This window comes from Glandiceps talaboti, chromosome 6 (assembly GCF_964340395.1).
Source record: "Glandiceps talaboti chromosome 6, keGlaTala1.1, whole genome shotgun sequence".
NCBI classification, from domain to species: domain Eukaryota; kingdom Metazoa; phylum Hemichordata; class Enteropneusta; family Spengelidae; genus Glandiceps; species Glandiceps talaboti.
In genome coordinates, this window is record NC_135554.1 from 26,952,579 (window position 1) to 27,240,936 (window position 288,358).

Below are 288,358 nucleotides of genomic sequence, written 5' to 3' on the forward strand. Positions count from 1 at the left end.
TAAACTGTTTACAAGAAAATGTTCTTGGTCGGTTACGAAATATCTAATGCTGTCCTTCAACCCTTCCTGTAGGAATACACCGGTAATTCTCTCATAAAAGACAAACATCATAGTTTATTTGTTGTCTTCGTCGATTTGTATTCTGAAAACAGACAAGGGATTCCATAGGCTGAAAGATCCAGACGTTGTTTACTACTATTTATGACATAGTCCTTGGTGGGCTAGCGAATGGTTATATAAGCCGACCAACGACTGGACCTTTCAGAGTAAGGATTTCGTACCTTTTGCACATATCATGTATTGTGTCAGCTTTCCCTTTGTCTAATAGGAAGTGGTCAAGAACAAATAACCCAAGGACATCTATCTCCTCTTCTCTTGTCTGTGATGGAGTGAAGACGTTCTTATATATCATTCCGCTGCAAACAAGCAATAAATAGATAAATAGATTAATAAATTAATAAATAATGACGTGTGTAGACTTTAGAGAACACCGTCGCTATCAATTACTCAACCCTGTCTGTTTTCTTCTTAGCCACTCTATTTCCTATGAATATCAAACCACGCCTAACGCTGTAACATTGACAGCTTGGTTATTGATATGTTAATTAATTCCCATCTGAGGAGGAGTGGGTCAACACAAGGCTGGCTGATCAACATTGTTCCATTACTAGTCTAGTTTCACATCCACGCCAAAAGTGTCCTGTATACATGGTCGCAATGTTCAAGTTGTGTGGTTTGGTAATTTTGCATTTTGTTTTGGTTTGCAACGCCATCGCTGCCGATGAAAACGATAACTCGACTACACCAGCGATGTATGGTGAGGTTGGAAATAATGAAACGAACGAAATAGAGTTGGCGATTGCCGGTTTGATGCCGATTTGGACGCCAAACGGTGGCTGGAATGCTGCTGGTGTGGTTCCGGCAATAGAGATGGCTATCAAAGACGTGAACAGCAGACCTGGTTTGTTGGACGGATATCGTTTAAAGTTGTACCTGGAGGATGATCACGTAAGTGTTGATTTGATGTTGCTTCACTCTTTCTGAATTGGCGTTTTAACTACAACCGTGAATGTACACGGTCGTATTTCTACCTCCAAGCATGGATGTATTAGTGACTAATACATCAAAGCTACAACAAAATTTTCTCACTACTTAATAATTGTCATTTAACGCCATTCAGTGTTTCCTAGAATAAGGGAGAATTAAAGCAAAGATAACATGAAACCTCTGGGTAAAATGTGGACAATGAAAAATAAAGTTGGTATATTATGATCTCTAGCTGATATATGTAACCGTGCATAATCTGAAGGTTATCAACACATCGCCGTATTTCCATGACAACAGATTGAAAAAACGAAATCTCTCTCTGATATCACTGTAACAACCTATAAAATTGATTTACCTTCTAAACTTTCATGAGAAAAGCCACAGACAATACCGAGATACTGTCTATGGTAAATATATGGATATATGTCAGTAATGCATCCATGGTAAAACCACAGACGTTGCAGACGAAGCATGTCTATGGTAAAACATACTTTTAAAAAACTTCGGCATGATATATTTGTTTAGTCTCCCCTTTTATTGTGTCATGGGTTAAGCAAAAAACACAGTACATAAGGAGTGACGTCGTTTAACAATAGTTCAGAGACAATAGTATGATAATGACTTGTTTGTAACAATAGAACCTTGGAGTAATACTGACAGCATAATTACTCCAAGATAAATGCTGAAGGCATAGTTGTGTTATGGACAGATCCATCGCGCATCGTCTCTCGTTAGCATTTAATTGCATACACAAGCCTGGTATGGGACAGTATTAAAGTAAACGGTACATTGAATTTTAGCTTCCGTATGGTATTTATCCTTGTATGCATGGTCGGTGTAGTCTAGTTCCTATACGACGCGTTTCGTTTATCATCTCCGCGATCGCAACGCGTCATATTGAACTAAGCTATGGTCGTTGTTGCTCGAGGAGAAAACAATGCTGCAATTTGTCCTAACACATACAGCCTTGTAGTAGATAGGTATCTGTGATTTCAGACTTTATAGTGATAATGATTATCATATATAATATAAAACGGTTGAGACGAAAACTTTGAAATAGGGTCGAAGAGATAACGAAAATCTTACAAATACTACGATTTCCTAATGGACACCTAGAATAGTTGTAGTTACATTTCTAATTCTTGTTTTCACAACCATTTCAGTGGATATATATAACACAATTCCCTATTATGGTTTGGCTCGGATGCATTAACAAATTTTCCATTCTTGAATTGCGTACGCAGGTACCAATTCCAATCCATGACAAATTGCGTTCAACCATTCTGCAAGTCAAACACTTCATAAGCCATAAACAATAACCCTTTTACACGTATAATCTTTGAAAATCATAAAGCAATTAGGGATAGAGGGTGTTATTGCTTACGCTTTATGCAGTGTTCGAGTTGCAGAAGGGTTGGACGAAGTTTGTCACGGATAAATTTCTCAGGGGATTTCGTGCCATTCGAAATTTCGGTGACATTTTCAAAGCCAAGATGTTGCTTTCGAGTTAATAACTTTACACACGTTTCCTTCCATTAGTTGATACGAAATGGGTAACAATGAAAATGAGATTGTTTTTTTTTATTGTCCTTTGTGTTTGCTTGAATTACTTTCCAATACACCTGCGTCGATTATCGTTTCTATAGGCTTGTTTTTTTTTGTCCAATTCTGTACTGAAAGATACATGATACATGATTGTATGTGTTGTAAATTTCAGACTCAGTATTTGAAAAAGTCTGTTACATTTATCTTTTCAGCTGAGCTAACGAAGATAAAAGCTGACAAGCTTTGGAGAAATAAAAAAGGCGATGTAACAGCCACAGTAACTGTGAAATTCCACTAACATCATGTCTTACACCTGTTACGTAAAATAACCAACTGTTTAGTTTTAGTGGTATTTCTAGACGAGTACATATCTGAACTTTATTGTAAATAAACTAATCTAAATTACATGTATCTTTGTTAGTTACCTCATGTTTATGGAGAATTACCTAGCCCCAAGAGGTTTACAGAAATGAAATTATAAAAAAATGCATTGTTAATTTGTTTTTAGATTGAATAGAATAATTCGTAATTGTCAGTCTATTCTACTTTTTATAAGCCTGTGTTGTCACCCGGTTGAAAGCACAACTTTCCGTCCTAGTCGTTTTACTCATTACTGACATGTACGTACTTTTATTTGCAAAGAATAGATGTTGGGGGTGATGTCGGAACCGGGATAGACGCGCCCCAAAGTGTATTAAATTTTCTTTTGTTTGTTTGTTTGTTTGTTTGTTTGTTGTCCGAGTCGTCCTATAAATAATAACAGACTTTATTGGTCTTAAGACCAGAATTTAATTTAATTACTAAACGAATGTTATGGAAATTAGTTTACGTTCACCAGAGTGCGGCACAATGGTAACTATGCCCGAATAAATTCAAGATAACAAACGCACGATATTATTTACTTGTGAAATCTTCTCTACATAATTACCAATTTTTCACAGTGACTTCGTAATGATGTCCAACTGACATATCTACTTACGTATTCTAATTGTTTTAATTCATTATCAATGTCAGTAATTAGACTAATGAAATGTGCAAAAAAATTATATCCTTAATTTGTCAAAATCGTAGTCAATATTTCCTTCAACGTCATTCACAAGATATTACTAACACTTACCATTAGTCACAGGTTTATGTTGTTTGTGACATCTATGGAGAGGTTGACATGACGATTTTGATAAATGACTCGTAGCAAGGTTCACTTAACAATAACACCAATTAACGGCATTGATAATAGATTAAAATGTATAAAAGATAGAAATTAGAAATTGGATATCTTTTAGGGTCATCAAATATTTATAGTAATGTAGTATAATATATCAGTACGTAGATTAAGTTTAGTGTGTTTGTACCACGTGTAGTTTGTAAAATATAAAAAATATAAATGTGAATAATCCAAAGTACATTCGGAAATCTAAATACTGTCCAATTTTATAATACCGCTTACAAAGAACGAGTTTATCATGTCTTTCCTTCATTTTTATTGCTGACATTTAAAATTCAACGTCGTTTGAGCCGAGATGCCCTCAAGTCAACTGAGAGGTGAGCGTAAACTGTCACAGGAAAAGTTTTAACCCTTCTCCCAATTCTTAAATATAAAACTTAGAGTAGTCATTTTGTGTGTTTGACTTTGTAATAAAGGAAATATTTCAAGCCCAATTAAGGTCTCTATCTACAGAGTTCAAACATGACGCTATTTATACATGTGGCCAAACACCTAGTTTACTGAAGAAATGAATATCCTTTATTACAATAGCTCACATAGATGTCAAGACAGGCAATTGGTAATATCCCGTATGTCTACAGTCATGATTTAAGTTTTAACGTTCTTTGTTTCATATTCCAGGATGCTCTTAATTATGCATGACATATTGTTATCCTAGGGCGCTCATGTACTATGCAGAACTAATTGTAAATTTAGTAATAGTAAAGACCAAATTAAGTGTCGGAGATTTGAGGACTTGGTTTTTGCAATTGACCTCGGAGCTGTGAGCATCTGACTCACCTGTCTCCTGCTTAGAGTGAGGCCGTGAAACCAAACTCAGGGCTAACACGAGATAATGTCTACGTTTCCGTTTTATTCCTTACACAGTCCCATATGTAGTTTACCTTCTACCACTAATCACAGTCTGATTGGCTACACATCTAGTTAACGCTAACTGGTTGCAATCAAATAGAGTGTCAACTTAATTCTTTTTAGTATAGTGACGTCAGAAAAAATGACTATATTTTCAACTGATGTACGCATTGTACATTTTGAGGGGAAATACAGGTAACTGACCATAGTCAGTCTTCGCACAAACACCGTGAGTGTGTTAAATATGAATTGTGCCGATATCTCGACAATACTTAATGATACCGAAATCATAGAGGTTTCATCTCTCCGGTGCATTAAATGCTTGCCATAAAATATCAATAGACCCATTTCTCCTAATTGACGGAGTCATGACGTAGGTTTCCAATACATTTGTATTTGTCTGTACTCGCTTCGTAATTGAGGGGTTTCATAACATTACAGATGGCTAATTGCAGCATTGTGTGGCTTTCTATAACATTCACCATAAGTTTCCATTGCATGCAATGTATGTGTATCACAAAGTTGCCGAAGTTGTCTTCCTATTTCAATTGACACCACTGCTTCTGATTTTGATAACAGACAAAAGAACACACACCTGGAAATAATGTTTTTTTATGCATAGGAACTATGAAATCATGAAATGGCGCTTCAGAACCTAAATTTTTCTAAATTTCCTGGAGCGGCATCCCCCTTTAACTATTATATTACATGAAATATGTATAACATATGCCCCAAATCATTAAATGTGTTATGGACATGTGGGTGACCCCAATTACTTCATGCCAATGGCTGTATGGATCATCTCCGTGTATTTCCCTATAGTATTCCATTATGTCCTCTGTTGCAAGATACAGCATACCTTGCCACTAAAATGGAATGTATACATGTATACAGTGTACATTTAAGATACACTGAATTCCATAGTACAAATTCACATGTGTGAATAGTCTCGTTCAGAATAAATAATTGTGTGTTTTTTTCTGTCACTCCATTCACAGTGTGACCCGGGCATGGCAACGAATCTTCTGTATAAGCATCTGATCAACGAGCCAACCAAATTAATGATTCTTGGAAGTGGGTGCTCTATAGCATCAGTTCCTGTGGCCAACGCAGCACATTACTTTAACTTACTCCAGGTAGGTCCACGTGAGTAACAAATGAACAATCCAGGTGTCAGACTTTTCAATGCACTAGTTGATAAATGCTTATCTCGTAACCATAGACAGTGAGGTTCCATACACTGTCTATATAATAGGAGTCATCTATCACAGACGGTATATACAATATGTATATTGAACTGCGACATATATATTGTTATAGCAGTATGTAGAAGTAAGCGTACGTACGTACATACATACACACACACGCGCGCACGCACACACACATATACACACACACACACATACATACATACATACATACATACATACATACATACATACATACATACATACATACATACATACATACATACATACATACATACATACATACATACATACATACACACACATACATTGTTAACACTGGCAAATGTAACCAGTAAAAGTAATTGTACAAATTGTATAAGAAATCGGGGAAGGACTGAAAAATTAACTTTGTGGGATCGAAGGCTATAAGGCGATTATCAACTGATTAGTTTTGCTGCCTTCATTTCCTCATTTCCGTTCAGTTATATTAATGTAGTTTTCTGTGAGGCTATACACTCCTCCTGTAACGAGTTCCTGTTTTCATTGTATATGTATTTGTACAAGATAATATCAACGGATGTATGTTGCTTGTTCACAAATCAAAACCATCAAAACCGCTGGGAAATGTTGGAGGAGAAATACTAATAACCGACTTGCACATGAATAGCTTTATTAATTCTGTTTTTGACTGTCCTTGATCTGTCTTATCTGCCCAACGTATCGGAAACATTGTACTTCAAGTTAATAGGTAATTGATATGTATGCTGCGTACTACAATGTCATGTTAAGATTCTCTTGTAGACATTGATAGAAAGTCATATGCTAAGTTACGACATCGTTCAATCTTGTGTACATTAATCGTAAGAATATCAACTATTGGCAGATAACACATAGATCATAGATGTATTCACAGTAATGAGTAGAATTATTGAAGGCTTCTCATCCAAGCAACGAATTGGTACAGTAATCTGGTAGTAAAATACTCGATATTATCAGTAGACATTGGGATGTATATAATCAAACCCAATCTAACATTGTCTCAGACTTTTCCGTTTAGATATAATCAAACCATAGACTTTAGTACTACACGTGTAGATCTAGGATCAAACGAAAAAAAGATACAGATTAACTATTGAATTATTTCCAAAAGTAATGTCGATAGGTTCTTCACTAATAACAAAAAGGATTTCTCAAGTAACCATATCAACGGTTCGTGAAACCTTGGGACTCACACCTACAGAATAATAATAATAACGACTTTTATTTCAAAAAGAAAAAGGGTGACCCTGTTAGGTCCAGCCTAATCTTCACAGGGGCCCTAAAGCAAATGTACACAATACAACAACAAAAACAAAACAAGGTAACACACATAAAAATTGAAAAACATTAAAAAGTATGAAACGTAAAAGAGATAAAATTGTATAACCACAGACAATGTAAAAGGATTAAAGAGATTCAAATAAGTATGAATTTAAAGATTTTTTTAAACAAGTTAAATTCGTAATACTGATAAGGTGAGTAGGTAAAATGTTCCAAAGTTTGGAGCTTTCAAAACTAAATGACTGAGTAAAAATACGACAATTTGGAAATGGTAAATACAAAAGATTGTTGGTGCAGGAACGGGTGCCCATTTGGTTACTTGAACTCCTTTTATGAAGGAGGTCAGAGAGGTACATAGGAGCCAGGTTATGTAGACATTTAAAAATCAGAATGTACTTATTAAATAGAAATCTCTTTTCAAGTGGTAAAATATGAAGTCGTTTAAAAAGGTCAATACTGGAAATCCCTTTGGATTGCATTTCAATGGTAGAAATATTTAAAGTTAGCCGGATTGCACGCTTCTGAAGTTTATATAATTTGTCAATATCACCTTTACTTGCATGAGACCATATGTTGCAACAAGTATCAAAAAAGGGCTGAATATAACTAAAGTAGAACAGTTTTTTAGTAGATACATCTAAGTATTTAGCAATGTGACGAAGAGGTGCAAGATTAGAAGATACTTTTGCATGCAAATGTTGACAATGTGAAGTCCATGAGAGTGTAGAGTCAATGATAAGTCCGAGTGATTTTTCAACTTCGCTGAAAGAAAGAGACGCGTTGTTATAGAAAACAGAAAAGGAAGTGGGCAAAGAAAGGTTCTTTTTAGGGGGAATTACCATAGCTTTGGATTTATTTGTATTAATGATCATATGGTTTTGATTACACCAGGTGTGAACTTTAGACAGATCATCGTTAATAGTTTGATTTACTATGGAAATATCAGGGGAGGAAAATAGAAGAGTAGAGTCGTCAGCATAGAATCAATGGTAGCTGTTGAATGTGGAACGTCACTCCGGAAATAAAGACATTTCGTACACTTTATTCTCTTGCGAGTCATTTTATGATCCAATGTCACTTTACTTTACTTACATTACGTACGATGGCCGAAGGAACCAGTGATGAAACTTGTTCCTCATCCATTGTTCACTGTGGTTCATGACCTTCCCCTGGAACCCACCCACCCAATCCTCTAATGGATGAAGGTTCCCTTACTGCCTCAACATACAGAACAAGTCAGAATAAACGAGGATGTGTTGATTTTTGATGACATCAACTTATCATATGTTAACACCTTGTTAGAGTTGCAGCAGTTGCTAGATATAGCTGTATATGAAAATGTACTTGCAACATCTAATTGTTACATGTTATATTATAGAGTTAGAAGTCATTTTACTGAATGTACACAGTGGGAGTGTAACAATGTTTTGTTTGTGTTTGGACAGGAAGTCATTTAGGACAAGCTGTATGAGAAAGTGTGCACTTATTTAATTAATCTTATCAACTGAAACCAAACATCGTGTAAAACCCTTATCTGTGTTCGCTAGTTTATAATTTAATTAGTCGTGGTCATTGTAGGACGTCTCTGCTGTGTCTCTAATGACAGTCGAGTGTGTATTGTATAAAGAATACCCTGTTATCAAATGTACTTCCATTGTGTACAGACAGTAAGATAGCGGATATCTGTCTGCTAAAACAACAAATGTGGCAATAATATGTTATAGGTAGACTGATTTTAATTGTAGTTGTTGGAATAACAGAATGACTTTGACTAATGAATTAGTCATCTACTGTAGCAGTTTAATTGATTATCTCCTTTCTGAGAAGTATTGACGTTTGATTTCATCCTTGTGAATAGTTTATCTATAGAAATTGATGACGTTTTAAGTAAAACTACCCTGTATTGAAATCATCTTGTAAAATTACATGATGACATGCTATTGTGGAGACAGTTTTAACGAGTTGTCACCCTGTGGTTATAGTGACAACCTAATAACAAGTAATACAGTATGTTCGCAAGACTTGATTAATTGGTAGGAAAAGCTTACAGTTGTAGCGCCCGGGGCCCGTGGATTTCAAGTAGGAAATTGTTAAGGTTTGACGAGGGCTACGTAATCTGTAATGAGGTTTAGGAAATCAATCAACTAATACAGATGATGTAAGACAGCTTTGGCTTTATGATAGCTACCGTCGAAAAAAAATCGCACAGTGGGATTTATTTGAACCTGGCTATTACAAGATAATAATCTGAAACCTTGAAATCCTACAGCTGTGCTATTAAAATATCTGATGTATGGAATAATCATGAACGAGGCCACATTTTACATTAAGAATAATTAGAGAAATTGCCCCCTGGGAGAAAAAAAAGATTACATTGTAAATTCTATTTTCCCATTCGAAGTATAGAATATATCTTTCGAAGGATTGTATTCTTTGGCCGCGTAAACGAGTTTGCACCCACTTTTAGTTTCATCCATTTTCGTGTCAGTTTGTTCGTTTCTTCATTTATTCTTTCGTTCGTTCATTCATTTGTGGATTGTTTGTTTGTTTGTTTGTTTGTTTGTTTGTTTGCTTTTGCAAGTTCGTTGCAAAAGTTGCAAACGTTTTAATGATAACGGGGATGTGAACGTTAGGTGTTGGGTCTATGTGTTTACATGCTTTTGTCTTTTTATTCTCGTCTGTTCTGACTTCCTTTGTTCAATAAATTTCATTCTTTGTCCTTCTGTCTGAAATTAGTCTTTCCGTGAGTGATTTTTAATAATTAGACACTGTGTTAATATATGGTTCAACTTTCATATGACTCGTTACATGCATTGACAATGACAAAACGCACGTGTCCCACATTGACAATGACAAAACGCACGTGTTCCACACATGCTAATAACAAAGGATATAGGAATAACAACCCTTACGGAAGGAATTCTGTTTACATCTGTTTGTCATTGGATTGGTCAGCATCATTTTTACCTCCCGTAAGGGTACGTGAGGTATTAAAAGGGGAATGTCTGTCTGTCTGTGTGTCTGTCTGTCTGTCTGTCTGTCTGTCTGTCTGTCTGTCTGTGTCATCATTTTCTAAAAATCGGCTTGCTCAATTGTAATGAAATTTGGGATATATAATCTTTAGGGTAATAGCTAGACCTGATTAGGTTTTGAGCCAGATCTGTTAATGTTTAATTAGAGAAATTTGCATATTAATGAAATCAACTAATTACACAATATCTTAAGACTGCATACTTCAATTTCAATATAACTTAGTATATTCGTTAAACATAACAACATACATTTGTCCTATAAAATTCGTTGATGTATCTTACAGCGTTAATGAATAATTTGCATAATTAATTACTTCTGGTAATTAGGCTATATCTTAAGAATACATACTTGAAATTCAACATAATTTAGTACATACGTTAACCATAAGAAAACACATATGTCCTATCAAGTTTGTTGACGCACCGTACAGTGCTAATGAATAATTTGCATAATTAATGATTTTCGGTAATTAGGCTATATTTTAAGAATACATACTTCAATTCCAATATAATTCAGCACACACGTTCACCATAACAATCGCATATGTCCTGTAAAGCTTGTTGGTGTACCTTTCAGTGTTAATGAATAATTTGCATAATTAATAATTCTTGGTAATTAGTAATAATAATAATAATAATAATAATAACTTTATTGCCACATATAAACTTAAAAAGTTTACAATGGAAGTCGGTGTGGTTTCGTAGTCAAAACACAAAAGATACAAAAACTAGGATATAATACAATGACAGACACAAATATAAAGGCAGTGACTAAAAAATGTTCTGATCTAAGGACCTGCTAAAACTGAATATCATGCTCTGTTTAGTGTGCGTATGGCCGTGGGGTAGAAACTTTTACTGAAACGATTTGTACGTGATTTAATTGCTCTATACCGTGACCCAGAAGGCTATATCTTACGACTGCATGCTTCAATTTCAATACAATTCAGTACATACATAAACCATAACAAATTGTGTATGTCCTATAAAGTTAGTTGATGTACCTTACAGTGTTAATGAATAATTTGCATAGTTAATGATTTTCGGTAATTAGGCTATATCTTAAGACTGTATTAAGCAGTATCATACACTCTTACATACATTAACCTAAGAAAGCACCCTTGTCCAAAAAACAAAGCCTGTTACCATAGTTTTTTTAGTTTAATGAGTTATTTGCATAATTAGTGATTCCCTTACGGGAGGCATTCAGTTTAAATCTGGTTTCTTCTGTAAGGAAGAGATATATTTATGGGTGGAAGTCTGCGTGTCTGTGTGTCTGTCTGTGTCATCGTTTTCTCCAAATCGGCTTGCTCAATTCAAACAAAATTTTGAAGACGTATTCCGTAGGGTAATGACAAGACTTGATTAGGTTTTGGTAAAACTCCCGTGAATATTAATGAGCAATTTACGTAATTAATGATTTTCGGTAGTTAGGCTATATCTCAAGAATGCACACTTCAAATTCAATATAATTTCATACATGCATTTGCGATACCAAAGCGCACTTGTCCTGAAAATATTATTGATGTAGCTTTTAGTTTTGATAAATTATTGGTATATTTTTGTAGGCCACTAAAAAGGCAAAAATAGTTTCTCATCAGGAAATGTTGTCTAAAGTGGTACGACGATGCGCTTATTTTTTTTTACATTCTCAATAAATGTCACAGTACATGTTGTGGTTGGCCAGGAGATCACTAACAGCAATGATCAAATAGCAATCAATGAGAAAAAATAACCTATTACATATGTTCTGTTGTATTCCAACAATTGACTGTAGGAACGACAATCTCAAAACTTTGCCCTTACGGAAGACATTCAGTTTACATCTGGTAATAGCTTTGTTTCTGTTATATGGTTATTCTAGGCATCATTTTCTACATCTGGAGAGTTATCAGAGAAAGGCCGCTTTCCATTATTTTTCCGTGTTGTACAATCTGATTTGGGTCTAAATCCACCCTACTTAGCTCTATTACGTCATTTTGGATGGAAACGAGTTGCTGTTCTGTACCACGATACATTGTTCTTTGCCAAGGTAAGTTATACTGATATTGTCCTTTCTTTCATTTTGTGCAAGAAGAATAGAAAGATAGGAGTTACGTATCTCACCAGGAAAAAGACACTCAGGTGAATAGAAAGATAGGAGTCATGTATCTCACCTGGAAATAGACACTCAGGTGAATAGAAAGATAGGAGTCACGTATCTCACCTGGAAATAGACACTCAGAGTTGTGCAGTTGGTGTTCAACATTGTAATATGTAAATTAGGTGTTATGTAGCCTATGAAATGCCTCAATAGAAACATAATACTTGTGCAAGTCAGACATTCAAATTTTTCTCCATTCCGTTTTGTTGAGAAATTGTAGATAAATGATAAACATTCTTTCGTGAAGTGCAACAAAATGTGGATTAAGAGAAAATGATTAAAATGGCATTGGGACTTGAGTTTGACCTATCCCAACAAGAGAAATGATCATATTAGGCTACACAGAAGCATACGTGGGTGGGGATGGGGGGGGGGTTAAACAGAAGCGATTTGAATACATGTTTTAGTTCCAAACCCTTCTTTTAAGGATTAATCAGAGGCCAGGGTAAGCAAAGAATAAAAAACTAAAACACGAAATGTGTGCAGTGCACGTGAAGATACTCGTTTGAAAAGCTATCAGCAATTACATTAATTGGATGTACTCATATTGTACTTAAGATAGGCCTGCGTGACTAGGAATCAAACATTCACATCCACGCGTAAACTCAAGGATGTTTGTCAGCGAATGTTGATCGTCTTTTGGGACAGATACTATTTCTAGTTTTTATCTGATCTGACACGAACCTGTGTTGACTTCCAATGACATTTCATGAATTCACATTTTCATCTCCAGGGAAAAGACAACTTACTTGAAATTCTGAGTGAGGATGGTGTTCAAGTTGTAGTCTCTGAGAGCTTTAATGATTACCCGGTTCACCAGGTCGAATCCATTAAGGTGAGTGACCAAGTATACCTGGAAGTACATTTGGCAAATTAACTATCTTTTGGATTGGTATCCTTCGTGTCAAATAGCTATTACATAGAGTCATATCTTTGGGCTGGCCAGATGGGACCAATGATACTGACAGTAATGAATGTAATATGACAAGACGATTCCTTTAAGAAACTCGTCTCAAAGGAAAGGTGTAAAATATCTAGGGCTATATTTGATTAATTTCGTTTCATAAAATGATTCACTCTTATCGCAGGTGTTTGACAGGGAAATGAGAAGATATGCATAGTGGTCTGTACAGCAAAAATTTAGACACTTTAGTTGTTTAGTTATTCATTTTATCATATTTAGTTATTCATGTTATCATTGACATTATTACATTATTATACTTTACTGACTTTACGATTTCAAGTCGAATTTGATCACTGTACTCTGTCAAACAAGTAATGAGTTATTTATGTACATTACCTCCGGGGTTTTAGGAAAAGCTATACAATGTAAACCAAATGAGAATAGACAACGATATGAGCTACATATCCTACCTAATTCCACGGCTCCCTTCACTGTCCCTTTGTGGTGAAGACTTAATGGTATTTATTTTACAACTTCATGCCATCTCTTATTTTCACTTATACACCTGTATTCAAATTACAGAGTCAGACACCCGAATGAGATAGAGACATAAATTACGAGAGACTGGGGGAAAGGGTGGTAGAGAGAAGGGGAAATGTAGTTAAGAGATCAGACTGAGTCTATTTTGTGTAGTACATCTTATAAGTTTGTCAAAATACATACCGCTTTTCTCTCCACAGAAAAACGACGTTAGGATCATACTAGTGATGGGATACGAAGGCAAGACAAGACGAGCATTCTGTGAGGTATGTACTTGTATAAGGTGATAGCTACTGTACACAACAATATATTACGTCACACCTCTCACACGTGTTTGTGACAGGAAAAAGTTAACGTGAATACTGTACATGCCATTTGGTTGAAGGTAGTGAATAACGCACCCACCGACAATTGGTGACACTCGTTACAACTGCTGGTCGTTGGTGTGTTAAAACCAACAATCCTACGACAATTGATGGCAATCATCGAGTGTCAAAACCGAGGTCATTTCTGTATGACGTCAATACTCAAATAATGGTGATATAACAAATAAGCTACTGGTGATGCAGAAGAGGCACTAACAGTACTCTTTTACAACGCGTCTGCGTAAGATAAAAAAAAAACATTTCCATAAAATTCTGATGTCCCGATTTTTAATTAAAACTGTAACACAACCTAGACAGTTTTTAAACCGCGAAAACTTATAATTTACTTCAAGTTTCAACAGAATATAATATTTTAGAATAACTCTCAGTGAACTATTGTACAATTTTATCTGTAACGTTTATATGAATTTGGATGTGCATTTCTTCTACTTAGGTTTTTGTCTGTGGTGGTGGACGTGTATTCATTGGCCAAACCATACAAAGATATGAATGACAAGTAAATGAACGATATCCAAGAGAAGAATATACATTTCTCTATAATACAGTAGTAATCGTATTCAAGCAAGCATAGGCAGTAAGGGAGCCTTCAGTAATAACAGGGGACGGGGGTATCAAGCCTTGTCTGTTATCGTATCAGTGTCAGTGGTAGGATACCAAAATCACCAAATAATACAAAGTTAAATAATACAGTGACTCAAAGTAAAACCTGACCCTCACCTAACCTAATTCATTTTTTCTAAAACTGGCCTCCCCGATTTGTAAATATGACCCCCTGATATCCTCCGGCTCTCCCCTTGTAATTACTGATGGATTGATAAGACATGTTGATAATCTAAATCTTCCAATGTAAGTACAAAAGACTAATTTATGACACTTTCCCAGGGTTACAAACAAGGCGTTTATGGTGCAAAGTATGCCTGGCATATTGTGTCTGGATGGTACGAGGAAGATTGGTACATGATCAACGATACAGACTGCTCACCTAATCAGATGGCTGAAGCTGTAGATGGAACTATATCAACATTCCAAATGCTGATGGATTTCACTAACGCAACTACAATAGCTGGCTCGGTAATTGCTGAGTTTATTTCTCGCGATCAGTTTAAGCAACGAATAATTGTTATTGAACTAAACCAAAGAACATTAAAACATAAATAAGGGCAAATTGTGTTCTTTGGAACCATTAATAGTGCTAAGAAACTATCTGACAATCATGTGGTGACGCTTTCTCGTTTTTGTTATGTGTTAATTCTATCACACCAATTATTATACTCGTTGCATCAATTAGTAATATACAACTGCCAATCAATCTATTATAAACAATCAAGTCAATTAACCGTTCAATCATTAAGCTGGCAACTAATCAATTAACACTAACTAACTACAGTAGTAGATTGTTTTATTATTGTGACAAGTAATTTCTCCATGTCTCTATGAACACAATATTTGCGTTGATAAAAAGTGATTTTTTCAAGGACTTTTGTTGTTATCATAGGATGTTGATGTATATTACCAACGTTACCTAGACTGGCCAAGTACAGCTATACATGGCACGAATGAATGGGCCACTCCAGGATACGATTCTGTCTGGGTGGTTGCCTTAGCATTGAATAACAGCAGAGAAGAAATCGAGAAACAGGTGTGATATACCAATGTGCAAAGTATAGACGGCGCTATTATGTGTATGCGTGTGTCTGTCTGTGTGTGTGTGTCCATCTGTCTGTCTGTGTGCCTGTCTGTCTCTGTATGTATGTATGTATGTATGTATGTATGTATGTATGTATGTATGTATGTATGTATGTATGTATGTGTCCGTCTGTCGGTCTCTCTGTCTCTCTCTCTCTCTCTGTCTCTCTCCCTCTCTCTATCTCTTGTTTATTTTTGTTATATTTTATAGTTTATTTATTGAATATTGCTATGATATATCGTGACATCACAATTTATAGTGAGCCCAATTTCTAAAATATAAAGTTTAGCATTATCTTCAGGCGTTTCAATGCGTTAGGTAACGTATATTATACTATATATGATGCGAAAACGATAAATACCTACTCCATTCTTTTTGCCAGGAAATCCTTGACGAAAACGGAACTTTCATCAGATATAAAAGATTGGAAGATTTCAGTTATTCTGATAAGGAAATGTCTGGAGTATTTAAGGATGCGATGTTGAAAGTCAAGTTCCATGGTGTAACGGTAAGAATGTCTGACTAAGATGTCATAAGCTAATAGATTGACTTGGAAATCTTTACCTGACAATATAATACAGACTATATTGTTAAACCCGTAATATGTCTTACCTACCATCAGTTTAAAAATGGTATTTGGTAGAGTTATGATGGTCGAAATGGTTGAAGTGGCCGGCTTGGAATCTGCCGAGGCTCGTACCAGGGTTAATACTTGTAAAGCGCTTTGAGCACAGTGTAATATATCACTATATAAAACTTACATTATTATCATTTAGTGAATTTTAGATTACCTGGTGTCTTAATGTTGTAGATAATTTAATATTTTCTAAAAGTAGATGTTTCTAGTTTATATCCTTTAACTGTACATGAAGGTAAGATAACAGTGTGAAGGTGATATAACAATGTGAAGGTAATATAACAGTGTGACACTTGTCACTTGTGAAAGGAAAGAAATATCGTCAATAATTTATAATTGGTCAAAACCTCGGATTATATCATCCCCGGGATACGGCAACGTACGTGAAATGATCTAAAGAATCAAGTGCACACGAAAAGGGAGGTCCAAAGACACACACCTAGAATGTATCATAGCTTGTTAAGTGATGGGAATGACGTAAATAGCTTGTTAGTCCATTACATTAGGCTCTGAAATATCTTTTATTGAATTTAATGATTTTCATTTTCAGGGTCCATTTCAATTTGGTCAAAACCGTGAACGTCAGGGGATAGTATTGGTTCACCAGACCCAGGGTAAGTTATTAATTGTGTCATCTATTGGAAATAAATCGGATGGTTTGATGAACTTTGCCCTTATGAAAGTTTGTACAGTGTCATTATCATCATCACCATCATCATCGCCATCACCACCACCACCATCATCATCACTACCTTCATGATCACCATCACCACCACCACCATCATCACCACTACCACCATTATCATCAGTATCATCGTCATCATCACCATCATCATTACCGTCATCACCATCACCACCACCACCATCACCATCATCATCATCACCACCACCGCCATCACCATCATCATCACCATCACCACCACTACCACTACCACCATCCGACTATTCGCTTTTCAATCAATTCATCTATCCACTCTCTACCAGTACAAATAATCATAATGCATGTATTTCGTTGGCTATTGAAAAAAGGGATCTGTTAACCAACTTTGTATTCAGTTATTTTCTCATTGAACAATTATTAATATCTTTCATCCTCGGTATATTATAGAGGGCCGCCGAGCTATGGTGGCGTTATATGTTGATGCAACAGCGTCGTTGGATTTCAATGAAGATACTCCATTCCAATGGAAAGGTAGAATATTTCATCCATTCAGATATGATAATTGAAATGTTATATGACTTTACACTTGAACGGACATGTGTCCGTTTAGTCTTTCTAAACACTGTCTAATAATCTTGATCACATAAGCAGTTAATTTAATGTGTCAACATCATAGCAGTTTTACTATCACGGGGGGGGGAGAGGTACTCACATAGTGAAGGTACATATGTACCGCGGTTTTCACCACATCTTTCGACTTTCGAAATTGAATATAATGGACGTACGGCATTTGACCCCAGTTTTCCGGCTGCCAAATAGCTTTACCTGAGAGCGTAACAAGCTCAAGTACCTTATATAGCAACGTATTTACAAAATATTAAACAATATATTCCAGGATGAGACTATTTTGTGAAATGCTGGATGATATCAGTGGATAACAGAACAAGCTTGTAGTTACGGCTCTTGGTACAAAATGTAGCGGTGTTACACAATAGATTATTCTCCTCACAATACACAGGTGACGGTCCTCCTGTTGACGGACTTAGGTGGCACATCCGAGACCTACGAATCGTTCCATATCTTTTCTATGCCGCATGTGCCTTGGCTTCCTTTGGTCTTTTGTTGTCAGTTATCTTCCTCGGCGTCAACATCGCATTTCGTAAACATGGGTAAGTGAAACAAATTCTATTTGTATCATAATTTTGTGCCAACTTGCATCAGCAACTACATTCATCATCCTCCGTACAGAGAAGAGACATACTTCTTTAGAAAGTGGCCAAGAAGGGGGATACGGTGATAATGACATAAATATTTCAAGTTTTTGCATGTACCCTCACTTTGAGCAATGTTGTTAGTGCCATTTAATAGGATAAAATCATGACCGGAATAATAGGAGAGAAATTACTGTATATATGTATTGTCATAAGCTTAGACAAAAAAAATAGGTTTGGATTGGCACGCTTAGAACGGTAGCAGGACAAATAAATTGAAATCACCCTATTTCTGGTGACATCACAGCGTTCTCTAGATCTTCAGACTTCTCACCAAAGCAGTGCAAATTACATTTTTTGGTCGAGTACGCCGATGGGAAGCGACGAATTGGGAGACTGCAATGCGTTAGCCATTTGTATGCAGAGGAATAGACAAGAAATGTCAACTACGTCATATAGTCACACGATGTCGTCACTTATTTACGAGGGTAAACAAAAGTGATTAGGGCCCAAAATTCAAACGGTGTGAATCTTCCATATCAACCAGATATTGTATGATTTTAATCTATATTACAGGTATATCAGGATGTCATCCCCTAGACTCAACAATATGATCATACTGGGTGCCATGATGGCATACTTATCTGTAATATTCTTTGGATTGGATGGCAACACTGTTCCTAAGTACAACAGCATATTTTGCTCTGTAAGTTCTAGTATAGCATCATTATTTAGGCGTTCATGGTTTCATCTATTACAGGATCGAGAGAGAGAGAGAGAGAGAGAGAGAGAGAGAGAGAGAGAGAGAGAGAGAGAGAGAGAGAGAGAGAGAGAGAGAGAGAGAGAGAGAGAGAGAGAGAGAGAGAGCGCAGGGGGAGGGAGGGAGGGAGGGAGGGAGGGAGGGAGGGAGGGAGGAAAAAAGAGAGAGAGAGCAGGGGGAGGGGGAGGGAGAGATCTGAGAGAGAGAGAAAGAGAGAGAACTTGAGGTTAACGACCGTCTCAGCATATAATACGCAAATGAACATTAAACCAAAAAGCCAAATGACAATGCTAAAATCATTACAAACAATGACCAGAATCTTTTGTAACTCGTTTATCATCAATTAAAAATACAGAGAGTTGAAATTATGAAATTTACTGTCCATGCACTGTTAAAATACATGCAACCAATTCGAACGTTTAGACATGCTGTATATATACTAATATGACTCATATTCAAACGTATGCAGTAATTGATGTAATAATTCGTCAATCTATCTTTGATTTTCTCCGACACAGCTGGATACATGGATACTAGTCGTTTCATTTACTCTGGGCTTCGGTGCCATGTTTGCTAAAACCTGGAGGGTCTACAAAATATTTACAAATAAAATACACAAACGACAGGTAAGATATTTTTCTAACATTCCAAACTAAATTAAAGTCCTAGTGACGTACTCCATTATCTTGGGACACATACATGTAGAGCAGTGTTCACTTTATAATGCAGATGATACAGATCAGGTATATGCTAGGGAGTCTATTGATACATATCAGGTATATGTTAGGGAGTCTAATAATACAGATCATGTATATGCTAGGGAGTCTAATGATACAGATCAGGTATATGCTAGGGAATCTAATGCTACAGATCATGTATATGCTAGGGAGTCTATTGATACAGATCATGTATATGCTAGAGAGTCTAATGATACAGATCAGGCATATATGCTAGGGAGTCTAATGATACAGATCATGTTTATGCTACGGGGTCTAATGATACAGATCAGGTATATGCTAGGGAGTCTATTGATACAGATCATGTATATGCTAGGGAGTCTAATGATACAGATCAGGTATATATGCTAGGGAGTCTAATGATACAGATCATGTTTATGCTACGGAGTCTAATGATACAGATCAGGTATATGCTAGGGAGTGTAATGATACAGATCAGGTATATGCTAGGGAGTGTAATGATACAGATCAGGTATATGCTAGGGAGTGTAATGATACAGATCAGGTATATGCTAGGGAGTGTAATGATACAGATCAGGTATATGCTAGGGAGTCTAATGATACAGATCAGGTATATGCTAGGGAGTCTAATGATACAGATCAGGTATATGCTAGAGAGTATCATAACGTACTGGAAAGGGGTGGTGATTGTGCTCATGAGGTATGAGTAAGGGTATACTTTTCTTATCTAGAAGATTTTGGAAAACCATGTCAAACTGGACCGGTCGATTTTGCTTCAATTTTACTAAATTGAACGTAGAATATTTCTATCATTTTCAAAGCAATTGTTACAACTGTTATAAAATCTTAAAAGTACGCTAACAATACGTCACATTATCTTATTTTTCGTTTCAGGCTCTGCATGACACTCACCTTATGGGATTTGTAGGAATTCTACTGTTGATCGATATCGTGATACTAGCGACGTGGCAAGTTATTGATCCATGGGTTATGGTGATCAAGAACCTTACAACGGAGGTAAAATATTTGAAGTAACATGTCATTCGTTTGAAATCAGCTTGTGAATAGTTGTATTAATTAGATTGTGAAGTTAATTGGAAGTACCAAACTGAATTAAAAACGATGACATTTCTAATAAACTTCAAAACGAATTACCATAGAATACATTTTAAATATATTTGAAAAATACGAATTCAAACACTTTATGTCATGAAAGAACTGACGAACAAAGACATCAAATGTCTGAAAAAATAAACGGTAAATACTAAATTCTCGGTGGTTATATTCTTCAGATTACTGGAGACGATGCAGTAGTTCTGCGAATGGAGACATGCGAGAGCAATTACACTTATTATTGGTTAGGCGCCATCTACGCCATAAAGGGTCTACTGCTTTTGTTTGGTTGTTTCCTCGCTTATGAAACAAGGAACGTTTGTGTTGACGGACTGAATGATTCAAAGTAAGTTCAAATAACACCATTGTAACATTACAGTGCAGTGCAGTACACTACACTACACTAAACTACACTACACTACACTACACTGAACTACACTACACTACACTGAACTGCACTACACTACACTGCAGTACAGTACAGTACAGTACTGTTCGGTACAGTACAGTACAGTACAGTACAGTACAGTACAGTACAGTACAGTACAGCACAGTACAGTACAGCACAGTACAGTACAGTACATCACAATATACCACATTGCAGTAGAGTACAGTGTATCGGTATAGAGACACCTTGTTACAATATAAGCCTATATGTGATGGGTATTCCTTCAGCTTTTTTCCAAGACACATTATTTGCGATGTCGATTGTGTACATTCATATGGTGTTGTTCACACACAAAATAAAGTCGTACTAATGAAAGTCGCTGATTTTATATGCCCATCTACAGGTGGGGTTTTAGGGAGATTTTAATGTTATGAAACTGTTTTTGTAAATATGACCCGTAATATCGTACACACAATATAGTAAAACACATCCAATCAAAATGATTTTAGAGTTCACACCCCAAAATACCAGTGCTACCAATGCGAACACCATTTCAACCTGTTGCTGTACTACTTCTGGATTGAAGCGATCCCTAATGGCCATGGACAATCTCCAATTATTCATGATTATTATTATGATTGTCATTTTAACAATTATTTCCAGTGAATGTATTATTAATTGTATGGTCGAAGAAATCCTACTCCATTTACAGCTACAGTAAATTAAAATTTAAAATGCAATACTTTGTTCTAATTAAAATGTATGTTCTGTTTTCACAGACAGATTTGTGTATCAGTGTATAACATTGTGGTGCTATGTGTACTTGGACTTACTGTTAACCTGGCTGTCCAGAACAACCCGACTCTGACGTTTGGCTTCACAACTAGTATCATCATACTGTCAACAACTTTCACGATTTGTTTACTATTTGTACCTAAGGTATGTTAAAATGCGTCTTGTTATTGTTTACTTTTGTATACGCAAAAGACATAAAACTAATGTGGCACTGGGGGGAGGGGTCAGCTCCGTGTGAAATGATATGCTGAAGCTCCGCTGAAACCTCCAAACCCAAACTTGACATGTAACACACCACACACCCCATTCTAATACTAAGTGCATCGCACAAAATAGATGCTATACAGGTCTACGATGCATGCATACGGCATTTCATATGATGAAATATAGTTAAAACCTAATGAAAATAATAGTTTATAAAAAAAAATAAAAGCTTACTTTTAAGATCTTTTAAAAGTTGTCTGAATTGTTTTGAAAATTATTATAGAAATACTCTACGCTAAAATTGAAGCAAAATCTACCGGGCCAGTTTGAGAATTGCCCCCCCCCCCCCCTCCCGCAACGTCACATCTGAAAGCAGGGTTATGAGATTTAATCTTCTTTTTGCAGCAAGTCGTTAAGTTTTTCAGTGATTTCGAGCTCTGTAGTATATAAGTAATCACTGATTGTCTGTGTTTTATCTCTTTACTTTACGATTGTGCAGAGTTCCTAGTCAAATGTCAACAACCATCAAATTACACGTTACTAAATTCTTTATTATTACTCCATTGTGAAGATAAAATGTTTCTCCAAAGTCATAAGTCGTTAGATAAGAACAAACTTATACATATATAGAGTATTTGATGCGTTTTTAAAGATAAGATTGGCTTTAAAATTTAGTTTAAGTTTATAACCTTTATGCAGGTGAAAGTCATCATGGCAGACCCATCCGGGGAAGAATTGAAAAGAAAACGACTTCGAGAAGGACTGAGTGTAAAAGGTAGTATGGATGGAATGCGGAAACAAGACTCGGATATGTCAATGGATACAACTACTGAAGAGTTGACAGCAAAGGTTGCTACCTTAAAATGGAAATTGTGTGAGGTGAGAACACCATCCTTACTTTAATTTTTACAAAGACGACATGTTATTTGTACACTATTAATGTGTCAGTAAACGAGGCTAATGAGGTGTCAATCGACGGCTGTTTTGTATCACGAATATACAAAGAACTGTGTCAGTACTTGTGTCCTTTAGCAACAGTTAGAATCGAGTCATGGACCTAAACTCGCCATGCAAGCAGAGCTACAGTAGTTTGAATTACGCCGTTGATACAAAAACGTGGTGCTGTTTAGTTTGATAAGTTTTCGACGATAAGTCGTCCTTGGTCTTTGTCAAAATATGGAATAACATTACGAAAAATGCAAAACAAAACAAAAAATCAACGATAACTTCCGTATAATCGTCTGTCACTGTGTTTCACCTGTGTTACAGAAAGACGATGAGATACAAAAACTCACCCAGGAAATCAACATTTCCCAGAAGACAGCAGGGAATACTGCATTGGTCCAGGATGCGAACACGCCTGCCCTCAACGTCAATAAAGAGTTTTGCTCAAAAGAAGTGTATGTCAATCTTGGTTCTGCCGACGACGTCAAAGACGTGACTGACGTAGGGATCCAGGTAGAGGAGGAGAAACTGCAAATGAGATCATTCGTGGCTTCGGAGGATTTAAAACAAATAGTTAAAAAACGCAGGATCCCAGAAAAATGCAAATTAGTTTTTGTCAATTTAGGTTATTCTGGAGATGAAGAAACTGATGCTAATAATGTAATCTATGTCTAAATTTGAGAGAGTGCCTGTCTGTCTGTCTGTCTGCCTGTCTGTCTGTCTGTCTGTCTGTCTGTCTGTCTGTCTGTCTGTCTGTCTGTCTGTCTGTCTGTCTGTCTGTCTGTCCCTCTGTCTGTCTGTCTGTCTGTCTGTCTTTATGTTTGTATACCTTACCTCTGTTTGTATATGTGTCTGTCTGTATGTTTGTATATATGTCTGTCAGTCAGTCCGTCCGTCCGTCCGTCTGTCTGTCTGTCTGTCTGTATGTCTGTCTGTCTGTCTGTCTGTCTGTCTGTCTGTCTGTCTGTCCGCCTGTCTGGCTTACTGACTCTTAATATGACAGCGTGTACGAATGTATGTGGTTTCATAAGGTTGTGTATCGTATTGTATTCGTTTACATTGTTCAGTAGGTAATACAAGTAGAAGTTACTGAGATGTTTAAGTATTTCCTATGTATACTCAGAAAGTTATAGCTCAGAATTAAGATTTGGAACATGTGCAATATGTATCACTGGATAAAAAGTTGTTTTACAGTGAAACTTACACGACGTAGAGAGAATTTATGATATAAATTATATACAAAGATGTCAAATTAATGTTAAATAATGTACATTTTTAAATACATTTATTACAAATATTCACCCAAACTACTTTCGTACACATTTTCACTTATCCACCGTCCATTTCCAGTTATATAATATTTATATTTGGTATGAATTCAGACACACACACATCAGAGATGATACAATTATAAAATGTAAACTTTGAACCCTTTTAATGTATTTATCAATCCTGTGAAATGTAACATTTACATTTCATTCACAAAAATAAACGGAAATAAAGATTTTACTTTCTTCTCCAAAACTTTTCAGTTTCTGTCTGAAGTTTAAAAAAATGATCATGAGGGATATGGTTGTTGGTTTGATGGATGAGTCAATTCGATAAGCTTATGTCGTGAGAGAGGTGTTTCTATTTTCGCTAAAACTCAATCTTGGTATATGTAATTTACTATAACCTCAGTAATTTGTATATGATCCTATGCGATGGCTAATTCGACAGTAATTGCATTCTTCAAAGGAGTTAAGTTGGGTTGGGTTGGGTCTTCTCCCATATTTTCTAATAGGGCGTTCAACCCATACTTAAAAGATCTACACACTTGAAATGTCCTTTGCCAAATAGATGACTAGAGATTACCCTTTATGCCTTTCTGGCCTATGGCACTGATAGTGGTGCTGATCGAGTGGTAAGGATACAGCGCCACCAACGTTCATTACAGCAATTTATTATTTGAACGTGGTACCTTCATAATATTCACGCTATTCTTTTTGTACCGAAAGAACTATACTGTGACGTATGCTGCCCTCACCACTCGTGAATGTTGTGACTTTATTCATTTACCTACTTGTTCACTATTGCCAAAGATGAACCAGAGATGAACCTTGTATGCGCATTACACTATATGTTTGTTTATAGTCCCATGATATTATTAGTACATTTGTGAAGAGATGTACCGGGTAGTAACGTCAATGTTTCTAAGATTCTCTGAAGTCCTATTAAGAAGATCTAGTACTATATCAACAAGGAAGGGTTGCAACGTCCTTTGCAAAGTAGATAGAGGTCGCCAATCGGTAGCCATCATTATATCTTTGAAATGTTAGAACACTTCTTTTAGAAAATAAATTCCCTTCTTTACTTTCAATATTTGACGATGTCTTATTATTTATCATTATTGCAAAATCTAAACATGTTCAAGTCAATTATGTTTGTATCCAGTGAACCGAGTTTAACATAGCGTGTGTGTGTGTGTGTGTGTGTGTGTGTGTGTGTGTGTGTGTGTGTGTGTGTGTGTGTGTGTGTATGTGTGTGTGTGTGTGTGTGTGTCCTTATAGGACTCCTATTACATAGTTGTATTCTATAAGATGACAAGGTGTGTGGAGTTATTGCAAAATCCTTGAGGTAGCTACTCTTCACGGATTTAATTATATTAGTGTTCGGATGCTCAGAGAGTATAGCACGCGTTCTGTATAGAATGTGCACTGTACACGCTGATTACTATATCACATTTTATAGTTTATGTATGTGCACACAATTAGTAATAAATAAACAAATATTTCAAAAGGTTTTTTTCCCGGCATACAACAAAATATAATTTACGTCTGAATACAGACTAGGTCGGCAGTGAAAAACTAGGTGGGTTGGGTAACCGGAACCAAACAGTTTTTTAGGTCTAATCAAGGACTACATTCTGACTTCTGGTGGTAGGTCGACAAATATGACAGATGTCTGAGATGATAACTTTTTTTTCATTTTGTTTTCTTGTTAACTTTCTATAATCCTAGTTCGATGATTGTCTTCTCAGAATCCCATTTTAAAAACCAAATCTGTTCCATCTGCTTAGTTTCTCGAGAAACATTCAACAGCTTCATTATTCTCAAGAGTTATAGAGCCAGCTTTGAATAAACTTGATATCTGTACTCAAAGCTGGTAATTATCAGCAGTTCTAAAGAATTAGCAAAATATCCAGGTCCCCCATTTTCTCACCCATCGGCCACCCCCTCACATAATAATGAACGGTCCCTAATGAGGTCATTCAAAGTTGACCCCCAGACAGGTATATGGTTATAACCAAGATGGCGACATCGTTACGGTTCCTGTGTCATTCGTTACTGTTGTTATCAATATGTGGAAAGGTTTTCTCAGGTAAGAACTGGTTATCTTAGTAAAACCAAAAGTGATCTACGTATTGATCGATGCTCTTGTTGTCTGTACGGGTGTGAATGAGTAAATGTTATGACAGCTACGATTGTGAGCACCCAACACCACCGGCGTATTGTCATGAATGTGTAGTAATAACATCGTCTGTGACTGTGTCACGTCTGAGACTGAAATCATGGATCTCCGTAGTCGTCTGACCATGATGAAATTTGCATGTATGTCTTTCTCTTTCTGTTTTGATTACTTTGGTAGGTTGAACGTTTTTGACAAAGAAATGGATTACCAAATTTCCCGTTTTATGGTTAAAATTTAAGATGAAGGAATAAAATTTAAAAAAAATATTTTAGTCACCTGTCTCTTAGAGTACTTATACTGACAGTATAATAACTCCAAGCCTGTCTGTAGACAGTGTAGTTATTTGGTAACATTTCATAGACTCATCTTATCGATTATCAATATTTATCATTTAAATAATGGATGTATTTGTCAGTTTCATGCGATTTATGACACTCCCAAATCGTGTGCTGTAAGTAAAATTACGTTGTATATTATTCCAGGGAATGTTAGTCTAGAATACTAGATTGATACAGTATTATTACGTTTTAAAAACTCCATTACTACCTACACACTAATGGAGTTTTTAAAACGTAATAATACTGTACCAGTCTAGAATTCTAGACTATGGAAATGTGTACACAGTACAGGGTAAAATGTAACCATATAGACAATAATGAGTAATGTGTAAACTGTTATCAACCATTGTTTTATTAATTGTTTACAAATACAGTGTTTTACAACATGGCCGTTTATTTCCTATTTTTGACAGTCCTTCATTTAATAGTGCTCAGTTATTTTCAAAACTAGTCACAATACAAAACTGCACCAAGCACAATTATAATTGTTGTTTTAGTACCAAATTAGTGTAAAAGCACCACTGAAACAATAGATTCTACATGAGTAGGGTCAGTGACTAGGGTCTGTGATGAAATTAATTGTGTATTTTGTACATGTATTTCAGTTTATCAGGACAATGATGGGGTATCCAATCCTCAGGTTTACCAACCAAGAAGTGTGTATGAATACAAAAGTTATAGGAATGTACAATTGATACATTATAAAATACCAAGTCAAGTCACACAAGCACTGTGGCAGTTTACAGGATTCCAGAAAGGTGACGATTCTTGTCCTGTAGAGAATATACAAATGTAAGTTAGTACACTTAGATATTATTATTATATTATTCTCAATAATATGTTTCTTTTTTCAGCCAAGGAAAATATGAGTGACCTAAGGGGCTTTGTCAATAGGGGTAGCAAATGGTGACCCCTAGGTCATGAATATTTCCAGCTGAATGAAGAATATAATTATACCTCTTCAAACATTAGCTATAAAATATCGGGCAAAATAATTGCAATTTGGAACAAGGTTTATTCATATTTCATGCACTACAAAACCAGTGGCAATTAGACATGGGTTGTCGTTACTTAGAACAACCAGGGTATGTAATCCATATTTTCTGTTCAAAGACAATAACTTGGCTTGTGCATGGTATAATTACCATTAAATTTATACAGTGTTTCAGCAAATAAACCATGGTATGTACATGTACAGTATGCTATACTGTAGAAAGGAAGTGCAAGGATTCCAGACAAGTATGACAAACTTTGTTTTTCATTTATTAGCCCACAGAAATCAATATATGATGTGATTTATTTTTAGAAAAAAAATTACGAGAGCCAGTATGTAATATATAATCATCTACTTCAAATTATTACAGAAAAGGTCGTTAAATTACATTTGCCCTTGTAAACATATGTTGGTCTCTCTGGTACCGTAGTAGTGATATTTATCTCTACTTACTAGTCAACAAAAATCACTGCTAAAACAAAGAAAGGAGAAATAGGGCAATTATATCCAATTTCTATTGTTCTGTTCACAAACGTGACATGAGAGATTAATATAAAATTATATTCATACATGTAAAAAATGGCTCATAATTTACTAGTGGACATTTTTTTTGGAAATTTTGTATGAAAAGTCACAATGTAGTGGATATCATTATGACAGTTTTATGATGAATCTCTGATACTCATAAATTAGGAACATGATGCACAAAAAAAATCATTTATCTCTGTTTAAAGAAATGAAACTCATAAATACCACTTTAGTTTCAAATGTGGAAATATGTGTACTATTTCCTTGCTGTCCATCCTGTCATAATATACTGAGTGTTTTATTTTAAAAGAGCATTACAATGGGGTAGTTATCCAGTCAGTATTTATTTACATTACAGAGCATTACAATGGGGTAGTTATCCAGTCAGTATTTATTACATTACAGAGCATTACAATGGGGTAGTTATCCAGTCAGTATTTATTACATTACAGAGCATTACAATGGGGTAGTTATCCAGTCAGTATTTATTACATTACAGAGCATTACAATGGGGTAGTTATCCAGTCATTGACCCAGCTGATGCTTCATTTCCTGATAATACTTACTTGAAGAGGACTGCACTACTAGAGTTTGAGACACCTAGTGATATGGGTTCACTCTATGTTAATTTAATGAGTCCACAAGCAGGTGACTGGTTTGCTGCTGTATATCTTCCACCACCAAATGAAGCAGCAGAAATACAACCCAAGGTACATATATGATTCATACCATAGTTGTCCATGTATTACATACTTTTAACATCTGTTTATATATACACATCCTGTAGCTGGTATTAGTGGTAAGGTACGGTCATATCACTCTGGCAATCAGTATCTCAGTTTACTCAGTTAGATACAAACTAAAACTATTGTTTGATGTGCCTCTGTCATGTGAATCTCATTACCATGTGTTCAAGATAGTGTAAACATTGCAAAAATGTACATGATGTACTCTCCGAAATAATACTAGATGCTATCAGAAATGCCACCCCACAGTGAGTACAATTGAACCAACATCCATTCCATAGCTGTGATATCAACATGTTGCAACAATAATTTTAGTTTGTGTCTATCTTAGTAAACTGAGACTCAGTTGCCAGAGTAGTATGTTGAAATGCAAATTATGAAACCAGTAACTGCTTGTCATGTTTATAAGTATTCAATAAATGATTTTCTATACAACATGTGCCACAAAACTGAAGCCATTAAGTGATGTAATATTCCACATTCTGCTAAAGCCTAAAGGACAAACAAAAAACTTGTCATAAACAGTCACTCTGCAGTAAACTGAGTACTAAATAAGTGTATGGTCACACCCCAATTGAAACATAAAACATTGAGAATGAAAAGCAAACAACTCACAGCTGATAATGATTGTCTGAAAAGATCAGTGTCCATGAGTCACCATAGTTAATTAAATGTGGGTTATTTTTATCACAGTTAGGGTTGAATGACACCCAAATAAAATCTTTAATCAACTAAAAGGAAACAGATTTTGTGCATCAGCTGTTTGACACCCTGGCATATGTTGTCCAGATATAATACAAACTACAAGCATTCAAGTTAATCCAACAGACCCAACAGAAAGAGAATATAATTGTTCTCTGTATGTATCTAAACTCATGTCAAAATATTTAATCAATAAAATTGTTTGACTTATATACTTATAACATCAGCCTATTTTATTGTAGTGTTACACTTACCCAAATAGAATTGTCAATTGTTTATAATTATTTATATGGTTTGATCTGTAGGCAGAAAGTTGAATCTTAAAGCTGAAGAACTTGTTGTTAATGTCTTTCATGTGGAATGTTTTTCCATCGATACATAATTCATGATTCCTTGCATCCTAATACATTTTACGATATCTTGATTTTTCAGGGGTTTGGAGAAGATTGCAATTATTTCCTAGGTTCTATTTTAAAGTATCACCGTGAAATAGAGATAGTTACACTATCACAATATACACAAATACCACATGACATGGATCATGGGGAGGATAGTGTATTGTACAAGTAAGTGTATAGTAGGGGCTATGTATCCTCTCTGATTCTATGTCTTATCTTTTACTGCTCTTCAAGGTCATTTTGACCTAAAAGCTATCCTGCAACTGGAATGTTTGGTTTATTTTAAACTGTTTTGTTAGCTACAGTGAATGGTTTACTGTAATATCATGCACCCTCAGAATAGTGTTGAGTCACCTTTGGGTAAACACTTGTATAGCTACATTGCATAACATTGTACAATAAATCCAACTTTATTTTTATATCCACACCCTAATAAAATTACTCTGTCACCTTTGGAATTGACTATTTGTCGATGTCAACACAGCACTAAATATTGGAATTTAAAAAAAACCTAGACTTTAAAACCTTTTTTTTTTGTGCGTTTATTTATTTGCAGTTTGTAAACTGCAAATGAACTTGAATCATGGACACTAGGTGCTCTTTTATATCATATATTGTTTCATATTTTGTCGTATAATGTTCTCGCTTATCATTATATATCATAGCATATCATACATGATATCTTATTCATTAAATGTCATATTGTACGGTAGCATATCATATATCATAATTATAATATAGCATTATACATCATACATCACATCATATCATATCACATCATATCTTATATGATATATTTATCATCTTATACCATAGTATCATATCACATCACATCGTCATATGACATGACATGACATCATAATTATTATATCACATAACATCACATCACATCATTCAAGTCACATATCACATCATATATTAATCATATAATCACAAAGACTGAAGAGATGTTTCTGATATTTTCCAGATTTTACATAACAGAGAGTATAGGAGCTGTAACTTTCAAACTTGAAGGCTGTCAGTATAAATCAGTAATAAATCCAGTTGAAGACATATGTGCTGTAGAGATGTCAGTAGAAGCCAATGCTATACCCTTTGAATTCAGTGAAACTATAAACTGTATGGAAAAATTTGAGAAAAATGGAACGTGTCAGCTTGAAGTGATACAACCAAAGAGACAAACCTGGTACTACATCAAAGTAAAAAGAGCAATTCAGAATGTATCAATTGGGTTTGCGGCTACTGTAAATGTGGAAGGTAAGGAGAATAAGTCATTGTGTTTGTTGCTACTGTAAATGTGTAGATGTACAAATGTAATCATTGTGTTTGTTGCTATTGTACATGTGGAAGGTAAGGAGAATTTATCATATTTTGTACCTTGATGAGCCATGTATTGTGTATTGATAGATATGCTATATGCAAGCCAAGATGTCTACCTTTGAACAGAAAATTCGGATTTATACCCTGGTTCTAAGTTATGAGAACATCAGTGACCTTTCTCATCGGTTCTGCTTTGTTCGAAATACGATTCAAAATATTCAATATCTATGTTATTTTCTCTATTTTTCTTTAAGTGCAGTTGCACAATTAAACATATTCTTCTACAATGTTTTCTTTATTCTTATCTTTTTGTGTTTGTAACTCAATACATTGCAAAAAGCTTAGAAATGTGTAAAAAGTTTGTTATTATACATACATGTTATTGTGTTGTACATACTATAAAAAAGATTTTACGCATTGTTTTTTGAAGTAGGAAGTCATGACAAAGTTGTTTTATAAAAATAAAACTCCAAAATAAATACCCAATCCTCATACATATGGCCACTTTAAATGTTTACAAAAAGTTTAGGGCTGACGGCTTAGTGTTAGGTGTAATATAAGTATTTTCTTCTTGCCTCATTTCAGATTGTGGACTTTCCCTGTACACATATCTATTTCCTGATTCGTCACTTAATGAGGATAAAAGTGACAAACTTACTACATTTAAAGTTAACATTACTGAATATCCATACCCGCCAACTGTTGATACAACAGAGGAGTTAAGTCCATTGCTGTTTGAGAGAAATGAAGACGCTGACTTCATGCACTCTGGCACTGAAGAGGGTGAAATGAGATACAGAATGTATATAGCAGACGACACTGATGAACGAAAATCAGCCAATGCGTTTAATGATCTCTTGGAAGATGAAGGGGTTTGTCTTCCGGGTGCACCCATGCAAAGAGACAAGTATGGTGCAGATTTTACTGTTGTTTACACATACAGAGATGAAGTTGCCAACAGTAGTCTTGATGTGGTTAATATCAAATCTGATCAACCTACTGTATTGTCATTTGACACTCGTGCCATTGTAGAAATTGGTAGCCATATCAAAATACAAAGTAAGATTTTACAGGTAAGTATAAAGCTCCAGTAGTTGTAACTATTGCTGTTTAGCTTTTTATCAACACCTATCTATTTGTCAATAGCTTTCAAACTGTATAGTGCTTCAGAACTTGTTTTTCTTCATTCTGGAAACTGATGCTTTATAAATTAATTGGTTGGTTGGTTGGTTGGTTGGTTGATTGATTGATTGATTGATTGATTGATTGATTGATTGATTGATTGATTGATTGATTGATTGATTTCATAAGACATGGTATATCTCACATATCTCACTTTGTGTATTGTGATGGAATCTTGAAGCATGGTAGTTTTCCTGTGAGAGCTTACCAAGGAAAACAGTTTGTACATGTACAAAATATATATATAAGCTGAACTATATATTGATAATGATATCATGGTGTTATTTTCCACAGTACAATGCCTCAGAAGTGTCAGTGACTATGTGTCTACGCAAGGGAGCTCCACCACCTTATAAAGATGGTAAGATACAATGTGAATCTGACAGCTACACTGTGTTGAACACTACCTCTGAAGACAGTATGACCCTCCATATGCCATATCCTGAACCTGGAATCTGGTATTTGTCATTTGTTTCCAAATGTTATCTAAAGTAAGTACAGAGAACCTATACACAAACAGCACAGAAAACTAAAAAGTAGATAAGTACATGCATGCATGCACACATGCACACACACACACACACACACACACACACACACAGAGTAAAATATGAGGTTATACTAGTAAAACATTATCCTCATGATTGACTAACTTCAAATACTTGTCTAAGTAAAACAGTCTCTTAGCACATGTTAAGTTCAACCCAGCAGTGTGTGTACACACTTGTATTCTCATGCAAGAGTACATTCCTGACTAGCTTGCTGGGTGTTAGTCTAATAGTGACACATGTTTGAATTTCAAGTGAAAACTGTGCCTCTGTCTAGAAATGATGAAATATGTATTGATGAGAAAGATATGGAACAAAAATCACTTTACATTAGATTGCCTGTTGAATGAAAACACTACCGTCATCATATTTAATTACAAATAAAAAGTTGAGAAAAAACAAATATAAAACTTAACCTTCATTGAAATTTTTGTCATGTTGATTTCCTTACATATGTGTTTTGATTTCAGTGGTAGCAATGGTACAGTATACATACCCTGTAGTGATGTGGTTCAAGTGTCTGTCAAAGTAAACATGGAACCCTGTATGTTGGACTGTAATGGACATGGTACATGCCGGAGATACTACAGTGGAGAATTGTTGTTTGCAACCTGTGTTTGTAGTGACAGTAAGTTCTGTGTAGTTTCAAGTCTTAGCAATGATGCAGTGTGTATATGTATGCATGTGTGTCTGTGTGTGTGTGTGTGTGTGTGTGTGTGTGTGTGTGTGTGTGTGCATGTGTGTTTGTGTGTTTGTGTGTGTGTGCATGCGTGCTTGCTTGCATGTGTTACTGTTTATTATATACGGTATTATACATACACAAGTGTGTTGGTGTAGGTATAAATGTATGCGTTAATGTATTATACATGGATGATGGATGGATGAATATGTATGTGTGTGTGTGTATGTGTGTATGCATGTATGTATGTATGTATGTATGTATGTATGTATGTATATGTATGTATGTATGTATGTATGTATGTATGTATGTATGTATGTATGTACTGTACTGTACATATAAGTACATACATACATAGGTAGGTACATGTAGGTAAGTAGATTAGATATTATTTTAATGTTAATCATGTATCCCAATTTCTAGTATTCAAAAACTATATCAATCATACATTTTATCTGTCACTTTACAAGTACTATTTTAATGAAGATGTTTTTATTCCGTAAGTATTGATAAAATAATAAACATTTTTTTTCATTACAGTGTACAAACAATTTGTATAATATACATTTTATTCCCTTTGTTTCCAGATTATGGAGGTTGGGCATGTACCAATGATACCTATGCCCACAGTGATAGTTTTCTACTTCTTCAGACCTGTTTGTTATCACTCAGTAATCTATTTTTCCTACCTGCCATCATCATAGCTGGATACAGGTGGATGTTTGTGGAGTCCTTAGTTTATTTCTATACTATGTTTTTCTCAGGGGTAAGTGTATTCCAGAGTACTCATTTTTGGGGTTGTCATTGGCCATGAAGTTAAACCACTTGCCTCATACCACTGCAGTCTGAGTTTAAGCCCATGTGTGAGTTTGCTGTAAAGAGAGTGTCATTTCAGTTTGACTCTACCAAACATTATTGCCTACCTGTATGCAAATGAGAATATAATTGTTCCATGTAGGGGCCACAACACTGAACACTCCTCTCCCTGAAAATCTCCTTTCAAATCATAGAACATGTATACTCCTTCCTGATCTGTGTGTTCATCCAAAAACAAACTGTGTCATCATGGAGACGGGCTGAACTGTTGGCAGACCAACTTGGTGAACTCGCTTCTTGACTGCGTCAACCACTTCACTTGGTCTGACACTCCGTAGATCAGCAACTTCTAACCAAGGGTCTTGGGCAATGTACTTCATATGTTGTGAGTAGATAAAGTCACAGAGGGGGATCATCGTCTGATGTTCTCCACTTCTTTGTTAGTGTACCAGAATCTGTAGGCGACTTCATGTACATCATCCGGTGTTTCATTCCATTTCCAGCATTTAGACTTTCAAACTATCAAAAGTAATGATGAAATACAGTCTTACTAACTCTAATCTCTCTATTTATTTTCACAGTTTTATCATCTTTGTGATAGTGGTGGATATTGTATGATGGACTATGACACCATGCAGTACTGTGATTTTCTTGCATCTGTCATTGCTTTCTGGGTCACTTTGGTTGCCATGGCAGTCTTAAAGCCATCAATTACAGCATTCTTACATATGCTAGGTGAGTGTTAGTTTCTATACTTTCTGTAAATGTTTGTAAGCTGCTTACCTCATTGAGACCTATTAAAGTAGCTGGTATAAACTATACTAGAAAGTAAATCACTTTGAAGTGTGTTCAAATCGTAACTGTCTATGATTAGTATGACATTTTCAAAGGATCAACATAAACAACATCAGATTATTAATATTAGTTGTTGTACATTCACTTTGTTGATTTATTTTTGAACTGATGTATTTTTGATGTTGGTTGGACATTCTTGGATATTCGTTTGTTGTTTTTTGTATTTTTATTGTTTTGTTTGTCGCTAGTGTTTTGGGTATATGTATCTATGGTCTTTCTGTCCTGATCTACTCTATTGTACATGTTACTTTAATTTTTATCATTGTGTAATTTTGACTTGCCTGTATAATAATCAAAAAATAACTTTACACATTATTTTGTATTTGATAATGTATTAATTGGTTCTTTCAACTGTATTACTAATAATTCATGAAATACATTCTCTTGCAAAACATTACATGGTTGGTACTTTATCATATAATAATCAAGAAATTTTGACTCTATACATATTAGTATAGAGAAGCTTGATGTCAAAATGTTCAAATAGCATGTACAATAATCCTAATTATACCTTACAGGAACACTGGTTTTGATTACTATCACCAAGTATGACAGATTTAGTCTGTGGATCTTTATTGTTCCAGTTGGAGCTGGTTTGATCTTGATTGCTGGTTCTTGGGTAAGTTTTGTGAAATACTATGATTTTAAAATCAAAGTCTCTATGTCGACAAAATTGATGGCAAAGATATATGTACAATAAAGCTCAACAATAACTTTTGGACTGGGTTGACATCGACTGTGGGCTAGCTCTATGCTAACAGTAGGATGGCACTGCAAGTTGTGACTGGAAGAGTTAATACCTGCACAAGTCTGGTGTTACGTAAAGCTAGCTAGGTGTTAACATACATGAGGCTGATATTTGACTACCCTGGATATTGGAATGGTATATTTGATCTGTACTTTTGTGGATGGGAAGGCAAGGGAAAGTATCATTATCTGTGATATGTGATTAGTTTATACACCAATAGTAAATAGATACATGTATATGCAGTAGTTGGTAAGGTATGAAAGTGATCATTACATTCTGTTTGAATAAGTTGTCCAATGCAATGCAGGTAAGGCAGATATGTTGTCATGTTTCAAAAATGAAATGTATTGATGACATCTGAAGTTTTATAAGTCATACCAGAATTAAACAGTAAAATTTAGAAATGACAATGTATTAGCCGTCTTGAGACGATGTATTAGCTGTCTTGAGACAATGTATTAGCCGTCTTGAGACAATGTATTAGCCGTCTTGAGACAATGTATTAGCCGTCTTGAGACAATGTATTAGCCGTCTTGAGACGATGTATTAGCCATCATGAGACACTGTATTATCGCTCTTGATTTTTCTCTCCTTGACACAAAATAACAAATGTTATGGAGTGAGTATAGACATTGGACATAGTTCAACTTTGCCTTCAATTATTGCCTGGCTGCCCTGCTTTCAATTCTCCCTCAGCTTACTAACTTTTCTTCCAATTGTAAATATCAGATCTCCTTCTCTAGAATGCATAGAATCCTTGTCAACTCTTGTTCATAATAGCTCTGTGATAGGAGTGTACTTCAAAAGGTACACATTGAATCAATCATGCCAGAATATTCACAAACATGGGATCATCTGATAGCTAAACACCAAAACAAACGCTGTGTTACCATAGCAATGACCTATGCTAATAGCTAAACACCAAAACAAATGCTGTGTTACCATAGCAATGACCTTGGCTAATAGCTAAACACCAAAACAAAACAAGCACTGAATGTTACCAAAGCAATGACCTATGCTAATAGCTAAACACCAAAACAAAACAAACACTGAATGTTACCATAGCAATGACATATAGTGTTAGAAACCTGGCTTGGAGTTCAGCATAAAACTATTAAAATCTTCAGTTTCCATTGCATGATGATAGTTATGTAAAATGAATGTCCATTATGCTTCAATCTATAACTGCTGATTAGTTACAACTCTTCTATTGAGCTGAAAGCTGAATTCCTTCTGTGGACAATGACCAGAATTGTTTGGCCATACATGTAAAGCTTGTACAACCACTATTTCCAGTCTTGCATTAACCACAATGTAACTTTGCAACTGTATTCACATATGTAACACTTAATTCTCACCACCAACTCAAGTCTCTCTGAACTGTTTTTTTGTTTGTTTCTTTGTTTGTTTCTTTGTTTGTTTGTTTGCTCTCATATACATTCATTCTAGTACCATTCTAAATCACTTTCTCCTTCATAACACTTCTGATGATTTCCTGCAATATTACTATCCTGTAATTATATAACTATGACAATAATACACACAAAGATGCAAATGAAGCTACCATGCCACTAATAATGCATTTCATCAGAAAAAATGAAAATTAGAAAATTATCAGATGAATTATTTCAGTTATAACATTTCTTTGAGTTAACAGGGTGAATTATGTTAGGGAATGTCTGTTAACAGTGTACTATCTCACACAGTGGGTTATGTTGGGGAATGTCTGTTAACAGTGTACTATCTCACACAGTGGGTTATGTTGGGGAATGTCTGTTAACAGTGTACTATCTCACATAGTGGGTTATGTTAGGTAATGTCTGTTAACAGTGTACTATCTCACACAGTGGGTTATGTTGGGGAATGTCTGTTAACAGTGTACTATCTCACACAGTGGGTTATGTTGGGGAATGTCTGTTAACAGTGTACTATCTCACACAGTGGGTTATGTTGGGGAATGTCTGTTAACAGTGTACTATCTCACACAGTGGGTTATGTTGGGGAATGTCTGTTAACAGTGTACTATCTCACACAGTGGGTTATGTTGGGGAATGTCTGTTAACAGTGTACTATCTCACACAGTGGGTTATGTTAGGGAATGTCTGTTAACAGTGTACTATCTCACACAGTGGGTTATGTTGGGGAATGTCTGTTAACAGTGTACTATCTCACACAGTGGGTTATGTTGGGTAATGTCTGTTAACAGTGTACGAACTCACACACTGGGTTATGTTGGGTAATGTCTGTGAATTAACAGTGTACTAACTCACACAGTTTGAATGATAGTCACCCAGAATTATGTGAATTTCTTCTGTAATTCAGTTCATTTCAATACAGTCACATGTGCTGCAGTGCCATTTCATTTTCTATGTCATTGTCTCATGTCATTGTCTTCACACTGTCTTTTTCCAGATCTACAAGGCTTACAATTCCCGTACATGCTTTCCAGGCTTCAAACAAACAATCATCCACACTATCCCTGGATTATTCACAGCCGGAACAGGTCTCGTTTTGTATGCCTTTGTAGAGAATGATGCTAACTATTACCTAATTCACAGTCTTTGGCATGGTCTCATTGCTTTGTCCATCATTTTTTTACTACCACCAAAACAAAAAAATTCTAAAAAGGGTTTGAGAAGAGTACCATCGGATGAAAACATGTTAAGTGAGGATGAAGAAGATGAACCAGAGGATAATGGCAGAGATTTGCCGCAACCAATTTAATTTTGAATTAAAAATGGATGTAGACCTGATTTCTGTTAACTTTTGTCTGAGATGTGACGTCATTGCAGTTGTCTTGGTGAAATCACTGTCCATTTCAGGGATGGATATAGAAAATCAAAAAGCAGTTGAGTATGAGGTCTCAACAAAGTAGTGTTCCAACCAGAGAGGGCGCTGTTCAGATTTCAGTGTAGCTGTGGGCTGCTTTATCTTCACTATGGAGTTTGGTGTAAATGGCATCACTTGAGAAGCCTCAGATCATATTAATATGGCATGCATTTGGAGTACCCTAGGAAACCTAACCACTGGAAACATCAAATCATGAGCTACATACTTTTAAATCCATCACTATCAATAAGGAAATCTTTCCAAAATATTTTTATAACACTTTTGAAGTTGAAAATCATGGAGTACCTGACCTTGGAGCCTTTGAAATATCCCAATGTTTGTTTGTTTGTAAAATCTTGACAACTAACCTCAGCGTTCAGATGTACATGTATAGTAGCCATGGTAACTGCTGAATTTATATCAAAATAACATCTTAACTCTTTGGTAGGAAATCCTAATAGGTAGTATTATCTAATGAACCATGTGAGTCTCGCAGTGGCCCTTTTTGATAAAAAATAAAAGGACCAAAATAAATGAATTATTTCAACAATTTAAACATTGAGATCCGAGCTGTCTCTTGCAAGTTCATCTCATGTGTCTCTTGTGAGATATGTGACAATAATAACCCATTGTAGTATACTCCTGACAATAATAACCCATTGTAGTATACTCCTGACAATAATAACCCATTGTAGTATACTCCTGACAATAATAACCCATTGTAGTATACTCCTGACAATAATAACCCATTGTAGTATACTCCTGACAATAATAACCCATTGTAGTATACTCCTGACAATAATAACCCATTGTAGTATACTCCTGACAATAATAACCCATTGTAGTATACTCCTGACAATAGTAACCCATTGTAGTATACTCCTGACAATAGTAACCCATTGTAGTATACTCCTGACAATAGTAACCCATTGTAGTATACTCCTGACAATAGTAACCCATTGTAGTATACTCCTGACAATAGTAACCCATTGTAGTATACTCCTGACAATAGTAACCCATTGTAGTATACTCCTGACAATAGTAACCCATTGTAGTATACTCCTGACAATAGTAACCCATTGTAGTATACTCCTGACAATAATAACCCATTGTAGTATACTCCTGACAATAATAACCCATTGTAGTATACTCCTGACAATAATAACCCATTGTAGTATACTCCTGACAATAATAACCCATTGTAGTATACTCCTGACCATAATAACCCATTGTAGTATACTCCTGACCATAATAACCCATTGTAGTATACTCCTGACAATAATAACCCATTGTAGTATACTCCTAATGCTGATAAGACATTGGCAAAAATTTGGGATTTTCTTCCTAGAAATATGTTGATTCTGTGAGTAGGAATTTTCAGTAGTAACAAAAAACCCAGAGTCCATGCAGATCCGTTCTTTCATGAGTATATAAACTTTGAACCACATTTAGTATTCTTAGAGTAAAATTTGTGTAAAGTGTTTGCTTTGTGTCTACTTCTTCATCTCACATCTCAGGAAAATTCTATGGTTAGGTGGAATTAGTTGTCTATCGGATTAGAATTTCACTCTTAAAACTTCAAGTTCAAATTTCTAGAAAGACTTGTCCAATTGTCCCTCAAAACATGAAATGTAAATTTTAGTGACATCTTTAATGGGTTTTTAAAAAAATAGCCTAAATGGCAATATTTTTGTCTCTACAAAATTGTTCCTCTCAGGTTAAGAAGTAAATATAGATCATGTACAATCACAAAATTTAACTTTTGGGAAATTCTACCCTTTTAAACACATATATAAAATTTCATATTTTCAGGAAAGTCTTTCAACATATTTTCAGTAATGTCATATTCATGTATCACAACACACAGTGTGTCATTGTGTTTTTAATGTATTCAGTATTCACATGTCAGCAGTGCAATGAAATAAAAGGCTATTGTTTTCCTTTAAACTCCTGTGTGCAAACAATGCTGCATTCATCATTTAATTCTCCCAACATGTGCTTTTGTACAATGAATGTAACTTGTAGCATATACTCAGCATGTGTGGTTTGTACAAATCATAGCCAATTTTATTGCACCCACCTTTTTATTGCTTGTACCAGTATATGGTAATGATATGTTGAAATATTCTCAAGTTTTAAACCATATGTGACATAGTATGGTATAATGTCAGGATTACCCTGTTCAGATGCACTCATTTATGCCTGTACTACACCAGTGTTAAGTTAACACAACTGAATTCTATCACCCTACCAAGTTTGCTAGTTTTACGCTTTACTAAAAGTATGTACAGTGTGTGACAGGCAAACTCGGTAGCTTGAAAGCATGTAGTTGTAACTTTACACCGGTGCAGTGCCAGCATAACTGTGTGTGTCTGAACAGGGTACATGTAGAAATAACCCAAAATACGTGGATAAGTCCCAGCTTTCAACCCAAGTCCTCAGATTGTCTTCATACATTTAGTCACTTTAAGTCACTTTATTTGTAATTATTACTCTGCAATGATGAGTCTGCATCTTAATGTCAGAATCGATGGATACATTAATATTTCTCAGAATTGATGGATATATTAATATTTCTCAGAATTGATGGATACATTAATATTTCTCAGAATTGATGGATACATTTATATTTCTCAGAATCGATGGATACAGTAATATTTCTCAGAATTGATGGATACATTAATATTTCTCAGAATCGATGGATACATTAATATTTCTCAGATGCCAATATTAATCAATTTATCAGTTGATTGATATTACTAGTATATAATTCATTCAAGTTATTACCTTTAAAGTGGCCATATGGATGAGGATTGGATATTTATTTTAATTTATAAAACAATTTCATCATGGCTTCCTACTTGACAAATCAATGTGAAACAACATATGCCAAGTCCTTGTTTGTAACTCAATAAATTGCAAAAGATTAATAAATGTGTAAAATCTTTGGTATTGTACGGTACAATAACAAACAATTCATGCATTTTCTAGCTTTTTTGCAATGCACTTAGTAACAAACGCATACTTGGTCAACGTTGTTTCACATTGATTTTTCAAGTTGAAAGCTATGATGAAATTGTTTTATAAGTGAAATATCCAAAATAAATACCCCAATCCTCATCCATATGGCCACTTTAATTAGAACAGTTATGATGTACACTGAATTTGATAGTGTTTTCTTGATGTCTATTCATTCAGTTTGCATGTTTGTGCATGTTTCATTGATTCTTCACAGGGACGTAAGATGTACAAGAGAAGGAGAATCTATCCGAGTGTAAAGCGGTGGTTGTTATTTTTCTTACCTGGTTTACTGCTAGCAGGAACAGGTCTCTTAATCTACACGTTTTTTCAGACTGATGACAATTATTATATTACTCACAGTATATGGCATACATGCATGGCATTGTGTATAGTCTTTCTACTTCCACCAAAACAAAAAGAGAAAGTAAGTGAAAGCTACACCTTGGATGAATTTGATGCAGTAATATCAGACTCCTGGAATACAGAATTAGTTCCTAATGAAAACAGACCAGTATGAACGTGTCTTGGGTTGTAAATCCTAGAAAGGGTTTTGTGAATTGTTATGTACAAAAAGTACTTCAATCTTAAGGGGGGGGGGGGGGGGGGGGAGGAGTACATTAGTTCTACAATAGCTGTTATAATCCCCCACCCCTTGGACACCTCCACATATATCCAATTATTTAACTGTGTTGGTAAATCCAGTCATTTTCAACCAAATTACTGATGTCATTGCATAGAGCAAGGCCAATTTTATGAATACAGTATGAAATACAGCTATGACATGTCACATATTATAGACAAAATAATGCTGTCAGGATTTCAATTTGAAAGTGCTTAACACTGTTGGGGTCAGGCTAAAATCAAAGTATGTAATTGCTCTGATCCAGTGAGAGAGAGTTGGGAATTGAGAGAGAGAATGGAATGTGTCCGTACAGATTCTTATATATTGAAATGAAAAAATTAGATTTAAGAACAGGAGTCTGAAAGTAGCTATGCTAATTGCATCTGACCCCTAAAAACAATGACATTTTAATACTAGTTGGATGAAAATATAGTTGAAGTGAATATAGCTCTCCCCTTTTGCTCTCACCCACCCCCCCCCCCCCCCCCCATTTAATGAACTATGAGTAGTTTGGGAGAAAGAAAGTATGTCTTTTTAAATAAACTGCATCCCACGACTTCTGACATGTCCCTTCAAGAACAAGGAGTGTTAACATGAGTAAATAAGAAAGATTCTCTGTGAAAAGCTGTTATCAGTAACTATTTAGAGTATACTGGCATTTTTAGCACAACTGAACTGATAAGGTTCAGTAGTGCTATAGGCATGCTGTGGTGTCTGTCTGTCTGTATGTATGTATGTATGTATGTATGTATGTGTGTGTGTGTGTATGTATGTATGTATGTATGTATGTGTGTATGTATGTATGTATGTATGTATGTATGTATGTATGTATGTATGTATGTATGTGTGTGTGTGTGTATGTATGTATGTATGTATGTGTGTATGTATGTATGTATGTATGTATGTATGTATGTATGTATGTATGTATGTATGTATGTGTGAATGTGTGGACGACTTAAACTCTTAAGACTTAAAGACCGATTATCTTGGTATTTGGTGTCTAGTTGGTTCAAAGCAAAATGATTGCGTCACAGGTATGTGATTTGGGTCAAACAATGTCATTTTTTGTTCGGTCAGTAATATGCAAATTAGGACTAAAAATGTGTCTTTTTGGTCAAAAATCAAAATTCAAAAACTACTGAGCAGATTGGCCTGAAATTTAATGGGGATGCATCTGTGGGTGTATAGATGTAGAAGTATTAAGCATATAATGATCTCATGAGCAAATTAGGTATAAACATGTGAATTTTGATTAAAAACATATCTCCTTGGTCAGTGAGACTGAAATTTGGTGAGGTGTTTCTAGAAGTGTTATTCTGCAGATTTTGTTCAAAATATTTGGTCGCAATTGGCCCTAGCAACCATGACCACATCCTTAGCAACAACCAAATGCCTGTACATTTTGCTAAAAATAACATCATCTGGTAGGCACATTAGCAAACATTAAAAAAATTAATGCAAATATCCCTAACAACCATGACCACGCCCATAGCAACAGCCAAACTAATGTATTTCACAAAGATATCAGCAGGGATTCTTAGACAAGTGAATAAACATTCAAAAAGTGTATGCAAATATGCCTACCAACAAGACCACACCCATAGCAACAGCCAAATGTTCACATATTTAGTGCAAAGATAACAACAGGGATTAATAAACAAGTGAATGAACATTCAAAAAATGTATGCAAATATGTCTAGCAACATGACCATGCCCACAGCAGCAGCCAAACGATCACATATATTGCAAAGATAACAACAGGGCTGGATAGGCAACTGGATATCATTCGGCAAATGAACACCTATACCTAGCATAGATCAGCATGTGGATAAGCATTTTTTAAAAACTGTACAGTTGTGCTACAACGCCATTGGTGCTATTTTTTGGGATCAAGGGAGAGCCATGTTTCCTTTGAGAAGCACAACACCTTAAGTCTTCATAAGATTTAAAATATTGTGTTTAACCTCTCTGTATATAACATGAAATATTATTATGTAAAAACATTTTTTAGGCAGGAAGATAAATTTTCATATTATTTTGACATTATTAACTACTTAATAACCAATGTGATTTCATATTCGATGTAAAAGGATTATGCCAGTTTAAATATTTACATTCTATCTTGTTTTGGGGAAAGAATTGATTGTTTCACCAAGCATCTTGTTTGTACATTTTTTATAATTAATGCTGCATATTCAGAATGTACTTGCAGTATTCTTACTGAAGCATTTAAGTATCACTTGCAATTGATTGCAACATACCAGTTTATACAGGGATGTGTGAAGTACTGTGAATGGGGAACTCATAAGGCCGTAGGATTGCAACATACCAGTTTATACAGGACTGTCTGCAGTACTGTGAATGGAGAACTCACTATGCTACAGGACTGCAACATACCAGTTTATACAGAGCTGTGTGCAGTACTGTGAATGGAGAACTCATAAGGCCATAGGATTGCGACATACCAGTTTATACAGGACTGTCTGCAGTACTGTGAATGGAGAACTCACTATGCTACAGGACTGCAACATACCAGTTTATATAGGACTGTCTGCAGTACTGTGAATGGAGAACTCACTATGCTACAGGACTGCAACATACCAGTGTATACAGAGCTGTCTGCAGTACTGTGAATGGAGAACTCGCCATGCCATAGGACTGCAACATACCATTACCAGTGTATACAGGGATGTCTGCAGTACTGTGAATGGAGAACTCACTATGCCACAGGACTGCAACATACCAGTGTCTGCAGTACTGTGTGTTTGTATGTATGTATGTATGTATGTATGTATGTATGTATGTATGTATGTATGTATGTATGTATGTATGCAAAGAAGATTTGCTATTAAAGAGGACAACAAGAACCTATAAAAAATATGAATCAATCCAAAACATGTGGTACCTGAATCCAGTACACTGTAATGTATAGAGGCACTGAATAAGTAACCCAGTTTAACCAGAGATGTTAAGGGAGAATAATATCTTTATAATTTTGTCAGTGTTTGTAACTATTACCACAAATAATTTCCTGTACTGTTATTTCTACACAGTGTATTCACTTAATGCATTATTTTACTTCAATTAAGGATGACCCTTTTTTCCTTCTGTTTCTCATCACCCAACGGACCCAAAGTTTCAGCTCTGACATCAAAGTAAACAATGCTTTTACTTTTTGCCCACCCTTAATATTTTGTAGAAAAGCTCCCTCTATGGCAAGAATAAGCAAGTGTATTTACTGTTGACGTCATCTACAGTCATGGTGCTTTCTTTCTTCAGAGCTTTCTTTCATGATGGAAGTTATTCAAGTAGGGGGGATTGAGAACAAGCCAATTTTATAGAGAAGCTGGGAAAGGGCTTGTTACAACATGAAGGAGATGGTTTATTATTATTTTTTTTTAAATGACTGACTGACCTATAGTTGCATGAAAAAGTAATGAGAAACATAAAAAAAAATAAAGTCACCCTAAGGCCTTAAAAAAAGTGTTTGGTTCCGGTTACCCGACCCCACCTAGTTTTTCACTACCGACCCTAAACTTTTTTTTACATATTCGAGAAAAAATAAAATAAAATTGCAAAACTGACATCAACTTAAATAGACAATATGAAACTGTTCTCACAATCTGTAATGGCTGTACATCTGATAGGAAGAAACCAATAACACAGAGACCATATGAAAACCATAACTACCTGAACTAGACACTCACACATGAAAAAAAAAAAAAACAATTCTAAAATCGGAACCATACAATTTTTTTAGGCCTAAGCAAAAAAAAAAGTTTGTTATGTAATAATTTAAACAATTGTATATTATGTGAATTTGTAATGAAATACAAATGTGCAATCACTAATTGATTCATACATTTTCAGAGATGTATAATAATATATAAATTTGTAAATGTATTATTGTTGTAGAATAAAAGGATGTGATCATAGTATATACAGTCAGATTTGTTTTTGTGTCACTTTTATAGGTTGTTTTAACACAACTGAACACCAAGGTAGTTCAGTAGTACCATAAGTGTCACAACATGTGTGGATGTATGTATGTATGTATGTATGTATGTATGTATGTATGTATGTATGTATGTATGTATGTATGTATGTATGTATGTGTCTCAAACCCGGCTACAGATTGAGTGGTCATTGCTGGATGAGATAGTGAGAAACTATTGAAGGGGTCCTGCTACAACCATTGTTAATATTTTGGAAGGAGACTGGTATAAATCGACACGATCCACCAGCAACCATGGAACAAACTAAAGTGTACATTTTTCATCTTTATTTTATGATACATCTAGATTTGTAACTTCATCCAGAACTTCCATCCAATCAAAAATCTTTCAATAAGATTCTCATTTAATAACAATATGAAGTGGGGTTTGTGTGCTGTAAACATTAGACTGGCACTGCAATCACGCGAGTAACCCATCAAAATATGGAAAGCATTGTAACCAACGCTGAGGACACTTCTTATTGTATTATGACCATATTTTCGAACTTTCTAACAGAGATTGTATGGCTGGGGTACACTTTTTCAAAGCATCTTCCAATGAAAACAGCCCATGCTTGTCTCCCTTATGGCAAGTGACTGCACATCGCATACATACTGTTTCCTGACATAGATCACAGAAGAATTCAAGTTGACTTTGAGAATGTTTTGTGCAAAATCTGGGAACAAGTGCAGATTGGTTTCTATCTTCAATTAATTTTGCAATGATATTAATACACATGTGTTTTATTTTCTTTATTTCTTTATTTATTGCACCCCTTTTGTATAATGGACTCACTATTTAAGATTGTTAGGAGCAGCAGTAACAAAAAATTAAAATACATACAGTACTAAAAAAGACGAGTAAAAACATATACAGGAACAAACAAAACAAACCAAGGGGAGGTAAGAAGAGATATTGTATAAAACGAAAAAAGAATACGCTTCAAATGTTAGTAGTCAGAAAATCTAACCGCTATTTAAAACTATTCAGGGCCGTAGCCTGACCAAATTGCCAGGGGGGGGGGGGGCAGAACTTTGTCTTGGTGCAATCATGCATTTAAAATTTAGAAAAGTGCTAATTTACATAAATTTGCTTACAATTTACATAATATATATTTTAGCAAACGCAATTAAATATCATATGTAAGGTCAGAAAAAATAAAAAATGCTTGTCAACGGGTAACGTAACCCATCACATTGGGTAAGTAGGTCGATTTCATTTTTTCACAATGCTTGACAAGGATAAAACAAACCATATATAATGACAGCAAAATATTTCAGGTCGAGTTTAGATAGAATTTATTCAGTCATCTTGATACTATCTCATGCAATTTGTCTGCATAGCTACAGTTAGGAAATGTACACAATTTACGGTTAAACAAATGGTGTAGTTCCTCGCACCCTCTCTTCTCAAAAAAAAATGTTAAGCCCCGCCAATTGAAACTCAAGCATTATTTTAGCCACCCATTCTCAGGCTTCTGTCACCTACACTACAGTGGAGATATAAAATCATATGGTACAATGATGCATTGGAAGGAGACAACTCCAAAGGTGAAAAAAAAAAATTGAAAATAAGACAGTGTAGGAGGCCATTTAGAGGCATAACATATTAAACCATAGACATAATAAAATACCAGAATTGAAACAATTATGCTCTGCATTACATATTATTTGAAAGTGTATTTTGTTGTGGCAAAGCTGAAAGATATTATGCGGATGTGCACATGGTAAATGACTTCTCCTGAAGTTTAATTTCGTTCCAAATAATCCCGAATAAAGAGCAAAACATTTCAAGACTTTCTGACTTTTGATGGCCAATGGTCGTAAACTTTTGTTAAATTCTTTTTAGTGCACATTGGATATTTAATCTCAATTCATGCTTGTATGCAACATCAGAGCCAAGTAAACCACTGTATAAGATATTATATAATTTGGAATAGACTCAAATGTATATTGTTACATGTACTATTCAGAAAATATAAAGAAATATCCTTAATTTTGAAGGAAAAAAATGCGAAGCCCGCATGAGAATATATTGCCCATCACCAGAAAAACATATATGGGTAGTTTGAACAGCTTTTTCATTTTTTTCTGGCCTAATGTCGTATCTTACAAAGTAGTTGCCGAAAAGATGTCACATTGAATGTAAAAAATGGATGGTGCTTTCTCAAATAAGTAACACAACAAAATAGTCATTTTCTTTACCCAACTCCCAAAACTGTTATGGCCTCGTTTATGTCGGAACCCAAGGTGAACTCAGTGAATTCTCCTTGTCATTATCATTATAATGGAAATTGAAGTTTGGATTTTGATGTCGAAGGTACAGCTCTGTTTACAAATTCAGGGCCATTCTTTCCATAGCAAATAGTTGCTTCAAAATGAATTGCGGAATAACGCTAGTGTCAGTGTGCAATGAGATAATTATATCAAACAACATTTTAACCAAAGACAACGTCGAACACAATTATTGAAAGAAATATCTTCAAATATCAAATAGTGGATCTTAAACTGCGTACCTCGTTTAATAGTTTTTCAGGGCCACCAAATATTGCAAAAAGAGATCTGCCGTTTTATCAGCATGAAATGTTTTAATAAAAGGAACAAGATGTAAATGAGATCGAGCGCATCTTCAGAGTCACGAGTCACTGCATGCAGCATAGCAGGTAACCTCACGTTGAACGACTTTTTCCGTCACTCGCTGACATTATAATTGCGACTTGCTATCTTCTTCTATCTTTACTACTGTTACTCGCAGAAATTGCACAGTGCATGTGCGCACTTCTTTTGTACTTTGTTGCAAAATGTTACAATTTTAAATGGACACATTTTAATTCAAAGTTTAGCCAGCGTACAATAGAGATATAACTTATAAGATACATATTATAGTCATGAATCAGTGTACAGTCACTTTATCCATTGAAATCGCGCATGCTAGGAATCGTCACGTAAATAACGATTTTAATAGCATCGCTATGTATTCAAAAAGTAGCTTTTTTTCTTTCTTTTTACCAAAATCTCAGGGGGGGGGGGGCAGCTGCCCCCCCCCCCCCGCAGGCTACGGTACTGCTATTCTATTTTAGTTTTACAATAAGGTATTGTTCGATAAGTTTATCTATTTGTTTACTTATACTTATAGACTCATTGTAAGTATACAATAGACACCGGTGGAAAGATAAACAACAAGGCGGAGCCGCGTTGTTTATCTTTCCACCGGTGTCTATTGTACTTATGCCCGACAAGTTCACAGGATGGCAGGATTAGTCCATCTCACCCTTGCTGGACTAGATTAAGATAAAGTACACACTGTCTCACCCCTTGCCACGCTAGGTGATGATAATAACTGAGATAAAAGTGTACACATTCGGGTGAGGACACACACAGCATGCAGTGTTCACGGCGAAGAAATAAGCCATACAACATTCACAAGCCCTGATATGACTGAACAACGAGACGTGTCTAATATTATAGTGTAGCTCATCTGAAGATCTGTGTAAAATTCGTTTTTTAAATGTTTACCGTTTCTTTTGAATGGTAACAGTTGTGCCCTTCATCTTTAAACCCTTACTGTGCAGTCACTACTCCATTCATGGTACAGTAGTATGACTTATTTTTAATACTACTCGCCACAACTATTTTTCTCCGTAATTAAGTTCTCCTCGTAATTTTGGCAAATTATTTTGGTCCGGGTCGTACTCTTGCATTCATTCTTGAGACCATGGAGGCTCCCCTTCTATACTTCCATGTGCAGGCATATGGTTTCTGACTTTGCCGGACTGGTTTTACTTGAACTACAAAGGTCAACCCAATTCACACCTTCTAAGTCCCCCTTTGTCTTACACTATCCAATACTGATAAGACTTCAGCGGCAACTCAGACAAGGAGTTGGTTATAACCCCTACACAAACTTTAATATTAGCTCCGGTAGAGGACTGCTAACTTCAATCCCGTACATGTCAAACAATGTGTCAACATTATGACAGATAAAGGGCATAATGTTTCGTATTATCCCCTGTAAATAAACAGGGTAGTTCTTTCCCATGTTTAAAATCTTGATATAAGTTCAACTCTCCATTGTTGAGAAATAGTTCTTCTGTTCCTCTCATTAACATCTGATTATGATCTGTCGTTGTGTAGAATGGCTTTCACATGTATAAAAGACGATGTTCAAGTATCTCACCGGCTTTTCCACAACAAGTGACATATACAATCATCATTATAATTTTCCCATTTTCTCTTTTCATATGCATGACCGAGAGAATATTTCAATTGTGACCCTTTAAAATTAGTAAATGATATTAAAACAGGCTGTAAGATACTCTTCTGGTTCTAAAGTTGTACCGGTGTAGTCTTGCTGCCATCGTCCCTAATCTTTGTACAGTATGTATGCCGAACGGCTTGGCCTAGTCGCGAGAAGAGGGGACTAGTCCCGGGACTAAAGTCCCTCACCTCTCGCAGCTAAGGGACGATAGTCCTGGGGTGCGTTCGATTATGCTTCCCCGCGGGGAGCCTCAGACCAGGGGTGCGTTCGATTATGCAACCCGGCCAGGGTGCCTCGAGGCACCTAAAGTTGCCCCAAGTTGCGTTCGATTACTACACACTCGTCGTCACACGTCACACTCGGGGCGCGCGCCCCAAGTCGACCCTCCTCATGGAGCAGGGGCAGCTTGGGATTGACCTGACCTGACTTGACCCAAGATGGGGACGTCATGTGATTGGTTATTGTTATCAATTCCGTAAGAATTATACCGTATTTTGAGGATATCTTTCCACATTTAGTGAGGAAATAATTTTTCACTTCAAATTGTCTAAAATATTTTGGAAAGACGGACCAAATTATTTATCGTGAATCACAGGGGTACCCCAAATGCAGTAAAATACGTTCGACCCGAGGTGCCCAAGTGACGCCAGTTACCCTGAGCTGTGAGCACTGGACTGCGGCACATCGCGGAGCTGAGCAGTGAAGACATTTCGATTTTCACTGTTCAATACTTCCGGGGTTTTTTCAATTCGAGTAACTTACAGATGTGCCTAACGAGCATTATCTTTTAAGTTTTATCGAACTTTTTAAGTCAGAAGTCAGAAATCCCGTTACGGCTTTCGTATCGTAGGAATGGCATCCATGTGCATGAAGTCCGTACTGGTGACTGGTTGTAGTCGTGGTATTGGTCTAGAACTGATTAAACAATTTGTCAAACTACCAAATCCACCACAACATGTGTTTGCAACGTGTCGTTCTCCAGAAAATGCCCATGTAAGTAACTATAATTATAGACTTTTGTATTGTGTACGTGTGTCTTTCGCATAGACCCTTTCGTGTAGGGGCTATGGTCTACGAATGACTAGTGGTAAATGTGGTGTCCCGATCCCCGTCCTTGAGATCGTCTTTCTCGGAGGATTCCGGACTCGGACCAGCCTTAAATGAAGCCTAGGTAGGGTATCCGTTTGCAGGCATTGTCTCCTGTTTGATTTCCTTCTTAGATTTGTAGAAGGATGAAAGCCAAATGTAAACCAAAATGTCGATCTCAGACTTACTGATGGTGGTGGAAAATGCCTCGAATGATATTGTCAATTCATTGTCCTTTGCAATTATATATTTATTTATGCATCATGCGTGTACATTCATGTACGGAATATGTGTGACAACGAAACAAAAATACACACAAATTTTAGAATAGGTGAGGTAGGTAGATTTGTTATGTTATTTTATTACAGATTGGAAGGACAGTTGTCTTTTTAAGTTGGTCAGTTTCCGCACCCATTATTTCTTGTGAGATTTCACAATTTTTCTTCTTCTCAAATATGTAAAAATAAAGTTTAGGGTCGGGTAACCGGAACCAAAAAAACAATTTTTTTATTCCTAATTCAAATTTATGTATTTAAATTTATAACATTGATCTGCAATATCATAGACAGTGGAGGGAGCTTCCACTGCTCTGTCTATGATATTACTACTTCTCTTTCACTTTGCATGTATTTCACAGGAATTGAAGAACATAGCTGAGTCCAACTCCTCGGTTCAAATACTCCAACTTGGTAAGTACAGGCAGGACCCAACGTATCTGAATAAAAGGGGGTTTAAAAAGAGCTTTATTTCCGTGCCTTTCATGTGTAAACTTGTCACGAAGTATACCTGTAATGTAGCATTGTTATCTATTTTTTTTTATTTCCGAGCGTTTGATTGTTCCAGGGTTTGCATTCAAAATTTAATTCCAAACATTTTTTTAAAAGCTCTAGAACAAAATATACCTACAATTATTGCAATGGCAGCTGCACGACGCACACCATTCTGCAGAGTACAATTCGTATATATGAATACTTCTTTGTATTACTGTCGCGTGTCATTTGGTGACGTAAGGGACGATCGCACAATGTTGCACAAGCTCAATGAATGAGCATCGTTCGTTATAAAGGACAAAACACCCCCCTTCCCCTAAACGAACGTTCGCAAGTGCAATCACACTTTTATGTATCATGTAAACCATGATGAAAATTGCAGTGGTCACACTAATACTGTCGATGCAATGTTAAAACATGATGGTAAACATGAAGTTCCAACCTTATGAACCTGTTTACTGAGATGATGGCAAAGCACATCAAAATACTACTGGAAACCCTGCACTGTATCTCACATTAGAAGTAAATTTTTATCAAGTTATCAACATCTCAGTAGTAAGTACAGAAGCTGGTATCATTGAAGGCGGAAAGTTTTTGAAATTTGGTTAGAAGTGCGAAAATGAAGTTCATCAATCGCATTGACGCCAGATATCTACTGTACTGTACTCTAATATACTATATTATTTTTTTAATGAAATATTATTTCCTGTGAAATTTACAAATAGAAGAGGTACTATAAGTCGATTTTACATTGAAGTTGGCAGACAGGCATGTGTACTTGTTTTCAATTTCTCACACCTTAGCAAAAACGTTATATACTCACGAGATATACACGTTAATATATGACAGAATTTCAACTTTTACCTTCAGATATTGAAGACTATACAAGTATCAATGACACTGCCTGTAAAGTGGAACAAATAGTTGGTGATAATGGACTGAATTTGTTGATAAACAATGCTGGTGCTTTCACATCAGTTGAACGAAAGATAGAGGCCGTGGAATCTGAAACCTTGCTTAAGATATTTCAAGTTAATACTCTTGGTCCAATTATGGTCATAAAGGTATATGTTACTTGAATCAGTGTGCTATATAAGTCATTTCAAGTTTTTATTATTATTATTCACTTTATCTTTATTTGAAATATTATGCTACAATCTCTCTCTCTTCTCTCTCTCTCTCTCTCTCTCTCTCTCTCTCTCTCTCTCTTTCCAAGTATCGTCAAAAAAGACATTCTACTGAAAATCTAGCTAAATCTCCTACTGGGGAAAAGGCAAACAACATGTGAGTAGTAATCCATCGACTGACAGGCAGTTCACAGTTGTCATTGGTTACTTTATTCAGTTTACTACAAACTTGAGTCTTAAAGTTAGTCATGTGAGAATGAAATAACATCATTACATTTATATCAATGCTCCAATAGCATTAAACTACACTCTCGGCAGTAAGAACTGAATGTTGTGCTAATGAAAGCCATGTCACTATGGTGGAGAGAGATCATAGGAAACAAGCCCACACATGTACTTAAAGTAGACGTGTGCTGTAACTCTGTGTTTCCTGCAAGTTGTTATCAGCATATATGTTCTAGTACAAGATGACATAACATGAAGGAGTTAGCAATGTATTAATGCATTGGATATTAACAAATATTGTTTTTTTTGTTAAAGGTAGTAAGGGGTTGAGGGTGGGATCTGCCTGAATTCCACACATATCTTTAATAGATATCTTGCTATCACCAATACAGTAAAATAGCATAATATGAAGATTGTACCATTAATTTAGTTGTAAATTTGACAACCAGTATGTCACTGCTACTTAGTAGAAATAATGACTGTACCTATCTCTAATGAGAGAGAGAGACTGAGAGAGAGAGAGAGAGAGAGAGAGAGAGAGAAGGGGGAGGGGGAGGGGGGAGAGGAGAGGAGAGGAGAGGAGAGAGACTTTTCCCCTTTCATTATAATATATTCATGTCACTCTTTAATATTTTTACCATAGAGATTTCTGCCATTACTGAGAAGTGCTAGTTCTTTAGTAGAAGGTGATGAAATGAGTGTTTCCCGTGCTGCTATAATAAACATGTCTAGCAGATTGTCTTCATTTGATGACAATAAAATGGGATGCTGTTATAGCTCTAGATGTTCAAAGGTATGTAAAAATGTTCCATTTCTATTTTAAATACTTTGCATAAATATGTATTTAGCGATGAAAACTGTGATATAACTTCCAAATTGTAGAATGAATCTGCCAAGTATTGTTTCAATGCTTTAGATATAATGAAAATCTATTTGTTAATTATGCAAATTAGGCTATTATATATGCAAGATTTTCAAAAACAAATGTTTTACCCCAAACTAAGTAACAATATGTTCACAAAATTTTGCAAACAGGTCTGCAGATGTCAATGCTGTTAAGAACAAGTAATATTCAATGTTTCTAAAAATTGTCACTTTTTCACTTGTAAGTAAGACTGTGACATGTATAGTTTTAAAATAGAACACACAGAGTTAAATAAATTTGCAAATTAGGATGATAAATATGCAAAATTCCACTCAAAAAAAAATCGGATGTAGTTATTATCACAAAGAATATTGAGAATGAAAAAAACATACTGAGAAAACCAACCACCATTAATCAAAAGTTGATTTATCCAAAGTTATCCACATAATGTAATATAAACCATAGACCCTACATCACTACTGGTGTAGGGTCTATGTATAAACTAAAGATTTGACACTACAGTTGACATTATCCTGTTCACCATAAATTATAATATAAGTAATAATTAATTTACATAAAGAAGTGTATTTGATATCATCTTCCAGTCAACCACTCATGGTGTGAAATAAAACACTATGCTGTAACTGGTATATTATTTTTGTAATCAGATAACCATGGCAGAGACTATATTCACTAAGAATTGTTGAAATACCTTAAATAGATATTGCATATGCTGATTGGAGATCCATTTTTAGCCATAAAGCAGTACAAGTTGGAATCATGATAGCATCGCTGATTTTTGGGTGCGGACCCAAAAAATAATTTTATTGGATTTATTGTAGAAAATTATATGTAAGCAAAACGAATGTGTTTACCTACAGATGATTCAATACTTTTCAGGATGTACAATATTATGAGTTATTATATGTAACAAAAGAGTTTTAAAAAACGTTTCAGTTGAAGCTTAGTGTAGCTGTAACTTGGGACTGGATCTCTTTATCATTTACAAATGAACCATAAGATATTGACAGTACTAATCTCCTATATATACTTTTAGGTAGCACTGAACATGGTGACTTTGAACTTGAGTCTGGAGCTTGCAGCTGACAATATCTTAGCAGTATCTTTAAATCCTGGATATGTGAGAACTCAAGGGGGTGGACCAGATGCTTTGATTGATACAACAGAAAGTGTTGAAGGCCTGATGAATGTCATGGCAACTAGAACAAAGGAACACAGTGGTTATTTCTACAACTATGATGGAAAGTTAATTCCTTGGTAGTTGTAGGAGACTTCTGATGTCTCACTGGTTCGATGATTCAGAAATCGGGGAGGGGAATCTATAGTATGGGGGTTAATGACCCAAAGATCGCCAGAAAATACGCTAGAGAAAAATATCTCAAATGGAACACTTGACTTTATTCTCTTCAAGCATTGTGTAAAAGTTGAACAGATCAGAGTTGCTGCACTTATCACCAAACTGGTTGAAGTAAAGGGGGGGGGGGGTTATCGGTCTAGTAATATTGCTGCCATCCAAGGTGTACTATTTACATAGTTACGGAGTGGACCACGCAAAATCTACTCAGTACTAGTATTCGATCAGTAGACCACGCAAAATCTACTCAGTACTAGTATCTGATCAGTAGACCACGCAAAGTCTACTCGGTACCTTCACTAGTGTTTTATCCGACGAGCTGCACCTGGAACAGACTGGCAAAATCTGTTCGTCGAGGCTCTGAAGTTTACCACTTTACCACTTATATAGGAAACCGCTAATTTACATATGAATGGCCTCAGACTAAAAATAACTCTCTAACTACTGAAATTGACGACATTTCACTTCGCGGTTCGAATTTGTGGTCAAAATGACCTGTCAATCATAACTAAAGTTCATCTGACCTGTAAATTATCACGTACGCCGGGCCTGACTTGGACGCTAACGCTGTGTTTCCTAAGCTATAGCTATGTCTAGACTATTCAATAACAATAAACATGGCGTGCTATATGAAACCACATACCAACAGTAATACAAACAATCTAAATTTGTAGTAGACACAGTGCGTTTTGTCACAATGGCATGTTTATCATTTGAATTTGATATAGTTAAAACCCAGACTCAGACTTGTGATACATCCAAAAACAACAAGTACAAGTAAATTACAAATACAGTTTGCCCTTTGACAGAACAAAAGTATTCACAAACTGTCAAACAGCTTACTAGTAGTTTGTTTGACAAAATATACACAATTATTTAATAAAGATAATTAACTACAAACTTGGAGCATTTGTCCTTCATACATATGAAAAGAATGGTCTACATTTAATGATAATATGACAGAACAGTGTGACATGTGAGTGCACAAGTGCTTGCAGTGTTCTCTGTGACTGTATTTTCACACACATAGTGAGTGAAAGTGCAGCAGAAAACACTGCAAGGCCAGTCAAGTGCAGAATACCAAACTAGCACTCGTGCAGTAATCAGGTTATTATGATTATATATGCTTATCTGAAACAACACATTTCCATACTTTGCAGTCACATGACTGTGCTTTCATTTGCATATCATTTGCATAAAGATGCGCACTAATATTTTTGGTATTGCACTGGTACAAGTAATCACTGGTACATAATAATGTAATACTATTTAACATGTATAAATATGAACCCACACACAATGTCTCCACAGTCAAATTCTTCTCCATGGCTATAGTACTACTATACAGCAATACTAAAAAATTAACTGTAAAACATAAGTCTTGCCAGGGTTTACATACAGAAAAGCATATCCAGCATTAGATCTGAATCATTTAGTGTGGCTGACTATAAAACATCAGTGTGGAGGCTGTCCCTGTGTGTAAACAGACTGGACGTCAATCAATCTGATTAAAATCCAATGTAGTGTACAAGGTATGATTTCTTTTTGGCTGTCACATTTACTGTCATTTGTTCTTTTGTAAGTGCATGTGTTACATACATCTGACACAAAGGACAGAGGTTTTACCAAACCCAATCTTGTACTTACGAGTAGCCAACCAGAATCTGTCTTACAATATAACACTCAACATTTGAAATTGAAAGAAAGAGAACCACCAAACAATAACAACATCGTTGTGTGCACTCTGTGCTCAAGCTCTTATCGAACTGAGCGCTTGAGGTATTGTACCTGTATGTTTTGGCACATTTTGCATTCTCATTGGTTGAGTATATTCACTCAGTGCTCTTGTGTGGCCCAGGAAAACCTATGGTATTGTGTCAGATGTATGTAACGAGCACTAACAAAAGAACAAACAACAGTAAACACAACAACCAAAAAGAAATCGCGATGAGTACACTACATCAGATTTTAATCAGACTGGACCTCAATAGTCTCTCATTTACTGTATTCCTTTGGCTGCCAACTCCGCCCTCATTTGGATGAAAAATTCCATGTCAGGTGCCAGACGAACTCGTTGTTCCCTGTGTACAAATAACGAAGAATATATGTAATAACAATATCGGAATATATGTTAATAAAATGCAAAACGCAATTGCCATTTATGATTGATAGCCACATGAACATTGGATTCAGATATACATATTTTTAGGGTTATTTTATTCATGGAAGTTTAGTGTTCACTGCATTAGAGAAATATTGTAAATGCATTGATCACGTTATATTAGCATGTACCTAATCAAATATGAAACTAATAAATGGTAATGATAACAATTTGATGTGAATTACACCACTCATAATATCTATATGTATTTGACCATAGGCTAAGTATTTGTCTATGTCAAAACTCATTATTGAAACTTTCCTTAAAGCCTAGAATTTGAAGTTGTTTATTTGGTGTTACTTTTGAAGTAATCATCTGCTTCACATCTCTAATAGTATGTAGTTAAACCATAGACCCTCAACCAACATTGGTGGGGAGGGTCTATGGTTAAACTTGGTGTACCAACATTGGTGGGGAGGGTCTGGTTAAACTTGGTGTACCAACATTGGTGGGGAGGGTCTATGGTTAAACTTGGTGTACCAACATTGGTGGGGAGGGTCTGGTTAAACTTGGTGTACCAACATTGGTGGGGAGGGTCTATGGTTAAACTTGGTGTACCAACATTGGTGGGGAGGGTCTATGGTTAATCTTGGTGTACCAACATTGGTGGGGAGGGTCTGGTTAAACTTGGTGTACCAACATTGGTGGGGAGGGTCTATGGTTAAACTTGGTGTACTAACATTGGTGGGGAGGGTCTATGGTTAAACTTGGTGTACCAACATTGGTGGGGAGGGTCTATGGTTAAACTTGGTGTACCAACATTGGTGGGGAGGGTGTATGGTTAAACTTGGTGTACCAACATTGGTGGGGAGGGTCTATGGTTAAACTTGGTGTACCAACATTGGTGGGGAGGGTCTATGGTTAAACTTGGTGTACCAACATTGGTGTTGAGGGTGTATGGTTAAACTTGGTGTACCAACATTGGTGGGGAGGGTGTATGGTTAAACTTGGTGTACCAACATTGGTGGGGAGGGTCTATGGTTAAACTTGGTGTACCAACATTGGTGGGGAGGGTCTATGGTTAAACTTGGTGTACCAACATTGGTGGGGAGGGTCTATGGTTAAACTTGGTGTACCAACATTGGTGGGGAGGGTCTATGGTTAAACTTGGTGTACCAACATTGGTGGGGAGGGTCTATGGTTAAACTTGGTGTACCAACATTGGTGGGGAGGGTGTATGGTTAAACTTGGTGTACCAACATTGGTGCGGAGGGTCAATGGTTAAACTTGATGTACCAACATTGGTGGGGAGGGTCTATGGTTAAACTTGGTGTACTAACAACTGATTTATTGCATTTGAAATTTTCCAAGTTTATCCAACAAAACCTTGTTGGAAAACATAAATATAGAGACTTAGTAATGAACAGGATCACACGACATTGATAAGGCATGTGAATGATGTTGGTATGTGTAAAACTATGGACCAAAGATAACAAGTCTTCATAGAAGACACCCTCCCCCCCCCTCCCCCCCTCAATCACTTTACTTCTATATGACTGAATGGTGACATGATAACTTGTACCTGATATGGCATAGACACTTGAATGGAGTCTCTATGTGTTACAGATTTTGACTTATGCAAAACATGTTTATTTTAACTACAAATATAGCTGCCATTGTCAAATTTGCATATGTCACAAAAAAAGAAATAGTCAAATTTGCGTATGTCGCAAAAAAGAAAAAAACTGATGTGCACATGTCCCATATAACATGTCATTTTTGTACCAGGTTTGAAAGAAATCGGACTTGGTATGTCTGAGAAATTACAATAGATTACAGATGGACAGACAGACTGATCGGACTTGGTATGTCTGAGAAATTACAATAGATTACAGATGGACAGACAGACTGATCGGACTTGGTATGTCTGAGAAATTACAATAGATTACAGATGGACAGACAGACTGATCGGACTTGGTATGTCTGAGAAATTACAATAGATTACAGATGGACAGACAGACTGATCGGACTTGGTATGTCTGAGAAATTACAATAGATTACAGATGGACAGACAGACTGATCGGACTTGGTATGTCTGAGAAATTACAATAGATTACAGATGGACAGACAGACTGATTGGACTTGGTATGTCTGAGAAATTACAATAGATTACAGATGGACAGACAGACTGATCGGACTTGGTATGTCTGAGAAATTACAATAGATTACAGATGGACAGACAGAATGATTGGACTTGGTATGTCTGAGAAATTACAATAGATTACAGATGGACAGACAGACTGATTGGACTTCGTATGTCTGAGAAATTACAATAGATTACAGATGGACAGACAGACTGATCGAACTTGGTATGTCTGAGAAATTACAATAGATTACAGATGGACAGACAGAATGAGCCCATTGTAATAGTCCTTTGAGGGGACTAAAAACATTCTTACCCCTCTTCAGTTTCGCCAGGTGACCCTTCTCTTGATGTCTTATGTTTAATGTTCCATGCTAGTCGATTTGTTTTAGGGTCAACAATGAAAGTTAATTGGCGATTGAATGCCTTCCTTAGTAGTCGAAGCAATCCTCTACCCAGTGTGTTATCAGGCAAATATGCATAAAAGACCATGTCACAGCTTGGCTTTCCTTGGTTTGGATGATGCATCTAATATCAAAAATAATTAAGAAAACAAAAAAAACAAAGAAATATCAATCATGCAATAAATTTTATTGCAAACTGCAGCTCTTGGTGGAAAAAGTATAGCATTTCTTCCTTACCTCATTGATATTTTTTGTTTGCCTTTAAATGGTTTCAATAAAAGCAAATAATGATCACTGATTAACTAAACTTCACATAATAACAAAGTAATTACAATCTATCCTACTTGACTTGCCGTTGTTTTGAATGGCAACAGTTTCACTTCCTATCCTGGATGCTTCTTTAGGCCAACTGATGATCTAATGACAGATGGTTGGTGATACCTGATGGAGTAGAATTGACGGTTCTGATCATCACATATGACAATTCTACTCCGTCAGGTGTCACCAACTATCTTTCATAAGGTCATCAGTCGGCCTGAAGAAGCATCCAGGATAAGACATGAAAATGTTGCCAATCAAAACAACAGCATGCAATCCATTAGGATAGATTGTAATTACTTAACTCCATACCTGGATGATTGAGAATATAAACTTCACATAACTGGTGTTTTAATGATTTTAGCCATACAATGTTACAGTATTAAAGGTGTTGAAGGCAATGAGAAACAAAACTCAGTTCTAACCTTTAGCATTTTTGCTGGAAAGTTGTATGTGATGACGATAGTAGGACATTGAAATCCAGGCAAATAGCGGCAAGACATGTCATGACTCATGGTTCCACGAGGCATAAGGTCTTCAGACAGACCTTCAGATTTCCTGAGTTCACCTAAAACTGGCTGCAGACAGTTGGCTTCATAAAATGAAATATAAGACTGATTTTCCAGTTCTGCCAACTCTCTAGTGTACCTATCAGAAGAAGAGTGCTTCTCAATATTCCTTAGGCGATCCTCGAGTTCCCTTTTCTGGGAAAGAATATCTGTTTGGCTCCCATGCTGTTGAATGTTGTGGACATATGTTGTTAATGTTTCTGCCTGTCCAAGGTCAAATTCGATAGACTGGTTAGTTGCTTCAACTTGTTTCATCATATCTGCAAATGTCTGGTTGACTTTGTTTATAAGTTTTTCTTCCTCATCTCTAATACTTGTAACTACTTTATCTGTATGAGCTCTAATCTGAGTGAAAATGTGAGCTTGTTGAATCTTGACATCTGCTGCTACTTTCTTAGAGTCATCATTAATCTTTTGTAGAGAAATGACTGTATTTTCTAACTTTTCTGTCAGAGTTTGTATGGCTGGGGTACACTTTTTCAAAGCATCTTCCAATGAAAGCAGCCCATGCTTGTCTCCCTTATGGCAAGTGACTGCACATCGCATACATACTGTTTCCTGACACAGATCACAGAAGAATTCCAGTTGACTTTGAGAGTGTTTTGAGCAAAATCTGGGAACAAGTGCAGATTGGTTTCTATCTTCAATGAATTTTGCGTACTCCTCACTAGTAATAAACCTATGATTTTGTAACATTCGAAGCTTCTCATGCGATTGACGGCAAACTGAGCAGAAGAACTGGGCACAATCCATACACCAGAATAAGGCGTTATTGTCACAGAGGGTGCAACTCATTTTATCTTTGTTGCTCCCTTGTACACCAACCTTATCGAATAATTCCAACATATCATTGATGAAAAGATTGTTTTTCAAACCTTGTGCTCCAGTTTTGGGAAGTGGACATGACTCACGACATATTGGACACGTCAGCTCGCCGTTATTCTTCTTGATCCATTCACTTAAACAGACTTCACAAAATGTATGCACACAGGGCAATATCTTTGGGTTTTCCATTCTTTCTTGGCAGATAGAGCATAGTAGAATTCTTCTATCTATATCACTTATGATTTTGTGAGGGAAAATATCACCACTGCTTGCCATTTTGACAGTTATTAAATATTTATAAGAATGTGTAAAAAGACAGAAAACACACAAATTGAGTTGTAAGATCAACCACTTGTCAACTCTGACTTTACAAAGAAGCAATTAATGTTTTGAACCCACAACTTCCAACGAGTTTAACGTCCTCTCTGAGGCACACTCCTATAGTTGTCCACCAAACATGGATGATTCTGAAATAAAAGATATATTTTAAAATTCTTGATTCATAATTTTATAATATGTTAATTCACTAATTCACTGCATATATCTAAGGTCAATGAGGTAAATGATCAATGTCATGGTTGGACAATAATAAACAAGTTGGATAAACTCATGTACACTAGTACTAGTCTGGATATAAAGTCACTTCTGTGGCTCCTGGTTTTAATGTTTGAAGTTGGATCTTGAGTCACCTCAAAGAGGAATGCCATGTACTACTCCACGAAATAATGGCGCTTTCATAAACTTTGGGTTTTAGAAAGTCAGGTCATGATTTTATATCAACTATACATTCTGTGTGATTTCAGAGAAACACCTCTTTCTCTCTCTTGGGGATATTTGTTTGTACACAACTAAGTACATGTTGGGAGAAAGAGGATTTTAAGGTGTGGATCATTTGAAGATTTTTGCTGTGGACCACACTGCCTCACATGAGCTAGAAATATATATGTAAAAGGTGAACAATTAATGAATATTCATGACTTTAAAATACTTAATTATCTTCAGTGAAAACATCATCTAATATCTACCACTATCTTAGTTGACATGACATTCACAAACCATTAGCGGCCCAAGTGCAACAAACCCGCGGGCTTGCCTGGCGAAAACGGGTGTCATAAAAGTTGTTTGCATCTCTAAAGCTGTTTGTAGCGTTACTATAATAGCCTAATAAATTGATAACAACTGATATAAGACGAAGATAAGGTTTGCCTCAATTGCAGTCCATGCAGACGGCCGAATAGAGGTTTTTACAGCTGTTTACTTGTGTTATGTAAGAGCCCATCGTCACATGTGTAAATATTGGTACTCTTTGATAACAAGTCCACTTGCTTGGCTAATGGCTTGTCCCAGTAATGATTGTTACACTGTAATCAAAATTGTTCTGATATCTGTTAATGTTGGAATATCATACGTAATGCCAACATTCTGCTAATCCAAGTTACCAAACAATATCTAGCAATGTTGGAAAGATTTTAGTTGAACCAGGGGCACATTCCATTTCAGGTTTACTGCCTTTGATTATTTTGTATGGACACCATTTGTATCATGTGACAATTCATGACCCCGACATTCATACCAGCAACCCCCCCCCCCTCTAGTTTTTGAAGACTCCCTAACAGTTAACCATATAGTTCAGTGGACATGTGTAGGAATTTGAAAATCAAATGTACGTATGAAATTGAGTAGATAATAACAATAAAAGTACGAGACTTAACGCCGAACATTGAAGATATAACTGAATGCAAAAAAGAAAAAGAAAAAGAAAAAGAAGCAAAGCTTAAACAAATTAGAAACACCGTAAACCAGCTAGCCCATGTGCGTTGGTTTAACCATGGACAGTAGAGCCCCCCTCTACTGTCTATGGTTTAACAGCGGCATCTAGACAAGTCTTGCTACTAGACGTTTGGGCTTTCTTTCGATACTATAAGCGAACGAAGTTCGCAGTGAGGGCGAGCTGCAATAATTGTAGCGTTTGATGTCATTTTGAGTGGGTTTTCGTCTGTTTTGGTGCTTTTTTTCGTTCCAACGTTTAACCCGAATCATTGATCAGTGATTCGAAAAAAGGCCCAAAACAGACGAAAACCCCCTCAAAATCACACCAAACGCTACACTTATTGCGGCTAAGTGAGGGCTTGCCCGAACATCGGATGTATCCTCGATAGCGATGTTCGGTCGTGTGTCGTATTGTATCGGAAGAACATCCGAGGTCTAGCTTCGTATCACAACAAGTACACTGGACACACAGGCATTTGTTTCCCGAGTTATGTCTCAGAATATTTCTATCAGATTACAATATAATGTCGATAATATCGTTAATATTGACGTACATAACCAACTATATACAAAAGGGGTAAAATTACACTTGTTTCTGTGATCGCGCAGGTTCACTCACTGCGACTTTAGCATTGAGTGAACCTGCGCGATCACAGAAACAAGTGTAATTTTACCCCTTTCTTATATAGTTGGCTGACGACGTCAATATTAACGATATTATCGACATTATATTGTAATCTGATGATAGAAATATTTTGAGACATAACTCGGGAAACAAATGCCTGTGACTGGACATCAACTCTTTCAAAACACTTCTCTTACATGTAAACTTACGAGAACTGCACACTAGAGCACATCAAATATTGTAAACTCATCACATCACTTCAGTCCATGTCCATGGCCTGTGCGTCATAACTGCAAGCTGTTCTGCGCAAGTATCAAGCAGAATAAAACAAAGCTGACTATAAAGACTGTCACGTCTGTGTGATGATAATCCCTTTTTGGATGTTTACACCGTTACCACTGTTCAATACTTCCGGGTTTTTCAATCGATCGTAGTACGCATGTGCAGAATTCTTTCCATAACTTGCAACGAGCATCAATACCGCTACTCACGTCATGTCACATGAAGAGGCATGGCGTCCTTGTGTACGAAATCCGTACTAGTGACTGGTTGTAGTCGTGGTATTGGTCTAGAACTGATTAAACAATTTGTCAAACTACCAAATCCACCACAACATGTGTTTGCAACGTGTCGTTCTCCAGAAAATGCTCATGTAAGTGCATCATGTATCATGAATAGAATAGAAATTAGACATGATTGGTAGAATAGAAATAAATAGCATGTGTATAAGGGTCTATGAACAAACACCCTCAGTAGGACTGTCATTCCCTACGAATAGAGATTAAAACAATCCAGATTTTGGGAGTATACTTAAAATATGGTTATTATCACTTTTATTGTATACCGGATGAATAGACGGAAGATGTTCAAAACATGTTGAATTCGACCAAATAGGAAATAGGGCATGATTTGATTTTATCACTTTTATTGTATTTTTACCAAAAGTGTGCTTATAAATTGATTTGGGGTGGTGTACTTATGTTAAAAATGACTTAACTCAAACACAGTCATTGTTATATACACATACACATTTTATTTTGGACATTAGACTGAAATTGTGACGACAGTAAAGAAAAATACAAACAACAAACTATTAGGTTTGGTAAACACAGTTAATAGGTATTGCTTAAGTGTAGAACTCCAGAATCTGATTGCATGAATACTAAACATTTCATTCAAAAATGGAGGTTGTAGGCTATTCCCCTCAAAAAGTCAAGCACGTGAAATCGGCAACAATTTGTGTAGAACTCTGGAATCTGATTGCATAAATACTATTAAAGTGATAAAACCATATTTTTTATTTTAAGTACACCACCTGAAATCACGTCTTTCAATCGCACTATAGTAGAAATACTAGTAACTCTAAAAAGCATGCCTTTCTTGGTTGAATTGTGAGCCATAGTCCTACTGTAGACATTTATTCAGGGGCATTTGTTGGGGGGGGGGGGGCATTTGTCGGGGGGGGGGGGATTTGTCCTATGGGGGCATTTGTCCTGTTACCATCTACACTAGGCATATAAAACAACATTACATAAACTTATAAAGACCTTATTTTTATGACAGAAGGTGAAACAGTTTATATGAATATTCAAAAAATACCATCATCCGTACTGCGTTTGCTGTGGCACCTTTCATGCAAACACCAAGACAGTGTTTTTTGAATATTCGTAAATACCTTATAACATCATTATTTTGTATTAGTACCATCATTGAATTGAATATTAGCTCACAAGAGACTGTGGTATGATCCACAAAGCACACTACTACTGGTGTTATTTGCTCTTTTAATCTCTTTATGTAAATTAATATATGTCATGACTCGGACTCGCATGTCTGGTTCTCATTTTTTAACTGTAAAAAGGAAATGATTAAAACAGATTCATGATAAATGATTTTAATTTGACAGGAACTGAAGAGTATAGCTGAAGCTAACCCATCAGTTCAAGTACTCCGACTTGGTAAGTATGTCTTTGCTAAATACAGTGACTTTATTGGTAGATGTGTGTTAACCTGTGCAATATTTTGATTCGATAAGTAAATGTACATTTAATCTTTGCAGTACGTTGATTTGGTAAGTGAATATATTAAAATTTGCACTACTTTGATTTGATAAGTGAACGGGGATCTAGGCATTTGTCTTTTGAACACCAAATCTTAGTTTGCAATACTTGATCCCTTGTCCACAGACTACCAATTCTTGTGATGGGGCTATCATAATTTATAGCTTATAGCTATCACTGGTTGTGATGGGGCTATCATAATTTATAGCTAATAGCTATCACTGGTTGTGATGGGGCTATCATAATTTATAGCTTATAGCTATCACTGGTTGTGATGGGGCTACCATGCTTTATAGCTTATAGCTATCACTGGTTGTGATGGGGCTACCATACTTTATAGCTTATAGCTATCGCTGGTTGTGATGGGGCTATCATAATTTATAGCTTATAGCTATCACTGGTTGTGATGGGGCTATCATAATTTATAGCTTATAGCTATCACTGGTTGTGATGGGGCTATCATAATTTATAGCTTATAGCTATCACTGGTTGTGATGGGGCTATCATAATTTATAGCTTATAATTAGCTATCACTGGTTGTGATGGGGCTACCATACTTTATAGCTTATAGCTATCACTGGTTGTGATGGGGCTACCATAATTTATAGCTTATAGCTATCACTGGTTGTGATGGGGCTACCATACTTTATAGCTTATAGCTAACACTGGTTGTGATGGGACTATCATACTTTATAGCTTATAGCTATCACTGGTTGTGATGGGGCTACCATAATTTATAGCTTATAGCTATCACTGGTTGTGATGGGGCTACCATACTTTATAGCTTATAGCTATCACTGGTTGTGATGGGACTACCATAATTTATAGCTTATAGCTATCACTGGTTGTGATGGGGCTATCATAATTTATAGCTTATAGCTATCACTGGTTGTGATGGGGCTATCATAATTTATAGCTTATAGCTATCACTGGTTGTGATGGGACTATCATAGTTTATAGCTTATAGCTATCACTGGTTGTGATGGGACTACCATAATTTATAGCTTATAGCTATCACTGGTTGTGATGGGGCTACCATACTTTATAGCTTATAGCTATCACTGGTTGTGATGGGACTACCATAATTTATAGCTTATAGCTATCACTGGTTGTGATGGGGCTACCATAATTTATAGCTTATAGCTATCACTGGTTGTGATGGGGCTATCATAATTTATAGCTTATAGCTATCACTGGTTGTGATGGGGCTACCATAATTTATAGCTAATAGCTGGTTACGTGATAATTTAGAAGATGGAAGATTTATGGACATGAAAGTTATGTAAAGTATAATAATTTGGTTTTACACACAAAAATACAAGTTGAGGAAAAATAGGATTAATCCTGTGTATTCCTAGTTTTTTCTCAACTTACAGTTTTTTAAAAATACAAAAAATACCCCTCTGGTAGAAAGAAACATTTCTAATGGAAGGCTTCTGTTTTTAGTCAGGAATAAGGAACAACTGGTCAGCCACTAAGACTACCAAAGGAAAGAGTTAATTTCTAGTCCTGTAGATATCAAAACTTAGTATTTTGTATTTCAGTATGAACAGTGAGACCAGTATAACCAGTTTATAAAACCAATGAACATTCACTACTTCACTGGTCAATAATGTAGATTTTGTTAAAGTTATGTAAATTCAGTAAAAATTAGCAAAACAACTTTCCATTTCAGATGTGGATGACCGTGATAGTATAAATGATGCCGCCAGTAAAGTGGAACAAGTACTTGGTGAAAATGGACTGAGTTTATTGATAAATAATGCTGCGATATCTGTAAATAGAGAACAAACAATAGAGGAGGTGGATCCTGATTATATGATCAAGTTGTATAGAGTTAATACTGTAGGACCATTGCTGGTTATAAAGGTATGCTATCTGTGTAATTGTAACATCTGAAAAGTTGGCACAGAAGCAAAATTCTATTGAAATGACCCTTGACACTGAGTCTGGTGCTAGCATCAGATTCAGAAACATGTTGATATCACTCTAGTTGATGGTCTTTGACACTGATTCTGGTGCTGGCATTAGATTCAGCATCAGATACAGAAGATAGATTCAGAAACAGGTCGATATGACATTTGGCACTGATTCTGGTGCTAGCATTAGATTCAGCATCAGATACAGAAGATAGATTCAGAAACAGGCCGATATGACCTTTGGCACTGATTCTGGTGCTAGCATTAGATTCAGCATCAGATACAGAAGATAGATTCAGAAACATGTCAATATGACCTTTGACACTGATTCTGGTGCTAGCATTAGTTTCATTATCACATTAACATGTGTAAATCTTCACCTGTGTGACATCAAACAGGACAGATAAAAAACCCAAATCACCCCAGTACTACCAAACTTTTTTTTTCAGATATACATTTTATAGCCTGCCTCTGTGATCTTGCAGAGATGATTTTGAATGTCTTATCACTTATCTTTGTAGAGGTTTCTGCCATTACTTAGAAGTGCTAGTTCTTTAGTACACAGTGATGAAATGAGAGTTTCCCGTGCTGCTATAATGAATATGTCAAGCAAAGTGTCTTCATTTGATGACAATAGAAGTAGCAGATTGTACAGTTACAGGTGTTCAAAGGTATGTGAGAGCCAAACAGCTGTCAGGAGTGAAATCTTTGATAGATCTTGATAGTATAGATACATGCATATGCAATAGGTGGACAATGAATATGCATGGATTGTAACTAAAAGTAATACACATAATGATCATGAATATTCATTTTTTCACTCATCCCATATGTATTTCTGCTGACTTCCATGGGGCAGTGTGGCCCTCAGCTAAAATCCCCAAATGTGGCAGAAGCAAATGTGTTTCTGTGAAATCGTGTGCAAAAGTGTAGATGATTTTAAATCTGGAAATGACTCTACACAACCACTAAGGCCCTAAGATTATGAAAATGTCCCCTAAGATCATGAGATTATGAACATGTCCCCCTAAGATTATGATAATGTCTTTATTTCCTTGATTGGAGTCCCCATATAATTCATTACAACAAAATATCAATATGTCTGCAAAGTGTTAACCCTCTACAATGCAAAGTCTCCGCGAGGTATTAACCCTTGCTCTACAATGCAGTCTCTGCCAAGTGTTAATCCTCTACAATGCAGTCTCTGCAATGTTAATCCTCTACAATGCAGTCTCTGCAGTGTTAAACCTCTACAATGCAGTCTCTGCAATGTTAATCCTCTACAATGCAGTCTCTGCAATGTTAAACCTCTACAATGCAGTCTCTGCAGTGTTAAACCTCTACAATGCAGTCTCTGCAATGTTAATCCTCTACAATGCAGTCTCTGCAAAATGTTAATCCTCTACAATGCAGTCTCTGCAATGTTAAACCTCTACAATGCAGTCTCTACAAAGTGTTAACCCTCTACAATGCAAAGTCTCTGCCAAGTGTTAACCCTCTACAATGCAGTCTCTACAAAGTGTTAACCCTCTACAATGCAAAGTCTCTGCCAAGTGTTAACCCTCTACAATGCAGTCTCTGCAAAGTGTTAACCCTCTACAATGCAAAGTCTCTGCCAAGTGTTAACCCTCTACAATGCAAAGTCTCTGCCAAGTGTTAACCCTCTACAATGCAGTCTCTGCAAAGTGTTAACCCTCTACAATGCAGTCTCTGCAATGTTAACCCTCTACAAAGCAGTCTCTGCAGTATTAACCCTCTACAATGCAGTCTCAGCCAAGTGTTAACCCTCTACAATGCAGTCTCTACAAAGTGTTAACCCTCTATAATACAGTCTCAGCCAAGTGTTAACCCTCTACAATGCAGTCTCTGCAGTGTTAACCCTCTATAATACAGTCTCAGCCAAGTGTTAACCCTCTACAATGCAGTCTCTACAATGCAGTCTCTGCCAAGTGTTAACCCTCTACAATGCAGTCTCTGCCAAGTGTTAACCCTCTACAATGCAGTCTCTGCAGTGTTAACCCTCTATAATACAGTCTCAGCCAAGTGTTAACCCTCTACAATGCAGTCTCTACAAAGTGTTAACCCTCTACAATGCAGTCTCTGCCAAGTGTTAACCCTCTACAATGCAGTCTCAGCCAAGTGTTAACCCTCTATAATACAGTCTCAGCCAAGTGTTAACCCTCTACAATGCAGTCTCTGCAAAGTGTTAACCCTCTACAAAGCAGTCTCTGCAGTGTTAAACCTCTACAATGCACACTCTATAAAGTGTTAACCCTCTACAATGCAGTCTCAGCCAAGTGTTAACCCTCTATAATACAGTCTCAGCCAAGTGTTAACCCTCTACAATGCAGTCTCTGCAAAGTGTTAACCCTCTACAAAGCAGTCTCTGCAGTGTTAAACCTCTACAATGCAGTCTCTGCAGTGTTAATCCTCTACAATGCAGTCTCTGCCAAGTGTTAACCCTCTACAATGCAGTCTCTGCCAAGTGTTAACCCTCTACAATGCAGTCTCTGCCATGTGTTAACCCTCTACAATGCACAGTCTCTGCCAAGTGTTAACCCTCTACAATGCAGTCTCTGCAAAGTATTAATCCTCTACAAAGCAGTCTCTGCCAAGTATTAATCCTCTACAATGCAGTCTCTGCCAAGTGTTAACCCTCTACAATGCAGTCTCTGCCATGTGTTAACCTTCTACAATGCACAGTCTCTGCCAAGTGTTAACCCTCTACAATGCAGTCTCTGCCATGTGTTAACCCTCTACAATGCACAGTCTCTGCCAAGTGTTAACCCTCTACAATGCAGTCTCTGCCATGTGTTAACCCTCTACAATGCACAGTCTCTGCCAAGTGTTAACCCTCTACAATGCAGTCTCTGCAGTCTTAATCCTCTACAAAGCAGTCTCTGCCAAGTGTTATAATGCAAAATCATACAGTAATTCATTAAATGTAGACTAAACATTATATGGTATAGATGAGCCTTCATCTTTCTATGTATTTCATTTGTATTTTTCAGGTGGCACTGAACATGGTGACTTTCAACTTGAGTTTGGAGCTTGCAGCTGACAAAATCTTAGCAATATCATTACACCCTGGATATGTGAGAACTGATATGACTGGACCACAAGCTTTGATTGATACTAAAGAATGTGTGGAAGGCCTGATGACTGTCATGGCAACTAGAACAAAGGAACACAATGGTTATCACTATGACTACAAGGGAAAGTTAATTCCGTGGTAATTAAAGGTGGACCTTTAAGGAGTGAGGATTTAGGTTAAATGCAGTTTTAATTAATTCAAAAATGAGTCTAAAATTAGGTCATTAATGAATGGATTTTAGTGAATTGAAAATAAATAATGTCGCAGGCGTGTGTAACTGGCAAATGTAATAAAAGCCACTGAATTATCAAAATTACTTGTGTCTGCTTCCTTTATAGTGTGTAGATGTCCGTTTGTGTTTTCATTTTGTGATTTACCGTAACGTATTCCTTTGTTGTGTTCATAAAATATTCATTTCAATTTCTATGTACATCCATCATGTCACCTGGACTCATCTGCTAACTTCTCTTCGTCCAATAACATCCATCTTCAAATTCTAACATCCAATCACTTCCTTTTTTCTACATCTCTTTCAACACATAATATTTTTTTTTAAAGTATGTGTGGCTGGCTAATTAACAAAGAAGTGCAGACATGGCCAAAACAGCTACACAAGACTAGTGTATAAGAATGTGTACAAAGACAGAAAACACACACATTGAGTTGAATTGGGAAATTTTATGTAGGAACTAAGAAAGTAAGATCAACCGCTTGTCAACTCTGTGATTACAAGGAGACAGACATTTTGGACCCACTAACTTCCTATTAAGTTTCACCTCTCTGAGGCACATTCCTACAGTAGTTGTCCACCAAACATTGAATGATTCTGAAATAAAAGATATATTATTTTATAATTCTTGATTTATAATTTCACAATATGCTAATTAACTACATATATTGAATTAGAGGTAAATGATCAATGTCATGGCTGGATAATAATATACAAGTTGGATAAACTCTTGTACACTTGTACTAGTCTGGTTTAAAGTCACTTCTGTGGCTTCTGGTTTTAATGTACGAAGATGGATCTCGAGTCACCTCAAAGATGAATGCCATGTACTACTCCAGGAAATAATGGCGCTTTCATAAACTTTGGGTTTTAGAAAGTCAGGTCATGATTTTATATCAACTATACATTCTGTGTGATTTCAGAGAAACACCTCTTTCTCTCTCTTGGGGATATTTGTTTGTACACAACTAAGTACATGTTGGGAGAAAGAGGATTTAAGGTGTGGATCATTTGAGGATTTTTGCTGTGGACCACACTGCCTCACGTGAGCTAGAAATACATATGTAAAAGGTGAACAATTAATGAATATTCATGACTTTAAAATACTTAATTATCTTCAGTGAAAACATCATCTAATATCTACCACTATCTTAGTTGATTGTTACACTGTAAACAAAATCGTTCTGATATCTGTTAATGTTGGAATATCATACATAATTTATACCAACATTCTGCTAATTCAAGTTACCAAAAAAATCTAGCAATGTTGAAAAGATTTTTGTTGAGCCAGGGGCACATTCCATTTCAGGTTTATAACTGCCTTTAATTATATTGTATGGATACCATTTGTATCATGTGACAATTCATGACCCCGACGTTCATTCCAGCAAACTCCCCCCCCCTGCCCCATTTTTGAAGACTCCCTAAGGGAGTGTACAGTTTTAACTTCCAGGGGGGGGCGGAGGATTTTCAGGGGGGGCCACCAATTTTTATCAAGAAAAATTAGGGGGGGCTAAACAAAAATTTCACTATTTGTTAGGGGGGGCCACAAAAAAACAACCTAACCTGAATGTCAGGATGGACAAGTGCCAGATATGTATATAAAATAAAACTTATAGGCAAAACCCAACACTTGACTGTGCACAATGTCCTACAGAAGTAGCATTTAACATGGATTGATGATAAAACAGTGCACAAACCTATTAAATCACAATATTTGTATTCAGTGAAACAAAAATTGACCAGCGACTCTGCCACTTCTCAAGGTAACTTTCCCATGAAATTGTGTAGGACTTGTTTCATCACAATCACTGTCTGAGATATCAGCCGTGCTTGAAGTTTCAGAGTTATCAGAAAAACAATCATCACTGTCTATAACACCTATTATAGCATTTTCACTTTCAGAGTCACTACTATTTGTATCACTGATGTCTGTAGTTGTAGTTTGAAGTTCATTTGCAGTCACTTTTCTTGACCTAAATTCAGGTGTTCCAAGTATGTGCATTGATATTATGTCTACTTTTTCTCCTTTTAATTTTCTATATTTTGGCAATTTATGCTTGTCTAGATATTTATCTAGCTCTTTTACGTTCAGTTTTTCTAGAGTTCCACTTATGAATAACTGCAACCAGTCATAGTCATTATAATTCTTGTTTTCTCTTTTCTTCTGTACCTCTAACCAATGTCTGGATCTAATGTTTTTCATCCTCTCCAAATTTCTCAAATGTTCAATGTAGTTTTTAACACTGTTCACACTGACAATATATTTCTCAGCAAAAAGAGAAATAGCAGCTTCATCATTTAATTGTTTTGAAACATAGAGCTTTTTTAAGTTAGCTCGTGGTTGGTAGTCATCAACAGTTCAATTTGTGTTTGGTGTTTCAAACACTGTAGTGGAACAGTAACTACACTATTTTTGGCACAACTGGAACTGAGGTTCATTGTGCCTACATGTATGTCATCAAACAGTGTGCATGAGTGTGTAAATCAATGGGACTGATTGATTTGATATTTGGTATGGACATTACTTATAATGTAATCAACTAAACATAAACCTTCTGTAACAGTTCCTACTTTTCAAAGTGTGAGGTGATATTTAATATTCACTTGGTAGAATTATTTTAATTCTGAAATTAAAGTTTGAAGAGATGTTTTCATTCTATCACCATGGTAGGGTTCAAGTATTATATGATAGCTTTTGTGAGTTTGAATTAAACACAAAATTATTCACAGGTGCTGGGTGAGGAATGTATTCATAACAAGCCATGTATTCATAAAAAATATTATTCAACCCTTTGAAGTGATACAGCGCATCAGTTTACTAAAGCCTCTTGAAATATAGTCAAGAAGTGTTTTATATTTTGCGTAGAGATAATATGAATACTATAATATAGGAAGGGTCTTAATATGTATTTCAATCTTAAATAACATGTTTTCCCTTTGCACTGCAATTAAAAATGTTTCTAAAATGTGTAATTTATGAAGTATTTAAATTAATAATAAATGATTGTGTGACCAACCACTGCAAATTAATCCTAAAATTTGAATATGTTCACATGGAAAAAAGTTTCCTCATGGTGCAATTTTGCACTATTTTTTCCAAACCTCTGATAAATAAGTAATATATATATATATATTTACTTGTTCATTTATTTGCTAATTTATGTCAGTGATGGGCTAAAAATCCAAGAAAAAGTGTAGCCAGACCAGTAGTCTATTCTGTCACCCCTCAGTTGTAAGTAGACATCCTGTCAGCCAATTTAACTTATAATAGTCTTTATTTGTGATTTTATGAGTGTCCATGATTCAACAACTTTGTGCACTGGTTCAATTCTGAAGTAAGTATAAATATGGAATAAGTTAATACATGTAGCAACTGCTGGCAAATCTATGTGTTGCTGTATCTGTGTTTCATCTGTGCGTATTTTTGTTAGTGGTTTCAGGGGGGGGCCATGAAATAAAAACAAGAAGTCTTAGGGGGGGCCAGATAATTTATACCAGTTTTTGTAGGGGGGGCCACCAATAAAAATCCCTTGCTTCATTAGAAATCCTCCGGCCTCCCCCTGGAAATTAAAAATGTACACTCCCTAACAGTTAACCATATAGTTCAGTGGACATATGTAGGAATTTGAGAATTAAATGTACGTATGAAATTGAGTAGATAATAATAATAAAATTACAATACTTAACGCTGAACATTGAATATATAACTGAATGAAAACAAAAAGAAAGAAAAAGCTTAAATAAATTAGAAAAACCATTGCAAACAGCGTTAACCAGCTGGCGCATGTGCGTTGGTTCATGGAGGAATAAGGGGACATACCTCCACGGTTGGTTGAAACGCGGCATATAGACGACGGCCAATGATTACAGAAGTGTGATAACCGTACCATGCACTAGTTTGGGATGAACGGTATTTAACAATTCCGAGGGTTTCAAGAATTTATCCGAAACATACGTCAAGCTTACGAGCAAACGTTACATCTGAGAAAATGCAAGACAGTCGTATCACAACACCAGTACATGTACACTGGACATCAACTCTTTCAAAACACTTTTCTTATATATAAACTTTCGAGAACTGCAAACTAGAGCACATCAAATATTGTAAACTCATCACATCACTTCAGTCCATGGCCTGTGCGTCATAACTGCAAGGTGTTTTGCGCAAGTATCAAGCAGAGGAAAACAAAGCTGACTAAAAGACTGTCACGTCTGTGTGATGATAATCCCTTTTTGGATATTTACACATATAAACAGTGTAGAAGGAAAAGCACCGTTACCGTACTGTACCGGAGCAGACGAAATTTCACTGTTCAATACTTCCGGGTTTTTCATTCAATCGTAGTACGCATGTGCAGAATTCTTTAAATAACTTGCAACTACTACTATACTAGTACTACTAGTACTAGTACACAGGGGCGTGTATTATTGCTTAGATTTCCGTTTTCTTAGGAAAATATCATACGAATCTTGCTGCTACAAATGTATCGATCTATAGTACTACGTATACTATAAATATACAGGTAGGAATATATATTCAAAAGGTTGTTATATTTAGTCTGTAGACCTGGAAAACAACAATCTATGCAATATTACACGCCATTGTGTACAGTACATGTACTAGCATGATACGATACGATGAAATTTTATCGAACTTTGCTACTCACATGTCACATAACTCAATCGTGTGAAGAGGCATGGCGTCCTTGTGTACGAAGTCCGTACTAGTGACTGGTTGTAGTCGTGGTATTGGTCTAGAACTGATTAAACAATTTGTCAAACTACCAAATCCACCACAACATGTGTTTGCAACGTGTCGCGCTCCTGAAAATGCTCATGTAAGTGCATCATGTATCAAAACTATCATGAATAGAATAGAAATTAGACATTTTTAGAAAAGAAATAGAATAGAATGTGTAGGGTCTATGATTGGATGAAGGATAGTATGGTATACTAGTAGTGAGATTGGATGAAGGATAGCATGGTATACTAGTAGTGAGATTGGATGAAGGATAGCATGGTATACTAGTAGTGAGATTGGATGAAGGATAGCAATATGGTATACTAGTAGTGAGATTGGATGAAGGATAGCATGGTATACTAGTAGTGAGATTGGATGAAGGATAGCATGGTATACGGTAGTGAGATTGGATGAAGGATAGCATGGTATACTAGTAGTGAGATTGGATGAAGGATAGCATGGTATACTAGTAGTGAGATTGGATGAAGGATAGCATGGTATACTAGTAGTGAGATTGGATGAAGGATAGCAGGGTATACTAGTAGTGAGATTGGATGATGGATAGCATGGTATACTAGTAGTGAGATTGGATGAATGATAGCATGGTATACTAGTAGTGAGATTGGATGAAGGATAGCATGGTATACTGGTAATGAGATTGGATGAAGGATAGCACGGTATACTAGTAGTGAGATTGGATGAAGGATAGCACGGTATACTAGTAGTGAGATTGGATGAAGGATAGCATGGTATACTAGTAGTGAGATTGGATGAATGATAGCATGGTATACTAGTAGTGAGATTGGATGAATGATAGCATGGTATACTAGTAGTGAGATTGGATGAAGGATAGCATGGTATACTAGTAGTGAGATTGGATGAAGGATAGCATGGTATACTAGTAGTGAGATTGGATGAAGGATAGCAGGGTATACTAGTAGTGAGATTGGATGAAGGATAGCATGGTATACTAGTAGTGAGATTGGATGAAGGATAGCATGGTATACTAGTAGTGAGATTGGATGAAGGATAGCATGGTATACTAGTAGTGAGATTGGATGAAGGATAGCACAGTATACTAGTAGTGAGATTGGATGAAGGATAGCATGGTATACTAGTAGTGAGATTGGATGAAGGATAGCGTGGTATACTAGTAGTGAGATTGGATTAAGCATAACATGGTATACTAGTAGTGAGATCGGATGAAGGATAGCGTGGTATACTAGTAGTGAGATTGGATGAAGGATAGCAGGGTATACTAGTAGTGAGATTGGATGAAGGATAGCATGGTATACTAGTAGTGAGATTGGATGAAGGATAGCATGGTATACTAGTAGTGAGATTGGATGAAGGATAGCATGGTATACTAGTAGTGAGATTGGATGAAGGATAGCATGGTATACTAGTAGTGAGATTGGATGAAGGATAGCATGGTATACTAGTAGTGAGATTGGATGAAGGATAGCATGGTATACTAGTAGTGAGATTGGATGAAGGATAGCAGGGTATACTAGTAGTGAGATTGGATGAAGGATAGCAGGGTATACTAGTAGTGAGATTGGATGAAGGATAGCAGGGTATACTAGTAGTGAGATTGGATGAAGGATAGCACGGTATACTAGTAGTGAGATTGGATGAAGGATAGCATGGTATACTAGTAGTGAGATTGGATGAAGGATAGCATGGTATACTAGTAGTGAGATTGGATGAAGGATAGCACGGTATACTAGTAGTGAGATTGGATGAAGGATAGCATGGTATACTAGTAGTGAGATTGGATGAAGGATAGCACGGTATACTAGTAGTGAGATTGGATGAATGATATCATGGTATACTAGTAGTGAGATTGGATGAAGGATAGCATGGTATACTAGTAGTGAGATTGGATGAAGGATAGCATGGTATACTAGTAGTGAGATTGGATGAATGATAGCACGGTATACTAGTAGTGACATTGGATGAAGGATAGCATGGTATACTAGTAGTGACATTGGATGAAGGATAGCACGGTATACTAGTAGTGAGATTGGATGAAGGATAGCACGGTATACTAGTAGTGAGATTGGATGAAGGATAGCACGGTATACTAGTAGTGAGATTGGATGAATGATATCATGGTATACTAGTAGTGAGATTGGATGAAGGATAGCATGGTATACTAGTAGTGAGATTGGATGAAGGATAGCACGGTATACTAGTAGTGAGATTGGATGAAGGATAGCACGGTATACTAGTAGTGAGATTGGATGAAGGATAGCGTGGTATACTAGTAGTGAGATTGGATGAAGGATAGCACGGTATACTAGTAGTGAGATTGGATGAAGGATAGCACGGTATACTAGTAGTGAGATTGGATGAAGGATAGCACGGTATACTAGTAGTGAGATTGGATGAAGGATAGCACGGTATACTAGTAGTGAGATTGGATGAAGGATAGCACGGTATACTAGTAGTGAGATTGGATGAAGGATAGCATGGTATACTAGTAGTGAGATTGGATGAAGGATAGCATGGTATACTAGTAGTGAGATTGGATGAAGGATAGCATGGTATACTAGTAGTGAGATTGGATGAAGGATAGCAGGGTATACTAGTAGTGAGATTGGATGAAGGATAGCACGGTATACTAGTAGTGAGATTGGATGAAGGATAGCACGGTATACTAGTAGTGAGATTGGATGAAGGATAGCATGGTATACTAGTAGTGAGATTGGATTAAGGATAGCATGGTATACTAGTAGTGAGATTGGATGAAGGATAGCATGGTATACTGGTAGCGAGATTGGATGAAGGATAGCATGGTATACTAGTAGCGAGATTGGATGAAGGATAGCATGGTATACTAGTAGTGAGATTGGATGAATGATAGCAGGGTATACTAGTAGTGAGATTGGATGAAGGAATATAGCACGGTATACTAGTAGTGAGATTGGATGAAGGATAGCATGGTATACTAGTAGTGAGATTGGATGAAGGATAGCATGGTATACTAGTAGTGAGATTGGATGAAGGATAGCATGGTATACTAGTAGTGAGATTGGATGAAGGATAGCATGGTATACTAGTAGTGAGATTGGATGAAGGATAGCATGGTATACTAGTAGTGAGATTGGATGAAGGATAGCGTGGTATACTAGTAGTGAGATTGGATGAAGGATAGCACGGTATACTAGTAGTGAGATTGGATGAAGGATAGCACGGTATACTAGTAGTGAGATTGGATGAAGGATAGCACGGTATACTAGTAGTGAGATTGGATGAAGGATAGCATGGTATACTAGTAGTGAGATTGGATGAAGGATAGCATGGTATACTGGTAGCGAGATTGGATGAAGGATAGCATGGTATACTAGTAGCGAGATTGGATGAAGGATAGCATGGTATACTAGTAGTGAGATTGGATGAATGATAGCAGGGTATACTAGTAGTGAGATTGGATGAAGGAATATAGCACGGTATACTAGTAGTGAGATTGGATGAAGGATAGCATGGTATACTAGTAGTGAGATTGGATGAAGGATAGCATGGTATACTAGTAGTGAGATTGGATGAAGGATAGCATGGTATACTAGTAGTGAGATTGGATGAAGGATAGCATGGTATACTAGTAGTGAGATTGGATGAAGGATAGCATGGTATACTAGTAGTGAGATTGGATGAAGGATAGCATGGTATACTAGTAGTGAGATTGGATGAAGGATAGCATGGTATACTAGTAGTGAGATTGGATGAAGGATAGCAGGGTATACTAGTAGTGAGATTGGATGAAGGATAGCATGGTATACTGGTAGTGAGATTGGATGAAGGATAGCATGGTATACTAGTAGTGAGATTGGATGAAGGATAGCAGGGTATACTAGTAGTGAGATTGGATGAAGGATAGCATGGTATACTGGTAGTGAGATTGGATGAAGGATAGCATGGTATACTAGTAGTGAGATTGGATGAAGGATAGCAGGGTATACTAGTAGTGAGATTGGATGAAGGATATCATGGTATACTAGTAGTGAGATTGGATGAAGGATAGCATGGTATACTAGTAGTGAGATTGGATGAATGATAGCAGGGTATACTAGTAGTGAGATTGGATGAAGGATAGCATGGTATACTAGTAGTGAGATTGGATGAATGATAGCATGGTATACTGGTAGTGAGATTGGATGAAGGATAGCATGGTATACTAGTAGTGAGATTGGATGAAGGAATATAGCACGGTATACTAGTAGTGAGATTGGATGAAGGAATATAGCACGGTATACTAGTAGTGAGATTGGATGAAGGATAGCATGGTATACTAGTAGTGAGATTGGATGAATGATAGCACAGTATACTAGTAGTGAGATTGGATGAAGGATAGCACGGTATACTAGTAGTGAGATTGGATGAAGGATAGCACGGTATACTAGTAGTGAGATTGGATGAAGGAATATAGCACGGTATACTAGTAGTGAGATTGGATGAATGATAGCACGGTATACTAGTAGTGAGATTGGATGAAGGATAGCATGGTATACTAGTAGTGAGATTGGATGAAGGATAGCATGGTATACTAGTAGTGAGATTGGATGAAGGATAGCACGGTATACTAGTAGTGAGATTGGATGAAGGATAGCACGGTATACTAGTAGTGAGATTGGATGAAGGATAGCATGGTATACTAGTAGTGAGATTGGATGAAGGATAGCACGGTATACTAGTAGTGAGATTGGATGAAGGATAGCATGGTATACTAGTAGTGAGATTGGATGAAGGATAGCATGGTATACTAGTAGTGAGATTGGACAAAGGTTAGCATGGTATACTAGTAGTGAGATTGGATGAAGGATAGCATGGTATACTAGTAGTGAGATTGGATGAAGGATAGTATGGTATACTAGTAGTGAGATTGGATGAAGGATAGCAGGGTATACACTGAGCATATAAAACATTACATAAACTTATAAAGACTTTATTTGTATGACATAAGGTGAAAAAGTTTATATGAATATTCAAAAAATACCATCATCCGTGTTTGCTGTGGCACCTTTCATGCAAACACCAAGACAGTGTTTTTTGAATATTCGTAAATACCTTATAACATCATCATGTCTGGTTCTCATTTTTTAACTGTAAAAAGGAAATGATTAAAACAGATTCATGATAAATGATTTTAATTTGACAGGAACTGAAGAGTATAGCTGAAGCTAACCCATCAGTTCAAGTACTCCGACTTGGTAAGTATGTCTTTGCTAAATACAGTGACTTTATTGGTAGATGTGTGTTAACCTGTGCAATATTTAGATTCGATAAGTAAATGTACATTTAATCTTTGCAGTACATTGATTTGGTAAGTGAATATATTAAACTTTGCACTACTTTGATTTGGTAAGTGAATGGTGATCTTCGCATTTGTCTTTTGAACACCAAATCTTAGTTTGCAATACTTGATCCCTTGTCCACAGACGACCAATTCTTGTGATGGGCTACCATAATTTATAGCTTATAGCTATCACTGGTTGTGATGGGGCTATCATAATTTATAGCTTATAGCTATCACTGGTTACGTGATGATTTAGAAGATGGGAGATTTATGCACATGAAAGTTACTTAAAGTATAATAATTTGGTTTTACACAAAAAATACAAGTTGAGGAAAAATGGGATTAATCCTGTGTATTCCTGGTTTTTTCCCAACTTACAGTTTTTGTTAAAATACAAACAAATACCCCTCTGGTAGAAAGAAACATATTTACAATAAAGGTCTAAGGAATACACAGGATTAATCCCATTTTTCCGTCTTCTTTTATCAGTCAGGGGAATATGGAACAACTGGTCAACCACTGTGACTACCAAAGATAAGAGTTAATTTCTAGCCCTGTTTAAGATATCAAGCCTTATTAATGATATTGATAATAAAGTTGGTATTTATATGCTTTCCCATTTTATGCTCAGTGCCTTACAATTATTACCCCTGGTCCGGATCTATAGCAGCACAATGGCCCTTTATACTTCCTCAACTCCCTGGAGAGCATACAATCCATTGCAGCCTTTATAAGTGCATAGGATTAAAACATTCACATTCCAACCTCTATCCTACCAGGTCCCCAATTATACAGCTGGGTTGACTGAGGCACAGTTGTGGTTCAACTCTTACTCAAGGACTTTAGCCACTCAGAAACAAACGACAGTGATGGGCTCAAACCTGCAACCTGCAGCTTCCAGGCCAACCACTCTAACCATTCACTCATCATTACCCCACTTTTTTACTTCAGTAAGAACAGCGAGACCAGTATAACCAGTTTGAAACTAATGAACATTCACTACATCACTGGTCAATAATGCAGATTTTGTTAAAGTTATATTAAACTAAAAATTCAGTAAAAGTTAGCAAAACAACTTTCCATTTCAGATGTGGATGACCGTGATAGTATAAATGATGCCGCCAGTAAAGTGGAACAAGTGCTTGGTGAAAATGGACTGACTTTACTGATAAACAATGCCGGGATACTTTTAAATAAAGATCAAACAATAGAGGAGGTGGATCCTGATAATATGATCAAGGTGTATAGAGTTAATACTGTAGGATCATTACTGGTTATAAAGGTATACTATCTATGTAATTTGTAAGTTGTGTAACATATGAAAAGTTGGCGCAGAAGCAAAATTCTTTTGAAATGACCCTTGACACTGAGTCTGGTGCTAGCATCAGATTCAGAAACATGTTGATATCACTCTGGTTGATGATCTTTGACACTGAGTCTGGTGCTAGCATTAGATTCAGCATCAGATACAAAAATCATCAGATTCAGAAACAGGTTGATATGATCTTTGACACTGATTCTGGTGCTAGCATTAGTTTGATTATCACATTAACACGTGCAAATCTACACCTGTTAGAGTCTGAACATTCGTCTGTGCAGCCTGTCTGTGCATATTTATCGTGCATTCACGTTGAAATCCTACTTTGGTCTAGATATTCATAGAATTTGATGCTTTTATAGTGTTTGAATCTTTAAATACAACATGACAAACAATATTATGAATAAGGCTCTCTGAGAAGTGGAAATTCCAGCAAATGTTTAGAAAGAATTACAACATTTTTATCGATTGATCACAGAGTGCATTTTGACTTATCCAAGTGACATTTTCGACATAAAAAAATATATAAATAAAGTGAAATATCCTTTGATGAAAAACATGTTTACACATAAAAAAGCAAAAAGAAAATCACATGGGATGAAATTTATATCTGGAAAATACATGGGCCAATTGTGTTTATTATTTTTAGAACATGGCATAGAAATTGTAACTCCTAGCTGATCAATGATGACTAAAATGAATTATCAAAAATAAAAATTGCCTTGGAAGTTTGACTCATTTTATTTTATCGACAAATTTAAAGACTGGTCAAATTTCGTGAATTTTCATAAAGTTATTAACTGTGCAGTAATTTTTAGCAAGATACCTTTTGATAGCATTTTACTTGTATACGGACGGAAAACGAGCCAATCAAACCTATAGTTGTCGAGAGTACGTAGCACTAAATTTCTAAACACAAACAAGGTTACATGTTCAGAGATATAGTTGAATATCATTGCATGGACAGATTTTATGTTGCTTCATTGGATTAGAATTTAATAACAAATCGAATGATGTATGTGACATGCTTAGCGCCTTTCTCTTAGCCCAGGCTGTTATGACGGGTATGTTTTCATCACGGAAGTGGTGAAACTGAGAAATCTGAAAACGAACATCGACCAAACAAAATGGTATTATGAAAAATCTCAGATAAAACTATGTTTTTTGAAGGTAAAACATGCGAGTAGGTAACTTGTAGGTTGTACTGTGACTTTGGATCATTGTACATGTACCATTCTAAAAATAACACTGTATTGTTATGTAGATAGCATCTCATAGGAACGCATGAAATAGCGTGCCATTTGACGTGATTTAACTCTGACCGTATGCAAATGAGATCGAATGTCCAGACTGTAAAACATGTTGATATCACTCTGGTTGATGATCTTTGACACTGATTCTGGTGCTAGCATTAGATTCAGCATCAGATACAGAAGATAGATTCAGAAACATGTCGATATGACCTTTGACACTGATTTTGGTGCTAGCATTAGTTTCATTATCACTTGTGCAAATCTTCACCTGTGTGACATCAAACAGGACAGAAAAAAAAACCTAAATCACCCCAGTACTACCAAACTTTTTTTCAGATATACATTTTACAGCCTGCCTCTGTGATCTTGCAAAGATGATTTTGAATGACTTATTACTTATCTTTATAGAGGTTTCTGCCATTGCTGAGAAGTGCTAGTTCTTTAGTACACAGTGATGAAATGAGTGTTTCCCGTGCTGCTATAATGAATATGTCAAGCATAATGTCTTCACTTGGTGAGACTAGAAGTAGCAGGGGATACAGTTACAGGTGTTCAAAGGTATGTGAGAGCCAAACAGCTTATCTGTGAACTAAATCCTGTGTGTGTCATATTATGTTATCGTCCACCTGACACCAGTGCTGCTAGTTTCCTTGACGTAATCACAAATATCCTTGAGAAATGTAGTCTAGAATTTCACTCCGTTTTTGTTCTAGGTGATTTCAATTTTCCTGGTATTTCATGGGGAGATACATCAACATCAAAGAACCATGAATTATGTAACATATCGGACAGTTTCTCTCACCCAAATTGTGAATCAATCTGTCCACAGGAAGGGCAATTTACTGGACTTAGTATTCACCAGTGAATCGGATCGCTGCTCAGAAACTACCGTGATTTTTGATATCTTTGACAGTGACCACGCAGTTATTGAGTTCAGTTTCCACACCAGCGTCACTAGGCTACGAAAATGTGCCCATCAGTTTTTAATTTCAAAAAGGCAGACTTTATGGCCTCCGCTGCTACATGAATAAGATTCCCTTTCATACTCCCTTATTAGATCCCGACATTAATACCAATTGGCAAAGTTGGAAGGATTTGGTATTCATTGCTGCAAATCAGTTTATTCCATCATCGATTATTAAAGATATAAATGCACCTGCATGGGTTGATAAGGATATCAGACACCTTAGCAACAAAGTGCAAATTGACAGACGGACGGCAAAACGCCGTGACACTACTTCGACCTGGTCGAAGTTTGGTAATCTTAGAAACAAATTAAAAAATATGTGCACCTTCAAATACAATCAATATCTAGATGCTCTAAGTGATACTATTTTGGAAAATCCTAAGAGATTTTGGAGCTTTTTTAAATGCAAACCAAAATCAAAGAGTGTATCGGGTTTTGTCTTCTGTGGCGGTAAATCTGCTTCTGACGTGGCTTCAAAAGCTAGTCTGTTTAACGATTACTTTCGTACTATTTTTACATCTCAACCCCTGACTCGTAGTTTTCCCGATGTTGAAGTTACTCAACATCAGCATCTGGGAAATGTGAATATTGATGTAAATGAGGTTGTCAAAACTTTGAGAAATTTAAATATAAATAAGGCTTGTGGACCAGATGTTCTACCTGCAGTATTCTGAAAGAATGTGCTAATGAGTTAGCCCCATCCCTTTGTTCTCTGTTTAACAAATCCATACAGTCTGGCAAATTGCCTGACGAATGGTTGTCGGCGAACGTAATACCTGTTCACAAAAAGTCTGATAAGGCCAATGTGAAAAATTATAGGCCAATTTCTTTACTCTGTCTTTTTAGTAAGGTGTTGGAAAGATGCATAATCAATTCTATTTATCATGATTATATAAAACCTCTTATTCATGATGTACAACACAGTTTTTTGAAGGGTCGATCAACAACAACCCAGTTAGCACAAGTGTTTCATGAAATTGGCAAATTTTTGGATCATGCTGGTCAAGTCGATGTCGTATATCTCAACTTTTCAAAAGCATTCGACTCTGTGCCTCATGATCTTCTCCTGCATAAATTACAAATGTACGGTTTCCATGGTAAACTGCTAAATTGGTTTGCATCTTATAATACATAATCGTTATCAAAGAGTTGTTGTCAACGGTGCCAAGTCTGATTGGACTACTGTTACATCTGGGGTGCCCCAGGGTTCTATTTTGGGACCGTTGCTCTTTCTGTTTTATATCAAAGACTTACCTAACTATGTAAGTCCTAAGTCAGAGTGTGCCCTCTTTGCTGATGATGCAAAATGTCTTAAGGAAATTACTAAAGAGGAAGATTGTTTAGATTTGCAACGTGACATCGATAATTTGATGCTTTGGAGTTTAAAATGGGGCATGAAATTCAACATCTCTAAATGCAAGTTACTCACCATTACAAGGAAACGTAAGCCCATTGTTTTTAATTATTCTGTGTCTGAAGTCCCCATTGAGAGGGTCCATAGTATGTGTGACCTGGGGGTGGAAGTGACAGACAATCTATCGTGGGATCAACATGTAAATAAGGTGGTAAAAAAAGCAAATAGCATGTTGGGCCTGATCAAGAGAACATGCGGTCAATCGTGCTTGGTACAAACTAAGCGTAATTTGTACATCTCTTGGTTAGAACTAATTGAGATTACTCGATCTTGGTCTGTTTGTACAAAAAAATCAATGATTCAATTGGAGGGTGTCCAAAGACGAGCTACTGAATACATTCTTGGTTACAATCAATGTAAAGGGGCTGATTATAAAGATTGTCTTGTTTCCTTAAACCTCCTTCCTGTTAGCTACAGAAGAGCGATGTCTGATTGTGTACTGGTATTCTTTTGAAATGTATAAATAACGATTACGATCTTAATATTGATAAATATGTACATTTCAATTCAGACGATGAGATCTTACTGAAAATGCCACAATTTCGCAGTGAAGCATTCTGACAGTCATTTTTTAACAGAATATTTTATACATGGAACGCCTGTCCAGTCAAATCGGACTTGTCGTTTTCAGTAAGTGTAAACTCATATAAAAACGATCTCCGTATATTTTGTATTTACTGTTTTTAATATGTTCTTGTTTGTTTATGCCATTTGATGTATGTGGAGGGTTGCTCTTATATAGGTGCTTGCCACCTGTGCAACTTTTTCCCCTGACTTATTATCGAAGTTTAATAAATAAAAAAAAATTTAAAAAAAAGGATTGAAATCTTTGATTCATAGTATAGATACATGATATGCAATATGTGGACAATCAATATGCGTGGATTTTAACTAAAAGTAATACACATAATGGTCATGAATATTCATTTTTTCTGACTTGCTGACTTCACGAGGCAGTGTGGCCCACGGGTAAAATCCCCAAATGTGGCAGAAGCAAATGTGTTTCTGTGAAATCGTGTGCAAAAGTGTAGATGATTTTAAATCTGGAAATGACTCTACAGAACCCCTAAGGCCCTAAAATTATGAAAATGTTCTATAAGATTATGGGATTATGAACATGTCCCCCTAAGATTATGATAATGTCTTTATTTCCTTGAGTGGAGTCCCCATATATTTCATTACAACAAAACATCAATATGTCTGCAAAGTGTTAACCCTCTACATTGCAAAGTCTCTGCTAAATGTTAACCCTCTACAATGCACAGTCTCTGCAACAAGTTAACCCTCCACAATGTAAAGTCACTGCTAAGTGTTAACCCTCTACAATGCAGTCTCTGCAGTGTTAACCCTCTACAATGCACACTCTATAAAGTGTTAACCCTCTACAATGCAAAGTCTCCGCGAGGTATTAACCCTTGCTCTACATGCAGTCTCTGCCAAGTGTTAACCCTCTACAATGCAGTCTCTGCAAAGTATTAACCCTCTACAATGCAGTCTCTGCAGTTAACCCACTACAATGCAGTCTCTACAAACTGTTAACCCTCAACTATGCAGTCTGGGCAGTGTTAACCCTCTACAATGCACACTCTATAAAGTGTTAACCCTCTACAATGCAAAGTCTCCGCGAGGTATTAACCCTTGCTCTACATGCAGTCTCTGCCAAGTGTTAACCCTCTACAATGCAGTCTCTGCAAAGTATTAACCCTCTACAATGCAGTCTCTGCAGTTAACCCACTACAATGCAGTCTCTACAAACTGTTAACCCTCAACTATGCAGTCTGGGCAGTGTTAACCCTCTACAATGCACAGTCTCTGCAGTGTTAACCCTCTACAATGCAAAGTCTCTGCAGTGTTAACCCTCTACAATGCAGTCTCTGCAGTGTTAACCCTCTACAATGCAGTCTCTGCAGTGTTAACCCTCTACAATGCAGTCTCTGCCAAGTGTTAACCCTCTACAATGCAATCTCTACAAACTGTTAACCCTCTACAATGCAGTCTCTACAAACTGTTAACCCTCAACAATGCAGTCTGGGCAGTGTTAACCCTCTACAATGCACAGTCTCTGCAAATTGTTAACCCTCTACAGTGCAAAGTCTCTGCAGTGTTAACCCTCCCCAATGCACAGTCTCTGTTGTGGTAACCACAGTCTCTGCAGTGTTAACCCTCTACAATGCACAGTCTCTGCAAAGTGTTAACCCTCTACAATGCAAAATCATACAGACTCATTACAGCGTAAACTAAACATATGGTATAAATGAGCTTTCATCTTTCTATGCATTTCATTTGTACTTTTCAGGTGGCACTGAACATGATGACTTTGAACTTGAGTATGGAGCTTGCAGCTGACAAAATCTTAGCAATATCATTACACCCTGGATATGTAAGAACTGACATGACAGGACCAGATGCTTGGATTGATACTAAAGAATGTGTGGAAGGCCTGATGACTGTCATGGCAACTAGAACAAAGGAACACAATGGTTATCACTATGACTACAAGGGAAAGTTAATTCCATGGTAATTAAAGGTGGACCTTTAAGGAGTGAGGATTTCGGTTTTAGAATATGCAGTCTTATTTAATTCAATAATGAGTCTAAAATTAGGTCATTAATGAATGGATTTTAGTGAATTGAAATTAAGTAATGTCACAGGCGTGTGTAACTTGCAAATGTAATAAAAGCCACTGAATTATTAAAATTACTTGTGTCTGCTTCCTTTATAGTGTGTAGATGTCCTTTTGTGTTTTCATTTTGTGATTTACCGTAACATATTCCTTTGTTGTGTTTTTAAAATATTCATTTCAATTTCTATGTACATCCATCACGTCACCTGGACTCATCTGCTAACTTCTCTTCGTCCAATAACATCCATCTCCACATTCTAACATCCATTTACTCCCTTCCTTCTACATATCGTTCATCACATGATCTTTCCTTTAAAAGTATGCACGGCAGGCTAATTAGTGCAGAAGTGCAGAAGTGGTCAGTAAGGCTACACAAGAGTAGTGCTACTTTTGTGTGTATAATTAGTTAATACTTTATCTCTGTCTCCAGTTATTTGTCCTTTTTAAAGGTATATTAGTTGCAATGGGGACTATTTTTTTGGGTATTTTCTTTCATTTAAAAATACGTTATAACTAAACTGTAAATGGTCCAATCCCTCTAATTAGAAGATTTACCTGTCTACTAGTCGTCAATATCACTCCAAAGTGACATACGGGAGCTGTAATAGAACATGCGCAGTCTACTTTTGTATCGTACTGACCTCAAAGGTCGTTTTAAAGGTCGATGTATTCTTGCGCGGCTTTTGAATGTTTACAATTATAAAAGCAACGTTGTTAATATTCTTTAATCAATATTTTATACATTTATGGAAGGTAATGGCTTTGAACACAAGGTCATTCTACATGCTTTGCCATGTGTAAAAGTAAAATTATATTGAAAATAAGAACAAAAATAGTCAAAAAATAGTCAAAAAATAGTCCCCGTTGCAGCTAATATACCTTTAAAGCAGATGATCAGACATGGCCAGTACGGCTACACTAGTCTAGTGTAACTTTTGTGTGTATAATTGCAGTTGCAGAATAAAGTTATTGTCAACTACAAGTGAGACTTACCATTCTTGTACAACCACCGTCACAGTATAAAATGACAAAAACAAGTGACAAAAATGTAGGAGCAAACATTATAAACTACATGTAGTGTAGATACAGCCAACATAACATGAATCCAAGTATCAATATTACTATTATGGAAAACAAGTCGTCGACAAAATACCATAAGATAAACACAGACTAACTATTGGTACATGATGTTGATATAATAATAATAATAATAATAATAATAATAATAATAATAATAATAATAATAATAATAAGATGATTTGTAATGCGCCTCATCTCCGAAGAGCTCGAAGCGCAGAGGAAGAGTGGATACAGAAATAGTTAATGGAAATGTGAATTCAAGGTAATGTGTATTAAATAAAATGAGAAAGAAAAACAGTTATTAGCAGTTGAAGAGGTGAGTTTTGAGAGAATGTCTGAAGGTTGACAAAGATTTGGAATGGCGGAGATCAAAAGGGAGGTGGTTCCATGAAGTAGGGCCAATGTAAGAGAAGGATCTTTCACCAAATGTTTTGGTTGACACCCTTGGAACACAGAGAAGACGAGAATCAGAAGATGAGCGAAGTGGTCTTCGAGGAATGTATTGATGTAGAAGATCCGTGAGATATTGTGGGCCAATACCTACAACTGACTTGAAACAAATGGATGAAATTTTGTATTATTATTATTATTATTATTATTTAAACTTTATTACAGACCCATGGTCCAGAGAAGGACAGAAAATATACCACACGACAGCAAATTTTTTACATAACAGACAAATACAAACAGAAAATATTACAAAAGATATTATTTTAAAAGAAAAGAAAAAAAAAGATCAATGTAAAATCTTCAACCAGTGGGCCTGAAGCCCACAGAACCGTACATCACAAGTAATAACACGAGTAATCATAACATTTTGGCTGTCAAAAAGACGTAGCATAAACGTAAATGCCGCCTTTCTTCTCAAAACAGAGAGAGAATTAACTGAATTGAAGACAAACATGCTAGATGCACTGGCAGAACTTGGAAGTCCTATCAGTCTCCGGAACGCATTGTTGTGACAGACAATTATATTTTGCATACTACTTACATTGAAATCACACCATAAATGGTTTCCGTAAATGTTGAATACGTGAAGTGATAGGCAGCCAATGAAGTTTTCTAAGAAGAGGTTGTACATGATCGAACTTTTTAGCTTTGAAGACAAGCCGAGCTGCAGCATTTTGTACATGCTGTAGTCTGTCAGTGAGGTGTTTAGGACAACCAGAGAGAAGAGCATTACAATAGTCTTAATGAGACAGGATGAGTGTGGAGACAAGTGTTTGAGTGGCACTAGAAGTGAGAAAGTGACGAATAGAGCTGATTTGTCTTAGTTGAATGTAGGCGGCCTTGCATGTGCAACGCACATGATGATGAATTAAGTGCTTCTTGACAAGATTGAAAAGAGGCTCGGTGTAAAGAACGAATAAGACAGGACCAAGGACTGAGCCTTGGGGAACACCAAAGGAGAGGGGTGATGCATTTGACTGGAAACCATTTATCGTGACTATTTGAGTTCTTTCAGAAAGATAAGAATTAAACCAGGATAGGGCAGATTCTGTGATACCAAAAGTGTGTTGAAGTCGTTGATCAATGGTGTCAAATGCCGCTGACAGGTCTAAGAGAGTAAGAAGAGTGATTTTACCATTGTCAATATAAGCTATCAAAGGATGTTGATATACTTATACTCACAGTACGGTGACGACTCTGATAACAAGTTTTCCTCAATGGCTGCCTTTAACCTCATTCAGTGTTTACACAAACTTGATTACAATGGCTGCCTTTAACCTCATTTAGTGTTTACACAAACTTGATTACAATGGCTGCCTTTAACCTCATTTAGTGTTTACACAAACTTGATTACAATGGCTGCCTTTAACCTCATTTAGTGTTTACACAAACTTGATTACAATGGCTGCCTTTAACCTCATTCAGTGTTTACACAAACTTGATTACAATGGCTGCCTTTAACCTCATTCAGTGTTTACACTAACTTGATTACAATGGCTGCCTTTAACCTCATTCAGTGTTTACACTAACTTGATTACAGGGTGATTATTTCTGACTTGTGTAGTCCATCCCATGCAACATCAATACTTGTAGTATCAATCAATGGTTTATTCAGTATTGTTGGCCACCGGCCAAAAAATACAAACTTTAAATATACAAAAATGAACGGATCACCAGACAACATCAGGCCGTTTGAGTTTCAGAGATTCTAGTATTATCTTTTCTAAGTTTAGTGGCATAAAATATATATCTACTAAGTTTTCTGAGAGTGTCAACCTTTCGAGATGACATAAGTAATACAAATTTGTGGTGCAGTGGGGGATTATAAAAGTAATTGGCAATATATTTTGACCTTATACAAGTATAAAATGGGCATACAAGTAAAAAGTGGAATTCATCCTCTACTTGGTTTAAATTACACATTTCACAACGTCTCTCTACTCTTGGAGTATCATTCCAACGACCAGTTTCGATTTTCAAATTATGTGTTGAGGTTCTAAATCTACAAAGCATCAGTTTGAATATTGGTTTATCAAGAGAGGTTAAATAAGGTTCCAGAGACAATTCCCTTTTAAATGAAGCATAACAATCAAGTTTTCTAGACGTATTAACACTTTCAGACCATAATTGTGTATCAATATCAATACATCTCTGTTTAAATATTTTTAGGAATCTCAATTCATCACCAACACCTTGTTGATCCCATACCTCCCCAAAGCCAAAGCTTTGGAGTAAATGTCTAACATCTCTAGCCCAAAAATTATATTTAACTATGTCAATTTTACTTAAATGAAATTTGTAACATCTACGAACAAGTCTTTCCTCATCCATTTTCAAAATCCTCAACCAATATTTAACAATTCTACAGTATCTATAAACCTTTAAGGTAACTCTTCCCAATTCTCCTCTTATGGCAACGATGGGGGTGTTGTTGTACAATTGCAGGATGTAACGTAACATTTTGTTGTGAGTCTTTTCAGTATCTTCAGCAGGATGGAAACCCCACACTTCAGAGCCATAAAGGAGAATTGGCAGAATTTTACAATCAAAAATTTTCAATGCGACATTCGCGGGTATAGTACCATATCTATGTAGGTTACGTATCAAACTGTATATAGCTCTATTTGCTTGTTCACTTAAAGCCTTTTGGGCTTGGAACCATTTGCCAGTCCACGAAAACATTATACCAAGATAGCTTTGGAAAGAGACTACCTTTACTCGTTGACCATTGTACAACCACTTTTCATATTTTCTTAGACTTCCACCCCTTCTAAATACAATAATTTTGGTTTTATCGATATTAACCGTTAGTTTCCATTTACAACAATATTCATGCAAATTGTTTAATGAACGTTGTAAACCTATCTTAGAAGTACTAACAAATGTGAGATCATCGGCAAAAAGGAGGTAAGTAAGCTTAATTAGGCCAATTTGCGCACCAGAGAATTGATGTGTATTGCTTAGGTACTCCCCTAAGTCGTTTACAAAGATACTGAATAAGAGTGGAGATAGTACAGAGCCTTGTTGGACACCGAAGCTACATGTAAAGAAGTCAGTTATACCTCCGGCTGACCTAACACATGCCCTAACATTCTGATACATAGAACGTATTACACGATATAATTTACCCTTGACTCCACAGTTAATTAATTTATAAAACAAGCTATAATGATCAATGCGATCAAACGCTTTCTCAAAGTCTATGAATGCAATGTACAACCTCCCTTTGCTTTGAGCTAGGTAATTAGAAATAGCTGTACTTAAGATGAAAATGTTGTCTGACGTGCAGTACTTCTTACGAAACCCAGCCTGTTCATCAACAATTGGGCTATTGCTATCAAGCCAGGTATGCAGTCGATTATCTAAAATATTACAGAAAATTTTGCCAACTATTGGCAAAAGTGTAATTCCTCTATAGTTACCAACACAATCTAAGTCGCCTTTCTTGTGGATTGGAGCGATGACACCCTTTGCCCAATCAACTGGAAAGATCCCAACGTTAAAAACTTCATTGAAGAGCTTACACATCATTTCTTTAACAATACGTTGACAATTTTTAAAGACATCGGGTGTAATTCCATCAATACCTGGGGCCTTACCCAATTTAAGCTTACTAATACAGCGATCAACTTCCTCAATGACAATTGGGGCATCCAGAATATCTTGGTCATCAGTGAAATTACCTCCCTCAACGTCTACACTGTCAACAAAACACTTGATTTCTTCATAGAACTCGGCATTACCATCACTACTCATACCTGGGGTATTCAATAAATTTGAAAAATAATCAAACCAGTTATCATTAGATATATTACTAGAAATGGGAGACGACTTCGCCTTTACCATAGACCAAAAAGAGTTTGAGTTTGGTTGCTCGGCGGCAGTAACTAACTTTTCCAAATTACATGAGTAATATTCAACTTTCTTTTGCTTAATCAATTCTCTATACTCACGTTTACATTTCTTTAGTTCATCTAAATTAATGTTTGATCTGTTATTTCTATAGGTATTTAACTTACAATTCACTGTACGTTTGAACCTTTCACAATCACTATCATACCAAGAGTTACGTGATGAGCGCCCTAAATCCTCTTTACACCGGCGATTACATTCAATTGTTCGCTTCATCTCACAAGCGGCACTCTTTAACATATTCAGCAGGCAGTCAGCTGCTTGATTAATATTCAAATTACTGACAAATGTGTCAAAACTACGCATCTGTTGTCTAGCATCAGCAGAGTTCCAATAGTTTAGAAATGTAGGTTGCAAATTACTATTCCATACATACTTAATATATGAAGTTACACAGTCGGCATCTTGAGTTCTAACTCTATCGGAATCATTTACATTAACAGACTGGTCGCCATCAAGGCCTTTAAAAAGGATATCGAAAACTAGAGGTTGATGATCGGATTCTACCCTCTTGTCAATATAAAATTGTCGAATATTGAGAAAGTTACACGACTCTGTCAAAAGATAGTCAATAACGCTTGTTCCAATTTCATTCACAAAGGTGAAATCCCCACTACCCAATTCTTTAAATAATCTACCATTGACAATCCGTAAGTTGGTACTTTTACAGAATTGAAGAAGCTCCCTACCGGCAGGATTACAAATCTTATCACTCGAGATTCTTGTTGGAAAATTACTCTTATCATTTACAAGGAAATCATCTGGAAATACAAATCTAGCTATATCGTCATCTGGATTATCAGGCTCATTTGCACATCGGGCATTGAAATCACCACAAATATAAAGTTGTGCATTTGGGAATTCGTCATTAAATTTTGCCAACTCATGTTCAAGAACGTCTAGTGTATGTTCCGTATAAGAATTAGAAGAATTTGCGTTAAAGGGGGTAATATATACAATTGCAAATATAGCAACAGGTGCATAGTCCGTGGCCTTACTGTAAAAGAATAGCCAAACAATATTATCTGAAGAGCTTAGGATATGTTTGACCTTGAATAATAGCGATTCTCTATAAAATATGCTGATTCCCCCAGGATGTCTTCCATATTTCGATGTTTTCACTCTCGACTTATGAACAGATTTAAATCCCTCGATCTCACAGGTTGACTCGTTAGAGACCCAAGTTTCAATCAAACAGATTACATCGAACTCTTTAAAGTATGAAATTAAGTCTCGGTCACACATTTTTGCGACTAAACCATGAATGTTCCAACAAAGACAGTGAAGATCTGTAATATCTGGTTCTGATTGTTCACAAGAATTGTTTACGTCTACATAATGTTGCTTATCCTGACCTTGGCCGCTATCCTAGCTCCCAGTTACCCTTGTTTCATGTAAAGGCCGTATGTCATCCCTTACATTATCATAGACATATGTGGTCCCGTCAATCTTGAGTTTATCAAACGATAGAAAGGCTCTTTTATTCTGTTCGCGTGCCGTTACTAAGTGACGACCAAGTTTACGTCTGACGTCTCTCACTCTCTTAGTAAAATCCTCTGTAATTTTAAAGCCCGTGCCCTTCAAGTTCTTAGCAGCTTCGAAAACACACCTCCGTTGCTGGAAACGTGTAAACTTGGCAATTATTGGCTGTGGACGCGTGCGAGCATTAGACAGTCGGTGTACCCGATCGAATTCAATAGTATCACCATCGATACCAAGTTTGTTTGTGATAAGAGATTTCACCTTTGTTTCTGTTTGTTCCCAGGTTTCGTTTTCATCTTGTTCCAAACCTTTGAATATTAAATTATCTCGTTTCATCTGGCTTTTCATGGCGTCTAGTTCGCTTGTTAAATTACTTATATGATCATTTAGGACCTTGTTTTCTTCGGCGAGACGGGCGGTATCCTCACGTGCATCTAAGAGTTCTTCTTTCACATTTCGTATGTCAGCTGCAAGATCGTCAATCTTTGTGTTTAGATCACCTGCCATTTTATCCATTTTTCTGCTCAGGTCACCTTTTAGGTTACGTAACTCGCGAATAACATCAGCAAGCTCATAATTCTCGTTATCCGACAGAGTATTCGAAGCAAACAGAGTAGTTTGTCTTGTTCGTCTTTTCTCCGGGTGTTGTTTACTGTTTTGGTTTGGACCCGGGTTTCTTTCCACATCTCCTGACATCAAAATCATACTAATTAGGGCTAACCTTAGAATTAGACTCATTCCATTACCGTTGACATGTAGTCCACAATGCACTTTGCCTGTTGCACTGGTAGGGTGGTTGAATGGATTGCGATTCACTTCGTCCCATTTTCAACTCGTCCCATTTCAACTCGCCCCAATTTCAACTCGCCCCATTTTCAACTCGCCCGATTTTTAACTCGTCCCATTTTCAACTCGCCCCAACAACACTAGGAAACGTTTATAAATCTAAACGATACATGGACTCGAAGTACAGGGACCGAAACAGTTACATGATTTTACCTACGTAGCCAGTCGAAGCGTAGCAAATGTAACATTTCGTAGCAGAAAGTGGTGTGGGTTTTGGCTAAGTGTTTGGTAGATCTAGAACTTATACTAGCACAACAACTTTAAATTTCCTCAGTCATGGAATATCACTTTTCACATTAGGACTTAATGTTTACAACCCAAATAAGAAATAATAATGATAATAACCAGGGAGAATAATAGTGACTGACACGCTTACGACTTCCGCGCGTACGGGTTTTGGAGACGTGTCTCTTCTCCCTAGTTAACGCAACTAAGTATTGTAGTATGTGTTTACAGCGCAAGTGTTACTTCATTAGTGGAATACGAGATACCACAGACCCTCCAAACTGAGTACTACTAGCTTCGATTTCATATATGCACAGGTAAATTATATTGAAAGAGTTGGGGCGAGTTGAAAATGGGGCGAGTTGAAATTGGGGCGAGTTGAAAATTGGACGAGTTGAGTGGGACGAGTTGAAATGGGACGAGTTGAAATTGGGACGAGTTGATCCGTCACCGGTTGAATGTACCAATTCTTGTCCTCCATACTTCAATAGAGATACCCATGACCTAAATTTCCCTCAAGGGGATACAGGTATACTTTGTGGTTATCACACTCTGCAAATTTGCAGTGTCCTCCGTTGTAATTCGTCAAAATTCGTAAAAGTTTCGGAGCGCGGTTAGCCAGTATGCGTTCCAATCGACGCCCTCTAGTGATATGTAGTATACTAGTATGTCTATCTTAGTTTGCCTATAGCTTGATTTCCAATAGTGTTTACAATCAGAAATCCTCTGTACAGAGATGAATGACTCAGTAATAGAGTAACTGTTCTACCTTGTCTCTCCACTGATCTGTTACTACTGTTCTGAAATCATTGTATACAGCTCCATAAAGCTGCATATTCGTATTTCCATAGACCTTTCAAAATAACACAAGATATGAGACAATCGCACAAACTCAATCACCCAATTTCGTTCATGATTAAAATTGACTTGTAATGTGATATACAGTGCTGGGTTTCCAGTAGTATTAATGTGTTTTACCATTATGTTTTTACATAGCATCAATCGTAGTGATGTGACCACTACAGAAGACAGCTAAAAAATAGAAGAATCCTATCCCTCTCCACTAATGATGAAAAATTGTTCAAAATGGTTCTCTGGTAAGATTTTTCTGTTAGTATTACAGAACCAAGCTAACCATTCTTGTGCTATGACATCGGTACAAGTACAGGTTTCAGTGTATTGGACGACACACACCATTTGAATTCTGAACACTTCCAGTGTAAAGTTTTGGGGACTTGGAGTATTTACACTCTCGATACAAGGTGAAATACCATGACTCTTGACTCTTGGGACAAGGTACATGTGATGTCATCACCAGAGGTTTACCCATAATCCTTTGTAATAAATCCCAATAATGGCTGAACACATGCTGAGGGAAGGAGAGCTTTTACAAAATTTCAAAATGAACAACTTGAAGGTGTTATCACCCAAAATCATAATACAAGTGTACTAAAGACAGAAAAAAGTGGACGAACTGAAAAAGAATCCCAGTCACTTTCAAAACTTTTTGTCTATGAGCATGATTCAAAACACACTTTTTTTTCAAGACTGTCATCAACATTCAGGAGAGAATAACCACAACAGACACCATTATTTAGAAAAAAATCAAATTACCATTTTTATTTTTTTCCAATATCCAACTCATAACAAGTTGTAAAATATCAAGTAATAAAGATCACCAAAAAAAAAAAGGGAAACATAAACCATCAGGAATATACTAAATGTTTAATAAAATCAGATCTTTGATCGAAATAAGTATCTCTTCTCTCCAAACAAGACACAAAACTTATCAAAAAATTCAGTTGCATGTTGTCAAAAGCCATATAAAATATTTTTTTTTACATGATATACCTTCTCAATTCATATAGCCTGATTCTCAAAATAAATAAATACACGCAAGTCTTGTTTTATCTGGGGTTTATTGGGTTGACATGCTAACTACGATAACATCGTTCGATAGCCTCATTATTTACCCACTGAAAAGAGTTTTTATAGTTAACCCTTATACAGACTTTTTAAAACTTTTTTTTTCACGTCATTCAATGATATGTACTCGTTCAGAAACTTTTACAGTTTAGAGAGAGAGATAAAGAGAGAGAGAGAATGAGATAGCATGAGAATTTGGGCTAACAACCAACATACAGTGGAAAGCCAAAGTGCCAAAAAGCTAAGATGGCACTGTTCAATTCAAAATGACAGACTTAGCAGGTAACTTAATCAGATTCACACACAAAAAACATTCAAGATTATCATAAACTTTTAGTACATGAAGCATTTGGAAAATTTGTGCATATGGTCATTATATCAAATATCTAAGAAATGTTTAATAACAAGCTAACTGGATTAACCACTCAAAGATCCCTTAATCTGAGTATTACTAAAATCTTGCCACAACATATCTATAGAGAGAAAAGTCAAGAAGTCTAAACGTAAACTAGAAAAAGCTAGAAGTTTAGAGAAGTTTAAATACAGAAATGCTAGTCTTGTAGTTTTTACATAAACTGCTTGGCATCTGATAAGTTTCAAATACTCAAACTGTAGTTGGACACAGCTAAGCATTTAGTGTAAACTAGTCACATCGTAATATAGAGAAACATTGCCGAGTAGAGTCTCACTGGAATTCTTGTATCTTGTGCAATGACTTTGCTGAATCATCCAATTTTGCCAACCTATACTTGCATTATAATTTAATAACTGTTTCTCAGGTCAATTTTGACAACCAATACTTGCATTGAAATCTAGCAACTGTTTTCCAGGTTACACTGTCAAGTTAGTTTACCAGGATTTGTCAAAATAATATGCCTTCTCATAAGAAACCTGTACATTACAATTTGATTACATGTCACTATTAACGATATCTGGTACATCTAGGTTTGAAAAAAAACCATGGTGGACAATTTCCATTCGAAGGAATCTTGGTAAAGGTTGAACTTCTAACAACGTAGAGATGAACTTTACACAAAAACTGAATGTTAGTCAAGATATGTGCAATACATAGTTTATTCAATGATACTAATGCTCCAGTATGACTCTACTAAGACAGCTGCACTCTTCAACTGTACATTTCCTGTGTGACATCAGTTTCCTCAAAAAAGGCACTAGAAAAGTTGGAGTAGAATTTTACTCAGCGATGAATAAAAACCACACAACATCAAAGGTGGAATCCGAAACAACAAACGACCCTAAAATTGTTTAAAGACAACTACCTAACAGTGTATGATATATATATAAATAATATACTCCTGTAACATACACCAAACTTTCAAAAATACCAAAATATATAGTCAAGCCTTGGGTTACTTTACCAGGAATATCCTTGTCAACATAAAAGAACTTGTACCCTTTTTTTTTCATGAAATAGTCAAAGTCAAACAAAATGGTCAGATAAAAATTTCCTTCTTGTGAGGATGCCAATGATAAGAAGTGATATTCACTTCATCACTGCCACCCCCTGTGGATTATCAAATTGTCACTACAATGCAGTTTGGTCAAACAAAACACATGAAGGGGTGAGGTGAGGTGAGATTGAACAGCTGAGGACAGTGTGTTTGGTCAAAAGGACAATGATTGGTTGGTTGGTTGATTGAACTAGGTGTATATGGAATATATTACCATGTAACAAGTCATCTACTAAGATCCATTCTACCGTACAGTTCTTATAGTACATACTGTGGGTTCCCTTCGTTTCAGGAATTATTAGCCTTCAATACTAATTTGATATATTACCATTTTTTACAGACATTTCTACCAATAGACCCCCTTCCCCTCCCCTACCTCTCACAGATATCATTTGCAGTTGGCCTACTCTTTAGTAAACATTACTTGTATGTTTTTATGTAAATGTCAAATTATGTACCTATTGCTTGTTTATCAAAGTGTACGAAATTTTCTACTATATAACATGTTGGTTTAAGAAAGATTGAAGGGAAGGGAGTGTAGGGGTAGGTGTGAGAGTCTGAGTATTAAAAGACAGTGTTACACCACACCCAGCTGTTCAACCAAAGAGAACATTTTCAAAGACTAGAAATCAAGGCATTAAAATGTAATGTCCTATACTCACAGCAAATAAACCATGACAACAAATAATAAACGGCAAAATACAATTTATCTAAATATAAAATTCTTCTATTTTGCTAGACTAAATGGAAAACTACTTACATTATGTAGTGGCCCTTTGTCAAGGGGTGGTAAAAATGACACAAAATAGTTTTGTAGTAGTTGATGGAGGTCTGATGCAGAGAGGGAGTCACATTAACAGTCTTTATGGTTCCCTTCCTCAATGTGATAGACCCGAGACAATTTAACAATATTGACACATTTGTACATGATGCCATAATAATGACCGACCCCTCTGTCCACATGGCAGGAAGGGGTATATAAGACAATATTGGCCCTTCAGATGTGATGAGAAGATGACATCAAGATCGTATTGACCCCTGCACATTTACTCCAAGAGGGGAATAAATCATGATATTGATCTGTTCAGTGTCTTACATTTCATTCATTGACCACTAATCTCTGATATGACTTCCTCCATAGATGGTTTCCTGTCTATTTAGGATACGATAAAAATGAAATCTACAAAATACATGAATATTAACAAACCATTTAGATGACAATTATATTTTAATTTGTTTCCGTTGGGGTCCAGCAGAAATGTACAGCACTGAACAAGCCATCAGATTTGACTAGTCAGCAACCATTCAATATGTAACATCACCTCCCTGACTTACAGTGTTCATCTTTCACTTCCCCTTGTGAAAATAGTTTCTCCACAAAACCATGGAATGAATGATATACAAAATAAAACACTTTTCTTCGTCATTCCAACATTTTGCTTGGCACTGTATAGCAACCATAAAGACTACCATATATGCAAGTCACTTATTAATATCAATACCAAACTAGGTAATTATACACCAAAATATTGCTTCACCATTAAGTAAAAAATCGGATACACCTTGTACTGTGAATTATTATATATTATACCCCCATGATTACCATTTCTTAATATTGGAATTATTGCTGATTAAACTTTAACAGCTATCGATACCAGGGCTATGTATGTAATAACCTACAAAACATGTTTGTGGTAGAAAAAACTAAAGAATTTTTTTTGTGATTTAGTTGTTATACAGTGAAGCAAAATGGTGGTGACTTTTGGTCACTAGTCTTTTGGTCTTCATAGACAATATGAACTACTACTACTGTACTAGGGTGTCTTCAGCCTTCTGGTGTGGTCTGTTAGGGGATTCAGTAAGTTGGAGGGTCTCTTCTAGATGGTTGCTTTTGAAAACGATACCCTCAAGTGGCTGGAATTGCTCAACTGGTAATTGTGCATAGCCTGGAATAAAACAAAATAATAAGTGATTTCCAATGCCAAGTGCACCCCTAGGCCGATGCCATGCACCGAGTAGTGAAAAGACCCCCTAGGCCGATGCCATGCACCGAGTGGTGAAAAGACCCCCTGGGCCGATGCCATGCACCGAGTGGTGAAATGACCCCCTAGGCCGATGCCTTATAGCGAGTGGTGAAATGACCCCCTAGGCCAATGCCTTACACCAAGTGGTGAAATTACCCCCTAGGCCGATGCCATGCACCGAGTGGTGAAAAGACCCCCTAGGCCAATGCCTTACACCGAGTGGTGAAATTACCCCCTATGCCGATGCCATGCACTGCGTGGTGAAATGACCCCCTAGGCCAATGCCTTAACCCTTTCACCACCAGTACCCGGTATACCGGGACACGCTAGGGCGCCCACCAGTACCCGGTATACCGGGACGCCAAAGTTCATTCACCTATCTTGCCGTAAAACCGTTCAAAGGCAGCAATTGCTGCAAAATTTGCTGCCATAACTAGTTCCACACATGCGTATTAGCCTTGTTTATATTGCCTGCCATTTTGAATGTATGATAGTGAACGGTATCGAGAGCTACGATCCAAATGAGTGGTGAAATGACCCCCCCCCCCCCCCCCCCCCCCCCCCTAGGCCAATACCATGCACTGAGAGGTGACATGACTCCCTAGGCTCAGTAATCCTGCTGACATCAAAGTGGTCTAAATCATAGATTTTTTTGGTATTGGTATTTGAAATCTTGTGTTTACAACCTCAGACATTAGATGGAGCCATATAATTTACAAATCCACTGGAAAGGTTCATTGTTTGTCTTTGTGTTGTCATAGGTGATACATGTATATTGATACTAACCACAAGTGCTGTCACTGCTTCTTCTATTGATCCCATCTGTATTAAGGCCATCTTGCGATCTTTCCTGCAAAACAAAAACATGAAAACAACATTACACCAATGTTGGAGAATTCAAACTAATGCACAGGAGACAATATCCTACTGGAAGTTTTCAGGGTTTTTTTTTTACTGATGTTCCCCAAGAAAAGTATATTAATACAAGGTATGTATATCTATGCAAGTTTTAACCCCCCCCCCCCCCCCCCTCCATGTTCCCAAATCACAGCAGAATAGTAAGTCCTTCATTTGATGGTGTACAGAACAACCTGTTGCTATGTTAGTCTTTGCATCCATTCTAACCAACCTACATAATAATACTTGGTACGTCTAATGCATTGAGTCATATCATCTTTAGAATTGAAATACGGAGACAACTTACGGGAAAAACTTGAAAGCTTTCACTGTTCCATGTCTAGTAAAGGCACTTGTGATATCTTGCTCTGTAACATTTGGACTGTGAAGGAACAAGACAGCATGATGAAATCAACAATATTAAGTTGAAAACAACAATCTTAAATCCATATACTTTGTTGAGCTTCTCATATTATTTCTTGTTTTACTTGCTATACTGTTCATATATGGTAAAAGTCAATGAAATGATTCATGGCTTGACTTTTAAGATACATACACCACCTGCTTGCTGGTACATGAACATATCAATACATCTATTCCCCGTTCCCCATACATGTATAATTTACACACACACACACACACACACGCACGCACGCACACACGCACGCACGCACGCACACACGCACACACACACACACTGCTATACTTACGGAATGTTTGAAAGATGCAAGGTAGCTGAGGGTGGGTAAATGTTCATGAAATTCTTTGACCCTGGTTTCTTGAAACGGTGTAGTGGAGAGGTTGTAAAGTCTTTAGTCAACCCTGCATCCTTTTCAAAAAAGAAACAGAAAACATTTACTTTACATTCAAATTAACTTCTCTTAGAAATAGTGTCAACTAGTATCAGACTGTTGAATGAACTGAAGTCTCCCCTACTTTAAATTTTCAAAGAGGAAATATTTGGACAAATGACAAGTGCGAGTTAAATTCAGTTGGAGTAGGGAATGAGCAAATGACACCTCAGGCCATGTTTTTTGTAAAAAGGAGTGGTATGGATTGACCAACGTGTATTATGTAGAAGACAAGTTTGCAATACATCAACTGATATATACTGTAAGTTACATCATATCCTTCAACCCTCATTGGTCTGCACTCTTTCCTGACTGTGAGGGCAGTATGGCATGTCATGTCTCACACACTAAAACTGTTTTCCATCATTTCTATATCATATTAGTTTGTCAGCCATCTTGTAATTACATCAATCATGGTTCGAGGCATGATTACTATGATTAATGCGAAATCATGATTATGATTGAGTGAATCAAACAAGCCCCAGATAGTGTTGTGTTGATACTTCTTGATCTCTCCTGACTGATAGAGGGCAGTAAAATGTCATGTCTGACAGACTAAAACTGAGTGTTGTGTAGATACTTACTGGCTGCCCATCCTTGGGTAATGACACCAACTGATGTTTTGACAATGTGATCCTGAGTGGTTTAGTAAACACTTTCACATTATTCAAATGTGTCATTGCTGAAAAAAAAAGGAAAGAAAAAAGATTAGAAATCTTCCTAATCTTGGCCACAAATACTTTGAAAACATACTATTCACTATTACAATGAATGTTGTCTACAAAATAATACACTGCTGGAATAATTTATGTGAACATTACTATTTGGTTGATAGGAATAGTCGTTACTCACAGTTCTGTTGAAACTCATTAAAATATCTATATTACTGTGTATGACCTACAATTCATTGCCAGGTGAAAATCAACTAGGGTTCAGGGGTGAACTGGTATTAAAAACTTTACCTGTCTGTGCTTGATGAGGTTCAGCCAACTGTACTAAAGCAGTATCTTTCTTTGCAAAAATGATTTTCACCCGATGTACGTCCCCATACACGCCTAAGAACACAAAACAAAGTAACATAGTTTTTACAGTCCATTTGTAACACGGTCTCATTAAGAGGAAAGAGGGAACAAAAAACTGAAGAAACAGATGGACAGACAAGACAGACAGACAGACAAACATTCTAAGAGACTACGTCCCCTCTCACTGTCATGACAAAACTGACCATACATACAAGGATGATAAAATTGCCGAAATAAACAAACGATAGAAATAAAGGAGAGGGATGAAACTTAAGATGGGTTTTTGGATATTTTGGTAATGAAAGTGTATATTTTTTTCATTTTTTTTTCTATTTTTTTTTTTTTAACAGAAATGTACAGAATACATATAATACTTGATTGCAATACCAGATGTATAACAGCACACAGAAGATTACACAATTAGTTTTTCCATGGTCAAAGAAAAGCGCAATTAAAACAGCAGGCCAAAAAACATAATACACAAAGGTATAAATATAAAGAATGTTAATTTGGAAATGAAGAGAGATTGATCAATAACTAGTTAATAAAGTCATGCATATAAATACATATAGTAAGTGCAGCAATCCAACAATATGATGCAAAAACTGTCACGTTTTTTTTTTTTTTTTTTTTAAATAATTTCAGTCCACTTTCTTTATATCATACCAAAGTAGAAGAATACAAAGTCATTATGTTACTCTTGTTGCCTGCTGTTGTCGAGGCCATGCATTTCTTTTGGATTCTTTTCTTGCTTTCTTTAAATACAAGTGTTATACAGTGCAAAATAAAGACAAAACCCAAGCAAAACAGTGCAGTATACTAAGAACACTGAAATCTCACTTGGAGTTAAACTGACACTCATGCTGTTGGAGGCATGCGAGTTATAAAACTAGACAAACTTGGTGAGCCTCAAACTAGACATGGCTAGTTCAAACTCCACATGCAATGGCAAGTTCCTTTTTTTTTTCTTTTTTTTTGACACAACTACTAAAGCTATGAAACACTACTACAGCTACTGTTGTTAAATTATGACTCAAGAAAAATAACGTAAAAAGGGTGCATACCAAAGAGAGTAAAGAGAACTTCAGGCGTGACCAGCTACGTACGTACGTACGACAACAACACAGGTAGAGGCAGAGATGGGTAAGGCATACAACACACAGGACACAGTAGAGGGCATAGTGGAGAGAGATGGAAAGATGAATTGAGATGGTCAGTGTCTGCTCATTCCATAAGCCATTCCATGTGAGGAAAATATGGAATTATTAGCATTGGGGATAAAAAGGATGTTCAATTTTTTGTTTAACTTTTCCACTAAAATGTCAGTGTGTATGTGTATGTGTAGCTGTCATGTTTGTGAGTGTGTTCAGAATTCAATGCTATGCCAGAGTTAATTCTGAACAGAGTGAATCAGCATGAATGAAATGTGGGAGGCACTACAGTTTTAATAATAATAATAATAATAATAATAATAATAATAATAATGCACACACATATTAATAAATTAAACAAATAACATGACATGAATAAGCAAGAGCTTATTAAGTTGTTGGCATTTGGTTTGTTGGAGAAAAGAAATGGCAATCCCAGAAGTCAACTCTGAATTATAAGAGTGCGAGTAATTTTGGTTAGATGAAATTTTACAAGCCAAGAAGCACATATGAAAATGGTTAGGTAGTTATTTTTACTCTCTCTCTCTCTCTCTATGATAGTAGTAGAAAGACCAGTAAACGTGACAGACATGCTAGTTAGTTACTATCAACAGTACACAGTGTCCTGACTTACAAAGAATTAAATAATCAAAAGTGATATATCATAAACAGAGACCCAAGAATATGAATGCATACAAGTATACCAATACAGTTCTGTGAGCTACAAAAACCCACAGCATAATTATTTATATATATATATATATATACACACATCTTTAAGTTAAACTAGCATGTCTCCAGGCTCAGCTGTTATCATTTCTACAACGCCTCCCACATTAACCATGAGTTTGATGATGCAGACAAACGCCATAAACATATTCCATTTAAGATGTTTTACATTGTATATTAATGTTTACTTTATACCTTGAGTGCAAATTAAAAAACAAGTGTGGACACATAATTATGAATAATGGCGTTCAATTTTAATGTACGAGCCAAATAACCAAGCATTGGCTTTTTTTAAATAATATATATAGAATAAGTGATTACAATCACATGAATTAACTCTGGCACAGAATCTACAGTACATTAAAGACGTTATTTGGAACATGACACTTTCTGATGTATGTGGGGGGGGGGGTTTATGTGTGTGTGTGTAAGGCATCAGTGTGACAGATCAAAAGCAGGGCAGTGAGCAGGCGGCTATGGCAACGTACTGTACCTAGAAAGACAGAAAGTGGAAACGAAAAAAAGGGCAAATGATGTGCGGGGGTTAGAGAGACATGCTGATATAGAGATGTTTATTATTATTATTATTTTTTTGGTTTTAGGATGTCTCTACTAAGAAGCTGAAAAGTGACCAAATTTATCAATATGTTGCTGACAACGAAATGGGAATGGCATGCGTACAGCCCAGAAACTGTACTTGAAAACAACAAAAAATAAAGTTAACACAACAACAGAAAATACTTGGTAGTGAGATGTGCTTCAGGAAAGTTAGGTTGTCATGCTTGGAGGAAGAATCTATAATATGGAGAGAAAAAAATATAACACAAGAAAATGTAAGTGTGACTTTAACCCTTTCACTGCCTTGGATTTCCATATCTCTTTGTTACAAATTTCAGTCAACTTTTTACACTTTTCAATTTGTATTTCTTTTAAAATTCCATTTTGAATGAAAAACAGAAATATTATACTGCTGTCATAACTTTAAAATTGTTTTGGATTTTAACATCAGCATTCAAGACAAAACAGGACTGTATTGTTTAGCAAATTTGATAACTGAATCAGATCTGATACTACAAACCAATCTACAACTAAAATCTATTTTTATTTTGAGTGAAAAAAAGAGTACCAGTTTTACTTCAGTTGAACTGGAAATGACAGTGAAAAGGTTGACAATAACGTGGCAATCCCCTCTCCCCTTGCAGCATGCTCATGTTCCTTTTTTTCCCTTTGTGTTGATTAATGACACCAAATGTAAAATAGTGAAATATGTTACTGGTGAAGAAGAAAATACAATGGACTCCGATGGAGTCTGGCAAGATTATGGCAATAAATAAGAAGACGATGGTGGTAAAGCTTGGAGTCGTGGAAGTCTGTAAAGGGGAGGGACTGTAATGATAGCTGTACAATCCAGTAGTTGGAGTTGAAGATCTATCGTGTGAATACAAGATCCATGGAATTCATGCAGGAAAACTCAGGGATTACAAAAAGCGGCATATCAGGAATATTCGTGTGTCAAAAAAAAAACATAACAAAAAAATATGAAATATATAATATGAGAGATATCTGGAGTGAGTTACATGAAGTTGCAAACTGGAAGAGAGAAAAAAACTGCATGGGAAAATTATTAAAGATACAGCAATTATAACTACCAAGCATGATTATAAATTCTGGGTTTGTTGTTTTTTATACAATACTAAAATACAGAAGCTAGATTTATGACAGCAACACAAGAAAGCCAAAAAAATATAAGAACATTTTTTTTTTTAAATTATAAAACGAAAAGTAACAATGACATGAAATACTTGAATCACAATGGGATATATCTAAAAGTAATGGAATAGAGCACATTCATACAAAGCATCATGGATTTTTTAGCAATGTTAAAAATGATCTCATATGAAAAAGAGTAAAGAAAAGTCTACTAAAGCCCATATTATTGAACCACGAGTTAAAGGTTATGATAGTATGCACTCTCTTTTCTCATTCATTTGACTGTGGTCAAAGGTCAAATTATGACATTGTAATCTATCACTACTCAAGCCAAGCACTATGGCTATCAAACACCCACACTACTACTACTTTGGACAACATTCCTTCATTCCAGCAAATCGTGTCTACACCAGTTTCCCGGGAAAAATAAACTGGCAAACACTAAAATCTCTACTTAGTAACAAGAATGAGTGTGGCAGACATGCTGAAGACATACCTCTGCATTGAGATTGCTGACCAGTAAGACACATCCTTGCTGTACCTGACCCGGCATCCGAAGTCCCGCTGCTGCAGCTGCGGCAGCAGTTGGGACTGCAGGGAAGATCCCTGGAACCCCAGGAACTGAAAAATATTGACAGAGGTCTGAGGGTAAATGTAGAGTGAAATTAGTTTCACGATTGGTGGTAATAAATTGCAAACATAAGAACAGAGTTGTAGCAAGAAAAAGATTTTGAGAACACATTTACATAAATTGATAAAAAACACAGTTGAAAAGAATAATTTATATTTCAAGAAAACATCTTCATTTTCACTTCATACTCCTAACATTTTTATCTTTCAAATATAATTTCTTTTCCCTTTGGTTGTAATGTTTTCACTGACTTCATTTTAGTCACATTTTCATCAGTTCTCCTACTCTGCTCTCTATCTGAATTGGTGTAAACCTATCTGAACTGGAGAAATATTGTCTGAACTGGAGAAAACCGGTCTTAATAGGAGAAAACCTGTCTTAACTGGAATAAACCTGTCTTAACTGGAGTAAACCTGTCTGTACTAGAATAAACCTGTCTGTACTGGAATAAACCTGTCTTAACTGGAGTAAAACTGTCTTAACTGGAATAAACCTGTCTTAACTGGAGTAAACCTGTTTTAACTGGAATAAACCTGTCTGTACTAGAATAAACCTGTCTTAACTGGAATAAACCTGTTTTAACTGGAGTAAACCTGTCTGTACTGGAATAAACCTGTCTTAACTGGAGTAAACCTGTTTGTACTGGAATAAACCTGTCTTAACTGGAGTAAACCTGTTTGTACTGGAATAAACCTGTCTTAACTGGAGTAAAACTGTCTGTACTGGAATAAAGATGTCTGAGCAGTTGTTAAAACCTGTCTGATCTGGGATAAACCTGTCTTAACTGGAGTCATCCTGCTTGAACTGGTTTGAACCAGTCTTGGTCTCCTCTACTCTACAGTACAGTACAGCATTCCTGTCAATCAATTTCCTGTACCTGTAAGAAGTCCTACACATTATGCAGATTAAAACAAACATGCACTATTGTCAGAATAATGGAGAGAAAAGAAAAGATATTGTGATTATTATAAGATACAGAAGAGAAACTTTAATAGCAGCTGTTCCTGACTGGCCTACAGACAAAAAAAGGATCTGGAGAGGTAGTTTACCTTGAGCTACAAGAAAGATATGACAAAGAGTGGGAAAAGATTTTCTAAAGACTCTCTACAGAGTGGTTACTATGGAATTAATGAATACCTGTAGCACCCGCATATCCAGCCAATGCTGGGTTAGCAAAAGCAGCCCCCGTGGCAGTAGCAAATGGGGTTGGCAGCATACCAGGAGCCGCACTCCCTGCAAATACAGGGGGTGGGGATATGTTAGCTATCAATGTAAATGTCATGTTTGCCAAAATGATCAAAATGTAATATGCTTCGAGGAAAAAACTCCTTATATGTGATACATATGAATGTAATGTAATATTGCCTATGGTGTGATTTGAACAATTTACGATTAACATGAATACACTGTGTATATATATGATCAAATCTTTAAGTGCACAGTTACAAATGTTGAATTAAGAGACAAAAAAAAGACATTATTTCACAGTTGTTAATGGAGTCATCTTGTCATCTGTTGCTGAATGAATGAATTAAGTATTAATATTGACTTTCATACAGTGATAAAACTAGATGACGTTGATTCTCAAACTCCCTTTCAATGCCAATCTCATCATGTCCATCAATCTTGATCAATTAATATCTCTTGCTCAATTCTACTATTTCAGTATTTTTGTTGCTGAAACATGTAGACAAAGGAGGAAATTTAGTAACATTTAATCAGCTTGCTATATTTTATTCTACAATTTTGGTGCTATACCAAAATTTGGGTGGGCAAATATTGCACCGTACTATTCCCTTTCTTAGCATGTTTTCATGAAAAAAGTTGCCTTTTACAAAACAGTTTGGGAAGAGAGCTGTGGTAAAAAATTCATTTTACTAGTGAATATTGTTTGTAAGATATGATGTGTCATGCTATGTGATGTGTTTAGCTGACATGACACATCACATTGTACCTTACAAACTAAACAAATACAAAATATTGCAGAATTTGTCAACATCCAACACTTGAAATTTTGGTAGGAGGAGCACTGGCATTGAAAGAGCTTGGTGCACTTGTCATGATTTATCTAAACACAGGCATGGATTATAACACAGTGTGCACATTGCAATGATTACTAAACACAAAATGCTGAAAAAGAGGCAAATATTTTCACTGAATTCATTCAATTAATGGTGAATGTTAATGTCAGCTAACAAGCTTGATCAGACCAGGTTACACTTACGTAACTAAGGATAGACAATCTATACAAGGATTTGTTCTAACCCATATATTTATAAACTAGATAAAGCTATGACTTGGGTCCTGTTGATTCAAATGTATGAAGGTAGCTATAAAGCTAGTACTAGGGATTCTACAAATGTAACACCACAACTTCCACCATCACTTACACTACAGTACTACTGCCATCAGTAGAGTAAAACACCACTAACTATTTCTACCATTACTAAATGTTCTAGCACTGCCATCAGTAAAGTAAAACACCACTAACTATTTCTACCATTACTAAATGTTCTAGCACTGCCATCAGTAGAGTAACACACCACTAACTATTTCTACCATTACTAAATGTTCTAGCACTGCCATCAGTAGAATAACACACCACTAACTATTTCTACCATTACTAAATGTTCTAGCACTGCCATCAGTAGAGTAACACACCACTAACTATTTCTACCATTACTAAATGTTCTAGCACTTCGTATACAGTCCTTCATTTTGAGGACCTTGGTTTGTCCAAACAATGGAAGATTAACTGCAAGCGTGAATTATCAGCTGGAAGCATTTGAAATCTTACTTTCATGCACAATCTGTATTCTAATCAGTATAGATATGAAATTTTGACTATCACAGACACAATTCAAGTACATAAAATCAATTACTCTACATACACACACACACATATATATATATATATATATATATATATTTATTGGTCATCTTACGAACACTTTGGACTTCATATTAAATTTTCATCTATAGACACAACCATTCTTCCTCCTTTTACCCTCATAAATGTAGACAAAATTCATCACCCTATTCAACAATAAACACTTACGCATATCAGCACTAACCCACTAACCATATAACAGTATTTTAAGTGATCTTTATCTATATATGGTATATCCATGTAACTATAAAGCGAGGTTAGGTCCATTTTAATGAAATATGGGAGTGATGGGGTTACATGCCAGCTAGTCTGTCCTATCACAATAGTATGACCTGGTCTGACCATCTGTTACATGCTGATTAGTGCATTAAACATTGTAACAGGCAATTGTTGCTACATTTTTCAATCATGACTTGCTCAACAAATATATACCAATTTCTTTGATAAGTTATTGAGTTTGGACAAGTGTGTGTGTGTGTGTGTGTGTGTGTGTGTGTGTGTGTGTGTGTGTGTGTGTGTGTGTGTGTGTGTGTGTGTGTGTGTGTGTGTGTGTGTCTCTTATAAATCACATTCAAGCTTATTTCTACCAGAAACTGGTTGCTACCTGGATCAAACAAGAAACTTTTCAATGTAGATGTTATGTTTTGTTTTTTCATGTGACCTGTTAACTTGTTGTCCAAGTGTGCACACATCAGCTCAATATATTTTATGGCAGTATTGTTGAGAAAGTCAGTGATCTTATTTGGGAACAAGACAAAAACATGAGGTGTCCATGTAATGTGAAAATCTAAATGAAAGCATGACTGTGTTTTCATACTGAACATGTGGAACGTGCAACAACTGCTTGAAATGTATGGCTTGAAAATGATGTACAGTAAACTGCAACTTATAAAAAAGTAAAAATCATAGCTATGGTTATGGAAGTAAGGAGAGAGTAGAAAAAATACAGCAATGACTAATAACACTTCAAAAACTTAGTACAAAAACATCAGAAAACTAACCACCAGATATTGCCCTACACCAAAGGAAGAAGCCATACAAAGCATTTGCACAAAGATGCATTACACTTAAAGTGTTACAAATTTATAAGAAAATAAAGGAGATAATACAACATTCAAACTAGCAAACCCCCATCATAACAGTTACAGAGAAAATTAGTAGAAAGTTGAAGCTTATTACATTCTGGCAATATAAGTATTTGAAGAGACACCTGATACAAGTCAGTCACATGTGGGTTAGATATGACACTGTGCTGCAAGTCAACACCAGATAAAAGCAGATCAAACCAGTCATTGGTTTGCTGGTTACATTATGCTCTTGTCTGGTCAAAAACCAGTTTCAACCGGTATCAACCAGAACAAAGGCATGTAATGAACAGACATACCATAAGCCATAGCGTCGATTGGAGGCTGTCCATCACCTGAAGGTAGATCTGGGCGAGTGTAGTCACGACTTTTCTCGTTGTTGTATTTAACATTCAGGGTTGTCAGCTTTGAATAGTCAATTTTCAGTGTACAGCATGCATTGTAGATATTCTGTCCATCCAGTGACTGCAAGAAAACACATCAACTATCCCTATACTTTCCATCAAAAAGCAAACTTGTTTTAAATAGAATACTGTTTGGTATATCCCTCCACCCTCCCTTCCCTCAGCATTTCCGATAATTCTATCTACAACACATTAACATACCCCTCCTCTTTCTCAAAATGTTCATTTTTCAACTGTTGAAACAGCAACATCACATCTCGATCATTCCCTCTGCCCATGCAAATTATGTCAAGGCATAACACATACAACTTACCAATTTGGCAGCTTGTGCAGACACTGAATCTGCAAACTGTATCAAGGTTTGGAAGTTGTCTGGGGTGAAAAAATAAAACTGGTGTTACCATGGAAACAGATTTTGAAAAAAAATGTCAAATTATGTGGCATGTTAACAAATTTCGAACAATGGAACAGATTTTTGTTTCACGTATCATGAACACAACACTTGGTTACATGCTTAGAAAGTAACTAAAATAATGAAGAGCGCCACCAAGAGGTAAGAACTATACATTCAAAAAGAACAAGGTCATCAGAACCTTGGACAGGAAGATCAGTACGTAGTTGATCTGCTTGGCAACCATTTATAACCACTTAATACCTATGAATGGTTACAAAGGTGGAAACACTGACAAATCATTCAGTCTACATAACCCAATTTTCCCGTACATGAAATCACTTGAGATATGGTTAAATCAATAACTGTTGTCTCTCTACTTTATGATCATTCACATAAACTTGTTCAATGCCAAACTAAACATTGTCAAAAGTTCATATAATCATAACTATTCGTCTGAACAGTCAATCTCTCATTATTTGTCTACACATTACCATAAAGTTATATAAAGGTTAGCAATTTTGTCTGCCTGTAAGGCTACAACTGTTCACATAAATTCAACAATTTTATCTAACAACTGTTCAAATAAATTCGACAACTTACTATTTTTTGTGAATGTGATGATTTTTAACACAGCACCAAACTTTGAGAAGATCTGATGGATTATATCCACTGTGACGGGATATATCAAATTTTCAATGATAACCCTCAACACTGTGTTTTGTCCTCCCAATGTGTCTCCTGGCTGTGCACCCTGTGTCTGTGGCATCAATGCTTGGGCTGCTGCCAGAGCTGCCTGTGCTGCTGCCGTCTATAAATAATACATAAATGGTTTATGAGTGTGACCAGTGAAAACTAAACATGACCGGTACTCCCTAACAACATTCTTTATCAACTCAATAACACCAATTTGTCATCAGAAGTTTCTAGAGTAGATTGAAAACTGGAAACCACTCAGCACTAAAAGGAAAGTGGTATTACATGTAATGTAATAAGTTACCCGCAATCAATGACTGTTTGAATCAATTTCCACTCTAATAATATGATTTGTCAGGGAGTGTCTACAGTTCCAAACTTACCTGTTGGGCCGGTGCATTCTCTGTTTTTAATTCTTTGTGATTTGAAAACTGTACATAGACTGCCCTCCCCCTGATATTGGCGGTGACGTGGGCATAATAGTTGACCATCGTCGTGGCTGATGTCTCGTCCATCATTTCTAAGAATGCCTGTAAGACACAAGGTATACACACAGGGTTAAAGAATATTCTAACCAAACCGTCATGTGTTTCTCAACATTGTTCCTAGTAAGTTTAGCATTTCATCGGGACAACTAAATTGTGTTGACATTTGCACATGATGCAAATAGGGTGTCTAACACTATAACCTGTCCCAGACTGTAACTTCCAAGATTGAATTGTCTCATCATTTCATATAATGTATTCGATCTAGTGCACAATTCAAGGACAATTCATGTACATGTTGAGTACAATCCATAACAAGTATTCTTCCCACATGTAAATTTTATGAATTTAATAAATGGAAAATTTTCATTAATATCAGTTTGTGCACTGTATACAGTTCCACAACCTCATAATCAATATTTTCCATTTTTTGCAAATGGCAGTGAAATGACAGTATAGTTTTTTTACTTGGTAAGATTAGAATACGATACGCAACTTGGTAAGATTAGAATACAATATGCAACATGGTAAGCTTAGAATATGATACGCAAATGACAGTTAAATGTCTGTATAGTTTTTACATAAGATTAGCATACGATATGCAACTTGGTAATATTAGCATACGATATGCAAATGACAGTGAAATGTCAGTTACTTGTTCAGATTAGCTTACGATACGCAACTTGGTAAAGATTAGTATATGATACGCGAATGACAGTGAAATGTCTAGATACTTGGTAAGATTAGCATATGAAACTTAAGCCATAACATATGTTGTTCAATGGAGAGTATTTTCCATTTTAGCCATCATATTCTGTGAGATCTAATGAGAAAGACTTCCTATAACTTTCTTCCAATACATTTTCTGAATATATCATGATGACGGATGATGCAACTTACTTGACTTTTGCCCTTCAACAATAGGATGTTGGTGACTTTACCAAAAGGCACACCGAGGGCAATAATCTCTGATTCTGTTGCATCACTAGCTACATTTCGAATGTGTACCACCCTGGATGATTTACCCGCATTCTTGCTATCAAGTTTGACCTGCAATCAACAGAGAAGAGAAAAAAACAAAACATTTAGACAAAACTCAAAACTTAGGATGTTAAAACAAATAATGTAATGTACAGAGTTCTTTATACTTCTGCAGTGTTCTTTCAAACCCAAAGGAGTGCTGATGAATTATCAATAATCACTTGACAATGGAGTGGGTCAAAGGGGTTAGGTAGAAAATTAATTAATTAAAGGTTAACCAAACATAAGTCAATAGGTTCAGAATTGTCGTTATTTTCCATATTTTTTTCTCTTAAATTCAGCTTGCATATATATAGATATATTATTCTTCAATATCTGTCTTAATTCAGCTGGCAAATAATTGTGACAACACTTTTGTCATTATTGGTCAAAGAGTGAGGAGACCCATTATGTCACTGTATTTTCCATGGCTAAACAATATACAATATTTGTTACTAATAATATCAAAGTACCTCCACTTTCCACACAAAATATTCCATTCATGCATTAACCATAGCTTATATAGATGTAATTGTAATGAATACCATTTTATTTTAAATTCCAAGGCTGGCAAAAAAAGTTCTGACATACATGTATGTACATACCCTGTGTAATTATTAGGACACATTGAAAATACACACTGGAACATGAATCATACTTATCACCTACATAAAATATTTGTTCCAAAAATAGTATTCTTTTATAAAACACTTTTGATAACATCAGAATTCCCTGGCTTCTAACCTGTCCCCATCATCTGTACAATTCATTTCCCTCTAGAATCACACAAATATATCAATGTATATACAACTCTGTTAGGTAAGTTTACAAGCTGTCTACTTTTCTTATTACCAGGGACTAGTTGTATACCTACAGAACTGTAAATATTATTTTACAAATTGTAATGCATATATCACTACTGTTTGAGGGCACCTTTCTCTCGTCATGAGACAAGTTGAACAAAAAAACATGCAATATATACTCTGGTCATTCTACATCATGACAATGTGTGTCTACATCATTGTTTCTGCTGTGTTCAAAATATGAGTCAAAACATTCAAAATTGTCATAACTTTCCCCGATATTTCTTTGATATTACTAGCGCTGGTATAATTATGTTATTCTCCAATATTTTTCTTCATTCAGCCAGAAAATAGAGACTAGTTACAAAGACCCCTTAGGTCACTCACAATGTTTAGTACGGTAGTCTAGGTATCCTGGACTACTGCTAAATTTGAGTCCTGACATGCATGTACTTATCTACACTGTATACAAACAAGTGCATGGATATCAAGGCACCAGATACTGCGATAGATTTAAGGGACGCGCTTTCAGCACCACTTAAAACATAATTCTTAAAAATACTGGTAATAAATTGGCTGTAAGTGGGGTTTTCAAACATAATATTTATATAGTTTCTCCAATCCGTTCAACCTTTTCGGTATCGATATATTCAATATTCTTACGATTTGAATCCCTCATGTATTTTCAATTCTCTTTTTCCAATACAACTAAATTTATGTTTCTAAAATTAGTAACTGATACATGTGATATATTCCCAAAATAGAAAACATTGTGTGCACGTATCAAGTCAGTCACTTTATGCTATGATTACCCTGACTGCATTGAAGACTCAACTTGCCATTTTTCTATCCCACATTTAATATCAATTCAGTCTTCAACTGATGGCCCAGGGGTATCTGAGGACCGTTTCCATAACAACCACAGATTAGCATATCATAATGGTATAATAACTGTACATCATTGTTGCCATGTCAATGGATGAATATGCACGACAACAGACATGTAATTACGTTCCCCTAACATTATTAAGCTTAACTGACGACAAATAACAGAGTTTCAATTTATAACACCTACAGGTGACACTTTAATTTGCAATAATAGATGTTACAATGATGCCTCTCTCCCTGGAATTAGCAACAGGTGATTCTACACTAGAAATAGACACATGCAAACCATATGTGTATATACTGAATCATGTCATATGTATCGTTACTATCCAACCAAATCTATATCTTTCCTGCCCTTATAAAGAAATATTAATATGAAATAAATAATGTATATATTTATGTATCATTTTATTTGGTATTGATATTACACCTTATAACCTAGCAACTGACCTCAAATATTATATTATGCAAATTAGGAGTGAGGGTGAATAATGAAAGAGAGACTAAAGGCAAGCTGTTGTATTTATTGTCCAACACCCAGCAAATATATTTCTGCTTGCTGTATTTGCATTTCATACTAAGTTCTATGCACACACTCACATACTCTACAATGGTGTCCTGTTTGTACATTTTTGCTTTCACACACTACAAAACCTATAGAATCAGTAAAATTTTGTTTTCCTAAATTACTACAAACATGTTGTGAATAGATTTGCCTATTGCATATGGTGTAAGCTTATTATTGTAAATGAGGGAGATTTTAAGTACTTCAGCTGGTGTTGGAGTAAATCTAAATATATTATTATTATAACAATTGCTATTGGACACGTGTCACTGACTATGTTGAAATGAAGCACGTCCCTTGATATCCAAAACCAATCAAGTGAAATGAGCTCATTTTATATGATTATGCCGATTAGTACAGCTTTACGACAGCCTTACACATTATTTCTGGACAATAAATTTGGAACAAAAATAAGAGACTTTCACTTCCTAGTCCTGGCAAATTGACATGAAATGGATGACCAACATAATAAAGGTTTTTAATAATTATTCATTTTGGTGCTGAAATTAGTCTCATTACCTTCACTATGTTGTCACGTACATGTCAGAAAACTATAGTTGTATTTTATATCTATATTCAAACGAAGCCAGAAAAACACAAAATTTTACTGTATGATAATAAAATACACAATAAAATATTATTAAAAACCACAAATTTGAAATATCAACTATCAAAATTGACATAATTCATAGTAAAATAACATAAATCATACAACTACATGATATATTAAGTTAGCAAGACAGACACATTTGTGAAATTACGATAAACATAGTTTTTAAAAATACTAGTAAGACAGGAGAGATTGTAGTTGACAGAAATAATTCGAACACTACATATCATAAAATGAATTACTAATTTTAGGCAATGTTAGTTCTTTGTATCAAAAGTATTTTAAAAGGTGGGAAAATAAAAGCTGTTTTTTTATAATCAGTTTCATTGTATTGATGTAGACCTTCAAAATTGATGAAGAAATACATCACCAAGGTACAATAGGGAGCCATACATGTAGTTCTACACATCTACAACTACTAGGTGTATGTGTGTATATGTGTGTGTTCTGTAATCAATAGTAATCAATACCCAGCACAATATCATCAATCAACTACTGTACACAAAACACACCCAAATAAATATCAGTGTCATGATGAAAATTTACAGAAAATTTCAAAAGTGATAGACATTCCCAATACTGAATACTATAGAATAAAATTAAGTATTTCATATCACTCAATATTCTTTTTTGAAAGCCAGCTCAGCTGAATGCAACAGGTGGATGTCACGTCATATTATAATTAATACAACAGCATGAAAAAAATGGAAAATATATCAACGCCTGAAAGTCAACAATAAATAATTCTTCTAATTTTTGTAGATTTAATACTTGTTTTGGATTTTATAATGGATTTGAACAACTATGAATTATGTACTTCACATTGTCAGGGAAATGACACACTACTCTTACTTAAAGGAGTGATAATCCCCTTTCAAAAATAAAATAAATTACCCAGACTAGCTTTGTCAAAATAAAATTATTATTTTGACATAACATGGTAGATTTATCACTGACTCAAGTCAAGATAAACATGCTATGAATTAATTTAGTTAATGTCAAGTGACAGTTCATCTTATCACTTTCCCATATGGAGCAATGGCTACACCCTAAAATAAGGTTAGGTTTGTTAGCTACAGGTGTCACACACAAACCAACAGATTACAGCCTAAAAACCATCTATTTTCACAAATATTTCTAATCTTCACATTTTAGACAATACAAATTAACCACTATAAACTTCAATGGTGACTGTCATGTCCAAAAATTTGATAATTTATGAAAAAATATGAATTATTTTTTTACCTCAGCAAAATTGGCACCACTGTCCTCCAGCATCATCATTTGGACTCCCTAACTGTTTGTATATTGACTTACAGAACTACCTAGCACAACATAATTTCACAATAGCCCTATCTCAGACACAAAAATTACATAATGGGATATTGTGTTGCCATACTGTAGTATTTTTTTAAATTAACACATGTAATGAAAAGAAATTAAATAGTAATTATGTGTAAGGGACAGGCAAATTAGACTTCTTGTTCTATTTCACAGTCTTATTTATCAGCTGAATGCAAAGATAATATTGGACAAATTTGGATATAATATACTGGTAGGTTTTGCAAATAACATGAGCTATTTTCTATCAATGTAATATATACCTGATCATCGGACTGCAGTATCAAAGAATAAATACAGCAACTCGACAATAATTTCTGATACTGAACTTTTTAACTTAGTCTAGAGGCTACTATCAGTTGGATTTGAATCTGTAGCTCTGTTTACCCGATAGGATAGCCAAACCCAAGGGTGGGTCTTCAGACCAGCCACAATCAAACATCACTCTTGACAATAGTTGAATGTTGAACCAAATGAAATAGTACATTAATCCTTTCTCCCAACTAGTGAATACTTGTTTATAAATAAAGAGTATTAAAAACACACAATTTTTAAATTTTAATGCTAATCTCTAGGATTCTTTTATCAAAAATTATTTTTTTATAATCTATTGATATCTACAATGAAATATTCTACTTCTGCCTGTTATTAGCACATTTATAATTATTCAACTTGACAGGTGGTGACATTTCATATACCAGGTACCTCGGATATCTATTCATTTCACCACATATGATACCTATGATAAGGGTCAAAGGTTACAGGTACCAGCTTTTAACACAGTAATGACACGCCTTTCATATTCACTTATTCAATTAAAATTGTTAGTGGAAAGGAATAGCCCACAAGTGATGCCATCAAATTAAATTCAAACAAATGCCCCCACCCCTCCACAAAAAATATGCATCATTATTATTATAACCCCCCCCCCCCCCCCCCCCCCCCGACAAACACACCGCCACTATCCAACGTGAACATTTTTTAAACAGGTTAATTCACAACAAAATCCACAAATACTGCTGGAATTACAAGGAACATGTAACTGACTTAAATGTTAACAACTTACTTTGAATTAAAAAAAATCTTGACTAAAGTATGCTGCCCATTGAACTTTCACTTACACTTTTTACAGCACTAGATATAAACTATGGCTATTATTAATTAAATCAGCATATGGTTCTACATTTCAACTGCCATTCTAAATGAGTTGGCAGGGAGCGGCAATAACTTTGGATAAAGCAAAACATATCTGTAATTATTATTGCAGTTGGCACATATTGTAAGGATATGTCACTTCAACCTGTCATACAGTTCATTTTTTATTCCAGAGTATGGGCCACACTTGGGTTCATTTACCGAGACTTGATGACCAGCTCACATATATAATGCCTAAACTAAACCAATACATGTCACTACAGCTGTCTCTACTGGCATGTTGTGGGATGATATCCACTTCACTATTCAAGCTGTTCCAAACCTAACAGCCAACAGCCGTTAACCATCGTTAACCATCATTATCATCGGCATCATTGATGCATCATTACCTGTGACTTTCTGACATGGCTTACATGACAAACTCCACTTGTTACAACTTTCACACCTTCTCCTCTTTAAGTGTTGATTTTCTGATTGGCTGCATTCCCACATTATCTGGTGATTGCTATAGAAACGTGACAGCCTGCAATACATACCACCTTCTCTTGTTCGACATACTAACAAACACTGGTGCAACAGTGGAGACTGTAATATACCTTGTGAAATTCTACACTCTTGTATAATGAGCAATGTGATGACCTAGCATCACCAGGATTTTCACAACATGTGCCAAATGAAAGTTAATATTCCTCTACATGTGTACAGCATATCTACATAAGTTGACTTTATCAATAACATCTACATGGATTTTAAAATCAAAATTTTGTCAAGATCTGATTTAGAACCTAATCTTTTTTTGTAATTTCAGAATAAGAATTCCAACACTGAAAGTAATACTTTTACTACAGAGTCAATTATTTTGACAAAGAGACAGATAGTTTTTGCGAACTCATTAACACACATTTCCAACCAATTTTAGTCGAGGTGAATGCAATTTTGAGATGTTTCTATCAATACAAGTGTGTGATATAAATCCTTTCATTAACACAACCAAAATGAGTAATTGTTAGGTTGTGATGATTTCTATACTGGTTTTCATGTCTTATTCAAAAAAAAAAACTCACAATATTAAAATCCATTTCCAGACATCTATTCAATTCTCAAACAACATTTTTTCTGCATTTCTCATTTGTTCAGACAATCAATCTTATCACAATTTAACTCTTTTCTGCTTAGGCTCTTTTCTCAGTCTTCCTAATTTTCTTTTTTTCTTCATTTAAAAGAAACAAAAAACACAGCTTTCAGCATTCCTTTATCACATTCTAATTCTCCTTTTGAGGTGACAATGTAGGATTCACTTCCCTTTTCCTATTCAACATGGAAAACTTTCAGGAAACAAGGGCAAGAAAGGCTAAGAGAAATGTAGGTGTCTGACGCAATTTACAATAATTATTCCCCCTTCCTGCCTAGACTATTGGAAAGTATGAATGGAAAGAGTGAATCCATCTTTCAACACTGCATCAATATCACATGGACTAATTGTCAATTTTGATGGAAATATTGGTAGCTGTAGTTTCAAAATTCAGTCTGCGAGTTATGGCGTAATGTGTCATGTTGTGCTGTCCTATCAACCAGTATTCACTTAGCCTAGAGTCAGATATGTGGGATTTTGTGGGGAAACAATGGTCCAAGTCCCCACATAACTTGACTCTAAGCTGGTACTCACTTAGCCTAGAGTCAGATATGTGGGTATTTTGTCAGGAAACAATGGTCCAAGTCCCCACATAACTTGACTCTAAGCTGGTACTCACTTAGCCTAGAGTCAGACATGTGGGGAAATGATGGTCTAAGTCCCAACATAACTTGACTCTAAGCTAGTACTCATTTAGCCTAGAGTCAGACATGTGGGGAAATGATGGTCTAAGTCCCAACATAACTTGACTCTGAGCTAGTACTCACTTTGTAAGACAATCCTGAGATAAGAGACAAACAACCGACTTATCTTTCATTCTTTACAAAATTGTGATCAACGTTTTGTTCCATTTGTGTCTGTATATATCATATTGCCAATTTTTAAACACTGACATAATAACGTATATTCAATTTGAAGCCAGTTCTTTACTTACGTTTGTTGCACCATACTGAATTCTGGGTAACATTTGGAATTTCTACACAATCCACAAATACAGTTACACTGATTGTCACACAGTGGTAAATTTGTACTACAACTGAATATACATACACATGCATGTCAAACACTGTATATGCATACTGTGACTTGATCTAGTTATGACCACTTGTCTGGCAATATTGTATTCAGTTTAATTGATGGAGAAGAAACACCAGTAAAGAGTGCGATGATGAGATAAGAATCAGTAGGCTAGAATCCCCATGACTCAAGGAAGCCAGCACTGAGATAGTTAATACTCATATAGTCCTTGACATGACATCATACCGTGCAAGATTTGCAATACTTCTACAGCTATTAATGTGTTCTATTTTTACCAACAAACTGTGTGACTCAACTTCCTTAAAAATAAGCTGTGTAAACTTGTACTTTTACTTTACACATATTCAAGAAAGTGCCAATCCATTTTGTTAAAGTCAAGAGATAAATAAAGTCATTGTACAAATTTTTAAAATAGAGGTCAACATGTTATCAAAATATAAATTCAGCCATTTTAGAATCCAATATGGTCGTAGAATCCAATATGGCCACCGAATACTATGTCAACCCTATGGAAAATAATAGACTGTCACTTTCCTTAGCAACAACATGGTGAACCTTAAATTTCTTATATTATTGCAAAAGGACCAGAAGCAAGCTTCCACATGGGAAGATTTTACGGTCTTTGATTATTCAGTGAAATTCATCTCTGGGGTGCATTTATCCTTACGACTTTTAGATCTACAAGTTGTAATTCTGTGAACTTCTCAATCATAGACACAATTAGAACATGAGAATATCTGAAAAACGGAAAATAAATAGTAGTTTTGTTTTGTTTGTCAGAAAGCTACAGCATAGCCTAGGCCTTACAAAGTTGTGTGAAATCAACACTGTACTATGACTACACTGTATTAGGCATTTCATATGTATAGAATATGACCAGCATACAAATTGTAGATGGAAGGTTAAACCCAGTCTGAGACTAAAAGTCTGCCATCACACAGCATGTCTACCATGCATCACTGCTCTAAATTACATACTGTAATCAAATACAATAGTGATGTTGAATGCCTTGTCCATACATGTTTACAATATGGCCTAGTATCCCAGTACAACTTACATTTTACAATGATCATAACATTCAAACACAGACAGAGAGAGACAGAGATACAGACACACACCTCTCTTTCAAAACATGTATCACCATCTCCCTTGCAGAAAATTACATATACACACATACACACACACACACACGTCAATAAAATCACAAGATGAAACTGATACAAATATGTATATTAGTTTTTAGACACCACTGATAGTTCTATGCATGTTGGTGAATTCATAAGTAGGAATCTACTGTCAACCTTAAATGAACCCCCCCCCCCCTCCAGATTATTAGTTGGCTTTATAAGGATAGACTCTATACTAGCAATTGAATATATAATCACTATAATAATCCTGATAAATGAGAAATATGGTGACCTAAGGGGTCTAGGTGACATCACTAAGCATAGTCCATAACTCTAATTTTAAGCAGGGGAAGTAATGTAAACTGATGTGTTTTAATTCAGTTAGTTGCCCTGTTTCTTTGTTTAATCATTGCATGTATTTTACATGATGAATGTGATTTGGAATCCTTGTCATACATTTATCCATTTAGAGTCATTAAAAAACACAACACTATACATTACATGTAGCTGTATGTATTGTAGTGTATTCTATTTGAATCCTATATCTGTTCTTTACTCACTCCAAGTCACTCTTTTGTATTTCATATTTCATGTATGTGTCTAATTCATATTGTAATAGACATGTCAATAAATATCAATTCTACAAACACTAACAGCATAGGACCTGGTACAAGTGCTAATTGCTTTTAATGATCAATGCCTTGATGCTATGTCCACTTATCGTCAATATTTACTTATTAATTCCTACATGTACAGAAATCAATAGATCTGATAGTGTTCTAATGAAACATCTAAAATAAACTAATCAGGACTGAACTTGTTTCAATTTGAATACTACTGTAGACCTTGTGTTTTCCTACATTGTATCTGGTTCCATTTTGGTTAAACTTACTATAACATCACTGCTACATACAAGACTAATACTTATGTATTTTGTGGGATCCATTATATCTGGTTCCTTGTTGGTTAGGGATCCACTGCAATCAACATAAATATTTGGCACTATAATATAACTTACATGCAAGACTTCTACCAATGTATCTCACGGGATCCACTGCAATCAACATAAATATTTGGCACTATAGTAACTATCATTAGAGTATTTCTTGAATGTCCATGGACATTAATATTAGTTCATACTTAATACTATAGTAATGAAAATTTCTACTCACAGAGTCAAAAGATTTCTTGGAAGCAAATCCCCAAAATGTCATCAATGTTTCATCAGTTGTGTACTACAATGGACTATTGTTATATACCCTGTGTACTACAATGGGTTATTGTTATATACCCTGTGTACTATAATGGACTATTGTTATATACCCTGTGTACTACAATGGACTATTGTTATATACCCTGTGTACTACAATGGACTATTGTTATATACCCTGTGTACTACAATGGACTATTGTTATATACCCTGTGTACTACAATGGGTTATTGTTATATACCCTGTGTACTACAATGGACTATTGTTATATACCCTGTGTACTACAATGGACTATTGTTATATACCCTGTGTACTACAATGGACTATTGTTATATACCCTGTGTACTACAATGGACTATTGTTATATACCCTGTGTACTACAATGGGTTATTGTTATATACCCTGTGTACTACAATGGGCTATTGTTATATACCTGTGTACTACAATGGGCTATTGTTATATACCCTGTGTACTACAATGGACTATTGTTATATACTCCTGACGAGGCAGATGACAACTTCAGCGAAATTTGGGATTTACTTCCAAGGGTATTTTTGATTCTGTGAGTAGAAATTTTCATACTAAGAGTAAAGACGTATCTCTTTATACCAAAAATAAATTTGAAATATAAATGTTGAATTAATTCAATTTTGTGGAACAAAACGCCTTATATATATGGATGAGGATTAGGTATTTATTTTGGATTTTTAAAACAATTTTATCATGGCTTCCTACTTGAAAAATACATATGAAACAATATATGTCAAGTTCTTGCTTGTAACTCACTAAATTGCAGTAAAATTATGTAAAGTGTTGTTAGTGTACTTACAATAACAAACTTTTTATACATTTTTGAGCTTTTGCACTGTATTGAGTTACCAACACAGACTTGTTCAATTTTGTTTCACATTGGGTTTTCATGTAGAAAACCATGATAGAATTTGTTTTGCAAATGAAAAATCCAAATTATATTATATCATGCTACTATGTGCCTTTCTGATTGGATAATAACTGTGGTAAAATCCCATTTTACCACGGCTGGCAGTGGTAAAATGAGCCCCTAAACTAGCATATGTATAGTACTCACAAAAATGAAGCTAGTGTTCGTTCTTATACCAATAAGTTAACACTTCCTCAGAGTAAAGGTATGTCAGGTATCCTGTCCAATAGTTTGGGTTACAGTAGTCCAAATAATTCCACTGATGACCTTGCGATCGAAAGTAACGATCGATCAGTGGCTTCAACATCACTGGCCATGGCTGATAAGGTATAAGTTCTCCCATGCAACGAGCCGTCTCGGCGTCCAGCTCTCGTTGAATCAAGCAACACCAATTTAACTTTTAACCACCAGTCAAGTGCGTCAGGATTATTTCAAAACTGTACATATTCAGGTTCAGTCAATGTTCAATTTGTTAACCATTAAATTAAAGTAGACTGTGTAACGTCGCGTCTCTGATTTACTGTCTCGAGCTTTCTCCGATTCCACTGATTCAACGCCGAGACATCTATTTTTAGCAGTGTACAAGATTGTATTGTTCTTATGTAAATATCCAAACAAAATTGTTACTTTCTTTGACCCCTTGCCCCGTTTTCTTCGTTGCTAGTTTTCAACGCGTTTTCGTTGTGCATTATTTATATGATGTAAATAAAGTAATTTATCAATGCAATGCAATGTAGTGTATGGTTTGTGTAAATGCAGTGTGTGTGTGTGTGTGTGTTTGGGCGACATGAACGTATCCACTCATCAAAATATGCTCGTTCCCGACGATTTATTACAGACGATCTTTTTCTGTACGTGTGAATTCGCCTTTTCAGGCATATAAATAACCACAGAATCACATTTAGAAGAAATAGACACATATTTTGATATAATATAATAGCAATAACTCCCTCCGAAGGCGGGTATACACTCGAATTTGGTACAATTCGCTCCATATAGCACTCGCCATTCGGCTCGTGCTATATGTCGCGAATTGTACCAAAATCGAGTGTATACCCGCCTTCGGCGGGGGTTATTGCTTAAATAAATACCCAATCCTTATCCAAACGACCACTTAGTAAAGACTAATAGTATACTGGTATTAACTACTTGTGTACACTGTTACTGGTATCATGACAATCAATGCTAATTTACCAAGGCACTGAATAGCACTGCCAGGTTTATTTTTAAAAATTTGTACCTTCCATTTCTCATTTCCTTAATTAAACTTGTAAACACAATAGCCAAATTGACTTTACACTTTCAATTTATTCATGATTCAAAGCTCTACTGCAAAAGTTGAAATGACTGAAAACGTTGACTAATTTTTTGTTCGAGTAATTACAGTATGATTGTAATGAACCGTATGGGTTATGGTAATTACTTGACTTTAATTAACGTACATGTACATTTCACCTACTTATCATTGTTGCCGGTAACATGTGATAAATTTTGATTGACAGCCACCATATTTGTCATTTTCAGATCAATCACACAACATGATTATATTTTAACCTTTCTATATTTTCAACTGTTGGGAATCACTGGGGTTAAAGGTCATGGCTGTGATGTATACACCTCCTACCATGTGTCTGTCTAACAAACTAGGCTTTTCCATCCGGTTTAGAGTGTATTCCACCAAGGCCTGGTAACAGCTACATACAGATCACATGATGTCTATCACATTTAGACCCAACTTACAACTGTTATTTCTTCTTGAAATATGGACTGGTACGTAGTTATATGACCACACAAATATCATTTCTGACTAACAGATGTGAAAAAAAAATTCCCATAACTCATTCAGACTATGACCCTCAGGTATACAGACAAATCCACCTGGCTATGCAGCCATCATTTATATTACACGCACACGCACACGCACACACACACACACACACACGCACACACACACGCACGCACGCACACACACACACACACAGACACACACCATGCCAAATATACAAATGTACCATCAGACAATATCATCAGAGACAGACAGATGGACATAGACACATGCACACACATACTATACTATCAGAACATGACTGACACATATGCACACACACACACGCGCACACACACACACACACACACACACACACACACACACACACACGCGCGCGCGCGCGCGCGCGCACACACACACGCACACGCGCACACACACACACACACAAACCACTACACTGCTCTGTACACCATTACATGTGCATGGATTAGTAAGAAAGAAACAATAGTCTATTGGAATCAGAAAGACAAGAGGTGACAGGTTGGATGGCAGGAGATGAAAAAAAAACACAATATGGCACATCTACGATACAGCTGTTGATATATATATATATATATCACATGCATACATGCATGTGTACTCAAATGAATAATATGATGGCTTCCTATGGCAAGGGTCTACATGTCACCATCAACACAACTAGACAAAATATACTGATAAAATATAACAGACAAATCAATGTTGTACATTCTTGCAATATCACAAATAAAATGCAATAATATGGCATACCAGACGATATTATTTAGACTATTGTCAGACATAACTATTTGAGTTTTATTTTTATTTTTTCATATATAAAGTTATTCAGACTAAACCTTTCTCTGTGACTGTAATGTACATGTCTCTATATTTACACAATTCTATTGCTAGATAAACTAACTGTGTCATCCTAACCAACTCAGCAGTTGTGGATGACGACATTCGGTTCACAGCATACAGCTAAGCAACACTGACTCAGCTGGACACACAATACAAAGAATGTTTGAAAACAACACTGCATTGTCAAGATGCCATTATACACACTGGAAATGATTTCACTCTTTATTTCATTATCACCCTGGTAGTTGAGCCTTCAGGTTTTCCAAGATAGACACAAACTAAAACTAATTGTCACAACATGTTAATACAACTGTGATAAGCTATTGAATGGATGTTGGTTTGTATTATAGTCTCAGTAGGGAGGTGTTCTCTGAAAACTTAGTTTACTTAGAGTTCCATGGACTTGCAGTGCTGTTTTGGGACTTCAAATGTTTATACTATGTTGATCATATGGCGACTAGAATCACACAACAGAGGAACACCAACACCCACTTGTGTAATCTACTACAGTGATGAACAATAGATTTAGTTTATGGCTATCTTAGTAAACCGAAGGCTGGATTACCAGTGTTGTAACTTTTAGATCTTTTTACTGCATATATCATTCAATGTTACGATTTCAGTCAGGAAATAAATGGCAGGTGATTTTGATTGTATAGTATTTGAACTTCATAAAATAAAGATTTAAAGCTAGCCGGAAGATCATATTATACATTAGTATGTGTTTGACAAGACTAGATAGGTTGACTATTCATCAGATACAGCACATTGCTGTCAATCAGCTGACAAGTTATTAACAATGTAATGTATCGGTTCATATAACTTATCAATAAACCTTATGGTTAGGTTGTGAAAATGAACATGTTTATACTTTTATTCTAATTTATGTGAACATCCTTGCCAACATAATATTACATACAATGTGTCGTCTAAACCAATTTGACGTGCCACTGATGCACACAATTTCTAGTGATGCACCAAAATTTGGTCTTCCCATATCTCTTACTATGTGGTGACTCAAAGAAATCCCAGTTTTTCGCATTTTGACTCACAACAACAAAATTTGGCTATCGTTAGAGGGCATATATGCAGGTACTAGTATACACTATTAGTGTGATGGATTCAATGTCTCCTTCTTCTCCACCTGCGCTTTTTCTCTCTTAGAAAAATATATTTTCGTTTTGTTTTTGTACTGGTTAGTGTTGTTATGCATAATTTCAAGGTTAATACAAACCATCCAAATTACACTTACACAATAATACACATGATTACAATAGAACATTTATATATAGAAAGTTAGGTCTCAAAATTAACAGTAGTCCAGGGCATATAATATTAAAAAACTATCCATCATAACTGTATATAGACTACCAAATTTTTAAGTTAGTGGTCTATCAGCCCGATGGAAATCAATATCAAACTGTAGCTGCATCAGTTTACTTCCCAAATACCTCTGAAAAGTTATAATTGAAATCTGACGGAGGATACATAAATTTGAACAGTTTGGCATGAGAAATGGATCATCATATCATAATGGTAACTGCTACATATACTCCAAGAGTCTAACCACAGCATTCCCAATGACACCTTGCTTACTGGTAGCATAATTGTGGACATGGACAAGTTTTTGTAATTTCTACTCTTTCATCTTTCAAAGCACCACTAACAATTTATATGAAATTATGATTCAGAGACAAATTCACATAAAAGTTTATCTGTGTTGGTAAACTATGTATAAATATAATCATTTGTTAAAAACACAGCAAAGAAATTCAGTACTTGAAATTTTTGACAACATTTTAATGTTCGTCAGCTAGAGGACCAAGATGTACACACAACCTTATGGACATGTGAGCCTAATATAAGGGCTGATAGCCAGGTGCCTGGACATTTGCATAACCCTCATATCTGTTTATACATGTACTATGATGTAGGTGGTTTATATGCCCACATATAAATGGTGGGCCAAACATATGCTCTTTGCAGACACCTAGCCTACATGTAATTTTAACACGGCTGGGATAGGAAGGTTACGTCAGGAATTCTTTATGCATATGATATTTTGACGAGGGTGTCAATAGGAATGCTGTGAACAAACCACTTTATGCTCACCTTTTTGGCATCATTGGAATTGGTTGGTGATATGCCCCCTGTGGGACTTGCAGCTATTGCGTTAGCTATGGCTGTGGCTCCATTCTGTCCTGTGGACTGAGCAATCAACTCATCTGAACCTCTCTGTAAAATAGCAAGGGAAAAGTAGAAACCAACTTCATCATTAGTAAATTATGAAAATTAGTATGTCACAAAATTATTTTCAATCTGCAATATTCACAATGCTAAAGGACACATATTCACTGATCATAATTTTCTTCTTATAAATCTTTGAAAATTGAACAATTTGCATAAGAGGCCAAATTTTTTACATTGGAATAATTTCAAACTTGGGTTTATTGAGATGTAAATATTTTTATAATATGACTACAGGCTAGATATCTTTGCCAAATATGAACACCATAAATTTGCATCTGATATCTTACAAACTTTTAACCTTCATTTTTTATCTGTTGTCTATAATGTCATGTCACTTGAAATACATTGTGTAGCTGAGTTGACATAGCAGTACCCAAAGATTTAAGCCCTTTTTAGTTGTGAAATATTGCATATTGAGTTGTCTGTCCTACATGAGATCTGTGAAAGCAAAGGATATTTGAAGTATTAATGTTTCAACTCTGTAGTTAATACTACAATCAAACTCTAGGTGGAGTACAACATCTTGCTGCTGAAAATTCAAATTATTTTCATTTAGTACAACAAAATTCATAAACTGGGTAGGGTGAAGATTGATGTGAAAAAACACATAGAAAGAAAGCCAGGGGTTTCAGAAGTCTGGTTTAGGTAAGAATCAGTAATTAAGAAGTCAACATGGCAAAAGAATTAGAACTTAGAAGAAATGTCACAAGTGCATACAGAAGTAACATGAACAAGGTTAAACATTCAACAAGTATCAGTTTACATGTATACCCTTGTAAGTTTTACATGTATGTCATGAAGATGTAGGCTAATTTAAACAGATTTGTGGCTTTGGGGCAAGATTAATTTCATTTATAATATGAGAGACATGCAACATGATAGAAATGTGCAAGTCACAACTCATCACATTCAAACTTCCTTTTCACAGAAAATACATGAAAGTGTCCTCACATTTTCACTACACATAACATCATCTAGCAACAATTCATACCTCATTACACAACACCACACAACACAACACCACACAACACAACACAACACAACACCACACCACACCACGTCAACCATGTACATACACTACAAATCAGTCACATTTATTACAAAACAATCCCTTTCAATCACATCCTACACAACAGGGTACAACTTGTAGTACAACATATTGCTACACTCAATCCATGTACAATGTATTAACTTCAAGCAACATATACATTTGTATTTTGCCATTTTCCCAATGAGCAAACATGTTTGTTGATAAAAGCAACAAGATGTAATCTACTGTTTTGGATATCATGATCTTTTCTATCCTCTATACTGGACATCTATTCTACCTGTGTTATTGTCAGTTAACATATCCACAACTGTAAGAGAACACTAATGTAAATTTTTTGTAAACAGAAAATGTTCCTAAATCCATTTCAAAACAATTATATTCACTTGGTTCAAATGAAAATTTATTTTGGTTCACTTTGTGCTTTGTTAGTAAACAGACCTATCCCAGATTAATATAGCAAATCATACATGGTACTATTTCAGTCCTTAGCTATTACATGTACATCAATACATAATAATGTCCTTGCACAAGTTGCAGCAAATACAATGTATGTTGTAATGTTACAGCATTTCTACTTTCAACATCAACAGATTTTACAACATACGTGTATAAACTTGCATTACTACTAAAAAGATACCCTAGTGTGTCCTTGGAAGTACACTTAACTCATTGCCTGCATTAAGTCGTGGGCAGCAAAATTTAAGTATGTCCCTAGAGGAACATGAAGGTAGTGTATGGATTGCCCTTTTAAAATAGATTACTACAAATCTATCCTACTAATTTCTCAACTATCCAAGTATATCACTAATCAAGTGAATTTATCTCCTCTATCCCTGGTCACTACAAATACCTGATTGAAATGAAAGCAAGTGAAGCAGGGGGTGGGGGTGAGCACCAATGTTGTCAGTTCAAATGGCACCGTTTTTTCCTCATAATTGAGTAAGTGACGTACATTTGCTTCATGCACAATTTTCCATACTTTGTAAATGACCTGATTATGTTTACAAGGTATGGTGCAAATTTAGTCAAAGGTTCAAACTATTTTTTGACTGCTCATTTACATGGTAAATATTCATAGTTTTGTATTCAACTAATAAGTTGGTCCTAACAATATTGTATTCATGACAACTCTTGTTATTAACTCTTTCCAACGATGCAATTTACAAATTATTCCTTTGATGTAATTTCTGACCTACATTTTGCTAAATATGTTCCACTGATAGGGAAGCCTGTAAATACTGACAGTTATTAGTCACTTTGTACGAGTCATTCATATAGTGTGATGCAGGGTAAGTGCTTCTGAAAGACTGCATGGGTTGTACCTAGACCAGTTCATACATCTGTAGCATACATGTACTGTTTCTTTGTCCTGGGAAGTACATGAAGTTCCACTGTACATGAACATCTACATCATTATCATGATACAGAATCAGTGTACAATACTAGTTTAGGTGTTACATGTACCTGTGGCTTCAAATCTCAAGATGGTGACAAGCGATTTGAGGCACCACTATGAATATTCAGGATCACAGTGTCACTACACAATGTACAATAATTAGATATTTCACTGACAGACTAAAGGTGACTAAGGTAAAAGTTTGGAGATTCCACATCTAGACATCAGTACAATAATTAGATATTTCACTGACAGACTAAAGGTGACTAAGGTAAAACTTTGGAGATTCCACATCTAGACATCAGTACAATAATTAGATATTTCACTGACAGACTAAAGGTGACTAAGGTAAAACTTTGGAGAATCCACATCTAGACATCAGTACAATAATTAGATATTTCACTGACAGACTAAAGGTGACTAAGGTAAAACTTTGGAGAATCCACATCTAGACATCAGTACAATAATTAGATATTTCACTGACAGACTAAAGGTGACTAAGGTAAAACTTTGGAGATTCCACATCTAGACATCAGTACAATAATTAGATATTCATTTGACTTGTCTCTTCTACTCTAGTCAATCACCCTGAACTAATGTTACATATGAAGCTAGTCTCCAATCTGTACATGAGGCATTCACCAAACCTGGCAGTCTATCTTGTAGCTGGTACAAGACTATATAATGAGTATAAAGTCATGTTTTAATGCTGAACTAACAGTAACACTTTCACTGCAAAAATACATGTAAAGGCAGTTGAACCGTTCAGATTCTTTCTACATCTCTTTAGAGGCTGGTTCCAAAGAAACTCTATCAATTATCATTAAAAATTTCACTTTAATATGTGACATTGCATTTTATAGACCATTTCTTTACTGTTGCCATCACAATGTTGTATGTACATGTATGTGTGTGTGGTCTTGTATACTTTACACCACTTGTACATACATGTGTGTGTATGGTGGACCTACCCTCATACGGTACAATCAAGATTTGAAATACTGCTTGTTGCTAAGATACCGCTGTAACCACAACACTTGATATCCTCTGCAACATCCTAATGTAACTCCAGTTGCTTACTAGACATGTCAACTAATAGCGTCAATCTACATTTTTGAACCATTTCCTTTCAACATTTGATCACTGACTTTTCAGTTCACAACATGAACACATTTTTGAACATCAGTTTCGACAGAAGAAGAGAGTGAACCTATCAACTTTACAGTGTACGGTGTAGACTGTACATGGTACTTGTGTAGTCCGAGCATGTCTGACAAGAGTATTCGAGGCACTGAGGTTGGGATGTTTTTTATGCCTTGGTAACTCCCTAAAGCTAAACATGTATAATTGCTATGTGAGATATTACATACAATTCCAACAAGTAGAGGCTTCCCATGACGCTATGACAGTCTATGTAACAGCCTGGTTATATCAATTTCAATCCATGGTTCAAACAGTCTTGCAATCTCTGGAGATTTAATAGTACATAGTTCTTATGGTGCTACAGTAATAGTACAGTCTCTTCCTTTTTAATAGTGAAATTAGACCTGAAGACAAAGACATGCGTGTTGAACTTCTGTCCGAGTACATTTGTAAATTGTACTTCACACATAATACTTCTTTGAACTGACAATATCAAGTTTGGAATCTAAAATAACATGTTAAGCTCAAAGTCCCTCATTGCTACTCCATATTTCCCTGGGGCTTTACATGTTGAAATTCCATTTGAACTCAATTTCAATACCTTGATACTTCACCTTTCCAAAATATACCTGTACAATATACATTTGTACTTGTCAATAACATCATCTTTTCCAAAATATACCCTGTACAATATACTTGTTAATAACATCACCTTTACCAAAATATCTCATACATTGTACAATATACTTGTCAATAACATCACCTTTACCAAAATATACCCTGTACAATATACTTGTCAGTAACATCACCTTTACCAAAATATCTCATATATTGTACAATATACTTGTCAATAACTTAAAACCTCTTCCACAATAACACTCCACTTTACCTTTGTGCAAAGCAATTTCACACAAACAGAGCAGGCACTACTGGAATAGATTACCTTCCCTTTTCTATTTCCCTTCCACCTGCATTTGAATGAAAACTATGGCAACAAGGAATTACTTCCGCCTCTAAACCATACAAATTTATCAATAAAGACAGCAAGGCATGTAAAACCTATATTGGACAATCTGGCAAGCCGATTAGAGTGCTACATACAGTTTATATAGTGCACTATTTGACCTAAGTACCATATTTTGCCATTACACTTCAATGACCACTTACTAGTCCGTTATAAAAAGCTACAAACACAGGAAAACAGACTGCATGCACTTTGAGTTTTCACACCATCTACAGATTGACAAGTAATTGTACACACCATTTTCACTACTATAGCATTACAATTTTAGAATCTTTATTAATCAAATTAATTAATCCAAGAAACACTTTTCCTGATATCAGACACTATGGATTCCATGAGAATACAGAGGATGTCAACCAGCCACAGTACAGTACACTGTATCTTATCAATGTATCATAGTACATTACATGTTTTCAGTTTCATTTCCCCTATGACTCACAACTAGAGAAAATCAAACAAAATTATGATAATGCATGCTTGGGAGTCAAGTAAGGTTATATTTTGATTGCAATGCAGTCAGAGTTTACCTTTGTTTCATACGATTGTAATTTGTGTAAATATGTGCCAGGAAGAAGAAGTGCATGTTATATACAATACATGTATGTAGGGTGTGTCTTTGTACATGCATACTGTGTACATCTTGGTGAAAGATACAATATACCAGTGGATAGAGACCAAAATAGGTTTTCAATTCAACATGCACTTGAGTTGACAGACTATTAGAAAGAGACATAGTTTTTGACTTCTAATATTTATTGACATTTACTGACATATTCAACAAAAGTCAATATCACAACATGTGATCCCTACTTCCCTGCCAGCTGTTCCAAAAAACAAGGACAAATTCTGTCAAGAACTATATCAGCTTATACAATTTATGCAAAATAATGGAAAATTAGCATGGTATCATGAAAATATATAATTTATTTTCATAAATTTAACATGGCTGATTGTCATTAGTCATGGATATCTAATAATGCACTCTAATTTCTAAAATATTACAATATTGTTCACAGCTGACAAGCTACATACAAAAGAAAGTACACACCCTCCTCTTTGAGACCTTATGAAAGGAATGACTTTAACAGTTCAGAATCTCATATTATATATTTATTTTTCTACTTCTAAATTTTCTATAACTGTGAATTGTCCTAGTAGACAGAGGTGAGGTATTGCAATACACTGTGACAACTACACATGACTCATATAAGCCTATATTACATGTACTTGTCATAATTTAGCTATTTTCATTAATCTCAATCAGCTGATTCCAGGCTCCAATACAGGCAAACCTACAAAATTACTCACTATCAAACATAAATTAATTCCTTCTCTCTCATCTTTTATATGATTAGATATTTCATGAGATGTCAAAATTTTATATACATGGTAGAGACCTAATATTTCAGTTGTTGTGACATCAGAAAAGAACAACAGATGCAGACTTCACAATAAAGCAACATTATGGACATTATGTTTTTCACAATTAAGCTATTTAATAAAGTCTGTCTATTAATATATTTTTATATATTGTTGACCTAGGTCAACGACTGACGGCAGCAAATCATATCTTTGTTACAACATCAACATATCATTTGGGCTCACTATCTGTCTCTCTTTGTTAGATACTTGAAACCTGATGCTAGCTTCTATCATTCCTGTAATGGCTAACAACTAACCTTTCTTGACAGAAAGACACAGTTGTAGCAATGTGGGCACTCTCTAATGATAACAAAATTTTGTTGCTGTGAGTCAAAATGATAAAAACTGGCATTTCTTGTGAGTCACCACATAGTAAGAAATTTTGGTGCGTCACTAGAAATTGTGTGTGACACAGTGGTGCTTTGAAGGCACACTGGTGGGCAGTCTTTCTCTCTCACCTCTGACCTGAATACTTCATGACATTCATAACATCAATATTGTGACTTATTAATATCTGATATTTTTTACCAGACCACAAATAATCTCTATTTTACAATTCCATCTGAAAACACATTCATTCTATCGATATTTTTAATTTCAAAAAATACGGACATCACTAATTTCAATTTCATAAACATCATCAAACCTGTGGAAGTATGAATGATCTAGTGAATGATTCCATTGTCCTTTCTACTAGCATAACTGTTTATTTACCTTATAAAAGAAGTATCTACACACTAGTATACTGTTCTATGATGGTGATATAACAGCAGACAAAATGTAAAACAAGTGGTCATCTTACCAATGGTCTTTTCCTTGGAAAGAGTAAGCTTGTCTGGAAGGATAAGATTTGTGGCTCTGCCGTGGAAAGCATTATCAGTATCTGTAACCATGTAGACAACACTTCGGAAGAAACACTGATCTTGGCACATACCATTTCAAGTCATAGGGGTGTTACCTACTGATCTGTTATATCATCCATCAAACTTAGAGCACATCTCTCTGCCTATCTCCCTTTTATCAAATACCTTTGACTGTTCCCGTAATTTTATAGCATCTACAATTCTATGCAATCAAGCTCTTGATATCACATCAATTTGTATTTTTTCATTTTTCACTAACTCTAGTGCACAACTTCTACGATGGTATTATTGTAACTCAAGTCTCAACATCAATCCATGTGATGAATGTGTCAAAATCTGTAAATGTACAGCCTATGTGTAATTAATATAGAGAATGCTGTTTTGGTCAAACATTGTTGTTCTTACAGCCACTTTTTTTTGCATTTAATTTCAAAAGCTGTCAGCAGATATACAAACATAAAATACTTTTGATACTGCTGTCTTTATTATTCTATCAATTACTGACTGTCATCCATTGGAGGCTCTAAATCTCCAGGAAAGCAGAATAAATGACACATGAAATTCAAAGGCAAACGCTAAAACCACACGACGAATCCTCAGTCTGTGTGAAATCCCTCAACAGTAAGCCTTTTTTGACCTTCTCTGAATGCCATCCAGGTACAACATTTTAACTTGAAATCCAGACTCTCCTGTCTTTTACAGTTTTTTACTATCTCTGGATGCCATCCAGGTACAACATTGTAACTTGAAATCTAGACTCTCCTGTCTTTTACAGTCGATGGAAAGGTGTTGAAAATAGTAGCACTGAAATTGTTCCCTGGCTAATATTATGGTAAATATGGAAACCATTTCCTAATTTGCACTCCATTTCAATGTTCTATGTAAACAAAGATAAACTGGTACATGTAAGATGTGGGTTTGCATGCATGACTGGATAAAGACTACACATTTATGGAATTATGTACAAACTACACAACTGCAAAACAAAATTGAATGGATAACAATATCCCAACCCACAGCACCTTTCTTGGTCTCCTTTGACAGGTTTCAATAACGTATTGGATTAATCAATCATTTATTTTGCATCAATATGTCAGCAATAACATTTCTGTATAGACATAGCACTTCAATAATTTCAACACAAACTGTTCACCTCCACATACATGTAGCTTTACACTATATACGTATATCGTGGTTCAAGTTATTTATTATTTACCATTCCAGTTTCATAACATTTACTGAATCAGATACACAAGTGATACAACTACATGTGTACATTGTATGTGATGTAGTTGACAATTTAGATTGATCGAAATATATACTTTCATGTCCCTGTACGCATGTCTTGCATGTCATTTATTTCAAACCAACATTGCTTACTCATGCATGGGCCATAAAAAATCTATAAATGTCTCAATAATTATCCTAATATTTCCAGTGTTTCAAATTCTGAAATATTAGTTTTACCATGGAATCATTCCACATTTGTACAGCAAACATGTACATGGCTAAATGTATTTATTTTTACTTCAGTATTAGTGATTTCTTTTTGTTTATGGCAAGAGACAAGTGTTACCTGTATTAACTACACGACATGAAGGAGATATCAGTATAAAGCCATTTCAAACTTTTATTTGATCAATTCAAAGCCTCCCTGTTGTTGCCATAGCAACAGTAATGATGCTATCTGTGAAGTTGTATCTCTTGTATCAGCTTCTCTATTCCATAGTAAGATACGTTTCAATTAAAGGATCTTTATCTGTCTAGGTACATGCATGTCACAATGGATAGTGCATAACTGTCATTTATTCCTGGGTGCAACACAAATGTGAACATAGCTAGCAAGGTATAATTGGTGAACAGTGTTGAACTCCGTATTCAAGTCACATTGTTACTATAACATGTCTTATCATAGTTCTGATTAGACAGACTGCAATCTTTTTAACACAGCTCTATGCAATTCATTTCAAATTGATCCTCTATTGTTAAAACTCTGTATGCTATTCACAAGACACTGCCTGGAAGTTGAGATGTTTGTCCCATGTAAACGTCTATACACATCTATCCTATCCTCAAACCCCCCCCCCCAACTGTCTACACACATCCTATCCTACTGTACCTCAACCTCCCTACCCTTTACCTTCTGCCAACCATCTATACACACCTATCCTATCCTCAACCCCTCCAAATACCTACACACATCTACATTTGTATTCTGTCCTCAAATTCCCCCCAACATCTACACACCTATCCTATCCTCAACCCCTCCAAACATCTATATTTGTATTGTCAACACCCCCCCCCCGTCTACACACACCTATCCTATACCCCTCCAAACCTCTACACATCTACATTTGTATTCTATCCTCAACCCCCCCCCCCACCAACATCTACACACCGTATCATATCATCAAACCCCCCCCCCTTAATTTATGACACAAGTGTACAAAGCCTTTATCACCAGCCAAATGATTCAACGACAAACATTAGTTGTTTGCCTTATACATTGTACTTTTTCCTCCTTACAACACAACTCACTTTGTTCACTATACACACCACCATAACACCCCCCCCCCCCCCCAACACACACAATTCCTGTCACACTGATTTTAAAACACTGCATACTAACTTACTAAGTGACCAGCCTTGGCCTGACGATATCAAACCTACAAGACCATATCATGCTTTAAATTATTTAAGTACAATAGATATTCCAGATAGTAACATTTAATTTGTATTCCCAACATGTAAAGACATTAACAAATATGCCCACAACATGAATATTAAGTTATTTTCAAAGCATTGATGTCACTGCAGCAACAAAATATTTAAGAGTGTTCCCTCTATGGCCACATACCGGAAGTGTGTATATTACAACTACGCAAGATTAATATGAACATCATGTGTTATACTACAGAAGACATCTAGAACCAAACACAAAATGTGGTAATCAGGGACCTCCTCACACCGGTCTGCAGTGGAAGGCCTCATCCAGCAGTCATCTAAAATAGCCAGCACAAAAAAAACTGCAACCCACTACAAAACATTCTATTGTTCTTGGTTGTTACCAAGTGCATAATATAATTATACTAATTATCACACCTGCCTTTGAAAATATATGTAAGTTAACACATCTGAGGAGAATGGCACTTTGGAATGAGCAGGAAAATATTCAAAGCACCTGGGAGGTCCCTGGTAATAACCAAAGTTTAAACTTAGACTTTGAAGTCAGCACATCTCTACCCAAATCAGCTTTCTTTATAAATTGACAACATTCCATCCATGTAAAATATCATATATAGGTTTACACAAATGAATACAATGGATTCATGATATACAGACTGCAGACTGTATTTCTTTTATTTAATCTACAGTATATACTTTACAGGAATGAAGTGTGATACTATGACAACTGTACATGCAACAAAATCATTAATTACAGTTTGTAGGTTTCACTGGTATTACCATGTATGACAGAGACAAAAGTACATATGATACACATACACATGTAGTATACAAAATCTATCAGCTTTGCTGATAATGAGAGGTACATAATGTATTTTAATCAATTTTCAAGTTTCTCACCATAAAAGTGTGTCCTGATTAGTTTCCTAAAGAAAGACATGTTTATTGATTGTCAATGCTGTGAAAACATCATTTTCTACTTAAATTTTCTTTCAGCACAAAAAAATACGTACATATTTCAAAAATCAGTCAAAACTCAAACAATGTTGACATTAGGGTTATTTTTGAAAGCCTATATTTCTAAACATGCCTTTACAATTAAAATCAATACCCCAACAATACTAGAAGTAAATATGAAATATCACTCGTCAATAAATATATATTGCAGAATCAACTTCAATGAATATTTCTTGTTCAACACGTAGATTTTCATCCAAGTAAAATCGTCATTCAAAGTACAGTTCCACTCCAAAAGAGAACAAGAGCAATGTAATATAAAGTGAATGATACAAGTCTCTTCGGGATGCATTTCTCACTCAGTTGGCCCATGGGTTGATTTTATCCCATCACTGTAGGGCATATACAGCATTCCTATTTGACAGACTATTACATGTAAATTCACTCCAAGCAACTACTCCTTGCAAAAACCTCTTCTCTTGATTATAGCTGTGTATACAACATCCATATATACAATATCAAACATACTAGATTTATTTCTACCATGTATGTTTTTGTTTTTGTTTCATTGCTAAATAATTTGTACATTATTCCCAGTTTGATAGTATGTATAAGTTCCACTTACCTTTCATACACAATATATGTCAATTTAAAGCAATCTATGTAATATTGATGCCCCCATGAGGAGATACATAGAGTACGAACAAAATGAGATACAATACAGAAGGTATAGTTTGTTAGTATATGTATATTGTATGATGTACAAGAAGTGCTTGTATTTAACTTCCAATATAGTGAATAATTTAGTTTACTAGTTCAATTTGCTGTCTTTCCTTTTCATAGTAACATCTTGTCTTGTGTAACATTTTTTGTGCCAGTCCAAGTTTTTTAGTTTATTTTTTTTGTCCATCTGTGGTACATGTAGGTTTGAGTTGATTTCTACATCTTGTATTAGGGCTTAATGGGAGAACGGTGCTAAGTTCTGAAATGACGTTTGTATATGAAAGATGAATAAATAAAAAAATAAACAATTTCTGCTACAGTTTTATATTGATTTCCATTGGTATATGATCTCATAATTTTGTAGTCGAGATATGAAGTCTGAGTGGTGTGTCATGGACTATTGCTAATTCATACCATGTGATGTCTGGTATAACAGACACACACAACTGCTAACACTGCACAGTATAATGTATCAACACATTGTCATCATGATGTTTTATTTTTGGTACACACACATGTGCAGTATATGTTTTCCCAACATTGAGATATGAAATATACAGCATGCATAAAGTAATAACTGTGCCTACTGCCTGGATGTGTATTGGTTTGTTCAATACAATAAGGTATACATGTACATGTAACCATATTTACAAGGTGAACAAAAAAATATGGAATTTATACCCTGGTTGTTCTACATCACGACAACACACATCTATGTCACGACAACAGCTGCTGTGTTCACGAGTCAAAACATTCAAAATTGACTTTACTTTCCCCCATTTTTTCTTTTATATTACTGGCATTGGTATACCTCCAATATTTTCTTTATGCAGCCCGAAAATACTCCTGACCCAACGGTCCTGTCAAATATTACTATTATTAGATGAACAGTGACAAAGACCCCTTAGGTCACTCATATTTCCTTGACTTAAAGAAGAAAAATATTGGGGAATAACACCTAATAACATATATTCTTTAGTTTATTTACTATTTCTTCATTCCATTCATTTTTCATGTACACTTCTCGTGCAGATTTCTTTTTTCTGTCAATGAAAACACACCTACAAACACGACATCTGAACTAAATCTATATGTACAGCATGTCATGCAATATTTCAACACCCCCAATGAAATATGATAAACCATCACTCAGTACATTTCAATATATCATGTACATGTAACATCCCAATACCCATTGTGATACTGAAGAGAGAATATATTGTATCTTGGAAAGATATCTGACACTTGTTATTGTCTATCTGTACAAGACAGTTTCTTGTATGTGTTTGTCATTTTATTCTTTATTTATATATCTATCTCATTTTTGTTCCCATTTATTATTCAATATTCCCTACACAACTGGCCTAATTCACTTACAGCTTTGTACAACAACATACATATCCTACTAGATGGTCCCTTGACTAGCAGTATCTGCTATTTGTTCATCACACAGTTCTTCTCACTGTCGTCAGCCAACACCCACTTCCTTACAATTCACTAAACATACATGTATTAATCAAGATTATGGGTTATGCTCTGTTTACCTTGGTATTAATTTGTTCCAATATTTGGATACTTAGCAAAATTAGTTCCATTTTGTCATTGTTTTCTGTCTCGGGGGATCTTCTCTTTTGAATTAAGTTTATTAAAAATTCATTTGTTCTCTTGACTGGCAGCGTACACCACACAAAGCCTTGCACTAACAATTTCATTCATTTTTCAGAACTGGCAGTTTTTATGCTGTAATTTCTGAAGTATTTCTCCTCACTTCAAATGGCTACGAATTTCCCACATTTCATTTTGGATTCGGAGCAAAGACTCTTTTTTTTTTCTCTAATGAAACACAGTTCATCAATTACACAAACTACTCTGGTAACTGGCATGTTGTTTGAAAGTTAATATTCTGTATGACATGACAGCAAGTATTCCTGATTGATATTAAAGGCTACAGTTTCAATCCCAGGTTTTCGCATAAGTGTTATCTTATCAGTGGAACCATAAGGATTACACAGGATTACTCTCATTCTGGACCAGTTGTATCTATAGCTCTGTCTTTCACAACTAAATTTTAATACCAAACTGTGCTAACCTTTAAGTTTGACACTATAAAACCTTGTCATACATATTGCCTATGCAATACAGTTAATGCTGGGTCACATAATCAACATTTCATGTGAAAAACATGATGTACCTGAACATTTTTTTTTTAAAGTTGGTCCTGAACTAAAAACTGATCCCATTTACTGTGGCACTAATATATCCAACACTTCACATAAGTTGTACTTGCTGAGAGTATACCCAAGTTTATCTTTCTCAGAGCTAACATGGAAAGTATTTAAAGAGTATTCTATCATCAAAACAGTAGCAATTACTAACTACTTTTGCATGTAGCCTAAGTTTTATGGGCCACTCCATGACCCCCCTTAACTTTTATCAAGGAGTTCACTAGTGTTTTCTTCCTGCAGTCTCTTCAAGGTCCCTCTATAGGTTACTCACAACATTTTCTGAATGTATTTTGCATTACATTAGTAATTATGAGATTGAGGATAAAATGGTAGTAAAATACATCTATTTGGAATACAGACAAAATATTAACATCTATCCATGCAAATGTTTTTTTAACAAAACAGGATGACATTGGAAGATACTAAACTTAGGACTTCTTATGTAATGTACAACAATGGGACAGGAGGAGGCGACAAGCTTCTGAGTTACTCTAGGAAGTTGGACGATAAAGTTGAAGAAATCCAATGTAACTTCAGAAGCAGTATAGAAGGATCACTGTGCCCTCTAAGCCAATTTGACGCACCACTGACGCACACAATTACTAGTGACGCACAAAAATTCGGTATTCCCCCATCTCTTACTACGTGGTGACTCACAACCAGTTTTTCTCATTTTGACTCACAACAAAATTTGGCTATCGTTAGAGGGTACACTGAGATGGATGTACATACATGTACATGGCGTAAACTAGATAGATGATGAATAACAAAGTTAATGCCTGGAAAGATAAAGGGGAGGATGCTGTGAAATAACATACACAGATGTTATGTTTATAGCAGGGTAGTCAGGATGCCAACTGTGAGTGAAGGTATAAATCGCAACGATACTGTATAGGAACTAGACTTATAGCAGGGGTACAGCCTGGATCCATGTACCTACTGAAAGAGCAAGGATATTGTGAAGTGATCGTACATATTGATGTTTGTAGCAAGGGTACAGCCTGGAAACATGCCTATTCAAAGAGATTTGATGTCTTTCCTGCAAAGACAGGAATTTCAGGCTGCAAGGAATGGGGTCGAGACAAGATGGTAATTGTGAGAATGACAGTAGGGGTGGTGATGACTTGAATAGACAAAGTGTACAATGTCATCATTTCAACCATACAATGTAGATCTGATGTATTGAATTTTTTCTAAGTAGGCAAACATACACTAGTAGTCTCATTAAAATGTAACACGTCACCATGAATTCTAGGAGATGAATCATGACTAATGTGCCTTGTAAGCGTTTATACATTCCAAAAATAAGGAATAAATCTATCAATGTGAGTCCAAGCCAGATAAAAATAGTCAATTCCCCATTCTGTATTCAAGTGTTGTCCCATCCATCAATTCTGTACTCTGTAGAATCTAACTGACTAAAAGGCCTTGCAGGTGTACAAACAGCTGTACAATGAATGCTTAGATAAGTTACTCTGTCAATTGTTCCTTCTGAGCATAAGTATGGAAAACTTACCACTTCCATCACTACCGGATAGACGCTCATTATTCTCAGATCAGAATGATACCAAAGTGATTCCAGAGGCGAGAAGACAACAAAGAAAGTAGACGGACAGTTTCAAATTTCTAGCAGTCTGGCGGCAGCAGTTGGCAGATATGTAGACCTACTAGTTGTGGTATGTGTGTGTGTGTGTGAGTGTGTGTGAGAAAAGCGATTAGGCTGATGGTCTTATTTGATATGCATGTTCGCCTCTCGTAATTACAAAATGTTGCCCACTGATCACACAGGTGGAAGTCATTTAGAAAATAAGGTGGTATACATTGTGTGCAGTGCGTTGTATTGTCTGAAACCCCTGTGGAGTGCTAGTCTTTTCAAAAGACTCAGTCAGAATAACAAAATGGATTACAATGGAACATTCCCCAGTCAAAAAAAGCTGATTATGTGACTAGACAGTTATGTTATTTCAATTCAAGTTAACCCTACATCATTTCAAATATTTCACCCTGCATACCCTGTCTCTACATAATGGTACACCCCATTCTATAGAAAACAATAGGAATATGGGAAAAATACACAAAAGGTAGGGATGGTGTGCAAAAATCAACAGAACACATATTATACACATTTAAAATTATTAGAAACTGATGTTTTTGAATAAACTCAAAAAAAATATGTATTCTACACTTTCTTTGCGACAAAGATTTCTGAAGACAACTTAACCATTACATTCTAAATTTAAAATCCGACTGTGTTTTCCTGACTGTGACCTATTTGAAGACTTATCATTAATTATCCTACATTTAAATAATACTAATTAACCATCAGTATGAATAGTTTTGTGTAATTGACACCTATCCAATTTGACCTCTAGTGTATGTGGACAAGAATAATACATACCAGCTGAATTTACCCTAATTACCATATGATGTTACAGGTTGTTCAGTTGACTCTATATGGTACAGTAGTACTTGGTAGCTTTCTGGAATCTAGTCGTATGAGGGCTTTCCTCTTGCTTTTCCCCTACCACGCCTAGCTTTTTGCTAAAGAATGCTTTAATTAAAGTACGGCCAGAAGCCAGGCACAAATTCTTATTTGGTTTTTAATTCTTCTTGCAGTGTGATACGCATCAATACCATCTTGGAAGGTTGAACTATACATTGTAAAACATGACTATCACATTCAATGTCGCTGTGGGGAAATTATATTCTAATTTTAGGTTTAAATATACAGCCATTATAGAAAGATACCAGACATGGTATGGGAAAAGTGAAATTCCCCACACGACTGGATTTTACATTAGCTTACTTCTTACTTTGTATAACCCGTGCCTGCCTTTCCATCTTGCCAGTGGAAATGCAGGTACTTGCCAGGTGGTGTGACATATGACAAAATATGTCTCTGCCCATACAGAAATCTGTAATAGCATTCTTATTTGACTATTCAAAGACACACACACACATACACACAGAGAGATAGACAGACAGAGGCAGGCAGGCACACACACACCTTCAAAACATACACCCTGTCAACACTCCAAACTGTGCACTGTACACATACATTCACGACCTCCAATGGCATGACTTGTTACTTCATTTATAGCTTATACCAGATGTCTTCACGTACAACATACATCTGGGTGTATATCAAAGGCATATTGTCACTGGTAGTTTTTTTCACATACATGAACTGTAGCGTGTATTTAGAAACCACCATAAGGGACTATGAAATATACATTTACATATATTCATATTATCATTATTTGTATTACATTACCATAAATTACATTATAATATAATATATATTATATATAATATGGAGGTAGGAAGGACACCATATCAAATTATAGTATATTTATATTATATTAAATTATATCATATATTACATCATATTAGAACTATATATACATTAGCTACAGTCTACATCTGAATAACAAACATAAGAGTATTGAATTCACTATTTCTGAAATAGATATGCTACAGCTCAGAGTCAAAGGGTGAATATATATGTTGACACTATAGCAGAAATGTACATTTACGTTTTTTAACAGACCTGGGATATCATTATGTATGTTTTGAGACAAAGGTATAATCTGAGAAGCAAAATAAAGCTAACTTGTCAACTATGGTACATTTATTATCTAAGTAAGGCTTATCAATTGTACAATATGACGACTAAAAGGTTTTCAGATAACAGTATTCTGTGTATATACACTTGAGATGCTAGGTACACAACATGGATCATTTATCTTATGTCAGTTGTAAAGTAGTAACAGCCTTCAGATCAGTTTTACTGTAGATGCATCTAAGTTTGGAAATTGTAACAGCTTTTTAACATTAGGCCAAAAAAAATATATATATCTGGTTCTGGTCAGGGTAAACTTTCTAAAGTGGTGCGACGACGCAAATTTTTTTTTTTTTTTTTTTTTTTTGCAAATTAGTAAATACACATTTTTTTGACACTTTACATACTCTGTTCTATCATATTTATCTCTTGAAACTCTATATTTAAGCAGTCTTGGCATGTAGGGTAGATTTCAGCTGCTTGTTCTCCTGATATCAGGAATAAATAAGGAATGGGAAAGCAAAAATTATCGGGGGGAAAAGGATCAACGCGAGGGTATTCAGGGCAAGCATGCGCTGACCAGAACCAAATATATATATTTTTTGGCCTTATACAAAGTTACAACCTTACATAATGCAAAAAAAATATCCATGTAAAATATTGTATAAATCATTGATGTCAGAGCCTATTCACACATTAGCTTTTCAATGTTGATAATTCTACCAAATTTACTATTCATATGCAAATGAGAGCAACAATGTGTCAATCTACTTAGGGAAGACAGCAAGTCTATCAGGTGGAACAAGTGATCATATTAAAACATTAATAATTGAAAAGTACTGCGATAAAGTGATCAATCAAAAGACCACAACAACAATTCCCCAAAGAAACTGAACAAAGCCAGCTCTGATCACATGACGGAGAAGTAATAAACCTTAAAATCATTAAAATAAAATATTGATAATTATGTAGGAAATGGACAAGGGAAAATGAGATGGTATTGATCATGAAGAAGGATGGTGAAAAGATTTGGAATAATATAATTCAGAATGACATTCTGAACAATTCAATATTACATCAATTCATCACTATATGAAAGGAACGCAAGTAATGTGAAAAAGTTTTTTTCTTAAGTCACAAGTATTTTACCTTTTGCAGATGGAAGATGGCAACAGTGAACGCACTTTTTAATTAATCTTAGATACTTTGGACGTTTCTTTCTATTGCAGGAGGGTTGGTGGATAGAAAGTATCACATTTTTAAACCCAAGCTTTGAAAATCATTCACACATGGAATGATGATATGAAAAGTATATTTTTTCACCCAAAAGGGAGGAAGGAAGGGAGGAAGGAAGGGGAGGTGTTATCTCTTTCACAAAAAAAGACTGGTGATATTACATGTTTTTAATTTTACAGTATCTCTCTTTTGACAAATGAGAGAATTATGCATTGATAATGATGATATATTGCGGTCCATCATAATGATGAAATTTGTAATTTGAAAAAAAAGTCATTACCACTAAAATGCACTGTATCAGCCTGTTTGAATGTACTGTATTGTTATATAGTACTGTTTTAATCTATGTATATTATGAGGACCATGTTATCAACTCACTTCATTTACATCAGGTAAATGTGACAACATATGTCCATTAGTGCCATTTCTTTCCCATTCATCCCTAAACCATCCCACAAGCTGTTACACCATCCACAAAGACAATGTCAAACCTGAGGTCATCCCATATCCAGAGATCACATGATCTAAAAGAATAAAATTTATATACTAATGCCCACAACTCCAACCGTTCATAGTTCAAGTAAAAACGTCACCAGTCACAACCTTAGCATATGACGCTCAATTTTCAGAATAGGTGGGGCAGGTTCATTTTTTTTTTATTTTTCATATGTATTTTTTTCATATGTAATGTGAGTGTCTAGTTCAGGTAGTTATGTTTTCCATATGGTAGCTGTGTTACTGGTTCCTTCTCTTTAGATGTACAGCCATTACAGATTGGAAAAAACAGTTTTATATTGTCTCTTTAAGTTGATGTCAATTTCCAAATCCACAATTTCTTGCAAGACTTCACAACTTTCGTGATTTTATTAGTTATATACAAGGTATATGACTGAATGACTGAGTAACTGTTCAAGTCTTACCTGACCAAGGGATATGACTGAATGACTGAGTAACTGTTCAAGTCTTACCAGACCAAGGTACATGTATATGACTAGGTAACTGTGCAAGTCTTACCTGACCAAGGTACATGTATATGACTGTAACTGTGCAAGTCTTACCTGACCAAGGTATATGACTGAATGACTGAGTAACTGTTCAAGTCTTACCTGACCAAGGTATATGACTATGTAACTGTTCAAGTCTTACCTGACCAAGGTATGACTATGTAACTGTTCAAGTCTTACCTGACCAAGGTATATGACTATGTAACTGTTCAAGTCTTACCTGACCAAGGTATATGACTATGTAACTGTTCAAGTCTTACCTGACCAAGGTATATGACTATGTAACTGTGCAAGTCTTACCTGTAAACATTTGCAAACTGTCAAAATTTATCTCAAAACACAACTTACTATTAACGTGAAGGTGTCTCTGGGAATCATATCGATAATTTATTGCTTTCCAAAAACATGTTAAATTAACATGAGGAAATATATTTTAATTTGGTCATAAAGTCAAAATGGATAACTTGATGTACTAACCAGCTGTTATTAGTGAACTCATTACAAACACAGCTGTTTTTTAAAGTCCTGGCTTGCATGTGACAATGATGAAAGTTCACCCACACACAAATACATCATTGCCAAGATCCTTTTTACAGTAACTCATACATGAACATTATATTCTCACCTAGAAGTTAATTTATTGATGTCTGGTTTGTTTGACAAGGTTGTACGGTTTAAGCGTACCAGCAATTTTCCACAAACTGTTTAATAATAGACAACAAGTGAATGCACGGTTGCACACATGAATATTTCACCCTGGTTTGATGCAGTGACACATATGTATCAAAGTATATACATAGTGCAGTATATCAACCTGATGTGGGATGAGTAACCAACTAATCATACAACAGGTTCTGCAATAAAAACTGAAGCACCAAAACTATAAAATTATATATTTTCACTATTTAAATATTGTCAATGAGGCAAAGCTTCCAATATCCTAGTTGCTTTCATTTGCTGAATACAATTGTACTTACAAACTCTACAAACAGAATACAGAGTGAATGCAATACATACAAAGTATATGTATATACTTATGTAATTGTAATACATTTTAAAATGCCTTGCAATAGCTTAATCTCAACATACCAGCTTACAAATATATGTCCAACCTGTGTGCTTTAAATTAATAAAACAAAAATACAATGTTAGGGAAGCTTTCCAGAGGACCACTCAGTAAAAGACACATTCTTACCTGACTAGTTTCCATCGTACTCTGCTACTATACATGCAGGTAGAGTGAACACAGGGATATAACCTGTTGCTGCAGCAATGGCGGATATGATGCATGAATAATTAATGAGTATTCACATTAAGTTCAGCTTACAACAATGTATCACATTTATGAGGTCAATACCTAAAAGGGTGTCTCCTACAGTTATTCTCACATTCAGGTGTATTCAGTTAGCGCTAATGACTTCACGGCAATGCATAACATATTTATAATTTACAATGTACAAAATATCCAAAATTTCACATTTTACATTCAGCCAAACACCTTGAGTATAATATAATAAAATGTCTACAATCCATTACGAATATTCAACTCCGAAACCAAATTCAACATTCATAATACTCATAAAATACAGTCTTATTAAAGTTCTGTATTCTAAGCTTAAAATAACAGGTTTGTTTTGAGCCATGTCTTTCTGTACCACAAGTGTAGTAGAATATTCTTAGCTACCTTACTTACTGGTTCTCCATATCACATATCTCCTTACAGATATCAAAATATGGATTAACTTTATATTTAGTGCAATTTTAACACCAGGAATCTTTGTTTTATCACCATAAAATACCAACATCAATTATGACCTCTCAGGGAAATCCTTTTTATTTGATTTTGTAACACAATCTAGGGTAAAATACAACACATTTTTCTTCTTCTAATGCTAAAAAATATGATGCTTGAATAAAAATAGCCTGAAGCAAATGTAGTTTCACAGAAACAGGAAGTGGTTGTTAATGTTTTTCCTGCGCTCAATATACAAGAAAGGTTATTTTTTTCAAAGCAGAAACAATGTTGTTCTCTGTTCTCTATTTCGCAAATCAATGCAACATACATTGTATAATTTGTAACTACAAGTATACTGATGTTTCAGAATATGTCAGCATTTTTAAAGAATACAGTGTCCATCAAAAAGTGTCCATGACCTCCCTACAAATAATGGTGCAACCCTACTAACTTTATACAACCGAGTATAACTTTTTAAACATCTTCATCATTGTCCATGTCTTAGGATGGGACCTCCAGCTCTATTCATCAAGTACACAGGCAGTTTCATCTTTAGAAACTACTGTATCTTACTATCATCTTTCAGAAAATTGAGAAAATTGGCCTTTAGAGAAATAGTACAAAATGCCATGTCAGAGAAGAAGAAAGGCTTTATTTCTTGGGGCCTTAAAAGTTTTATACAGAAAAGGTCAATGGCTACTCAGGAAATAAATTTCCACTAATGTAAACTGTCATCAACACAAATGTAAGAAATCCCTGTCCTCATTCCATGTCCACTACATTATTCCCACTTTTCTCCTTGGTCTTTTCCCAATGGTAAAATTCAAACTGTCTAGAGACTTGTTACATCAGCACCTGTTTCACATAGCTTGCTACAGCCAATTTATGTTATGAGTGACAGCTCATTGCAATAGGAACTTGATTGTTCAGACAAATTTCTTTACGTTCAATATTTCTTGACCCTATTAAAACTTTTCAATGGCTTGATAACAAAGTAGTTACATTTGTGTTGATTCACAACAACCAGTCAATTTCCTTGTGTTTTTTTAATAAGCAGGCTGAGATGAATGAGACAGGTATATAGGGGAGTGCTGGGATACCTATGATTACAAGCGATTGAATTAGAGGCCATTCATTGTACAAAAATAGCTGGCAGGCCCACCTTACTTTTTACAAGTCTTTTATTTTGTGAAGTCCCTCAATGTACTATTGTGCGCTTTCTAAAACTGGAATTCCTGCGAAGGTGATCACACACTATTTCTCACACCAACAGTGAACACAACTGAGTTTTATTGTGTGGTTTTAAATCCCCTATCTCTGGTTTTGATGTCATTCTTACTACCACGAGGTACCAGTACATTTCATCTTTGCAAGCTTGTCGTCAATATTAAAGTTGCTGAAGTTCAATATAGGAAGCAAATACAAATATGGAATGGATATATCTAATATTGACATGTGAATGAATGTTATTCACAAACATATGGACACTGGCATTTCCACAGACAAAAGTACTATTCACCTTCTGTTGCCACAGTTTGTACATCAAGTTATTGTTTTCATTAAATCTACCAATCTCTAGTTTTTATATTTTAATACTGCCAAAACTAGAACTAGTTACTTTTCATACTTCAACATCCCATTTAGGCTGACATGAATTTTGACGTTGGCCATTAAAAATATTTAAAACAGCAAAAATGGTCGGGCTACTTTTACCTTCAATATTTTTCATAAAATTTTCTAAATATTGACATTGTTCATAGACTTGAATAAGGCATCCACACTGTTATTACTTTCTGAAAGAATAGATACAATGTATTAAGAACATGATAAAAATTGACAATTTCTAACAAGACTATTAGCTCTATAGTGGCTAGCAATATGAAATATTGACATCAAAATTGAGACTATCATCTTTATAGTGGCTGGCAATATAAAGTATTGACACCAATTTTACATTGTAAGTAGATTGTATTTCTTTTGCCAGTATGGTCTACACATAGGAAGCTCAGTAAACTGGCCAGACAATGGGCTATTGAAATAAAATAGACTCAGTTGGAGCAGTATTTAAAGAGTTGTACGGGTCAACACGTAAATGACCAGTAATTCCAAATAAAGGTATGGTTTCCAAAGCTAAAACAAAACTGGGCATTGTCAGTCAATAACTACAAAACTGATAATAATGCTGGGAGTTTCTCATGTTTGGTGTAACACGCATCAATAAATGAAGACTCTAATGAAATACTGAAATTCAAATCCTAAGTTGTAGATGCTTAGTTCAATTATACTAAACCAAGTGTCTTTAATACAGAGGCCAGTCTCGTTCCTATACAGTATCATTACCATTTACACCTCCACTCACAGTCTAGTTCCTATACAGTATCATTACCATTTACACCTCCACTCACAGTCTAGTTCCTATACAGTATCATTACCATTTACACCTACACTCACATAGTCTAGTTCCTATACAGTATCATTACCATTTACACCTCCTCTCACATAGTCTAGTTCCTATACAGTATCATTACCATTTACACCTCCACTCACAGTCTAGTTCCTATACAGTATCATTACCATTTACACCTCCACTCACAGTCTAGTTCCTATACAGTATCATTACCATTTACACCTCCTCTCACATAGTCTAGTTCCTATACAGTATCGTTACCATTTACACCCCCACTCACATAGTCTAGTTCCTATACAGTATCATTACCATTTACACCTCCTCTCACATAGTCTAGTTCCTATACAGTATCATTACCATTTACACCTCCTCTCACATAGTCTAGTTCCTATACAGTATCATTACCATTTACACCTCCACTCACAGTCTAGTTCCTATACAGTATCATTACCATTTACACCTCCACTCACAGTCTAGTTCCTATACAGTATCATTACCATTTACACCTCCACTCACATAGTCTAGTTCCTATACAGTATCATTACCATTTACACCTCCACTCACATAGTCTAGTTCCTATACAGTATCATTATCATTACCATTTACACCTCCTCTCACAAACCCACATTGGCATTCTAGACGATATAAAGGCATAAACATCTGCCAAGGTTCTACTCACAGAATCAAAAAATGTCTTGGAATGAAATGCCAATTTCGCATCTGCCAAGATACATTTGTTTCTCAGCTTTGCTTATTTTTTCCTACATCTGTATTTACTTTATATGAACATGAATTCATCCATATGCAGTCACACTTCAAACATCTTGGTTCCAAAATGTTCAATCCCTCACCCTACCTACACCTCTATCACCCAGTGAGGGCAAAAAGCATCTGCTATACATTAGTAACTTTAAAGACAGCTAACTATTATCAAAGTTGCAGTGCACAGAATGATGACACTTTGTCATGTAAATACATAGCACTCTCGGTCTTCAAGTCACCTCGGTGACTGACCCTTGGTGGTGTCATGCACTCAAGAGAAGAATCGCTGCCAGGCTATACATGTACACATGAATACATAACCAAATACAGCAAGCACCACACGAAGAAACACAACAATGCTGACACAATACCGGTCCATACTAAATAGGAGACCTTTAATAGAAAGACATGTTGGGACATGTCAGTCTGTTTAAATTCTGCAATATAGTATTTCTTACCCAAGTAAAACATAAAATGTGTATTGTGGCACTCTTATTTGGTATGGCTGATGTAAGTACAATGGTACCACTGTCTGCGATACATTCTTGGACTACAAACATCCATACTTCTTTCCCCTAATTGGTACACTTACACCACTGACAACTACATGTATGTGGCCTATTCATAATCACTGAGGAACATTCCCACACTTGAGAAATGAGAGTTTACACATGAACATTGACATGACCATAGAGCAGCCTAAATATTTTAACCTTGTAACAAGTCTACACGTATAGTATAGACACTTAAATCCTCTTGCTATTTCGCTAAACCTTTTGATGTAGGAGGATGAATGCAAAGTTGATCCCATGCCTGGAGAGTGCTGAGGCAAACATGGAAAGAAAATTTAAATCTAAAGAAATCTCGGCTCATTTTTTTTTTTTGCTTGTTGTTTTTCCATTCACCATTTAGACCTAAAAGTAATCAGATATCTCAAACAGTGCCTGTCTCGCCTCTCTAGACCGATCAGTAAGCAACCATCCATGTAAAATACACCTCTATCTACAGTCAGTCAACCCTTGAAAGGATTTTCAAGGACACACCCATGTTGTATTTTATTCAACTGTACTCTCCCTTTTAAAGTTAACAAAACATATAGTGTTACCATCTAAATAACAAAACAAGAATACGGTAAAATTGCAAATAAAACATTTTTTAATCAATTTAATAGTAAATGCTGCTGTCTCACTGTGTTAGAGTCACTTTCACCTGAATGAAATCATTCAACTAAATTCACCAACAGCATGTCACAACATGAATGACCAACCAGCACCTTCTTTTCCACTTTTCTTCATTACAAAGGGGCATCAAATTTCTATCTTATTCAGGAATGACATTTCTTTGATTTTCCTGTCATGCTTAACATAATATATTCTGTTCATGCTACAGGTGTCATGTATATTTGTATAGACAGAAGAATAGCTACATGTACATTTGTGCTGCACAGCTCGTCTGGATGCCAACATGGCGATTAGAGGTGTAAATCGTATCTTAACAATATACCATCGTTTAGGGACTAGACTAAGCCAACTGATGACAAATCCAGTGACAAGACTTCATTCTGATGCCACCAAGTTACAACTGTGTGTACCTTCTATCTCAAACTGTTTCGCCTTGTGCTGCACTTCCTACATGTACAATTACCCTTGGTAATTTTATCTTCCTAGCAAGCTGTCCATATAGAGAAAATTAAAACATAAAGAAATCTTCCTTGTTTTGTGAGTATCTAGATTTGGGGGCAGAGGGTTGCCTGCTGTCTAACTGTAACACAGGACAGCATGGATTACAGGCAGCAGGCTCAACAGTAGAGAAATCATGATGCAATACATGTCATTTTGTAACCATGGATTTATATAGTTTATATATTGGATGTCCTGATTTCACCTTATGGTACTCTAATGAAATCCTGGCAAAGCTACACATACAGAAGATGGAAAGCTAATGAGAAATATGTAAGGACATGTATTGTGTAGTCATGTCATTATCACCTGCACGAGATGCAAACCATTTACCAGAATTCCCCCACAACAATTATGGTAACTATGTACATGTATGGAAATCAAATCTCGGCAACTTTACCAGGAAACCCCCCCCCCCCCCCCCCCCTTTACCAGGATTCCCCCACAACCAATATGGTAACTTGGTAACTATGTACATGTATGGATATCTAGGCAACTTTACAAGAAACCCCCCCCCCCCCCTCCTCCATTACCAGCTATCCCAAACCTTAGCAAAAACAACAAATATACAGTATCCAAGTGAAATATAATATATGATGACATACTGGTGAAATATATTTAGTGTTTAACAGTGAGTAGGAAAATCATCGATAACTACATTTATGTGTACACATTCTTTAATATTTGAAAGAAATCGTGATCAATAATGAGAGGAATAAAATGTCATGTACCAACATTTACAAATACATCAACATTTATGATACAGGTAAAAGTCTACAACATGTTCATGCTTTTGGCCCTACCCTTCCCCCAGGTCATGTACCTACCAATACAAATACATCAACATTTATGATACAGGTAAAAGTCTACAACATGTTCATGTTTTCGACCCTACCCTTCCCCCAGGTCACGTACCCACCTTTACAAATACATCAACATTTATGATACAGGTATAAGTCTACAATATGTTCATGTTTTCGACCCTACCCTTCCTGAGTGGTCCTTGACATTTTATGTCAATGCAGTCACTTCCAGCAATATCCTTCACACACTTTAATCACTAACAGTGTTTAATTTCCTAGAAGTTAGGAACAACCTGAAGCATTCACTTCATACCACGACCATTACCATAATACTTGTGTCACATCACAGAAGCCATACATGCTCTGACTGTCATCTCAATGGTTCTTTTCCTTTAGGTATATTTTGATCAAGAACTCTAATACAGTCATTTATGAGATTGGACAAACTACATTACTTTTATCATCCACTGTCCCCAATAATTCTTTTAAAGTACTTTGTTTTCACTCATTCTATAGAAGTGAGGGGCTTACAATGAAGGACAAATTCCCACACACAATAGTATCCAGGTAAACTTCACTGGAGTAACTTGAAAATTATGAAAACAAGAGTGAGTCATGCAGACATACGTGAGATAGCATGAAATATGCAGGTGTTCCTTCAAGGGCTCTCTCACATGAGGTAGTATGTGGTTACACAAACAGACCGACGGCTGGATCTTTTTCAGACTAACATTCAAGATTGAATTCATCAATCTCAACACGTGTCTGTGTGAAGGTAAAAATGAAAGCTATGTTGAGAATACAAAATGTATGCTCACAAGATTGGCGTATGTATATCGGAGATTTCTAATTATCAATTCCATGACTGGGCATTTTTGCTATCTTCTGACTTCTACGTGGTAAAAGTATTCACAAGCATGTATGCCAAGATAGTTTTTAAGGAAAAATTGTTAAATCTATGGAAAACTTGGAATGGTAAAAATCTAATCTGGCATTCTGGGAATCAAAGTAACCCTTTCTAGATGAAGTCTTTTATGATGGTCTTACCTGTGAAGATGACGTGATCTGATACACTGCATATTCATGTAATGCACTAGATGACCCATAATTATCAGTGTGACAGTTCTTTGTGATACATGTATGGATGCATCATTAACTCTCAATTATCAACACATGACATGGTCAGCTACAGACAAGTTGATGATTCTCACTACTTTCACAGTGTTAATAATGGCAAGCACACACACACACACACACACACACACACACACACACACACACACACACACACACAGGATACACTTGATTTCAGAGATTTTAAGGAAATTATCATGATTAATTTCTTAACTTGGCTGTTACATTTGCAAATTTGTTTTTCCTAATGTTTGGGAGTCAGGAGGGGGTGTGGTGATCAGGTAATTGCATATCCCCACACCTTACATGTAGAGTCAGCTGGATGAATATCCAAACCTTGGTAAAATACATGTAACTTGGGAATGCAGGTAGACTTTACCAACTACATGTACCTACATCACCCATGCCAAAAACGCTGACTTGTATTTCATTTCCAGAGATTCTGGAGTAATAATGGAAAATCTAGATAGGAAATTTCATTAGGATTTCATATACATGTACACCTACACCTACTAAACTGTACACATGGCATGTACAGTTAAAATATACCAAGGACAGACAACACATTTGACAATGGATTTTCTTTTGACTGGCATTTGCTACACAGGAAATAAGATACATGTATATAAAGGCCTTTCACAGATGAATTATGATAAAGGATGATATTACATTGACCTGAACAATAATCAATACATTCTTTACCACAGAATTGATTGTCCCCTAGGCATGTACATTGTTTTTGTACATACTCCGTGAAAAATTCAACTCAATCTGTTCACTGCTAAATCTGTCAACTAAAATTCAAATTTACTTTAGTTTTTGTGAACAATTTGATCTTTTTCCGCAGATCTTTACATGGTTGGTTTCCATCTATTTTCTTATAAACAATAGCAAATAATTAAGATACTATTTTCTCCAGTTATCCGCATTTCCCATGATTTTACCATCTGCTAGGAAGAATACCGACTTACACACAAAGCTTTTTTATATTCCATTGTACATAAAAAATAATATTAATAAGTTTTAAAACCAGTGCAATTTGGAAGATTGTAATTTCATCTCATAAATTGTACAGAATGTATGAAGTGGATCAAAGGAGAGTATACATACTTATTACACCTGCAGACAGTGATTATTTACATTACTTTATTTTCCTGAATAAATCTTGGAAAACACTCATATACTGGGTTGTCTCATTTTAATGCATTGATTGATGATGCAATTTTAGAAATGTCACTGGAATGGATACAGGAGAATATACGAGCTGTATGGTTTATTGTACCTGTCAATTTGGTTTCCTTTTACTGACACTTTATGACAACTGAGCAGGTGTATGTATGATCATTTTCTCCTGTATTTGGTACAGAATCTTGAAGCCTTGTTACAATTCCAGGTTCTTACAATAATGTTACCTTAATTACAGGAGTCATAATTACAACAAACCATTCTTTCAGTCTGGTCCAAATTTTTCTACAGCTCTACCAAATATCCTTTCATATCTAAAACTATAATCCTCACCCAAATGGCCACTAAGCACAGATTTCACTAAAAATATCAAACAGACTTAATTTGATAGGGAAAATGTTATCTTTTAGATGGTAACAGGCAGGCCTTAAGACATTTTTATCTTGTGGCACCACTTTTGAACCCAACACCGAGGTAAGGAGTGGGATGGTTGGAGGATTAAAGACTAGAGCTAGAGGCAGGAAGAGTATTTATTGTAAAGTATAACTATATACTGAAGTAAAGGTCAGTGATAAATATTTGACTCATTGAGATTTCCATGTAACATAGCTAAAACAATAATCTTTTCTTATCTTCATCCAATGATTTTTGAAAATTTTCACAAACCTTTGTCATGACAAGACTGACAAATTCTATTGAGTTTACTTGGACATCACACATGCACACATTCAGAAACACATGCACACACACATGCATGCATATTTTACATGTATGAAAAAAGAAAATTTCATTAGTATTGTTTTAATTTTGCCAGATAATTGTTACCTTAAGCTTCTAGTGGTAAAAGATAGGACCATCTAAATATACACCCATATGTCTAAACATCACACACAAGGGAAGTCTGTAAATTGAAAGAAATCTATTCAAAAGGTCACCGGTATACAGCATCAACTGGTTTCCAATAGCAACAGCATGTCCATGTACATGTACACAGTCTGCATGACAAATGGAATACATGCAGTGAAAACATCCACAAGAAACAAAGGTGACAAAGTCTCCAACTACTAACATGGTTATTTTACAGGAATAGATTCATTTTTATGTCTCCCTGTAGGGTAGCCGACCAATACACACACAAGCATGGGTCAATGTACTGATAAGTTTGATTTATAATACATATACATGTACCTGTATGTACAAATAGATTGGGATTCAGATTAAAATCTCCTAAGAATACAAACTATGATTTTCTTTATTGACAATACTTATGTTTACAATTATTGTCCTCAGAGGGTCCCTAGTCAATAACATAGAGGTATAAAATACTTCATAAAACAAAGCATTCTCTGTCAGACTTTGATCAGATTGGAAAAGAATGCTTGGCTGGTTCAGTCTGTCTAGGATTTTATTCCATTAGTTTTGTGATGGACTGTGTATGTTCATGGATTTGACAGCCAGTCCAAACTACTTCCATTTTTAATATAGTAACTATACCACTGAGATTTTCCATCATCTACACATCTGTTGGTTGGTTTGACTTCATACAGTGCTATGAACTAAGTGTTTTAATATGTTTGCTTTTTCCACCAAGACATTTGTAACATGGAACCAATCTTGTAGTCACTGTTACGTTTTGTAGAGCAGTGTCAACTGGAAATAAGTTTGACACACACTGAGTTTTTCCTTAGTTACCACAATATTAGGACACATGCATGTACAGTATTGCATGCTATATTACCCTAGAAACACTAGTTCTTTTCATAACAATGTAATATATTATTATACATTATAATTAATTAGCTGCTACATTGCAGTCTTGGTGGGGGTTCTTTTTGTGTGACCTAATTTCAAATACTATTGGTAATTGTAGAATCTGAGAAATTCCCTTACATGTTAGTCTGGATGCCAACTGGTTTCTAAAGAGAGACCTGAAAGATTCAATGAGGGATAACACGTAGACGACTTACATGTATATTGTATGTGATAAGTAGTGTCCTAAAACATAGTTTAGATGAGACATGGAACCAATCAGCATACATGTTTCATGATACATCTTTTCATCATCTACAATGTACTTTCAAACAGAATGGTCACCAAGCTACATTTGTGCTAGCCTTGAGACTTGGCTGTCAGACTAGAAATTGCTGTTTGGCAGTAATGTGTTGTGTTGGGTCATTCAAACAGCACTGTCATGCAAGATATCCAATTCACTGAAAACGTTTGTGCATTATTCAAATCCTCCATACTACATGAACTTCAACTTCCCTTGATCAAATTGTTGGAAACGATGATGTGACAGTGATCATCTCTTTGGGTTTAGTCTTCACTACACAAATACAGAAGACTAATGCATGACCTGTGGATTTGACAGGTAATTGCTCACTACCACTTTGACCGCCACCTTCTATTAGGCTTTGATAATGGAAGAGATACAACTAAAAGCACTGTAATGGGAAAGCAATGATCTAATTCATGTCACAGGTTTTCTGCTTTCAAAAAAATAAATATTCTTTTAAAGTATCTAGTTTTCCTAGTATATAGATCTAAGCATTAAAACCTGTCACGTTTTCATTCCACAAGAACATAAATGTCTCACTTAGACACTGTCACAATACACACAAAGCATTAATTGTCAACATACTGAAAGTGACTACATCAAGTTTTGTATACATCTACGTCATATTTACAATTTAGCACAATTCTACATCAATTATTTCATATGTTCATTTCTTATCACTGCCTCACGATTCAACCATTAAAATCCATTCAAAGCCTAATGAACTGGTCATCATAGTATATTATGCACATTTTATTTCATTTCATAATAGTGGACTTTCATGTTTTTTAAAATGTACGCCTGTATGTATATATTGAATAAAACTGTGCATGTAATGGTGTGCACAATAGATATGCCACACCCTTGATGAGTGTTTCTCACAGAGTTTACCAATGATGAGTTTCTTCTTTCCCTCAGTGTTTACCGATGAGTTTTTTCTCAGTTTACTGACAAGTTTTTTCTCAGAGTTTACCAATCATGAGTTTTTTCAGTGTTTGCGTTGTTTTCTAAGAGTTTATTATGTGTTTTTTCGTTTTTTCAGTGTTTGCGTTGTTTTCTAAGAGTTTACAATGAGTTTTTTTCTTTTCCTCATAGTGTTTACTTTACCAATGAGAAGTGTTTTCTCACAGAGTTTATTAACCATACATGTATAGCACTGACTAAAGGGCCTTTCACACTACCAGAAAAAGTCCGGACTAGGGCCGCTTTAACTTATAGTCCAGACGAATGTACTGTGTGAACGCGTTAAATTGGTCAAAGTCCAATTTTTAATAGTCCGGACCAAACAGACTAGACCAGACCAGATTTGTAAGTGTGAACACATTTTAAGAGCTAGATGGGAAGTGACTTATTCTGAACACAAATACAACAGATAGAAAACAGTTTGCTTATCTGATAGGCATACAATGCAATCTACATCCTTGGATAGTATAGTTGAGATAACAACAGTCAATTTCCTTCTTTTCCTCATTCACTGTATACAATCAAAACTGTTACAGTTCTTTACATAATACTGTGTTGATAAAATCAAGAAAGAAATACCAGCTGTTCGTACAATATCACTGAGTCACATTAATGTGACATGAACTCTACAAATCCTTATTTCTCTCGCATTAAGGTATCTGTGTGGGCTAGGACGTCAGGTGAATTTATCAATAAAACTATGTAAATCCACTCATACATATTTATTTAGACGCATTGGAGTCGGAACTAGCAAAGGGCATACCGTCAATAAGCAGTAACACAGCCACAAACTTTGACTGATTAAGAGTAATTGACATTTTGCTGGGGAGTCTGATGCGCCCTCTACGACAGATTCCTGAGTAACACACACACGGGGAGTGTGAGAGTCTGCCGTAAAGATGTTTTAGTATTTTAAATGCCTGACTGTAAAACGTTGAGTGTCGGCATTTTTGTCAATTGTTATAAATTTAAAGACGAAAAAAAAAAGTTTGATGGATGACAATTTTTTTGTCATCGTGAGCATGTGCTTCTGACAGAATCAGGTGCCCGCAGAAGTATCGCCCACACTCCGAGTTTAGCGTAAGTTCAGAAGTACGGCGTCGATGTATTATGTACACACGTACACGATCTCAAGTCAAATGATTTTCCTTCCACGTTTTGTTTTTCAAAATTCGGTGAAGGCTGTTTTATGATTGATTAAACTTGTTCTATTTCCAAAAGCCACGGTGTCATCTCTGAAAGCCGGGGCAGTCAATCTTAACTAAACTACATGTATTACTATTCACGTCGTATTCGTTTCTAGACTAAAAGGCAAATATAACATCACCGTCACATGTGCGAGTACGAGTTCACATCGATACAACCACAAGCGATGTATTTCAAAACAAATGCATACGGTACGGTGAATACTGATCGAGCCAAGTTTGGTCTCCGTAGCGGTAAATATAATCCCAGTATGTCTCTACGATGCATGTTAGTCGATGTCATGACTAGCTGATAGTGCCAACAAATATTGAACATTTTATGAACGGCTTAGATACATTTTAAGAGTCGCTTTCCTGAATAAAACAACCATTTTCAGATTGCATGCCGACATGGGCGACACATCAAGTAATCAAAGACACAACAACAAACAAATCCAAAGCAACTGTGTTTATTTATAGCAATCTGCGGATGGAAATCACGATTTTCCCAGGGAATGATACGTAACACACGTCAATATTACACTGAGGACCTAACTGAAACATTGAAACATTTCAATTTTGCTCACATTGTACATTTGAGTCGTCATGGACTATCGAACAGGCAATTTCAGGAACGACGATTTGCATCATACTCATAGACCTCATGTTTGCTTGTACCGCGCCGTTCACACGTGTGAGCTCACACTGTAGGCAAACTCGCTCTAGCTCTGTCTTCTTGGGCTAATGGAATGCGTATGGTTGCCTGCAGACACAAATTTATGGTTGTCTGCAGACACAATTTTTTCTATGTAATTTTTATTGAAAATGCGTAAAATACATAAGATTTGCTGTAGTTCGGTGCGTAGTCTCAGAGGGAGTAATTCGAAACTCTAGTCTGACAATTGTCCTCCAAGGTCATATTCATAATCTACCGTCACCCCCGCGGCCCCGCACGTACAAGCATGACTAGAAGATATGATCACACGGAAACACTGTCCCTCCATTCTCAGCCAAGGCCTCGTAACGAAGTTTGGAACGTCTTTTACCTATTTTCGTTTTCGGCATCGTGGTAGTGTATGCCAAATATGGTAGTGAGTCTTCAAGGGTTGTCCAGCGGCAGCTAAAAGTTTTCATAACACGCTGTAGAAAGTCCTGAGCGACCGTATGCTCCGTATTGAAATCAAAGATACGCATGCGCAATATGCATGAGTTTGTTGATGTCCCCCTAGCCTTGACACAGTTGATCGCATTACCGTCACGCTACATATTAGCAATGTAAGCGGCCATATATCAGAGTGTTAACCTGTTTTCAAGCCATATTACGATTTTTATTCATTCTAGAGGGTTCAAAGAGACAGAATCACTTTACGCGTTCGCAAGTATTGTTTTTACAAGTACCGCGAAATGGTCGCGAAGTTGTCAAAAAATGGGATTTTTTTGCCTTTTTGACCATTTAGAACGTTTCTTCATTTTACTCGTTCTAGCTTATTATACATGCTAGGGAATTCGGGTTTGTTTTATTTGATAATTGAGATGAAGGACGAGAAACTGGTTAGAGGGATTTTTTGTTAGTGAAACAGGCACTCGGCAATACTTTGTTGAAAATGGGGTACGCATACAACAAAATTTGCCTTTTTGACAATTAATTTGAAGCATTTTGGATCAAAATTTCAAAATTTTGTCTAGACAGATTTTGACATGTATATTTATGATCACAACTGTAAAAAAAATTTTTAAAAAAAATCAAAATTGCCTATTACAGAGTGGAAAATATGAAAAATATGATATAATAATATACACAGGTGTCAAATTTCATCATAATTTAAACAAACTCTACTTTAATGTTTTTAATGTTATGATGAATATTAAAGGGACAAACTCAGAAAATTTGGTGTCAATATCTTTATTTTTAACAAAGTTACAACAATATTTCTACAATAAAGAATTGGATGAAAAATAGCCTATACAACAACCTTAAGTCTTTTTCACTGGCAGTTTTTTCTCAAAAAGTGTGACATTAATATAAAAAAAAAATCTTCATTAACTCAAAACACATATTTCTCAAATTCAGTAGACTACATGTATTTATTAGGGTGGACGTTCATTCATAAATTATTCCTGAATTTACTAATCTGGTACAAATATATTTACATATATGTACATGTATCATCCCAATAAAACACTAACACACTATTTATTTTCTAAAGATGATATGGTACATATTTGGGACTCCAAAATCAAGTGAAGCCATAACAACATTGCTACAATTGATGTAGTTATATATTATTTCTGAAGATATTTTTGCCCTTTAATCATAAAATACATGTAATATCTGATCGATTGAGTACAATATGCTAGCCGAGTGTTTACACCTGCATGAGTTCCACCAGAAGTAATTTAATACACCATCACAACCAAATGTCTGGCAAGTTATCAATCATTTATAATATTAAACACTTGCATGTATGAACTGATTTGATTTCTGGTGTTTTCACTTACACTTTTACAGTGACTTGTGAATAGAAATATGTACAACAGAATTCATTGATAGGCTATTTGACATTTTCCAGCCATGTCTCAAGTTGCTTGAATTATGTTGTGTATACGGTAACATAGCTGTAACCAGCCATAATACAAGTGTTTGGTTTACGTTTTAGAAACCTAGTAACCAAGATGAGTCAATCTATTAGCACACATTGCCCCATTGCACCCTAGTTTGATCTGGAATACTGGTAACTCCGATAGTTTTACCCAGTAACTGTTCTGTTCCACAGTAACTGTTCTAATGATGTCAAGAACTAGGCAAAATCTACCTACATTACCCAGTCATTTTACCTGCGATGTAATGATGGCGAGAACTAAGTAAAATCTACCTACATTACCCAGTCATATTACCAGGTTCACCAACAAAATTATGGTACAACGTACAATGTAGTGGAAACTACACAAATTTACCTGATTTCCCTCTTTCTGTTACCAGGGTTACCAAACCTTAGTTATCAAAAATACTGTGTGTAAACATTGACCCAATGGATGTACACAACACAGTCACTTGTGAGCTAATGTTCCATTCCAGGACTGTGATATTCTAGTCTAGGATGATCATAATACAACATAATGACGTTATTATAGGTATTTACGATATTAAAAAAATACAGGTACTGTTATCGATGTCAGTTGCAAAACACACGTTTATTTCGCAAGACAACGATAATGGTACTGATATTTTTTTTGAATATCGTTAATACCTATAATGTCATAATTTTGTATTACGATCATCCTAGACTAGAATATCACAGTCCTGGAGTGGAACATTAGTTCACAAGTGCCTGTGGTAGACAGCCAACTCTATACTACAATTGGAAGGACACATACACATACATTTCTGTGGTGTCATGTCATATTTTAATGGTTTTCAGCTGTCATGCTGTGTTTGTTTGAGCTCTGATCAACACTATCCTTGATATAAAATATTACTGGACATAAAGCTTTTCTGTATTTGTTTATTAAAGACTGATAAAATACTTGACATTTTCAACCCATGTTTTCGATTCATAGCTTTGGTATGTTTTATTTTACAAGGACATGATATGGTAGTATTTGTTTTATATCTTTACCCCCTCACTTCCCTATCTCTACAAATGCCACATGTAGTTTCTGCTAACCACAAATATTAATTCAATTTCAACAGAATTTTGAAGCTAGGAGGGATTCCCTCTTCCAGTAACCTCACAAGTATGTCCACAGATTTGAACTTGAAGGTTCTACTAGTACTAATAAATTCTTTAACATTGAGTTTGCTGTAATGTAAACAATGCAAGGCTTATCCTATTTCTGTTACCATGGAAATCAAATAACCACACTGGTCTCTAAATCATTCTCCGTAAGAGATCAACTACATAATTTAGTATGACTATTTTGTCAATAACCTTGAAATTTGCATTAATGCCACAAGTGGTACACTAAATTTTATTTAAATAATTCTCACCATAAAAATACATTTTAGTCAACAAGCCAGCTGTTCAGTTCTAATACATAACCCCCACCCTCAAATATCCAACATTTGGGGCTATTTGAGTCTCATTGTAATCTATCAATATTCCAGTGAAATGCAAAAAATGCAGCTTGCTGATAATTAATCAAGAAGAATTCTGTGTTGCCTGAGTAAATAACAATCAAAGTTATGTATAATGACAAAGACAAACCAACACAAATGTCAACCCTACACAATGTACATTTTCAGTGAGGGTTCTCTCTCAGATATTACAATATCACATATTAAACAGTATGTTGCATTTTCTACAGTAAACTGAAACACGGTTATATAATCTACAACTGGTCATAATAATAACACACAGAGTGAATCCCTCAAAAGCAGCCATATTAATTTTGAACTTGTATAACATATCTTGATTATCATGTTACAAGTTGTAAGGTGATCCACAGATATTGTCTTCATCACTGCATTTCTTCTCATCCATGAAAACTAGCTGAAAGCAACAGGAAAGCTATTCCATTCTGTGATTACAGAATCCCACATGCCAATTGCCATTAGAGAATTGAATTCATTCATTCAAACCTAGAGATGATTGAATTCTTTCAATAACACCATTTTATTTTTTCTATTAGCTTTTCTTTTATGAGCATAATTTCCGAAAGCAAAGGGAACCAAATTGATTCAACAGTGAGAACTCAACAATTATTTTGACCTTGGGTAAGACATTAAATATAGCTAAATCTATTAGACTAGTGGCCAGATAAAAAAGTTCTCTGTGTTAATAAGCCACAGAGGCATAACTGTTGACATTTTTGACAGTATTTCTAATTTGTAATTATATCCTGTTCTGCCTTTTACAGTACCTGTCATCACCAAGTACAATGTGTTCAACATTTTGTTATGATTTGGAACCCTGCTATTTAGTGCAATTCCTGGTTTTACAAACACCCATGGATAGGATGGATGGATAGAACAGATCTGGCAAAAAGATTTTAATACCACATACATGTAATCAATTTTGTTGGGAACCTTGGTAAAATACTTAAAGATGAAGGGCAGTTCTGGCAAGATTTGCATACTTTCTAATACACAAAAGAGAGAAAGGAACCTGGGTATAGGCCTTAGTACTAATAGTAGTTTGTTTACATTTTCCCTCCTTCATAGTACATTGTCAAAATAGAAACACCACTGGCCATGCATTGGAACTCCAGTTAACTTTCTGTTCATCTAATATGTACATATAAGCCATATGTTTCATTCACGAGTTACAGTATACTTTAAATATTTATCACCCACTCAGTACATGGAAATGTTTAACACAAAAAAACTCAATAAAAATTCATTCTTTTTATAAATTGGTACAGCCCCAGAGTAAATGTTAAAGTACCAGGCTTCCATCATTTGAATAAACATACTTTCCTTTCTTGCTGTCTTTGTTACACATTAGAACATCTGTTGGCTTGTAATGAAATTCAGTTAAATTAAAAAGACCACCTTGCCCAATTATCCTCATGTGTACACCAATCTTATTTATAAATATTGGCAAAATATGCCAAAAAAGCTTTTAGAGAGTACTGGATATAAAACTGTGAACTCATTTTGACTGTATTTATTATGCATAATTACTTGTAATGTTATTGCTCTTTATTTTTTTCATAACCCTACCAGCTGCCATTAGCCACTTTATAGCCTTACCAAATCTTCCACAATCCTTAAACACAGTCAGTTTCTGACACTATGGCTTAAAGTATGATGAAAGATTATTTTCCTTTTCTAAATTCTAGATTTCCTTCTATCTGGAACATATACCACTTCCATATCATTCAATTTTGGGTCACTTTATTAAAACTTAGAGGATGTGAATTGAGATGCTATACATAATATACTGAAAGCTCAAAATGGGCTTTAAAAATTGTCATTTCTGTTTTTTTCTAAAAGACGACAAATATCACTAACGAAAACCCTATATGAGTGTTCTTTGAAGTAGTTTTGGCCATAATGTTAGTTTTGTTACCATCTTTGTCAATAACTACCTTTTATTTATTTCGTAGTCTTGCCCAGACTTGATTCAGGGATATTTCACATCCATAATATGACTTGACCAATAATACTAAATATAAGATCAACATAGTGCTGTGGGCCTTTTTTTTGTCGTGATGTTGTACATATGATTATATATTCATAAAGGAACTACATTGCACACCAAGGACAAAATGGACATAGGTTGTTTTTGTTTTGTACAATAGCAACGACCTCAAAAACAAGCCCATTTATTATACTGGACTGTTGAATGTTTTTTATTGTCATTTTAATAGTCATTCTTTTGTCAAGCCTAGTTTCTGGGTAGCTTGCGTCACCGCAACAAAGAGATCAACATATCTAAGTAATAACCAAGGGACAACAGTCTGTTCTATGCTAGGATTCAAAACCAATGCTCTCACAAACGGTTTCTGAAAATGGCCATATGAAATTACCATCCTTATGCCTACAACCAATGGTTAACTCACTAGATATACTAAACAAAGTATTTTAATTGTAACTGTTGTTTCGTGTAGTATACATTAAACAAGAGCATCATAATTTAATGGAAAAGAATGGTGAGCACCATACATTGTGACTACAAAGCTGCCTTGGAAGGAAGACAAATATTATAATATTAACAAAATGTTTACAGTGTGGAGCTTATCCAAACATTAGCTATAAAGGTGAGCTAGCTATGTGAGATTAGGAGACCAAGATAAAATATTAATTTAGTAATTATTAAGATAGAATTAGACTAGGTATGTTCCATAATTCATAATTTTTATCAAATAGTGTATGAAATTACTTTATGAAATTACTTTTCCTAAAAGACATCATTTGGGTATGGGTTGAATGAATCAAGATTATTATGCATTCATATCTTGACAATAACACTTTTGAAAAAGAAAATGACATCATTAAACTACTAATTTCATAAATTGTGTTGTAGAATTATTCTTTATGTCAAAAATTTGATTTCTTTCACAATCCTGACTATGAGGCAAGATAATGAACAGAAATCATTCCGTAATTGAAGCAACAGTAGTCTTATTTTCAGTTGTTGTATTTTACGTTTCAGAAAAGCGTCTACACTTAGTGTAGCAAAAAATTGATTTTCTTTCCCTGTCTCTTTTTTACAGTCCTTCAGAATATTGATATTTCCAGACAATCAATGCCACCCCAATGTTATCACCACAGCTTATACTAAATCTGTTGTCATGACGATTCCATCTTCACTCACATCTGCACAGCATCCTCGAAAGACAAGTGAATCCAGACCATTGCACAAGTGTTTTGTCCCTTCTCTTGGAACACAGTATCAAGACAAATTATCAAGGTATCATTCACAGGGTGGTTCGCAGGTGATACAATATCATGACCATGAACAAATTGGTTCACACAGACTCGTACAAAATATGAAACACTTGATGATATTATGCACTAGTATTACTACTACTAAGGTATATTTCTGGCTATTGACATCAAAACGAAATTTGAAAATATTAATATAAAACGTAGCTGCAAACAAAACAGGTATATCAGCAAGAGGGAGAATAGATTAGTAGTAGTCAAGTATTACAGTAATTGACAAGGAGTTTATGACAAAAACAACAGTTTCTAGATTCTAACTGATTCTCATCACAGGGACATGTATCAGACATAACTTTAAAATAAATTCAAGCTTCTTAAAAAGTCATATTAAGGTACATAACTATTTGAAGATTTAAACTGTTTTTAGACTCGGTTACTTCTAATATTTCTAAATTGCCACATTTGTGTTCTACACATAACCTTTGCAGAGTAATATACAAGTGGAGTTAACAGGAGTAATAGTAAACCATACTTTAACCAATGTGCCTTGACCAAACATTCGGTTCAAGCATAGATATAGGTCTCAGTTGTTGATCATTTGTCAAAAATAGTGTATACATGCATGATTTATTAACTGCCAACTCTACACCATTGGAATCCATTATCAATTTCACGTGTCACTTGCTCACAAAAATTTCTACACAGTGACTTGTATTTACTTTGCTAAAAACCAACACCTTTCAAGAACTTCAACTTCTTTTTCATATCACCTTGCATTTAGTTACAGATGACAAGTTTATACTTTACCAGGGTTTCCTACCATAATTTTGACACAAGATATGGAAATCTATCATAGTTTTATCACATTTTCTTCTTACTGTGGGGTTCCCAGACCCTTTCAAATAAACTATATTCGTATGGAACCTAAATTTTACATCCCATGACATCATAAGCAACAAAAAAACATTCCAGTATCTACAAGTTCAACAGGTATGTTGTGACATATTTTAACTGTTTTTGCCAGCACTTAAAATGTAGTATCAACCTGTCCTCTGCTTTACTTTGTCATCTCATTCATTAGTTACATAATATAACCACCATTCTCCTATTCACAACAGCTTCTACATACAATGCTCTCTCCACAAACACAGGCACACAATAGACACAGAAGGTAATCAACCAAAAACAGAAAGCCAACATCAATAGGTGGATTTGTGGAAAGAATAGACAAGCCAGCCAACCCAGACAGGATAATGGTCCAGGGGTCACTTGTGAAAAGCCATGGGAAAGTAAAGTACCTTGGACACGTATTCAAAATTGATCAGTTGTGCAAACATTATGGTAAAAGTCACCAAACCAAAATTTAGTCAGTTTTAAACCAAAATTAGAATAACAGTATGAGCATCAAACTGTGTTTTTCATTTCTGACATAAATAAGTTCATTTTCACAGAAGAAACTAAATCAAACTAACAATTTGTTCTTCTTACAGTTAGATCTAAACAAGATGATTCAATTTCAAACCATTTTGAACAACACAACTGGGAAGTACACAGCATGACAGTTCAGTGTTTGTACACTTTTCTATGCATGTACTTCTCTGAGAAGTTGTTTGAAAATTATATCAATAGTTGGAAAAAAAGTAGGAAGGTACATGTAGATACCTCAATATTTTATCAAATAAATATCTCTTCATCACATATACAGAAGTGATCAGTACTTCCTCTCACTGACTTGTCATGTATTGACTCTGTCATGTTACATTAGAAGAACAGTTCACCAGCTGAATGCAGATTACAGTAAACTCTGTGGCTAAAAATTAAATCTGATTTCAAAATACCCCTGCAAGACTGAAATATCTTAGTTTAGTTCCTGACAGACCATATTCCGTGAAGATTAGCTTGACAAGACATATATCATATACATTGTACTAGGTGAAAGTGTACATTTCATTTACCTAGCTACCCTTGAGTAAACAAAATGGACATTGCTTCATGAAATGAGTGTGGTCTCACAGGGGTTTATGTGACAAACCATCACTGGGCATTAAGCTTACAGAAAGCTAGTCTCAGAAGTGTTGATAGAAATATGAGCTCTCAGAACTGAAATGACAGTATTGTTCAAGAAAAGTCCTTCAGGGTGTAGCCTGCCCCCTCGCTGGATCTGTGACTCCACTACGCAGTTATCAAGTGCAGCGGAGTCAAGATTCAACAACATATGCTATTCTGCTATGCCCTTAACAAATGTAGCATCGTCACAGATCCAGTGACATAAACAGGATATTCTACTGCAGTTAACAAGTGTAGCAGTCACCAGATTCAGTGACATAAACAGGCTATTCTGCTGCAGTTAACAAGTGTAGCAGTCACCAGATTCAGCGACATAAACAGGCTATTCTGCTGCAGTTAACAAGTGTAGCAGTCACCAGATTCAGCGACATAAACAGGCTATTCTGCTGCAGTTAACAAGTGTAGCAGTCACCAGATTCAGGGACATAAACAGGCTATTCTGCTGCAGTTAACAAGTGTAGCAGTCACCAGATTCAGGGACATAAACAGGCTATTCTGCTGCAGTTAACAAGTGTAGCAGTCACCAGATTCAGCGACATAAACAGGCTATTCACTATTCTTGATACACAGACCTACAACCTGACGTGGTTTTGATGAGGCATGTCAACACTGAAGGGACTACATGTACATTGAGAGTGATTGAGTATCACATTACAGGACACTGCTTTGGTCTATTACCTGATATTTTCTACAAAATGTTGGATACATGTCACAGACAAGACATAGCTTTACAGACCATTTCAACTATCAACACACAATCTTCACCACGATGGACTTTTCATCAAATTTATCATAGGCATACTTTCTATCCCCTGTGTCTCATATTATTCTAATAATGTTGAGCTAACAATTCAGTTTCTATTACATTTTCCCAGTCTCGGTCTTCTACACATAACCCCAACAGTAACTCAACTGATGCCTGGCCTGTCAATAACAAAATAATAAATGTGTTCCAGTAATATCAAAAATAATTTTACCACAACTCTAAATACTTTTTTTCGACATCTTATACGATATTCTGAAGAGATACAACTGTGATTAATTTTTTGGTACAATTACTAAAGGATGATTTGATATGATGACTATGTATATTACTTTCACCACAAGGTTGTAGCCACTTGTACTCCACTGGGTCCAAAAGCTTTCACTTTGTAATAATACTTATAAATTATGTAAGTTTTCATGAAGCGCTTTCCCAGACTGTGCTCAAACTGCTTTACACTTATCCCTACTACAGACAACAACACAACAAATACTTTAAAATACTGTTCACAGACTGACAATGTGTAATGTACAGTAAACATATGATATACACAGGTCCTAGTTTTAACTGCCACATCACAACAACTTTGTTTGTGAATTATTACAGTGAAACCTTCCCTCATCAATGCAAGCAGTGATTCACTTAGGACAATTAGCTAGATTAATCTCTCTTGGGATATCATGGATGGGAGTGTTAAAACATGATAAGACAGAGGAAGCTTGTACTTCAAATAACATTATCTGTTTTGTGAAAGGTGATTGGAAGACAATTGATGTTATTGGCTTCATAATGGGCTTTGGTCTATTCAAATAATAGACAATGCCATTATGTTATAGGCCTAAATCTCAATATTTAGAGGACTCATACTTACAATTACTTTAGTTATATAATGTAACAACAAACTGCCCTCTACAAAGAAAAGGGGACAAAATCATCCCCTTGACACATTTCAAAATTCCTCACAAAAAATTACACACCTGGGTTTAATTAAGCCTCTGTAATTCTAAATCACCTACTGTAATCCCAAAGTATTGAACAAAGATCCATATTAAAGAGTCAAATATTTTAACTGGACAGGTAAATGGAAAACACCTGTACGGGTGTAAAATTTGGTTACAATCTTTTAGACTAATATGCCTACATGTTCTATTTGGCTAAGTTTAATTTAGCTTTTATTTTTTGAAATTCCATTTACTATGTGACAAATGCCACAATTCAGTGCTTTCTTCTACTTGTTATATCGTACAGCCACTACTACAGGAAAAGGGAAATACCGTGATTCCTGTAGGAACTATGCTTTGTCACCGAGGTAGAACCAATGGCTGGCATAGAAATGTGACCCAATAACGATCATGGAATGTTTAGTCTCCAGTTTAAATATGAACTGCACCAAGGTTGCATGGTGACTGACTGGCTAACTTGTCTGGTATTTACCAAACACTACACCCAGTGACAGCCTTTCTATTACCTTAAGAGCCAAGTGAAAGCTTACTCTTGGCTAATGCAGCCATTTGTAGATGCACACACAAACCACATTGTCTGCCATCACTCAACAACAAAAAGCAATTTAATTCCCAATACCATGCAGTCTTTTCAGACGGCTGTCCAAGGGTTTCATATTTCTTTCTACCTTCTTTCACCTGTGGAAGGCTATGTAGATCCAGAGAAGTTCTATTTTCACAACTTAATGCGTCTTCATGCTCAAGTTGCAACAAGTCATCAGGCTTATGTGTTCAGCTTACCATCGTGCATCGGTTTGTGTCAACAAAGGGAACTGATCGCCAATGGCAAAGGCTTGTTCTTGCTTCTATTGTATGATTACAATGCCCCGATATTTGTTTGGAAATCCATCCCTTTTCTCAAGACTTTCCCACAAGCCAAAAGCAGAGCCCAGAGTTCTTTCTGAACTTATTACCCTAGTATTCTAAACTGTCCAATACTGTTTTGTGCATTTGTAAAGGAAACATCACTGAACCGAAAGAGGAATTTATCCTAACTTAGGGAGAAAAATATTTGACAAGCAAAATCAATATACATTTAATGCTTAAGATTATCGACAACACTTTTGATTGTCTTCAATCGTTATAAATGCAGAAATTAAGAGTGATGCCATTTGTTCATGCAGAGCACATTTTCTTGGGAATAATGCCATCACAATGAAAGTTATTTGTTCAGCTATCTAAAGGCATTTCAGGTGTAAGGCTTTCACATACTAGAAGCCCTGGGAGAAACCTGTTGCCTAGCTACAAGATGCAAACAGCACCATGATGAAGCAATTGCACTTGGCACAAGGCCCACTGCTCTTTATTTGTTATGCATACACTTTCACTCATATTACTTCTTTTTTTCACCAACAGATTTACACCGCAAATAAGACCAGGCATACAATAAAAACACAAGTAAACAAGTCACCGCCATTCTTTTTCACACACACACAATACATTACCATTGGTTGACATACCTTGGTACCGGCTGCCGAGATATCAACCGCACTTATTCTAAAACAAAGATAAAGATATACATATACATAATATTCATAGACATCAATAAAGCTGTTCAGATATAACAACATCAGGAGCAAGACAAAATATCATGCCGTTTTATCCAACGCGAGAAAACTATTTGTTCATGATGAGTCATTATTTATCGATCGCTATCATAAACGGCGCTGCACACAGTTAAAACAAAATCTTGGCTGTCTGGCAAGGAGCAACAGGTTTGAGAATAAGATTTTCAAGAAATTTGTCGATTAAACTTCATCTTATATGGAACCACTTAAATAAAAATGTCTTATCATGTTGTCTGATTTATACAAAGCACGATGTCTTATCGGTTTAATGAAAAAAATATCGAAATTTTGTGGTTTCGAAAACATTTCTTCTGATGTCAACAAACATCGCGGCCGTCATGCGTACGTACATGCGTTGTCTGATGACAGCGGCGCTGACGGTTCGGCCAGATACGCCATACCATATTGCTCACAAAAGGGCGTCAAAAGCTCGCACATTCACATTAAAAGAGGCCATTCAAAAACATAGCTACGGTAAATTGGCGGCATTTTGTTGGTGCTGTCAAATTTTCGTTATGTTTGCATTGTCTTCCCCAGTCAGGAAGTGATACACCCATGTATTACTCGCATGCACACAACATTGTGCAAAGTTGTGGAAATGGGCCCGCATAAACCAAAACAAAGGAAAAACGGTCGTCTTTTACATACAAAAACACAGTAAAATATTCTCCTTCTTTAGTTACGACACATGAACAGCTTCGAGGGTGTTTCATCATTCGCTTAACTAATCTAATTTCAAGTTATAAAACGTGATATGCTAAGTAAGCGAACGCTAACTCGCAAGTCGTTGACAACTGTAAGACGCCCGCGATAAGCGTCCCAGAAACTCTACTCAAACTAGATAGGTGACCCTGAAAATGGTGCGATATCGCTGATCGTTAAGAGACATAACATAAACGGACACTCACCCGTCCATCATGGTGAAAGGAGCGACCTGGGCAGAGGAAAAACCAGACAGGAAAAGACGTACGTAGAGCAGGTAGGAAAACTAAAAACAAGATGGCGGTAAATTGGACACGAGGTCAAGCACATAGCATTCTGGGAAAATTGCGGCAAGTATGAAAAGCGAAAGTTTACATATGTAGATTGATTACAGATATGTTCAAACTAGTCTTGAATATTTAAGATTGAAAACTTATTCAATAAAAAGCAAATGGGAAAAGAGATCTCAAAAAAGGAACGATTAGATCTGGTAAAACAAAACTTCAGCAGTTTTATAATAGGACACTTTCTAACCATAAAACTTTCAAGGTTGTTCACATATACATGGTGAAGGTAAGGTATCTTATGAACAAAATAAAAATCCATGCTGACAAAGTCTTGTTAGTCTAAATCTAGACCAATAAAAAAATATCACAGCCCCATGTGTAAAATAAACACAGAAAGTACTAGTCTATAGGTTTACACACAATATATAATGTTAAACACGTAAATTTTTTCATGATCAGCCAATTCATGTATATGCATGTATGAATGGTCCATGTTTTGTTTCCTTCTGAGTGGGTCATTGAATTCCTTTAAGCTTTGTATAAAACCTACCCATTGTTTGGCATGCAAGAGCACTTTTCTTCTATATCTGTCTTATGGGGTGGGGAGTGCATGTCCATAAATGCAATAGTGGGACGAAATACAATTTACAAATACAATACCTTGACACTTGTTGAATTGTCCAAAGGGTGTAGGCTGTTTACATTGTGTACATGGAATTTGAAAGCTACAAGGACAAAACTCAGAGGTGTTGATGTCCCCTTATACCTCCATGATGTTGTAAAGGAGAAAATCATGTCTGACTGGAGGAGTGAGCATAGTCTAATTCCTGACAACTGTATTCCGATTTTTACACAATGTTATCTTCACACAGTACTGTAATGTACTGTAATATGTGAAGATAACATAGTCTAAAATCGGAATGAAGTTGTCAGGAACTAGACTAGAGTGAGCATGGTGTCATCTGGGAATCTGCTCATTCAACATATAAGTTTATGTCTGAAGGAACAATCTATTTATTTATGGTCAGTAAAGACTTTTACAAAATTGCACCAAAACATAACAATTTATTTGTTTTCGATTTGACAATTTTATAGAACGAATAAAAACTATCATGTACATTATATAGTTTGTTAGGATATACTTGTCAGTCACAACAATAGGGAACAGCAAATTCTACCACCAGTTCAAGTATTTTAAATTCCATATTTTGTTATTCCATAAAACAGTAGTATTGCAAATGATCAATGGAAAACAAAAGTGATGCTGATTTTATCTAAGCTGCATTATCTACACTCAGAATGTCATGAAAACCCATTGAGTTTCAACCAACCCTGCTGACATGCAACCAACCCTGCTACATGCAACCTCTGTGAACTAGAGCTACAAAAACAATTAAATCTTGCTCTGCAGAAGAATTGTTTTCCACTGTAGTGAGGCATTATGGGTAAATAAAGTTAGGAGCTTCATACCTCTTGAAACCTTGGTTAAACAATGTTGAAGGCAAATGTTTGAGCTTCTATGATTATTTTATTTTATACCCATATTTCACCCAAGTCTACAGCAGGTCATTATTTATATAATACCCATGTTATTTCACCCAAGTCTAGAGCAGGTCATTATTTATTTCATACCGTGATATTTCACCCGTCTGTAGCAGGTCATTATTTATTTTATACCCATGATATTTCACCCAAGTCTATAGCAGGTCATTATTTATTTTATACTGTGATATTTCACCCGTCTGTAGCAGGTCATTATTTATTTTATACCCATGATATTTCACCCAAGTCTACACCAGGTCATTATTTATTTCATACCATGATATTTCACCCAAGTCTATAGCAGGTCATTATTTATTTTATACCATGATAGTTCACCCAAGTCTATAGCAGGTCATTATATACTTTATACCCATGATATTTCACCTAAGTCTACACCAGGTCATTATATACTTTATACCCATGATATTTCACCCAAGTCTACAGCAGGTCATTATTTATTTTATACCCATGTTATTTCACCTAAGTCTACACCAGGTCATTATATATTTTATACCCATGTTATTTCACCTAAGTCTACACCAGGTCATTACTTATTTTATACCCATGTTATTTCACCTAAGTCTATAGCAGGTCATTATATATTTTATACCCATGTTATTTCACCTAAGTCTATAGCAGGTCATTATTTATTTTATACCCGTGTTAATTCACCTAAGTCTACAGCAGGTCATTATATATTTTACACCCATGTTATTTCACCTAAGTCTACAGCAGGTCATTATTTATTTTATACCCATGATATTTCACCCAAGTCTATAGCAGGTCATTATTTATTTTATACTCATGTTATTTCACCTAAGTCTATAGCAGGTCATTATATATTTTATACCCATGTTATTTCACCTAAGTCTATAGCAGGTCATTATATATTTTATACCCATGTTATTTCACCTAAGTCTACACCAGGTCATTATATATTTTATACCCATGTTATTTCACCTAAGTCTACACCAGGTAATTACTTATTTTATACCCATGTTATTTCACCTAAGTCTATAGCAGGTCATTATTTATTTTATACCCATGATATTTCACCTAAGTCTATAGCAGGTCATTATTTTATTTTATACCATGTTATTTCACCTAAGTCTATAGCAGGTCATTATTTATTTTATACCCATGATATTTCACCTAAGTCTATAGCAGGTCATTATTTATTTTATACCCATGTTATTTCACCCAAGTCTATAGCAGGTCATTATTTATTTTATACCTATGTTATTTCACCTAAGTCTATAGCAGGTCATTATTTATTTTATACCCATGATATTTCACCTAAGTCTATAGCAGATCATTATTTATTTTATACCATGTTATTTCACCTAAGTCTACAGCAGATCTCGATTCTATGCCAGGTTTATTTTAGAGAAGCTGTATACTGCACGGTAATATAATTACTTTTCTTTGCTTCGATCTGTCTCACTATTGTTTCCCTTCAGTTTGTGATCAATGAAAACAACATGTTGTTGTTTGTTTTTGTTTCAATTCCTCAAAACCAAACTATGTCTGATATCTTGCTACTACATTAAAAAAGATTTTTTTTTTTAAAGAATAAATATTTGGCTAAAAAAGTGTGCTCTGTGGTAATTTTACTACAAGATTGTGGTGACAAGAGTCCCCTTTTCCCAATTCATTTTAATCATAGGCCTTTCATGAACACATGTAGGGTCTATGTTTAACAAAACACAAAACATTTTTAACCAGAACTGTGCAAAAAAACAAAATCTAGACATGAGCAAAGATGAATCACTCTTTTCAAGTTCTAGAAGCATTTCCTTGCATGAGCAGTTCATAAAACTTCTAAAAATATACAAAATTGTTCTCATTCTGTTTATGTGTATACTGGCAAAAAGTAATACCTAGAGCAGGTGTATTTTGTAGGACTGTGACCTCAATGACCTCCAGGTAATTCATCAAAATCTCTTTTACAGAGCCAGACACTTATTACCAGTGTGATAAATATGTTATAACCATAATTACTCAAGTATGACCAGGGAAACAGTTGTTGCTTTCTCATTTATTTCTGGAGACAGAATTAGCCAAGAATGACTGCCCTGTCACGTACACACACACATATGCATGTATGCATGTATACTCTTGCACTCTTTCTAGCTAATTTTTCACTGTTTCATGCTACTCCATGCATGGAATACCTGAATTGTTTTGACAAGGATACTACAACATTGTGAGATTGTAATTCAAGTGTATTAATTAATTACATTTGTAATTAATTAATTATTTAATTACAAATTAATAAAATCACTTTACGACTTCAAACTTCAGTGTCAATCCATTTTGTTCCTACAGGTGCTAAGTAACAATCTTTCAACACAACACACTATTTTTATATCATAACCCAACAAATTCATCACATTCTACACCCAGTCTCACATCATTTCATCACAATCTAAAGGATTTCAACATACCTTGCATTATAATATACAAACTTTATTTAAAATTCAACATGGAAACAACAAACAGAGCATGTAAACAAGTGATGTTTATCACAGGCTATATCTTAGGATTAAATGCATCTCATAAAGTTTATTCACAACACACATAACAGGTTTAACATTACCCCATCCAAAAATACATTTTTACGTACTACATTTTCAGAAAGATGAATTTCACAAAACTACATAAATATGTAGCTACAGTAAGTGCTCTTTGCTGAAGCATTCATAATTCATAGAAGGTTTATATATAATGGTTGCAAAACCTCATAAAAAAGAAACTCATAAAATGTACATCATCACGTTCATAACTTATATTGCATCATTGTCAGAGAGTGCATAAGAATCATAGTAAATGATGAATTCAATATCATGAGAAAAACCATGCACTTCACAGAACACAGAAAAACATTCTTAATTTACTTCAGGGTTAATTCATGCACTTGAATTTCAAGACTTTCTAAGAGTTTTCATCAGTTTACCAGGATTTTTCAGTGTTCATACTAAACTTTGGTTACTTTCCAGGAGTGCTGACTAGCGAAATACATTTCATGCATTCACACACTTGCCTTTTAATACATAACTGACACTTTATAACACTCAGTTGATCGATTTTCCATGAGTTTCTAGGAGTCGATTGCATTTTTCCTGGAGTTCTTTGCAATAGGGAACTTGCGATCCAGACTGAGCATGCTCAGATGCAAAGGACTATGGGATTATCTGTGGTTATCGTAATACCTAATCTGGAGCTACGATGAACAAACCTCCCACAATGGTCAGGGTAACTATGAATTGATCATTCGTGGTTGCAAACGATGTAACATATTGTTTATAATACCAATTTATTAGTACATGTATCTATTATCACATTTCCCATGATGCAACATTCAACATGGTGGGTTTGCAAGTTCCCTATTCCAGGAGTTTCTGAACATATGAATAAATGAACATATGAACCCTGTTCTATATGAACTATATTGCTATAATACTACAATTTCATATACATCTCTTTTCTTTGTTATAGCATTGAAAATAATATCTGAAAACATGCATGCCGACAGTTTAGACCAACACAAAAATGTAGTCCTTGCACATTTCCTCTGGAAGACCGCAATACAGTACAACGATCATCTTGTGTATAAATAGTGTGAAAATGGCTATTATTTGTCACTGGGGAATTGAAACTATTGTATAAAGTAGAAAACCATTCCTGAGCTAGACTTATGGAGAGCAAGAATTAAGGTAGTCTAGTTCCAAACTGGTACAGTATTACGTTTTAAAAACTTCATTACTTTTACCAGTCTAGTCAAGGCAGTTACAAAAGGTGTTAAATTGTGGTGCTCCCCTGTAGTGAGTGAATAGCGAAGAACACATGTCAGTAGTAATCCATCACAAACTGACAGGCTGTCGTCATCGGACTGCACTGATATGCAAATGTCCAACCAGGACTCCACCTCCAGTCTGTTTAAACTAAAATCACGTGGGGATGTCATCATATTTATATGAACACGGTTAAGTTGGGGAGCACAGAAATGTGCGCTCGAACAACTGTCTTGACAAGACTGATAAAGTAATGAAGTTTTTAATACGTAATACTGTACCAGTTTGGAACTAGACTAGAATTAAGGAAAAGGAATGTTTTTTCTCCTGAATCTGGGAATACACGGCTCAAATTTATGTCTCCTTAGTTTTGACTAAACTTGCTGATATTCTATTTTATTTCTTTTATTGTTTCATAAAATTTTATTTTTTTTCATTGCCTATTGTGAGATGGCAGTATTAAAATTTTATGATTGGAAATCTATATAAGCTGGTTGCCCAACAGAAAAAGAAAGGTACAATTATTCTAAGAAGAATAAGACTTTAAGTTAACATTTTGTATCCTGTGGTGTATACATATGTAGTAGAGTACAGTAGTAGTCTTGTTTCAAAGCTGTCAGTTACTCTAAAGACAAAATAGTCACAACAGACTTTTAACCCTCCTCTGGATTCTTTCAGCATTTAACAGCTAAATCATGTATTAACAGCTTAAGCTCTTTGGATTAAGGGCCACTACTGGCTCTTTCAACACTCACATACCTCTATTGGGTTAGTACTTATAGGGGAAAGTTAGTACACTTGTATACAAATTACTGCTATTAACTTATTTGTGATGGGTGTGTGACACAAAAACACCTTTGTATTATATTACTAAATTTTGGAATTTTGTGAAGAAACCCTACAGCACTAACATGTGTTTGGCCATTTGATGATTTCCTGCAAGGGTTTATGGAAAACATTACATTTACTACCATCTCTTTGTCTTGATAACTACAACAGGTATCAAGACAACAAGATGTGTATAAAGTGATGTCAATCATCACCACAGATTTCACCATTTTAGCAGGAAATGTAAGCAGTCATGTGAAGTCCAGGTTCTTTATGAGATTTTCAAGACGGGTTGAGTAAGTTACCAGGATGCTATTTTCCTGTCCAAAATCATACGTAAGTTGATAGCAATAATCAATACAAATGTACTTAAAAATAAAATAACTCTGACTGGACGTTTTTCTTTAAAACACACACTATTTCACATTACTATTGATACTGCTTTCTCTGTAAGAGAATTTCTGGCAGCAAGAGAAAACTGTCACCAAATACATCACTTTAACTCATTAGAGTTAAAACATTTTAATAAAACAGCTATAATTTATAATAAATAACTAATACCTCTATAGCACCGTTTTCCCCATTTTCACAATCAAGTAGGCCACACACATATTGATGAAACATTAGGGTTATACCATATCATCTGATAAACAGGGGTGTACAGAAAAGAATGAATATCATTTCAAAAACATCCTGGGGTGTTTTTCCAGATAAAAGCTTTCTATATCTCTAGAGGGTTCCTTTAAAGTGTTTGATGTTGATGTTGAAATTTAGCATGTCGACAGTGATACCCATTGAAATGGCTAATGATTCCAATTTCATGAATCAACTGTTTGAAAACCATAAAGTCTACTTTGAAGGATTCAAAATTATCAGTTCATTAGGAACTCCATTGCTCCTGGTACTGTTGCCATGGTTTCAGCTTGATGATGTCGCAGTTTTCTGTTCAAGTTGTGGCACTTCAGCATTCTGATTATCTGCAAATCTCCATCTCCAGTAAGCAACCTTCATCCTATCCCACACTGCACTTGGGGAATCTAATGCGGGTCTAACATCAAGGAGGGTAAATCTACCAGTTTTTGTATCAATATCACCACCATCATAGTAATCGATGATGTAACGAACTTCCTTCCCACAGCGGTCGACAATCCAGTCATGGCGATCAAAGGGTTTTTCATACCTGATAACACAAGACACAAGAAACATCAATTAGTGACAATTCACAAAGAAGCAATTTGTAGAAGGTCTATTTTACACACTGTAGCTGGCAATGTTAAAATGCCTTGATTATCACATGCTACCTGCTTGACAAGTCATGTGAAACATTCCCAATGTCAACAACACTAGCCACTCCTGAGTTCTGATGTACTTTTATAATTACACTTTAAATGTACAAACATAACCGTATTGATTCTAATAACTGCTCTAACTCAATTCCATTCCTTGTTATTTTAATATTTACAATATCGATTAAAATATCCAATATCTTCTTTATTTTGTAAATGGGTACATACTAATTATTTCTGTTGGTGATGACTGTCAAATCTAAGATTAAATTACAACTTTTGCAGTCTATTAAACCAACAGTGACAACAATCTACTATACTTTATGTAATAGACATTAAAATGCTCAGTTGTTTTCCATTTCTGAGTGCTCTTTCTTTTCTCTTCCATAATACTACATTGAAATATAGATTAACATAAACAGGGGAGGGGGATACAACCATTGCGAGAATCCCTACCCCCCACCCCCATAAACTATATAGGCATTAGGGGGTAGGAATTGTTGCAATGTCTGCATCCCCCCCCCCCCCCCTGTATATTTTATGCAGTAAAAGTGGGGGTGGGGTGTGGATGTATATACTCTATTTGCAATTTTCTTTTGGTAGACCTTGTTATAAAAGTACACAAGATATTTAATATGCATTTGCAATCAACAATATAATGCATCGGAAGGCAAACCCAAAGGTGATTGTACACTTGCTCTTGGACACTTGCCGAGTCAAGTATAGAAAATGTTTTGTGAAAAGGAATGCTCTTAACTAGGAAAATATGAGTCAACTGAAAGTATAAGTATGTAAGAAGTATGTGCAATCACTACTGTAATACATGTGCGGACAAAACCCCCAAGTTGGTTTTACACTTAGTGATAATCCTGGACACTTGCCAGGTCAAGTTGGGAATTTTTTTGTAAATAGGGATTCCATTAACTATGATACTGTTGAATGAATTGTAACCCTGGGTTGCAGCATACTGATTAACAGGGGGCAATTTGACAAGTACATTTGACCTGTCATAATGGATTTTGTAAAGTAACTTCAACAATTTAATTCAATTCCATGAATGGGTTGATTTACTTATACAGGATAATGGACGACATTGATATTCACAAAAATTGACAGATATATGGAAGTATTGGTATAAGAATTGTATTAGCTTTGGTTCTGATAATTTCACAAATAGTCTGGTTCATACGGTTTTATTATATATATATATATCTACTTGTCTATTTTTAAGAGTAGCAAAATCTTTCAACAACTGTACTCCTAGCTATGGTGATAGAATCAACATTTTCCTGTACCTGTCCGTTGGCATGGAAATATTACTTTAATTTTCATTTGCAAATACAGCGTGTAATCCCTATGGAGATTTCATAGTCAACAAGAAAACATGTTGGAGGGACATTCTTTCTGTTTGGGATCTTTGTTGAGGGAGTAGGGTTGTAACTCTTCAATTTCATTATGCACCAATTAGAAAGTGATGTACTACTACTAAAGTTATCTTACGACAGTGGCAATCTAGGTTTCAGATGACTAAACTAGACACATACTAAAACTACTGTCTCGAAATGTAGACATATTTGGACATTGGTTCAATCATGTGCACAAGAGGGTGTCACTTCTAATGACTTCAGTGATTTTGCAGTGTACACTTTGGGGAAGTCAACAATTTCCACAATCTTGAATACATGGTGAGTGCCAAATCGAACAGACATTTTACTTTGTCATGTGTGTCTTAGTAAAACAAAACCTCAATTGCCACTGTAGTATTGTTTCTATTTTTAATTACATTACACAAAGGTAAGAGCTCAGATGGTGACACCGCGAGCAAAACGTGTAGGTTCTATGCTAAGAGTTTAATATGACAAGTATAACTGTTCTCCCTAAAATCTAATAGAACATCCCTTTACCCCTTTAGACACACTGACATAAAGCTATTGTGTTTTGACACCATGCAATGTCTGGTTTTCCTCTATCCCCTGCTAACATCAAATACACCTAAGTCAGGGGGGGGGGGGGGGGGGGGGTTCCATGATTGTAGTGGTTTGACATAACAAAGCAATGTCGTCCCACAAATATGATTGTGAAAGTTTCCACCACCAATGTCGAGGGGTGGGGATCACACCAATGTCGAGGGGTGGGGATCACACCAATGTCAAAGGGTGGGAGATATTTGCTTGTGCATAAATGACTTACAAGCTGGGAAGAACAGGTTTAAATTGGTTTGACTCAACACAAGTAATATTGTCAATAAATAAAAGGCACACACCACAGGTGTACACAAAAATCAGTTTCCCTAGGCAAATTTAAATCTAACTATCTATGATAACAATGGACAAGGTAACCAGTAAGAAGACAACAATTGAACAATAGGATAAGAATTCCCTAACAAGCTACAACAATAGGATAAGAATTCCCTAACCAGCTACAACAATAGGATAAGAATTCCCTAACCAGCTACAACAATAGGATAAGAATTCCCTAACCAGCTACAACAATAGGATAAGAATTCCCTAACCAGCTACAACAGGATAAGAATTCCCTAACCAGCTACAACAATAGGATAAGAATTCCCTAACCAGTTACAACAATGGAAGCCTTCTTTACACATCTATTGCCATAATTACATAATAACTAAGTGCATTAATGAAATAATTTCATTCTCACTAAGTAGGTATATTTCTCCCTAGAGTCCCTGATAACACAAAGAACCTTTGACGCTCATTTCTCATATAATCGTAAAGCTATATCAAGGACTTCCACATGCAATATAGTATTGAAAGTGTCTGTTTTCCATTCAAGTTTATGTGGATATGTTCTTGGCCCTTGGGTGTAAGTGAGAAATTACCTGGCCCTATAGGATTTCAATACAGCCATATGCCATGATTCAATGGCCAACTTAGGACGAGACAATTCAGTGAGCAACACACTAATCATTTCATCTTATTTCTTCATGCAAACAAATAATTGCAGGGCTTTGCAATGTCACCAGGTGTACCACAAGGAATCCAACATGTCAGATTTTCTGCAACAAGTCAACCTTGTGACTTGCCCAGCAATTTGTTATTCCGTCTACACACTCACAGTCCCAATGCATGTGACAAATTACTTCATGTATTGCCTCATCTATCTTGGCCTTAAGAGTTACTGGGCCTACAGTCTCATACTGTCTTACAGTGGCAATCTAAGGGTAATGTACCCCCCAGTTTTATACAGCTTTTAAGTATATGGCATTTCTAAGGGTTAATGTACTGTTTTCTGGTCTATCAAGTGATACCTGCATTAGTTGAGTTTATAAGCAAGCACTGTTAAATGTGCACAACTCTACTGTACTGGTCACGTAGTCAGACAAAGTCTTTGTGAACACAAGACTTAAAAGTAATTTAGTTCATTCTGATTTGGCAAGTCATCTTGAGAAGTGAGATGATATTACTAAAGCAAACACATGTAATTAAGATAGCAGAGATCAAGAAATCTTTTATAACAAGTCCATTTCAAATGTGCTATAATTTAACAACTGTCCATTCCCTAGCAACAAGTTAGCCTGGAATCCATTCCCTAGCAACAAGTTAGCCTGGAATCCATTCGAATGGGGGTTTCAATTCATTATTCTTTGAAATCCCCATTCACCTGGATTCTAGGCTAGCAACAAGTATGGTTTTCAGAAAAGTCTCTTCTAAAACTTCCCTTTCTTGAAGGGTTGAACTTTCATCCTTTTGATGATGATTTCAATTCTGGTACTGCAATAACTCTTAGATTCTTGGGTATCTAGAACAATCACGTTCAGAGATGACATCATTAATTGTCCTTGGGATAAAACACCTGTGTGCAGATCATTATATATTTTGATTTATTCCTCTAAGAATTTCATTGACAATAGAACATATCATTCTATAATTATCACAAAGTCCTTGGTGAATATACATATTTGTACAGATGCAGGGTCGTTTATCGAATTCAGTCACACCCTACTAGTCAGTCTAGTGCTATCCCTTCATTGATCCCAAATCTCTCTTTACAGACTCTGAGATGATTTGATACCACATGTAACATCTAGACTATTACCCTACCAATACAATAAAGCTATGACAGGAATTATGTCAACAATATCAAACAATTCTGATGTTTGTATGTGCATAGAGATTAGATTTCTATTTTTTTTTTCTCATAGGATGTATTTCAGACTGTCTACAATTGTTGAATGACATTATCTAATCTCAACACATGTAACAGGTTTTACACATGATGTGATGATAGCTGTTATTTTATTCCATCACAATATATTTTACATATATAAGTAGATTAATCAATCATGAATTTAAAAGCTGCTTTTTTCATTGTAGACAAGAACAGGCCCTGTTTATAATGACGCCATTTTCAAATGACAACACAACTGTTTTCTTGCATTTGCACCTACCATCTATTTGGAGATGACAAAAATACACATGAAAACACAAAGATTTGAAAACACTGCTAAAAGTAGATTTTTTTGACAATGGTCCATTTTCATTTGAAAACGCAGTCTGTGTAAACAGACAAAAACAGAAAGATTCAAAAATGGCATCGTATAAATGATCAAAAATGCAACAATCCGAAACTTGCATATTTGACCTCAGGAATGACCCCATTGAAGACATACTTATGCATACACCTAAACTGTTTCGCTATGTTTGCACCTATGTAACAACATCGTTTTCAAATTGTTTTGTCTTTGGTGTTCTCGTGTAGACAGTCAAAAACACTTGATGGTCTATCATATCAATACATGAAAACACATTAAATGAAAACGATATTAATGTTTTTATTTGAAAAAACTTTTTTGTGTAAATACAGCCTAAGTTTCTTTATATGATTTGCAAAATAATCTTATCTTTGCACCTATAGAATAATATTCGCTGCAGAATTGATCACACTGTTACAAATGTTGGGATCTTGTAAATTCATTTTTTTAAAATATAACTACTACTCAAGTATATCAAGTATTTTCATTTTTCTTATACACGTGCCCCCTTCCAGATAGTCTGGATGGCAACTGTGGTTTCTAAGTGAAAGAAGTATCGTAACGATACTGTATAAGAACTAGACTACTTCCAGACAGAACAAAACTGTCTGAAATTGGGAAGCGAGGGATAATTTGTCTGCCTTTTTGTATGAAAACCATTGCACATGTAAGGCATAGAATGTACATCAGTCAATAACATCATCAGACATCACCAATAGAAACTTACTGTGTCCTAATGTAGAAGAAACCCTAGCAATTGTCAATCATTGTAATTTGGTATAATTGATGTAAATATATATCCCAGGAGTGAAATACATAGAGACTCATGGAAATAAGTAAATGGCGTTATCAGTGTAAAGGGGTCTTTGTACATGGCAGCATGTGTTGTTCACTACAATAAATGTGCAAATTATTTCAATGAGATATTCATAATTGAACCAGCAGTATTATATTCAAGGACAAACAACTACAAATAGAAACAATGGTTATTTTATTTCTGTGATCTCACCAACAGAAGGACTCTGCATAGCTCATATCTAATTATAGACTATTCTACTCTTTTTCCATTTTTTTTATCATTGACAACCTCTACAGTTTCAGATATTTACAATAGTATAAGGTACTGAGGTACACTTTTGATTTGAGGGTTGACTGAGAAAAGGAAGAAGGTGAAATGTCTTTACTAAATGCAGGGCTTGAAGTTAACAGTAGTCCAGCGTCCACAGGCTAAAAATGTTTGTCATGGGGACTATCATAATTTGCAGCTGGTAGCCCACTCAGGCTACTACTGATTATGCAAGGGTGGAAGATTTATGGACAAAAGTATTTTAAGAAACACAAACATTTTCCAATAGAGAAACTCTGTTTTCAGTTCAAGAATATAGGACTATGGTCACCATCCTTGGGCTACCATTTTCTGAAATTGATAGCCCACTTGGACTACCAAAGAAAACAGTTAATTTTGAGTCCTGAAATGTTACAATACAACCATTTTTATTGCAACACTACACAAGCGACAGATGTCATAAAGGTGTGGTTGCATTTTCCAAATAAAATAGATGAATTATGAGATGGCAGAACTGTGGATATTATTAGAAGGTTCAGTCTCTTATTTACTGTGTTGTTAGAATGAATCATTATGGCTAACGTTCATTTGAATTGCTACCTGCAGTTGACTGTTGGTTAGAAATGTTGCAAGTGATCATGAGTTATCATGTAATTTCTACATCATGTAAAGAGAGACATTCTAATCTTATTTGATGCACAACTGATGCACATCACATTTCTTGCGACTGACCAAAATTTGGCATCTCTATCTCATACTATGCGATGGACTCACAAGAAAACTTAGTTTCTATCATTCTAATCAACAATGATTGATAAGGATTGTTTGCATTTATATATGCCACACTGGAACTATTTATGGTCTTTTCTAGTTTTTGTATTAAACCGTGGTGGCAGTAAAACCAATAAAGTAAATAGCTTAATGTCAGTGGTTTATGTCTGTGTCTAAAACCAAAGCGAATTACATGTAACACAACATAGTAGACAATCACTGTCCAATCTTCAATACCAGTCAATATCATTCAAATAATTGCTTTATTCAATTATTGCTTGTGTCAAAGCCACTTTGTTACAACAATTTAAAATTAGAGTCCTCCATTGTTAATTTCCATTGGCTTGAAAGAGCAGCAAATGGTCATTCACCACTATCAACTTTTGTAACTTAAACATACATCACCCTGAAGGAGACCTTGTATGGGGTCAAAACATCTGTAAATAAAGTTTTATTAAAACACAGACTTCAGGACTTGTCAACCTCTTTCATCAAACCCAAATTTAGCTCTCAATGTCTCTAAATCAATTTGACCAACTGCAGTTCTCTTGAGTTCATATAATCAATAATAACTACTTCGTAATACAACTTTACAAGCAGCTATAGTAGAAACGGCATACCAAGTACAAAATAATAATGTATGGTTTACTTTTGTATATTATTGTAACAAAGAAGGCCTTGAGAATCACAGTGGAGATCAACTGATCTAAAGACTGATGGAGCAGTTTAAAGCTACTTCCTGTGGGGAGGCTGCAGTAAACTGATATCATACTTCCTGCACTATAGGATAAACCACTGCAACTTGATACTAAGTTATCAGGGTCTTACAAATGGGAGCTAAATGTAAGTTGTACCAAAAACCTAAGCAATCTATAAAGCGTAAACAAGTCATTAGCTGTACTCCCTCTTGTACTCTACTAAATCTAGTACATTTTGTATTCACCTAGTCTAGATCTACCCATGGTATAGAATGATCTCAGTCTTTACCTTGAGATTCAATGCCATGGATAGCACTACATTAGTATCCACCAACAGTATAGCCTGTTTTTAGTACAACATGTGTTTAGTACACCCTTAACCTCTGTATGGTTTAAATGTGCGTGATGTCAGGACGTAATAAACGTCACCTTGTTTCTATCAATGCTCCAACTGCATTAAATTACACCTGTTGGTAGTAAAAACAGAATGCTGTGTGAGAAAAAGTCATTTAACTATACAGTGGAGACAGAGATCACAGAAAAGGAGCCCACACATAGTTTCTAGAGTACACTAAAACGCTAAAACTGTAATGTAGTCACACACAGTATGGTTTATTGATCATGACCACCAAATTAATTGAAAACACAGTTCAGTGATAACTAGTACTAATGCTTGCCTTACTAAAAAGGGATGTTTCTTCAGCTTACAATACATTGCTGTCCTATTCTGGGGAAGGAGTGTGGGATCCATGGTACAAATAGAAAATCTGAGGAGTTTTCCTAAATCATATACACCAGTCTATATTTACAACTGTACAAGTGAAAAGTAGTTAACTGTATCACAATTAAAAGACTTTTTCTTGAATTAGTTACTTGGATTTTATGGCATGGACAAATTTTATGTTACTTCGTAACATGACAGTTCGGAGTTGAAAGCTCTCAGCTTATTATGTTGTGTATTGGTCAAATTTCTAGTACTCTAGACAAATGATATTTTAATACCACTGCAAACAGAACCTATAAGCTGTCATTACTTTGATTAAAATTATTTGTCTGTTTGTTATCTTATCATTGTAGCAAGTGTGCATTGAGAAAGCAAGCTCATTCTGCGACAGCAATGAAAAAGGTATAGAGTTTATGATCTTGTAATGATACACCAGGGGTCATGACAAGGAAGCTGGCTTAAGACATATTTTGCATAATAAATGTTTTTAGACACTAAACAAAAGTGTATTACAATTCAACTTATTGACACAAGAGGGCGCTATGCATATGTCGTTGAACTCTCCCCCCCCTCTCTCTCTCCCTATCCCCTCCCCCCCCTTCTCTCTCCAATGCCTATAAACACAGACAAGTAATGTCTGTGCTATAACTTAACACTGACATGTACATACTACATATCAAGTGGAATGTTCAAATGTTTAGTTTATCATTATAATAAACACAAGCTCTCATAATTTATTTGAAGAAAATCACTATAAAATAAAATAAATAAATAAAATAAAAATAAAATAAAAAAATACTATAAAAAACAATAAATAAAATACTATAAAATACAATAAATAAAATACTATAAAATACTATAAAATGCAATAAATGAATATATTTCCCTACCTTGTTTTTGTATGTGTTTATTTTAAAGTGCAATTTGGAAAGCATGTTATCTGTTAATGATGATTTAAGCCTATGACATTCTTATTTTGGGGTGTGTATGTCATCTTTTTTCTATCCCAACCTTCACTAAAATCCATCAGGTTTAAACTATTCTGAAGTAAATACCATTTCTGTTACCTGTAATCTCAGGATAAATCTCTTCTAGTTCACAATTACAATGTTTGCCCTTTGACCTTAAAGTAACTCTGTTTCCTTTCCTGGCCTGCAGCCAAGGGAAAAGCTATTTCAGTTTACAATTACAGTATTCTCCTATTTCCCTCTTCACCATTAAGTAAATTATACTATTTCCCTTGGCCTGCAGCCTCAGGAAAGAGCTGTTAGCTTTGAATTCTGGTCCCAATTATTCCCTTCAGGAAAGAGCTGTTAGCTTTGAATTCTGGTCCCAATTATTCCCTTCAGGAAAGAGCTGTTAGTTTTGAATTCTGGTCTCAATTATTCCCTTCAGGAAAGAGCTGTTAGCTTTGAATTCTGGTCCCAATTATTCCCTTCTCGACCACAAGTAATACTATTTTCCCTGACCTGTAGTCTCAGGAAAACACTGTATGTCAGTCTCAGTTTAGTTATTATCCCCTCTTCACCATAAAGTAATACTATTTCCCTTGGCCTGCAGCCTCAGGAAAGAGCTGTTAGCTTCAAATTCATCAGGTCTCAATTATTCCCCTCTCGACCATAACCCTTTAGTAATACTATTTTCCCTGGCCTCCAATGCTCTAAATGCTCTAACAGTTCCCAATTATTCCCCTCTTGAGAATAAAGTAAACCTATTTCCTTTGGCCTGCAGCCTCAGGAATAAGCTTTTAGCCTTATGTCACAATTATATTATTCCTCTTGTGACTGGGCCTGTCGCCCAGTAAAAAAGCTGTTCTCCCCCAATTATTCTCCGCTTGACCATAAAGTAATAATATTTCCCTACACAACACCATAAATGAATAAAACAGAATCCCATGGCAAGTGATTGCAAGTGTGCTATACTCAGGGTATTTGCCTGAGTGCTTGCAGTGTTCTCTGCAGTCATACTTTCATGAGCGTAACCAGAACACATGACTAGCACAAGTGCAACTATTTCCGAGTATCCACATTGGCACTCGACTCGGGCATCACATGATTATGTTATTATTACATATATCTAACTGAAACAACAAAATTACATAAAATCAATACTCCGAACACACAATTTCGAGTAAAGGGATAGTATTCCTAAATGCAAATGGTATGCAAATGAGTGCAATACTGTTTTTGGTATTGCACTGCAGTGCAAATACCACAAGTACATGTATGTGCTCTGAATGCAAGTACTCACTGGTACATAATTTATGGATTATTATTTCCCTTGCTTTACAGACTCAGGAAAGTTCTTGAGACACTTTTTATCTCTTACAACCTCTTAGCCATACAATTTTACTGTATAATATTCATACATTTGAAAATGCTTCATTGAGACTGAGGGATGCTTCATTATGTTCAAAGTGAATAAACTTCCCAGCAAAACTTCATGGGTTTACTCTTTTAACTTATTTTGATACTTAATGCATAGCGAAGTCACTCACTCATTTTGACACAATTTCTGTGTGTCCACGTGAATGAGATAATGGCAGACACATGCATATAAACTTACTATTAGACATAGATAAAGAGTTCTGATTCTAGCGTGTATTTTTAAAATCGCCTAGGCAACATCGACCACTAAAACATCAGAAAATACACCTGGTACAAGACCTCTATTATTTATAAACTAAATTCTACAATACTTACCCCAGCCAGCAGCGAAATCTAGCTCTGGGTGAAAGGTCCTGTGCTTTTCCTCCAAACTTTTTCAGTCTAGGATATCCACATTCCCTGCAGACAGAAATCTCTTGATGTTAGATACTTAGTAATAAATTCATCACTTTAGAACACCAAGATATTCATACTTTTAACACAAGATGACAATCTGAACACTAAGCTGTTCTAAGGACTTCAAAAAGTAACATTACAGATCAGACAGCTCATGTTAATAATGAAGACATAGAAGAAAACATACATGCACAAGTACAAAGACAGACATTACACATACAGACACATGCAGATATACATACACACATATTCAGACAGACAGACAGACAGACAGACAGACAGACAGACAGACAGACAGACAGACAGAGACAGACAGACAGACAAAATACATAGACACATGCAGATATACATACACACATATTCAGACAGACAGACAGACAGACAGACAGACAGACAGACAGACAGACAGACAGACAGACAGACAGACAGACAGACAGACAGACAGACAGACAGACAGACAGACAGACAGACAGACAGACAGACAGACAGACAGACACACACACACACACACACACACACACACACACACACACACACAGTATATAGCTATGATATTGGGTAAGTACATACCTAGCATGCAGAGCTTCCCACTTGAGGACTTCTTGCCATGCATCTTCATTGTTAGTGTTGTGTATTTTAATGATGAAATTCATATCATTTGGGGTAAGTGCATCATCTTTCCATCGCCATCCTTTACGAAGCATCGCATTCCAGAACATCTGTGGGGATGGATAAACCCACTTTTCATCCTCTTTTTCATTAAACTTTGGAATCGTTGACACTTCTCTGTCAGTTGATAGTGAAAAGGGCTGATCTGGTGCTGGCCTTTGATTTGGTGGTGGCATCTGAAAACAAGAAACCATTATGACATCGTCTGAAGTATTTTGAATTTTATTCCTGAGGAAAGGGAATGGAAAACTTACACTAGGTTGTTCTAAACTAGATGTCAATGCAAATGAACACAAAATGAAATAAACACATTGCAAGTAATATGGTTTTTTGACATTTCCATCAATGTCTACTCTGCCATAGCGAGTCTTCGTGGAAGACACCCCCTCCCCCCCTCCCCCCCCCCTATACAAGAGTACAAATAGTCATCATCTTCTATTTCAAAATCACGAGTCATCTCATATGTCAATGTCCATTGAGTATGTTTGATGTTATTATGGAAGTACAGATCACTGTACGTGTGTATGTGACTTGATTTGAATATATATGATCACTGTCTTTATGATCATACTGTAACTTTATGAATACACCTATGTATTTGTGTTTGATCACTGTAAAACAAGAACATAATATCTCTATGAATGTTCTCAATCATCCAGGTATAAAGTTAATAATGAAGTAATTACAATCTATCCTACTGGACTTGCTCAGTTGCTGTTGTTTTGAATGGCAACAGTTTCACATCCTATCCTGGATGCTTCGTCAGGCCAACTGATGATCTGATGACATGGTTTGTGACACCTGACAGAGTAGGATTGTCATGTGATGATGAAAACCGTTGAGGAATTTTACTGATCACAGTGTTGTATGCGCCTGCCAAGTTATGACGGAGAGGAGCCTTCTCTTAATAGGGGAGGGGGGACTACGTCATAACTTGGCAGGCGCGTACAACACTGTGATCAGTAAAATTCTTTGACGGTTTTCATCATCACATGACAATCCTACTCTGTCAGGTGTCACAAACCATGTCATCAGATCATCAGTTGGCCTGAGGAAGCATCCAGGATAGGACGTGAAACTGTTGCCATTCAAAACAACAGCGAGTCCAGTAGGATAGATTATAATTACTTCGTTATTAGAATAGGTGACGGATCAACTCGTCCCAATTTCAACTCGTCCCATTTCAACTCGTCCCACTCAACTCGTCCAATTTTCAACTCGCCCCAATTTCAACTCGCCCCATATTCAACTCGCCCCAACTCTTGCAATATAATTTACCTGTGCATATATGAAATCGAAGCTAGTAGTACTCAGTTTGGAGGGTCTGTGGTATCTCGTATTCCACTAATGAAGTACCACTTGCGCTGTAAACACATACTACAATACTTAGTTGCGTTAACTAGGGAGAGGAGACACGTCTCCAAAACCTGTACGCGCGGAAGTCGTAAGCGTGTCAGTCACTAATATTCTCCCTGGTTATTATCATTATTATTTCTTATTTGGGTTGTAAACATTAAGTCCTAATGTGAAAAGTGATATTCCATGACTGAGGAAAGTTGTTGTGCTATAAGTTCTAGATCTACCAAACACTTAGCCAAAACCCACACCACTTTCTGCTACGAAATGTTACATTTGCTACGCTTCGACTGGCTATGTAGGTAAAATCATGTAAATGTTTCGGTCTCCGTACTTCGAGTCCATGTATCGTTTAGATTTATAAACGTTTCCTAGTGTTGTTGGGGCGAGTTGAAAATGGGACGAGTTAAAAATGGGGCGAGTTGAAAATGGGGCGAGTTGAAATGGGACGAGTTGAAAATGGGACGAAGTGAATCGCAATCATTAGAATATAATATCATTTCCAGTAGAGTCGCATCATTTTCTGCAATATTTGTCTGTAATACACCAGTTGATAACTTCTCACAAGTTTACCTAGACTGTAAGATAAGTCATGTCACTCCACCCTCAACAACCTTGCTCCCCTAGGAATTGGTCAAGGTGTGAGGGCACCCTGACATGGCATACACCCTCAACAACCTTGCTCCCCTAGGGATAAGGCCAAGCTGTGAGGGCACCCTGACATGGTATACTTACAAACTGACACTTACCATGTTATCTGGATTTATATCTGAATCATTTTCTTTGCCGGCATGCATTGGACATCCACTTGGTGGTCCTGAATTTTCTCCCTTTGACATAGGACAATCACTTGTATACATGTCTCCAATTTTGATACTCTTGGCTGCCTCTTTAAATCTATCAGGATCAGTCTCCAGGACTGACTTAGCTGGCTTATTGATTTCAACTGGTTTCACTGTTTCCACAGTGTTCAGCTGGCTTGAGCCTGATGCCCCCATCTCTAAAATCTGATAATTCAACAAGAAATTATAGAGAATATGACTTTAGCAGGCAAGGTCAGATTAGCAGTCATACATGTATATTATCAAACAGACAGTGACAAAATGTAACCCAAGTTCATTCTGTCTGCTTGTTGGGATTCATAATCAAACTTTGATGATCAAACCCAACAAGCAGATAGATCAAATTTGTACCTGATTTGCATTGTCTACTGGAGAATGAACCTGAACATACAAAAGCAGACAGAATGAGTGTCAGCCCATTTTCTTTCTGTCTGATTGTGAAGGTCAAACCAAACAAGCAAGGACAAGATTGTGACTGTGCTTTTGTCCCTTTTAATGGCAAAAATTGATGTCTCTGGAATGTGATAAATGTGTAAGTTACGTTTTGAAAAAAGTTCTTAATCATATCTTTCACTTCTACACTAGAGTGCTCAGAAATCATACATGGTATTGGTGTCCGTGCTACCAATTTCAAGGGGAGCGCTGGTAATATTTTGATTCGTTTTTTTTTATTGTTTACAGATTATTTATCGAGATTATATATTGCAAAATCAATCAGCGTAACCTGAGGCTGAAGTTATCTGCTGCTGTTCAAAACTTCATTTATTTCTTGACAAATTAGGACTACTAACTTGAAAAGACCAATGGAGTAGACAAGAATTATTATAGAACTTCAGATCTGGTCACATCAAAGTCGTGGACTCATGTCAAATAACGCTATCACTGAAATTCAAGGTGTTACTGTTAGTTGCATCACCTACAACTATAACAACTTTTCGACAGTGTATTATTATGGATGTATTTGGGGAGATCTTTAAAGATCTAAAAATAAAATTATTCATTGAAAAACATGTTCCAACATTATATTAAGTGAGATGAAACCATCATTACTTACCGAATTTTGTAACAAGTTGATATTTATCACTTCACATGTATGCACACCACTACATAGAGTGGACGAAATAGTGACCTTACATGTGCTGATTTACACGCATGCGCAATGGCGTTATGTAAGGTCGTAACGATTCGAAATAGGGAGGGTAATTAATACGGTACAATTTCTGTGTATGATTTCATAGGAATATTACTATTTTGTATCACATTTTGTCTAATATAAACGTTTTTCACATTTTAAATTTAGGTATAAGTATATATCAGTAAATTCTTCTTTAAAATAGGTTATACAAGACGGTCTTTTTTTGCAACCCGCCTTTCATGTAATTGGTTTCTTCTGCTATCCCATGAGGCCATATTCAAAATGGCAGCGTACATGAAAAGTTAGCAGTCGACCTAAATTTACTGTTGTTTTCTGTCATTCCAACTAATTGTGGATTCGGACATCGAACATTTACACACCAGACGTGCATTACGCTACTAGGATCTAATCAGTCATAGTTAAAGTAGGTAATATGAAGTTTTAATCGTCTTGTGGCAGTGGTGTCTTACGGTTTACCTGAGTGCTTATTGTCATCAGTAAGAATGGAGTCGCGGACCCACCATGCCATGCTAGCAGGGCTAGTATCAAGCGTAGTCAATTTTTAAACTATTGTTACCTGCATCCATGGATGCATTAGTGTCAGAACTATATCTATGTCAGTCTCGCTACAGTGGTAGATCCACGAGCGAACTAGTGGTACAAGTATTACATTCAGTATACAGGATTTACAAATGAGATAGCTCAATGACAAATTTTGAAATCATTGGGCCGAAATCATTTCAAATTTTCATGAAGATCACACCAACCTATTGGAAGCTACACGCAAGTTTGAAATTTAGACACCAACTTATTCCTAAGTCTCAACTTCAATAATTCCATCGTCAATTTTAAAGACCAAACATGTTATGCACAGTACAGTAATATTTTAGACATAAATAATTCTGATCATTTCTGCCAACAGGATGAGTGGTTGGGAACCAGCAGACACATGGAGAGAGTGGATAGAGAAAAATATAATTATTTGGGCAGCAAAAGATCCCAGTGGATTCATCTATTCTGTTCTTATATGTTTGTCTCCACTCTTTGTGATCAGTGGTATTCTAGCATACTTCCTAGCTAAAGATATTGAGAAGAAAGAAAAGGACAAGAAAAGAAAGGCAAAACGAGAAGCAAATATCAAACGAGCAAGAGGAAAAATTGACAAGCCACCAAGAGAGAAGAATATTAAAGAAGACTAGCAATGAATTCAACAATGTTTTGTACATCATGTATGTAATATTGTAAGCTAGACTGAGGATTAGTTGACACTGGCTACCTATGACAATAACACTTGATATGAAGAGAGTATTAAATCAAGTTTTGAAAATCGAATACAAAAGGATAGAGACTATGATAATAAGTGTTAGGGCCTAGTGTTAGTTATGTGTCTTCTAATCTTCAGTCTAATTGTGAACATGTAAACATTTTAGTATCATCTGGAATGCTAGTAACCATCAAATTGTTTTCAAAATCCAAATAATAGTATAATCTGTGCTTTTCCTTGTATGCAATAGTTAGAAATGCTTTGTTAATGTCTTTAGGTGATTTTTATATAAAAACCCAGTATCACACCTAGTGTAGAGGAGTTTTACTCCCCATTACTTTGAAGACATCTGCTGGGGTTATAGAACTTGTTTTATGTTCTATTTGTAAATAAAAGTCTTTCTTTTTGTGATTATTGTATTTGTCTTGGGCATTTAAAGTGATGTGTAGATGAGTGAAATATGAATATAAAATTTGTCATTTGCAACTTTTGTATAAGTATTTTCTAGTATTTTATACAATTCAAATATGGTAAGCTCTTTCATCCTTTTTATCTTCTGAGTTAAATTGTCTCCATAAATCAAAACCATTTTGTCATTTTAAATATGTTGATTAAAGACAGAAATGAAGTACACTGTAAGTTATTTCATAACAAGTAATCATAGACAACAAAAGTAATGTACATTACATCTATCAGTGAATGTTTAGATTGAAGCAAACATTGCATTCATGTCAGTATGCCATAATCCAGTTATTAACTTCGCAGCAGTTAGATAAAATGAGGGTTAAACATTTTCATCAAGGATGCCAGCCCATAGCCTCTACTACATGAAGCAGTCAAAAATAGTATGTGAAAGCAACCAATCATTGACTGAAGTACATTGTATTTGAATTGGCCAAGAACTCCGCTGGTGTTTGCCATCAAATACTGGGAAAGATATACATGTGTGCTGAAGTACTCAGTGAATAGAATCTTTATTTTCAATAACTAGAATATGGCATTATATTATTGATACTGCATACATTCTGTTATTTCACACATGGCCACTTTCAATCAGCTGATAAAGAATTCAGACAAGGCTAGTTTTCACATCACAAATTTGGTCGTTTAACTTTTGTTGTCTCTTCTCTGAAATTGACATCTTTTTCTGCATTGGGTAATGACTACCTCTATTTTGGGGTCATTTGGGAACATCATATATTTCCACAAGTGGTCAGCTGACATTCACATGTCTACCACCACTTAGATAATAATGTCCTTCAAAAATTGTTAGAATATTTTAAAGTTGCTTTGTATTTAACTGTTGATTGAAGTCATCTTGGATTCTACAAGGTCTTCCTTTGTGCATTTCATGTAATATTACATAAATTTTTCCTGTAGAATGGTCATAAAAAATTGCCTCAAAATGGTCAAAAATAATTTACATAAACATCTTACAGATAAATTGTGAGCTAACTATTAAACGGGGTTGCTAAATTTCAGATGTCATGACTTTGTGTGCAAACTTTTTTATACCTGATAACAATTTCAATGAGAAAGTGGATAACTGTAAGTAAGTTTGGACAAATTGGTACACTAGGAGGTCTAACCATAACTCCCTAACTTGATCACAATTGTAAAGTGGAGCCTTTGAACTACAGTGGTACCTTTTGTATAGTTTTGCTTGCCAGATTAGTGCCAATACATCTTTAAATGTGCCTGAGACTTGTGAGAGGCAAAGCTGCAAGGGGTGACATAAGTGCTCCTTGGGCACACTTAGTGCACCTTTCATAATATAGTAACTCGTCTGGTATGTGAGACTACCTTTTGTGCATCTTTCATGAAATCAGGCTATTTCCATGAAGACTATATTTTAAAGTTCTCATTACTCATACTGAAATAGTTTGAAGTTATATAAAGAAGTCATCAATATTTTTTCCTATCACTACAGTGATTTAAAAACCCAAACTTTCTCCTTTCACAAGTACATCAAATGTTCTAGATTTTCAGTTACAGTTTTTGTTATATTCAAGATGATTTGTAACGTACACTATTAATTTTTTTTAATTTGTAAATTATTATGTAAATGAAATGAATGGAGAATTAATTTGTATACATTTCTGTTAAAACTTTTTTTTTGAGCAAATGGGTTAAATTGTATCCTTATCTCAACACAATAACTTCTTTCTACCAATGGGGAGGGGTGTTGTATCTACCAATGGGGAGAGGAGTTATTTCTACCAATGGGGAGGGGTGCTGTATCTACCAATGGGGAGGGGGGTTATATCTACCAATGGGGAGATGAGTTATTTCTACCAATGGGGAGGGGGTGTTATATCTACCAATGGGGAGAGGGGTTATTTCTACCAATGGGGAGGGGTGTTATTTCTAGACTACATTCACAATTTTCCCATTTACCAAACTGATGTACCCTTAAGTTAAGGATGATAATATTTCAATATTTGATGTGTTTGGGAAATACTTGTATATCATTTTGGGCAAGGGAAGTTTAATCTATGCATTTAGAAATAAAATGTTTGGAAAAAGTACAGCATTTTCATGTTGTTTGTATTCTTTATTTATCATAAAAGTCAAGTTTTTGAAAACATGCTGTGCACATAAACATGTAAATAGTCACGCACATATACACCTGAATGAACACATATGCAGTAATTTAGTTATGACAAATCTGGTTGACTCCAGCTATTATAAACCAATCAACATTTGGCTAACATAGTTGACATTACAATGTACCAATCATTATCCTTGTTCTTTCATTCAGCAAGTCATTAGCATTGATTAGCTTATTTTGTCATCAGCTTAGAGAGTTAGCTACAGTAGGGAACTTGCAAACCCGCCATGTTGAATGTTGCATCATGGGAAACATGATAATAAATACTAATCAACTAGTATTATAAACAATATTGTTACATTGTTTGCAACCACAAATAATCAATTCATATTTACCCTGACCATTATGGGAGGTTTATTTTATCAGCTCCAGATTAGGTATTACGATAACCACATACAATCACATAGTCCTTTACGTCTGAGCATGCTCAGTCTGGATTGCAAGTTCCCTATTTCACAAACTGAAAGGATAACAGAAAGATGTCCTGATGTCCTGACATGCTGTTCAAGGTGAGGCAAGTGAATACATGTATATTTAAGTATTACTCTTTTCTCATACTGGGATACTATGATATTCTCGTATACCAGAGCTGTTATTTCTTCCACGACACTGCGAAACCTATTGATGTTGCATTTTGGACGGTGCCATAAAAGAGGCTGTGGTTTACGATGATGTGGGATAAAGACATGAATAGGAAGTACTTTTCACTGACTACTTTTAACAAACATGAAGTAACTTGTGGTTAGTATTGTGTGTATTTTAGGCATATCTCTCACACAAAGTAACTTGTTATCAGAAATTGTACTGGATTTTCCTATCTTTTTCTACAATTACAGAAAGTCACAACTAATATCCTGTACATCATAATTCTATTTACATAATCATTTTGTGTTCATATGTGTGTGTGAGACTAAGACAGTGTGGCATCTTTTTCAGGACTCCCTTGCATTGACTAATCATATTATAACACCATCTCACTAACAACTAACTAGTCTGTAAGGTATGCTGTGATGGGGCGCCCTCACATGTCAGTCAACCCCTTTCAGAGGAAGTCATTGAGGGCAAAGTGACACAATGTACCTTTAACCGCTTGTTCTCAAGTTGCTTTCTAATAGTTATCAACTGCCAAACAGATGTTGGAAAACAAGGAGGTGATTTCAGCATCTCTTTTCTGTTAGTGATGCTGATACTAGGAAGATCAATGCCATACTGTCATTCAATTTTGTGTTGTACTGAATCATTTTCTACTAATTATCAACAAAATCTATCACCAATTTTGTTCAATTTTACAGAAAAGTATTATATTTCATGGAGAGTAATCTTACAGTGTTATTATTACTCAATAAAGTTCACAAAAATAATTATAAAACAGTTTCCTTGAACATTCCCATACAATTGAAAAATTCAAACAATACATCAAAAATATCTTGGTATCTCCCTTCTCCCTGATTCTAGTAAAGTTCACATTATGTGTTGTCTTTCTTCATTATAAATTAAATGTGCTAGGTTGCTATTCTGTTTACAAGAAGGCTTCAGATCATCACACCCCAAGCAAATCTTTGGTCTTTTGCAAAACAGATGACCATCATCCTATTAGCAACACACTAGCAAACCAGTATGCATCATCTATCAGTGCCAATAACCTTCTCTGTTACATTGTGCATATGTGTATCTGTCCATCAGTGCCAATAGCCTTATCTGTTACATTGTGCACTTCTGTAAATTTCAATGACTGGAGACTGGTTACTACCATAACCAAATTTATTAGAAAATACCAAAAGGTTTTCTTTGTACTACACACATCACAAAAGAGTACATTTCAGGAGTTTGGTCATTACTTCTTCCCTGGTGGTTGCCATGATGATGGTTGAAATTCACTTCCTGTTGTTGTGGCTTCACCTGTTCCATCAGTTCTTTCATAGACAGGTGCTGATGCATGTCCCTTTGGAACAGTCTGTGTGGGTTTTGCTACTAAACCTTCTTCATACTCGCTCTCTTGACGCTGTCATCAAACATACAAGAAGTAGTATGAGAACTTATTTTTGTAAAATAAATGATCCAGAAAAGAGACCATTGCACAATGTCACACAACTTAGTTATTTTTCAGAGTTTCTTACTGAAAAGAGTCATCATCAACATAGCTCTGAAAATATACACTCAGTGTACTCCAATACATCTTGAATACATAGAGAGCATATTTCCAGAGCTATTACTGATGCTACAAGGACCTCATTGTCTAAGTAAATGTACATTCATACAGTTTCAGTCAACATATTTTCATAGACTAAGAGATTGCAATTTAAGCAGAAAACAACTGACAGTGAATTAAGGCCAAAATACTTCCAAACTGAAATTATTTGAATCACAGTCATGTAAATAAAAAGAATTGTAATGTCTTTTCATCAGTTGGAAAATTCTGCCACATACACTGACTCAAATGTATTCATGTGGATTGTTAACAAAAATGACCAAAAAAATCACCTCTTTATCTTTTCTTTCAAGTTCTTTGGCTCTTTCTTTCACAACCATTGTCATTTTTTCTCTTCTTAATACTTCTTCCATGGTTGGAGGATCTCCCCTTTTCCATCTAATCCATGCTGTACAAATGAAATACAAAATAAATTTAACAGACAGTAGCACAATACTAGTATAGTGAATCCTACATCATGGCCATCTAAAAATCATGGCTTCTTGTGGATTATTACAGTGATTTTAGCTGCTTTGAATAATATAGCAAAAGTTGATATGTTACTAAATAGTTACAGTATCAAAAAGTAACATCATAGCATCAACTTGAAAATCAATGGAGAACAGTAGTTAAAGAGTAACCTGGCACCTCAATCTTTTCTCGTTTGGCCAACGATGAAAATTATGGTCTCAGTATCACACAACATTTAAGAATGACACATTATCCTCTATCAAAAGTGATAACTGAAGTGTTTCAATCTTTACAGGATTCTAATCCCTGGTAATCAGCTAACCTACAGTCACAGTGTGATAGGATGTAACAGGCATCTTCTTCAACCCAAATGTCTAGTCAGCCTTTGTGTGACTCCACAACAATTGATGAAACATGAAATTCACACAAAGACTAGTTATAGAGTATATGTTTCCATTTATTCTATAACCATCGGCATCCCCAACACAAGTTCCTTAGACTATAACCACATGGGCTCTGAGGTGTCCAATGAATTTTTTTTTTACATTTTATACACTTTCTTTTTTACTGCCTACAAAGTGTTATATGACTTTTAAAAAGTAAAGTAAACCATTTGAAAAAGTGGTGACGTGACCAAGGCCTTGATTAGTGGCATGCAATCTACACTACACACATCACCAAGCCTTATCATTAGCTGGATGTAGAACTTATCTCTTTAAAGTCAACAAACTCATAGCACATTGGTAGTACATACAGCTCTACTAACGTCCGTTGGTCTTAATAGCACCATCAAGTCACAGACTCATATAAGCAAACTCATACAGTCATGAGTGTAGCATAGAACACTCCATTAACGATTACATTTTACAGTTAAAGGTTAATATCTTCTGTTCATAATCATGGTACTAAGAGAAGTAGTTACAATTTTCATCAATCAGGGTCGATCAAAGGTGAGGAAGGACTGGAGCTATCTACTAAAACATATATCACAAAAAGATGCAGTCAATCCACATCTGTCCAGAGCAATAAAAGATTTTTGAAACAGCATTGAATCATCATTCCTTTGTTTGCTTCCACATTGTCTCTATTTCTTCCACTCATGTCCGGTAGTGACACATTTTTCCTAATCCCGCCACTATCTTGAATCACTGTATGGACCCCAATGGAAATAAGTCTTCAACTTTGTGGATTATCCAAGTAATTCAACAATTTGTACAAGTTTTTCATCTGTTTAACTGTTCTGCCGATTTTGTTGTTTTCCTGAAATAAACTAATCTAGTTTAATCTAATCTAATCTAATCTAATCTATCCTAATCTAGCGACCTTGAAGAGTTTTACTTTCATGTCCTATCATCAAAACTATTATACTAGTTATCAGTGATTTGAACTTTGACCTTACATTCCCATTCTATTGGTATTAGTCCTGGTTCATATTCGTGATATGAAATCCCTGATTCCACAAATCGACGTTTTCGTCTTTCACCACCTGCAAAGTAATAAGAAGTAAGAGATTTTCTTTAAGTAAAACAAAAGTTCATTCAATAGCAACAATATTTCCCTTAAACATTATGAGACAGATATTGTCAGCTTGTCAAACGTAAAGTATTTACATTTTGATTTGCTAAGAGTCAGGGTAATGTTTCTCTCGTTTCTAGCATGAGTATAGTCCTGCTTGCATACGGAGTAATCCGGGACTCGATTCTGACAATTGTCCCTCCTAGTTCTGTTTTGGTGTTTAGAGTCAAGTCAGTAATAACTAATATAGACTCGTGCACCGTCTGTAAGCAGGACTACCATGAGTACGGTTAGTGTGCATAACGGTAAGTCTATATAATATATTCAGCGTCGTTTATAATGTAACTGGTCACTTTTCGTCACTGGGTAGTTTTTTTGTTTGTTTTTTAACTTGACCATAGTTTAGATACCAACGTGGTACCGAATCATCTCTAAGCCCGAGCTCATTCATGATTCGCTGAGTTACAAAAACAATCGATCATTTCATAGCCCCAAGGTAAGGTCTATGGATCATTTCGATGCATGCTACTGTAATATTCGTCACTAACCAAATTTTGTTGTCCTTTTTTCGACTTCGTAATACTTGTTTCCAAGATGATCAGTCCCAACTAACTTTTTCGCTGACCGAAACGGACGAAACAAGTTTCTGACAAGATTCATTTTGAAGGTCTTGCAATGCTTGTAAATAACACACGATGTGTGAGCCAGGATTTCTGCTACTTCCGGTTGTAAAGCTGGTTTCTGATTGGTGAAAATCCGGAAAGGTTATAGGTCACCGAAATGGCTTACGCTTCAGTTTCTATCTAATGCTGTTATTTTCAACAGAATTTGCAGTTTTCGTCCGTTTTACTCAAATCTGATAATTCTGTCTTGTTTGGAGCAGTTGACCAACCTTTGGGTTATGTTTTGGGATGCTGGGGTTTCTCGCGGCGCGAGAAAATGGCACACATTTCGCCGAAGCCCTTGCCAGAGCTGAAACAACACGAAGAACGTACTCTCTGGACCTCAGCAAAGAAAGGGAGGTTCAACGAATACACGAGAGTGGTGTTAACTGTCTAGATATTGATCCTGTAGAAGGACGCTAGTAAGTTATTATTTAAGCATTTTTTACGAAATATACAATACGTATAATGGTCTCAGTCACCATACTCAGTTATACTGACAATGTTGGTTACAATTTCTGTATTTCTTTGTTTACAATTGTGTGTACTATACATTGCCTGCCAAATCTACCAATCAATCTGTGTGTGTGTGTGTGTGTGTGTGTGTGCGTGTGTGTGTGTCTGTGTCTGTGACAAACTCACATGTGACAGTAAACATATTATTTAACACGACCTGAAGTTAAAATTATCCAGTAGATTTATAGAAGAATGTAATTGTATCAGTGATAGCTGAGACTTTTAAAATCATTCAAAATTCAAACACTTTTTTTTTTTAATTTCCTTTTAGTTTGCTGTCAGGTGGGCAAGATTGCAAGATTGGAATTTATGATATTGAATGTAGACCACAGGAACACAAGACATGTGAACCAGTATGTACCATAGGAAGGTAAATGTTTACTGCATGCATTGTCATACATGTGAACCAGTGTGTACCATAGGAAGGTTTGTTTACTGCATGCATTATCATACATAGTCGTTATGACTGAAAAGAAGAGTAGCAAGTCTTTGACACTTTCAGAAAGTGAATATTGAAAAGACCAGAAAGCAAATACTGTGTATACTTGATACAAATATATTCAATTATTTTATTTATTCTTAAAGTCCACTTCAGGTCATCTTTTATTTAGTAAATTGTAGTTTGTAAGTGTTCATATTTAGAATGTGTGGAAATCATGTGAAATGGTTGTACTGCAGCTGTATACTGTTAACCTAGATATTTTCACTGCTACAATAGTACAAAATTTTACAGTCCACATTAAGTTCTCAATGACTAATTTTTCACTAATTACCAGACTGTTACATTGTGTTCATGTACAAAAAGCATTTTAGTCACTACTTATTTTGGGTTTTTGTTTTCCAGTGAAATTAGTGAAAATAAGTCTGAAACAAAAATTTCTAGGTTACAATATTTCATACACATGCAATTTATGGCATATGGGTTTGTTTTGGTTTTTTGGTGTGTTTTTTTTGTAAATTTCTGTAGTATTTGTGGTATTGCACCACAAAACACCTAACTTTGTAAAATATTTATATTCACCAAAAGGAAATGAGAGATATTTTACAATACCACATATTCAAAAACAGTATTGTATCAGAATCCAAAACACTTTCTACAAGAAATTTAAAAGACACTAAAATTCACACATGCATGATGCATTGTATGCAGTCAAACGCATTACACATGTCATATTGTACTCTGATACTTTTCTCCATTCAGTAGAAAAGTACTCACGACCTAAGAGTTTTGTCAAGTAACTCATCTTTGATACACAGTGACAAGGCACCTTGCATTACTTTTTATTTTTCTTTGGCTGAATGAAGGAAAGTAAATAGGAGTAATTTCTAAGTACAACACTGGAGGGCGCCATGATGGCCGACACTGATCACTATTTGATAGATTGTGATTCCATTTACAGGTCATCTCGGTATGTCCACAAATACAGTGTAGAGACAGTACAATGGTATCCACATGACACAGGAATGTTTACTTCAAGTGCCATGGATAAAAAAATGAAAGTCTGGGACACCAATACTCTCAGACCAGCTGAAGTGTTCCCCTTTGAAACTAATATCTACTCACATGATATGTCACCAGTAGCTACAAAACACTGTTTGATTGCTGGTATGTACTTTGTTATTTCATAATTTACATGTCACCTGTGGATATAAAAATATTATTTTGTTACATCATGTCACCTGTGGATATAAAAATATTATTTTGTTACATCATGTCCCCTGTGGATATAAAAACACTATTTTGTTACATCATGTCATCTGTGGCTATAAAAATACTATTTTGTTACATCATGTCACCTGTGGCTATAAAAACACTATTTTGTTACATCATGTCACCTGTGGATATAAAAACACTATTTTGTTACATCATGTCACCTGTGGCTATAAAAACACTATTTTGTTACATCATGTCACCTGTGGATATAAAAACACTATTTTGTTACATCATGTCACCTGTGGATATAAAAACATTATTTTGTTACATCATGTCACCTGTGGCTATAAAAATACTATTTTGTTACATCATGTCACCTGTGGCTATAAAAACACTATTTTGTTACATCATGTCACCTGTGGATATAAAAACATTATTTTGTTACATCATGTCACCTGTGGATATAAAAACACTGTTTTGTTACATCATGTCACCTGTGGCTATAAAAACACTGTTTTGTTACATCATGTCACCTGTGGATATAAAAACACTATTTTGTTACATCATGTCACCTGTGGATATAAAAACATTATTTTGTTACATCATGTCACCAATATAGCTACAAAACACTGTTTGGTAGCTGGTATGTAATTTATAGGATGTATTTGGAACTGTTAAAATTCCCTAATTCCCTGTATGACACAAACCTTATGAAAATATCCTATAGGATCCTATAGCAAAAAGTCTTATAGGAATCATATAGGATTCTTAAAGTATTCCTAAAAAATATCATATAGGAATCCTTTAGTATTCCTAAAAGACATCATATAGGAATCCTTTAGTATTCCTAAAAGACATCCTATAGGAATCCTTTAGTATTCCTAAAAGACTTCCTATAGGAATTCTTAAGTAGTGTGCGTGCATGCATGTGCATGTGCATTTGTGTGTATGTATATACATTTGTATTGTTGTTATCATTTATGACTATTTTCAGTTGGAACCAATATTTCTCAAGTCTACCTGTGTGACCTCAAGTCAGGAGCAGCTACACATATCCTTAAAGGACATAAAGGCGCCATACTGACAGTGAAGTGGTCAACTAGAGATGAATTTCTTCTAGCTACTGGAGGGTAAGGCATTGTTTAGTTGTTGTGACTAGTCACTGCAGACAAGAAGCAGAAGGCAAAATCAAGTGTGCAAGACAAACAGACAAACAGACAAACAGATTGGGGAGTGAGTGGAGAGAAAGAAGGAGAGGCTAGTATACTGAAAATAGAGACATAAGAATCTGAAAACATGGCAAACAGAATGCAAGAAGATGAAAGAAAAAAGATGATCTGTATTGGATGACAATTGACTGTCACTATGGTTACCAGAAAATAAGTATTAAAGTAATAGTTAATAATATCTTTCATTAACAATGGTTCGACACATTTTACACCAGATTTCATTTCAGCTGTGTGAAGGAAATTGTCATTGACTGTAGTATTTTCATTATTCTATGTACCAACCACAGTAGTGTACTTAAAGTGTGATTGTCATTATCATTTGATGTCCATTGCAGAATAGTTAACTAACATGAACACTTGCTTTACATTGTCAATGTCCTTTGATGTAATAATATCCCACATCTCCTGTAGCCGTGACAGTAAACTGATGCTGTGGGATGTCCGAAGAGCAAAGAGTTGCTTAGCAACACTTGATCAACATAATGGTGAAAAAGGAAAGGGTGCATCTGAAGCAGGTAAGAAAAGCCTCCAGTGCTAAACACCAATTACATTGCGAAATTTGTTTTCTGAGATAATTATCAACAAAGTAAAATATCAGAAGGATATAGTATTAGATCATGCCCTTTCCAAATATTCTAATTGTCCTTTAGTATTTAATATTTGTTGGTCTTTAGTGATTATGTCATTTTATTTTCTGAGACATAATCACATAACAATATTAGTATATTATTATTATTATTATAAAATATATTTTCTTATTCAGGATAAAACTCACTAAGTGTAACAAACAACGCAAAGCATTGAAGGAGGCCCTCATACTTCAAATCAACAATCATGCAAAAGTCCACTTACAAATTCTAAAATACATTAAGACATAAAGTGATTCACGGAACGATTATAATTTTATGATGCTCACAATTTCTAAGAATTTGACAGTCCTGAATGTATATTCCATTTATAGTGAATACAGCTCACAATGGTCATGTGAATGGGATATCATTTACTAGTGATGGTTTACTGTTGTTGAGTTATGGAACAGATGACAGACTACGATTATGGGATACCATTACTGGTAAAAATAGTCTGGTAAGACTTTCACACAAACACTGTCAGGGTGGAAAGAAACGTTTTACTGTGGACCTTTACCTAGTAGTAGTTCATGTCTCATTTTGTGTTTCTGTTTCAGGAACACACACATACACACTATTCCTCTGCCTGTCTCACACACACACACACACACACACACACACACACACACACACACACACACACACACACACACACACACACACTATTCCTCTGCCTGTCTCTCTATCTCTCTGTCTCTCTGTCTGTCTTTATCACTATCACATACACACACACACACACACACACACACACACACACACACACACACACACACACACACACACACACACACACGACACCATCTTGCATTCAGTATTTCTCCACTAACACATATTTGATTTGAGAAAGTTACAAAAGATATACACATAAGTCTGACATCTATGGAAAAAGTTTGAGTAACTTATAAGTATGTTCTCTTAAAAGTCTCTGTTGACATTTTTTTACCGACTTAAAAAGCTTACATTCAGAGTAAATATAACTTGGCATGACTTTTCATGTTTACACATTTACACCCTATTTTACATTGCTGTTACATAACTAACAAATTAACAACATCCTTTTTCCTTCAACAGGTTAACTTTGGGAAAATAGACAACGTTAGTCGTAAAGCCGCCAAATTCTGTATTTCTAATGGATCCAATCCCAACTTGGCATTCATCCCAACCTACAGTAGTATAGCAGTCTTTGACATTGATACTGGGGATCTTGTCACTAACTTACTAGGCCATTACAATAATGTCAATTCTTGCATATTTCATCCTCTGTATCATGTAAGTTTACTAAATTTTTCAGAAATGTGTAATGCGTTTGATTGCATACAATGCATCATGCATGTGTGAATTTTAATGTCTTTTAAATTTCTTGTAGAAAGTGTTTCAGATTCTGATACAGAAAATACTCATAGAGTCGTCGTAGGAAAACCTCAAAACTAAAGAACATATTTGTAAATAAAGTAAAACTTTGTACTGCAACAAAGTTCTCAACAATTCTAGGATTTCAACCTGAGTTCTCAGGTGTTGTTCAAAGATGTGAAGTCACAATGTTTACACACATATGACTTAAGATTATTGTCTCAGACAAGTGGTAAAGTATAAAGTGATAGTTGTAATGCACAATATATAAATATTGTGTGTGTGTGTGTGTGTGTATGTATGTATGTATGTATGTATGTATTTATTTATGTATGTGTATGTATGTATGTATGTATGCATGCATGCATGCATGCATGCATGTATGTATGTATTTATGTATGTATGTATGTATGTATGTATGTATGGATGTATGGATGGATGGATGGATGGATGGATGGATGATGGATGGATGGATGGATGTATGTATGTATGTATGTATGTATGTATGTATGTATGTATGTATGTATGTATGTACATTTGAACATATTTTCATATATTCCCCATATGTACTTTCCTTCATTCAGCCAAAGAAAAATAAAAAGTAATGCAAGGTGCCTTGTCACTGTGTATCAAAGATGAGTTACTTGGCAAAACTCTTAGGTCGTGAGTACTTTTCTACTGAATGGAGAAAAGTATCAGAGTACAATATGACATGTGTAATGCGTTTGACTGCATACAATGCATCATGCATGTGTGAATTTTAATGTCTTTTAAATTTCTTGTAGAAAGTGTTTCGGATTCTGATACAATACTGTTTTTGAATATGTGGTATTGTAAAATGTCTCTCATTTACATTTGGTGAATATAAAGATTTTACAAAGTTATGTGTTTTGTGGTGCAATACCACAAATATTACAGAAAATTACAAAAAAAACAAACAAACATATTTTCGTGTTAATTTAAGTTGAAAAACTTAAAAGAGTAGAACCTAGTACTTTTGTAAATGTCTTATTATAATCAATTGCTATACATTACATATACATCAATATTAAATTTGCCTGTCACTACATTGATGTAATTTACATACTATTTGATTCTAGAGCAAATTCATCAGATAGATAACTGTCTGTCAACTTCAGAATTTTCAATGTCCAATAACACATGATACAAAAAAGTGAACTTCTTTTGCTAAACTTGCACACCTCATGTACCCTTTAAAAGGTCAGGACATTTACTTTGTATAATCTTGGTTTAAATGAAAGCTGTAAATATTTTCTAAATAAAATTGTTGTCTGTGTTTAAAGGAACTGTACAGCTGTGCTAATGACAGTAACATTCTTATATGGGACCCTGACCTTGGACAAAAACTAGATACTGAGGAGGAGAAAACAAAGGTGAATTTTGTGATAATTATTTGTTTCTGTTTAATTTTTCTCCTAATAACACACATATACATGTATCAGCCTATTTTTTACAAATCTTCGTAGCACCCACAAATACTCTATGTTCTGTACACATGACTGAATGGAGACATGAGTTTAAAGAAAAAATGGTGGCAACAAATAAATACTACAAAGTGTGATACGCAAGAAATGGCTCAATTAGCCAATTGACCTGAAGGTCAAAGTCATGAACAGTCTTAAAAAAACAACCTATACCTGGACACTTGAATAAGTCTCTAACAGAACTCAGATATTGCATGTCTTAGAAATGATGTACAGTATTATAAAGACAGGGATGGCTGGAACCCATTGCAATAATCCCCCTTTGGTGAACTGAAAATAAGGAAGATATAGGTCTACATGCCATGGTTAAAAAAGTGACATCATCTGGTTAATAAGTATTTTAACTTGGGTGACAATAATTCATGAAACTTTGATTTAACTGTTTTAGTATAATGCTATTGTCAAAGTATGCTTTCAAATGCATTATCTTCTTCTGGCATTGTTTATCACACAGTTGACCTGTCAAGTCATTTGCATAGAGTATGCTTTGAAGAACTCACAGTACAACAAATTAAAAAACAAACATTATCTATACAGTTTGGTGTTAATTACAATTTTTGTGTGTGTATTTGCAGGGAAAGCAATCCATTTCCAGTACTGCATTGTTACGACATGCCACACAAGATACATGGAGTGATGACGAAAGCTGACAGCATAAAACCAAGTGGTGTGGTGGCCATTTCATTTCTCTAAGAATGATGGATGGTTGATGTGTAAATAATACACAGAAAAATCAGCTGTGAATTGCTTCCCTCCTAAGAACACCAGTGTGGGACATTTAAGGCAAAATGACTTTTGGTCATGAAAACTGACAAGTAGCAAAAGCTATTGGTCCTTATGGGGAAACTACTGGTCCTTACTTGATGCATTGATTGCATTTATTTTATGTTACACCCCACCCCCCCACCCCCCCACCCACCCCCGCCACTTCACGAAGATCAAGCGATTTGGAACGTTAACATGATATAAGATGTTGTGTTTTGCTGTAGTAAAATAAGAGAGTACAACGAATAGTTTAATATCCACAATAATGTATTTCATCTATTTAATCTCTCATTTTATTCACAATCAATAGAATCCAATTTTTAAAGCACAGATTTCCAGATTATATACAGATACAGATACAAAATTTGACCATCAACATGTGTTCTAACATATAATAGTAATTCTTGTATGCTACTTCACTGTAAACTTGATATCAACAATGTTCTGGCTCCTGACAGGTCAATTTAACTTACTATAAACAAATAAAGGAAGAATAAAACAGGTAACATGAGATCAGATTCATATTGGGTAAAGTTTGGATATCTATTCATATCATTGAATACATGTTATTCAGATTCATATTGGGTAAAATACAGATATCTATTCATATCATTGAATACATGTTATTCAGATTCATATTGGATAAGATATAGATATATTTCCAAATCATTGAACACCTTATTCTTTAATTTCAAATTTCAATTGGTCATACAGACCAACAAGTTGCTGTAACACTGCAAACTGCTGGTCTCAGAATAACTTTAATTTTGCACACTGAGGAACATTGTAGAAAGACATTTCATTCTCTTCATGTAGTGCATTTTAAATAAAAAAAATTGTACATGAAAAGTATAAAGTATGTGTCTGATAATAAATGTAGATTGAAAGATACAAGCCTGGAGAGACACTCATTTAATTTTAAAATATGATTTTAAATATTTCATTTTTCCAATAAATGTTCATTTATTCTATGAATTAAAAACGAGATTTTCTATCATACTTCCTTTAAGAGATATTAGTACCTGTCTGTGTATACATTGGTAAATAAAGTATCCATTTGTGATATATTTCAGAACATACCATTTTTTATCTCAAACACAGAAGTATGGACAAACTATTTTGTACAAAAACATTTGAATACATGATTTTGATGACCATCAGTACCGTAGCCTGCGGGGGGGGGGCAAGGGGGGCAGCTGCCCCCCCCCCCCTGAGATTTTGTAAAAAAGAAAGAAAAAAAGCTACTTTTTGAGTACATATCGATGCTATTAAAATCGTTATTTACGTGACGATTCCTAGCATGCGCGATTTCAATGGATAGTTCACTAAAGTGACTGTACTGTATATCGCTATTGTACGCTGGCTTAACTTTGAATTAAAATGTGTCCAGTTAAAATAGTAACATTTTGCAGCAAATTAAAATCTTTTGCGCGAGAAAGTACAAAAGAAGTGCGCATATGCACTGCATTTTCTGCGAGTAACAGTAGTCTTGAAAGTCTCCTTCATTTGAAGATAGCAAGTCGCAATTATAATGTCAGCGAGTGAAACTCAAAAAAAAAAAGACGGAAAAAGTCGTTCAACGTGAGGTTGCCTGCTATGCTGCATGCAGTGACTCGTGACTCCGAAGATGCGCTCGATCTCATTTACATCTTGTTCCTTATATTAAAACATTTCATGCTGATAAAACGGCAGATCTCTTTTTGCAATATTTGGTGGCCTGAAAAACTATTAAACGAGGTACGCAGTTTAAGATCCACTGTTTGAAGATCTTTCTTTCAATAATTGTGTTCGACGTTGTCTTTGGTTAAAATGTTGTTTGATATAATTATCTCATTGCACACTGACACTAGCGTTATTCCGCAATTCATTTTGAAGCGACAATTTGCTATGGAAAGAAAGGCCCTGAATTTGTAAACAGAGCTGTACCTTCGACATCAAAATCCAAACTTCAATTTCCATTATAATGATAATGACAAGGAGAATTCACTGAGTTCACCTTGGGTTCCGACATAAACGAGGCCATAACAGTTTTGAGAGTTGGGTAAAGAAAATGATTATTTTGTTGTGTTACTTATTTGAGAAAGCACCATCCATTTTTTACTTTAAATGTGACATCTTTTCGGCAACTACTTTGAAAGATACGACATTAGGTCAGAAAAAAATGAAAAAGCTGTTCAACCTACCCATATATTTTTTTTCTGGTGATGGGCAATATATCCTCATGCGGGCTTCGCATTTTTTTTTTCAAAATTAAGGATATTTCTTTATATTTTTTGAATAGTACATGTAACAATATACATTTGAGTCTATTCCAAATAATATAATATCTTATACAGTGGTTTACTTGGCTCTGATGTTGCATACAAGCATGAATTGAGATTAAATATCAAATGCGCACTAAAAAGAATTGAACAAAAGTTTACGACCATTGGGCCATCAAAAGTCTGAAAGTCTTGAAATGTTTTGCTCTTTTTCGGGATTTTTTGGAACGAAATTAAACTTCAGGAGAAGTCATTTACCATGTGCACATCCGCATAATATCTTTCAGCTTTGCCACAACAAAATGCACTTCCAAATAATATGTAGTGCATAGCATAATTGTTTCAATTCTGGTATTTTATTATGTCTATGGTTTGCTATTTTATGCCTCAAAATGGCCTCCTACACTGTCTTATTTTCATTTTTTTCACCTTTGGAGTTGTCTCCTTCCAATGCATCACTGTACCATATGATTGTATATCTCCACTGTAGTGTAGGTGACAGAAGGAATGGCTAAAATAATGCTTGAGTTTCAATTGGCAGGGCTTAACATTTTTTAAGAAGAGAGGGTGAGAACATTTTTTAAGAAGAGAGGGTGAGAGGAACTACACTATTTGTTTAACCGTAAATTGTGTACATTTCCTAACTGTAGCTATACAGACAAATTGCATGAGATAGTATCAAGATGACTGAATAAGTTTTATCTAAACTCGACCTGAAATATTTTGCTGTCATTATATATGGTTTGAAATATTTTGCTATCATTATATATGGTTTGTTTTATCCTTGTCAAGCATTGTGAAAAAATGAAATCGACCTACTTACCCAATGTGATGGGTTAGGTTACCCGTTGACAAGCATTTTTTTTTTCTGACCTTATATATGATATTCAATTGCGTATGCTAAAATACATATTATGTAAATTGCATGCACATTTATGTAAATTAGCACTTTTCTAAATTTTAAATGCATGATTGCACCAAGACAAAGTTCTGCCCCCCCCCCTTGGCAATTTGGTCAGGCTACAGCCCTGAGGTGTCTCCCCTCATATCTCCATTGTCTGTCAGACATAGCTTAATCTTATATAAAGTTAATCACCCGAGACATTCAGTGTATTTTCAAATACCCCCCCCCCCCCTTTCACCATTTTAATCACGGGTTTTTTCAAGTACCATACATTCAGGACCGTTCGAACAAAACAGAGCTGATCTAACGTGTGAAAATATATGTACTTCACATTATGCCTGTAGGATGTACACGCCAGTTATTATTCATCCCTCAATCAGTCAAGAGGCGTCTATTATATTGGGACATCTTCTTTTCACTCATTTTATTTCAAAGTAAAGTACCTTAACTATTTTTTGAACTTCTGTATCTGGAGCTTTAATGATCGTTGATCAAAGGTTTGCCTACGTGTAACAGAGCGAGTAAAATAACCGTGTCACTTAACACCGCTGGCTACAAAAGGATACATAAAAAACCCAGTTACATTATATTGTGCAGAATATCATATTACCATTTCAAAAACAGAAATTGCTTTGACTTCTTCCAATATCTGTAATAATTATGGTTTCGCGCCTAAAAGCAGACAGGCTGACACAAACGTACAAATACTAGCATTACATTTATCGATAACACAAACTGTCATTCCCTATCATATTGCAAGAACTAAATGTCGTTTTCCTGGTTGCCATGGAGAAATGACTACCATCAATTGCTAGTACGTAACAGAGATCCAATCGATTGCGTGGATACCTTGTGGTACAATAAAGTTTGTGTAATCTAGCCCTGAAACAATTATTTATGATAGCTAAAATCAAACGACTTCGTCGTTTCTTGCCATCCTGAATAATGTATCTCCGGTCATTTGTAAAGATCAAACGGACTTGAATTAGTGTGCATTGAAAAAGCCCATGACAGGGTATCATATTTCCGTTCTCATGTGTTCCATCTAGATAGTGATAAATGTTTCAATAAGTTAACGCGGTATTGCAGTGGTACAGGTATATAGGGGAAACTGGGAAAATTTTGTTTCGAATCTCATCACTGGGGAAAATCCTATGCTTATCACCATAGCAATGTGTTTGAATTGACAGTCCATACCTTGGGTAAGAAGTTTGAATTGACAGCCCATACCTTGGGTAAGAAGTTTGAATTGACAGCCCATACCTTGGGTAAGAAGTTTGAATTGACAGCCCATACCTTGGGTAAGAAGTTTGAATTGACAGTCCATACATTGGGTAAGAAGTTTGAATTGACAGTCCACACCTTGGGTAAGAAGTTTGAATTGACAGCCCATACCTTGGGTAAGAAGTTTGAATTGACAGCCCATACCTTGGGTAAGAAGTTTGAATTGACAGTCCATACCTTGGGTAAGAAGTTTGAATTGACAGCCCATACCTTGGGTAAGAAGTTTGAATTGACAGCCCATACCTTGGGTAAGAAGTTTGAATTGACAGTCCATACCTTCGGTAAGAAGTTTGAATTGACAGCCCATACCTTGGGTAAGAAGTTTGAATTGACAGCCCGTATCTTAGGTAAGAAGTTTGAATTGACAACCCATACCTTGGGTAAGAAGTTCAGAATATATAAAACAATTCTCCAGCATTCACACAGATCTAGAGGTGATTATTTTGTAAATCTAAAAGTAATCTATGGCTATCAATGTAGAGAATTTTGAACAAACGTTTGATGTAAATTGTGCAGCTTATTCCCTGAGCCAATTTAACGAAGCATTGTCTGATAGTGATGACATGTTTGCAATTTCCCATATTAATGTTAGGTCGTTAAACAAAAATTACCCACAATTTAGACTTTTTTATGAAAATTGTTTACGTAAACAGTTTCACATAATCGCATTAACAGAAATATGGCAAATTCACAATAGTAAGTTGTACAATATGCCAAATTACTCATTTGAAGTAAAATGTAGAAGCCAAGGTAGAGGCGGGGGTGTTGGCATTTATATTCGCGAGTTTCTCTCCTATAACATTCTCGATAATATTAGAGTCGCAAGTGCAGAATCAATTTGGCTAGAAGTTGAAGTGGACAAGAAAGTGTTTTTAATCGGTAACATCTACAGACCACCTGATAGTAATGTGATTGATTTTATAGACAGTTTAGAAGAGGTCCTCTGTGCACATGAAAGAAAATATAATGGCTGTTTTCTTGTAGGGGACTTTAATATAGATGTTACCAGAAATTCCAACTCTGACGCACACAATTTATTAGACACTTTTGCATGTTACCATTTTGAACAATTAATTACCACACCAACACGGATAACGAGTACTTCCCGTTCTACTATTGATCACTTATATACAAACATGTCAAATGGCCAAATTGATTCGGGTACAATTGTAACTGATATCTCAGACCATTTTCCTATATTTGCATGTTTTCATTCAATTCAGACACAACAGGCTGCAGGTCATGCATATTTTAGGGAGTTTTCTACATTCCATGCATAGGCATTCAAAACCGATCTGAAAGCTGAAACATGGGCCCAGGTGTTAACTTGTGACGATGTCCAAGTAGCGCTACAAAAATTTCATCTCAAAGTTTCTTGACATCTGTGAAATCCATGCCCCTTTAAAACGCAGAAAGAAAGGCAAAAAAGACAAAAGGATAAAGCATGGATGACTCTCGGAATTAAAAAGTCAATTAGGACAAAACATAAACTTTACAAGAGGTTGATCATAAGTAATTTTAATGAAGACTTGCATATCCATTACAGAAAGTACAGGAAGATCGTCACAAGTATTCTTAGGAAGGCTAAACAAGAATATTATTCAACACGTTTGTCTTCGAATAGAGGCAATATGAAAGAGACTTGGGGTGTCATCAATGAACTTATTGGTAAAACAAAACACAAGCAATTTATCACGCCAAAGCAAATACTTCACAACCATAATGGTACTGAGGAAGTTCATACGCAACTAAAGGACATTGTACAATATTTTAACACATTCTTTGTTCAAGTAGGTGAGCATCTGGCGAACAAAATACCTCATAATGACCATATCTCATTTCACAATTTTCTCGGAGAAAAATCTCCCCAATCTTTTTTCTTTAAGCCTGTCACACAATATGATGTCGAAAGAATTATTAGAGATATCGATATCCACAAAGCCACGGGACATGACAATATCTCTTCTAAACTGATTCGTAACGCCAAAACCAGGACAGTCAATGATGTCTTTGTATCTATACATAAATGTTTGATGTATTTTCAGTAAAGCATACGTCGTTGCCTTCGATACCGCAACATCATAGGTGACGACTTCCTTCATACACACAGTGAGAAATATTGGCAAGACATACTAAATCCTACAAGGTGTTTGATAAAAAAATGACGATTTCAGTTCGTCTGCGGTATAGTGTGAGAAGACGTCATTAATAGTTCATTGTAAGCAGCCTAGCTTTCATTTGTGTGTGTGTGTGTGTGTGTGTGTGTGTGTGTGTGTGTGTGTGTGTGTGTGTTTGTGTGTGTGTGTGTGTGTGCGTGCGTGCGTGCGTGCATGCATGCCATTCTGCCTGTCAACACTATCTCTATGAAACACAGGGTTGATTGTAACAGTCTGGTACACACATTTATTACGGTTGCAGAAGAAATTATTATGTTTTGGACAAAATCATTGCGTATTAATCACCTTAATTAGCATCTATTCCTGTATCATACTCAAACAGGTTGTTTTTACCTTTCGTAAGGAGAGGGGTAATGTAGTGGATTGTGGTTAAGTGCGTCTGTCGGTCTGTTTGTGTGTATACTCGGTATCACAACACACTACACTAATTGTAATTGAGATGAACTTACATTGGAGGAATAACCCGAGTGTGTAAGTGAGCGGTATAAACGAAGTAGTGACTTTTTCAACAAGGACTTGTATGTAGGAGGTGGCGTAACCTCGTAAGAGGGATTCAAATGTAGACATATGAAACTACCTATTAGCCCAATGACCTAAGCAACAATGTGAACTAGTTTATCTATGATCAATATTTGATACCTCTCTCAGAACCATCTGCACAGCTGTATGCAAATGTTGAAATTCCACTAATAAAAAATTCATTACATCACCTTGCATTTCATTGATTGAATTCTACACAATGTTTCAATAGTCAACCTATTTCTGTATTGCCATGTATAATGTCTAATTATTGGTATTTTAACAATTTTAAGTAAATATATTGTGGTTGTCTGATCGGAAACATGATACTCCAGTTACAACTAGTACAATTTTAACATGGTGACAGATTCAATACCAAGATGTTGCTCAAGATTTAAACCTCCAGATAATATTGACTACTAATTAAAAGATACAATGTCTTTTTATAAGTAACTGACAAATTTTTAGTGAATATATCTTGTAGCATACACTCTGAATTGTCTTTGCAACAGTACTAGTCTTTGGAGTTTCATGCGTAGATAAATTGGGGTGCATTTACAGGAGAATATAGTTTGTTATGACTACAGGATCCTGATTGGATGCAGGAACCTTTAGAGAATCAGTATGAGTTTGTTGTTACTAGCAACAGTCTCAACTGTACATTTACTTGGCACAAGTAGATTATGACTCCGTATCCATAGCAACGATTTTATGAGTAACTAGAGCTGTGTTTCATTCCACTGCCATTACTGAAGCATGTCTAAAATGGATCAGAATTCACATAGTAGGTTTCACAAAAAGACGGCCTGGCACTAAATTGTAATTTCAGCTTGCTATTAATAGGGTATACTTATAGACAGTTGTGCTGACCTATTTTACACTTTCCATGGTAAAAGCAAGGATAACACAATGTGGCTTGAAATCACCTATAAACACGACTTGCATTTACTGGTCATCGATATAAGCATTATTCAAGTGTTAATGAAAGTTTTAGATTGTGTGAATACATTTCCATGCAATGTTTATTTAATACGTTCATACATATATTCCATATGTTCCAAAATGGTATTTAAATTAGAGTCCTCTAAAGATGTCAATCAACCACCCATTGTCTTTGCTTAGATGACGCTGTATCGCCCCAATATACAATAATCAACCCAATATGTAACTCTGTTAATCCAATACGTGATAACTGTTAACCCAATATATAATACTAACCTAATATTTTGTAATAACATCTTAACCCAATCACATATTGGTTGATTAGAACATAATTGTGGTGATACAGATGCTATGGTAAATTTGCATAGCAGCAGCATAGGAATGAGATATTTGGCACTTTTTATCAAAGTATCGACTATTTTGATGGAAATTATAATTATACTATGTTGTATGTTACATCATCCATTTATACTATGTTGTATAGTTACATCATCCATTAGTGCCAGAAAAGGTACATCTTTGATTTGTTAAAACTGGATAAATTGATCGCCATTCATTAATGTCTTGCCAGATTTTGGTACTAACTACAGTTTTACGTTTGGGAATTGCAGCAGGGGACCCCGAGGAGAAAATTGGAGGTGTGAAAAAATTTCGGATGGGGGTGGGTTGACAATTCAGATAGTCTGATATGGGTGCCTTGACAAATTTTGCTCTTGACTTGTCGCTCTTTGAACTGTCTGTCTGTCTGTCTGTCTGTCTGTCTGTCTGGAGCTCAAAATTGCATGCGGTATTTAAGACTATATTCAAATATTCCTTGGTTTGATTTTCATGCCTCTCAATCACCTCGTACTTGTCCTTATCTCAACAAGAAAGCTTTCATCTTGGGAGGAGGACGCCCTCTCCCTTATCCTCCTTACCAGCAGCCATCAAGCTGATTTTTGTCTGTCACCCTAATAAAAATTAAAGGTAAGTGCATTGCTGGCTTAATATCTCTAAGAGGAAATTATAGCTCGATGTGATAATTGTCCTTGCGAAGTCCACATCTATTCGTAAAGAACTCTATTATAAAGTCGATTGTCACGGTTTTCAGTTTGATGTACATATAAGCTCTGTCATTTCAACAATATACTATAATATACAGAAGCACTTTACTGTTTATTGTAGGTGTACCTACAATTATATACCTGTGGAGTGTTTATGCCTTTGTGTTTGAGGGGGTGTTACCGTGCATTAGTACATTACATAGATTCCTGTGTAGCATTCGGCGGGGGCGGATACGAAAGTTCTTTGTTTATAGGCGGGGAACATTAATTTCGAGAGCTCGAGGAATAGGGTCAACTTTTTTTTCCATGACCGAACTATTTCTTCTCAGCCTCCCCACCCCCCACCCCTCACCACCGTAAATTTTGTTTGTTTCCTTAATTCCGGCGACCATTGACTAGAACGTTCGTTTGACGCATGGGTCTTTAGACGTCCCCTTCGAACCGACACATTTATAGAGATTCCAGAAGTAACCATGGAGAATCAATTAGAATCAGATTTATACTGAATGCCTCCCGTAAGGTAACCACTAATTATGGAAATAACTCATTAAACTAAAAAAAACTATGGTAACAGGCTTTTTTGGACAAGCGTGCTTTCTTAGGTTAATGTATGTGCCAAATTATACAGAATTTGAAGAGTGCATGATACTGCTTAATTACTGAATATTGTTCATTATTCAAAATACTCCTTAAAGGTAAAAGGTGTAGCAACGAACTTCATAGGACAGGTACGTATTATTATGATATATGTACCATATTATATGAAATTTGAAGCTTGCATTTTTAAGATACAGCCTAGTTGCCTAAAATCATTAATTATGCAAACTTTTCATTACAACTGTAAGCTATATCAACAAATTTGATAGGACATATCCGCTTTGTTGTGGTTAACGTATGCACTAACTGATATTGAAATCGAAGTATGCATTCTTATGATATATCTTAATTACCAATTATTAATCATGCAAATTAGTTTTTAACACTGTAAGGTACATCGACAACTTTATAGGGCATATAAAGTTTGTTACGTTTAATGTATGAAGTAAATTATATTGAAATTGAAGTATGCAGTCTTAAGATATAGCCTAATTACCGAAAATCATTAATTATGCAAATTATTCATTAACACTGTAAGATACATCAACTAACTTGATAGAACATATGTGTTTTCTTATGGTTGATGTATGTACTAAATTGTATTGAATTTGAAGTATGCATTCTTAAGATATAGCCTAATTACCAAAAATCATTAATTATGCAAATTATTCATTAACACTGTAAGGTACACCAACAAACTTGATAGGACATATGCGTTTTCTTATGGTTAACGTATGTACTAAATTATATTGAATTTGAAGTATGCATTCTTAAGAGATATAGCTTAATCACCTAAAATACTTAATTATGGAAATTATTCATTAACGCTATAAGGTACATCAACAAATTTTATAGGACAAATGTATGTTGTTATGTTTAACTAATGTACTACACTATATTGAAATTGAAGTATGCAGTCTTAAGATATTGCATAATTAGTTGATTTCATTGATATGCAAATTTCCCTAATTAACATACACAGATCTCGCTCAAAAACTACTCAGCACTAGCCATTACCCCGAACATTATATGTACTAAATTTCATTATAATTGAGCCAGCCGTTTTTAAGAAAATGGTGACACAGACAGACAAACAGACATACAGACAGACAGACAGACAGACACACACACACACACACACTCACACAGACGGACACGTGACAGACACACAAACAAACAAACAAACAAACAAACAAACAAACAAACAAACAAACAAACAAACAAACAGACATCCCCCTTTTAATACCTCCGGTACCCTTACGGGAGGTAAAACGGTGTACAGTCATTAGATCTATATATTGTTAGTTACAGATATTGGGATCGAAATATATCATCATGAAATTATACAACTCATTAGTGAGACCACATTTGGAGTATGCAGTTCAGTGCTGGAACCCATATTACAAGAAAGACATTGATCTACTGGAAAAGATTCAAAGAATAGCTACTAAGATAAATCCGTGACATTAAGTGGCCAAGTGATATACCTATTGAAATTCTCAAATAGAATATAGATATTTAGGCAAAATTTCCATATGTGTTTTCTAAATATCTGGATAAATTTCACCCAATTGCGATTTTTTTTCAAAAATCGGACATGAATGTACACAAGACCATTCAATTTTCGAAAAGATAAAACCCTCTCAGCCCTTCTTTTAGTTGCCATTTATTCCTCGCTATGTGATCTGTCATATGGTGCTTTCAATTACGGATTACAAATGAAAGTACGTTATTAAGGTGTATTGTAAATAGTAAATCGGTCAATAGGCTATACGCTCAATCGGTTTTTGCAATATCGCTTAATAACTATGAGCCTCCTGCCACTCAACGCAATGTAGGCTTTCAGCATTCTCAGCATTGTCAGCCTCGTCAACTTACTTTCCCATCTGCACATTAAAAGATGTAACTGATAAGGCTATGAGCAACATTTAGGGGGGGGGGCTGTGCAAAAAATGGGGGGGGGGGGGCATGAAAAGAATTCAGGGTCCAAAAGGGGGGACATGAAAATTCTGATGGTCTGAAAGAGGGGCCTCGAAATATTTTGCTCAAGATTTGAACCAAATTAAACCTCATCAAGCGCTGTCGTTTACCGAGTAAATAAAAAAAATATCGTACCTTCGCCGCAAATACTTCTACAACCTATATTCAGTGATAAGTTGGGTGACAGCAATACTAATGCATTTGTGTACGTGTATGCCTTCCTCTGTCTGTCTGTCTGTCTGTCTGTCTGTCTGTCTGTCTGTCTGTCTGTCTGTCTGTCTGTCTGTCTGTCTGTCTGTCTGTCTGTCTGTCTGTCCGTCTGTCCGTCCGTCCGTCCGTCCGTCCGTCCGTCCGTCCGTCCGTCCGTCCGTCCGTCCGTCTGTCTGTCTGTCTGTGTCCGTCTCTATATGTCTCTCTCTCTCTCTCTCTCTCTCTCTCTCTCTCTCTCTCTTCTCTCTCTCTCTCTCTCTCTCTCTCTCTCTCTCTCTCTCTCTCTCTCTCTCTCTCTCTCTCTCTCTCTCTCTCTCTCTCTCTCTCTCTCCTCTCTCTCTCTCCAGGAGTCGTTTACCTTGTACTTTGCAAATTGTTCACTTCATTTACCCCCGGGGTACGGGTCCCGCTTATTGGATATACGTATATGTACTGCCCTTTGGGTTGGGGTTTCGCCCTTTGGTCTAACATGGGTACTGCAGTTTTAGAGATAAGGAGTCTTAAATGCGGTCCACTTTACATTATTTTTTTATTTTGTTTGGTCTAAAATGGGGTCTTTTTGAATGCATTGCTGGTAGTAATACATAATAATCACATAATAAATTAAAAAACTAGTTCGAAATTTCTGGGAATTTCCTCCGAATTCCTCCAGCTAATTCACTGGTGACATTTTCGTATAGGTGATTATATATTTTGGTCAAAATGGATCTAAAATGGGGTCTGGAGTTGACAGCATTGGCCGCAAACCCTTATCAGACCTGGCCAGTGGTACCCCCCCCCCCACTCCCGGGTATTTACCTACCATACGGTGACTTAATTATGAGCTTAATTAAAAGCTACTAAGATAAATCCGTGACATTAAGTGGCCAAGTGATATACCTATAGAAATTCTCAAATAGAATATAGATATTTAGGCAAAATTTCCATATGTGTTTTCTAAATATCTGGATAAATTTCACCCAATTGCGATTTTTTCAAAAATCGGACATGAATGTACACAAGACCATTCAATTTTCGAAAAGATAAAACCCTCTCAGCCCTTCTTTTAGTGGCCATTTATTCCTCGCTATGTGATATGTCATACGGTGCTTCCAATTACAGATTACGATTGAAAGTGCGTTACTAAGGTGTATTGTAAATAGTAAATCGGTCAATAGGCTATTCGCTCAATATGTTTTTGCAATATCGCTTAATAACTATGAGCCTCCTGCCACTCAACGCAATGTAGGCTTTCAGCATTCTCAGCATTGTCAGCCTCGTCAACTTACTTTCCCATCTGCACATTAAAAGATGTAACTGATAAGGCTATGAGCAAAATTTAGGGGGGGGGGGGGCTGTGCAAAAAATGGGGGGGGGGGCATGAAAAGAATTCAGGGTCCAAAGGGAGGGACATGAAAATTCTGATGGTCTGAAAGAGGGGCCTCGAAATATTTTGCTCAAGATTTGAACCAAATTAAACCTCATCAGGCGCTGTCGTTTACCGAGTAAATAAAAAAAATATCGTACCTTCACCGCAATTACTTCTACAACCTATATTCAGTGATAAGTTGGGTGTATGCCTTCCTCTGTCTGTCTGTCTGTCTGTCTGTCTGTCTGTCTGTCTGACCGTCCGTCCGTCCGTCTGTCTGTCTGTCTGTCTGTCTGTGTGTGTCCGTCTCTCTCTCTCTCTCTCTCTCTCTCTCTCTCTCTCTCACAGCCCCCCCCCCCACCTTTGCCGTAAAATTTGACCCCAGCCTAAGCTAGGGAATAATCTATAGCTGATGATGTGATTTTGAAGGAGATATGTGATTGGTTAAAATTACAATAATATGGACGTTTTGTATTGGGTTAAAGTGGCGATTGTGTTGTCAATGCCACGCCCCCTTTTGATAGCTTCTCAATATCGTTGGTAAAGAGCTTTGCACTTTAATATGAAAGACATGGTGGCCATGGTTGGCATTTTCAAAATTGAGCACTGATTAATTTGTAGCTCTTCCCATCGTTTACCTGGGTCTGGATATAATCTTTATCGAGCTGAAGCTATTTCAACATCATAGTTTATCATACAGAACTCACAGTATAAATTCAAATGTACAAATCAACTAAATTGTGATTTGTTACAAGTTAAGATCTGTAAGGCGCAAATGTGATGAAAACTGTTACATTGTATACAGCGAGAACACACACAGAGATATACTACTATTTACCGACAAAAAAAATGCCAGTAACAAAACTAGACAGACAGACAGACAGACAGACAGACAGACAGACAGACAGACAGACAGACAGACAGACAGACAGACAGACAGACAGGCAGGCAGGCAGGCAGGCAGGCAGGCAGGCAGGCAGGCAGGCAGGCAGGCAGGCAGGCAGGCAGGCAGGCAGACAGATAGAAAACATAAGACGCACGGCCACCGTTGAGTGTGGTGAATCTGGTCACGCGATGCCAAAAACCTACTTACCTAAGTGATTATCTAAGCCTTTGAGGCTTCCTTCCCTGACTTGCCATGGCGATCATAGTAAATCATTGTAAACGGTATTATATGTTTATGACGACATAATCGCTGCATTGCTAAAATGGCATGCATTTAGTGCTCTTTGAATTGAATTTAATAGTTTGGATAACTCTTTCAATTTAGTAATCATACCATTCACCGGAAAACGACAACTTACAATTTGTGCATAAGCAATTATTAGGAATTACAGATCAAAGTATTCATGTAAACGACTCACGACAACTCACGACAACAGAATTTCTTCCAACTCGATGAATTAAACTATTTGCAATGGTTTACAAAATATTCATACTTGTAATCTTATACACACAAGCATTGCAATTGGGAGACTGTTTGACTTGTAATCTCAGAATTGCAATATACACAACCATTGCAATTGTGAAACTGTTTGGCTACTGGTTCAAAATAAATTCGATCAGTTTATTTAATGAAAATTCAGTCTGTTGGTAAACCATTGTATAGAATTAACGTTCGTTCCAAAAGAAAACTTGAATTATTTTTCGACTATGTGCGTACACTTAATGATTGAACGTCCGGATGTGAATGGCTTCCTTCATCTCAATTCATAGTGCCATTTACACCCGGGCGTCATCATTGAACAGTGACGGAAGGTGATACAAACTATATAAGGCTCACGTGTCCGGAAGGTAGCGTGTACTGAATATTGGGTCAGTCTGTTGACCAAGACTGAAGTTTGTAGTTGAAATTTCGGGTTTGTGTTTGGAACAAATCTTTTAATTCGACACACAGGAGACTATTTAGTCATACAGACATTCATGCCATGCTATCAGCCAGCACTCATTAATGGTTACGAAGCCTTACAGGGCTGAACAACACGACGTATCTTACAGGGCTGAACAACACGACGTATCTTACAGGGCTGAACAACACGACGTATCTTACAGGGCTGAACAACACGACGTATATCTTACAGTCTAGAGATAATGCTAACCTGCATATGGTTAACAAATTATCAGTACAGTTATTTCTCTAAAAAAACATATATATATACATTTGTATAGAGATACATTTATTTTATTCTGGCATTAACCTTACTAGTACGTAGATCCCTTGAATATCACGCATTACTTAAAAGATTGAGTGTTTCACAATCCTCGCTGGACTAAGCGTATGTAGTGCAAATGATAATCCAAGTGATAGTATCCTAATTCAATATGAATGTAAGATCTTTTTGTCAGTTCATGGATTTGTCGACGATGTTGTGAGAAAGCTTTCTCATTTCTACTGGCAAGCAATCGTCACTCATATATGCATCAGTTCAACGTCTTTTTACCACCACCACCACCACCACCACCACCACCACCACCACCACCACCACCACCACCACCACCACCACAGCAGTTAGGATAGTGTAGTCGAATATGCCGAGAAGCTGGTTCAAATTGTTAGTGTAAATTGTAGAGGTGACGTATTGACGCTTCACTTGCACACTTTTTCTTGTCTCCCTGGCAACAGCACAAGGGACCTTCCTCTATCGTCTCAGCGACCAATCAATATTCCTTGTTGTCATATATTGAGCTAAATCGTCGGTCTGTGACATCATTTGAAAGCTTGTTACTGTCACATTGAATAAGGTGAACCATTAGTTTTACATGAAGCTGAGGACAGCAGATCTACCTTTATTTGACGTGAGTATCGGCATTCGCTACTTGTACCCGAACATCAACTAATAACATTATAACCACGTCGTGCGAGTGAATCGAGTGAAATTGTTTGTGGTGTGTAAACCTTAACATTCGTAATCAAGGAGAACGAAGACACTGCCAGTTTCATTCCTGGAGAAAGAAAACCAGGTCTTGAAGTAGACTCGCCGTTCTTTAAGGTAATATGCTTGAATATCTTATATATGTGGAGAATGTTTGTCACTCTAAAACCTTATCGTTTACTCAAAGGACATACGCACTATTGTGAAGTTTATGAATGAAGCAAACCATTATTTCAATACAATGTGAAGTCTTATAGGTTCATTACTGATATTATTCTTAGCCTTATAACTGATGCCATTGAATTTTCTCGTTTATCAGTTTTCGGTGCTACGTTCGATACATGTTACGATGAATGTGTGGAATGTCTGAGTTTTTGTGCAGGTTTTGTCAACTTAATACAGTACACATTATTCTGGTGTTACTTGCTGACAACTCACTAGTATCATCTTCAGCACATTATTTCAAAGCAAATGTACAAAATATCATGTTATTCAACAAGTTTATTCAACAAGATTGAGGCCACCGCTCATCATTCTACAAAGAAAAAAAGAAGACAATTGGAGAGCACATGACAAAATATAAACTCTTCAATATATAAATTTGCAGACTGTAAAGTTCTCTCTGTATATGATAGCCTTATTTACATAACGATTTTCGAAGAGTTTGGCAGGCTGGACAAAATAACAAAAAATGAGTTTCGTCCTCAAGAACTATTTCACCTCTTCGCTCACATAAAATACAGATTCTGGTTGAGACAGGTTTATTAGTGTTTTCCACACTTTATCGCCAAGGAATGATTTGAACAGCGAAATTTTACTAACATTTGTCAAAATTTGAAACGTTTTAGACACTGCAAAAATCCTACAGAAGTATCCACTTGCTGTTGGAGCCATACATGAACAAAACCATACCTCATCAATAGGTGTTTTATTTTTGTTGCCAATGTGACTTTACTTGCTTCGTCGAGTTTCTTTAACATTTCGTATGCGGCTCTCGGATAGCGTGAATGGTTCATTGTTAAAATCTTTAACCACATCTCTTCATATAAATGCAACATAGTGGCAATCTTCCACTTTCCTCGAGTATGGCATCATTGTTTGTGGTAGTTCCAACACCTAATAAAAATCTACAAAATAGCACCTTAATTCTTTCTATAACTTGACAAATAGTCCAAACCTCATATCTCTGAACCATAGAATAACACAGGTGTTACAAAACTGTCAAATAATTTAAACGCATGTTGTAATGACATGCCACCTAACTTCTTTATAACAATTTGAATCTGAGTTACATCCTTCCTACCCTAGCAAGGTCGTGTATTGCTGGCGACAAGGATAAACGTGAAGAACTCAGAAGACCTACACATTATAGTGTTTTGTGCTTTAAACCTCAGTACCCGTGTGAAACCACTTTTCGCATCTTTTTTAAACACCCCATGTAACCAGTAAGCATACCAGCAGGTGTTTTGAATCTTGTCGCTGTATAATATGGCCATGTTGAGTTTGCGAAAAAAAAGTAGTGATCTGAATTTTCGTGTTCATAAACAACGACATTTCCAAATTCTAGTTTACCAGAACTTTCCAACCATTTTTGCCAGATATTTACACCCTGCAGCAGTCCGTAAGTTCCGCAAAGGACATGATAAAAATTAACAAAGCAACAGGTCCACCAGTAGAAAAGTTCGTTGGTTGCTGACCACGGTGTGTAGGACTCCACCTGAACAGTTCTCCAACTTTTCGGTTGTGAAACAGCCAAGAACAATTCTCCAGACTTGAATCCTGACGTCCATGGCTAAAGATGACGTTTGTCGACTAGTTTTGGCTTGCCAATAACGTGTATGAACAATTCCCGCTTAAAAATTGGAAAAACTTTGTGAAGTTCAAATTCACAGCTCACACCTACACGAAGTTACGTGCCTCCCTCTTATCATGTTATGATAGGAACGTGAGGGTAGTGGAAAAATATTTCCACATTACATGTAGTATTATAAATCTGACATACATCTGCAGACTCCTTTTAAACACTCATCGACGATTCGATTCACCACAACTTGACCAATAGTTCAAGGACGCACTGAAGACCTATTTACCTTAAAAAGAAGAAATTTGCATATGAAGAAGTGACGTATTTCATCAGTTCTATTTGTTTGTGGTTTTATTTTTATCTTTGGAAAATGGCATTTTCGCTTTTAACTCATGGCTTACGATACATACCAATCCGTCTTACACAAAATAAAACATTTTTAAGGCATATGGGTATACTCTTTCGTCTTAAAGAAATCCATGTTGCCTTTCACAATGAGGGCTGTGATCTATTGTATTATATTACATGCTTATCTAGAAGTATATCAAGTATATTACATCGAAAATCTAAGATCGTATTAGAGGGTTGTCGTACTTACAAGTACATAACATAATATATTCATGTTCACATATATTCATTATGTTGTCATAATATATTCATGTTCAAATATATTCATTATGTTGTTTTGTCACATAGACTTGTTACATTGATTTGTCAAGTAGAAAACATAGGTTGTTTTAGTAAATTCCAAAAAAAAATAAAAAAAATACCCAATTTCCCTTAAATGTAACAGTAATTCGATGGCATTCTTCCATCATCTTTAAAATACCAGCTAATCTCCTTACGGATATCACAACTGGGGGGGGGGTGCACACAAAACCTAGTATTAATGTTTATGGAGTTTAGCCTTAAAAGTATCAGTGACCATTCATTGGTAACCACAAGATACATGGCTAAAATGAGTACAGAAATTGCAAATACGACGTGACACACGGTAGTATTGCTTAAAAAGCTCTCAATTCTAAGATTGTTAAAAGATTCAGTTGTACAATCAGAACGAAATCCCACAAAGGAGCCTCGTCCAACAGCATTTAAGAATTGCTATTCGGTATCCGTCATTATTCTATCAATAACTATTCGGTATCCGTCATTATTCTATCAATAACTATTCGGTATCCGTCATTATTCTATCAATAACTATTCGGTATCCGTCATTATTCTATCAATAACTATTCGGTATCCGTCATTATTCTATCAATAACTATTCGGTATCCGTCATTATTCTATCAATAACTATTCGGTATCCGTCATTATTCTATCAATAACTATTCGGTATCCGTCATTATTCTATCAATAACTTTATCGAAAACCGTAATGTAGGATGACGAACACAACTCTGAACAATTAATTACACGAACTTGTGAAATTCTATATGGCATGTAATCTTAACATTCATTGCGATGAATCTTTGAATTACTCCTTCTCTTGATCAGTCAACACAACTTACTAAATTACTGGTTATTAATTGGAAATATTTATTCAGCTACAATACTAATGATTGTAAGATAACATTTCTGTACTATATAATCAATAGTTATTAAGACCAAATTAAGACCAACTTTGACATTTTGAATGAATCATTATCAACCTTTCGTATGCATATTGAACATCGAATGTTGACTTATTTAAAGTGGCCATATGGATGAGAATTATCGAACTGTTCATTTACCTTTCAAACCACTATTACATCAAAGGAACTGCCTTCAGTTGCCTATTTTCGGCTCTGTAATCAAGCAAGATAGCTGGTGTGTACAACTCATGTTTTGTCTTGTACGACTGGCTGTCGCTGGCAGTAATTGGAATTTCCCTACGCCCTGTATGTTGTTGTTGTACTAGTTACAACATTAAATTTATACAGACATGACAGTCTTTTACTCATTGATCAAACCACAACACTTTTATATTTGTAACATAGAAACAAAACGAACGGGAGACAGAACTGTAAAAATACACGACCAGGAGGTATAATGAACATTCGAATTCTGTGTAAATACACGATGCATCCTCTTATGATATATAATCCAATAGTTGTTTCTTGATTATTCCGCTTCGAAACATGTCTCCCATGGGAACCTTTCTCGTCTGAATCAGAGAGATCACGAAAGCATGTATTGGTCCAGGATATAATGAGAAGATGTAATCATTAAAACATTAAATGACTCAATTTTACCACAAATAATGGTTACAATTTCACCATTTAAATACTATTTCTGCAAGATGCAATTATTCCAAAGTAGTTGTGTTTCACTTAATTTTTCTAGGATATAATTTCTTCCCTTATTTAGTTAATCAATCAATGATTTACCAAGAGAAACGCGGTGTAGTAGGGAACATTGGCAGAGAAACCCAAAAAATCAACATTTTTTCCAAATTTAAGCAATTTTCTCAGTATATATAAAACAAATATCAAAAGATTTTAATGATTAAGATAGGAATTTTGGAGAATGCTTCCCTCATAAACACTAACACCCATTAGAGAAGTAATTTACTTGTGATTGGCTGTTATCACTTTGTCATTGTTTATTACATTATTTTTATAAATCTTCGCAAGTCTGCTCTAGTCTCAATGTGACATGCCATGTTAGTTGGGTCGCAGTTTGACACGTCATGTTAGTTGGGTCGCAGTTTGACATGCCATGTTAGTTGGGTCGCAGTTTGACATGTCATGTTAGTTGGGTCGCAGTTTGACATGTCATGTTATAGTTGGGTCGCAGTTTGACATGTCATGTTAGTTGGGTCGCAGTTTGACATGTCATGTTAGTTGGGTCGCAGTTTGACATGCCATGTTAGTTGGGTCGCAGTTTGACATGTCATGTTAGTTGGGTCGCTGTTTGACATGTCATGTTATAGTTGGGTCGCAGTTTGACATGTCATGTTAGTTGGGTCGCAGTTTGACATGTCATGTTAGTTGGGTCGCAGTTTGACATGTCATGTTAGTTGGGTCGCAGTTTGACATGCCATGTTAGTTGGGTAGCAGTTTGACATGTCATGTTAGTTGGGTCGCTGTTTGACTTGTCATGTTATAGTTGGGTCGCAGTTTGACATGTCATGTTAGTTGGGTCGCAGTTTGACATGTCATGTTAGTTGGGTAGCAGTTTGACATGTCATGTTAGTTGGGTAGCAGTTTGACATGCCATGTTAGTTGAGTCGCAGTTTGACATGTCATGTTAGTTGGGTCGCAGTTTGACATGTCATGTTATAGTTGGGTCGCAGTTTGACATGTCATGTTTGTTACGTTGGGTCGCAGTTTCACATGTCATGTTATAGTAAGGTCGCAGTTTGACATGTCATGTTAGTTGGGTCGCAGTTTGACATGGCATGTTAGTTGGGTCGCAGTTTCACATGTCATGTTATAGTTAGGTCGCAGTTTCACATGTCATGTTAGTTGGGTCGCAGTTTGACATGCCATGTTAGTTGGGTAGCAGTTTGACATGTCATGTTAGTTGGGTCGCAGTTTGACATGTCATGTTAGTTGGGTAGCAGTTTGACATGTCATGTTAGTTGGGTCGCAGTTTGACATGTCATGTTAGTTGGGTCGCAGTTTGACATGTCATGTTAGTTGGGTAGCAGTTTGACATGTCATGTTAGTTGGGTCGCAGTTTGACATGTCATGTTAGTTACGTTGGGTCGCAGTTTGACATGGCATGTTAGTTGGGTCGCAGTTTGACATGTCATGTTAGTTGGGTCGCAGTTTGACATGTCATGTTAGTTACGTTGGGTCGCAGTTTGACATGGCATGTTAGTTGGGTCGCAGTTTGACATGTCATGTTAGTTGGGTAGCAGTTTGACATGTCATGTTATAGTTAGGTCGCAGTTTGACATGTCATGTTAGTTGGGTCGCTGTTTGACTTGTCATGTTATAGTTGGGTCGCAGTTTGACATGGCATGTTAGTTGGGTCGCAGTTTGACATGCCATGTTAGTTGGGTCGCAGTTTGACATGGCATGTTAGTTGGGTCGCAGTTTCACATGTCATGTTATAGTTAGGTCGCAGTTTCACATGTCATGTTAGTTGGGTCGCAGTTTGACATGGCATGTTAGTTGGGTCGCAGTTTGACATGCCATGTTAGTTGGGTCGCAGTTTGACATGTCATGTTAGCTGGGTAGCAGTTTGACATGTCATGTTAGTTGGGTCGCAGTTTGACACATCGTGCTAGTTGGGTCGCAGTTTGATACTTACGTTACACCTATTTTACTGTATGGTAGTGAAATTTGGGGTTATGAAAATTCCCCCCAGGTTGAACAAGTTCATTATCAGTTCTGTAAATTTCTTTTGAATGTTAGTGGGAAAACAAATGATTTAGCAGCAATAGGAGAGTGTGGTAGATTTCCCATCTGTGTCATGTATTTTAAAAGATGCGTGAGCTACTGGCTGAAAATACTACAAATGGACACTGATAGATACCCCTACAAATGCTACATTATGTTGAAAAGATTAGAAGAAGAAAGGAGTATAAAATCAGTCAACTGGGCTTTTAACGTTAAATCTTTAATTTGCCGCCTTGGATTCGGCCATGCATGATTGAACCAGGGTGTAGGCTCCACTAGTCAGTTTTTGTCTGAATTCACCCAAAGGTTAAAAGACTGTGCTAGTCAGATCTGGCACGAAGCTATCGAATCATCTCCTAGGCTTCGTTCCTACCACACTTTCAAATCAATGCTTGAACCAGAGAGATATTTAAGTTGTGTTAAAATGTGTAAATTTAGAACAGCACTGTCAAGATTTCGCTGCTCTTCGCATCCTTTGCAAATTGAGAGGGGACGACATGAAAACATTCCTGCTGACCAAAGATTTTGCAAATACTGTATTACACATAATTTGTACTGTATTGAGGACGAGTATCATTTCTTAGCAATTTGTCCGCTTTACAAGGACCTTCGTAAAGAAATGTTACCAAGGTGGTTTTGTTTAAACCCTTCCTATGATAAGTTCATTTCACTTTTGAATTCAGATAATATAACATATCTAAATAATTTAGCTTCATTTATTTATTTTGCAATGAAAAATAGAGAGGAATTTCCCTCTATGAACTGAAACGTTTGTATTACTGTTTGCTCTTTGGGCCTGTGGCCTTATTGTTATGAAATAAACTGATTGATTGATAATGCTTGATTATATTCATATTACTTTTTGAGTTTACATATCGACTTTCCTTAGCTAAAAGTGTCTGCTTTTTTCGGACTGGGGAATTGCATGACCTTGAGGGATAAAATGTTTCAAATCTTCACAAAATTGATTGTATTCAAGGTCTCTACTTTCTACAAGTGGAGATGTTGGTATATAGTATCAATCGGGCGGCGTCTATTTTGAAATAGCAGAATTGTCTTAGTGTGCGAAAACCTAGACAACACTTGAATTTGACACAGTTGTATTGATTGTCATTTTGCGCATGATCAGGGATCTCATTTGAAACACTGATATTGATTGGTACACTTGCGTAATGTGAATCTGATTTGAAACTGGTATTGATTGCGACATTTGTGTATGATCACGGATCTGATTAGAAACTGATATTGATTGATACATACCTGTTTATGGTATTAGAATTAGCAGTATCATGACATAACGTCAAGAATAGATACAACTCTCTATGCATTGCCATGCTATGTTTTCTTCCCAATCTTACGTCACTTTCAATGTCTAGTGCTGATACATTCAAATGCAACCAATACCATGACCCTCAAAAGTCAGTCAGAGAAATGTCTAGTTTAGAGAGGACAATTGCAGGAAAGTAAACACAGTCAAACATCGGTTAAATAGCTGTGTCCACTGATATATACCGCGACCGTGTAGTGGCATCAAGTAGTCGTCCTTAGATGATCTTAGAAATGATATACATATGCATGTCATGGGTTCACAAACTGAATTTAGCGAAAGATTATGTTTGCTGCAATATATTGAAGTAAATTATTCATAAATACAATGTACCAAATAGTAAAATGTGTGGTAACTCGTATTTCATAGCAGACTACCTTTAGATGCATATATCATTTTCATTTACATAGATCGGCATAACCTTTGACCTTCAAACACGCTAGTTTATAATAATTCTGATTTGTCTATTTCATCAGAAACATACAATAACCACGTGTATAATATGAACACTTACATAATACCAATATATGAGTAGATTTGGTTAATAAGGAACTAGTAAGGGGTGAGATCAATACTTCCATGTAGGATTAAAAACTAAAGGCACATATGTAGGCCTCAGACCCCCCCCCCCATACTAAAAATTGAAAATTGCGTCAAACGGCAAAATCAATCTCACAGTCAGTATGAAGTAGTATATAGTGTTATGAATAATAGTCAGTATATAGTTAGTAAAGAATAGTTATTTTGTTGACACTTAGTGTCACGCATTTGCTGTAGCAAAATTTCTTCCATTTCTCAATTTGATATCTTTTAAAGAAATATTTGTATTTAGGGTTACAAAACATCCATCAAAAGTAACATCAGTTTTGTAGGATGAGAAGGAAAATGGCTCAACCCCCACCCCATTAGTAAGAGAATTTAGGTTGTTGTTTTTTAATCTTGCATTGAACTATTGATCTCGCCCATTAGCGTGATTCACAACCAGACCTACGGCTATGATCAAAATGTCAAACTTAAGAAGAAACTTCTTTTCCCACTTTCAGTCCTGTGTATCAATTATTCAAAATTCAACCTACGGTGGATTTAACCACACCTTTGTGTAACAGGCATCATAACCCACGTAATCTAAATATCAACAGAACAGCGTCTGACGCGCCGCGTGACGGTCTAGCGTGTTTTGACAGTAAGATTTTATACACTTGTATGTTAGACATCATTGTTTGAGAAGGGTCACTGACTAAATATCAAAATAAAGTATAGGATTGGCTTCATATTCTTTGGAGTGGATCAGACTTACCTTTTCAAATGATATGAAAAGCAATCGGCTTATGAAAATGCGAATTTTATAACAATCATACAAGCTAAGACCAGGTTATGCAACGTCGATATAGTAGGGCAGGTAGCTGTTATTATATAGGATGTTCATATCATACCAATAATTCTGATAGAAAGAGTAAAAGTAATCATCAAGAATAAGCCATGAAGTGTCATACAGTATGAATGTTTTATATGTGACATTCAGTGAGTCTGTTCCATGATATTCAACAATCGTTACTCATAAACTATTAAAAGAAATGCCATTCCGTCCAAACAGAAATTTCCGCGCTTAAAACTTGCAAGTTTAAAATTTCATATATCTTGATTAGTACGGTTACCAGGGCCGTAGCCTGACCAAATTGCCAAGGGGGCAGAACTTTGTCTTGGTGCAATCATGCATTTAAAATTTAGAAGTGCTATTTTACATAAATGTGCATGTAATTTACATAATATATATTTTAGCATACGCAATTAAATATCATATGTAAGGTCAGAAAAAATAAAAAATGCCTGTCAATGGGTAACCTAACCCATCACATTGGGTAAGTAGGTCGATTTCATTTTTTCACAATGTTTGACAAGGATAAAACAAACCATATATAATGATAGCAAAATATTTCAAACCATATATAATGACAGCAAAATATTTCAGGTCGAGTTTAGATAGAACTTATTCAGTCATCTTGATACTATCTCATGCAATTTGTCTGCATAGCTACAGTTAGGAAATGTACACAATTTACGGTTAAACAAATGGTGTAGTTCCTCGCACCCTCTCTTCTCAAACAAGCGACCTATCGGTCAGAATAGCTCCGCTGTTTTTTTTTATTTTATTTTTTATTTTGGTGACATGTAGAAGTGGTTCAGTTCTTCAGCTCTTTACTATGCAGTTTTGTTTTAGCGATGCAATAAAGTGGTTAGTGGTTTCATATGATGTCTCACTATAAAACACATTTTACACAGAAGTTGGTAATGTATTGTACTTTTATACCATAGTCACCATTTTATAACAAAAATCTACTGTTATGAAAAACTGCACAAAATCTCAGGGAAAAAATGACTGGGAAATGCACACAAGAAAAAAAAGAAAAAAAGAGGATTTTGAGGTTGGCTATAAATAATTCCAGTGTCTTACAGCTTTAACCCTGGAAAATTTTAATGATGAATGAAATAAACTAGGGATCTAAAATAATTTTGAGGCAATTTGAATTTCAATTTTCTAACAAATTTACCAAGTCAACAACATTCAACTTGTACTAGTTGTAGTAGATATATATATATAGGGAAGAAATGTATTAATCGCCATCTTAGTTTCCGTACGGCGACAATCCCCAAGTACCCGAAAGAGAGTCATTCTCAGCCAACAGGGTTCGACACTGGAGTAAAAGTCACTATCCCACAGGACTAGTAAAATTGATAACGTAGTAGTCCTGCAAAAAATTTGGTGGTCCTATCTTTAAGTGCTTTCGCTTGTTCACTTAGGCTTTTCATCTCTCTTCGTTTTTGCTCTACTTCTAATTCACTTTTCCAAACCCCATATTTATTTCAAACACTGTTGTAATTGAACTGTCTATTTCGTTGTAGTTGTTTGTGCATCATCAACTCCTTACTGTAATTTTATTCTCTTTTTTATGTTTTGGAGCTTCTTCTCTCTTTTTTGTTGCTTTCTGTGAGTAGTTTGTCTTAATTGGGGGGGGGGGGAGTAATAAGATGTTATGTGGTCTTATTTCTAGCTTAAATACTACATAACATTTCTGGTACACATTGATCTAACTATTGCATTTTTAAAAGACAAAAAATTACCTTCCCATAGAGCAAGTCTTTATAGTGTTCTCACTTGATTGGCTCATCGTTCGCTATTCCCGTTTTCAAGAGACATTCCGCCAGAATAAAGTGCCACGTAGTACAGCAATGGCGCGAGATCGTCTGTTGGGCGACTTTCCCACCGGGTGTGCTTTTCGAAAACTACACAACACATGCTTTTATGACACGGAATCATAGAAAATCTACCCCGTTTCCAAACTAATCGTAATTTTATCGCGAATAGACAACCGGAGTTGGTCAAAATAGCAAATTAAAAATCAAATGAATTTTACTATGACCGTGAATTCATCATATAGCCGGTGGTTTGAATTCTGAGCTCCCTGATATAACTATCGAAAAGTCACTATCCCGTCGGACTACCTGCAATGGGCATTTTATTTAGTAACCTTTACTGGTACATGGTCCTTACAGAAAGTTACTAGACTCGCGGGATAGCGGACCAGCGTGTATGTCGAACCCTTGCCATACGTTACAGCATAGACCCTCCTGGTTACAGTGGTAACACTCGTTCATGTTCGATTACCTTTCATAAAGAAAACACAACGAAATGGTTGAAGTGATCTTTTTTTAAATTTCTTTTCATCACAACAACAAAATCTGCGCGATCAAAAGTATTGTAAACTAAACCAGAAAGAATTATCGGGCTGGCTAAACTTCCCGATGAACTGGAGTAAGGTCCAAGTCCAAGTAAGCCCCGATAGTACGTGAGAAAATCGTCTCAAACTAGCGATATAACTTTCAAAATATAACTTGACATGTCTTCATTTGTTAGAGTTATACAATTCAAGACGGGGTTTCACTCGAAAACAACAATTCTGTGAATAATGACACTGAACGCAGCGATTTCTCGGACGATGTTACCACTGCACTGTAACGTATGGCTGACAACGACTTGCTTCTGGGTTAGTCCCTCGTGCATCCGGGTACTTGGGATTGTCGTGCATTATTACCACATCGGCAATTTTGACGCTGTAATTTTGCCACCAATATTGATCGTACAAAAACAAAACTCCATAAATGAACCACAAAGTACTTTCCCTTTCAAAATGTGGTAATTTTAGAAAGAGTATTATCGTTTTTATTGACGACTGACTCTGTCAAAAACACTTCAGTTCAGGCATGGAAGACTTCTCACAATGATCATATACTGGAATGAACCATTCTGTAGGAGGGGTGGTGTGTGAATTGGATTTGAAGTTTACAAACCTTTTTCGAACAAATATTTGTCATTTGGGCGCACAATGCGTAGAATTAAGACTATAGCACATATTACATTGCTTGTTTGACGTCAATAGTGTCTTTTGAAAAGTTGCACTTTACCTAAAGTCTCGCGGACTGATTTCCAATATGGCGTCGGTCATTATGCTCATTAACATATTCATTTTTTTTTCAAATTTCAAAAAAAAAATCATAAAAAATAGAAGAGAAGACGTGCTGACTTGAAATTAACAAATCTAAGTAAGCTACCCCCTGTGCATCAACACACCAGATATCAAAGCAATCTGACTTAAACTTTATGAGGAGTTGATGAAAATGTCATTTTTGGAAAAAAAAATCATAAAAAATTGAAAATGGCACAGATCAACTTGGCATGAACAAATCTGAATAGCTTCCCCCCAGGGAACATGCACACCAAATATCGAAGTATTCTGGCTGTTACTTTCAGAGAAAATAGTGAAAATATAAAAGTTTGACGGACACCTATTATTCACTCTACTCTCTATACCTCAATACCCACCTATACCTAAAGCTACGCTTTCAGCTTTCGCTGACAGCGGAGCTAAAAATGTTAAGCCCCGCCAATTGAAACTCAAGCATTATTTTAGCCACCCCTTCTCAGGCTTCTGTCACCTACACTACAGTGGAGATATACAATCATATGGTACAATGATGCATTGGAAGGAGACAACTCCAAAGGTGAAAAAAAATTGAAAATAAGACAGTGTATGAGGCCGTTTAAAGGCATAAAATATCAAACCATAGACATAATAAAATACCAGAATTGAAACAATTATGCTATGTATTACATATTATCTGGACGTGTATTTTGTTGTGGCAAAGCTGAAAGATATTATGCGGATGTGCACATGGTAAATGACTTCTCCTGAAGTTTAATTTCGTTCCAAAAAAATAATCCCGAATAAAGAGCAAAACATTTCAAGACTTTCAGACTTTCGATGGCCCAGTGGTCGTAAACTTTTGTTCAATTCTTTTAGTGCACATTGGATATTTAATCTCAATTCATGCTTGTATGCAACATCAGAGCCAAGTAAACCACTGTATAAGATATTATATAATTTGGAATAGACTCAAATGTATATTGTTACATGTACTATCAGAAAATATAAAGAAATATCCTTAATTTTGAAAAAAAAAATGCGAAGCCCGCTAAGGATATATTGCCCATCACCAGAAAAACATATATGGGTAGGTTGAACAGCTTTTTCATTTTTTCTGGCCTAATGTCGTATCTTTCAAAGTAGTTGCCGAAAAGATGTCACATTCAAAATAAAATAAAATGATGGTATTCTTTACCCAACTCCCAAAACTGTTATGGCCTCGTTTATGTTGGAACCCAAGGTGAACTCAATGAATTCTCCTTGTCATTATCATTATAATGGAAATTGAAGTTTGGATTTTGATGTCGAAGGTACAGCTCTGTTTACAAATTCAGGGCCATTCTTTCCATAGCAAATTGTGCTTCAAAATGAATTGCGGAATAACGCTAGTGTCAGTGTGCAATGAGATAATTATATCAAACAACGTTTTAACAAAACACAACGTCGAACACAATTATTGAAAGAAAGATCTTCAAATAGTGGATCTTAAACTGCGTACCTAGTTTAATAGTTTTTCAGAGCCATCAAATATTCCAAAAAGAGATCTGCCGTTTTATCAGCATGAAATGTTTTAATATAAGGAACAAGATGTAAATGAGATCGAGCGCATCTTCGGAGTCATGAGTCATTGCATGCAGCATAGCAGGCAACCTCACGTTGAACGACTTTTTCCGTCTTTTTTTGAGTTTCACTCGCTGATATTATAATTGCGACTTGCTGTCTTCAAATGAAGGAGACTTTCAAGACTACTGTTACTCGCAGAAAATGCACAGTGCATGTGCGCACTTCTTTTGTACTTTCCCGCGTAAAAAAATTAATTTGCTGCAAAATGTTACAATTTTTAACTGGACACATTTTAATTCAAAGTTAAGCCAGCGTACAATAGCGATATAAGATACATATTAGCCATGAGTTAATGTACAGTCACTTTAGTGAACTATCCATTGAAATCGCGCATGCTAGGAATCGTCACGTAAATAACGATTTTAATAGCATCGCTGTGTATTCAACAAGTAGCTTTTTTTCTTTCTTTTTTCCAAAATCTCAGGGGCGGGGGAGCTGCCCCCCTTGCCCCCCCCCCCCCCGCAGGCTACGGCACTGGTTACTATAACTGTTAATTATGTGTAGATATTTTAACAACAACATTCGCGGACAGTGTGAGTGATAAGGTGTGATGGTATACTCAATAAAATGCATCTAGTTACTGCAATAAGCTTACATGTATTTGTACTTTGGCATGTAAAGTACTCGTAAAAATAAATGTTGAGTGCTCATCTCACTTTTACATCTCAAAACACACAAAACAAATTGACAATTATTGAATCTTCAATTTGGTCACAAAACTACGGATTGTAAAAGTGTAACCCTCCCCAAACATTATAATGCAAAATATGACCACCACCCCCCAAGAATAGGTTTGTAAAATGTGACCCACCCCTGATTCCTCCGGCCCTCCCCCTGTAAATACTGAAGGCTTCCTTATATGGTATGTCAGTAATGCAGCATTCTTTTGAATCTAAGTACTAAGTGGTGTATATTAGCACTTAAGACATCGAAAAAAAACATTTAAAAATGATATCTTATGCAAAAAGGTCACTTCATACCTTATGCTTAAAACATAACTTCTCTGCGTTTGATATCTTGAATTGGAGTAAACAGTTTCTAGCTGTTTCCATATTTGCAATATTGAAATTTAAACATGGATCGGAGATGTGTAGCGTATGACATTTGCTGATAGCATATTACTGACTTCGATTTTGTCAGGACATTGTGCTGCAAATAAAGTCGTGCTTCTATATTGATTTTCTTGTTACCTGTTATATGAAGCTGTAAACAGAATGGTCATCCATGAAATTAATCGTCTGTGCGTGACGTCACTACCTATTGCAAAAACAAATTTATGTCTAGTAGCCCTTAGGCACTGACGTATGCTACACCAAGAATATCGACAAAACATACGTCAATGGTGAGTTTCTGATATGATGGATTACTTTTACAAAGACATACCCAGTCTTTACGGCAAGTTCTCAGTATTGAACAACCCTTGTGTCACACTGCAACAACACGAGCAAAGTTGTAAGATAAATCACGAGATAGGAAAGAGGGAATGATCTAAGATTTCTAAGATTTAGGATTTCTGAAATATTGACTGTGTGTGACTTTTCGAATAATACCGTACTTTTATAGCCCTTATATATGTATGTATGTATATATATGTATATATAATATATATATATAATATATATATAATATATATATATAGTTTTGGTAGTACTGGAACTCTTTCTTGGGTGTAACTCGGAGTTTCACGCATATTGCGATCATCAGACACTGTGTGTGTCTGATGGTCGCAATATGCGTGAAACTCCGAGTTACACCCAAGAAAGAGTTCCAGTACTACCAAAACTATTACGCTCTGCCACTGCGGTATAGAGCACTGTCTTATAGCAGATTGATACATATATATATTGATACATATTTATATATATATATATATATATATATATATATATATATATATATATATATATATATATATATATATATATATATATATATATATATATATATATATATATATATATATATATATATATATATATAACTCGGTGAGTATCAATCTGCTAAGACAGTGCTCTATACCGCAGTGGCAGAGCGCAATAGTTTTGGTAGTACTGGAACTCTTTCTTGGTTGTAAATCGGAGTTTCACGCATTGCGCGATCATCAGACAACTGCACAATATATATATATATATATATATATATATATATATATATATATATATATATATATATATATATATATATATATATATATATATATATATATATATATATATATATATATATATATAATGACTAGCTGAACTAACGGTTGTAAAGTTCTGAAGTCAGTCTTACTTCCAATCCCAAAAGCGTCAGCGACGTATCGATGTGACTAACACACCTTCATCAGGCTGTCATACTACAAACAGTTATTTTTGGTGCGCATGACCGTTACATCTTTCTGTGCGTAATTTAACCGTTAAAAACTTGCTCTATTCCCTAACATTTAGATATAGTCAGGTGGTGACTGTGTGATTGATTAACAAAAACATGATGTTAATGACTGTGTGGGTGGCTGCGGACGAATTTTTAATTACATCTCATGCATCTCAGGACTTCTTTGACTAGACTATGAGTGAAGGTATAAATCGTAATGTTACTGTATAGGAACTAGACTTATACGGATCAGATAAACATACTATCACGCATCAGACTTCTTACCAAGTACCTATGGTCCTGCCCAACGGAGCTATGCTCGCTTCACACGTGCACAATTTTTTTTTCAACACATGCAAAGACTTCGTTTGGTTAGTAATATGTCGATAACATAAAACAAATGCTTGTGCATATTGTTACAGTATTTGTTTTGAGATATCTGTTTAGCAAGGCATGTGGACATCATGAAGATAAAAGCTACTACTCCAAAAAGGAATAGGAAGTCTGCAATAAGGTATGTACTCAAATGATATCTTTTTCTTCTTCAGTTTAGTGACACAAACCAATTTAAAGGTTTGTGTTTTCGTATGATTGGATTATCTTTGCAAACGTTAACTGTTAGTGTTGTGCCGTCTTTTCAACTTAAAGATGTATATGTATAAAGATGTAATATGTATATCTACATGTATTATGTTAATATGTAATATATTTCCCCATATGTAAATATTCAATATGTCATAAATAATTATAACATAGCAGTGGGTATAGAAATAATCATCGGTGATATATAATACATTATATAAACAGCAAAATGATATTTCAATTCATTCTGACAATTCACTGAAGTGTCCTGAAGTTCTCACTAACCAATCGAAGCTGAACAAACGGAATTCAAACACGTTTTAGCGAATGTTTAGTTTCATAACTCTAATATTATTACTGAAAGCCGAACAGAAAACCAACGTTTTATTATAGTTTTAATGTAATGTGTTGTACTTGAGAAGGATCCTACATGGCATGATTCCTTGTCTGTCTGTCTGTCTGTCTGTCTGTCTGTCTGTCTGTCTGTCTGTCTGTCTGTCTGTCTGTCTGTTGTACATACACTTCTTTTGCACGCTTTGATGTTTGACTCACATTTTGAATAGATAACACCCGAAGTTCTCACTGCAAACTTCCTACAGTTACAATTTCACAACGGGCACATCTAAACACCTGCATGACTTGAAGTCGTACCTATTATAGAGATAGAGGTATGACGTAACGTCGGCAATGTAATAATGGGGCAACTTCCTTAAGTTTGGAAAGAATACATAGATTGAGTACTGTACTAGAATATACACAGTATATACCTAGTTACGGGGACAACTGTTGACATGAGTGATTACAGGGAATAGCATATACTTATGACAAAAAGACTATCATGACTTGTGAAATGGCGTGTAGACTGAAACGTCCACACAACAGACTCGTTGACACCGGGTGGAGACATCAAAGAATTCGAGAGACAGCTTCGACAAAGTATACAGCATTCGAGGCTTATTTAATATTTAAGATATTTTTTATTATTATAGTACGAAACATAATTCTAATATTGATAACAGTTATGTTTAACAAGTAGTCGCAAACTGGACTGTTATTAGTGTCGACGTCTGTCTGTTTTCGACGATGTGACTTGTAATTTTTAACCTATAATTTATAGCCTTTGGTAATCAGTATGCAAATAATAGTCACTTAACTGTTAACTGGCTTGCCGCACATATTATACTATATAATGGTATATAAACTACTGGCAATGTGGTATATACATTCTATGTATCTATATTGCATTTGAGTTGGTTTAAATATGAAAGAATCGCATAATCAGTTATTTTTGGTTATTATCAGACAATAACTTAAACTATGCTTGCTTCAAATTCCTGGTATATTAGCAAGAAGATTGTCACACCTTTGCTTGGTTGTCTTCTAGTAATCTGCCCTATGACTACATAGTACCCATAGCTCTCTGCATAAAACCACGCTTCGCAATTTACCTTTCGGAAACAATTCAATATACATTTGGGACTACAGAGGACATAATTTATTTAAATATCACCATTTTGTAATCTTTGTCTTTAAGGCATGCACTGTTTAAAATGAACCTTACAGACATGACTGTGTTAAGGTCCATGCCCAATATGTAGTGCAAGTTTAACGGCGACTTAAATCCGGATCGTCTCTAAAAATGTGTTATCAGTATGAAATGATAAACCGTCACAAGGCCTAGTTTAGTACAGTATTGCATTCAAATTACCTCCTTCGTCGTGAGGTACCATAATCGTATTCACATCATAATGTACATAAATTAAATAAATGCATGCATGGAAAACTATCCTCAATGGGTATAAAACAATCTAACGTAGGCAGGCATTCTGTTTTCATCGGAAAGGAACACGAACAACAGGCCACGTATGTATAAATGCATATTTTCACATCTGTTTGTATAGAATTCTGTTTTCTTACTAATATTTGTTAAAACCTTTATATCATTGATTTTATATCATGACCATACCGTCTGTCAGGAAAATTATTGAATCAGATATAGGAAAAGTAGGATTCATGCTTTTAATGCGTAAAGGAACTGTCGTAAAGGAATATATCTTTCAATTACTGAAGCTGTTTAAACATGTCAAGCTGACAAACTCTTATATACAGCCTGGATTCTGCCATTGAATGTACTGTGACAGACTTACTTAACAATCGATTTCGATTTGTAAGAGTGTAGCACAGCTGCATGTTTGAGATGTTTATCAGTACGAGCCACTGTCTGAAGGGTTTCATTCAAAATACCAAAATGAAGATTTTTATGATTATTGATTATTTGAATAATTTCCTTTGAGAGTTGAATATAGGGTTAGAAATATGGCAGTCTCTAATCAAATGATCTTTCACCCACACTGTACACAGTACAAGGATTGAGCGAAGTGCAAAAACAATAGCCGGTTCCTCTGGTGTAGATTCATGTAATGCTTTATCAGTGTGTTTGTGTCTGTCAAAGTTAGACATATGGTATATAGCTGCAAAAGGACTAACGTTCACAGACATAAACAAACTGATAAGAACATGGCAATGTTAGAAATTAGCAATGTTAGTAAGATGTATGTCAAATCAGACTATGAAAGTAGCACTGTTAGTAAGATAATTGTAAGGTCAGATGCTGAAAGTAGCCGTGTTAGTAAGATAGTTGTAAGGTCAGATGATGAAAGTAGCAATGTTAGTAAGATAGTTGTAAGGTCAGATGATGAAAGTAGCAGTGTTAGTAAGATAGTTTGTAAGGTCAGATGATGAAAGTAGCAATGTTAGTAAGATAGTTTGTAAGGTCAGATGATGAAAGTAGCAGTGTTAGTAAGATAGTTGTAAGGTCAGATGATGAAAGTAGCAGTGTTAGTAAGATAGTTTGTAAGGTCAGATGATGAAAGTAGCAGTGTTAGTAAGATAGTTTGTAAGGTCAGATGATGAAAGTAGCAGTGTTAGTAAAATAGTTGTAAGGTCAGATGATGAAAGTAGCAGTGTTAGTAAGATATTTGATGAACCAGACGATGAAAGTGGCAGTGTTAGTGAGATATTTGCCAGACGATGAAAGTAGCAGTGTTAGTAAGATATTTTTCAAGCCAGACGATGAAAGTATCAGTATTAGTAAGATATTTGCCAGACGATGAAAATAGCAGTGTTAGTAAGACATTTTTCAAGCCAGACGATGAAAGTAGCAGTGTTAGTTAAATATTTGCCAGACGATGAAAGTAGCAGTGTTAGTAAGATATTTTTCAAGCCAGACGATGAAAGTAGCAGTGTTAGTAAGATATTTTTCAAGCCAGACGATGAAAGTAGCAGTGTTAGTAAGATATTTTTCAAGCCAGACGATGAAAGTAGCAGTGTTAGTAAGATATTTGCCAGACGATGAAAGTAGCAGTGTTAGTAAGATATTTGCCAGACGATGAAAGTAGCAATGTTAGTAAGATAATTGTCAAGCCAGACGATGAAAGTAGCAGTGTTAGTAAGATATTTTTCAAGCCAGACGATGAAAGTAGCAGTGTTAGTAAGATATTTGCCAGACGATGAAAGTAGCAGTGTTAGTAAGATATTTTTCAAGCCAGACGATGAAAGTAGCAGTGTTAGTAATATATTTTTCAAGCCAGACGATGAAAGTAGCAGTGTTAGTAAGATATTTTTCAAGCCAGACGATGAAAGTAGCAGTGTTAGTAAGATATTTGCCAGACGATGAAAGTAGCAGTGTTAGTTAAATATTTGCCAGACGATGAAAGTAGCAGTGTTAGTAAGATATTTTTCAAGCCAGACGATGAAAGTAGCAGTGTTAGTAAGATATTTTTCAAGCCAGACGATGAAAGTAGCAGTGTTAGTAAGATATTTTTCAAGCCAGACGATGAAAGTAGCAGTGTTAGTAAGATATTTTTCAAGCCAGACGATGAAAGTAGCAGTGTTAGTAAGATATTTGCCAGACGATGAAAGTAGCAATGTTAGTAAGATAATTGTCAAGCCAGACGATGAAAGTAGCAGTGTTAGTAAGATATTTTTCAAGCCAGACGATGAAAGTAGCAGTGTTAGTAAGATATTTGCCAGACGATGAAAGTAGCAGTGTTAGTAAGATATTTTTCAAGCCAGACGATGAAAGTAGCAGTGTTAGTAATATATTTTTCAAGCCAGACGATGAAAGTAGCAGTGTTAGTAAGATATTTTTCAAGCCAGACGATGAAAGTAGCAGTGTTAGTAAGATATTTGCCAGACGATGAAAGTAGCAGTGTTAGAAAGATATTTGCCAGACGATGAAAGTAGCAGTGTTAGTAAGATATTTTTCAAGCCAGACGATGAAAGTAGCAGTGTTAGTAAGATATTTGCCAGACGATGAAAGTAGCAGTGTTAGTAAGATATTTTTCAAGCCAGACGATGAAAGTAGCAGTGTTAGTAATATATTTTTCAAGCCAGACGATGAAAGTAGCAGTGTTAGTAAGATATTTTTCAAGCCAGACGATGAAAGTAGCAGTGTTAGTAAGATATTTGCCAGACGATGAAAGTAGCAGTGTTAGTAAGATATTTGCCAGACGATGAAAGTAGCAGTGTTAGTAAGATAATTGTCAAGCCAAACGATGAAAGTAGCAATGTTTGTAAGATATTTGCCAGACGATGAAAGTAGCAGTGTTAGTAAGATATTTGCCAGATGATGAAAGTAGCAGTGTTAGTAAGATATTTTTCAAGCCAGACGATGAAAGTAGCAATGTTAGTGAGATAATTGTCAAGCCAGACGATGAAAGTAGCAGTGTTAGTAAGATATTTTTCAAGCCAGACGATGAAAGTAGCAGTGTTAGTAAGATATTTTTCAAGCCAGACGATGAAAGTAGCAATGTTAGTGAGATAGTTGTAAGGTCAGATGATGAAAGTAGCAGTGTTAGTAAGATAGTTGTAAGGTCAGATGATGAAAGTAGCAGTGTTAGTAAGATATTTTTCAAGCCAGATGATGAAAGTAGCAATGTTAGTGAGATAATTGTCAAGCCAGACGATGAAAGTAGCAGTGTTAGTAAGATAATTGTCAAGCCAGACGATGAAAGTAGCAGTGTTAGTAAGATATTTTTCAAGCCAGACGATGAAAGTAGCAGTGTTAGTAAGATATTTATCAAGCCAGGCAATTAATGCAGGCAGATATGGGACGTCATTCTCAACTAAATTCAACTAAATTCTTACCTTCCGTAAGGAAGGTTTTATATAGCGATGAAGTCTGTGTGTCCGCGCGCGCGTGTGTGTGTGTGTGTGTGTGTGTGTGTGTGTGTGTCACCATTTCCGAAAAAACGGTTGCATCAATTCAAACGAAATTTCATAGACATGTTCCGTAGGGTAATGGCAAGAACTGATTAGATTTTAGTAATAATCCGATGAATATTAATGACCAATTTGAGTAATTAATCAATCGAACGAGTATAAAGTTGGCATCAGATTCAGATTCAGAATCAGAATCAGGTAGCGTTATCTTAAGAATGTTATATTGAGTGTCAGATGGCCTCAGATCCGAAGACACCCGATGGACTCAAACCTGAAATAATACTGGTGAGACTACAGGGAGGGATTCTGCTTCACTGCTGTCGGGTGTATTCGGATCTGAGGCTATCTGACGCTCAATATGACGCTATCTCAATCTGACACCCACTTTATACTCGTGCTCTACATAGCTCTACACTGGGGTTTCGTGCCAACCTTATTTTGTGTTTCCCTTGGATCTGCACTCTGCATTGGCTGGACAAACACGAGAAAATAGAAGACAGAGGCAGGGTATTTAAGTGATTCAAACTCACCAGAAAACAATTTTTTTTCTTGGCCTTAAAATAGGTTTACAATGAGCACAGAGTTCACAAACAGGTGAAATATTTATCATGTTTCAATTTCGTCAAATATGGACTTATCAATTTCAAATTTCACACACTAATGCGCAGATGAATAAAGAGAAATCGTGTGTTTTTAGATTTGCGATTAGAAGTTTAGGAAGTATTATATTGACCTCGAACCGTCTCCTTTTTACTGTGTTCTTTTCCGATTTCTCTCGATAACAAACTACTGCTGTTTGTTGCAAGGCTTGTACATAATCATTTATCTAGTTCTGTATCTCAGGATATAAATACACTCTCACATATTTATCAAGTGTAATAATCTATAATTTATACCCAAATGTGTGTGGTCAAAATATGGAAAATAGACCAAGCCTCGCCTAGCCTACGAAGAAAATTTCGCGACAATGTATCAATAATGGTGACCTATACATTGACCTCTATATAATTAGTGTACAATGAGGGCGCGCCCCTCAACAAAATCTTGACAATTTTCCCGTAGTGATTAAAGGCATGTGTAAACTCGTGGTGGGACAGAAGGAAATTCAACACGCACATGCCATATCCCCGGTATGTAGGGGATCACGAAAGCCGAGTGAAGTCGAGGATGGCAAGCTTTCCTGTGCTGAGAACAGGAGGCGTGGCGGGCATTTCAACAACATTTTTGACAACTAACTTTCATTGGGACTTGACGAATCACAGATATAGAGCTAAATTTCTTACATAAATCCTTACGAAAGGCATTCAGTTTAAATCTGGTAGATTGTTAGTTTAACAAGTAGCATTCAGCATAAACGTAAAACATTACATACAAAGGCTTCATTGTAATCTCTAATTGAAAAAGATTGACAAGTTATGGGGTTAATGTTATTTTATAAATCGTGACGAGAGACGTTGCAACAATTTGCATTTGTAGATATTTTGAAGAAACATCCAGAGTCAACAGTTGTGAATGCATGGACTTAAACTTAACATTTGTACAAAAGAATTTGTAAACTATAGGGTACATTTATATCCTAACATTGACTTTGTAAACTATAGGGTACATTTATATCTTAACATTGACTTTGTAAACTACAGGGTACATTTATATCTTAACACTGACTTTGTAAACTACAGGGTACATTTATATCTTAACATTGACTTTGTAAACTACAGGGTACATTTATATCTTAACATTGACTTTGTAAACTACAGGGTACATTTATATCTTAACATTGACTTTGCAAACTACAGGGTACATTTATATCTTAACATTGACTTTGTAAACTACAGGGTACATTTATATCTAAACATTGACTTTGTAAACTACAGGGTACATTTATATCTTAACACTGACTTTGTAAACTACAGGGTACATTTATATCTTAACATTGACTTTGTAAACTACAGGGTACATTTATATCTAAACATTGACTTTGTAAACTACAGGGTACATTTATATCTTAACATTGACTTTGTAAACTACAGGGTACATTTATATCTTAACATTGACTTTGTAAACTACAGGGTACATTTATATCTTAACATTGACTTTGCAAACTACAGGGTACATTTATATCTTAACATTGACTTTGTAAACTACAGGGTACATTTATATCTAAACATTGACTTTGTAAACTACAGGGTACATTTATATCTTAACACTGACTTTGTTAACTACAGGGTACATTTATATCTTAACATTGACTTTGTAAACTACAGGGTACATTTATATCTTAACATTGACTTTGCAAACTACAGGGTACATTTATATCTTAACATTGACTTTGTAAACTACAGGGTACATTTATATCTTAACATTGACTTTGCAAACTACAGGGTACATTTATATCTTAACATTGACTTTGTAAACTACAGGGTACATTTATATCTTAACATTGACTTTGCAAACTACAGGGTACATTTATATCTGTTCATTTTTACAAAGAGATGCTGAAAACAGACAATGTTTGCATGATAATGAAGCGTTGTCAGACCACAGCCGGATAATCATTATTTGATGCAAATATACATACATTTATGTTTCATAGGAGAACCATTACCATGGTAACATCTACGTGTATGCACACCGCCAGCTTCTTAACGTTTATTATAAACACTTACAAAGAATATAGCTAATGTTTGCTCAGATTTGTTACGGTAACCTTTCCTGTTGGTGCATAGCTATTGATCCATATATATATATATATATATATATATATATAGTGATTATCAATACTACTACATTCCCTTTATCTTCCGAATACTTTACATTTCCCATAATTTGTTAATTGGAGCATGCGCAATACGACTAGTCACAATTTGTTCCTTCAATGTCTATGTGATTGTACAACCTACACGAATATATAAAAAGAAACCAAAGGACCCGGGGGATGAATGTCTTCGTTACTTTTCCCTGTACAAGGTTTTTTTCTGGTTGAATAAAACCCTCCATCGACACGTGACTTGTATGGGTCTTGTGCGGTGATTAGGCATATAACCTAAAAATCAAATAGATGTCACAAAAACTCATAGAACTGTCAATCAAGTAAGCAGAACATACAAGGAAATAGTTCTTCTATTTGGTATGGATTCTTTTGCATACCCCTTTCATGAAATTAATGTTATGACCTAAATCTAGCAATTTCTTGTACATTACAGAAGCCATATTAAATAGAGGCGTGATATAAATGTCTGGTACTGTGTTCTCTGAGTACTGTCTGCTGTTATCAATGTCGGCTATGCTTTTCATACCTCCAGTAATGGAAGGTTATGTTAATGTTATAGGTCTGTCTGTCTGTCTGTCTGTCTGTCTGTCTGTCTGTCTGTCTGTCTGTCTGTCTGTCTGTCTGTCTGTCTGTCTGTCTATATGTCTGTCTGTCTGTCAGTGTCACCATTTCCTCAAAAACTATTCGTTCAATTAAATTGGAATTTTGTACATACAATTTTTATAAATAGTGATTTTCAGTAATTAGGTATATATAATAATGTATGCTTCAAATGTCATATACTTTGTTATGCTCACTGATGATAACAAAGCACATGTGTCCTATAAAGTATGATGATGTAATTGTAGCTGTAATGAATACTTTGCATGATAATTGGTAATTAGGCAATATCTTAAGTAAACAAACCTCAAATGAAATAAAAATTGAATACAACAAAGTGCAAATGTCCTGCAAAGCTCATTAATTATTTCCCTTAATTAGGCAATATCTAAAGAATTCAAATGTTAAACTTCAAATCAGATATTGTGGTACATTGATTTTAACAAAAGGCACATTTCAGACGAAACGTGTCGTTGTGGATTTTTAACTCCTATTATGTAACTGACACATTAGATCATATTTTGAAATTAGGTTAGAGCTCAAGAATGTAAACTTCATATGGCATGTAATGTTATATATACACCGACCACAACAAATAGCATGTGTCCTATACATTTGTGTTGGTTTTTTAATGACTCATTTGCATAATTAATGAATTTGAATTACCAATTGGGATATAAAATGTATGGTAGTTCATAATTTCAGATAATGATAATTGAGGTAGAGATTACTTATGAGGTTTATTCTTTGTCCTTACGGTTTCCATCCGAATAAGTCGTTGCCATAAGCATAATCACTAACTCTTAAGTCTAAATATTCAAAGCATCACGTTACTCGTACGTATCTTGTTCTTGTCTTTTAAGACCAACTGTTCCAAATGAAGTCGTTTCATACATGCTTCATGATAGCTATGTATTAAATAAGGATTGTGAATATGTATATAGTTTTACATACTTCTTTCGAGGGTAATGGTGTATTAAACCTTTCACGGTCCCATGTCTAAACCGAGTACTTTCTTTCACATCATACACGTCATGAATTTTATGGTATTGCAATATACTTAAGATCAACCAAAGTTTATGAAGTGTTCAAGATGTTATAATATCAAAACTTGACTAAACTAGCTACCTGTTTAGAGTAGTCCCCCCCCTTTTACTCCCCAATTTTTGGGTGTGTACCATATTATGTTCAATTTGAAGCTTGAACTATGATTTATCTCAAAACAGACAAAAGAAATCGTGCCTGTTACATGTACTGTACAAATTTTGATCAAATGAAATGCTGTCTCTATGGTTTCCAATAATAACTACTCTATGTTCTATGTCACAATAGACAAATGAAATCCATAGACACCAATCTTCTCAGCAAATCGTAAACACTGAGCAAGCAATCTCTCATGACTAGATCCTGTGAAAGATGCCTTTTGAATTTTGCACGTTTCAAAATATTTGCCATCTGCTCCCAGTGATATATATTGTACATTCTCATAAAAGTATATTGTGCTAGTATCACGAATGATTTAGATGATGTATGTTTTGATGTTGGCATGGACTTTGACTGGTGACATAGGCTAGTCTTCGTTGTTCAAAATGTCTAAGGCCAGAAAATAAATAAAGCGGGCCCGACTTATCCATATTTTAGGCAACTTCAATTAGTATGATGCGCAGTTTGTTTCAAAATTATTTTATGTGGTATTTTTGATATTTTCTAAAGAATACATTTTGAACGTATGTGTGTGAAAATTAGGGCTTTTATTTAAAAAAAATAAAATTTGCAAAATAAGGAAATGTTACAGAAAAGAAAAGAAAAAATCTACTATTAGTGAAATAACTATTGATAGATCAAATGTTATTGTTTAACTTTAGAGTAAAATACTATAAATGTATATGTATACAGGTGAGTAGGGTGTAGCTTATATAATATTATAGACAAGTAAGTTTCTTACTGTCTGTGAAAATATACTGTATCTTACTCAACCTTGGATCTGACGATGTTCACATGAGGAGATTAAGAGCCAACAAGTCTAAGCTGTTAAATATCCACTGCATTAACTGTTGAACCAGTGACACGGCAGTTCGTAATGTCATTCAGCCAATTAAACAAAAAGATGAAATCAAAATGACCGGACCAATCATTGTACGAAATACAATCGACCTACCTACCCAAAGTGTTATGCGTGGTTGCCCGTTAACAGCTATTTTAATTTATTTGGCCTAATCTCTTTCGGCATAATTTTCTTCACGTAAATACGGAAAATAGAAATGTACATTTTCAGGGCAGCTTTACTCTTAGTCTAAGTTGACTACCTTCAGATGATCTTTGCACTTATTAAAACACAGTCATATATGCTTTTGTAGAAAGTGAATTTGCATAACTACAGAGCAAAACAACACCACTAGAGGGCGTAAATACCTAAACTGGCAATGGGGTTTGTTTGGGAGTTGAACATAAGCTTTCTCAAACTGCCCCCCCCCCCTTCCGATAACTAAACAAAGTGACCCCTCAGGAAAAACACATTTTCCAAAATAACCACCACACTCACATATTTTATCTGTTTTATGAATCATTTATATGTACAGTATACTGTGTTTTCCTATAATGCTGTGTATACCCCCCCCCCCATATCTACGCCATCAATATTTTCATATATGCACGTGACATGTGCACTATTTCTAGAATAAAAATGGCAATCATTTAGTTTTTGGTATATAATATTAAAGAATGGCTAGTTGTGTATTAGGTTAGGATAAGGATTGAGGTTAGGATTAGCTTTCATTTCCTTTTACTAAACTGAGTTCACCAAAGGTTATATATTGATCAGAAGTTTTAACTGATACTCGAACTGACCATTTATGATTTAATCGATTTGTCGCCCTCAAAAAATAATAGTTTTGGCTACATCTGAATATATAGGGGAAGAACCATCACAATAACGAAAATGATGTACAATTGGTGTTAATACACTTCATAGACAGTTGTATTTCTTATATATCACACTGTAGTGTATAATACCACAAACATTGCTAGCACTATAGGTAGCATTATTAGAATGTATTATGTTGTTTTCTGTCAACATATACTAAATGTGTGCTGACCAATTGTCATAGAAAGTCTCATGACGAAGGCTCCCACGGAATTATGATGTGTACTGAGATACCGGTAACATGAGGAGTGATCTGTATCTGTATGTTTCATAGATTCGAAATAAACAACTATAAAGAAAACAAAGATTGTACAAAAAATTATCCATCCTTTTTAATAACATTATAGAAAGTGATGATAACTAGTGATGATAACTAGTGATTATAATTAGTGATGACAACTAGTGATGATAACTAGTGATGATAACTAGTGATGATAACTAGTGATGATAATTAGTGATGACAACTAGTGATGACAACTAGTGATGATAACTAGTAATGATAACTAGTGATGATAACTAGTGATGATAATTAGTGATGACAACTAGTGATGATAACTAGTGATGATAACTAGTGATGATAACTAGTGATGACAACTAGTGATGATAACTAGTGATGATAACTAGTGATGGTAATTAGTGATGATAACCAGTGATGATAACTAGTGATGATAACTAGTGATGACAACTAGTGATGACAACTAGTGATGATAACTAGTGATGATAACTAGTGATGACAACTAGTGATGACAACTAGTGATGATAACTAGTGATGATAACTAGTGATGACAACTAGTGATGATAACTAGTGATGACAACTAGTGATGATAACTAGTGATGACAACTAGTGATGATAACTAGTGATGATAACTAGTGATGATAACTAGTGATGACAACTAGTGATGACAACTAGTGATGACAACCAGTGATGATAACTAGTGATGATAACTAGTGATGACAACTAGTGATGATAACTAGTGATGACAACTAGTGATGATAACTAGTGATGACAACTAGTGATGACAACCAGTGATGATAACTAGTGATGATAACTAGTGATGACAACTAGTGATGACAACTAGTGATGATAACTAGTGATGATAACTAGTGATGATAACTAGTGATGATAACTAGTGATGACAACTAGTGATGATAACTAGTGATGACAACTAGTGATGACAACCAGTGATGATAACTAGTGATGATAACTAGTGATGACAACTAGTGATGATAACTAGTGATGACAACTAGTGATGACAACCAGTGATGATAACTAGTGATGATAACTAGTGATGACAACTAGTGATGACAACTAGTGATGGTAATTAGTGATGACAACCAGTGATGATAACTAGTGATGACAACTAGTGATGATAACCAGTGATGATAACTAGTGATGACAACTAGTGATGACAACTAGTGATGGCAACTAGTGATGACAACTAGTGATGGTAATTAGTGATGACAACCAGTGATGATAACCAGTGATGGTAATTAGTGATGACAACCAGTGATGATAACTAGTGATGACAACTAGTGATGATAACCAGTGATGATAACTAGTGATGACAACTAGTGATGACAACTAGTGATGATAACTAGTGATGATAACTAGTGATGACAACTAGTGATGACAACTAGTGATGACAACCAGTGATGATAACTAGTGATGATAACTAGTGATGACAACTAGTGATGATAACTAGTGATGACAACTAGTGATGATAACTAGTGATGACAACTAGTGATGACAACCAGTGATGATAACTAGTGATGATAACTAGTGATGACAACTAGTGATGACAACTAGTGATGATAACTAGTGATGATAACTAGTGATGATAACTAGTGATGATAACTAGTGATGACAACTAGTGATGATAACTAGTGATGACAACTAGTGATGACAACCAGTGATGATAACTAGTGATGATAACTAGTGATGACAACTAGTGATGATAACTAGTGATGACAACTAGTGATGACAACCAGTGATGATAACTAGTGATGATAACTAGTGATGACAACTAGTGATGACAACTAGTGATGGTAATTAGTGATGACAACCAGTGATGATAACTAGTGATGACAACTAGTGATGATAACCAGTGATGATAACTAGTGATGACAACTAGTGATGACAACTAGTGATGGCAACTAGTGATGACAACTAGTGATGGTAATTAGTGATGACAACCAGTGATGATAACCAGTGATGGTAATTAGTGATGACAACCAGTGATGATAACTAGTGATGACAACTAGTGATGACAACTAGTGATGACAACTAGTGATGATAACTAGTGATGATAACTAGTGATGACAACTAGTGATGACAACTAGTGATGATAACTAGTGATGATAACTAGTGATGACAACTAGTGATGACAACTAGTGATGACAACCAGTGATGATAACTAGTGATGACAACTAGTGATGACAACTAGTGATGACAACTAGTGATGATAACTAGTGATGACAACTAGTGATGATAACTAGTGATGACAACTAGTGATGACAACTAGTGATGACAACCAGTGATGATAACTAGTGATGATAATTAGTGATGACAACTAGTGATGACAACTAGTGATGATAACTAGTGATGATAATTAGTGATGACAACTAGTGATGATAACTAGTGATGATAACTAGTGATGGCAACTAGTGATGATAACCAGTGATGATAATTAGTGATGACAACTAGTGATGATAACCAGTGATGATAACTAGTGATGGCAACTAGTGATGATAACTAGTGATGATAACTAGTGATGACAACTAGTGATGATAACCAGTGATGATAATTAGTGATGACAACTAGTGATGATAACTAGTGATGACAACTAGTGATGATAACCAGTGATGATAATTAGTGATGACAACTAGTGATGATAATTAGTGATGATAACTAGTGATGATAACTAGTGATGATAACTAGTGATGACAACTAGTGATGATAACTAGTGATGGCAACTAGTGATGATAACCAGTGATGATAATTAGTGATGACAACTAGTGATGATAACTAGTGATGACAACTAGTGATGACAACTAGTGATGATAACCAGTGATGATAACTAGTGATGATAATTAGTGATGACAACTAGTGATGATAACCAGTGATGATAACTAGTGATGACAACTAGTGATGATAACTAGTGATGATAACCAGTGATGATAATTAGTGATGACAACTAGTGATGATAACCAGTGATGATAACTAGTGATGGCAACTAGTGATGATAACTAGTGATGATAACTAGTGATGACAACTAGTGATGATAACCAGTGATGATAATTAGTGATGACAACTAGTGATGATAACTAGTGATGATAACCAGTGATGATAACTAGTGATGATAACTAGTGATGACAACTAGTGATGATAACCAGTGATGATAATTAGTGATGATAACTAGTGATGGCAACTAGTGATGACAACTAGTGATGGTAATTAGTGATGATAACCAGTGATGATAATTAGTGATGATAACTAGTTATGATAACTAGTGATGGCAACTAGTGATGATAACTAGTGATGATAACTAGTGATGATAATTAGTGATGACAACTAGTGATGATAACTAGTGATGATAACTAGTTATGATAACTAGTGATGATAACTAGTGATGATAACTAGTGATGATAATTAGTGATGACAACTAGTGATGATAACTAGTGATGATAACTAGTGATGATAACTAGTGATGATAACTAGTGATGATAATTAGTGATGATAACTAGTGATGATAACTAGTGATGGCAACTAGTGATGATAACTAGTGATTATAATTAGTGATGACAACCAGTGATGATAACCAGTGATGATAACTAGTGATGGCAACTAGTGATGATAATTAGTGATGATAACTAGTGATGATAACTAGTGATGACAACTAGTGATGGTAATTAGTGATGATAACCAGTGATGATAATTAGTGATGATAATTAGTGATGATAACTAGTGATGATAACTAGTGATGATAACTAGTGATGATAACTAGTGATGACAACTAGTGATGATAACTAGTAATGACAACTAGTAATGACAACTAGTGATGATAATTAGTGATGATAATTAGTGATGATAACTAGTGATAACTGTGACTGATGACAGTGTACGTGTAACAATTGCCATCCAATCTTACGACACAACTCTGTAATCATTCAGACTAACAAACCATGTCAATCAACTTGAATGTTTTAAATTACAAGAGTGTGGTCACTCAGGCAGGCATAGTTTGCTATATAAAGCTTATTTAGAATTGTTTAAACGGTGTGTTTACCACATTTTGTATGCCCTACCTGATGCCGTTCCAACAAATGAGATAGTTAGCAACAGTGGCATGCATCAAAAGACAGACAATAACTCTCAATTGAGCCCACGATACAACACAGAGGTGATATATTTGTGACATATAGTTCTACTAAACATAATCGGCTTTACTCACATTCGTGAAACTTAAGATATATGTTTGATATTCTTATTTCATGTACGTGGCGTCATCAATTCTACAAAATGTCAACTGACTGACTGCAGTATACAATTTGAATGGTCAATGTCTTATTTCCAGGATATATTATTTTTTCCCCACTCATGACGTCATATCACAACACTTTATTGTTTTCTACTACTTCCTTAATATTTATAAGCCTTTTCGTTCTTTCCGTTGGTTGGTTTGTTGGCTGATTGATAGGTTGGTTGTAACAAAATCGACAAGGAATATTCGTATTTAATTCACAGATCTCCCTGCTGTTCGGTCATCGAACGTTTCTTCTAACTTCTATTTGTACTTTTCCCTATCTTCCTACACAGGTGTACAGTTTATTTGTTCAGAAGAAATGGTAAATTGTTGAATAGACGACAGTTTTCATCGAAACGTTCACATTGCGAGCTGGAATCTAACAGAAGTACGTGTGTGGGTGTCGGTGGTGGAAGTGCCGTAACACGCCGACATCCTACTCCTCGTCAAGATGGACGGAAGCCATGAGCGGAAACTGTTCATGACCAGAGCATGCTAGATCTTACGGTGAATTACATCGCCTTGCAATTTTCTGCAAGAAATTGATAATCCATTGGTAAAATACACGACCTCTTATAAACATTGAAACTATCTTACAGTTATGTTTGACCAAAATAAATCTGAAATCTTGACAATGGAAGGTGTTCTACATCAGACGAATGAAAATACCACCACCGAGGAAGGATACGTCAGTGCCCTTCCGATGTGGGTATTTAAGCAATTCATTCCTACCTTTTCTGTGATCATTTGTGTCATCGGCTTGTTCGGGAGTGGACTCGTTATCTTCATCAAGCTTCGTTTCCCAAATATGAAATCTACCACAAATACTTATATTCTTAATCTAGCATCGGCGGATTTTCTATTCTTCGTCGATGTACCTTTCTTAATTTACTTCAACAGGTCTAACAACTGGATTTTTGGTGATGCTATGTGCAAACTCGTCATGGGGATCGATGGAATGAATATGTTTACTGGAATATTTACTTTAACAGCGATGGCGATAGATCGCTACAAGGCTGTCATAAAGAAAACCCCGTCAAAGAAACAACAAAATTCGAAGGCGAGTGTCATTTGCTTGACTCTATGGATAATATCCGCTGTTGTAACTGTGCCGCTGTGGATGTATGCCGTGGTGGAGTACGACACCAGCTTGAATACAACGCTGTGTAGCATACTTTGCCCAGTAAATGTGGGATACGTATTTGTCCTCTACGCTTTCACACTCGGTTTCCTTCTCCCTTTAGGCATAATCACTGCCTGCTACATCGGTACCATGGTCTCTCTGATTAAACGCCGAGAGCGGACACGTAAATGTGGAAACAAAATTAGAATCGGAAGGGTGGCTATTTTAGTATTAGTAGCAGTTGTAATATTCATAATTTGCTGGTTACCATTTTGGATTGTTCGACTGTGGCTCCTTTTCAGAGCACCAACGGAAGCAGTTGAAATCCTATACTACTGTAGTTTATTGTTAATTTATGTCAATAGTTGTCTAAATCCTCTCATTTATGCTTGCTTTAAACAAGATTTTAGGAAAAACTTGTCAAAAATGTGCTGTTGCTTAAATTATGTCTCATAAATATGAGGCAAATAAACGTGAAATATATATTCTAAATCACAAAAAATATTAATTCTTGCTGTAAACATTTGTTGTTCTAAAACTAAATGAAAGACAATTCTAGAGTAGCATCGATCGTCAATTTCGTCGGCTCCAAACAAATACAGCCCTAAGACTTTAATCACGTGTCATTGAAAGTAAAACCAACTCATTGACAAATTACAATTACAATGATCAAACATATCCTACTTCATCCCGTGGTTCTATAACCTCCAGATCGGTGACTCTTACGTAAACCATGCACTAAAATGACTAAGAAAAATACAATAAGCTGTTATGATTATAAATTCATATTTTTACCCAAAAAAAATTCCACTCTATGTTAATTGTATGTGACTCTCTATGCGTTAATATTGATATACACACATATTTGAAGACTGTCTATTGACACCTCTATGTGAAAGACAGCCTATGAATTCAGAAACTCGGATTTGATGTGTTCTTTATTTCATTTTTATCTCTCATTACGTAATGTAAGCTTATTTTGACGGTTTGGTTTATTGATTTATATATAAAATTTAATGTATTCATCACCTTCGATGTCAAACAAAGCAGAGATATATAGCTTCAAATTGCTATATCTAACGGTAGATTTACATGTATATCTATGGTTGTTATCGTCATTAAAGCTCACTAGAGTAACGTTGTTCTTTCTCAGAGTCAATGGATTAAAATAGCAATGTGTGCCTAGTGTTTTAAGTGATTGGAAAATAATTGTCTTGCTCCACGGTGTGTTTGCTTTCAATCAGATATGTGTACCTTAGATATTTCTACCTGTTCTAAAATTAGAATGTTACCTCGACATAAAAGACATCAAAACCAAAACAATCTATAAACCCCAGTTGGTCTGCTGTAATGTAATCCAAAGTGTATGAAAGTAATGCTGTCCAGCTGGCCCGGGGCAAATTTATTTGCCGCCGAGACAGTAATTTTCAAAAGTTGCTGGTCCGGCTGTCCAGGAACTATTCCTTGCTGTTTTCATCGAAATATTTACCATATGATGTATCGCAGTTATCACCACGAGTTGGGTGCGGAATAGTGTCTTTTCCTTTTATATATGTAAACTCCATGTCTATGTATTATCTATGGGAGCTAAACTAGTTGAACACATGTAAACTAGAAGTTGCTGATCTAAAATATCATTCTAAACTTCATGAATTATCCGTTATTAATATTCTGGCCGTCTGTCTTTGAAAATAGGTTCACAACGATATACAAATATAGATATGTTATTTAGCTAATCCAAGTGTCTAATCAGCGTATATTACAGAGATGTATGCTATTCAGCTAATCTAAGTGTCTAATCAGTGTATATTAAGAGATATATGCTATTTAGCTAATCAAAGTGTCTAATCAGTGTATATTAAGAGATATATGCTATTTATATAATCTAAGTGTCTAATCAGTGTATATTACAGAGATATATGCTATTTAGCTAATCTAAGTGTCTAATCAGTGTATATTAAGAGATATATGCTATTTAGCTAATCTAAGTGTCTAATCAGTGTATATTAAGAGATATGTTATTTATCTAATCTAAGTGTCTAATCAGTGTATATTACAGAGATATATGTTATTTAGCTAATCTAAGTGTCTAATCAGTGTATATATACAGAAACAGCAACCAATGACGACTTTGTGAATATTCGTAAATTTCTAATGGCACGAAGAACCATTCTTTAATTGAGTGACTATGATTATTCTGTGTCAACCTACACTAAAAGTATGAACTTCGCGAGTAAGTCTTGATTTACCACAAGAATTTTGCACTCGTGCTGAAAACTTGTCTGGTAACATTTTACACAAAAATCAAAACATTTCGCGAGGCAAAAAATGCATTTCAAGGACAGTTAGTTCATAAAATGTTACTGTAGTCTGCCATATGCATTGTTACAAAATGAAGACGAACAGACATATTGACTTTGTATTGAAATTGGAGAGTTGAGTAATGAATCAGGTAAAGTTCTACTAGCACATTTGATGACGCATCGTCGTAAAGCACAGCCTCTTTTACGGCACCGTCCAAAACGCAGTGTCGCTGAAGAAATAACAGCTCTGGTGTGCGAGAATGTTGATAACGATGCTACATGTATCCCCATAGCAACAGCTGATGTATACTTTGTCGAAGAGTCCAAGACTTACTCAAGATACTCAACCAACAGTACCTTTATATATTAACAATTCTTGTCCTTGTCAATTTGAGTGTACAAGTTGTGCGTGTTTTATGCTCCAAACAAGAGAAATAAAACTGTTGCAACCACTATCCTTTGATATAGCTATTTTACTTTGACATAAGAATGGCGTTTTTGTAAATTCATACAAACTATGTGGAAATTGCGGTCCCGTAAGTTTTCTCACGAGACAACAACTTTCCAGACTGGCTTTCGGGCAATGGTTGCAGTCGAGGTGTATTTATTATGTTATGGAACCACAAACTAGCTCGGTTCCCCCATGAGTTGGATGATAGAGAAAGTTGATATTAAACATATATGTTTATTAAAGAACATCACAACCGTGACAGATGTCCGATGATTTCCAAATCTGAGAGGATAGTCTGATAATATCAGAATTATAAATCTGATATCGTGATATAAGGATTCATATCTGAGACAGAAAGTAGATATCAGGAATTTTATACATGACAGCGACATGGAATATCTCGTGATATGATAACAAATGTGAGGATTCCTTACTGCGACCTTAATTTTTTTTTTGCTCCATGGGGAGGTAGCCATCATTTTCTCCATACACTCTTTCCGCTGTGTATGATAACACGGATACTGTTTATATCATTTTGATATTTTTGCGATTTCAGTTTCATACTATTATTCGCTTTGGCGTGTCTGTGACATGTAACACGTCTCCCACGTCTGTTCAATTCTGTGTCACGTGTTGGACTTTCATAAATACATTTTAAAAAGGCGGTTTGCATGTTCTAAAATTTTTGAATAAAGGTTGCAGTTTGGTTTTATCATAACGTCGCACTGTTACAGCATCCTATATGGCCTCAGACTACTATATAAATCTGAGCTGTGGCTATACCTCGGGATGGTACGGGGATGGACAAGGCTCATCTCTATATCCCTATATGTATTCAACCAAGCTATGGCATTACTTCTTCTACACTACATATAACTACGTCTCTAATATTTTACCTTTTGACATGTGCCAAGCATGACTGTGGTTAACCTACCATCTGCTCCAGCTGTTTTTCTTTTGTTAAATTCATCGTTTCTTAGGTCAATTTGCACGGTTTTCAGTGGCATTAGAAATACAATTATCGGGCAAGGTTAAACTTAGATCGGCAAGAAGTGTACTGCTAACAACGTATATCTAACAATATGTCAATATTTCTAGTTGAGTATGATAGTCGAGTGAAGAGTAATTCGCTTGGTGCACCTTTATCATGTTGTCAGTGTCATTGGTGTGTGTAATCTACTCGAGTGAGTAACCATTGACTTATTACCTGTAATTATGGTGATCTTAGTATTATTCAGATATAATCTATCACATGGTAATATTTCGTGTCTAGCAGTTCTTACGTTCTGGAGGGAATTGTACAATATTGACATTCAGAAATGATAGACTAGTACTTAACCTTATGCATTGATTTGGTCCTCTACCGTGGTTGATGTATAAAAACGTTTTCAGAAATGCATTTTACTCATTTGCTCCATTCAAGTTAAATTACAGCTAAGCTATTGTAGAACTTGAATTGGATAATCTGGATGAGACAGGGATCTAAACAGCTTCTGCTAGGCAGCAAGGCGCCATACTTTGAATGACGCAGAAATCGTATAGCAGCCGTAATACACAAAGTAATTCTCTTTACAAAGGTTTCACATTTCATTAGGGTCGAATTCTCTTTATGAAACTGCACTTTCTGTTGTGTCGTGTTTCTCAGCACTTCTAAAGAGACGCTTATTCCTATTCAGGGCGATTATTATTGCTGCATCCACTTGCAATCCAGAGGAATAGTTGTTTTGTAGCTGACCAATCCAACAGAGGTATTTTATTTGACGATGTTGTCCCCATGTCTTACAGGCAATCACTTGAAGGAAAAGTTCTTGGAATCCGTTCCAGCAAATTTAAAAGTAGTAGCCATGTGGATGAGATAGTCCATTTTGGATGTTTTATTGGTAAAACAACTTTACATTGGATGCAATTGCAATGTATGAAAAATTGATTTACAAACAAACAAACAAACAAACAAACAAACAAACAAACAAACAAACAAACAAACAAACAAACAAACAAACAAACAAACAGACAAACAAACAAGCAAACAAACAAACAAGCAAGCAAGCAAACAAGCAAGCAAACAGACAGACAAGCAGGCAGACAGACAGACAGACAGACAGACAGACAGACAGACAGACAGACAGACAGACAGACAGACAGACAGACAAATAAACAAACAAGCAAGCAGATTTGTCCCCGTTAAATGTAGTCAAAACTAGATATTTTACATTCTCATTTTCGAAGGCACTGCCGAAGGACATCCCTTCAGAATTGAAAACTACGAGTCGACAGACAAGCAGTGAAAAAACCTCAATTATATCACGAGTATTTTTCGGCTGAAGAAATATACTGGGGAATAATATAATTATATCTCCTTAAGCATAATTTATGAAAAATCGGGCACACTGGTGATTATTTCGAAAGTTTTGATTAAAATTTCGAGAGCTCAAGAACCAATGACTTAACCTAGAAAAATACTGGGAATAATATAATTATACCTCCTGAAGCATAGTTTATTTGCGTGTTTGTTTGTTTGTTTGTTTGTTTGTTTGTTTGTTTGTTTGTTTGTTTGTTTGTTTGTTTATTTATTTATTTATTGAAATCAACGCATCCATAGAATAATTTTTTATAAGCATAGAGTTGTCATGTAAATTTGTATTGTTTTTGAAACCATTCAATTAGCATATGACTTGTGTGTGGTATAATCGGTGGTAGTATTAGTATTCACGGGCAAGAGACATGTCTTCAGCATTAGTGTAATTGAAATGCAAGAGAAAGGAATGTATGATATTTAAGTGTCGTGTCGAATTTGGTATTCTGAAGATGAGCAGTTCAGACATACATGATGTAGTAAGTCTACTGTAATTCCAATTATGTACCCATTTCGTTATACATTGACTGCGACGCGTGGGGCCCATGGCTCCCAATTGGGGTTGATGTAGAAAGTTGCAAGTAAATAGGATTTTTGTTATTATTTTTGACATTTAGTATACCCTGTTTTCAAATAATGAAAGGAATGCTATACCGGAGACGACTCTAAGTCAAGTAGATCACGGGGAATTGACACCGTTAACCAATCATGGACATTACTCCAAGATTGACTTGTCAAGATACAAAAAGTGATACACTTGAAATGACGTCAACGATAGTACAAAGAGACATTTCCACTTTACGAAATCGTAATTCGGGTCAAGATGGTCACTTGATGTCTAGTACTTCCCCTTGGTAATAGAACCATGAATACCTAATTCCTTTATATGTGATTTGTAGACCGCTTTGACAAATATATCGATTCCTCCTACACATGTATTCTTGCAAATAAGATTTAGATTGAAATATGTGGGTAGCCTTTGCTTTCAGCCTTCAAAATCCAATTTTAAAAGTATTCCCATGCTGAACACTGTCAACATCAAGTATTGATGTCCGACAATATATACGTTGAACTCGATTAGCTATGAGATTACTGCTTCGAGTTACTAAATGAACATAATTGGTTCATTCTACTTCATGCTACACTATACACCCTTTTCTTACATCTGGTGAACATCATGGAACCTGGAAGCAGGTCAAAACATTATGGATTTCTTCCATTAACTTTGGGAAATAGAAAACCCAGTGTTGCCGATCCACTTGGTCGGGTGTATGTAATTTAATTCTTTACATCTCTAGAACTGTGTGCAATGTTACTGATAAAAGGATCAATAAAACTGATAACTAACAACTAATAAAAAAAATGAGGTCCCCCTGCCCTGAAATGATTGACTCCTTGAGAACAACCTAGCGCTTGGAACTATGTTTTTTTATAGTGACCATCAAGAGAAAATAAAATGAATATCATTCTATGAAATATTCCGGCTATTCCTAAAGATAGTAATTATTATGACCCATCCCAACCCCCTACCCCGTTCCTTACCCTATATTCATGCGGCACAAGTACGAAATAACTGTTGCGTTAGAATTTCATCGAACAATGTCAATATTAACTACTTTTTTCACTCACAATTAAGGACAAACAATCCTCAGATTTTATATTATGCCTGAATTTAAAAAATCATTACGTTTTGGTTTTTTTTGCAAAAAAAGTCGACAAATAAGACAACCATCGCATTTTCTAAGTGCACAGCCTCCTGTCACATTTTCATTTCTGTTGACAGTCTGTCTCAATATACAATGTTGCAATTTGAATCTGTCAATCAAATCGGGATGAATAACTCTTCAGTGACGCTAGCATGAATATAGACAAAATTACAAAAAAGGAAGACAAGAAAACCAGCCTTGTCTTAGCTAATAAATACAAATACGTCAAAAATTAAATGCTACAGATTGGATGATGTATCTAGGTACAGTAAGAAAATATCTGATGACTTTAAAGTGTAAGCTATAAATTTTGTAATGTACATATATGCGTATGTGTCATGAACTGCGTTTTTTCACACCTGTTGATTCAGTGTTGTAAATATTAGCAAAACACACAATACTCTGCTAAGCCAGTGATAAGAAAGAGCTTCAAATTGCATTTGCTGGCTAATGGAAGCATACCGTCATGAGGACACCGATAAGATGAAATCCACAAGGACGTACAATTATACTTCCTGATATTCAAGTTGGAACTACATGGATGATTGTGTATTTATGCAGTTATTGGAGCATTTGTTGAAGCTATTTATAAATACAATGACTTACTCGCAATTTGTATGAATAATTTACAGGTACACTAGTGTGTGTAACTGTGGGCATAACAGGATACAAAATGTAATAGGGGTGACGGATGAGGACATTATTTTCCGCCTTCGAACTTTAAAACTCAATAAAATGAATAACCTGTTTACCTCATTTCCTACCATCTAACAATGCTTACTCTTTAGGGCGCGTTTTTTTTGTTGGAGGGAGGTTCTTTTTGGTTCTTTTTCGATCTCTTTATGTCGCAGTATTCGTACTTTTCCATTTATTAGAACTTGCGGTGTATCGTTCTATTTCAGTACACACGTATATTGAGTAGGGCTATATATCTTGCCTTATTAGTTGGAAAAGAGAAACGTCAGGATTGTACTTATTGATCAGGGCTATTTTACTCTTTACTTACGCACTAAAATGTAATGGATTTATATTTCATGGGAAGGACATTGAAATCAATATCGCTGCCAATTATTAATTAGCATACAAAACATAGTCATTCACGAGACACGTCGTGAAATAAACAATAAACAACACGTTTTCGTCATGTGTGATCCGAGTTTTGTGTCGGTGTTCAAATACAAATTTTCATTTCATTTTCATCTATTTATTGATTAAATTTGGGACGTAACTGTGACTTTGTTGATGTCCCTAATACTCAGAGTGAAACGCACCAGAAGGTATACATAAAGTTAGGTTACTGACCACACCACTGTTGTTTTGGGCAAATATACGCCACTTTGATCATGCGTGTCACGAAGACCATCGACAATGGGTTCTCCACTTTCTTAGCTGCAATAATTGTGGCGTTTGATGTTATTTTGAGGGCTTTTTCGTCTTTTTTTGCTCCTTTTTTCGTTCCGCAGTTTAACCCGAATCAAACGCTACAATTGCTCTAACGCAAACGCAAATAGACGAGACCACGTTGAAAACGTGAGCGAGGTGCAAGGTGTCAGTGTACGTACTGCCCGTTTCAAAATGCTGCATGCGTTGCTATATTTGCCGATTTTGACGGAATTGGAGTACCTCTGAACACATCTTGGGTCTTGAAGGCTCCGTAATTAATGTTGGCGTTAGGAAATGACCGATATTTTGCCAGGTAAGGCGTAATTTAGCAGAAAAATCCGTCCAACTTTGCGATTCAGATCTGAATCGGTTCCGTCTATTTGCATTTGCGTTAGAAGAATTGTAGCGTTTGATTCGGGTTAAACTGCGGAACGAAAAAAGGAGCAAAAAAAGACGAAAAAGCCCTCAAAATCACATCAAACGCTACAATTATTGCAGCTACCACTTTCTATGCGAAAACCTAGTTATCATTAGTATGGGGACCACAAGTATTGGAGTAATAACCCATACACAACTGGTCACATGACCTGGTCTTATATATGAATACATCTCAGAAACTAGAGTATATATACACCTTGAAATTACTCATGGCTGGATGTGAAAAATTAAACTACTCACAAAGTTTGACGTAAAAGTCTCTTTGTCTTGTGTTGAAGCGTGGACTTGGACTGCCAATAGATACCATGCAAATCCTAGAGGACGTTAACGACTGTTAACACAGATGGCATGTACTGTACATGTTCAACACAATTTAGTTCACAGTCCAAGTAAGGTGTCAGTTTGCAAGCAAGGAGACTGTTCTGAATTTCTGCAGACTGGACTCCAACAGCATACTACAGCCTAGCTCATGCAAACAATATTATGAAGTGCAGTGCAGTGTTCAGGACTCACCACACTGTCGCTTTATAGTATGTACAAATTTAATAGATATGTTTACCAACAACAAACCCATCTGGCAGTCTAATATGCTAATTCGCTCCTAAGTGATTTACATACCACGTAAACATCCAACTATCTGGTAGTCTAACATGGTAATTCACTACTAACTCTGATTTGCATACAAATAAACACGTTTGACCAGGGGTCAACTTAAAGTCAAAGTCCAGGTTAATATACGTTACTAAACATTTCAGCACTTTGTGATAATCCTTATGTATAAGCTATATATTAAAACAATAAAATTGGGAATTATTTTGACCTTGCTCAAAGTATTGAGAGTACATTATAGCAGTGAATTACATGGATATTTTCTGCTACAGTTACTTTGTCCAATTGCAAGCTAATGTAAAATAAAATAATTTCAGTAAAGTCAGGGGACTCAGAGTGAGTCGTCACCAACAAAGTCATTTAAATGTATCTTGACATCCCCATGTACTTGAAAATATTTTTTTTTCAATAGCGCCAAAAATGGCGTTCTAGCACATTTGAAAATGATTCAAATTCTTTGTTGTTTCTAAACAAAACCCAAGATTGCAGTCTTTGAGTGAATATAATATTTGCACGTCTAAAATATACATGATAGCATTGATCAGAGAGAGAGAGAGAGAGAGAGAGAGAGAGAGAGAGAGAGAGAGAGAGAGAGAGAGAGAGAGAGAGAGAGATGTTGAATTGATTAAATCTTTTATATTGACACCCTTTGACACATACTACCGATGTACATATATATTATATTTACCTTATCTCAATCCACACACACACACACACACACACGCACACACACACACAAATATATATATATATATATATATCTATATATATATATATATATATATATATATATATATATATATATATATATATATATATAACTCGGTGAGTATCAATCTGCTAAGACAGTGCTCTATACCGCAGTGGCAGAGCGTAATAGTTAAAACTATATATATATATATATATATATATATATATATATATATATATATATATATATATATATATATATATATATATATATATATATATATGGGTCAGTGAATCGCAATTCAGTTGTTGGAATGGAACGCTGTAAAAAATGTTCAGCATTCAACCATCACAGTTTGATACATATATTGTATATATATATTGTACATTAAAACACTCAAAAACAATCTAATAATTTACTGTATGTAATACTGATGTGAGTCTTTGAAAATAAAGACAGTGTTGATCTCAGTTATGGTGTTTGGAATTAGTTAAATTATCAATGTGAATTAAAGGAACTATTTTTTGCAGAGTTACACAAAACATACACACAAAGTAAAGACGTCCTTGGTGTTGTTATTCCAATCAGTAACATACTGATTTTAACTTGTTTTCCTACAGAAAAAAAGAGACACAAGGAAAAGAATACCACACACCAATGGGTAGAGATGCAATATCACACACTCGCCTATGGCTTGTCTGAGACAAAAAATCCCCAAATCGTGTGAGATATTCCATCTCAACCCATTGGGGATTTGGGATGTTAAACTCGCTCCCTTAATTGTCTTAGATTACACGAATAAATTGGAATATTTTTGTCTCTCACTAGCCGCAGACAAAATTCCCCATCAAATGTGAGATATTCCATCTCAGATTATTTGTCGTTTGCATTGTAATCAATAAATATAATTGTAACAAATCATAACGTCCCTCTGCGAGTCAGTCCCAGTCCATCTGTGAGGCTTGTCAACCCCCACGACAGAATGGTGTATTGACAATTTTCAATAAATTATCAATGCGACGATTTTGCCATCTTATCATTTCTCACTTTTGCTGAATGGAACTAGCTTAAGAAAACAAATCCCCACTAGACTGTGGGATCAAAGCTATCCAACAGGTGTATGTTGTCTTACTCTCTGACATATTCAGGTAGATTACATTACTTCTTAACGTCTGTCAATCTTCCTTCTTGCTTACCACATACAACAATCTCCCATGATGCAGTTGGCTATCATGTGGTGTCATCTAATATCCGTCAAGCTTGTCTCTTGGGTTGTATTTCGTGGAGATCATAAACATAATGTGATTTTGTTCGTTACACCAATTTGTTTTTTATTATCTTCCTATCCAATAAGTGTATACATACTTTCTTTCATTCTCACAGGTACACGGCGTGGTATAAAAGAATCTGTTGGCTGTTGTGCAGGTGAAATATCCAACAAAACAAGAAGAGAAGTTGATTTCAAGTAAAACTTACAAATTGCGACTTGTCTCGACGTACAGGACATTACCTATCGCATTGAGAGCCTGGCACGCTCTGTTAGTATCGTAACACGAGAAAGTATGTTACCTTAAAGAAGTGTGAAAAAAAATCTAGATACAGCTGTGAAACGTTTTGATATATATGTGCATTGTTCAATTTTATCCTAGGAAAACCAGGCAAAATTAAGTATGTTAAAGCCATCAACCTTTCCGCCGACACTCACCCAGTTTCATTACGTTACATTAATGGATCAAAATGAGTCTAAACGATTCGGAATGGATCATCTGCTGAACCAAACGAATGAAGTTCCCGCCATCGATGAAGGATACATCACTGTTCTTCCAATATGGGTAATTGATCGACTTATTCCTACCTTTTCTGCGGTCTTATGTGTCATCGGCTTATTCGGGAGTGGCGTCGTCATCTTCGTCAGGCTTCGTTTCCCAAATATGAAATCTACCACAAATACTTATATTCTTAATCTAGCATCGGCGGATTTTTTGTTTTTCACCGATTTCCCATTCTTGATATACTTCAATGCGTCAAACAAGTGGGTTTTTGGTAATGCCATATGTAAACTCGTAATGGGTATCGACGGAATGTATATGTTTACTGGAATATTTACTTTAACAGCGATGGCAGTCGATCGATATAAAGCTGTATTGAACACGCATATTGTTAGAAGAAAAAACGACAACAATATATTTATTGCTAGGGGTATTTGTCTGACACTGTGGATATTATCTGCTATTGTAACTGTGCCGCTGTGGATGTATGCCGTGGTGGAGCACGACACCAGCTTGAGTACAACTCTGTGTAGCATACTGTGCCCGAGAAACGTAGCAATCTCCTTCATTGTATATGCCTTTACTGTTGGTTTCCTTCTCCCACTGGGTGTTATAACCGTCTGTTACGTCGGCATTATGGTATCACTTATGCAACACCGAGGTTTGGGACGCAATAGGAGAAGTAAAATAAAAATCGGAAGGGTTTCCGCCTTAATTTTAGTTGCAGTTATCGTATTTGTTACTTGTTGGTTACCATTTTGGATGGTCCGATTTTGGCTTCTTTTCAGACCACCATCTGTCGCCATAGAAACGCTTTATTACTGTAGTTTGATGTTGATATATATAAAAAGTTGTCTTAACCCATTTATTTACGCTTGCTTCAAAGACGACTTCAGGAAAAATATGTCATGTATAAGCTGTCGTGGTTTGACATGTAAGTAAAAGCTCATTAGCTGGTTAGTCGTTTTGTGCAAAATCCATGCATACCAATTAACAAAATTTGCATATTGATTAGTAAATGTAGACAAGCGTTTCTGACATTAAAACATCACTTTGTAAAACGGGTATACACGATTGCAGCCACACAAGTTTTCACCTTTCCATGTGTACACATCTGTATTGAAGTTTTCGACAATCTTCATAACTGCTTCAAAATCTGCTGGCCCAAATGAAATTTGATACAAATGTTCTTTGCGGTTATATCTACCATTATGTTTAAGCATATTTATTTACTAATTTGCATATCATTTAACATACTGTGTTGTTAGAATATTGGGAAGAATTTAATTAATAGATAATTAATACTGTATATATGTTATACCTAGAGGAAGCAATGCGTCAATTTATTTTCCAGCGTCTGTGATAAATTGGCATTACTTGCATTTGATTTTTTAATTTCAAATTTTCGCAATTTTTTTTTACCTTGAGAAATGTTTGACGAGTGAAACAATCCTAAGGTTTGTGTTTGTGTAAGTGTTTGTTAAATAAAACAAACTTTGCATATATCAGGTCTTTGTCTGTCTAATTCTCTATTTTAAAGTGGCCATATGGCTGAGAATTTGGTATTTATTTTGGATTTTTATTTGATAAAACAGCTTCACTATGTTTTTCTACTTGATAAAGTAATGTGGAAGAAAATTGACCAAGTCCGTGTTCATAACTCAATACATTGCAAAAAGATGCAAAAAGTGTAAAAAGTTTGTTATTGTACGTACAATAACAAACATTTTACACATTGTTTAATGTTTTGCAGTTTATTGAGTTGCGAACATGAACTTGGTATATGTTATTTCACACTATCTTTTCAAGTAGAAAATCAGTGAAGCTGTTTTATCAAATAAAATCCAAAATAAATACCAAATTCTCATCCATATGGCCACTTTAAAATCTACGACGTTTACGTTTGTTGTCCCAAACCAAGTTTATTTTTTACTTTATTTGTTCTCGCAATTTACAAATTTATAGCAAATGTTGACATTTTTTTCTCATTATGTGAACATCAACCATCAAACACAAAGCGTTGTCCCGAGAGTATGATAAAATTTTCATTAAAAAAACACATCTTGTGTTATAATTATTATCCTCTTTCCCTTCCTGCCCGAGGGGTGAGATTACAACGGGGGAGTAGGTAGGAGTGGGAGTGAGATTACAACGGGGGAGTATACTAGTATACCTTACGTGTGAAGTAATAAAAACCCTTGCAGCAGTTGTCTAGCGGTGCCGCCGCTCAACAGAACGTCATTTTATCAGTAGTAGCTTTTGAAGATGCCGAAAAGTCTTCTCCTTATCAGACTATCAAGTTGACACGCTGATACAAAAACGATAGCTGTGCCTCTATCGCAGATCCACAATGTCGTAATCAGTTTGTTATACTAGTATGTCTTTGGAAGCAAACGAACATGGGGTGCACCTACAACCAGAGCCGCCTGCTACATGTAATGTTTTGTATCAATGTGTTAGTTTGATAGCGTGATAAGGAGAGGACTTTTTTGACTATAAAATCAGTCTTAATTATTAATCACTGATAAAACAACATTGATAATCGGAATCTCTAGACAACTCCTGCAAGGTTGTATTTTAAGACGTGAATGGGGAACGCATCTTTTTTTAAAAGCGTGAATGGTGAATTTGTGATTATTTCGTTATTGGTAAATGATCATTTTTTTTCGAATGTGAATGGTGAAGGCTTATAAACATGAATCTTGAATGACATAATTTTGTGTGAATGCAAATTGGCAATTTAACCGTGACTTAAAATCATCCTATGGTCGGAGTCAGTGATAGGTTCAGTGGGGCACTCACTTGTACGCTCCAGCTCGGAAGAATGGTTATTTCACTAAACTTTGTAACAGTACTATTGTATAATCAATCGATATATACTTGTTAGGTTAAATATTGCTGACTAAATACATTGAAAAATCACTAATTTCATATTGGTTTTAAATGCGTTTTTATGTGTTTACACTATATAATAAACCTATATAGACCGATGATAATAGACCGAAATAGTTTTTCACTGTTTACACTGAAATACATAGACTGGCACCAGACAGGCCCTCGGGGATTTTTGAGTTTGTTAGGCCAAAAAAAAATTTCTGGTTCTGGTCAGGGTAAACTATCTAAAGTGATGCGACGATGCGAATTTTTTTTTTTTTTTTTTTTTTTTTTTTTTTTTTTTGCAAATTAGTAAATACACATTTTTTTTGACATTTTACATACTCTGTTCTATCATATTTATCTCTTGAAAAACTTCGTTTTCTTTGAAGCAGTTTAGGCTTTGTATTTAAGCAGTCTTGGCATGTAGGGTAGATTTCCGCTGTTTGTTCTCCTGATATCAGGAATAAATATGGAACGGGAAAGCAAAAATTATCGAAAAAAAGGATCGACGCGAGGGTATTCAGGGCACGCGCACGCTGACCAGAACCAGATATATATATATATATATATATATATATATATATATATATATATATATATATATATATATTTGGCCTTATTCATTTTCAGTTTTGATGTTTTCGAATAAAATCTTAAAAAATCAACAATATCAAATTCGTTTCAATGCTTTGTTATGTGCTTAAACGATATAATAAACCGACAGATAATTGTTTGTCATCATTTACATGGTGATGGAAACACCTAAGCAGCAGTCAATAAGGAGATTTTGGGGTTTGTTATTCACCTTCATTTTTGTAAAGGAAAATGTCCTTAAAAATATCAGTTAATACTAGTTGTCTACCAAGGCTTAGTGTTCATCACGCGACTGTTCACAATTTGAGTAACTCACTCGGGTCACTATTTCACACAAAAGAACACACTTGTGTTAAATAAAAAATATTCAAGTCATCAATGGGATCATTCCTGACGTCGAATTTGTACGTTCTTGAATTTGTTGCGTTTTCGGTCATTTACAAGAGTCCGTTTCGCCCACGAACTCCGTCACGGTTTTCGATTCGAATGAAAATGAATCGTTTTCAAAACGATTTACTTTGGCAGTAAAAATGAAAGACTTTACATGTAAGAAGACATATTATTACGACTAGAACACGGTGATCCCAACAAATACAGATTAAAAACTGTTCGATGACACTGACCCTACATGGGGGTAATCGGAAGCAATCAATAAATTGCAGCTGGAGTCAAAACAGATTGTCTGTGGATTCCTGTGTACTTACAGACAAGGTCAAACGAGTCACGAAAGAAATCAATTTAAAAATCTTAATCACATGATCAATATCGTAACTGAACTGAGTCGCCTTCTCATGGCGCATCATGAGCATATGATATAGTAGTACACGAGACAAAAAGTTGGACCCGAGAGTCAAAACCACCTGTAGAGGGAGACAGACCAATGGCAATATGGCTGCGCATGCCAGAGTGTGACATGGCACTCCGCGAATAATGTTCCAAAAACCCTGTCTGTTTCTATATCTAAGAAAGAAATCACTGTATTACAGTTTGGCAATCACCGCTCTTACAACTATATCACTGTTGCTGGGAAAGAAAGTCATTTCTTTTGTTTATGACATGGAAAACGTTGCAGTGGCGTTAGAGGATCGCTGGTCACAACTTGCTCCTGATGCTGCAGAATGGTGGGACAGAGTTAAAATAAAGTACAGCGAAAAGGGGCGTTACTATCACTCACTTAACCATTTGAACGATATGTTTCACTACTATGACGAATACAGAGATGACATCAAGGCGAGAGATGCTGTACAATTAGCTATTTACTTTCACGAGTAAGTACAGTACTGTACATATAGTGCTTTCGAAATGGCATTAACTCGCTGTAGTTGGTGTTACGTGTATTACTTGCCCTTTCCACTGCAATACAGCCAGTTTAGCGTAACCTAGGAAACAGTTCCATGATAGTTTTAGTCTAAAACCTAGATAATCAAGCTTATCAAGTGTTGGAATTTGTCAGATTGCTATTATTTCTATTGACAATCGTCAAGACTGTACGTTACAGGCTAGACCTTTGCCGATAAGTCGAGTTGAAGAACGCTCGTTCGTACTTGCTTCAAACACTGAATCAACTACAAAAATCAAGTGAAAGTGAACATACACCACTATAAATTCATTTTATCATCTAGGTGACATAGTTAGATATTATGAGCAATATAAAAACGAAATCCGAGCGAGAAATCTATATATAATATTTTTTCACGAGTACTCAAGTTCGTACACTTGACTAGTAGTAAGGAAATTTCCCAAATATGATACTAAGTAAACATGAACATTTTTAGATAGGAGATAATGGTGGTATGTTTAGTTGACAACCTTTTAAGAGTAGGGGTATATGGAAATTGAAAACTTTAAGGACAGTATTTCTCATCAATTCAAAGCATAAAATTCTCTAAAATATTATACTTTGCTGCCAGACTGTGCCAAAACAAAACAAAACTAAACAAAAACAAAATTGGCAAGGCGAGTCCTATAGTACAAATTTGTACCAGATTTTGCAACACAAACGGAAAGGATACTTTTTGTAGCCACTGAAATGCTGTATGAACCAGTTCAATTCCCATCATGCATTGCATTATTGATAAATTGATTCATACCACAGTTGGAGAGGGACGATGTTGATATTCACTTTAATGCTGTTACTAGAAGGGAGTATCGATTGTTTTCAAAACAAGCAGTCTCAAATGGGGTGTAGGATTTATTTCTATGGGCTCACCTTCTTGAACACTCATGCTTACACCCCCCTCCCCTTAACCTTTGTTTAAAAGGTCCCTGATTCAATCCCAAGTTCTTGCATTAATACTAATAAATAGTACTATCTTGTCAGTGAAGTCATTTTAGGTTTATCGATTGCTAGAAATCATTCATTTGTCAAGACTACTCTTTACTATATGTTATAGATCTATAACACAACACAACACAACACAGCTGTAAGTTCAATACACTGATTCGATCCTAAGCCTTTCTACCAAATCTATGAAGTGCCTCAGGCTGAATGTAATGAGATAGCATGGGTAAAATCTATGAAGTGTCTAAGGCTGAATGCAATGAGATAGCATGGGTAAAATCTATGAAGTGTCTAAGGCTGAATGCAATGAGATAGCATGGGTAAAATCTATGAAGTGTCTAAGGCTGAATGCAATGAGATAGCAGGGGTAAAATCTATGAAATGTCTAAGGCTGAATGCAATGAGATAGCATGGGTAAAATCTATGAAGTGTCTAAGGCTGAATGCAATGAGATAGCATGGGTAAAATCTATGAAATGTCTAAGGCTGAATGCAATGAGATAGCATGGGTAAAATCTATGAAATGTCTAAGGCTGAATGCAATGAGATAGCATGGGTAAAATCTATGAAGTGTCTAAGGCTGAATGCAATGAGATAGCATGGGTAAAATCTATGAAATGTCTAAGGCTGAATGCAATGAGATAGCAGGGGTAAAATCCATGAAATGTCTAAGGCTGAATGCAATGAGATAGCATGGGTAAAATCTATGAAGTGTCTAAGGCTGAATGCAATGAGATAGCAGGGGTAAAATCTATGAAATGTCTAAGGCTGAATGCAATGAGATAGCATGGGTAAAATCTATGAAGTGTCTAAGGCTGAATGCAATGAGATAGCATGGGTAAAATCTATGAAATGTCTAAGGCTGAATGCAATGAGATAGCAGGGGTAAAATCTATGAAATGTCTAAGGCTGAATGCAATGAGATAGCATGGGTAAAATCTATGAAATGTCTAAGGCTGAATGCAATGAGATAGCATGGGTAAAATCTATGAAGTGTCTAAGGCTGAATGCAATGAGATAGCATGGGTAAAATCTATGAAGTGTCTAAGGCTGAATGCAATGAGATAGCATGGGTAAAATCTATGAAGTGTCTAAGGCTGAATGTAATGAGATATCATGGGTAAAATCTATGAAGTGTCTAAGGCTGAATGCAATGAGATAGCATGGGTAAAATCTATGAAATGTCTAAGGCTGAATGCAATGAGATAGCATGGGTAAAATCTATGAAATGTCTAAGGCTGAATGCAATGAGATAGCAGGGGTAAAATCTATGAAATGTCTAAGGCTGAATGCAATGAGATAGCATGGGTAAAATCTGTGAAATGTCTAAGGCTGAATGCAATGAGATAGCAGGGGTAAAATCTATGAAATGTCTAAGGCTGAATGCAATGAGATAGCATGGGTAAAATCTATGAAATGTCTAAGGCTGAATGCAATGAGATAGCAGGGGTAAAATCTATGAAATGTCTAAGGCTGAATGCAATGAGATAGCATGGGTAAAATCTGTGAAATGTCTAAGGCTGAATGCAATGAGATAGCAGGGGTAAAATCTATGAAATGTCTAAGGCTGAATGCAATGAGATAGCATGGGTAAAATCTATGAAATGTCTAAGGCTGAATGCAATGAGATAGCAGGGGTAAAATCTATGAAATGTCTAAGGCTGAATGCAATGAGATAGCATGGGTATGCTCTCCTAAATCTGTGAAGTGCCTCAGGCTGAATGCTGAATTCACCTGGAGATAAATTTTGAGATTTGGCCACCATATCCCAAAAAATCAGTGTACTAATATTCTATCCAGTAATTCTGTTTGATTTTCACAGTGTAGTGTATGATGCCAAGGCTGGAGACAGTGAAGAAAAAAGTGCAGACATGTTTGAAGAATTCGCTGGAGATCACTTGAAAGGAAAAGAGGAACTTGTAAGACAAGTGAAGGAGTTCATCTTGTTGACAAAAACACACTTAACAGAGGCCCATCAGGATCACACCGTGTAAGTGTTAACGAACTATCTAATTTTGATGTATATCATCACCACATAACAGAATTTATCAATAATAATAATAATAACTTTATTACACAGCTGTATCATCAGTGAATACAGTATGGTAAACAACAACAGCAACAGCAATATTAATAATAACAACAAAATAATTTTTTTTATTGTGGAAATTACTGAGTTTATTAGAATACAATTGAGGTTGTTTACAAATAATACTTATACAGCAAATAAACTGATCGGGTATTATTTTAAAGTTGATGCATACCTTTGATGATATTAAAAGATGTCCATGGTGTTGTTAACACAGCTCATGTCATGA

At 35.6% G+C, this 288,358-nt stretch overlaps 13 protein-coding genes across 23 annotated transcripts; 9 read left to right on the top strand and 4 right to left on the bottom strand.

The window, feature by feature from the left end:
- The first annotated feature begins 810 nt into the window (after positions 1–810).
- LOC144437043 (gamma-aminobutyric acid type B receptor subunit 2-like) lies at positions 811–24,663 on the top strand. The gene is made up of 18 exons (XM_078125911.1): positions 811–1,008; positions 5,668–5,805; positions 12,076–12,243; positions 13,088–13,189; positions 13,999–14,064; positions 15,067–15,255; positions 15,680–15,823; positions 16,254–16,379; positions 17,059–17,122; positions 17,617–17,700; positions 18,188–18,338; positions 18,957–19,086; positions 19,659–19,766; positions 20,733–20,855; positions 21,131–21,297; positions 22,119–22,278; positions 23,038–23,217; positions 23,608–24,663. Exons 1-18 carry the CDS (start codon positions 811–813, stop codon positions 23,956–23,958), a joined length of 2,649 nt encoding a protein of 882 aa, XP_077982037.1. The 3' UTR covers positions 23,959–24,663.
- A 1,910-nt stretch (positions 24,664–26,573) lies between these two features.
- Positions 26,574–39,557, top strand: LOC144437044 (post-GPI attachment to proteins factor 6-like). Its single transcript, XM_078125912.1, has 12 exons — positions 26,574–26,643; positions 27,677–27,863; positions 29,093–29,303; positions 30,474–30,607; positions 31,407–31,696; positions 32,345–32,838; positions 33,239–33,432; positions 33,960–34,117; positions 34,756–34,934; positions 35,566–35,719; positions 36,358–36,458; positions 39,000–39,557. Exons 1-12 carry the CDS (start codon positions 26,574–26,576, stop codon positions 39,309–39,311), a joined length of 2,484 nt encoding a protein of 827 aa, XP_077982038.1. The 3' UTR covers positions 39,312–39,557.
- Positions 39,558–51,978: 12,421 nt separating this feature from the next.
- Positions 51,979–57,622, top strand: LOC144436379 (C-signal-like). Its single transcript, XM_078125172.1, has 5 exons — positions 51,979–52,304; positions 53,035–53,086; positions 54,038–54,231; positions 55,163–55,312; positions 56,442–57,622. The coding sequence occupies exons 1-5, from the start codon at positions 52,164–52,166 to the stop codon at positions 56,664–56,666; spliced, it is 762 nt and encodes a 253-aa protein (XP_077981298.1). The 5' UTR covers positions 51,979–52,163; the 3' UTR covers positions 56,667–57,622.
- LOC144437045 (E3 ubiquitin-protein ligase TRIM56-like) lies at positions 56,828–65,801 on the bottom strand. Its single transcript, XM_078125913.1, has 4 exons — positions 65,724–65,801; positions 62,151–63,586; positions 61,320–61,531; positions 56,828–58,840 (listed from the first exon to the last, which is right to left on the bottom strand). The coding sequence occupies exons 2-4, from the start codon at positions 63,393–63,395 to the stop codon at positions 58,759–58,761; spliced, it is 1,539 nt and encodes a 512-aa protein (XP_077982039.1). The 5' UTR covers positions 63,396–63,586; positions 65,724–65,801; the 3' UTR covers positions 56,828–58,758.
- Positions 65,802–65,988: 187 nt separating this feature from the next.
- LOC144436610 (C-signal-like) lies at positions 65,989–72,851 on the top strand. 2 transcript variants are annotated; one of them, XM_078125432.1, is made up of 5 exons: positions 65,989–66,166; positions 67,421–67,472; positions 69,250–69,443; positions 70,015–70,164; positions 72,505–72,851. In XM_078125432.1, exons 1-5 carry the CDS (start codon positions 66,026–66,028, stop codon positions 72,727–72,729), a joined length of 762 nt encoding a protein of 253 aa, XP_077981558.1. In that variant the 5' UTR covers positions 65,989–66,025; the 3' UTR covers positions 72,730–72,851. The 2 variants fall into 2 exon arrangements, with proteins under 2 accessions (XP_077981558.1, XP_077981559.1); XM_078125433.1 differs by lacking the exon at positions 70,015–70,164.
- Positions 72,852–77,204: 4,353 nt separating this feature from the next.
- LOC144436557 (C-signal-like) lies at positions 77,205–90,489 on the top strand. The gene is made up of 5 exons (XM_078125375.1): positions 77,205–77,657; positions 82,722–82,773; positions 83,948–84,141; positions 85,839–85,988; positions 90,108–90,489. The coding sequence occupies exons 1-5, from the start codon at positions 77,517–77,519 to the stop codon at positions 90,330–90,332; spliced, it is 762 nt and encodes a 253-aa protein (XP_077981501.1). The 5' UTR covers positions 77,205–77,516; the 3' UTR covers positions 90,333–90,489.
- A 9,557-nt stretch (positions 90,490–100,046) lies between these two features.
- Positions 100,047–180,468, bottom strand: LOC144436326 (polypyrimidine tract-binding protein 1-like). 9 transcript variants are annotated; one of them, XM_078125084.1, is made up of 17 exons: positions 180,356–180,468; positions 179,340–179,376; positions 133,382–133,504; positions 117,694–117,843; positions 116,692–116,838; positions 116,216–116,423; positions 115,535–115,593; positions 115,117–115,282; positions 111,980–112,075; positions 110,708–110,832; positions 107,686–107,719; positions 106,562–106,654; positions 106,184–106,281; positions 105,459–105,577; positions 105,056–105,130; positions 104,638–104,701; positions 100,047–103,773 (listed from the first exon to the last, which is right to left on the bottom strand). In XM_078125084.1, the coding sequence occupies exons 1-17, from the start codon at positions 180,364–180,366 to the stop codon at positions 103,705–103,707; spliced, it is 1,674 nt and encodes a 557-aa protein (XP_077981210.1). In that variant the 5' UTR covers positions 180,367–180,468; the 3' UTR covers positions 100,047–103,704. The 9 variants fall into 9 exon arrangements, with proteins under 9 accessions (XP_077981210.1, XP_077981208.1, XP_077981216.1 ...); XM_078125082.1 differs by having other exon boundaries at positions 110,708–110,853; XM_078125090.1 differs by lacking the exon at positions 133,382–133,504 and having other exon boundaries at positions 110,708–110,853.
- Positions 180,469–184,470: 4,002 nt separating this feature from the next.
- Positions 184,471–202,397, bottom strand: LOC144436067 (holocytochrome c-type synthase-like). The gene is made up of 5 exons (XM_078124734.1): positions 202,345–202,397; positions 201,198–201,455; positions 198,994–199,268; positions 198,343–198,426; positions 184,471–187,780 (listed from the first exon to the last, which is right to left on the bottom strand). The coding sequence occupies exons 2-5, from the start codon at positions 201,444–201,446 to the stop codon at positions 187,519–187,521; spliced, it is 870 nt and encodes a 289-aa protein (XP_077980860.1). The 5' UTR covers positions 201,447–201,455; positions 202,345–202,397; the 3' UTR covers positions 184,471–187,518.
- A 317-nt stretch (positions 202,398–202,714) lies between these two features.
- Positions 202,715–204,189, top strand: LOC144436724 (small integral membrane protein 15-like). Its single transcript, XM_078125578.1, has 2 exons — positions 202,715–202,849; positions 203,348–204,189. Exon 2 carries the CDS (start codon positions 203,349–203,351, stop codon positions 203,622–203,624), a length of 276 nt encoding a protein of 91 aa, XP_077981704.1. The 5' UTR covers positions 202,715–202,849; position 203,348; the 3' UTR covers positions 203,625–204,189.
- Positions 204,190–208,039: 3,850 nt separating this feature from the next.
- Positions 208,040–211,150, bottom strand: LOC144437067 (NADH dehydrogenase [ubiquinone] 1 alpha subcomplex assembly factor 2-like). Its single transcript, XM_078125936.1, has 4 exons — positions 211,023–211,150; positions 210,359–210,445; positions 208,782–208,897; positions 208,040–208,302 (listed from the first exon to the last, which is right to left on the bottom strand). The coding sequence occupies exons 1-4, from the start codon at positions 211,132–211,134 to the stop codon at positions 208,135–208,137; spliced, it is 483 nt and encodes a 160-aa protein (XP_077982062.1). The 5' UTR covers positions 211,135–211,150; the 3' UTR covers positions 208,040–208,134.
- Positions 211,151–211,270: 120 nt separating this feature from the next.
- LOC144436396 (DNA excision repair protein ERCC-8-like) lies at positions 211,271–219,765 on the top strand. 2 transcript variants are annotated; one of them, XM_078125192.1, is made up of 9 exons: positions 211,271–211,558; positions 211,924–212,022; positions 213,053–213,258; positions 214,301–214,436; positions 214,947–215,050; positions 215,497–215,621; positions 216,236–216,433; positions 217,819–217,908; positions 218,595–219,765. In XM_078125192.1, the coding sequence occupies exons 1-9, from the start codon at positions 211,386–211,388 to the stop codon at positions 218,667–218,669; spliced, it is 1,206 nt and encodes a 401-aa protein (XP_077981318.1). In that variant the 5' UTR covers positions 211,271–211,385; the 3' UTR covers positions 218,670–219,765. The 2 variants fall into 2 exon arrangements, with proteins under 2 accessions (XP_077981318.1, XP_077981319.1); XM_078125193.1 differs by having other exon boundaries at positions 218,601–219,765.
- Positions 219,766–268,097: 48,332 nt separating this feature from the next.
- LOC144437046 (somatostatin receptor type 2-like) lies at positions 268,098–269,042 on the top strand. The gene has a single exon (XM_078125914.1). It carries the CDS (start codon positions 268,098–268,100, stop codon positions 269,040–269,042), a length of 945 nt encoding a protein of 314 aa, XP_077982040.1.
- An 11,235-nt stretch (positions 269,043–280,277) lies between these two features.
- On the top strand, positions 280,278–281,231 carry LOC144437047 (somatostatin receptor type 4-like). The gene has a single exon (XM_078125915.1). The coding sequence runs from the start codon at positions 280,278–280,280 to the stop codon at positions 281,229–281,231; it is 954 nt and encodes a 317-aa protein (XP_077982041.1).
- The last annotated feature ends 7,127 nt before the right edge of the window (positions 281,232–288,358 follow it).

Bases quoted from the DNA above. Each gene is read 5' to 3' on its own strand.
- LOC144436379 (XM_078125172.1), top strand. From the start codon at position 52,164: ATGGCATCCATGTGCATGAAGTCCGTACTGGTGACTGGTTGTAGTCGT. The intron at 52,305-53,034 runs GTAAGTAACTAT...TGTATTTCACAG, and splicing joins GTTCTCCAGAAAATGCCCAT to GAATTGAAGAACATAGCTGA. The intron at 54,232-55,162 runs GTATATGTTACT...TTTTTACCATAG, and splicing joins GTCCAATTATGGTCATAAAG to AGATTTCTGCCATTACTGAG.
- LOC144437043 (XM_078125911.1), top strand. From the start codon at position 811: ATGTATGGTGAGGTTGGAAATAATGAAACGAACGAAATAGAGTTGGCG. The intron at 18,339-18,956 runs GTAAGTGAAACA...TCTATATTACAG, and splicing joins ATCGCATTTCGTAAACATGG to GTATATCAGGATGTCATCCC. The intron at 22,279-23,037 runs GTATGTTAAAAT...ACCTTTATGCAG, and splicing joins GTTTACTATTTGTACCTAAG to GTGAAAGTCATCATGGCAGA.
- LOC144436557 (XM_078125375.1), top strand. From the start codon at position 77,517: ATGGCGTCCTTGTGTACGAAGTCCGTACTAGTGACTGGTTGTAGTCGT. The intron at 84,142-85,838 runs GTATACTATCTA...TTATCTTTATAG, and splicing joins GATCATTACTGGTTATAAAG to AGGTTTCTGCCATTGCTGAG. The intron at 85,989-90,107 runs GTATGTGAGAGC...TGTACTTTTCAG, and splicing joins ACAGTTACAGGTGTTCAAAG to GTGGCACTGAACATGATGAC.
- LOC144436724 (XM_078125578.1), top strand. From the start codon at position 203,349: ATGAGTGGTTGGGAACCAGCAGACACATGGAGAGAGTGGATAGAGAAA.
- LOC144437045 (XM_078125913.1), bottom strand. From the start codon at position 63,395: ATGGCAAGCAGTGGTGATATTTTCCCTCACAAAATCATAAGTGATATA. The intron at 61,532-62,150 runs GTTAGAACTGAG...TTTTGATATTAG, and splicing joins TTCCAGCAAAAATGCTAAAG to ATGCATCATCCAAACCAAGG. The intron at 58,841-61,319 runs GTAAGAATGTTT...ATTTGTACACAG, and splicing joins CCTGGCGAAACTGAAGAGGG to GGAACAACGAGTTCGTCTGG.
- LOC144437044 (XM_078125912.1), top strand. From the start codon at position 26,574: ATGGCGACATCGTTACGGTTCCTGTGTCATTCGTTACTGTTGTTATCA. The intron at 26,644-27,676 runs GTAAGAACTGGT...CATGTATTTCAG, and splicing joins ATGTGGAAAGGTTTTCTCAG to TTTATCAGGACAATGATGGG. The intron at 34,935-35,565 runs GTAAGTGTATTC...TTATTTTCACAG, and splicing joins ATACTATGTTTTTCTCAGGG to TTTTATCATCTTTGTGATAG.
- LOC144436610 (XM_078125432.1), top strand. From the start codon at position 66,026: ATGGCGTCCTTGTGTACGAAATCCGTACTAGTGACTGGTTGTAGTCGT. The intron at 66,167-67,420 runs GTAAGTGCATCA...TTAATTTGACAG, and splicing joins GTTCTCCAGAAAATGCTCAT to GAACTGAAGAGTATAGCTGA. The intron at 67,473-69,249 runs GTAAGTATGTCT...TTTCCATTTCAG, and splicing joins AGTTCAAGTACTCCGACTTG to ATGTGGATGACCGTGATAGT.
- LOC144437047 (XM_078125915.1), top strand. From the start codon at position 280,278: ATGGATCATCTGCTGAACCAAACGAATGAAGTTCCCGCCATCGATGAA.
- LOC144437067 (XM_078125936.1), bottom strand. From the start codon at position 211,134: ATGAATCTTGTCAGAAACTTGTTTCGTCCGTTTCGGTCAGCGAAAAAG. The intron at 210,446-211,022 runs GTTAGTGACGAA...ATTACTTTGCAG, and splicing joins AAAAAGGACAACAAAATTTG to GTGGTGAAAGACGAAAACGT. The intron at 208,898-210,358 runs GTAAGGTCAAAG...TCATTTGTACAG, and splicing joins AATACCAATAGAATGGGAAT to CATGGATTAGATGGAAAAGG.
- LOC144437046 (XM_078125914.1), top strand. From the start codon at position 268,098: ATGGAAGGTGTTCTACATCAGACGAATGAAAATACCACCACCGAGGAA.
- LOC144436396 (XM_078125192.1), top strand. From the start codon at position 211,386: ATGCTGGGGTTTCTCGCGGCGCGAGAAAATGGCACACATTTCGCCGAA. The intron at 211,559-211,923 runs GTAAGTTATTAT...ATTTCCTTTTAG, and splicing joins GATCCTGTAGAAGGACGCTA to TTTGCTGTCAGGTGGGCAAG. The intron at 216,434-217,818 runs GTAAGTTTACTA...CTGTGTTTAAAG, and splicing joins TATTTCATCCTCTGTATCAT to GAACTGTACAGCTGTGCTAA.
- LOC144436067 (XM_078124734.1), bottom strand. From the start codon at position 201,446: ATGGGGGCATCAGGCTCAAGCCAGCTGAACACTGTGGAAACAGTGAAA. The intron at 199,269-201,197 runs GTAAGTGTCAGT...TCTTGTTTTCAG, and splicing joins ATATAAATCCAGATAACATG to ATGCCACCACCAAATCAAAG. The intron at 198,427-198,993 runs GTATGTACTTAC...TTCTGTCTGCAG, and splicing joins TGGGAAGCTCTGCATGCTAG to GGAATGTGGATATCCTAGAC.
- LOC144436326 (XM_078125082.1), bottom strand. The intron at 116,839-117,693 runs GTAAGTTGCATC...TGTGTCTTACAG, and splicing joins TGTTGAAGGGCAAAAGTCAA to GCATTCTTAGAAATGATGGA. The intron at 115,283-115,534 runs GTAAGTTGTATG...GTTTTCTTGCAG, and splicing joins CTGCACAAGCTGCCAAATTG to TCACTGGATGGACAGAATAT.